The sequence below is a fragment of the Phocoena phocoena genome, chromosome 8, assembly GCF_963924675.1.
Source record: "Phocoena phocoena chromosome 8, mPhoPho1.1, whole genome shotgun sequence".
Lineage (NCBI taxonomy): Eukaryota > Metazoa > Chordata > Mammalia > Artiodactyla > Phocoenidae > Phocoena > Phocoena phocoena.
In genome coordinates, this window is record NC_089226.1 from 32,082,458 (window position 1) to 32,326,250 (window position 243,793).

A 243,793-nucleotide genomic window follows, 5' to 3' on the forward strand; every position below is an offset into this window, starting at 1 on the left:
TCAAAGTCCTTATATATTTTCCCCAAGAAACCACATAATAACATTCAGGTATAATAAATACTACTTTATAACTTTTAATCCTATATAACCTTGTAGTTGAGTGTTAAATTTATTCAGTTACCCACTTATTCAGTTAATCTTTTTCATATTTCCAGTGTGGAATTGTTGGTGATTTTTAAAAATAAGTTGTGTTTTTCTGCTGAGGTTGCTATACTAATATTTTTCGCATGTATGTAGAAAAATATTTACAGGATCCAAGACAATTTGAGGAGGAATATAAGACTGAAGGGGCTTGTCCACTAGATAACAAGTTATATATAAAGTCCTAGTAATTCAGATAGTATTAGCACAAGGATGGACAAATAAAAGAGCAAGATAAATAGCCCAGAAAAGATATGTATGTATATGTGAATTTGATATATGACATTGGTATTACATATCAGTGAGAAAAGGATTAACTGGTCAATAAGTAATACTGAATGAATGGTTATTCTAATGAAAAATAAAATTAGATAATCACCTAACTGTTAAAAAAAAATTCCTGATGGATAAAAACCCTAAAAGTGAACAGCTATGATTGTGAATCAAAACATATTTTTTGAGTTATAATCCATTGCAGTTATTGTAGGCCATAGTAGATCAATGGGAGCTTATTCACGTTGGCTCCTGAGTCCTTTTGACATGGCCATAGTAGTCTTTGATTGCTTTGTTGGCTGGCTTTGTACATTTCTTACCCAATACCTATAATTAGCCATTTATTCAAAGTGCTCTGGTTCCTTTAGTGGGAAATGATATATAAAGACCATAATCTGAATGTTTGTGGTACTAATTGTTATTGAGTTGTATTGTTTTTATAACCTGTTCTGTGGACACAGTTGGGTAAATATGGCCTTTTGGTTTTTTTAGTAAAAAGCATCATGAACTCTAACTTCCAATTCAAATTCAGGAATTCAAGGTTTTATTTAACCTCATTGATTGTACAGCTCCCTTCCTTCCTGCACACGGAAAAATCCTTATTCTCACCTGTACTCCCTTCCTGCCCTGTAGGCAATGATTTAAACATTTTTTTAATGTTTTTTTATTCTAAAAATAGAGTTTATGCACATTTATCCATATCTCCCTTTTTCTTACATAACTGGTAGCATACTTTTTTCCACCTTTTTTTACTTACTAATAAATTATGGAGATCACTCAATACTAGTATATATATAGAGAGATTCCTCATTTCTGCACAGTACTCCATTGTGTAGATGTAGCACAATATATTCAACTAGTCCCTGTTGATGAAAAAATCATTTGATCTAAGAAAGAAATGGAAATTTTACTTGAGCCAAATTTTTAAAAAATAAATTTATATACTTTATTTATTTTTGGCTGCATTGGGTTTTAGTTGTTGCGTGCAGACTTTCTCTGGTTGTGGTGAGTTGTTGGGGGGCTACTCTTCGTTGCGGTACATGGGCTTCTCATTTGTGGTGGCTTCTCTTGTTGCGGAGCACGGGCTCTGGGCATGCGGGCTTCAGCAGTTGTGGCACGTGGACACTAGAGCGCAGGCTCAGTAGTTGTGGCACACGGGCTTAGTTGCTCTGTGGCATGTGGGATCTTCCCGGACCAGGGCTTGAACCCATGTCCCCTGCATTGGAAGCTGGATTCTTTTTTTTTTTTTTTTTTTTTGCGGTACGCGGGCCTCTCACTATTGTGGCCTCTCCCGCTGCGGAACACAGGCTCCGGATGCGCAGGCTCAGCGGCCATGGCTCACGGGCCCAGCTGCTCCGCGGCATGTGGGATCTTCCCGGACCGGGGCACGAACCCGTGTCCCCTGCATCGGCAAGCGGACTCCCAACCACTGCACCACCAGGGAAGCCCAAAGCTGGATTCTTAACCACTGTGCCACCAGGAAAGCCCACTTGTGCCAAATTGAGGGTTATAACCCAGGAACAGTCTCTCAGAAAGCTCCAAGAACTGTTCTGCCTTTTACAGGTCAAAGCACAGTTATATAAGTTTTTGAGACAGAGGGCTGTATGTTAAATGATGTATTATTGACAGTTAATATAATCTAGCGTGTAGTGGGTCATGGGTCATTGTGGCCCCATATAAGATTAAGTAGGAATGTTATCTTGTAAGGAGTTGGCTTGTTGGGGCTAGGAGAATGTTGCTCTTTATTGTTGAGCAGGTATTCCTGCCAATGGAGAGGTTTGGTTGATGCATAATGCAGATACACAATGCACAGTAGAGGTGGGAAGAGGGGACCAAAGAGCAGAGAAAATTTTTTTATGTTTAAATTTTTCTTGTCTTGCCATAAAATATAATTTTATTTCATATACCATAATGTATTCAACTACTTCCCTATTGATGGACATCTATCTGGGTGGTTTCCAATCTTTTGCTATTACAAATAATGCTGTAATGAATAGTTATGGATATCTTGTTTTAGGATATGTTCCAGAAGTTGGATTCTTAGGTCAAATAGCAAATTCATATGTAATTTTGCTAAGTATGATCAAATACCCCTCCCCCTCCATGGAACTGTTGGCATTTTGCAACCCAGTCAGCAATGTATGTAAATTCCTTTTTTCTACACAGTTTCATCAGGGGAGTATGTTGTCAAACTTTTGGATTTTTGCCAGTCTGTTAAATAGAATCTTAGTGTGGTTTTAATTTCATTGCTGTGTTATGAATAAGATCGATAATCTTTTTAGTGTATCAATTGCATATGTAATGGTTTATTTTTTTGAAAGTATAAAGGAATGTTAGGATTGATTATGTGGTATTATTAAAGAAAAATTATTCTGACACTTGTTAAAACATTAACAAGTAAGGAACTACAAGTAAGGAAGACTTTATTCAAGACTACTGCAATAAGAGCATTGCAATGGGGGAGAGAGATCAGGCTCAACTCTGAATACAGCAAAGATAGCTGAGGATTTGTAGCCAAACAATGGAATGAAGGGGTCAGTGGAAGAAAAATTACTTAGTGGAGACATCAAGGGCAGGTGGATTCTTGCTGAAGATTGGCCAAGGGCTTATACATCAAAAGTGGAAGATAAAGAATTTAGTCAGATATCAAGGGTGGGAGCATTCTCACTAACCTGACTTAGCAGGATTCTTGCTAAGACTGGGCTAGACAGGCCAAAGATGGGGTGGGGGGGGTGACAAATGGAGACGGCACTGACTTAAATCTACATAACAAACTTTACCCTGGTTTACCATGCTTTTCCTGGTAATTTCCACATAACTGGCTTCCTCACACCCTTCTTTCTCTCTTTTGTCTTGAGCTGAAAATGGTATTTAAGCCTGTGGCTTAGTCCACCTCAGGGAGTTAGTTACTCATTTTTCCCTGGGTATCTCCCATGTATACATGAGGTATATATGTGAAACTTCTGTTGGTTTTTCTTGTTAATCAGTCTTTTACTACAGGGGTGTCAGCCAAGAACTCAGAAAGGTAGAGGGAAAATTATTTTTTTCTCCCCTACATTAGTATATACCGTAGGGAAGGAAAAATCTCTTCCTATGCCCATCTTAGGTTCTCCAGCTGGGGTCCTGTAAACTAGACTAGCCAAAAATATATTAGCAAGAGAAAAACAAGCTAATTAACATGTGCATTGCACATGTACCAATAAGAACCCTCAGTGATGAGAAACCTTAAAGAGAGGGTTAGAACTTGGGATTTAATACCAACAAAGGAAAAGAGGTTTGGAGCTTCTGGGTGAGAGAGGCAAGTTATAGGAAGGTCAACAAGAAAAGCATGGTAAACAAGAGCTGTTTAGTGAGGTTTGTTATGCAAATTTGAGTCCTTGCCTTCTCCTTTGATAAGAGTTTTAAGAGTACTTCTCTTTCAGATACTGAAGAGGGAGACACCTCTACAAATGGAAATTTACTTTAGAGCTTTTCATGATAAATCTCAATACCATTTAGCTCAAAATAATCCATTTGCCAAAAGTACATTTTGGGGTGGCATACTGTTACCCCTCAGTACATGAATGAAATGTATACTTCCCTGAATTTTTGAAGTATTTAAAAAATTCAATAAACAAAACCCAACACATTAAGAACTTGGAAATTTTGGCCACATCACAATTTTCTTCCCCAACGTCTAGTTACTTAAAACATCCCAAGCATTACCTTTCTATCTGTTGAAAAAAAAAATACTATATATCTATCTTAATCATGACAGCTTTAAAATTTTGTTGTCTGTAGCAAAAGTCAAAATTTTTAAATATCAGAAATATTTAAAAGCTTAATTAGTGAACTTTATTTAATATAAAGTAGAATCTCAGCAGCTCTAATTGAAAAAAATCAATGAGTTAAAAGTTAGGATGATAAAGGTTTACATAAATGGATTAAAAATGGCCCCTGCATATTGACCCTGTATTTTTTACTTCATAGCAGATTGGGACCACTAGCTCAAAAGCTTGCCTCTGCCAAATTCAAATTTTTACACATCTAATTGCTTTAACTGTATCCTAAATAACCATATTTTAAGCCATTTAGAGCCTGCCTGTTTTGCATGCCCAGCATCCGCAAGACAAACCTCAGCTTAAGAACCCAAGTCTCTGCTACCCTTCCGAGATCCATGACTAAGCTGTCTGCAACATCACCTAGCTATGTAAGCCTCCTCTCTGGTACCCCTCTTGCCTGGGAGTTCCCTTGTCCTCTTCCCCTTATGGTGGTGGCCCCACACCTGACTCTGGAAGGTCGCCTGTTCTGAGGGATTTCCCCTTGTCTGAACCTGCCAAGCACACCAAAATAAAGCTTGTTGTGTGCTACTGCCACCTGGTGGTCTTTTCTTTAATAAGTCCCGAAATCCTCGAACTCATAACAAAAGGAAAAGCCTTAGGATTGGAGAAAAGTAGTCACAAGAAGTCATGTTGGCAAACGCAAGGCATAGAGGACCTTGTTCTTTCTATGCATATTTCCTGTCAAGGGAGGAGAAGATAAAAGACTTCTAGGATCCAAAAAGCTGATGCAGATCTAGAGAAAGTTTTTCCTGTGGTTTTCCTGAAAATAATCATGTAAGAGAAACTGAGAAGTTGAATCTGTAGTAGAATTATTTGAAAGCCTTAGTAAAGTGCGACAAATAAATAAAACTTCAGGTGACTTAGAAATTTGAGCTCTCTTCACAACATAGGTAAACTATGTTAGTGAAAACATACCCTTTTATAGATGACAGTGCAAAATCATTCTAGTCTTTGAAATATGTGCAATATGTCACAGAAACTTGGGCATTACAGTGAAACAGATTTTGCTTTAATCTCTGCTGTTTCTCCTTGAGTAACATGCCTTTGAATAAATTATTTAACTCTTTCATTCATTTAAGAATCATGGAGATGAGTGGCCAAGATAACAGAGTAGGAAGACCCTGAGCTCATCTCGTCCCATGGGCAAACCAAAATTACAACTATTTACAGAGCAACTATTGATAAGAAAGACTGGAATCTAGAAGAAAAGATTGTCTACAACTAAAGTTATAAAGAAGGAACCACAATGAGATGAGTAGCATGGGAGGAGACACAGTATAGTCATGACCCATACCCACTGGTGGGTGATCCACAAAGGGGAGGATGATTACAATTACAGAGGTTCTCCCCAAGGAACAAGGGGTCTGAACCCCACATAGGGCTCCCCATCCCAGGGGTCTTATACCTGGAAGATGAACCTCCAGAATATTTGGCTTTGAAGGCTAGTGGGGCTTACTTTGGGGAGAGCCAGAGGGTTGTGGGAAATAGAGACTCCACACTTAAAGGGCACATACAAAATCTTACATGTTCCAGGACCCAGGGCAGAAGCAGTAATTTGAAATGAGCCTGGGTCAGAGCCACCTGATGATCTTGGAGAGCCTCCTGGAGAGGCAGGAGGCAAATGGAGCTCACCCTTGAGACATAGACAACCATATTTGGCAGCTCATTCTACCCCTAGGACACTGGTGCTGGCAAGTGCCATTTTGGAATCCTCACTCTAGCTTCTTAGCATCAGGACTAATAAGGCAGGCTGCCTTAAGACCACTGAGCCCACAGACATCCTGGGATATGGTCATATCCAACAGAGGGTCCAGGACCTGGCTCCACACACCAGTGAGCCAGCACTAGCCCCAAGAACCCCAGGACCCTGCAGCTAGAGACCTTGGGACACAGCTCCACCCACCAGTGGGCCTGTACTAGCCTTGGGACCAGCCTCACCCACCAGTGGGCAGGCACCAGTCCCAGGATCTCCAAGCCTGCCCACCAGGGAGCTGGCACTAGCCTTGGAACCAGCCACCCACCAGTGAGCAGACACCAGCCCCAAGACCCCCTGGGACCCAGCTCCACCCATCAGTGGGTCAATATACCAACTTCAGAACCCCAGCGCCCTGCAGCCAGAGATGCCAGGACCAAGCTCCATCTACCAGGCCAGAGCCAGCCCCAGGAACCCCTGGGCCTTGGCCTTACCCACGAGTAGGTGGGCACAAGCCCTAGGACCACTGCAGCCCCACAGCCTGCCGTAGCAGGACCCAGCCCATCCACCAACAAGCCAACACCAGCTCTGAGACACATTGGGCCAATTAACCAGCTGCCCCAGGATCTGGCCTCATCCACCAGTGGGCTGACCCAAGCCTTCAGGGCACCCCAGACCCCACAGGCAGCACCCACCCACCAGCAGACCAAACAAGCTCCAGAACCCCTAGGGCCCTACAGCCAATAATCCCAGGACACTGCTCTGCCCACCAGTGGACTGGCACTAGTCCCAGGAATACAACAACACACATACTGCCTTGTCAGCACCCAGCCAACCCACCAGCAGACTTGCTCCAGCCCCAGGACCCCCTGTGCCCTGGCCCTGCCCACCATCAGGTCAACACCAATTCTGGGAACCTTGGGCCTATCAGCCAGTGGCCCCAGGATCTGGCCCCACCTACTAGGGGGCTGACACTAGTTTCAGGACCACAGGGTTTTGCACCCAGAGAACCCAGGACATGGCTCTGACAACCAGTGACCAGCACAAGCCCCAGGACATCCTGAGCCCAGGCTCTGCCCACCAGCAGGCCAACACCAGCTACAAGAGACTTTGAACCCCTCGGCCAGCCACTCTGGGATCCAGCCCCACTCACAGGTGGGCCAGCAGCCCACAGAGCTTGCAGCAAGCCACGTCAGGAACTGGCCTCACCCACCAGCAGGCTGACACTAGATCTAGAAACCCTGGCCCTGTAACCTGGTTCTACCCACCAGTGAGCCTGTACTAGCCCTGGGAACCCCATGAGGCTCTGCAGCCAGCCGCCCCATGACCCAGCCCCACCAACCAGTGGCCAGCAGTCTACACACTGGGAAGAACTTGGCAACCAACCAAATTGGGGGCCAGCCACACCTACTAGACCACACAAAGTAGTCAGCCTGCCACAACAGAGGACCAATGCAGTCCACATTGGGGGCACCTCTAGAGTGTATAGCTCTCGTGACCAGAGGGGAGTGTGCTGCTGGGATGTGTAAGATGGCTCCTACAAAAGGCCACTTCTCCAAGGTTAGGAAACATAATCAACCTATCAGATACACAGAAATAAAAACAGCAAATTAGGCAAAATGAGGTGACAGAGGAACATAAAGGTGATCAAAGAACTCAGGAGAAGATAGAATGGACAGAGATGTTAGACGTTTTTAACAAAGAGTTAGTTAGAAAATATAAAGAAGAACCAGAGATGAATACAAAAACTGAAATGAAAAATATAGTAGAAGGAATCAAGAGTAGATTAGATGCAATAGAGGAGCAAATCAGTGAGCTGGAAGACAGAATAATGGAAATCACTGATGCTGAAAAGAAAAAAGAAAACAATAAAAAGAAATGAGGACAGTTTAAGAGATCTCTAAGACAACATCAAGTGCACTAATATTCACATTACAGGGGTCCCAGAAGGAAAAGAGAGAGAAAGGGGCAGAAAACATATTTGAAGACATAATAGCTGAAAAATTCCCCAACCTGGGAAAGGAAACAGGCACACAGATCCAAGAAGCACAGATAGTCACAAACAGGATTAATCCAAAGAGGACCACACCAAGACATAATTAAAATGTCAAAAATTAAAGAGAGAATATTAAAAGAAGCAAGGGAAAAGCAACAATACAAAGGAACTTCCCTAAGGCTGTCAGCTGACTTTTCAGCAGAAACCCTGCAGGCCAGAATGGAGTGGCATGATTTATTTATTTATTTATTCATTTATTTATTTGGTTGTGCTGCACAGCTTGTGGGATCTTAGTTGCCCAACCAGGGATCAAACCCATGACCCCTGCATTGGAAGCATGGATTCTTAACCACTGGACCATCAGGGAAGTCCCTGGCATGATACATTTTTTTTTTTTTTTTTTTTTTTTTTTTTGCGGTACGCGGCCGTCTCACTGCTGCGGCCTCTCCCGTTGCGGAGCACAGGCTCCAGATGCGCAGGCCCAGCGGCCATGGCTCACGGGCCCAGCCCCTCCGCGGCATGTGGGATCTCTCCGGACCGGGGCACGAACCCGCGTCCCCTGCATCGGCAGGCGGACTCCCAACCACTGCGCCACCAGGGAAGCCCCGCATGATATATTTAAAGTGATGAAAGGGAGAAACCTACAACCAAGAATACTCTACCCCTCAAGGCTCTCATTCAGATTTGATGGAGAGATCAAAATCTTTACAGACAAGCAAAAGCTAAGAGTTCAGCACCACCAAACCAGCTTTACAAGAAATGTTAAAAGGACTTCTCTAAGTGAAAAAGAAAAGGCCACAACTAGAAACATGAAAATTATGAAATAAAAAATCTCATTGGTAAAGGCAAATATACAGTAAATGTAGGAAATCAACCATGTATAAAGCTAGTAGGAAGGCTAAAAGACAAAAGTAGTAAAGTCATCTATATCTGTAATAAGTGGTTAAGGGATACATAAAATAAAAATATATAAAGTATGTCAAAAAGAGTAAATGGGGGAAAGAGGAGTAAAAATGCAGGGTTGTTAAAATGCATTTGAAATTAAGAGATCACAACTTAATATAATCATATATATGATCATATATATGATTATATATATATATACATATGTATAGATAGATAGATTGCTACATATAAACCTCATGGTAACCACAAACCAAAAATCTATAATAGACACACACACACAAAAGAAAGGAATCCAAACAAAGCACTAAAGATAGTCATCAAATCACAAAGAAAGAGAACAAAAGAAGAAGAAAGAACAACAACAACAAAAACTACAAAAACAACCCCCCAAAATTAACAAAATTGCAAGAAGTACATACCTATCAATAATTACGTTAAATGTAAATGGACTAAATACTTCAATCAAAAGACATAGAGTGGCTGAATAGACACAAAAACAAAACCTATATTTATGTGGTCTACAAGAGACACATTTCAGATCTAAAGGCACAGTCTGAAAATGAGAGGATGGAAAAAGGTATTCCATGCAAATGGAAATGAAAAGAAAGCTGGGGTAGCAATATTTATGTCAGACAAAATGGACTTTAAAATAAAGAGTGTAACAAGAGACAAAGAAGGACATTACATAATGTTCAAGGGACCAATACAAGAAAAAGATATAACAATTGTAAATACATATGTATCCAGCATAGGAGCACCTAAATACATAAAGAAAATATTAACAGACATAAAGAGACAAACTGACAGTAACACAATATTAGTAGGGGACTTTAACACCCCATTTACATCAATCAACAGATCATTCAGACACAAAATCAATAAGGAAACACTGGCCTTAAATGACACATTAGACCAAATTGACTTAATAGATATATACAGAACATTCTACCCAACAATGGCAGAATACACATTCTTTTCAAGTGCACATGGGACATTCTCCAGGATAGATCACATGCCAGGCCACAAAACAAGTCTCAATAAATTTTAAAAAACTGAAATTATATCAAGCATCTTTTCCAGCCACAATTCTATAAGACTCGATATCAACTACAAGACAAAAAACTGCAAAAAACACACAAATATGTGGAGATTAAACAGCATGCTACTAAACAATGAAAGGATAAGAGAAAAGAATTAAAAATACCTGGAGACAAATGAAAAAAAACATGATGATACAAAATCTATCGCATGTAGGAAAAACATTTCTAAGAGGGAAGCTTACCTCGATAAAAGCCTACCTCAGGAAACAAGAAAAATCTCAAATAAACTACCTAACCTTACACCTAAAAGAACTAGAAAAAGAAGAACAAACAAAATCCAAAGTTAATATAAGGAAAGAAATCATAAAGATCAGAGCATAAATAAAGTAAATAGAGATGGAGAAAACAATAGAAAAGATCAGTAAAACGAAGAGCTGGTTCCTTGAAAAGATAAACAAAATTGATAAACTGTTAGCCAGACTTGCAAGAAACAAAGAGAGGACCCAAATCAATGAAATCAGAAACAAGAGAGAAGTTACAAATGATACCACAGAAATACAAAAGATTTTAAGAGATTACTATGAAGAGTTATACACCAATAAAATGGACAACCTAGAAGAAATGGACAAATTCCTAGAAATGCACAATCTCCCAACATTGAATCAGGAAAAAGTAGAAAATAAGGACAGACCAATTACTAGTAATGAAATTGAATCAGTAATTAAAGAAAAAAAAAAGCTTCCAACAAACAAAAGTCCAGGACCAGATGACTTCATATGTGAATTCTACCAAACGTTTAAAGAAGAATTAACACCTATCCTTCTCAAACTATCCCAAAAACTTGCAGAGGCAGGGACACTTCCCAACTAATTTATGAGGCCAGCATCACCCTGATATCAAACGAGACAAAGATATTACAAAAAAAGAAAATTACAGGCCAATATCACTGATGAACATAGGTGCAAAACTCCTCAACAAAATACTAGCAAACCAAATCTAACAATACATTAAAAGGATCATTATCAAGTGAGATTTATACCACAGATGCAAGGATGATTCAATATCCACAAATCAATCAATGTGACAGATCACATTAACAAACTGAAGAATAAAAAATCATATGATCATCTCAATAGATGCAGAAAAAGCTTTTGACAAAATTCAACATCAATTTACAATAAAAACTCTCCAGAAAGTGGGTATAGATGGAACATACCTCAACATAATAAAGGCCATATATAACAAACTGACAGCTAACATCATACTCAATGGTGAAAAGCTGAAAACATTTCCTCTAAGAACAGGAACATGACAAGGGTGCCCACTCTCACCACTTTTATTCAACATAGTATTATCAATAGAAGTCCTAGCCACAGCAATCAGAGAAGAAAAATAAATAAAAGGAGACCAAGTCGAAAGAAGTGAAACTGTCACTGTTTGCAGATGATATGATACTATACATAGAAAATTCTAAAGACACCCCCCAAAAACTACTTGAGCTCATCAACAATTTGGTGAAATTGTAGGATACAAAATTAACAAATAGAAATCTGTTGCATTTCTTTACACTAACAATGAACAAGAGAAATTAAGAAAACAATCCCATTTACCATCACATTAGAAAGAATAAAATACCTAGGAATAAGTCTAACTAATCTAACTGAGGAAATAAAGACCTGTGCTTGGAAAACTATAAGACACTGATGAGAGAAATTGAAAATGACACCAAATGGAAAGATATACTATGTTCATGGATTGGAAGAATTAATATTGTTAAAATGCCCGTACTATCCAAGGCAATCTACAGATTCAATGCAATCACTATCAAAATACCAATGGCATTTTCACAGAACTAAAACAAATAAATCTAAAATTTGTATGAAAACACAGAAGACTTCAAATAGCTAAAAGAATCTTAAGAAAGAACAAAGCTACAGGTATCATGCGCCCTGATTTCCAACTACACTACAAAGCTACAGTCATCAAAACAGTATGGCACTAGCACAAAAACAGACACATAGATCAATGGAACAAAATAGAGAGCTCAGAAATGAACCCAAACTTATATGGGCAATTAATGTATGACAAAGGAGGTAAGAATATACAATGGGGAAAAGACAGCCTCTTCAATCATTTGTGAAAACTGGACTGCTACATGCAAAAGAATCAAACTGGACTACTGTCTCACTCTGTGCACAAAAATAAATTCAAAATGGATTAAAGACTTAAATGTAAGACTTGAAATCATAAAACTTCTAGAAGAAAACATAGGCAGTACACTCTTTGACAACGGTCTTTGTAATATTATTTGGATCTGTCTCCTCAGGCAAAAGAAACAAATGGCACTACATCAAATTAAAAAGCCTTTGCACAGCAAAGGAAACAATCAAGAAAACAAAAAGGCCACTTACTGAATGGGAGAAAATATTTGCAAACGATATACTGATAAGGGGTTACTATGCAAAATATGCAAATAACTCATACAACTAAACATCAAAAAAAAAAAAAAAAAACAAGAAGACCCCACAAACAATCCATTTAAAAATGGGCAGAGGATCTGAATAAACATTGTTCCAAGGAAGACATACAGATGGCCAACAAGCATATGAAAAAATGTTCAACATTGCCAATTATTAGTGAAATGCAAATCAAAACAACAATGAAATATCACCTCAAACCTGTCAGAATGGCTGTCATCAAAACAGCCACAAATAAATGTTGGTAAGAATTTGGAGAAAAAGGAATCCTGTACACTGTTGGTGGCAATGTAAATTGGTACAGCTACTATAGAAAACAGTATGGAGATTCCTCAAAAAATTAAGAATAGAACTACCATATGATCCAGCAACAGCACTTCTGGACATTTATCCGAAGAAAACAAAAACACTAGAATATATATGCACTCCTATGTTCATTGCAGCATTACTTACAGTAGTCGAGATATGGAAGCAACCTAAGTGTCCATCAAGAGATGACTGGATAAAGAAGATGTGCTATATATACATATAATGGAATATTACTAAGCCATAAAAAAGAAGGAAATCTTGTTATTTGTGACAACATGGATGGACCTAGAGGGTATTATGCTAGGTGAAAAAATTTAGACAAAGACAAATACCATATGATTTCACTTATATGTGTAATCTAAAAACACAAAACAAATGAACAAACATAACAAAACATAAACAGAGTTATAGTATAGAGAACAAGGAGGTATATGCCAGAGGGGAGGAGGGCAGGGGGAGAAAAGAACTAGGTGAGGGAAGTTAAGAAACACAAATTTCTACTTGCAAAATAAATGAGTCATGGGTATTAAATGTATTATACCTAAGTACTAGGGATGTAACATACAACATGATAAATATAATCAACACTGTTGTATGTTATATATGAAAGTGAGAGTAAATTCCTGGAGTTCTCATCATAAGAAGAAAAATTTTTTTCTATTTCTTTAATTGTGTACCTATAGGAGATGATGGATGTTTATTAAACTTGTCATAGTCACTTCATGATGTATGTAAAGCAAATCATTATGCTGGATATCTTAAACTTATATAGTACTGTATGTCAATTATATCTCAATAAACCTGGAATAAAAAAGAATCATGGAGTACATACCATGTGCACAAATTCTAAGGACAGTGCAAATAAAAAACAGTCCCTACCCAAGAGCTCACAAACTAGCAAAAGAGACCAATAAATGAACCCTGTACAATGTGATAAGCGCTAGCATAAAGTCAAGTACAGGGGCAATAAACGATCACGAAGGAAAATCAACTATACTTCAATAAAATGAAAAATTTTTAAATATGGAGCATGAAGAAAACTTTTAACTCAGCCCAGAGAAAAGGGGGGTGGATGGTGCATGGAGAGAGTAGCTTTCTAGAGAAGATATTTTATAGTTACATATTACCTTTCAATAATTTCTGATGAGTCTCTAATGTCTTGAAATGATAAAATTAAGAGCAATTATATTATCTAGATCAGTACTGTCCGACAGAAATGTAATGTGATATACATAATTAATTTAAAAATTTCTAGTAACCATATTAAGAAAGTAAAAAGAAACAAGTGAAATTTATTTTAATAATATATTTATATAACACAACATATCTAAATATCTAAAATATTATCATTTCAACATGTAATCAATATAAATTATTGAGATATTTTATATTCTTCTAGGTTTTCTATATTTATTTTGTATTTTATACTTACCACACATCTCAATTCAAACTAAGCCACATTTCAAGTGCTCAATGGCCTGACATGGGACTCATATATCAGCTAACACAGATCGATTTTGAATCTAATGGTTCCCAATATCTTAAAGTATGAAGACCTCTCAAAATACTTTGAGGATATCCATATTATAGTTTGACACTTTTAATATCCATCAATTGATAAATCATATTGAAAAAGCTCTTTTGAGCAAATTTAACAATGCTTTTCTGTGTATGTTGATTTTGTATAACAGTGTCTACATGTGTTTGAAAAATGGTACCCTAAGATATGATATTATATATCATCCCATATCATAGTATGATATCACATAATATGCTTAAGCTAATTTGAATTGGATTTTGGCCTGAGAGAACATATAGATCACTATTTTTAGGCATCACCTAAGTTCTATTGTATCCACCCCTATTACAGTAAGATCAATAAAGCTGACAGATGAGCACTTTTTGAGAGGTTCCTTATAGATATGATTCAAATATCCTGGTAGCAAGATGATTGTTAAAGAATTCCTAAGGTCTCTTCCAGTTGATGGTAGTATTTAATATGGGTTCTCCTCCCAACTCTCTTACTTACCAGCTGTGAGACCTTAGGCAACATACTAAACCTTTCTAAACCTTTGTTTTTTCATCTTTAAAAAACAAGAACAGTATCTACTTAATATTTGTTGAGCACTCTAGGCATCTTACATGCACCAGCTCTTTAAATCCTCACCGCAATCCCATGAGATGTTGCTATATTATCCCCATTCCACACAGATGCACGCAGAGGCACAGCGACGTTAAATAATTTGTCCAAGATTACTCAGCTGTAATTTGAACCCAAAACCTGCAATTTTACTCCCCGTGCTATATACTGTCTTTCTTAAGTTACAGTGATTCTCAAATGAGATAATACACACAGACACTTAGTACATGCAAGTTCAGTGTCAGTTTATTATTGTTATTATTAAGATTCTGATGCCCATATTTGTACCTTTTTAAAATGCTCTTTCCTAACTGGAAATGCCTTGCTTCATCATTCTGAAAATAATTCCAAGTCCCACCTCCTACATAAATCTTTTTTTTTTCGGTGCACAGGCCTCTCACTGCTGTGGCCTCTCCCATTGAAGAGCACAGGCTCCGGATGCGCAGGCTCAGCGGCCATGGCTCACGGGCCCAGCCGCTCCGCGGCATGTGGGATCCTCCCAGACCGGGGCACAAACCCGTGTCCCCTGCATCAGCAGGCGGACTCTCAACAACTGCTCCACCAGGGAAGCCCCCATAAATCTTTTCTTAACTAAGTTGATTGCTCTTCGCTAAAAATTCCCTTTGATATTTAAAGAAGTGCAGAATTTGGCCCATGATTCTCCACCAATGATTATGCCTTATTACTTTAACAACAGTGGTAATTAAGGAGGAGGAAATTCCCTCTCACATCCCACCTCCACTCATAGAAAGTCATTTATTCACTCATTTTTTTCAGTAAGGGCCTATTCTATGTCAGGCTCTGAGCTCAGTGCTAGACACATACTGGTGAACAAAACACATAGTTCCTTTTCTCATGGAAATTTTGACAATAGAACATGACATTAAACAAATAAATGTATAAATACAAATTGTGGTAAATGTCATGAAGAAAAAGAACAAATAGGCCATCAGAAAGACAGTCTAAGGGGTATAATTTAGATGGAGGAAGTCAGAGAAGGCCTCTCTGAAGAAGTAATATCTAAGCTAAGTAAGACCTGAAGAATGAGTAGAAATTTGTCAGGGAAAGAGTGAATGAAAGAACAGTCCAGTCAAAGACCCTGAAGCAAAAGAGCTTGCCATGTTTATTTAGACACTGAAGAAAGCCAAGGTAGCTGAGATATAGTGAACAAGAGGAAAGTGGTAGAAAATGAGGCTGAAAACTATACAGGGCCATGTCAGAAACTGATAAAGAGCAAAATACCTATTATTGTATTTGCACGGTACAAACTCCAGAGGTTGGACCTTGCCTATCTCTTCTTTGCTAGAAGGGTAGGGGTCAGCACAGTTTTATTTAAAAGAATGAGTAATCCTGACCTACTAATACTCTTTGTTTCAAGCGTACTACAGTGTTGCTTCTAAAATAGTGAATCTCTTAAACATTTCATCTGATAGTTTTGACTGGAACTTACATGGTAAACATCCACACTATCTACTATGATGTGCAAGACATCAAAAGGAGGTAAAGATGTTTGAATGACATTGCCTGTGACTGCAAAGGAATTTAATGGCTAATAGTATCAAGTAATATAAGGAAATGGATAAAAAGAATGGATGGAAGTTATAAGGAGCATAACCTAAGTATGAAATTAAGCCCACTGCAAAGTTCTGAATTATAACGCTTATTATATATTGTATATTGAGGTTTAAATTATCTACCCAATTCTGGGGACTGAAGGCCAGGTTGGATGGTGGGTGAAGTTGGAGAGAATCAAATGAATGAATGCACGTCAAGCACCTAAAAACATGCCTAATGCCTGACATGCCATCAGCAAGTGAAGCTACCATTATTATCCACAGTGACTTTTTTTTTCCAAAACAAAATTTCAATTTAACTAACACTTAGGCAAATAACAAAATATTTGGATAAATAAGTCGGTTATGTTAGCTATACATATATTACCAAAATGAGAAATGAGCAAGAGTTTCACAGTGGAGACGGCAAAGTTCAAATATTAAGTGTAGTATGAACTAAGAACCAGATAAAAAATAGCTGCCGCAAGAAGGGTATATACTAAGTATTTATCTTAAAGCTGAGTTACAAATCACCTAAGCAATAATACAATGGATTCAGCCTTGCACTCCAGCAGGACACTGTGGTTAGCATGAGGCTAGCCAACTGAATTTTCTAACAAAGAGGCAAAATCAGTTGTATCCTAAGTAGTCTCCCAGCATCAGAATGAAGAGATGGAATCTCCCCTCTTGCTTGGTTCCTAATCTTTCTGTAGAACTCCAGCAGACATCTAGAACTGGTTTAGATGATTGGCCTTTGCTTGTCTCTCCAGTCTATTCCCAACTATAGTGTCACTTCTGGTTTTAAAGCCCTAAAAACTCTACAGGAAGCAAAGGATAGAGAATTATGAATTGGACATGTTGAGTACCAAAAAGTAATGCAAAGGAGGAAATTTTTCTGCACTGGCAGTACAGAACAAATTGATTTATGAGAACAAGCTGTTTGTTCCAAACGCTGCTAACCAGTGTACTTTTCAAGTCCCAGAATTAATACCAAAGTGGTGAGAATAAAACTAGGGGCTTTTCCCAATGGGTAGGGCAGGCATGAGACTTCCTTGAATGAATCAACAGACAAATGAATAAAGAAATTTACTGGGGGCTTCCCTGGTGGCGCAGTGGTGGAGAGTCCGCCTGCCGATGCAGGGGACGCGGGTTCGTGCCCCGGTCCGGGAGGATCCCACATGCCGCGGAGCGGCTGGGCCCGTGAGCCATGGCCGGTGAGCCTGCGCGTCCGGAGCCTGTGCTCCGCGACGGGAGGGGTCACAGCAGTGAGAGGCCCGCGTACCGCAAAAAAAAAAAAAAAAAAAAAAAAAAAAAAAAAAAAAAAAAGAAATTTACTGGGAAGATTATTTGATTTTGACTCAGACATCCTATAAAATCCTATAGATTAAAGCCAGGTGTGGTTGACCCCTGTGCTCTACAAGTATAAATGAAGAAGCATCTTACAGAAAGGGACCTAAACTGTAGTTCAATATTCAAGAGGTCTTAGGGAGGTATGGAAGGAGGCTGGGAGTCAGTAAACTATCTGATTATCATAGAAATGAAGGTATTAAGAACAAGCGTAATTTTGATTGATTTATTAAAATGTTCCTCACAGAATTCTTTACAAAAACATCATGTCCCGAAAAAGTCATTCAACAAACATCAAGACCTTCTGTGTATAGGACATTGATGGAAAAAGCAAGAGAATCCATGTTCCTGATCCTGAATACAACTCCAAAATATTTAAAATTATGAAAGTTCAGTTCAAAATCTTAAATTTTACTTCACTTACAATTTCAATAGTGCTGAAATTTTCATTTAGCATTGTGCTTATAGTGCTATCCCTGTTTTTTGTTCACAAAAACAAAAGCCTATCATTCCCATGCTACATAAAATATGTATGTTCATGTTTTAGATATTTATATACAACAAAATTGTTGTAAATAAATAAGAAATCTTAAAGAAACCAAATCAGTATCAAAGTTAAAATTACAATATATGTAATCCACTAATTCTAAAGTTTAGACAAAGTTTTAGATCTTCTTCATGAAAGAAATGTACGAACTGTACCCTTGATTGTACCTCTACAAATAGGGCATTTTCTTAGAGAAGGGGCACAATCTTTGCAAACTACTAGATGACCGCAAGGAATAAACACTATGGACACTTCTTTGTCCATACACACTTTACATGTTCTTTCTTCTTGTAGTCTCCTCAATTGTTCTTCCATTGGTAAATCTAAGAAGAGAAAAAAAATTTTAATAAAAGGCAATTTGCTGCTTATCCTCCAATGAAAAGCCAAGAAAATAAAAAAAAATGTTTTCTACTGATTTAAATTATTAATACTATTTTACCTGAAACATTTTCTGTGGGAATGTATTTTATGTCTTGTTGCACTAAGGGAGAAAAAGCAAAAGCATTACTATGACAAATAAGGTTATCAATATTTAGTCACAGAATATATATTTTTAAACTGACAGTTTAGACTCTGCCCAAATACTATAGATAATTTTCATAATGTCAAGGCAATGAAAGCCTTCAATCTTTTTGTACAATTAATAGTTTATAAATTAGGTTGAATTATTTTCAATAATCACAAATCATTAATAAAAGCGTATTTTCAATTGACCTAGGAAGTTCCAGAAGTAATTTTCCAGCACTCACCAAATAAATGCTGGTATAACATGGGGTCAATTTCTTGTAGAGAGTTTTTGAATATGGTGGCTGCAAAATTTCCTTTTACTAAGATCGTATCAATCAGTTCTCTTGCTTGTAAGGATGTCTGTGTTTTTTGTTTAATAACATCACGTTCTTGCTCGCTAATCACTCTGGCAGTTAGTAGACTATCCAGGATTGGAAGCGCACAAGTCAAATGTTGAAAAAGTGCCATTCTATTCTTCCGGATTAATGATAGGTCATCTTTATAGAAAAGAACACAAACACCATCACGTTCAAACTCTGCCCACAAACTTCCTCCCACATATACACATATAACTGAATGAAAACAACCATAATTCATAATCAGTTGGCACTGAAGTTGATTGCTAGCTTTGGGGGTACCTGATGCCCTGTGCTTGATAGTAACTCTACTTATAATAAGAACTAACACTGAGCACTGTGGTAGGCACTTTCCATGCATTAATTCATTTCATCTTCACAACAGCCCTTTGAGGTAGGTACTAGTACCCTTATTTAGCAGGTAAGAAAACAGAGGTACAGTGAGGCAAGTAAATTGCTGAAGGACACACAACTAGCAAAAGTCAAACTGAGGCAATTTGGTTTCATAATCTATGCTCTCTACCATTCTGCAATACTGCCAATCCTTTAACCAAATAAAACTTAGAACCAAATAAAATTGAAATTTTAATCCAATCTAGTCAAAGTGGGGAAAGGCAAAATCAAGGGAATTAAAATGATAGAACATTTCTTAAATTATCAGTCACCCATAAAACTTCTTTAAAATTCCATTTTAAGATGAAATTATTAATTAATTATTATTTCCCAAAATTAGACATGATATTGCTATTATCTCAATGTTTTATAGTAAGGGGGGAAAGGCACTAGCAGCATTTTGAAAAATAAATCCTACTTGTCAATACCTTCCTGTCCTATAGGATCTCCGTATTCTTCCAGATCTAGATTTTGTATCTAGTGGTAAAATATTTTATATTTGAAACTCTGCAATTTTATTATCTCTTTGGAATATGACTTATGATTCCAAGTTTATTAATTAACTATCATATAGTTTTACCATGATCCATAAAGCTTTTCTATAAAATAAAAAGAGAAGTTAGGCTGTTTAAAGAAGAATTATTTGAGGGGAGATGATCATTAGATTTTAGAAACTCTGACTTTGTCAAATAATAGGACATATAAATAGAACTGTTTAATAAGGAATAAAAAACAGTGCTTAGTCAGAAAGTCCAGGCTCTAGATACACATTTTGAAGAGAATTGAAGCTCTGAGAATAAATGAGAAAAGGATCAGGACCTAGAACAGTGTCTGGCACAAAGTCAATGTTCCACAAATACCTGTTGAACAAATGAACCATCAGGCCTCGGCAACTTAAACAGCAGTAGGAACAAAGAAATAACAGCCAGAGGAATGGAAGAATTAGAACTTAACATATTGTTAAGTAATCTATGGTTAAGAAGTAGTGATATTTTAGAAAATTAAAATATAATTTATACTTGATGTTAAAGTATATTAATTTTTTAATTTTTCTAATTACATTTTACTTAAACTAATGTAAGAAATTCTTAAGATTTCTAAAATTGGATTGCTAGTAGCTGCAGAAAATAGTCTCACTTCAAAGTCATAGACTGTATTCCGGTTTATAAGAGGTAAAGACTTGAATAAACCTTTGAAGCATGTTCTTTTATCCTGGAAAAAAAATCCTAAGTTGCCTCTTTATTTACACATCTGTCAAGAAATCACTCACCTCCTGTTCTGGGAAACTATAAAATAATCAGTAACGTAAACATTAAGTATTTTCATTGTCATTCAAAAAAATATTTCTTGAGCACAGACTATATACAGATACTGCGCTAGGTAGTATGGATATAACAGTGAACTGAGAAGCTAACAGATATTTTTGACAATGCAAGTTACTGTATACTGTTGACTTGGAGTCAACTCTGGAAACTGTTGATTTTTTTTCTTGGAAGAAAAATAAGTATTTTATAGCTGGATGGCTTTAGACTTCATAGGGTCTATAAACAATTGTGGAAATGGGTGTTCTCTTCTTTGAGCAGTTGTTCACTGACGACCAGTGGGTAAGACTGAGAGGACTACAGGAAGGACATGCAGCCCTATCTTCACTTCACAATGAAAAGGAGAACTTGGCTGGGCAAAGATGAACTTGGACTATGTTGCTGCTGTACTGGTGACATGTAGAACTGAATAATTCACACTTTGGTAAATAGAGGATGCTGTATTACTGTGATCTGATATGTTTGTCTGGGTTGGCCAAGGGTAGATTTTTCCGGGAATGGAGTGAACAATCTCACCGTCAACATCCTGGGAAGAAAGAGGTCCCAGATGGCCTTGGACAAGGATATGGGGCAAACCTTTCTCATTCTGGGCTTTGTGGATATTTGGGGGCCTGAGCTCCGCTTGGGACTTTCCTAGTCATTTGTTAAAACTGGCCAGAGCTACACAGAGATGAATCAGGAGCTAGGCCAAGAGATTCATGAGGACGGGCTTAGGGGCACCAAGAGAGGCCACATACAGTTATAGCTGTCAACTGCCATCTGTGATGTAATGCCCTTCTGTTATCCCTAAATCTCCAGTAAGAGCTTGTTAAAAATTGTAATCTGTTTTCAGTTGTGTTGAAAGAACTCTTGGATCTGGTCCATGCTTTGGAAGGAGTGGCAAAGGAGAGACCAACATTTCTCTTTGTCTAGGCCAGAGTGATGATGGCAGTGGAGCAACCAGATTAGAATGAACATGCTCATCCAGAGGAGAGGATGAGCCTCAACACAGTAGAGGCAACAGGGAGCAGACAAGGCTAGCATGGAAGGGCATGGATAACTTGTCTTGGGAGAATGTGAAACAGTGTCTTAGAGCTCCCCTAAATAACACAGGGACACTCCAAAGGGGAATTCAGTTCTTGTGTGGGCAAATAGGAAACGTAATAATAATTTGTACATTAATTTACAGTCACAGGCTGAGACACACTGTTACACTAATATTAAAATTAATAATTGTTCCTGATCCCACCCCAATTTATAGCAAAGAGGAGTGAGCAACTAGTCTGGGATCAAAAATGTGCCATGAATAATTACACACACACAGTCAATTACCCAGAATAAAAATAGAAATTAAGAAAAAGCAGGAAACTTTTGGTTTCCTGTGAAATGCTTTCACTCAATATATGTACTTATATTTTCAATTTACTAATAAGCAATTCAAATATATTTTAATGTGAAGAAAATTTTCAGAATTCAAATGCAGAATGTTAAACTTAAAATCCAATTGCATTGACTATATTTTCAATAACTTATGTGCAGTGACATCCTTACGGAAATGGAGACTGTAAGTAAATATGTGTACCTGATTCTTTTTCCTCAGTTGCTCTTTCTTTCTCCTCTTCCCTTATTTCATCTTCTGCATTAAGTAAATCTAATACAAGATCACTGACAGTTTTGTAATTCTCTCCAGTTGTTAGGATTTTACTCTGAACTGTCTGCTTTATCAGCCTTCTACTAAAGCCCATTTCCAAAGCAGCTTTAACAACAGGTGTATTCATCATGACTGCATCTTCTGAATGGTTTTCTTCAGGTCCAAAATGAATAACTATACGGAATAAAGAATTTAACACATATTGGGATAGTCTGTATATTTTCTAAATTGCGAGTTATTACAATATCAAAAACATAAGGCCCAGAAAATGTGTAGGTACTATTTTGTATTACCTTTCTTAAATTTAAAATAACGATATACATGTTCAGTCACTAAAATAGGAATATGGAATATTGTATTCAGATTCAAAATACGCATTATCTGGCAGAAATATGAGTGGGAGAAAGAAACAGAATGTTGGGATCATCCCCACCAGCACTGAGATTCCTTTTTCCCCATGTTGAACGAACAAATGAGCTTTCTAAATTAAGTATGTTTAACATAATTTTGAAAGAGGCCAATTGTAATCACTCATATCTATTACTGCAATGGCCTCCTAAACTATTGCTCCTGTCTAATTCATTCTCAACATTGTAACCAGAATGACTTTTTAAAAACAAAAATATGAATGTGTCACATTCCTTCTTAAATTCCAACAACGATTCCTTTGCTTTTAGGATAACATTCAACTGTGCCTTACAATATCTTATGCAATCTGGACCCTGTTTACCCCTTCAGCCTCATCTCTTGCCACTTACTCATTCGCCTTCTATCCCAGAAGCCACAAACTGATGGCTCTTGGGTCAAATTCTGCCTACAGTGCTGACCACTCTTAAGCTAGCCTGCTTCATTCATTTACCTGTTTGCAAATCCTACTTCTAGCCATACAGAATTTTGTTCAGTTCTTCAAGTGTTCCTGTTCTCTTTTGTTACTTAAGTCTTTCATGTGCTGTTCTCTCTGCCAAGAATACTCTTTTCCTCCCGTTGTTATTTGGTTAACTACTATTCTTCCCTTTGATTCTGTGCTAAGACAAATACTTCCTCTGGAAAGCCTTTTCTGATCTTCCAAGTCTGGGCTAATTGTCCCACATGTGCTCTCAGAGCACACTTTACTTTCCATACTGTTCTCCTATCTGTGTATTTGCCTGTATTCCTTAGACCACTAGCTCATGACAGCAGGTGTTATGTTTATCCTGTTGTCTATTCTTTCCCCAGAATAGCAGAAGCACAACAAATATTTATTGAACTGAATTTAACACTAGATAAGGGAGAAGAGCTTGTTCAAATATTGGCTCTATCACCTTTCAAGTTTAAGGTGGTGGACAAGTCACTTAACCTCTCTGAGCCTCTGAGTACCTATTGAAAAATGAGAATATTATTTTCTACTCTCTCCGTTTCATAGAAAGAATATGTATGCAATCTAATGTCATAGTGCACCTGTTCCCACACTGGTCTGAGAACAAGGGTTAGGCTGGATGTCTGAAGCTTGTTAAAACTATAGATGCTCAAGCCCCGCCTTCAGATACTATGATTCAATTCAGTAGGGTTAAAGTGGAGACTAGAAATCTGTAATATTTTTTAGAGTTCCTCAGGCAATTATGATATGCACTAAAATTTGAAAAATACCAATAATGTATTTGAAAATTCACTGTAAATTATAAATCATAATACAAATGTACATTATTATAATTATCAACTTTCAATCTTAACAGTATCAAATGGTTCTAACATTTAAATGCAGTAATTATTATTAGTATACATACTTGGTGACTCTGCATTTTCATCTTCTGGATTGTCTGAAGTAGATAACAGCTAAAAAAATGTATATAAATTAAAATGTAAATCTTATTCATTGCAATAAAAATTAATCAAGAGACCTAATTTATTCAATTTATTGCAAACTAACTTGTTTACTGGCAACATACTTTTTTATGTCAAAAGCAAAATTTCATTTACGTTCAACAGCAATTCTGTAGGCCATAAACTAATAGAGTTTCTTCGTGTGTGCGTGTGTATGTGTAACAAATAAAATCCATTTTCATTAAGGCAGGAAAAGGGCTACACCTTTTCAGTGACCTGTAAGACAGTCACTGTTTGCCTATCATCCCAAAGATCTTCCATTTTCTGGGTGTTCCTTTGGGATAAGCTGGACCCTTTATTTCCATTGACTGTGGCTAGGAAGTGTTTGACCCTCAAACTATTCTCTAAGTTCTTACTTGCTTTTCTGGGAAGATTAGAAAGAGCAACACAATTATCTTCCTCAAATCCTTTTAAGAAAAATTTATATAGTAAAATTATTAAATGCTACTATCCAGTCAATTTTTTCCTCAAATAATTTAATTTATTGCAACTTTGTTGGAGAAATACTCAGAAACATAACTTAAATATTATTTTTCAGAAGGTTTCTAATTCTGGATCTGCTGTTATCCAAAGAATAGCACTCTCTAAGATCATGCTGGGTGTTGAAAAAAGAAAATGTATTTTTAAATTGACTGGTCTTTTCACTAAAATACTACTCTCTGTAATTATCAGAAAATCAATTTAATGAATGATTTAAAAAACAAAAAAACTGTCCCTACCTGTTCAAGTAGATGAGGGTAACTGGCTTGAACTCGACTGATGAACTCTTGTCCTTTAATTCGTATCAAGTACTCACACCTAAAATGTAAGGAAAATTAAATCTGGGGGGTTATTTTAATCTGGTCATTTGTAGACTGCTAAATATTTCAGGTGAACATAAACATAATTATAACCACTTGACTATTCATTTAGCATATAGGAAGTGATAAGAGATACTGCACTCAAAGGTAAGATGATATAAGCAAGAGGAAGGCTGTAACTAGTACTCGGCCAAGGCTGATGTGGATAAGGATTGGGAGGCTCTCAGTCTACTGAGATAAGTAAGGCTGTCTCCACCCCAAGGTCCTTGCTGCTCTCTTCAACTATTCTAAGATTCCTAAAAACATTCTGAACATTCATGAGCCAAGGAGACAGGTAGAAAGTTCCCTAATATATGATACTGTTCATACATAAGCTTTGTATGTTTAAAAGCTGAAAATATACATAGAAAGAATGAGGAAGCTTAACGTATTTTCTAAGAAGTCAGACATTCACAAGTTTGGTAGTTTCTAGATAATATATATCCATGGTCAAATTTAAGTACAAAATGAATTCATGACACTACCAAAGCAAATTTACTGTTTTTTTATATATTCACAAAATTACCACAATAGAAAGCTAGCAGCACTTTTTAAAAATGTCTATGTAAGGTGTTCTTTTTAATCTTCATAGTTTTTGAAATTTGAAATATTTGGGGAGTGCAAAGTTGCTATAAATGAAGACACAGTATTATATAAAAAATTATATAATGCAAATGTTAGGATACTAAGTTTAGTAATCAACACTAAAAATACTAAAAGTGTTGACCATGAAAAATTATAGGCTACCTGATTTTAGTAAAAAAGGGAGAGTGTAAACAAGTATAGAATAATCAAAAGTGTAAGACATGACAACAAAATGCTATGTAGTGATCAAAACAGATGAGATGGGTCTATATTTACTCTGATGACCCTACTTAATATTGTAACCAGCCTGGTGCCTCTGATCTCCCTTACCCAAGCTCCCTTTTTTCTTTTTATCCATAGCACTTATTATCTTCCAACATGCTATATAACTTATTTATTAAGTTTTTATTCATTGTCTGGAGAGGTCCTGCTGTAAGTCTAGCATATGAGACCAGGAGTCTTGGTTTTGTTCAACTGAGTATATTAAGCATCTACAATAGTGCCTGATAATAGGTAATCAGTTAATATTATTGGGTATTGAATAAATGGAAATATGTTCAAAACATGTTGACTGAAAAAAGTTTCAAAACAGTAAATATATCTAATTCATGTAAAATTGTATACATTTATGTATATATGTACATATGCATAAAGAGATGTCTCTGGAGGAATGTTAACTAAAATGGTGACTGTGGTCAACTTTAGGTGGTGAGGTTTCTGGACATTTAAATTTTTTTGTGTCTCTGTACTTTCCTACTTTCCTACAATGTGTAACTTTGGTTTTATAATGAGCATATGTTATTTTAATATACATGTATATATATTAATTACACACACAAAGAAACCCTAAATTATTTCCTCTTTATCTTAACTTTCCATCGAAACCTTTTAAGTAATTATTTTTCTAAGTAATCTCTCCTAAATTTATTCATAAATGTATTTTTGAAACAAAGACAGAATAAAGCAACAGTTGATTATAAGGTAAACACATGTAACTCCTCTCACAATAATCACACACATTTGCAAGGAAAATTTCACAATTACCTTGGAAACCACTTGGCATGTTCCACCCATGGATCATCTCCAGATTCCCAACACCTCAGCCCACCATCACAGCAAAAGCATTTCACATCATCACTGTGACCTAAAATTAATTTTGGACCAAAACTTATGAATACATATAATTTGACCACTAAAATGTATGAGATAACACATGTTGAATATTTGTTTTTTATTATCAGATTAAGTTTCTTACCCATATAATAAAAACCTGCACTTGCAAGCTGCTCAGGATGAACTGGAACACTAGAGGGCCAGTTACAGAATGTTCTGAAGCGGGCTGCATATGTCTGCATGCTCAGATTAGAAACAGTGTATCTTGAAGTGCCTTGAAGCTGACTTCCTAAAAATGGGCAGTTGGGGAAATGTCTCAGGTGTTCTGACATAGCATCATCCTTTGGTTCCCAGTTGCTCAATTTTCCACCACAGGCAAAGCAGGCCACTCTATCTCCAGGTCCTATGTAGTAAAAGCCTGCTTTTGCCAGATCCGTTGGTGACAGAAAAGTCAATGGCCACATCTGGAAAGTAAGTAATCTGGCTTTTTCGGTATTCATTGCACAACGGTAGGGACTTATCCTCAAGGCAGAAAAATCTTGATTTGGTCCAGAGTTTAAAAGATTTGATGGAAAGCTTGAATAAGAGCCACTGAAACAGCCACTGTTTTCCAAACTTGGAAGTAATGAGTGCGTGGAATTTGTTACTGAAGAAGGAAAAGTAGGCTGAGAAGTGGCTCCCGAGATGTTAACTGAATTTAGATTCTGAACAAAGCTACAGCTAGGATACAACTTTTTATGCTTTTCAATAGGATTATCTCCTTGTTTCCAGTTATCCAGCATCAGTCCGCAACAGAAGCATTTGACCTTGTCATTCACACCAGTATAATAAAAACCAGCACGAGCAAGACTCCTTTCTGAGACAGGAACACCGGCGGGGAAGGCCGAATAGGTAGACATTCGGTACAGCTCACATGAAAAGTCATATTTCAATTCAAATACGTTGGCACTTTTCATCAAATTTGATAAGAATACGCTATTTTCTACTATGTTCATAATGAAATGGATGGGGAGGAAAAGGGACTAGCCTTTCTCTGGGGAGGTAGTTTTGTGCATGGGTTTCGATTTTTATTAATTTTAGTACTAGACTGAACACTTAGAACAGGAAATCTTTCATTCTTTTTTCTTCTATGCATTTAGGGTTAGAGCATGGCAAGATTCTAAATCCTATATTGATACAGTTTAAGGGCCAATTATGTATCTGCACCTTTGTATACTCTTGCATACAATGTAAACATGATGCTACACAGTACCTTGTGATGAAAATTAAAACCCTTCATAAAAGTGTAGAGTGCTTTAGGTCATCAAGATGCCATTTAGTGTCAGATATCTCCACAGGTAGGTCACCCTCTCCACTAGTATGCTTCAGTGACATCCAGTCAGCCTGAAGATAAAATGTCTCACATAGCTAGTTTGTTTTGGCAGAAAGCTATGCTGTGTAAGTGTTCTATACACACAAAAATATTCAAACTATGTTTGTTTTTAAATTGTGAAATTTTGTAGCCAGAAAAAAAAAAAGCATAAGACTACCTCGAAAGAGGAAAAGAATGGACTATCATATTTCACTGATTCTAAGATGTATGTTTTAACATCTGTGCTATGGAGAGGTATCTTACAATTAATGAATGGCATGTCACATTTTAATTAACAGCATTTTTATTTCTTAGAGGTACATAAAATAATGGTGTGCTTTACAAATGATGACATCTTAGATTCAATGAAATACAGTCTATCCAAAATCTTGCTCAAATTAATTTTTCTTCCTACAACCATTTTATTAGGGAGAACAAAACAATTCAAAATTCTCTTCCAAATAAAGAGCTTAAGTAATAATAGAATTGGTTCCTACATCTCAAGACCTGGTTTCAAGATTTATTAAATAATAATTACTTACCATAGATAGGTACCTGATTGCTTAGTCATAGCAATGCCACTAGATCTTAGCAAATTAAACAATGCATTTCAAATAAATTATCAGAGGTGAATATATTGGCTCACTTGGTCTTTTAGACTCAGCTTCATGCTGTTGAGAACCAAAATCAAATCTCCTGATAATGGATTTACTTTTAAAAACAGTCAACAGTCAGAGTGCTGAGTCTGCAAGCTAAGATAAATAATCAAAAAAAAAAAAAAGATGGATAAAAAAATCTGGCTTTGGTCAGAAATTATTTCACAGATAGCATACCTTGAACCAGAATTTATCATGACAAAAAATAATAAATTTATTTTGTCACAATCCACTTCTTTTGAACAGCAGAGATCTCAAAATTCAGAATTTCTCAATTATAAGTAGCTATTAGTCAGTAGGTTCTGCGTCAATAATGTCAGTAATAACCAATAAACAAGTCAACATGTTTTTTTTTTTCTAGAAGTGTTTTGCAAGCATGCTTCCTGGGTCCCACATATGTTGGGGCTTTTTACTGCAGACTTCAATGCTTTATTTCCAGGTGGGAGAAGAAACATATCTAAACACTAGTGATAATTGCCCTCAGAGGTGAATTATTATGTCTAACTTCAGTATTCCTTTCATTCTTGGTGTTACTACTGTCTCTGTGTGAATTTTCTTTTGGAATAAGTTTGTTCATTTACCAAAATGTAACCATCCAGTCATCATTCTCATTCTAATTATTCTCAGAAATAACAGCCCATTTGAACAAACTAAAGTTTTGACTTTCAAAATATCAACAGTCTTATAAATGGTTAATTTCTTTACCAATCATCACGTTTATCTTTCATACTTGCTCTAAATTTGTTGCACCTATCAAAAAGTTTTATTCTTGACATTTCTTTGTCATCGCAGAAATCTTTTAACATGCCAAAGGTTTTATATGCATGTTTCTCTAATTTAGCAGAGGGTTGAATATTAACTCTTTGTTCTAGATAACTGTCACTCATTTTAAAATCTTTACCAAACACAGGTACTTTTTTCTATTCTACACAGCAGCCAGTGGGAGACTGCCTGACCAACTTTGAGAAAAGTAGTTCAACAATATGTCCCAGCTACAATCATTTCTTTATATCCACAAATCAAATTCAGAATCAAACTTATTATTACTTTATAGATATACCTCTTATAACCAAATCATATTTTTAAAATTAACATTCTTTTGATACCAAAAACTCCTGTTAACTACTTTGTTTATTCATGCACAAAACTACCTCCCGGAGATTAGACTAAGTCCCTTTAAAGAGTTTTAGGCCTCCATTTTGAGATGTTTGATTTATATAAAAAACTGGAATAAACCTAGAAGTAGAACAGTTCGTCTCTTTTGTAAAACCTGTTAAAAAAAAAAAAAGACAATTTTAAAAGTCAAATAATTCATAGATGTAACACCATGATCTCTTTTTAAACATTTTTTCCAAAGCAGAGCACTAGTATTTACTGAATGTCTGTGACATACAAGGTGCTGTATTAGGTACTGCAGAGGCCAAGAAATCCCAGATGAAAACCAGAAGGCTCAAACTGGTGGCCAACAGAGGTATTATGTTTGGCTTGCACAGAATTGGACTCCAGCATTTCACTAATTCTTTTAACGTTTTATTTTGCAATTAATTTATACATAGAGAAAACATAAAAATAAGAGTTCCCACATATCCTGCATTTACATATCCACGTATAACCATAGAAACCAGGAAAGTAACACTGATACAATGCTGTTAATCTATATGCCTTATTTGAATTTCACCAGTTTTCCAAGTAAGATTTTTCTTAGAAAAATACCACAGTACGTTTAAATGTTTTAGTTAATAGTTAATAACCAACATTTTTTAAAAGTAAGAGATTTCTGGGCTTCCCTGGTGGCTCAGTGGTTAAGAATCCGCCTGTCAATGCAGGGGACATGGGTTTGAGCCCTGGTCCAGGGAGGTCCCACATGCCGTGGAGCAACTAAGCCTGTGTGCCACAACTACTGAGCCTGTGCTCTAGAGCTCGCGAGCCACAACTACTGAGCCCATGTGCCACAACTACTGAAGCCCGCGCGCCTAGAGCCCGTGATCCGCAACAAGAGAAGTCACTGTAAGGAGAAGCCCGCGCACTGCAACAAAGAGTAGCTCCCGCTCGCTGGAACTAGAGAAAGCCCCCGCGCAGCAACGAAGACCCAATGTGGCCAAAAATAAATAAAAAAATTTTAAAGGGATTTCTGTAAAAAAGAAGTAATAAATAAAATAAAAGTAAGATTTCTGGACTTCCCTGGTGGTCCAGTGGTTAAGACTCCATGCTTCCACTGCAGGGGGCGCGGGTTCAATCCCTGGACAGTGAACTAAGATCCCACATGCCACACATGGAGGGGCCAAAAAAAAAAAAAAGTAAGAGATTTCCCAGGATATTCTAGATCCCAACCTTATCCTGAAAAATCAGAAGACCTGGCTACACCGGGCATTTATTCCTGCATGGCAACAATCAGCTAGTGCCGAGCAGCGGCTGCACCCTTTAGGGAAGGCACATGCTCTCCCCTTTGGCACTCTGATACGGAGACTGTCAGTTGCTTTTTGTCACTGAGCTGGCACTGTTGTTTTTCTCACAGTAGAATTATGAAGAAAGTGGAATTGTTCTAATACCTGTGTCTATCAAAAGTAACAAAAATGAAAGGTAGACAAAGAGGGACATTTTTTGAGAAAAATGAGAGTAACATATTTCTTTGTGGAAAGGAAGACTATTCCTACATGTTAAATATGTAAGCAAAGTGTGCTTTTGTTTAAAAAAGTCACCCCTAGTTTTGTTCATTTATATCACCTGCCTGGCCCCTATGCAGTTTTCAAACCCCTTACACAGATCTTGCCCTAAAGAAGCTTTGACGTGGAAACAAGGCATGTCTGTGGACATTTAGGCAACAGTTATACAATAAGTATACAAAAATATGCCAAGATGCCAACCCTGGATCCATTCAACCTCTGTCCTATCCATTTCCAACACCTAGAATTCTAAATGCTGCTGGGGAAGATCTACAACCTTGTAGACAGAAACCAGCATGACGTCAGGCTTCACCTTGGCTGGCCCTTCACTATCTCTCATCAATTCTTCTTAAGCCTAGCCCACTGGCCTATGCAACTCTTCTAAACCTTCAATACCTTCCTCAAATTTCTCCTCCACAACTCCCCATCTCACTTTCAGTAGATTGTTTTGACTTCAATTTCTCAAAGAAAAGAGACATAATTGAGTAGTAATCCTTTCACATTCTCAAATCCATGCCCTTTTTGCTCACAACCCACTTACTGCCTCACTTAAAAGAATCCCATCCTCCCCCACTGGCCTCAGAAACCTTGCTCTTAACCCCATCCTCCTCATTTCTTCTACTCTCTCTACTGGGTCTTTTCCTTCAATATAACAAGCATGCTTAATTCTGTCTCAGCTTTCAAATGAAAACAAAACCAAAAAACCCTCTTTCAACCCTGCTTTTCACTCTAGCAACTACCCTGTATCTCACCTTCGCTTCACAGCCAAATGAAATGAACTGTCTATGGTGAAGGTCTCCCAATACAACTGGCTTTAGCCAGCACCACTTAAAACCACTCTCTTTTTCTTTTGTTTATTTGAAGTATAGTTGATTTACAATGTTGTGTTAGCGTCAGGTGTACAGCACAATGATTCAATTATATATATATATAATGTATATATATATTCTTTTTCAGATTCTTTTCCCTTATAGGTTATTTCAAAATAGTGAGTATAGTTCCTATGCGGCACAGTAGGTCCTTGTTGGTTATCTATTTTATACATAGTAGTGTGTATATGTCAATCCCATCTTCCTAATTTATCCATCCCCCGCCTTTCCCTTTGGTAACCACGTTTGTTTTCTGTCTGTGGAAAACCACTCTCAGTGTGAGTAACACCAATCTTTTCTTTCCCAAAACCAGTGGAATTTTTCACACCTGACACTGGGGTCCACTTCCTCTATGAAATGTTCTAGTTCCTTGGCTTCTGAAACCACTCTCTTGGGATTCCTCTTTCCTTTCTTGTGGCTCCTTCTCAGATTGGCTCAAGTCCCCAACCTCATCTCTTCCTACTCCATCATTTCCAGTGGGCAACCTCCCTGATGCCAGCGATGTTGGGTGTGTCTATCCTCTTGGGCACTTAGCACATCCATGTTTCAGACACTGGAGTTTAAGTGTGCCTTTTCTCTCTGCCTCCCCCTAGTCTGTGAGCTCCTTCACAGCATAACTGTTTCAGCTCTGTACCAGCCCTCCCATTCCCACCATCCACTCAGCCTGGCATATAATGTAGACACTTAAGACTTTTTGCTGAGAAGTGAATTTCGCTAACTTGACTGAGCCCCCCAGGACCGCAGCACCCTCATTTGCATGGTATTAAGGATATCAATTTTACATTAATGACTACAAAGTCTGCTCAGTGATGGTTTAATACCAGGCTTTGGAGTCAGACATCTTGAGTTTCCAATATCATTCAGTCTCTGCATACCAGGGGTGTGATCCTGGGCAAGTGCTTCTTAGGCCTGTGAGAATTAAACCTGAAAACACATGTAAAGTCTTCTAAGGGAGTCGTTGAATACAGTGGATATTAGAAACACCTAATGTTAGCAACAAATAATGGCAAACAAAGTTAATATTACTGTTAGTTTAGGATCGGGTAAATACCTCCGGCACTTTACTAACTAGATTAAGAGCACTACAGGGTTTCCATGCTGATCACCAGGAAAACCACCAAAAATCTGCTTTTTCTGCCACCACTTGGGAACACTCCTCCGTCTGTCCATTAAAAAAAGATTTTACTGATTCCTTTCTATGCCCAAGCTCTGCTTTAGGCTCTGTGCTGAAGCTCATCTGACACCGTCTAAGGCCGGGTGATATCTCTTGGCAATCGAGTTAAACAAACTGTCAAAGCTTCCCCATTCCACTGACTCACTGCAAAAGGAAAACAGGAACTGCACACCCGGCAGGAAGGCTGACGGAAAGTGAGTGTCGGCGAGGCAGCGCCGGACCCGGAGGCCCCACGGGCTGGAGGGCAAGTCTGGGCGGCGGCGAAGACCGGCCGGACCAGCACGGCCGCGCCGGGAAGGGCCGCCCGGGCTCCCACTCTCTTGCCGTCCTTGGTCGGCTCGAGAGCCGGCCTGGAGCCGACCTCTGGGCCCTGCAGCAGGTCTGACTACCGTGCGCCCCTAGACGAGCGTCAGACGTGGCCCCCGCCCGCGCGGGACGCAGTGCGGAGACGTTGGGGGTCGCGCGCACGGACACGCGCACAGACATAAACGGTCGCGCGCACGCGCACGCTCGCTCACTCACCTCAGCTCTACCGGCCGGCCTGCCGACCCCGGCAGGTGCGCGGCAGTCGGGTTGTGCCGGCCGAGGATTGGCGGGTGACAGCCGTCGGCCCGCTGTTCGGTGCGGGCTGGAGTCTCACGCTGCCTTTTAAACGTCTCCCCCCACCCCCGCTCCTCCCCTTCCCCTTCCCCACCCCCACCCCGCTCCATTTGTCCTGCACTCGTCCCAGCGGTTTGCTTGTTCGCTGGTGCTTTCCTCTTAAGATTTAGGGGAACTCCAGCGGTAATAACCACACACACTTCCCCTTAATCAGTGGCCTGGCAGACCCACTCGGGGATTTCCATGACCCGAAAAGCGTGACTGTTTCTTAACCGGGGCGTATCGGCGTGGCATTTACTGAAATACCTTTGCTTCTTTGTTCGTGGGTCAGAGGAAATCTTGATAATCTGTGAGGGGGAAGATGAGCATTGGTCAGCCTGACTGGAAAAGGTCCATCTCCCACATAATAAAAAAAAAAACCGCGAAACTTTGTGAACTCTTTATGATAATTTTTACTTTTTGTTCTAATTATGTTATAATTGTAAAGCATGAATGGAAATGTAGGGGTTTGTAAAAAAAAAATCAAGATTCTCCTTTTCAGTTTATTTTTAGTGTTTTAAAAGATTGAGATTACCATCTTAGTTTGCTATATTGAAATCTTTTTTTTTTTTTTTTTTGCTTCGTTGGGTGTTTTTATAACTAGGGTGGAGTTGGCTATAAAACAAATTCCGCCTTTTAGCCTTTTGTCTCACAGGGGAGATGTCTAAATTACCATGACAGTCTCATAGAAACCTGAAGTCAGAGTCTAACTGCACTGCCATATTTTCCTCAACATTTCCTGCCTAAGCAGTAAATTTAAGCATAATTATCTAAAGACAGTGCATGCCAGGGTAACAGATGGCTTGGGAGAGCTCACCTGATTTTCCTGCCTTCCAGTAAATCAAAGATATCAAGCACTAAAGGCAGAACCCATAATATTACTCAGTACTTCAACATCCTATGGAAACAAGAATGCACTACAGTCAGGATGAGCTGGGGTATCTTCTGGATTAGGTGGATTTGGCTGCCCATAGCAGTTAGAGTTCCAATTGGAAATATATCAAAAATATTAAGTTTACTTATGTGGAGATTTCAATTCATTTTTGAGCCTGCTTAGTTCAAAACTTTATAAGCCATTTTCAACTCACCCTTGAGATGGTGGAAGAAATTTTGTGATCCTTATATACTTATGATCATGTGCCTACCAAAATAATTTTGAAAAACTATATTCCTCTGCATATTTTTAACTTAAGATTAAAACAAAAAAGTTGCTGTAGTTGCTAAGGAACTATAAAATGTAGACATAGATGTTTTAGAATAAAATTGATCAGCAGTCTTTTAAATGTATTCAATGGACTACAAATACCATAGCCATTTGATACCCCCCATCATTATATATCAGCTCATCTTTAATCATCGGAAATATTATATCAATGCTTTTTGTCCTTGAAAATTCTACTTCTCCCACAGAATTTTAATATATGTTTATAATGGACATCTTTATGATCCCTCTGGCACATATTTCTGAAACAAACATATGTATAAATAGAAATTTAACTTTTTTCCTGTGATCATATGGCTGTAACTTAAAGAAAAATTCCTCCTTGATTGCATTATCATATATTACTTTCAGTACGTATATTGAAAGTCAGTTGATCAAAACATCTAAATATAAATGTTAATAATTACTCAAGATAAAAAGTAAAATTCTTTTACAAATGCAATCTCAGTGGGGCAGCTTAAATTTGAACAATTTGTTCAAGTGTGTGTTCATGAATATTACTTATTACTAGAATATTATAGGGTTCAGCATAGATTCTCTTCCTTTTTTTTAGTTTCTAAAGATTGTAAGTGTTGAAAAATCTTTTTCACATAAATAAGTAGAGAGGCCCAGAAGAAATGTTATTATATCGATTTTTTTCACAACTTTTTAAACATCTGTTTTATAGCCCAAAAATTCTTTAGTGATCTTTAATCCTAAAATGTAATTAGTTATCATTAGACAACTCAATTTTGTTGAAATCAGTGACTTAGAAACCACAGGAATTTTACCCAGATAGGGTAGCCAGAGTTAGCAATTAAAATACAGGATACCTAGTTAAATTTAAATTTGAGATAAACAACAAATAATTTTTTAGTATAAGTATGTTCCATGCAATATATTATTCATTGAATACATTAATCATTGATTAGCTAGAATTCAAATTTAACTAGGTGACTTTTTTTTGTGTGTGTGTGTGGTACGCAGGCCTCTCACTGTTGTGGCGTCTCCCGTTGCGGAGCACAGGCTCCAGACGCGCAGGCTCAGTGGCCATGGCTCACGGGCCTAGCTGCTCCACGGCATGTGGGATCTTCCCGGACCGGGACACGAACCTGTGTCCCCTGCATCGGCAGGCGGTCTCTCATCCACTGCGCCACCAGGGAAGCCCACGGGTGACCTATATTTTATCTGATAACTCTATACCCAGATATTAGAGTCATTCATTTTCTTAACATTAACACCAGTTATTTCTAATTGTCCAGGAATATTTTATACCCATGGCCGATACTATACCATTTGAAAACCCAAGATGGGTGAGAGGTGGGCCTGTCTTTTTTAAGAAGAAAGAACTATTGTGAAAAGGTTGGTGAGAAGACAGAACAAGCCTGGAAGCTGTGACAGCTCTTGTTTTCACTTAGATCAGTTTTAAGAAAAACTACATTGTAGAAACTGAGGATCAGGTTGTTAATTCCCTTAAAACTATTTGAGTTCCCACTTACCCAATGCTAAATTTCTGTAAATACTTGGTAAGTTTATCCCAATTTAAAGACCATGGCCTAAGAAACCTGAACTAACTAGGATTCCCACATTCTTCAAACTAGTAATAAAAGTTGGGATCAGACCTGTCAGGGCCTAAAATGGATCAATATGTCTCCTTTGCAAAATTTTGCACAACTTTAATTATTGATTCTTTTTTTTTTTTTTCCGCTGAGTTGGGTTTTCATTGCTGCTCCCTGGCTTTCTCCAGTTGCCATGAGTGAGGGCTACTCTTCGTTGCAGTGCATGGGCTTCTCATTGTGGAGACTTCTTGTTGCAGAGCACGTGCTCTAGGCACGCAGGCTTCAGTAGTTGCGGCGCTTGGCTTAGTTGCTCCACAGCGTGTGGGATTTTTCTGGATGAGGGATTGAACCCGTGTCCCCTGCATCGGCAGGTGGATTCTAACCACTGTGCCACCAGGAAGTCCTGGATATTTTAAAAGTAATTGTTTTCCTGTAGTAATTCTGAGTTGCTTGTGATCAAGGATTCTATGTATTTCATTAACCACATTATTCTAGCACTAGTGGGGAACCTGCAAACAGAAGGTGCCCAATAAATCTTTGTTGACTGACTGACAAAAATGCAGTCAGTCTAGCTGCTTGGGCCTTCTCTAGCCTAAACCTGCACCCAAATTTTTAATATCTTACATTTTCCCTGTAACCCTTTGACTCTCCCAAATATTTTATGTAAAAACTCCCCTTTTCCTCCTAACATCCAACTTTCCTAAATATATTTTCTCTCCAAATACTCTTTAGAGACAGAAATAAGCAAGAAAATATTTGAGGAAAGTGACAATGTAGACAGACATATGGCTATTACTATCTCTTGTTTGCCAGTTTTCTTCTATTTGCAATGTGCAAGCAAGGTATAAGAAGTGTATGAAAGAGTTTCCATCCCATTCCTGGTTTGGAACTTTGATAATTCTTAACAGTGGTGTGTTCTCAATATCCTATTGTTAAATAATCAGCTTTAAAGTATTTTTTCCTTCAGGGTAATCATGATAAAAAACATTCTTTCTCTGGAAGGAATTCCGCATAATACTATTGTAACAACTTCAGTTCCAGCCTACTGCTATTGTAAATTTTTACATTTTTAATTAAAGAAATACATAAAGCTTCTAACCAGGAACCTAGAACTGAAAGTAAAAGTGAAATCTAACAAAAGGAACATGCCATTCTAATTCCAAAGTAAATATGAGAGTCATTGTAAATTCTGGGAATTTCTTAGACTGTTGACAACTTCATTTCTTGCAAATAAAATACAATTAGATCATCCTTGAAAAAGTCCTAATGAAGAAATTTACAAAGAAATATCATTTAATATAGACAGGCCTGTTCTCAATGTGATGAAGTTTGCCCCTTTTTAAATGGTGGCTTACTTACTTATTTTTAGTTTCATCCACATTGTAGCATGTACCAGTAATTTGTTCTTTTTATTGCCAAATACTATTCCACTGGCTGAATATACTATAGTTTGTTTATCCATTGTCCTGCTGATAAACATTTGGGTTATTTCCTGGTTTGATTCCTTATGAAGAGTGAAGTTATGTGAATCTGTGGATTCATTTCTGTTGCATAAATATCTAGACGTGTAATTGCCATTGGGTAGGCATATATTTATTTTTATTAGGAGCTGCCAAAAACTTTTACAAAGTGTTTGCACCATTTTACACTCCCACCAGCAATATATAAGAATTCTAGTTGCTGAACATCCTTTCTAAGACTTACTATTGCCAACCTTTGGAATTTGACCTCTTCTTTTGTGTATGTAGCGGTATCTCACTATACTTTTAATTTTCATTTCCCTGGTGATTAATGATTTTGAATATATTTTCATATGTTTTTGATGATTTAGACATCATCATTTGTGAAATGCCTGTTCAAATCTTCTGTACATTTTACAATTGAATCAATTGACTTTATTATTGATTTAAAGGAATTCTTTATATATTCTGAATATGAGTCCTTTGATATGTGCATTGTGCATATTTTCTCCAAGCTGGTGGCTTGCCTTTTGCCATTTTTTACCACTTTCTTTTAATGAGTAGACTATTTTAAGTCTGATGAAATCTAATTTAACATTTTTTCTTTTATGTATAGTGCATTTTATATCCCATTTAAGAAATCTTTACCTACCCCAAGATCATAAAGATTTTCTTCTGTGTTTTCTTTTACAAGCTTTGTGATACTAGCTTTTACACTTGGGAGTATGATTTATCTCGAGTTAGTTTTTGCATGTGGTGTGAGTTGAGGGCAAGTTTCTTTTTTTTCCTCTAAATATTGTCCCAACACAATTTAGTGAAAAGACCCCCTTCCTCATTGAATTGCTTTAATGTCTTTATCAAAAATCAATTGAGGGCTTTCCTGGTGGCGCAGTGGTTGAGAGTCCGCCAGCCGATGCAGGGGACACGGGTTCGTGCCCCGGTCTGGGAAGATCCCACATGCTGCGGAGTGGCTGGGCCCGTGAGCCATGGCCGCTGAGCCTGCGTGTCCAGAGCCTGTGCTCCACAACGGGAGAGGCCACAACAGTGAGAGGCCCGCGTACCACAAAAAAAAAAAAAAAAAAAAATCAATTGAACTTACATGTGGAGGTTTCTTTCTGGACTCTCTATTCTGGTCTATTAATCCATCTGTCCTTATGCTAATAACATACTGTATTGATTACTGTATCTTTATAGTAAACATTGATATCAGATAGAATAAGTCCTCTAACTTTGTTTTTCAAAATTGTCTTGGCTATTCTAAGCCCTTTAAATTTTCGTATAATTTTTAGAATTATTTTGTGAATATCTCTTTTAAAGTTCCTGGGAATTTGATCAGCATTATATTTAATCTATAGATCAGTTTGAGAATTAGTGACATTTTAATGTTATTGAGTCTTCTAATCCATGAGCACGGTATATCCCTCCATCTGGTCTTCTTTAATTTTTTGTTTTGTTTTCAGTACAAAGATCCTTCTATTCTTTGGTTGTTTATTCCTAACTGTTTCATATTTTTGATGTTATTTTAAATACTATTTTTTAAATTTAGATTTTTAATTGTTAATAGTATTTTAAAATTCCATGTTCAGTTATTTGTTGTCAGTATGTAGAAATAAAATTGATTTTAGTATCAGGATCTACCTTGCTAAATTCACATATTGTAGTCATTTCTTAGATTCTTCTATATTTTCTTCAGTAAATTATAATGACATCTATAGAAACAATCATATTTCTTCCTTTCCTATTTTTATTCCTTTTTTTTCTTGCTTTATTGTACAAGTTGAGACCTCTAGTACAATGGAGAATAGGCTTGATTAAAGTCAACCTCCTTGCCTTATTCCTGATCTAAGGGAAAAAGTGACGTTAACCATAGATTTCTCATAGATAAGTATTTTTCTATTCTTAGTTTACTAAGAGTCTTTTAAAATCATAAATGGAAGCTGTATCTATAGATATGACCATATATTTTTGTCCTTTATTCCATTAATATGGAGAAATACATTAATTTATAAGTATTACATAAGCCTTACACTTCTGAGATAAACTCCACTTGATCATGGTGTAATATCCTTATTATATATTCCTGGATTTAATTTCCTAGTATTTTGTTTAGGATTTTTGAGTTGAGGCTAGAAAAGAAGAGCAATAAGGGGGAAAAAATGGAAATAAGATAATTGAGGTACCAAGAGAACGTAGGCTATAACTACAACAAAATATTTAAATTTGGTAGAGAAGATAAGAACTAATTAAAAGTCAACAATTTATTTTAATTACTATCACTGTGTAGGTGAATGAAGAGAAACACATGATAATATATACTTATTACATTTGATCCCATGAAGTAAATATTACTTACTAGCAGAGTTTTAGAGCCATAGCAGCTGTGGTAGTGGGCCCAGACTCACGTCAGCCAAGCTCTGGAGTAGGTCACAGGTAAAAAGCACTTCACAGCTCCCACAGCATTTGGGGTTTGGTGCATGGAGAGATAAAGCAGGCCAATTCATGATCAAAGGCTGAAAACCACTAGGTGTCTGCCCTAGGACCTGACCAATTATTACAGGAGCCAAACCAGCTGAATGCATGATCCCTCTGAGGGTGAAAATGTTGGGATGGGCAGTTCCCTACGGTAGCTAGGAAATAGCACTCTCAGACCTGGGGGAGCTTGTTAGCACAAAGGAACCAGCCTAAGAAGACCAGAAGAGGTTGCAGGAGAGAGATAATATCCAAAGAGAGATAATATAGGAGGACTCTGGTGTTGCCTTGTTTCCGCATTCTCAAAGCTTTCCAGCCTTCCGTGGCTAACTCCATACATATGTAAGTTTGAGTACATTCCTAAGTCCCAGAAGCTTTAAAAACTGAAGTGATCAAGATCCCTACCTCCCTCATTCTACCATTTTCCCCGTGGAAAAAGTATAGGAAGGGAACATAAGGAAGTACCAGGATACTTAGGGTCAAGTAGACTTTTTGTTGTCTGAAGAGAGGGTGTAGGATCATAGCTCCTTTCTCAATGGCACTGGGGCAAGCCAAGAGAGGCACATAGGACCCAAAATTTAAGGAGGCACTCCTCTCAGGTTTGAGTACCCTAGTCCTGGCCCTGGGCAAGTGCAAAATGTGCATTTAATAGGCCTTTCTGAATTGGGAGCAATGGAAACAAGACAGTTCTTGTTGAATTGGTCTTGAAACCTCTGAATTAAATGGGCACAACATTTTCTCCAGTCAAAAAGCTCTTATCTGTCTAGGAAATTGGAGGCAGTGCTTGGCTTGGCAAGTCAGAGGCTTCTTCGTAGACAGTATTGAGGTGTTTGAAGGCAGCAGAAGCAGAGTTTGCAGGAGGCCCTGTAGCGGCAGTAGTGCAAAACTGGCGCCAGATGATCTGGCTTTGAGCCCCACTTTCCCCTTCCCAGCTATGTGACTGCAGCAGACACTGCTGGTACTCAACCCAGATTCCCCTTATGTCCCTCTGCACCTAAACCCCAGATGGTTCAGAGCTGCTAACAGCTTACACCTGCGACCCAGTTTAGACCATTACCCTTGGTTGACGTGACTCTGAGACCACTACCACAGCTGCCACCATTACCATCCCCTGCCCTTCGCCTGTGGGTCAGGCTTAGACTCAGCTCATTCCCCCTGCCCGCATTTGCTACAGGCTTTCTTGAAGAGTGGTAAGTACACTCTCAGGAAATTATGTTCCTGAATCCCTGTGCTAGCTTCTGCTTCCAGAAAGCCTAACACAGTAGTGTCTAGAGCAAATTACCCATTACAACTCAGCTGTACACACTTTTTAAGAGTGTTGTGAAGATTGAATGATTTGATACTTATGGGTACTTCAAAACGTTTCTGATACATAGAGTCGGTAAGTTTAGCTCTTATGAGAGGTTGATGCCGTCTGATATAAAGATATGACAGTTCTTTACATTTTCAGAATGGGTAATTAGTACAGTTGTTTGGGGAATGATGCTTCTCAGGCTAAGATAGTATCTTACATCATTAGTCACAGGGATGTGTTAGGTTGTATCAGTGTTTCACAGTTATCTAACATTTCAACTGAGGGAAAAAAAAAACAACCCTCAAAATGTAATCCATACTAAGAAGAAGAAATACACAATACTTTTATGCCCCACCCCATGATCTCTGTCAGTAGAGAAGTGATGAATAAATTATATGTCAAAACCATGAAACATTACATATCTATTTTAAAAATAATAAATTGCAAAGCAGGAGCAAACTCAATTTCTCTCTGGAGGAATTCATCCTCATACTAGGTCTCACAAAACCATTGATGGAGCCCCAACGAATGTTAGCTTACACATAAAAGTCACAAGACATATTAGAATCACCAAATATAAAAGAAGTACATCTAATATGTTTAAAGAAATAAAAGATGGAATTGAAAACATGGGTAAAGAGCAAAAGATTATAAAAAAACAAACAGGAAGATCTGTAAAAGAACAAAATAGAACTTCTAGAAGATGAAAAGTAATCATTGAAATTAAAAACTTAATGAAATACTCAAACTTCTAATGAAGAAATAATTAGTGAACTGGATAAGCAGCCTGTAGAAACTACTAGATTGTAGCATAGAGAGATGAAGAAGTGGAAAAATGAAAATATTGTTAAACATGGAGGACAGGTCCTGTGTTTGTCTAATTCAAGGTCCAGAAAGAGATAATAAAGAAACAGGAAAATCCAATAGAGAGGTAGTGGCTGAGACTTTTCCAGAAATGTTGAAAGACACCTAGCCTCAGATTCAGTAATTTAAGGTGCCCATAACCAAATGGGAATCATCAGTGATTATTCAATCACAGATTATCCCTTAGACATATTTGAAAAGTCATTTACAACTACCAATAAAAACTTTGATTTCTCTAGAAGTATATTATGACAATGAGAATAAATGTTAGATGGGGAGCTATTGTGATGATAAAGTGAGTTTATGAAGAACATTTTGACATATTTTACTAGACTGTATTTGCATATCAGGTACTATAGAAAAAAACCTTATAATAAATAAAAGACTACTCCTCTGGATGTTTGGCAAATATGTTGATAAAATGACTTTTAAGTGTTTAGAAGGTAATATTCATTTATGATTAATTAAGATCAGAAATTACAAGATAAACCAAATTCTTATTATTCATTTCATATAACTTGCTTTTGTTTTAGTCTGCAGATCAAATTAGGAAAATACAATTTAATCTAATATATGGCAAAAGGCATTGTTAAAGAAAAAAAATCTGACTCCTGCAATGGGCTTCTCCAAAATGGTCTATAGAATTTTATTCAATAATTGAATAGAACTACCTGACTTTATGTTATTCTATTTTTATACTTGAAAAAACATGAATTTGGAAAGGAAAAAGTAGATAAATTTGCTTTTTGGGTAGATTGAGAAACATTTTCTCATAAAATGAAAAGCATTAAATTAAAGTACACTATGTTGACTCAGAAACTGAGAATACTTGAGGTGTCAGGTTTTATCAGTAAAGGAGTTTTGAAAATAGCCCTCCTCTGATATGATTAGGAGCGCTTCAACGTTGGGCAATTATTCATGCTGTTCTGATAGGTGCAAAAATGCTGAATGGGGCTGAGGTCAATCATCGCAGTAAGTCGGTATTTCCTACAATGACACAGTAAAAATTGCAACATTCCAAGTAGTAAATCAAAAATTTTAAGACATATTAGTTATGAGGATTCTAACTATTCAGACAGCAAACTCATGCTTATATTTATTTATTTATTTTTCTTTTTAACATCTTTATTGGAGTATAACTGCTTTACAATGGTGTGTTAGTTGCTGCAGTATAACAAAGTGAATCAGCTATACGTATACATATATCCCCAAATCCCCTCCCTCTTGCATCTCCCTCCCACCCTCCCTATCCCACCCCTCTAGGTGGTCACAAAGCACCAAGCTGATCTCCCTGTGCTATGCAGCTGCTTCTCACTAGCTATCTATTTTACATTTGATGGTGTATATATGTCAATGCCGCTCTCTCACTTCGTCCCAGCTTACCCTTGCCCCAACCCTGTGTCCTCAAGTCCATTCTCTACGTCTGCATCTTTATTCCTATCCTGCCCCTAGGTTCAACAGAACCATTTTTTTTAAGACTCCATATATATATGTGTAAACATACGGTATTTGCTTTTCTCTTTTTGACTTACTTCAGTCTGTATGACAGATTCTAGGTCCATCCACCTCACTACAAATAACTCAGTTTCGTTTCTTTTAATGGCAGAGTAATATTCCATTGTATATATGTGCCACGTCTTCTTTATCCATTCATCTGTTGGTGGACACTTAGGTTGCTTCCATGTCCTGGCTATTGTAAATAGAGCTGCAATGAACATTGTGGCACATGACTCTTTTTGAACTATGGTTTTCTCAGGGTAGATGCCCAGTAGTGGGATTGCTGGGTCATATGGTAGTTCTATTTTTAGTTTCTTAAGGAACCTCCATAGTGTTCTCCATAGTGGCTGTATCAATTTACATTCCCACCAACAGTGCAACAGGGTTCCCTTTTCTCCACACTCTCTCCAACATTTATTGTCTGTAGATTTTTTGATGATGGCCATTCTCACCAGTGTGAGGTGATACCTTATTGTGTTTTTTTTGTTGTTTGTTTGTTTGTTTTTTTGCGGTATGCGGGCCTCTCACTGTTGTGGCCTCTCCCGTTGTGGAGCACAGGCTCCGGACGCGCAGGCTCTGCGGCCATGGCTCACGGACCCAGCCGCTCTGTGGCATGTGGGATCTTCCCAGACCAGGACATGAACCCGTGTCCCCTGCATTGGCAGGCGGACTCTCAACCACTGCGCCACGAGGGAAGCCCCTTATTGTGGTTTTGATTTGCATTTCTCTAATGATTAATGATGTTGAGCATCTTTTCATATTTTTGTTGGCAATCTGTGTATCTTCTTTGGAGAAATGTCTATTTAGGTCTTCTGCCCATTTTTGAATTGGGTTGTTTGTTTTTTTAATATTGAGCTGCATGAGCTGCTTGTATATTTTGGAGATTAATCCTTTGGCAGTTGCTTTGTTTACAAATATTTTCTCCCATTTTGAGGGTTGTCTTTTTGTCTTGTTTATGGTTTCCTTTGGTGTGCATAAGCTTTTAAGTTTCATTAGGTCCCATTTGTTTATTTTTGTTTTATTTCCATTTCTCTAGGAGGTGGGTCAAAAAGGATCTTGCTGTGATTTATGTCATACAGTGTTCTGCCTATGTTTTGCTCTAAGAGTTTTATAGTGTCTGGCCTTACATTTAGGTCTTTAATACATTTTGAGTTTATTTTTGTGTATGGTGTTAAGGAGTGTTCTAATTTCATTGTTTTACATGTAGCTGTCCAGTTTTCCCAGCACCACTTGTTGAAGAGGATGTCTTTTCTCCATTGTATATTATTGCCTCCTTTATTAAAGATAAGGAGACCATAGGTGCGTGGGTTTATCTCTGGCTTTCTATCCTGTTCCATTGACCTATATTTCTGTTTTTGTGCCAGTATCATACTGTCTTGATTACTGTAGCTTTGTAGTGTAGCCTGAAGCCAGGGAGCCTGATTCCTCCAGCTCCGTTTCTCTTTCTCAAGATTGCTTTGGCTATTCAGGGTCTTTTGTGTTTCCATACAAATTGTAAATTTTTTTCTTCTATTTCTGTGAAAAATGCCATTGGTAGTTTGATAGGAATGCATTGAATCTGTAGATTGCTTTCGGTAGTATAGTCATTTTCACAGTGCTGATTCTTACAATCCAAGAACGTGGTATATCTCTCCATCTGTTTGTATTGTCTTTAATGTCTTTCATCAGTGTCTTATAGTTTTCTGCCTACAGGTCTTTTGTCTCCTTAGGTATGATTATTCCTAGATATTTTATTCCTTTTGGTGCAATGGTGAATGGAATTGTTTCCTTAATTTCTCATTCAGATTTTTTGAGATTTCTGTGCATTAATTTTGTATCCTGCAACTTTACCAAATTCATTGATTACCTCTAGTAGTTTTCTGGTGGTATCTTTAGGATTCTCTATATATAGTATCATGTCATCTGCAAACATTGACAGTTTTACTTCTTCTTTTCTGATTTGTACTCCTTTTATTTCTTTTGCTTCTCTGATTGCCGTGGCTAAAACTTCCAAAACTACTTTGAATAATAGTGGTGAGAGTGGGCAACCTTGTCTTGTTCCTGATCTTAGAGGAAATGCTTTCAGTTTTTCACCATTGAGAATGATGCTGGCTGTGGGTTTGTCATATATGGCTTTATTATGTTGAGGTAGGTTCCCTGTATGCCTACTTTTTGGAGAGTTTTTATCATAAATGGGTGTTGAATTTTGTCAAAATCTTTTTCTGCACTATTGAGAAGATCATATGGTTTTTATCCTTCAGTTTGTTAGTATGGTGTATCACATTGATTCATTTGCATATACTGAAGAATCCTTGCATTCCTGGGGTAACCCCAACTTGATCATGGTGTATCATTCTTTTAATGTGCTGCTGAATTCTGTTTGCTAGTAATTTGTTGAGGATTTTTGCATCTATATTCATCAGTGATATTGGCCTGTAGTTTCCCTTTTTTGTGACATCTTTGTCTGGTTTTGGTATCAGGGTCATGGTGGCCTTGTAGAATGAGTTTGGGAGTGTTCCTCCCTCTCTTATATTTTAGAAAGTTTGAGAAGAGTAGGTGTTAGCTCTTCTCTAAATGTTTGATAGAATTTGCCTGTGAAGCCATCTGGTCCTGGGCTTTTGTTTGTTGGAAGATTTTTTATCACAGTTTCAATATCAGTGCCTGTGATTTGTCTGTTTATATTTTCTATTTCTTCCTGGTTCAGTCTCGGAAGGTTGTGCTTTTGTAAGAAGTTGTCCATTTCCTACAAGTTGTCCATTGTACTGGCATATAGTTACTTGTAGTAATCTCTCATGATCCTTTGTATTTCTGCAGTGTCAGTTGTTACTTCTCCTTTTTCATTTCTAATTCTGTTGATTTGAGTCTTCTCCCATTTTTTCTTGATGAGTCTGGCTAATGGTTTATCAATTTTGTTTATCTTCTCAAAGTACCAGTTTTTAGTTTTATTCTTTGCTATCGTTTCCTTCATTTCTTTTTCACTTATTACTGATCTGACCTTTATGATTTCTTTCCTTCTGCTAACTTTGGGTTTTTTTGTTGTTCTTCTTCTTCTTTCTTTAGTTGTTCTTTGTCTAGTTGTTTTAGGTGAAAAAGAAATGTTTCCTTCATTTCTTTTTCACTTATTACTGATCTGACCTTTATGATTTCTTTCCTTCTGCTAACTTTGGGTTTTTTTGTTGTTGTTCTTCTTCTTTCTCTAGTTGTTTTAGGTGTAAGGTTATGATGTTTATTTGAGATTTTTTTTGTTTCCTGAGGTAGGACTGTATTGCTATAAACTTCCCTCTTAGAACTGTTTTTGCTGCATCCCATAGGTTTTAGGTGGTCGTGTTTTCAGTGTCATTTGTTTCTAAGTATTTTTTGATTTCCTCTTTGATTTCTTCAGTGGTCTCTTAGTTATTTAGTAGCATATTGTTTAGCTTTATGTGTTTGTATTTTTTAGTTTTTTTTGCTGTAATTTATATGTAGTCTCATAGTGTTGTGGTCAGAAAATATACTTGATATGATTTCAATTTTCTTAAATTTACCAAAGCTTGATTTGTGACCCAGATATGATCTATCCTGGAGAATGTTCCGTGAGCCCTTGAGAAGAAAGTGTATTCTGTTGGTTTTGGATGGAACATCCTGTAAATATCAATTAAGTCCGTTGTGTCTAATGTGTCATTTAAACCTGTGTTTCCTTATTTATTTTCATTTTGGATGATCTGACCATTGGTAAAAGTGTGGTGTTAAAGTCCCCTACTATTATTTTGTTACTGTCAGTTTCCCCTTTTATGGCTGTTAGCCTTTGCCTTATGTATTGAGGTGCTCCTATGTTGGGTGCATAAATATTTACAATTGATATATCTTCTTGGATTGATCCCTTGATCACTGTGTAGTGTCCTCCTTTATCTCTTTATTTTCAGTCTTTATTAAAGTCTATTTTGTCTGATATGAGAATTGTTACTCCAGCTTTCTTTTGATTTCCATTTGCATGAAATATCTTTCTCCATCCCTTCACTTTCAGTCTGTATGTGTCCCTAGGTCTGAAGTGGATCTCTTGTAGCCAGCATATATATGGGTCTTGTTTTTGTACCCATTCAGCCAATCTGTGTCTTTTGGTTGGAGCATTTAAACCATTTACATTTAAGGTAATTATCAATATGTATGTTCGTATTACCACTTTCTTAATTGTTTTGAGTTTGTTTTTGTAGGTGTTTTCCTTCTCTTGTGTTTCCTGCCTAGAGAAGTTCCTTTGGGATTTGTTGTAAAGCTGGTTTGGTGGTGCTGAATTTTCTTAACTTTTGCTTATCTGTAAAGGTTTTAATTTCTCCATCAAATCTGAATGAGATCCTTGCTGGGTAGAGTAATCTTGGTTGTAGTTTTTCCCCTTTCATCACTTTGAATATGTCCTGCCACTTCTTTCTGGCTTGCAGAGTTTCTGCTAAAAGATCAACTGTTAATCATATGGGGATTCCCTTGTATGTTATTTGTTGATTTTCCCTTGCTGCTTTTAATATTTTTTCTGTGTATTTAATTTTTGATACTTTGAATAATAAGTGTCTTGGCATGTTTCTCCTTGGATTTATCCTGTATGAGGCTCTCTGTGCTTCCTGGACTTCATTAACTATTTCCTTTCCCATATTAGGGAAGTTTTCAACTATAATCTCTTCAAATATTTTCTCAGTCCCTTTCTTTTTCTCTTCTTCTTCTGGGACCCCTATAATTCAAATGTTGGTGAGTTTAATGTTGTTCCAGAGGTCTCTGAGACTGTCCTTAATTCTTTTCATTCTTTTTTTCTGCTCTGTGGTAGTTATTTCCACTATTTTATCTTCCAGGTCACTTATCTGTTCTTCTGCCTCAGTTATTCTGCTATTGATACCTTCTAGAAAATTTTTAATTTCATATATTGTGTTGTTCATCATTGTTTGTTTGCTCTTTAGTTCTTTTAGGTCCATGTTAAATGTTTCTTGTATTTTCTCCATTCTGTTTCCAAGATTTTGGATCATGTTTACTATCATTACTCTGAATTCTTTTTCAGGTAGACTGCCTAAATCCTCTTCATGTGTTTGATCTAGTGGGTTTTAAACTTGCTCCTTCATCTGCTGCATATTTCTCTGTCTTCTCATGTCATTTAACTTACTGTGTTTGGGGTCTACTTTCACAGGCTGCAGGTTCGTAGTTCCCTTTGTTTTTGTTGTCTCCCCCCAGTGGGTGAGGTTGGTGCAGTGGCTTGTGTTGGCTTCCTGGTAGAGGGACTGGTGCCTGTGCTCTGATGTGAGGGGCTGCATCTTGTCTTTCTGGGGGGCATGGCCACGTCCAATGGTGTGTTTTGGGGTGTCTGTGAAATTAGTGCGATTTTAGGTAGCCTCTCTGCTAATGGGTGGGGTTGTGTTCCTGTCTTGCTAGTTGTTTGGCATGTGGCTTCCAGCACTGGAGCTTGCTGGCTGTCAGGTGGAGCTGGGTCTTAGTGTTGAGACAGAGATCTCTGGTAGAGCTCTTGCCGATTGATATCATGTGGGGCCAGGAGGTCTCTGGCGGTCCAATATCCTGAACTCGTTCTCCCACCTTGGAGGGTCAGGCCTGACAGAAGGCTAGAGCGCCAAACCCGTGCCAGCCACACGGCTCAGAAGAAAAGGGAGAAAAAAGAAAGAAAAAAAATTATTTAAATAATAATAATAAAAAGAAGAGAGCAACCAAACCAATAAACAAATCCACCAATTATAACAAGTGCTAAAAACTAAACTAAGATAAACAGAAAAATCAGAAACGAATCAGTCACAGACAGGAAACCCCAAGTCTACATTTGCTCCCAAAGTCCACCACCTCAATTTTGGGATGATTCATTTTCTGTTCAGGTATTCCACAGATGCAGGGTTCATCAAGTTGATTGTGGGGATTTAATCCACTGCTCCTGTTGCTGCATGGAGAAATTTCCATTTCTCTTCTTTGTTCACACAGGTCCTTTTGTTCAGCTTTGGTTTTGGCCCCACCTCTGCATGTAGGTCACCCTCACGCATCTGTTCCGCGCCCAGACAGGAGGGAGTTAAAGCAGTGGCTGGTTAGGGCACTCTTGCTCACTCAGGCCAGGGGAGGGAGGGGTACGGTAGTCATAATTGGAATGCGGGTTGAGCCTGCAGTGGCAGAAGCCAGCATGACATTGCAACAGCCTGAGGCACGCCTTGTGTCCTCCCAGGGAAATCGTCCCTGGATCACAGGACCCTGGCAGTGGTGGGCCGCAAGGCTCCCGGGAAGGGAGGTGTGGATAGTGACCTGTGCTCGCACACAGGCTTCTTGGTGGCAGCAGGAGCAGCGTTAGCATTTCATGCCCCTCTCTCGGCTCCAAGCTGACAGCCGTGGCTCACGTCCGTCTCTGGAGCTTGCTTAGGTGGTGTTCCGCCTTCTGTGGGCACACAGGGAGGGAATCCCCTCTCCTTGTGCACCCCAAAACAATGGTCTCTTGCCTCTTAGGCAGTTCCAGACTTTTCCCCGGACTACCTCCCAGCTAGCTGTGGCACACTAGCCCCCTCAGGCTGTGTTCACGCAGCCAACCCCAGTCCTCTCCCTGGGATCTGAACTCTGAAGCCCAAGCCTCAGCTCCCAGCCCCCACCCACCCTGGCAGGTGAGCAGATAAGCCTCTCAAGCTGGTGGGTGCTGGTTGGCACCGACCCTCTGCGTGGGAATCTCTGCGTCTTGCTCTCCGCACCCCTGTTTCTGTGCTCTCCTCCGCGGCTCCGAAGCTATCCACCTCCGCCACCCACAGTCTCCACCTGCAGTCTCCGCCCGCGAAGGGACTTCCTAGTGTGTGGAACCCTTTCCTCCTTCAAAGCTCCCTCCCAGAGGTGCAGGTCCCATCCCTATTCTTTTGTCTCTGTTTTTCTTTTTCTTTTTCCCTACCCAGGTATGTGGGGAGTTTCTTGCCTTTTGGGAAGTCTGAGGTCTTCTGCCAGCATTCAGTAGGTGTTCTGTAGGAGTTGTTCCACATGTAGATGTATTTTTGATGTATTTGGGGGGAAGAAGGTGATCTCCATGTTTTACTCCTCTGCCATCTTGAAGGTCCCCCCCACCCCACTGCTAACTCATGCTTTTAAACTCATCCACAATGAAAATTCTTACAAATCTTCTCAAATAGAACTTCTTAACTTACCTTGCTTGTGAATTTCATCTCTATAAGACAGAGGAAGTGGTAAGATCTGGCCCTCATTGTAACCAACATGGCAGAACTGGTTGACTAAGTTAAAAATAACACTGACCCTGAGTGAAAGGAGCAAAGTTGTCTTTGCTCTTTTTTGTTACAACTGTTGTAGATTGCATTCTCTGGCAAACAGACCCTGAGTTGGAGATGGTGTGCAGGTGGGGTATGGGGCAGTGCTTTCAGAGACCACCCGCACAAAGGAATGAAAGAAGCACTGCTGAGCAGAGGTATAAAGTGAGTCATAATACGGTTGCAACAGAGGTCGCAGCAGGTCTCACAGACTCTCAAACTTGGATGGTTCTTCAAAAATGTCTCTAACTGAAGGGGCCAGACCTGGACTCCCACATTAACAAGGCATTAGATGCAGAGAGCTGCCTGGGAAACCATGGGGGAGGCAGCTTCTTTCAGATCTGTAGAATGCCTTCGGAGAGTTTCAGCTGAGCAACATCAGCACATAATACTCCCAACAGCCGGGATAATGAATGACTCAGAGCTAAGGGAGATCTGGACAGCACCACACATTCAATAAGAGAACGCTTATTGTAGTCATACATCTACCCTCAACTTTAGGAATGTACATTTCAGAAAAGTTAAAGGATCAGGGGAAAACTGAAACAACAGGAGATTTGTAGCTAGCAGAAGCATTTGTTCATTCAACAAATACTTAAAATGGGCTTACTCTTTGTTGATCTCTATGCGAGATACTGCAGAAACAATGAAGAATAATAGATAGTCCCAGCTAGTGGTGTACTGAAGCTGGCTGCTACCTGCTGGCAAGAGCCAATTATCAGTATTTCTTCCAAACTCCCAGCGATGTCCACTTGATAGCTTGAAATGGACCATGGTGGGAGTAGTTATACCATGGAAACTAGATAATGGTAAAAAACAGAGATTTTTTTACCCCAGAGAACCAATTGTTAAACATGTGCCAGCTGCACCCCACTTTTGAGCTGACAATCCAACAGACATGGAAAGGTGTAAAATTGTCTACTCTGCTTCTGGTCCTTTGAAGTAGCTGCACATCCCCATGTATGTATGAAAAGGTGAGTTCTTGACACTCCTACACTGTTCATGACAAGAGCCTTAGACTCATGCTGTCCAGTGGAAATATAATGTGAGCCATATATGTAATTTAAATTTTTTTACTTTTTAAAAAGTGAAAAGCAGTGAAATTGTCACTTATTTTTATTAACTCATTATATCCAGAATATTAACATTTCAACATGTAGTCAATATAGAAATATTTTACTGTTTTTGTATTACATTTTGTACTACATTTTCATATGTATTTTACACAGAGAGCACATCTCAATTCAGATGTAAATTTATATCAAAACACTTGAGCTGATTTAAATTTTTTTTTTAATTTTAAGATCTTTAAAAATTCAAAGTTGAGAAAGTAGTATCACATACCCAAGTTGTTCCAAATATACTTAAAAATTTTCAAATAACTAAATTGAATATGAAAAGTTCTTTTCTTTTAAAATTTGCATCCACATTGACAAAACTTGTTCATCTTTTCCAAGAAGAATTGATTTGACTTTGAAGCAAAAGCACATCAAGCAATCATCACAATTTGCCGTTCAGCGTCAGAGGCTGTAGGGCCAATGCCAAGCAAGGAATAGCATTGTCTTCAGTTGCAGACTCTAAGGTATGGATAGGTCCTTCATATTTGATTGGATATACAGTAGTTTCAGCAGAATGCTACAGTTTTTAGGATTATATAAGAGAACTGGCAAATTGGTATTTCTTGGATTGGATAATGTGGGAAAGACAACATTGCTATATATGCTAAAAGATGACAGACTTGGACACATGTCCCGATGTTACCTCCCCTTTCAAAAGAACTAACCATTACTGGCATGACCTTTGCAACTTTTGATCTGGGTAAACATGTTCAAGATCAAAGAGTGTGGAAAAACTACCTTCCTGCTATCAATGGCATTACAGTTCTGGTGGATTGTGCAGATCATAAAAGGCTGTTAGAATCAAAAGGAGAACTTGATTCACTAATGACAGTTGAAACCATTTCTAATGTGTCTATACTGATTCTTGGGAATAAGATCAACAGACCTGAAGCCATCAGTGAAGAGAGGTTATGAGAGATGTTTGGTTTACACGGTCAGACAACAGGAAGGAGCTGAATGCCAACCTTTATGTTCTCATGTGCAGTGTGCTCAAAAGACTAGGTTACCAAGAACGCGTCCTCTGCAGGTACAGGTCATTAACACCAAACCTGAATCGGTTCCAGGTCTCACCATTCAGGCCCACTCAGAGATCTGATCATGCAACATTCATAACTTGAATTCAGTAGAATGATGTTGGTTATAAAACAGATTATTTAGATTATTAAAATTATATCAACAATTCGAGTGAGAATTGAAAACTGGTTATCACAATGTTAACTTTATCATTCCATAAAAATAACTAGTTTTTACAGTTTGCAATCTGATATTACCCCAGCAATATTTACAGTATAAAGAGCAACTTTCCAGCCATACATTTGAAGCACTTTTAAACAATATGAAACTACAAATATAAGCCATATTGAAAAGCTCATGATCTTAAATTTTTGTCTACTTTTTGAAACTAGTTTTTAAATTTTAGATTATATGTCCACCTAGTTTAAGTGTACAGTTAATAATTAGCTGATTGATGATGTCTTACAGTTTTCAATAATTTTTCTTACACAAACATCACGCAATAAAACAAACTCTAAGGTTTGAAATCCTTAAAAGCGTATCAATTTCAAAACTATGTCAAAGGTTAGTAAGTTCACTAACAAGACAATTCAGTGTTAATTTCAAATTCAAAGGGGGTACTGCATAAATTGAAAACAACTCTGTTGGTCAAAGTGTAAAAACTTCCACTTATAAAATGAACAAGTTCTGAGGATCTGATGTACATTGTGGTGACTATCATTAACAATACTGTATTGTATACTTGCAAGTTGCTAAGAGACTAGATCTTAAATGTTCTCAACACCACCTCCTCAAAAAGAAAAAAAAAGATAATTATGTCAAGTGATAGATGTGTTGACTAAACTTATTGTGGTAATCATTGCATAATCCTCACATTGTACACCTTAAACTTACACAATGTTATATGTCAATTATATCTCAATAAAGTTGGAGGGGGAGGAAGCAAAGAAACTCCAAATTTATCATTAGCAAACAAAATGTTCTTCAAATTTTTTTGGATTTTTTTTCAGACAATTTACATAACACTCTTGGTTATAATTAAAATATTCTGCCTATTAATTCATATTAGAAAAATGTATAAAATCATTATTAACTAGTATTATGAAAAATTTCAATATCAACATTAATTCTTACATCTATAGATCTAGATTACAAATAAGCTGTTCTATTCCTTGGAGCCTAAAGTTTTGCCTGTTCACATGCAACGTGATATGACTGAGAAAACGTAAATCATAACTGCCAAATTTTGTCTGTCATTATTGAAAATGTGGCAAATATTCTTTTGTTTCAAGAAAATCTTGAATTGGGGTTAATAGCATAGTAAATCTTGGTAAAATTCTTTTACAACTCAACCAATGAGCATTGGTAAATAACACAAGATCATTAAATTCAGGGTCTTCTACTTCTTTCAACAGTGCCATAAACTGGTGCTGATTCATACTATTGGCATGTATATATGGAACAATTTTAATAACTGTATACATGACACTTTCCATGAGTCTGATTCAGAAAACTGAGCACAAATATTTTCAATATGTATCATTTTGTGGAAGAAAGCAATAAGGGAAACATCAATTTCTTATTTTTAAATTCCTATAAATCCAGATTTTTAATGTAACAGCTGAAGCACCTCCATCATGATATAAAAAACTTTTTTTCATATTTAGCTGAAATTATTCTTTGACAGTCATAAACATTTCAAATATATCTATGCCACGAATTTTGCTTTTTAGTCTATGAGTTGACAACACTTCTTCATAAGTTTGGAAGTCCTCTGAGACTAAACATAACCAAAGTATTAATTAGGCATGACTCATCCTAAGCACTTGAAATGTGTTAAAGAAAAGTACTTGCAGTCTTTCCAATTCTGAATCAATCAATCTTTGATATTCTTAAGAAGGGCTTGTATTCCATGGGCAATTGTTTGGTGACTTCATTGAAGATATTTTATTTTTTATAAAATATGATTTTTACTCTTTTCCTAATAATTTTATAATATTTCCAGAAATGAAATAATAATGTCTTTTACCATGTTTCCATCTAAAAATGATTTTCTCTTTTGTACAAGAATCTAAGTCATTTAATATCTAGCTAAAGTTACAAGCTCAAACCCTATTAGACATAATTTTTTAAATTGCTGTTGGATATTCATTTCTGACTTCTGGCAACTAATTTAGTCTATTCTTTTCAAATCTTTTTGACTGTTGAGAGGAAACTTATCAAATAAACCATATATTTTCTGATAATGTCTCTAATATTGTCTGCTTTATTATCTTAACGAACACTTATACATCAAGCAAACTGCTTTTTTGTTTTGCTTGGCCACAAAAAACTGCAATTGCCATGACTTGTGAAATTTGAGACACATCTTCCCCTAGTCTTTTTTTTTTCCTTTATTGCTCTAGTTGTAGGACTGGCTTCTGCATCTCCATTTGCTTCTAATCACTAGTATGCCCTAGTTTTAAACTTAAAATTTTGTCCATACTTAATTTTTAAATTAGAACAATAATATAACTGTTTTAATTGAAATAATAAGTATTTCCATTTGATTACCAATTACAATTTACATAGGTATCACTGTAACTGGTGCTTTCTGTATAAACATCCAAATAATTGTGTTACAATGTTACATCGATGCGTAGGGAAAAGCATTTAAATCATTTTGTTGACACCAACTAGATTGGTAATGTGTTTATGTGTAATACTAGAAAAGACACAGGCCCACCATGCACACTGCACAAAGTAACATTTACATGATTCGATGGCTAAGGTGCAATGTAATCTTCTCAGAACAATGGAGTTGTATTCAATGAAAAAATTTTTACATTGCTTCAATTTTTAAATTTCAAAGTAAATTAGTTTAAACTAAACTGAAATCAACAATTCAGTTCCTCAGTGGTGCTAGCCACACTTCAAATGCTCAGGAGCCCGCGTGATTAGTGGTCACTGAATTTGACAGAATAGCTTTACACCATTCTTTCCTGGTCCTGGCTTGCCTTCTGTGGGGGGACCGTGCTGTGCGGCTTGCAGGATCTTAGTTCCCCGACCAGGGATTGAATTGGGTCCCAGGGCAGTGAAAGTGCCGAATCCTAACCACTGGACTGCCAGGGAAGTCCAGTCCTGGCTTGTTTTTGAACCCCAACTTTGACCTTCTATTTGCTATGCATTAGCTCTGTCTTTCCTGATGGACCCTAATTAGCTTGCCCTCATCTCACCATCCTTCACTGCTCTCATCTAAATCAGACAATTAAGCCTTCGCTTCAGCTTTTTGGTCCCATCCTCTGGCAGCATCTACTTGGTTAGTGTTTTTCCCAGTCAAGCCTGAATCCCATGGAGGAGGGTGGGAATAGGATGGGCTGAACATTAGTAAGAAGAAAACAGAGACCAAGATAATGAGGAGTCTATAAAAAGCAAGTAGCAACTCTAAATTCTTATTTCTTATCTTAGATATATGACCTTAAAAAACTTGCAGAACATATTACTTAACTATTGACATAATTATTTTTGAAAATCACACAGAATAGTGGAAGAACTGAAAATGAGCTAACATTTCTAATTTTCATAAAAGAAAGAAACTTCTGCAGACAGTTCAGGGTAAATAAATGTAATAACCATCTTAAGCAAAATTCTATTATGAATTAGTCAAAGAGTAGTGTGTAAGCTTGTAGAAAATGAAGACGTGATCACCATGAGATAGTCTGCAATCACAAGGAAAGATCTGGGCCCGACCCGCCCACTTCCTGTTTTGATAAGCTTTGGAGACTGGTGGTAATACTGCAGATGTGTAATTTCATCAAAGCCCTTGGCAACGTCTCTCACGATATCTTCGTGGCAAATGAACAGAAACTGGCTGGATGATGGCATATGTGGTGTTGATTTGTACCTGATGTTTAATCCAAATTTTGTCAAACAGACTTTTTTTCTCCCTGCACATGTTCATGATGTCTCGGGGTCTGATCTCAAATTCTTCTTTTGTAATATTTTAGTGAATATAATGGAAAATAGATTGGATGAAGATACTGCTCATCACTTTTAAAAGTGGCAGAAATCTAGGACTGACACCAGCAAATAATAGTCTTAGAACTTCAGATCTTGACAGGTGAGATTTGTAATGATAATTGACCCACCATGGCATAAAATAGCTCAAGAATAGAATTGCAGAGATGTGATTTGTAGTGTAACCTGTGTTAACCTGACCAAACCAGCATAGGATGGGATGTAAGGAGTGTGTATAGCTTCTAAAAAGTGGGACATGATAACAGCAATCTCTGGTTATTGTAGTTGCTGGAACTCTAGACCCATGCAAATCCCTTCCCCTGGACAGCTTCTGGGTGGCTTCCCTTACTCCCAGTGGCCACTAAAAGTCTCCTCAGTAGCTGGCACTGATCTGGCATTGCTGCCTTGTGGCCTCTGCCCCTGCTGGTGGGTGCAGGTTGCTGCTGTTGCCACCACTCCTGCCTGGGCACTGTCCCGACAGTTCCCCTGCCTCCCCAGTAAACAGAACAATGCCTGGCACGTAGTACACACTTAATAAGCATTAGTTAGATGAATGAATGAATGAAATTTTCAGTTTTATACGAAGAACTTTCTAATCACAGACGTTTTTCAAAATGGAAAGGACTTCCCCCAAAAGACTTGAGGTATCTACTTGTCAGAGATATTGAGCAATACATTCAACTTCTAATCAGAAGCAGGGAGGAAACCAGAAGAGAGTCTATATTTGCATGAAATGTGACTATTACAGGATTACAGATATAACTGTAGTTGTGTTTCTCATAAGCACAACTGATTTCTCTCTCCATTCCCCAATTCTCTTCCCATATGTGAATTTCTCTCCCTCTCTTGCTATCACTTGCAGGTGCTCTCTCTCTCTCTCTCTCACACACACACACACACACATCTTCATGTAATCTGGATGCTGCTACCTGGAGCCCTCACTCCCTTGTCCCTTGAGATCTAGGTTGCCTTGAGGCCAAGTTTCATGGCGAGGGTTATCCAAGATTTCTATTAATTTCTGGAAATTTATGCAGTCTCATGACCCCCTATGACCCCAAAATCCTGCATCTACACATGCTATCTCTGTCTAACCAGCATCCACATAGACATGAACTCTATCCTTTTCATCATTTTCCACCAACCAAAATACACAGACTTTAAAGAATCACCGGGGTCCATCCTATCACCGATTGCCCATAACGACTTTAACATGCATTTTTAACATCTTTATTGGAGTATAATTGCTTTACAATGGTGTGTTAGTTTCTGCTGTATAATAAAAGTGAATCAGCTATACATATACATATAACCACATATCTCCTCCCTCTTGTGTCTCCCTCCCACCCTCCCTATCCCACTGCTCTAGGTGGTCACAAAGCACAGAGCTGATCTCCCTGTGCTATGCAGCTGCTTCCCACTAGCTATTTTACATTTGGTAGTGTATAACCATGCCACTCTCTCACTTCATCCCAGCTTACCCTTCCCCCTCCCTGTGTCTTCAAGTTCATTTTCTACATCTTCCTATCCTGCCCCTAGGTTCTTCAGAACCTTTTTTTTTTTTTTAGATTCCATATATATGTGTTAGCATATGGTATTTGTTTTTCTCTTTCTGACTTACTTCACTCTGTATGACAGAATATAGGTCCATCGACCTCACTACAAATAACTCAATTTTGCTTTTTTATGGCTGAGTAATATTCCACTGTATATCTGTGCCACATCTTCTTTATCCATTCAACTGTCGATGGACACTTAGGTTGCTTCCATGTACTGGCTATTGTAAACAGAGTTGCAATGAACATTGTGGTACATGACTCTTCTTAAATTTTGGTTTTCTCAGGGTATATGCCCAGTAGTGGGATTGCTGGGTAATATGGTAGTTCTATTTTTAGTATTTTAAGGAACCTCTATACTGTTCTCCATAGTGGCTGTATCAATTTACCTTCCCACCAACAGTGCAAGAGAGTTTCCTTTTCTCCACACCCTCTCCAGCATTTATTGTTTGTAGATGTTTTGATGATGATCTTTCTGACTGGTGTGAGCTGATACCTCATTGTGGTTTTGATTTGCATTTCTCTAATGATTAGTGATAACATGCATTTTTAACTTAATAAATTGCATGGTAGCTTTCCAAGACAATAAACATCTATACCATTTTTATGATTACACAGGTCTACTATGTGAAGATCCCATAAAATAGCCATTATACAGTATTTTAAACAATGTTGAGATGAACATCTTTTTTTTCTAACAATTGTCCAACTCATAATTTTTAATTTTAATTCTTAATTTTTTAAAATATTTTTTCTTTAATTTATTTATATTGGGGTATAGTTGTTTTACAATGTTGTGTTAGTTTCTACTGTACAGCGAAGTGAAGTAGAGTTCTCTGTGCTATACAGCAGGTTCTTATCAGTTATCTATTTTATACATATTAGTGTATATATGTCAATCCCAATATCCCAGTTCATCCCACCCCCATCCTGCTGTTCCCCCTTGGTGTCCATACGTTTGTTGTCTGCATCTGTGTCTCTATTTCTGCCTTGCAAACCAGTTCATCTGTACCATTTTTCTAGATTCCACATATATGCATTAATATACGATATTTGTTTTTCTCTTTCTGACATACTTCACTCTGTATGACAGTCTCCAGGTCCATCCACATCTCTACAAATGACCCAACCAATTTCATTCCCTTTTATGGCTGAGTAATATTCCATTGTATATATGTACCATATCTTCTTTATTCAGTTGTCTGTTGATGAACATTTAGGTTGATTCCATGACCTGGTAATTGAAAATAGTGCTGCAATGAACACTGGGGTGCATGAGTCTTTTTGAATTATGGTTTTCTCTGGGTATATGCCCAGTAGTGGGATTGTTGGGTCACATGGTAATTCTATCTTTAGTTTTCTAAGGAACCTCCATGCTGTTCCCCATAGTGGCTGTATCAATTTACATTCCCACCAACAGTGCAAGAGTGTTCCCTTTTCTCCTCACCCTCTCCAGCATTTATTGTTTGTAGATTTTTTGATGATGCCCATTGTAACCAGTGTGAGGTGATTCCTTACTGTAGTTTTGATTTTCATTTCTCTAATAATTAGTGATGTTGAGCAGCTTTTCCTGTGCCTCTTGGCCATCTGTATGTCTTCTTTAGAGAAATGTCTATTTAGGTCTTTTGCCCATTTTTAGATTGGGTTGTTTGGTTTATTTCATGTTGAGCTGCATGAGCTGTTTATATATTTTGGAGATTAATTCTTTGTCCGTTGATTTGTTTGCAAATATTTTCTCACATTCTGAGGGTTGTCTTTTCGTCGTGTTTATAGTTTCCTTTGCTGTGCAAAAGCTTTTAAATTTCATTAGGTCCCCTTTGTTTATTTTTGTTTATATTTCCATTACTCTAGGAGGTGGGTCAAAAAAGATCTTACTGTGATTTATGTCAAAGAGTGTTCTGCCTATGTTTTCCTCTAAGAGTTTTATAGTGTCCGGTCTTGCATTTAGTTCTTTAATCCATTCTGAGCTTATTTTTGTGTATGGTGTTAAGTAGTGTTCTAATTTCATTCTTTTACATGTAGCTGTCCAGTTTTCCCAGCACCACTTATTGAAGAGGCTGTCTTTTCTCCATGGTATATCCTTGCCTCCTTTGTCAGAGCTTAGTTGACCATAGGTGCATGGGTTTATCTCTGGGCTTTCTATCCTGTTCCATTGATCTATATTTCTGTTTTTGTGCCAGTACCATATTGTCTTGATTACTGTAGCTTTGTAGTATAGTCTGAAGTCAGGGAGTCTGATTTCTCCAGCTCTGTTTTTTTTTTTTTTCTCTCAAGGTTGCTTTGGCTATTCGGGATCTTTTGTGTCTCCATACAAATTTTAAGATTTTTTGTTCGAGTTCTGTAAAAAATACCATTGGTAATGTGATGGGGATTGCATTGAATCTGTAGATTGCTTTGGGTAGTATAGTCATTTTCACAATATTGATTCTTCCAATCCAAGAACATGGTATATCTTTTCATCTGTTTGTGTCATCTTTGATTTCTTTCATCAGTGTCTTATAGTTTTCTGAGTATAGGTCTTTTACCTCCTTAGGTAGGTTTATTCCTAGGTATTTTATTCTTTTCATTGCAGTGGTGAATGGGATCAAGTCCTTAATTTCTCTTTGTTATCTTTCCTTGTTAGTGTATAGGAATGCAAGAGATTTCTATGCATTAATTTTGTATCCTGCAACGTTACCAAATTCATTGCTTATCACTAGTAGTTTTCTGGTGGCATTGTTAGGATTTTCTATGTGTAGTATCATGTCATCTGCAAACAGTGACAGTTTTACTTCTTTTCCATTTTGGATTCCTTTTATTTCTTTTTCTTCTCTGATTGCCGTGACTAGGACTTCCAAAACTATGTTGAATAATAGTGGTGAGAGTGAACATCCTTGTCTTGTTCCTGACCTTAGAGGAAATGCTTTCAGTTTTTCACCATTGAGAATGATTTTTGCTGTGGATTTGTCATATATGGCCTTTATTATGTTGAGGTAAGTTCCCTCATGCCCACTTTCTGGAGAGTTTTTATCATAAATGGGTGTTGAATTTTGTTAAACATTTTTCTGCATCTATGGAGATGATCAAATGGGTTATTTTAAATTTTTTAAAATAAATTTATTTATTTATGTATTTGTGGCTGTGTTGGGTCTTTGTTGCTGCATGTGGGTTTTCTCTAGTTGTGGTGAGCAGGGGCTGCTCTTTGTTGTAGTGCGCGGGCCTCTCATTGCGGTGGCTTCTCTCGTTGTGGAGCATGGGCTCTAGGCATGCGGGCTTCAGTAGTTGTGGCACGGGGGCTCAGTAGTTGTGGCTCACAGGCTCTAGAGTGCAAGCCCAGTAGTTGTGGTGCATGGGCTTTGCTGCTCCGTGGCATGTGGGATCTTCCAGGACCAGGGCTTGAAACCATGTCCCCTGCCTTGGCACGTGGATTCTTAACCACTGCACCACCAGGGAAGTCCCAATCATATGATTTTTATTCTTCAATTTGTTAATATGGTGTATCACATTGACTGATTTGAGTATATTGAAGAATCCTTGCATCCCTGGGATAAATCCCACTTGATCATGGTGTATGATCCTTTTAATGTGTTGTTGGATTCTGTTTGCTAGTATTTTGTTGTGGATTTTTGCATCTATTTTCATCAGTGATATTGGTCTGTAATTTTCTTTTTTTGTAGGATCTTTGTCTGGTTTTGGTATCAGGGTGATTGTGGCCTCACAGAAATAATTTGGGAGTGTTCCTTCTTCTGCAATTTTTTGGAAGAGTTTGAGAAAGATGGGTGTTAGCTCTTCTTTAAATGTTTGATAGAATTCACCTGTGAAGCCATCTGGTCCTGGACTTTGTTTGCTGGAAGATTTTTAATCACAGTTTCAATTTCTTTACTTGTGATTGGTCTGTTCATATTTTCTAGTTCTTCCTGGTTCAGTCTTAGAAGGTTATACCTTTCCAACAATTTGTCCATTTCTTTCAAGTTGTCCATTTTATTGGCATAGAGTTGTTTGTAATAGTCTCTTATGATGCTCTGTATTTCTGTGGTGTCCATTGTAACTTCTCCTTTTTCATTTCTAATTGTTTTGAGTCCTCTTCCTCTTTTTCTTGTTGAGTCTGGCTAAAGATTTATCAGTTTTGTTTATCTTCTCAAAGAACCAGCTTTTAGTTTTATTGACCTTTGCCATTGTTTTCTTTGTTTCTATTTCATTTATTTCTGCTCTTTTATGATTTCTTTCCTTCTACTAACTTTGGGTTTTGTTTGTTCCTCTTTCTCTAGTTCCTTTAGGTGTAGGGTTAGATTGTTTATTTGAGATTTTTCTTGTTTCTTGAAGTAGGTTTGTATAGTTATAAACTTCCCTCCTAGAACTGCTTTTGCTGCATCCCATAGGTTTTGGATTGCCGTGTTTTCACTGTCATTTGTCTCCAGGTATTTTTTGATTTCCTCTTTGATTTCTTCAGTGATCTCTTGGTTATTTAGTAATGTATTATTTAGCTTACATGTGTTTGTTTGTGTTTTTTACTGTTTTTTTCCTGTAATTTATTTCTAATCTCATAGCATTGTGGTCAGAAAAGATGCTTGATATGATTTCGATTTTCTTAAGTTTTCCAAGGCTTGATTTGTGACCCAAGATGTGGTCTATCTGGGAGAATGTTCAGTGTGAATTTGAAAAGAAAGTGTAATCTGCTGTTTTCAGATGCAAAGTCCTATAAATATCAATTAAATCTATATGGTCTATTGTGTCATTTAAAGCTTGTGTTTCCTTATTAATTTTATGTGTGGTTGATCTGTCCATTGGTGTAAGTGAGGTGTTAAAGTCCCCCACTATTATTGTGTTACTGTCAATTTCCTCTTTTAAAGCTGTTAGCAGTTGCCTTATGTATTGAAGTGCTCCTATGTTGTATGCATATATATTTATAACTGTTATATCTTCTTGGATTGATTCCTTGATTGTTATGTAGTGTCCTGCCTTGTATCTTGTAACATTCTTTATTTTAAAGTTTATTTTATCTGATATGAGTATTGCTACTCCAGTTTTCTTTTGATTTCCATTTGTACAGAATATCTTTTTCATCCCCTCACTTTCAATCTGTATGTGTCTCGAGGTCTGAAGTGGGTCTCTTGTAGACAGCATATATACAGGTCTTGTTTTTGTATCCATTCAGTGAGCCTGTGTCTTTTGGTTGGAGCATTTAATTCATTTACATTTAAGGTAATTATCGGTTTGTATGTTCCTATTACTATTTTCTTAATTTTGGGGGGTTTGTTTTTGTAGGTCCTTTGCTTCTCTTGTGTTTCCCACTTAGAGAAGTTCCTTTAGCATTTGTTGTAGAGTTGGTTTGGTGCTGAATTCTTTTAGCTTTTGCCTGTGTGTAAAGGTTTTGATTTCTCTGTCAAATCTGAATGAGATCCTTGTTGGGTAGAGTATTCTTGGCTGTACATTCTTTCCTTTCATCACTTTAAACATATTGTGCCACTCCCTTCTGGCTCGCAGAGTTTCTGCTGAGAAATCAGCTGTTAACCTTATGGGAGTTCCCTTGCATGTTATTTGTCATTTTTCCCTTGTTGCTTTTAATAATTTTTCTTTGTCTTTAATTTTTTCAGTTTGATTACTATGTGTCTTGGCCTGTTTCTCTTTGGGTTTATCCTGCCTGGGACTCTCTGTGCTTCCTGGATTTGGGTGGCCATTTCCTTTCCCACGTTAGGGAAGTTTTCAATCATAATCTCTTCAAATATTTCCTCAGGTCCTTTCTTTCTCTCTTCTCCTTCTGGTACCCTTATTACTCGAATGTTGGTGCATTTAATATTGTCCCAGAGGTCTCTCAAGCTGTCTTCATTTCTTTTCATTCTTTTTTTCTTTATTCTGTTCCACAGCAGTGATTTCCACTGTTCTCTCCTCTAGGTCACTTACCGTTCCTCTGCCTCAGTTATTCTGCTATTGATTCCTTCCAGTGTATTTTTCATTTCAGTTATTGTATTGTTCATCTCTGTTTGTTTGTTCTTCAGTTCTTCTAGGTCTTTGTTAAACTTTTCTTGCATCTTCTTGATCCCTGCCTCCATTCTTTTCCCAAGGTACTGGGTCATCTTCACTATCATTATTCTGAATTCTTTTTCTGGAAGGTTGCCTATCTCTACTTCACTTAGTTGTTTTTCTGGGGTTTTATCTTGTTCCTTCATCTGGGAAATAGTCCTCTGCCTTTTCATTTTGTCTATCGTTCTGTGATTGTGATTTTCATTCTGCAGGTTGCAGGATTGTAGTTCTTCTTGCTTCTGCTCTGAGATGAACATCTTATTCATTCATTTTCTGTTGACTTGGTCTGATATTTTACCTTGGTACAAAATTCAAGAAGCATTGTCACTGAGTTATCTCAACATACCAAGAATACATTTCAGTTTACTTTATTTGAAAGACTAAGAGATGATTTTATTTATTTATTGTATGTATCCCTTCTTTATATTATTTTTTAGATTGAACACTAATAACAACATTTTATGATTGTTTTCCCATTTGAGCAAAAAAAAAAAAAGAAAACAAAAAACCTTTATATGTTGTCTTTTCAAATCAAACTATTGTTAGTTAATTCTTCAAAAATAAACACAAGAATACATTTCTCTGTGGGCTCACCAGGCTTCTATACACGTTTGTCACACTTGGAACATTAAACAGTGAACTTTTTTAATGGTAATGTTAGCACCTTCTAGTGGTAAAAAAGCAAAACCTGGGCAAGATGGTTTGGGGTTTTTTTTTAATGTAAAAAAAAAGCCACAAACATAATCTATAGCTTCGTGGTATTTTTACTTTTCTTTCCTTTTCTTCATATAACTGTAAAGACTGTGAATCTCCAAAAAAAGAAACTAAAATAGTGTGAAGTCAATTCAGGGCATAATTTCATCATAAGTGTGAAGTCATGTATTGTAGGTTAGGTATAAAAGGTCAAGATGTTTCAGGAAATTTTAGGTGTTTTTGTTTTTTAAATAATAACTTTTCACAATGTCTCAGATTTCTGAACAGCTACTTAAACTGTATTTGTCTTTGTGGTTAATTACTTTTATATAGCCTCCAGCTCAGCATTATACTGACTTATGTTTGAAAAGAAATGCTGATGGGATAGTATTGTGCTAAACCACATCCATCTGGCAACAAGAATAGAAGATGTGGCGTTGCACATTTAGTAACAAAAGAAAGAAAATCTGCCCTTATTAACACTGAAAAGCACTGAAGAAGAATTCTCCTGCTTCTCCCAACAGCATTTCCTGCACTGGACAGCACTGCAGGTCTGTCCTTGTATTATGGTGAGACAGTTTATATGTCATTTATGAAGATTTTCTTTTTGACGTGGTTCAGAACTCTGGACATAATTAATCCAACGTTTCCCTCATATGGGAAATTTTCCTAAGTTTTTCTCAGTTGCTTAAGATATTAAAAATGTCATAAGAGGGTTTTATTGTTCTAAGAACTGGATCTGAGACTATAGTAGGACAATGACCATGAGTGATTTGAGTATGAGATAAATTGTAACTGCCTCTAGCTGTGTCCTTTCTGTTTCCAGCACATTCCTCCCCACCAGAAGCTCAAGCAACCTCTCTCATTCTTCTTGACACCACAGGGAGGCAGTGAGAGTTACCGTGGGACACATAAGAAGTTCATCTATGGTTGGCTCAAAACCTGCCCTTCACAGCAGAGAACATGGCAGCTACATGTACGGGAGGAGACTGTACAATCTTCCCCTGCCTTTCTAGAAGGAGCTTTTGATAGAGAGGACAGTCGTTGCTGTGCAGAGGTTGCTCACTTTTATAACTGGTATTGTGTACCTTTCTCTGTGTCCTGGAACTCATATATTCATCTATTCATTCAACAGTGTTTACAAAGGGCTCTATTTTAAGGACTGGTGATGCCACCATGAAAAGACAGACAAAGTCCTGCCCTCAGTGAGCTTACACTGTAGCTGGGGAGACAGACAATGCACAAATAAACAGGTAGTGGATGTGCTCAGAAAGAAAAGAGGACAGAAGGGGAGGTAGACTGCAGTGATTATTCTAGAGAAATAGTCAGGGAAGCCCCTCTGAGGATGTCTGACATTTGAGCTGAGACCTGAAATAACAGAGTGAGACATGTTGGGAGGGAAAGGGGCTGCGCCAAGGGACAGCAGTCAGAGAGACCTGGGGCAGTGCACTCCTAACTCTGCCTCAGCATCTGATTCCCAGAGGACCCACTGTTGCTCCTCTCTATTTGCTTTGTCCTCTGCCTGGAACTTTCTCTTCCTTCTGCACCTCCAAATTCCCATTCATCCTTCCAATCTCCAGTGTCACGTTCTTAAAAAAGTTTTCAGGAAACTCTTACAGTTACTGCTCCTCACTCTGTGTCCCCACAACATTTTGTTTACACCTCTATGACAGAGAAGGGGAAAGGAAGTAGTATTTATTGAGCACCTACTGTGGGCCAGTAACTGTACTAAATCATATATATATCATATATCATGTATCTATAGTAGTTCAGTGTATTATCTTTATTTTGGGCTCTGGACTTGATGTACCTGAACTAAATCAGTTGCTGAAGGCTACACTGCCACTCTGAGGCTTAGGGCTTGACTGTCCCCATTTTGTTAGCTTGAAAGCTAAGGGAGTTGAAATAGAACAGATAATATCTAAGATGACTTACAATGAGAAATTCTTGTGTGATTCTCCAACCCCTAACATTTTAGAACGCTGGTGGGGGATGACGTTTCAGCCATGAGGGGGCTAGATCACAGAGGTTTGGACATGTGTGACTGATGTGATCCTGGGCATAGCCGCCAGGAATCGATTGCTTTAATGCTGTGAAGATTTGCAGCACAGGCCCGAGAAAACATTGCCACCTAGTGGCAACTCATTTGAACTTACCAACCATCCATCCAATATTTTTCACGTATCTACTACGTGTCAGGTACTGTGCAACGCAGCGGTCCCCAACCTTTTTGGCACCATGGACCAGTTTTGTGGAAGACAGTTTTTCCATGGACCGGGGTGCGGGGGTTTGGGATATGATGGGTTGGGCAGTAACGCAAGCGATGGGGAGCGGCAGATGAAGCTTCGCTCACTCGCCCGCTGCTCACCTCCTGCTGTGCGACCCGGTTCCTAACAGGCCACGGACTGGTACCGGTCCACGGCTGCGGGGTTGGGGACCCCTGGTGTAATGGTAAATGGTGAACAGAAGAGACTCTGAAGTCTCAGCCCTAGTGAGACTTACATTCTAACAGGGGACAGACTAGTCCCAAGGCTCACAGTGGTAGTGTAGCCCTCAGCAATTGATTTAGTTCAGATGTCACAAACTTGGAAGCCCAAAATAAAGATAATACGCTACTTGCTCACTTTTTTGTTTTAAGTGAAACTTTTCTGTTAATAGAGAAAAGATGGACACATTACAAGTCAGGTAAAATGATTTCTGAATGAGCCAGCTTGAAAGTTCCTTTTGCATGATATTTTAAAAACTATTTTATACCACCTCAAGTACTTTTTGCTCAATTCTTAAAATTTCTAAGACCATATACTAATTTTTAAATGTGCTTAAATGGTTTTCTTATATTATGGAACATTGTGGGAAAGTATAATAAACTACAAATTAAATATTTTATTATTAATGAACATGAGACTTTAAGTCTTTTGTTCTTATAATAAAGAATCTGACTCCATTTTTGATGTTTGCTGACAGTTTTCAAGCCTCGCTACTTCTTCCTCCTTTTCCCCCACATCTGGGCAAGTTATAAGAAGTCCCGGGTGCTTCCTCCTTTGGCACTGAAGGGAAGTTCAAAGCATGCAAGCCCTGGCCCACATGAGGACCCCACCTCTTGGTCACGGTGAAAACAGAGTCAGTCTCCTATCCCTGCTCTCTCAAGATAGCCATTCTTGGACCTGCTCAGAAACCACACTGTTCTGCCCAGAAAGCCTCATTATGTGCTTAATAAACCTTTACAAGCAATCTCGAGAAAGAAGAACAAAGCTGGAGGTTCACACTCCTTGATTTTAAACTATATTACAAAGCTATAGTTATTGAAACAGTATGATACCGGCATAAAAACAGACACATGGATCAATGGAACAGAATAGAGAGCCCAGAAATAAACACACGCTTATCTGGGCAATTAATCTATGACAAAGGAGCCAAGAATATACAATGGGGTTGGCATTCTTTTCAACAAACGGTTTTGGGAAAACTGGACCACCACATGCAAAAGAATAAAGCTGGACCATATCTTATACCACACAAAAAAAATTAACTCAAAATGAATGAAAGAATCAAACATAAGACCTAAAATCATAAAACTCCTGGAAGAAAAGGTAAGCAGTAAGCTCCTTGAGAGCCGTCTTGGCTATGATATTTTGAATCTGACACCAAAAGCTAAAACAACAAAAGCAAAAATAAACAAGTGAGACTATGTCGAACTAAAAACCTTCTGCACAGCAAAAGAAACCATCAACAAAATGAAAAGGCAACCTACTGAATGGGGAAAATATTTGTAAATCATATATCTGATAAGGGGTCAGTATGCAAATATATAAAGAACTCATACAACTCAATAGTAAAATAACAAACAAACAAACAATCTGATTTAAAAATGGGCAGAAGATCTGAATACACATTTTTTCCAAAGAAAACATACAGGTGGCCATTGGGCACATGAAAAAGTGGTCAACATCACTAATGATCAGGGAAATGCAAATCAAAACGACAATGAGATATCACCTTGCTCCTGTCAGAATGGCTATAATCAAAAAGACAAGAAATAAGTGTTGGCAAGGATGTGGAGAAAAGGGAGCCCTACTACACTGTTGGTGGAAATGTAATTTGGTGCAGTCACCATGGTAAACAGTCTGGAGTTTCCTTTAAAAAATTAAAAATAAAACTACCATATGGGGCTTCCCTGGTGGCACAGTGGTTGAGAGTCCGCCTGCCGATGCAGGGGACACGGGTTCGTGCCCCGGTCTGGGAAGATCTCACATGCCGCAGAGAGGCTGGGCCCATGAGCCATGGCCGCTGAGCCTGCGCGTCCAGAGCCTGTGCTCCGCAACGGGAGAGGCCACAACAGTGAGAGGCCCGCGTACCGCAAAAACAAACAAACAAAAAACTACCATATGATCCAGCAGCACCACTTCTGGTTATTTATCTGAAGAAAAAGAGTACACTAACTCAATAAGGCTATATATGCACCCCTCATGTTTGTTGCAACATTACTTTCAATAGCCAAGATATGGATGGAAACAGCCTAAGTATCCATCAACAGATGAACAGATAAAGAAGACGTCGTGTATAATGGAGTATTATTCAGCCATATAAAAGAAGGAACTCTTGCCATTTGTGACAACATGGATGGACTGTGGGAGCATCATGCAGTGAAATAAGTCAAAGACAAAGACAAATATCATATGATCTCATTTATATGTATAATCTTTAAAATAAACTGAACACTTAGATACAGAGAACAGATTGGTGATTGCTAGAGGAAGAGGGTGGGCCATGGGGGAAGTAGGTAAAGGAGGTCAAAGTGTACAAACTTCCAGTTATAAAATAAAATATGTCATGGGGATGTAATGTACAGCATGGTGACTATAGTTAATAATATTGTACTGCGTGTCTGAAAGTTGCTAAGAAAGTAGATCTTGAAAGTTCTCATCATAAGAAAAAAAATATTTGTAACTATGTATGGTGACGGAGGTTAACTAGACTAGTTGTGGTGATTATTTCACAATGTATACAAATATGGAGTCATTATGTTGTACACCTGAGGTATAATGTCAATTATACCTCAATGAAAATAATAATAACAAATAAAAAGCTACCTAGTGATAAAAAACAAATAAAAAAACCTTTTCATACCCTCTCGGTGGAGGTATGAAATAAACAGTCTCCACACCCAAATTAAATTTGGGGGGAGGGAAGGGTCCATCCCACCTCTATGTAGTGGTCACAACAATCCTATTTTTTGAAATATGAAAGCATGTTATATATGATTGTAATTAACTACTAATCTGAGCATAATCTATAGAGTATATTTTATAATCTAAAAAAAAGCATCCATTAAAAGTATTAAGGTAACTAGGTTTCGGGTTTTTTTTAAATTTATTTGTTTTGGTTGCGTTGGGCCTTCGTTGTGGTGCGCAGGCTTCTCATTGTGGTGGCTGCTCTAGTTGCGGTGCATGGGCTCAGTAGTTGTGGCTCGCGGGCTCTAGAGCGCAGGCTCAGCAGTTGTGGTGCACGGGCTTAGTTGTTCCACAGTATGTGGGATATTCCTGGACCAGGGCTCAAACCCGTGACCCATGCACTGGCAGGAGGATTCTTAACCACTGTGTCACAAGGGAAGTCTGAGGTACGAGGTTTAAAAAGGTTTTAACGTGCTTCTGGCAGAATGACTTGGACCTTTATCCTCACTACCTAAAGAACATTTTAAAAATACAAATATTTGACTGGAAAGGAAATAAAGTTAGAGAGACCACACGTAACCCCGACTACTACACATAAACCTGAAAAGTGTTCCTAACAGCAGGTGCCTTGTCAAGGACACCGCAAGGTCAAAGAGAACCCCCATTTCTTCATCTCTCCCCACGCCAGAATTTTCTTAGATCCTTTACATCTTTCCTTCCCCTAACTGTCAGAGATACCAGAAGGAAATATGCTGCCAAAGCAAAAATTACCTTTATTTCTATTTTACTAAAAATACTACCAACAAATATCATTATGTTAAATGATTTGAACAAGTCAAAATGCAGTGGCAAATATTTAAAAATACATACATATGTTAAGGAAGCAAATACCTTGTGTGACCTTTTCTTCTTTAATATCTTGGTTCCAAATAGAGGAAATGTTAAACCATCACTTTGGTATAGATTTTTACTATAAAACTTGGCCATTTTAGCTCCCCTTCTATTTTGTCTTTATGTTCTGGGCCACAGATTTTCAAGCTGAATAATAGAAAGTTAGAGGAACGTGCAGATATGAGTAGAAATCCCAGCATCTGCACCAGTTCCTTTTGCATCTGCCTGGCTCATCTAGCTGCACCTCCCAGAGCTCAGAAAAATGGACGGCTTAGCACTTAAAGGTCCAGTGACACTCTTAAGGGTTTTAATGTGCAGATGTTTATCCATTAAATGAAGATTGCTTTAAAATCAAGTTCATATTCTTTACCAATAATTTCAAGATCAGGGGGACTTCCCTCTCAGTCCAGTGGTTAAGACTTCACCTTCCAATGCAGGGGGTGCAGGTTTGATCCCTGGTCAGGGAGCTAAGATCCCACATGTCTCATGGCCAAAAAAACCCCCAAAACGTAAAACAGAAGCAATATTGTAACAAATCCAATAAAGACTTTAAAAAAAATGGTTCACATAAAAAAAAATCTTAAAAAAAAATGATTTCAAGATCAGAAAAATTAAATAGATATGGTTATTTAAACAAAACTTATGAAAGTAGATACAATCTGTAATTTGTATACTGTCCTTTGTATATTGAGTCTAGTATCCTGAGACGTCAGTATTTTATCAGTTAAGGTCCTTTGGGTTGCAAAAAATGACCTGCACCAGCTTCAAACAACCCCAAAGCACAGATGAACTGGGAAGATCTGGGGTTGCCCCTGGAGCAAGCAGGAAGCAGGACCAGAAAGCTGCAGCAACAGGGCTCAGCTCCACTCACTCCACATTTACATCTGTAGTTTGAAGTTCCAGATATTTTAAAAAAAGAATCTTGTAGGCCAGGATCAGGGCTCATCCTTAGACCAGTCAGCTCTGGCCTTGAGGCAGTCCTGTAGTACTGGCCCAGTTGCTGGCAGTTCCTAGAAAGGGAGGAACGATTCTGAGCAGGGCATCTACCCAAGAGGCACTTGCCTGCCGTGAGCACTTCCGCTAATTTCCTTAAATTCCTTCACATGATACGGATGAATGGTATTTCTCATGTCCAACAGCTTAATTTTCCCCAGGTTTAATCCTCAGGATTACAGAACTAAACATTACATTATAGAACTAAAGGCCTATGATATGTACATGAAACTACCTATAAATAAGCATAAGAAATGCAGGAAAAAGATTCCTTTTCATGCTGTAACTTCCAAAAAGTGTTTTGCGATGTATATGTAGTTTCATACTCACATCTCAGTAGAAAAGATTTCTTTTCCTGATATGATAAGCTGTGCCAGCACTTTATATTCATAATTTTTAATTATCACAACAACTCTATATATTGTATTGAATAGTGTTCCCCCCCAAAAGTCATGTCCTCCTGGAACTTCAGAGTATGACTTTATTTGGAAGTAGGATCTTTGCAGATGTAAGGATCAAGATGAGATTATACTGGAGTAGTGTGGGCCCTAAATCCAATGAGAGTGTCCTTACAAGGCACAGAGAAAAACACACTGAAGATACAGAAGAAGAAAAGATGAGGCAGAGATTGGAGGAATGGGTCTGCAAGACAAGGAAGGCCAGAGATTACCTGTGAGGGGGTCCAGGACACACTACTCCAAAATATGGCACGTGGGCATAAACTGAAGGAGTCTGAGCAAACAGCAGAAACAGGAAGGTCACGCTGACCTCCCCTGACCACCCTCCCCTTCTCTTCTGAAGCAAATCATAAAACCCTTATGTAAGAGATGCCTTTCCTATACTCAAAGGGAAGGAACATCCTTATCTCCAAAGACAAGGGACACCAAGAATACAAATAAGCAGGCTTTGGCAAGCTTCCCCCAGTTAATTGTACATACCTCATACTCCTTGCCCTATTATATCTTTCCACTTTTCATCAAAGCTCGCATAAAAGTACACAAGCTTAACATTTTCTTCAGGCCTTCACTTCCCTATGAATGCTCCTGTGTCACATAAAACTTGTATTAAATACATGTGTATGCTTTCCTCCTGTGTATCTTTATCAGTTTAACTTTCAGACCCATCCAGAAACACTACGAGAGTTGAAGAAAGCTTTTCCTCCCCTCACCAGAACCCCAGAAGCTGGGAGAGAGCCGTGGGGTGGATTCTCTCTCCGAGCCTCCAGCAAGGAATCAACCCTACTTGATACTCCTCCTGACGCCTTGATTTCAGACTTCTTTTCTCCTGAACTGCGAGAAAATGAATTATGTTGTTTTAAGCCACTCAGTTTGTGGTATTTTGTTCAGACAGCCCTAGGAAACAAACACCCTCTACAAGATAGATATCACTAAGTAATTTGCCCAAAGTTACACACCTACTATGTCAGTGACTAATAGTTACCTATACCAGTGTACATTCTCTCCTTTTTCTTTGCCAACAGAGGAAAACTTTCTTGAGGTCGACAACATGCCCATTTCCCAGCCCAGGGACGGTCTGTGAGAGAAAAGCGGAAGTCACAGGAATGATTCTTTAGAGGAAACGGAATTCTTCCTCCTGCCAGCAATGCGGGTGTCCTGACTGGAGCTCCTGGAGGGGAGGGGGTTGGGGGCATGCTGAGGAGGGAAACCATACTCTAAGGAGGGCAAAGCAAATAGGTGGAGGGAGCTTGGGTCCCTGATGGCTGGGGAGCTGCCATATCAGCCCTGACTTCTTTTATCACAGGAATATACTGAAAATAAAACGACGCCTTTTAATCTCACTGCTATCTGGGTAAAAACTAGTCCAAATTGCCACCACTACCTAATGCCAAAATTAAGATTTGAAGCTGAACATACTATTAGCCCACTTGCTTTCCTGCAGGAGGTCTGGGAACAAGCCCTGGTTTTGTGCCTACTGCATACGACAATACGTATTGAATACGATACATATGAGTCGTATGCTATTCTAGGCCCTGGGATACAGCAAAACAGACAAAAACCCCTGGGAAAGGAGGGGTTACACATAACTTTTAAAAAAATACGCCAATGTCGGGTATGATAGTGATAAACGCTGTGAAACAAAATAACACAGTCAAGGTGGGACGGGAAGAGAGTTTCACTTTCCATTAGGGTGGTTAGGGAAGCCCCCACTGGGAAGGTGAGTGACATCTGAGCCAACACCTGGAAGAGGCAAAAGATGGAGATACATGGATGACCAGGGGAAGAGCTCTCCAGGTAAAAGAAACAGCAAGCCACAGGGTCATGACCCACCTCCCCCATCCAATCTGTAAAATGAGGCGACTGGACAAAACGATCTTAAACCTTCCTTAGAAATGTGCTGAGTATGTGGGAGCATATGAAATGAAAGGACCAGCAGGAACCTTGCTTGAAAATACTTCCCATCTGTAAGGAGGTCCCCAAGCAAATCTTCTAGGCTAGAATTTCTCTCAGTCCCATGGGAAGTTTATAGGTGTAATGTAAAAGAGAAGGGAGTGGCAAGAGATTGTTCTGAGGTCAAAGAAGCTTTGGAAACTGGTTTAAAATAAACAGAATTTAGTTACCTCAGGACTTCTCAGATCCTTTAATATGCCAACGTCGACACGATTATCTCTCGATTATCTCAAAGTGAGTTGTAGTATCTACCCAATTTATTTGACCACAGAAGCCTTTTTTATGCAGAGCATCTGGGGAGACTATTCCTTAGAACACACTTTGGGAACTAGCGGCTTGCAAACTTTTTCTCTAAAGGACCAAATAGTAAATATTTTAGGTTCTGTGGGCCAAATAGTCTGTTGCAACTATTTGATTGTGCCATTTTGGCTAGAAAGCAGCCATAGACAACATGGAAATGGATGGGTGTGGCTGTGTTCTAATAAAACTTTGTTTATGGAGACTGGAATTTGGATTTAATGCAATTTTTACATGTCATGAAATGTTATTCTTCTTTTGACTTTAAAAAACTATTTTAGAATGTGAAAAGCATTCTTAACTTACTGGCCATACAAAAAACAGGCAGGGGACTGGATTTGACTGTACTTTGCCAACCCTTGCTTTAGTGAGATGTACTATTTTCGTAATTTTTCCTTAACTGGTACATTTTTTTAAATGCATGCTAACAATGTACTACTTAAAGTCACAGTGCTGGTATCTTGACCAAAAGAAAAAAAAAAGTGGTTGCAAATCATATTCAGAAAATGTCTTTGAAGCAGAAGAAAGACTGTTCAGAAGAAATAACACAATTTTAGACATAGCCCCTTATAATTACCCTTAACAGAAAAATGGAGTTTAACTCTGCACTTATAATTCTAGTTATACTTTGATAACAGAACCATTGGGGAAAAAATGGCATTTCTTTTTTTTAGTATTGGTTTTTATTTTCCTCTATAAAATTTCTAAAAATTGAATTATCAGTCCTTCTCTAGAAGGCACTCAAACGCTTGTTGAATGAATGCACTGTCCCTTCTGTTAAAGGGAAACATTGCATTCAGCCTTGCCTTAGGCAAAATTGTAATGAAAGTTATCTTGAACGTCTCTGTATGGTATGTCTATTCACCATTATTACTGTTTTCAAACCAACCTTTCCCTTTCCTTCTGTTGCCAAGATCTCAGTACCTTTATGTTCCTTTCTCTTCCACGTTTTTTTTTCGCGGGCCCCTCACTGTTGTAGCCTCTTCTGTTGCGGAGCACAGATTCCGGACGCGCAGGCCCAGTGGCCATGGCTCACGGGCCTAGCCGCTCCGCGGCATGTGGAATCTTCCCGGACTGGGGCACAAACCCACGTCCCCTACATCGTTAGGCGGACTCTAAACCACTGCGCCACCAGGGAAACCCTCTCTTCCACTTTTAATTAAAGCCTGTGCTTAGCATAAATGAGTCTCACTCTCACTATTATGTAAATGACTTATAACAGCAAACAGCTTTAACTATTCTGTAAGGCGTATTTGCATTTTAACAGAAGGAATGAAGCTTTATATTAGGGAACCAGCAGGTGGTAAAAGCATTTCTTCCAGGAACCTCAGGTAAACTTCCACTCCTGAAATCACATCCCGTAGGAAGTCACCTCCTTCACCCATAAGGAAAATCTTGTCACCAGGTGGAAACAGCTTGCCTGTAGTGGAATCATGCATGGTTCCAGGCAGAGGCTCCAGTCAAGGCTAGCCTCTACCCAGATCTAAGGCAGACTGGGGCAAATAATATAGCCTCTACCCAGATCTGGGGTGGATTGGGGCAAATAGTATCCTCCAAGAAGAGTCACAAATACGGACAGTGATTGTCCTTTGGATTGCAATTTGGAAACATCTGTAGGGGAGGAAGAAGAATTTTCCCCTACTTTTCAAAGCTCTTAGCTGAGACCTTCTGTAACAAAAGACAAATTAACAAGAGGAAAACAATACAGAAGTTTATCAACATGTATACCTCATGTATACATGGGAGATAGCCAGGGAAAGCGAGTAACTTCCCAACGTGGCCTAAGCCACCAGCTTAAATAACATCTTCAGCTAAAGACAAAAGAAAGAAAGGTGTAGCCAATATTTTATAATGACTATAAATGGAGTATAACCTTTAAAAACTGTGAATCACTATGTTGTACACCTGTAACTTATATAATATTGTACATCAATTATACTTCAATTAAAATAATAACAATACTTTTAAAAGACAACATGATATTGGGGGAAAAAAAGAAAGGTGTGTGGGAGGGGGAGTTATGGGGAGGTTACCAGGAAAAGGGTTTGTTATATAGATTTAAGTTGCTGCCTTCTCCACTGATGAGATTCTCTTTTGATTTAGTCACAATTTTCTTCCTGGTGCAAAGAGGGAGACCACTTACAAATGGAAATTTCCTTTATAAATGTAAATGTCCCTTACCAAAGGGTAACTTCTACTGTTTTAAGAGCTTCTCCTGTATCTGCTGTTTCTCAAATAATCAGCTCAATATAATCCCTATGCCAAAGAAGCATATCTTGGAGTGGCATATTCTGCTCCACTTCACACCAATACACTGAGGTCTATCTTAGAAAAAAAGTGTGCTACTGGGGGCTTCCCGGGTGGCGCAGTGGTTGAGAGTCCGCCAGCCGATGCAGGGGACACGGGTTCGTGCCCCGGTCTGGGAGGATCCCACATGGCGAGGAGTGGCTGGGCCTGTGAGCCATGGCTGCTGAGCCTGTGCGTCCGGAGCCTGTGCTCCACAACGGGAGAGGCCACAACAATGAGCGGCCCGCGTACCGCAAAAAGAAAAAAAAAAAGTGTGTTACTGGAATGCTTATGGGAGAGACTTCAAACCCAAGGACTTCCGGCTGAGATTTTAAGTCCCATCACCTAAAGGGAAAGGCTTGAGATGCTTGGCTAGCAAATATTCATGTGGAATATCAATTTTTATAGTACCAATATTTACTTTGCCTTTTATAAAGTACATAAAATATACAAACGAGTATTCAACCTACCTTGAAGTGGCAGCTCTGCACACTGTCATTGGCTTTGGATCATTGCTTGAATTGAACAACATTATAATTTAGAACACAGACACTCTCAGACTCACCGGAGAACATAAAATTCTTATCAAAGGACAGCGTAACCCAATTGCAAATGTAATGGAGGACATGCATTGCATTGCATTTCTCTTTCCCATTACGTTCATTTGCTCTCCACTAGGGGATGTGATTTTGATAACTCTCTGCTCTTTATGTTGATGGTTTGCAGGGAACTGAGTGAGAGTAAGAGCTGAAAAAGAAACAAGTCCTTCGCATTCTCACATTACATTATACTTTCCAACCGTTTGAAGTTAGTGTAACCCTTCTCTAAGTACTTGGCAAACTTTAAACCATACATCTGTGAAGCTGGGTGTTTTTTTTCCTTTCACATTACCTTTCACCTAGTTTAAAATAAACCACTCATTGTTCAAGAGGGAAAACTCAAATTTGTTTTTCCAAAGTAATCTATAATGGAGTAAAACATTGCTGGAAGGTTTGCAATTAACTAATTTACTATGCAAAAAATCTCAAAGGGAAAGTAAGTTAATGAGGGAATCATTTTTCGACCTTCAATATTTAGGCCTCTATTTGCTTTTTTTAATTAACAAAATGTAAACTCTTTTTTGAATTAGAAAAGCATATGAATCAGATTTTCTAAATGTTTAAATTATACAGAAACATATACAGTTAAAGGGAAAAAGTAATACCCGCTTGCTTTTGTATCTTGATTTCTTTTAGTATTAAAATAATAGAAGCAAATGTATAGAAATAAGAAGTTTGTTTGCAAATTGGATTCGATTTAACTTTTAGTTTTGCCTATATTTTTTACAGACTTTATCACTAAGAGATAACAAAAAACTATGTTAAAAATCAATATAGAAATACATATATATATATATCTCGAAGGTCTACAATGTGCCCACCTGGTTCCGGCTTCTAGAAGTGATATGGAGATGAATAACCACATAGCCTTAACTCTATAATAGACAGTCATAGCTAATAAAATGGAAACTTGTACTTTGGCTGCTAAGGCCTTTCCTGATCTGACTTTGCCTGGTTTCTGTTGCTCTCTTACATGCCTTGCCCTGGAACCATATGAAACTCTTTACAATTCTCCAAACACTCTAACCTTTCCCATGCTTTTATGCCTCTGCAAACACTCATCTCTCTACTTGTAATGCCCTTTCCCCCTTGAAGCACTTCATGAAGTTCTAGTCATCCTTCAAGTATCAACTCAAATATCACCTCCTCTCTAATTACTTCCAGGCCCCCGGGGAAGGAAAATTTGGTTACTCCTTTGTCCTTGAAGCCACAGCACCCTCAGCACACTTCGGTAAAGTGAATGTTTTGTGTTTACTGATTTCTGTCTCTGTCTAGAGCGCGCTTCTGAAGAATGAGGAGTGGGAATTTGTCATCTTCACTTTCCCATTGATTATCCGTCGTGAGCGATGCGTGGTGCGCAATAATAAAAGTGGGTCGGAAGCAGGAGGAATGAGTGGTTTTCTCTTTCTGGATGTTGGGGAACACTCCCCGGAGGAGCTGATGTTGGGCTTTGACCAGAAGTGTCTCAGGAATTCCAAGTAAAGGAAAGAGCACGTGCAGAAGCACGTGACTTGGTGCGGAAGCAGATGAGGCTTTTCAACGGGGCTTGAGCCAAGACTGAAAGACCCGACGTGCCACACTCCAGGGTTTGGCCGCAGTGGCGGGCACGTGGAATGGGAGACGGAGAACCGCTGGGACACCGTTCTCATAGTCTGGGCAGCGACAGACCACAGCCTAGACTGAGATCATAGCAATGAGGATGGAAAAAAAAACATTAAGATTACAGAAAGATTTAGGGGATAGAATTGAACCTTGATTTGATATGGGGTCCTGGGGTAGAGGAAGGGTTTTAAGCACTGAGTCATAAAATGAGGGAGATCACTGGCCATGGCTGCGTGCACAGCAGATGGGATTAGGGGTGTAGGGGGTGGGGGGAGGGGGAATAGAATAGAACTACTGCCCGCCCAATCTCAGCTACATTGCGGGTTCAGAAGACTTGGGGGGACTGCCCCTTGAGTCAACTTTCATTTATTACACTGCTTGCATGGGAAAAGTGATCTGAGTCCTAAACTGACTTTCAAACACAGCTTTGGAACACAGCCCGTGTGTAGCTCGGGACTGGCTGTTCTGAGGGATGTGGTGGGGGGCCAGGGCTTGAAGCCACTCGAGCGCCAGTCTGAGTTAACTTCACAATAAGGATAAACAAGCACTGCTGTGTATCTGGAGAAATTGCCACTTTGCTGCATCAGATAAAATTTGTACTTTTCCACTTCTATTAAGTGATTGCTACCAATTTGCTAGTTAATAGGAACAGAGATCAACTTTCACAGTGCTTTCTTTGCCTGCCAATAAGTCCAGAAGCTATCCATTTCCAGTAAATGATGAAAAGTATAGGAAGACAGGAAATCACAGCATTTGTACTGTGAAAACAAATAAATGATGATATGGAAAATGAAAATCAGGTGTAAACAGGTAAAAATAGAAGTAACAATCCAAAGGAAATGCCTTCCATCCCCTTTAGGTTAAAAAAAAAAGGATATGTGTCATCACTGCACAAAACAGTTTCAGAAGAAGGAACTATAATTATATACAATGTTTATAGTTAAACCCTTCAGTGTTCTCCGGAAAATAGATCTTGGCTTAATTGTATGGTAATTTATACTTAGGGGGCTTTACTGCAAAAGGAACAGGTTCCTCTACATTTATCCACCCTCTGGGAATGCTGGAAACGGGCACGTGCTCTGGATGGAAATAAAGACAACTGGGTTCCACAAGATGATTGCCAGAATCCAGTGCTTCTCCTGACTCTTTCAGCCCTTTATTGTCAAAGCTTATCTTTTAAGGCAAGCAGGAGCTAGACTGAGTATGGGGCTGGTTGGTTTTGCTCATCAGCTACAGAGCTTAGAGCCAGGAAATACCAGAAAGGCAACATCCAGAAACTGAGGTTTAGAACTAAGCAGTCCAAATGAAGTTTTAACCAAAAGGCTAAAATCGAGACTTGGAGAGAAAGCCAAGCACAAGTGGCAGGAGCAGATCCCAGAACATTGGAAGTCAAGTCAGGCCCATTCTGGGCTTTCAGTCAGGGTGCTGGGCACGTTCAGACGGATGCCATAATGGCCCCATGGTAGACCAGGGCCTTGGAGGAGGCAGCAACTGAAGAAAGTCCAGGAGAGAGAAGTTGCCTTATGATGGGAACTGGGTGGGGAAAGGGGTTTGCAGATAGTAACTGACTGCTGGAGTGAGTGAGGCTTCGTCACCCTGAAGACATAGAGTTGGCAGTCTCTGGGCATTAAGTTAGAGAAACCATATTTAAAGAGAGCCAAACACAAAGCATAGCAGAGCTCAGCTCAAGTGGCAACATTTATTAATTTAGAAACTATTTTTTGAGTATTTATTGTGCTCTAGTCACTGGACAAAACCTTGGAAATGCAAATAGGAATCCATAGTGGCACAAGTGTGTCACCTTGTTCTCTATTCATGAATGAAGGACTTATTCCCCAGCTCTGGAAGTGCTCTTAGCAGAAAGCCCTCAGCTTTCAGACCCGTAAAGGGACTGCCTGAACAGAGAAGGCCGCACCTCATTCCTAGAGGAGCCCACACTGCATGGCTGATCAAAGTGGGGCCCAGCACCCTCACCCCAACTCAGGACAATTCAGAAGAGTCATTCCAACTTCAGGGCTGCCCATAGGTTTGACTGAGGACTCCACTGAAACTGCATTGCTCTTCAACCTCTCCCTCTGCCCAAACCTTCTTCCTGTCCTGTCCTTCTCTTGTCTTCTATAGGAATTGATGCCCAGTTTACCAGTGAACTTACTGTATACCAATCTCCATCTCAGAGTCTGCATCCTGGGGAACCCAACTCAAAACAGTTGGTACCAGAAGTACCCACAAACCTGGGATGGGATTTCAGAGCTGGATCACCCACCACCCACTTGGAAATGAGGACCCCCATCACTGGTGGCGATGGAGCACAGGTAGCCCCAGAACAGATCACAGTGCTATTATTAAAACTGGCACCAATAATAAAGTGGAATGGTATTTTGTAGATGGATATGCGCTAGTACTAGGTGTAATGTATCAGGTGTTTGAGAAATATGGAGGGAAATAGTAACTTATGGGCAGCTCTTGTTAGGCTGGAGTGATGCTTTGGAAAAAGAAAACAAGAGACGAAGAGTGGCTGAAAGCTTATTGTGAAAGCCATATGGCCTCCTTGGTAGTACATAAAGAGGCTCTCATTGTCTGCAGTAGGAATGAAGAGAAAGCCAAGACCAGACCCAGGATTTCATCATGAAAAGAACTGAGCTCCAAAAGAGGCAGGTCTGCTATGCCGAGATCAGGGCTCTGGTTGGGAAAGGATAGAACTCTCATATGGGATAGGATTCTTCGGAGTTGATGGCTCCAAAATCCCCAGATTCCTCAAATCTGAGCCTGCAGAAAATACCCACCTATCCAATTAGGAGCTACACTCCCTACTTCCTTGAGGATAATGCAGAGGTCTCCCCACTGAAGACAACTTGTGCTCTTCCCTTTCTCCCTTACCCCCTCCCCAAGATCTGTACCCACCTAACCTCTGACTTCAAGGATAATAACTAGGTTAAGTCACAGGTTAAGATGGGGCCATGCTGATGAGGAAGAAAAGGAACTACTACCAGAAAGCTGCAGGTCTTGGCCAGCATGTACTTGTAGGAGCCAGGAGGCTAGGTTTGAGAATGAATTAAGGAGTCTGAAACATAAATATGGATTAAAAAAAAAGAGTTTAGAGTTTATCAGCTTGAATCAAAAGAAAGACCTGAGGAGTTGTTGCAGATATGCTACTAGGATGGCTTCTAGATGCATGGAAAAAAAGTAGCCCACACTGAGTGAGATTAACATGCTAAAAAGTGGAAGAAGAGATTAAAAGGCTCGGAGAGGTGGGTATGATGTAAGGATATACCATGTAAGGCTGGAAAACCCATTGGAGCACTACGTTCCATAGAAAAGCCAAAGGATGCATAATTTACCAAAGCACTGAGGGATGCACTGGAGAGAGGGGCTCTAGCAACACTAAAAAGGTCAGTTGTGGCTCTTCTCTCTAGGCCAGGGCTGATGGTGGGAGATGTCATTGAATAATAGGGATCACTAACAGCCATGGGAATGTTAGAACCCTGAAAAACAACAGAGGCTAGGTGGAAGTGCTTAGCTATTAAAAGGCAGGTGGATGCAATTATTGTCATGAGTGGTAAGATTGAAGGGGCAGCCAGGGAAGCCTGATCCACAAAGAATCATGGATATAGTTAATAGAACACAGCCTCCCTAGTGGAAAAATAGATGGGTGGCCAACATGGGTACTATTCAGTCTGTATAATCAAAAGAAATCAAGGATGGAATGTAAATATATGTCCACGTAAAAACTTGCACACAAATGTCTATAGCAGTACTATTCAAATGTTCATCAACTGGTGAATGGATAAACAAAATGTGGTATATCCATACCATGGAATATTATTTGGCCATAAAAAAGAATGAGGCATTGATACATGCTACAACACAGATGAATGAACCTTGAAAACATGTGGTTCAGTGAGAGAAGCTGGTCACAAAAGGCCACATATTATATGATTTAGTTTACATGAAATGTCCAGAATAGGCAAATACATAGATATAGAAAGTAGATTAGTGATTGCTCAGGACCAGGGGGGTGTGGGGTGGAGGTAAGGTGGTGGTCCCTAAAGGGCACAACATTTCTTTCTGAGTTGAGGGAAATGCTCTAAAATTGCAGAGATGGTTGCACATATTTGTGAATACACTAAAAACCACTGAGTTGTACATTTTAAACAGGTAAATTGTATGCTACGTGGATTATATCTCAATAAAGCTATTTAAAAAGGAAAGAAAGAAATAAAAGATGGATAAACAGGAGGCTGAAGATAGTTAGCTCAATAAAAAGTCACAATTCTTTGCCAAGTTTCTGAACCTGAACCAGCTTTCCAACTTAGAACCTAAAAAAAAGAGGGCACATCCACAGGAGGAAGGGTCCTGAAATACCATGGAACATGAAGAGATTTCCCCAGCCCAAGAAACCAGAGGCTGCGCACCAGGGAAAGGGAATAACCAGATATTTCAAGAACTATTGGACATTGAGTCTGATTTGAAACTGATACTCAGAGACCTGAAGCAATAGAATGGATCCCCTTGCAGAGGGAGGCATATGGGGATGAAGTAAGAAGTAAGTTCAACTTACTTATGGGTCCACTGGCTCTGCAGACCCGCCCCCATGTCCATTTCTCTAACCCCCAAATGTATCACTGGTATAGGTACACTTGGCAAAGACCCATATTGGATCCTCGCCCTGGGAGATAAGAGCTATCTTAGTGGGGAAAGCCTAGTAGAAGCGCCTAAAACTGCCCTGCCTTCACTCCCAGCCAAGATTCTAAGTCAAAAACAGTATCTCATTCCTAGGAAAATGGCACAAATTAGTGAACACTCCATGTCAGATTGGGATGAGTGCTATGGAGAATAAATCAAGGAAGGAGCTTGCAAATTAAAATATGGTAGTCTGGAAAGAACTCAAAGAAAAGACATTTGAGCAAAGACTTGGAGACTGTGAAGGCTTGGTGTGAAAGGAAGAACCTGACTCCAAGGTTCTTGGTTTGAGCATCTGGAAGAATGGCATTGTCATTTACTAAGATATAAAGGAGAGAGGATGGGATTTGGGAAAGCAGCTAGATGTACACGTCTGTAGTTCAAGAGGGAGTCCTGGGCTGGGAATAGGAAGTAAGCAGATGTAAGTATATCCTGGTGGATGGGTTTTTAAGCTATGAGACTGAATGTTATCAACAAAAGATTGAGTGTACATCGGACCCTCAGTCTTCTTTGGGATAAAAACAAGGAAATTGAGAAAGAGAAACCAGTGAGGTAGGAGGAAAATCAGAAACCTTGCAATGTCTGGAAACAAGTAGAGAAAATCCTTCAAGGAGTTGAGTCTGATTAATTGCATCAAACTATGCTTCTGAATCAATGAATATGGGGACTGGGGAGGGTCCTCTAGAGTTAGCACTGCTGAGGTCATTGGTTACCTTCACTAAAGCAGTTTTGAGGTCAAAAGCATGATTGGAATGGATTCAAGAAAGAATGGAAAGAGCAGATTTAGTGACAATGAACACAGACAACTCTTCAAGTAGTTTTCCTTTAAAGAGAAATGGGTCTGTAACCAGGGGAGAAGTGATTCAACAGAGTTTTTTTATAGTGCCAGAAATAATATGTTTATGATGAGAATGGTCCAGTAAAGAGGGGGAAGTTGATGATGTAGAAGAGAAAGGGGAAGATCGATAGAGCAATGCCCTTGAGTGGTTGAGAGGATGGGATCTAGTGTATAAGTGGAAATAATGGCCTTAGACTGGAGTGAGGGTAGTTCACACATAAAAATGCAGGGACAGGTAGAGCATATGGACACAAACTCAGGCATGTGTGTAGTTGCAATGGGAGAATGAAAATTCTCTTCTGATCGCTTCAATTCGTTCAGTGAAATAGGAACAAAGGTTATCAGTTGAGAGTTTGTAAGCGCCTAGGTTTTATTCTCTGTCAGGATAGGGACCCACTGAAGTACTTTGAGCCGGGATATAATGTGATCAGGCATAGATCTAGTGATTCATGACAAGTAAAGGTGGTGAGACAGGTGGAACAATCCAGGCAAGGGATGATGAAATGTCTTGATTCTGGCAATGGAAAAGAAAGGATGTGGTGTAGAGACTTAGGAGATAAAGTTAACAGACATGGTTAGGTTTCCTAAAGTCTCTCCCCCTCTCCATCTCCTTACCTTTCTTTACTTTTCTGTATAGCACTTACTGTTATCTGACAGTATAACCTATTCTTGTTTGTAGATTGGCTGTGTCCCTCACCAGAAAGAGATAGAATGTGAGTTGTGTTAGGGCAGAGACTTTGTCTTATTCACTGTTCTGGCCTCTGTTCTGGCCACTAGAAACAGTGACTGGCACTAACTGAAGCCTTAATCAATATAAGTGGAATGAGGGATTGGACGTGAGGGACAAGGTACAGGAAAGTGTTTAGGATAAGTTCAGAGTTCTGGTTTGGGTCGCAGGGAAAATGGTGATGTGGAAACACTTTGACAAATTCTGGAAGTCCGTTAGACCTTGAAATTAGAAGTAACTAAACTTGGAGCAACCGAGGCTCTGCAGCTTCGACGTATACGGCCAGCTTCTCTTTTTACTACTACATGCTCTTCCAGAGAACTTTCAGTTCTGTTGCTTGCCTGTAACTACAGTACTATTGATACTTAGATGATAGTACTAAGTAGCATCATCTAATGATAATGGCTAAGAAGAATGTGAACTATGTCCTAGGCACTATTCTAATTAATTTACATGCATTAACTCATTTAATCATTTTTTAAAAGTGAGACAGGTATAATTTTTATTTTCTTACTTTGCAAATGAGAAAAATAGTGGCCCAGAGGTGGAATGGCAGAGACATGATTTAAGCCCAGACAGTCTGGTTCTAGAACCCATGCTTTTCATCTCAATGCTGTATTATTACCTCTTTAGATTGCTGCTGAATGACTCCCAAAACTCTATCTCTAAAGCAGATGTATTATTTTTGTTACCAAATTACCCCAAAAAGGTCACGCACAATAATAAATAATTGTGTTCTCATACAGTTTCTATGGATCAGGGATCTGAGAGTGGCTTGGCTGGGTGACCCCTGCCTCAGGTTCTCTCATGAAGTTGCAGTCGAGATGGTATCAGGGGCTACAGTCATCTTTGGCTTGATGGGGCTGGAGGACTGGCTGCTTAGGTGTCTCCCTCACATGCCGCCAGGTTGGTGCTGATTGCTGGCAGGTGGCCTCATTCCGTTGCCATGTAGAGCTCTTCAAAAAACTGCCTGTGTGTCCTCACAGCATGGCAGCTGGCTCTCCGCAAATTGAGTGATCCAAGAAGCAGCAAAGCAAAAGCCACAGTAGCTTTTAACACCTGGCTTTGGAAGACACACACCACTATTTCTGCTATATCCTGTTGGTTACATAGGTCAGTGTGGGAAGGAACTACATAGGGCATGAATACTGGAGGTGAAAATTGTTGGGGGCCATCTAGGAGGCTGGCCACTGCAGCAGATGTTGTTCCAAGGTCAGTGCCTATCTGAATTTCCAAAGATAGAGCAGCCACATGTTCCACTATTTATCTTTTTTTCAAACTTGTTTCTTCTTCTGCACTCACTAATCTACTTCCAGTCATCAAATCTAGGAATCTGTAAAACACCCTACCCTCAAACTTCTCTCTCTTCTCTCCTAAATCTATTTCAAATCTCTTGCTAAGTTTTGTCAAGTCTATAATTTATAAGCATCTTGTAATTTGAGTGACATTCTGAAATTCATATGTGCTATGGGCTGAATTGTGTCCTTCCCCAAATTCATATGTTCAAACACTAACCACTGCAATGTGACTGTATTTGGAGATAGGAACCACAAGGAAGTAATTCAGGTTAAGTGAGGTTTTAAGGGTAGGGGCCTCATCCAATACGATTAGTAACTTTATAAGAGACACCAGAGAGTATGCTCTTTCCACCATGTGAGGACACAGCAAAAAGAGCTATCTGGGAGCTGGGAACAGAGCTCTCACCAGAAACCGACCATGCTGGCATCCTGATCTCAGACTTCCAGCCTCCAGAAGTGTGAGAAAATAAATTTCTGTTGTTTAAGCCACCTACTTCATGGCATTTTGTTATGGCAGCCTGAGCAGACTAATACAATATGAAAACAGAAAAACCTAGTTTGTGATTGTTACTGTGATATTTTCATTCCTAGGTACGAGCAACCCTAGATATACCTCCTTCTAGGGCTATTCTGTGACGCTTTCTCTGAACTTCCTAGTAGGAAGGACTCTCCTCTGAGTGCATGTTGTTCTTTGTTAGTATTTCTCTTGTGGCATACCGAGTTATAATAGTTTTTTGTGTGTAGGTGAGTTATCCCTAAGTCATAATGTCTTTAAAGGAAAGGAATAGTTTTAGTTTTATGCTTGATATTGCTATTGAAAGGAAGTAGCCATCAAAACAAAAAGCCTAATTTATGGCTTGCTAAGCAAGAGAGAGCTGTGCAGTGTCTCTCTAAACAAAGCAGAAAGCTAGAGTTAATCATTTTTTCTTTTTTTTTTTGCTTTATTGAGGTCTGATTGACAAGTAAAAATTACATATATTTAAGGTGTACAGGGACTTCCCTGGTGGCGCAGTGGTTTAGAATCCACCTGCCAATGCAGGGGACACGGGTTCGATCCCTGGTGTGTGAAGATCCCACATGCCACGGAGCAACTAAACCCGTGTGCCACAACTACTGAGCCTGCACTCTAGAGCCTGTGAGCCACAACTACTGAGCCTGTGTGCCACAGCTACTGAAGCTCACACACCTAGAGCCCGTGCTCCACAACAAGAGAAGCCACCACAATGAGAAGCCTGTGCACCGCAATGAAGAGTGGCCCCCGCTTGCCGCGACTAGAGAAAGCCCGCCCGCAGCAACGAAGACCCAGCACAGCCAAAAATAAACAAACAAACAAGTAAATAAATAAAGAAATTTATTTTTTATAAAAAGATGTACAGCTTGATGTTTTGATATACAGATACATTGTGAAAGCATCACCACAATCAAGTAAGTAATATAACCTTCATCTCACATAGTTACCATTTCAAAATTTTTTAGAGTTAATCTTATATAAAGTTTTGGGAAGCGTGAACTTCAGGGACTGGCAGACTTTCAGATGTGGAGCATAGAGATTGGCTGACCTTTAGCTGTGAAAGTTTGATTACTGGAGGGAGCCTAGACCTGACTGCTGGCTTTCAGAAGTGTGGATTTGCCACTGTCTTTGGTTAATCAGGGTAAGTTTAAAACTGATCTGCCAACAACTTGTACTACGACTGAAGAATAACTGGGTCTTTCCTTGAAGTCTTTATTCTCAGTACCTAATATGGTGTCTTATTCAGTTAGTATTTGTTGAGTGAATTAATGAAACTATTTTTTTCCCACTCATTTTAAGTCTACAAGAAACAATATGCTCTAAAAGTTCATAAAACCAATACTTTAAAAAGACAAAAACAAAAAGTTTAAAGCCACATGAATGTCCAATAATAAAGTAAGAAAACTATGCTTCATTCACTCACTAGACTCTTGTGTGCCCTCTGAAACGGATGGTTATCAAGACCAAATCACAACATGGAAACATATTTTTGATATGAGTAAGTGAAAAAATGATACAAAAATACATAATAAAGCAAAAACCATACAAATAAAAAAAAATAAGATAACACACCAGAATGATAATATCGATTGTGGTTTAAGGATGTGAAGTTATTAGGTGATTTTTTTTCTTTTTTCTATTCCCTAAGTGTTCTTGTGTCAATATTACTATTTATAATTATTTTCAGACATTTTAAAGCTATAGTCACGATTTTCTCCTTACCTGTGGCACTTAAACACAGAACAGTAGGGTTGGAAAGGACTTTACACTTCTGCTAACTGTACTAACAAAGCTGGTTTCATCACTGCCATGCAGGATACCTCCCCAAGTCACTGATATAGGACAGGAGAAAGCAGATCTAGACAGAAAAGAAAGATGAAAGAAGAACTTTGCCTGGAATAAATTGAGCTTCCCGAGTATGCTACGGAAGACAAAACATAAACACTTGTCGTTTAGTCCTCATCTTAAATTCCCCATCTACTCGTGCTCTCTATTCACCTCACTGGCACTCAGACCTGAACTGGTTCCCAAACCAGTACTGATGCAGGCTGGGCATAAATTAAGAATGTCCTTCACTCACTCTCTTCTACGCCCCAGACTTGGAAAGACTTAGTCAGGCCTATTGCTCGATAGGCCAGTCTCAGCTGAGTGACCATATTATCATCTGAGTTTCTTGTCTTACCCTCCCCCTTCTCCATGGCTTGGATCCTATGTCTTGACCAAGCCCTGGAAGCCCTCCTTCCCTAAGCCCATGGTGTCCAACACTGAGTATGACTGGGGGCCAGAGGGACACCTCGACTTTTAGCTATGATTATAGTCACTATCTGAGGTGCTAATCAGAAGCAAGTACACGAAATTTCATTTAACATAGGAAAAACCACTACTTTAAAAGTGCCAGTTAGTAGGCAAAATATATTTAAAAAATGAAGACCATAAGAGAGGCATTAGGAAATGGATCCCTTTGGTGGCAAAGAATTTAAAATATACTGATGTTCAACACAGAATGCAAGACATCTCAAATCCTTTGGAAACGAAGTGGAAAATTAATAAATACAGGAGATATTAGCATCCAAAAATGGCCATCTAAAATGGACTCATGTCATAGAAAAAAAAAGTTTGATTGCATTTTATTTTGAAAAACATAATGAAATTTTAAAAGTAAATATATTTTATCTTAGTTTATAATTCCAAAAATCAAGAATTTACTACTTTATTGGCATCACTTTCTGATATCCTTCATAATCATGTTTGACTTTTAAAGAATGATCATTTTTATAAGAATGTGAGTGGGCTTTACCAATTTTCCCCAAAGAACTCTATTAAATCTTTGTCTAATTAATTCTCTTTTGAAGCACTTACCTTGTTGATTTTTTCCTTCAACTTTTAGGTACTCTGACCTGGCTAAATTTTGTTGGTCACAGGCTTTGCCATCTCTAACATTACTTTCATCAACTTTATGTAATCCTGTATATTTGGCAAGATTTGCAGTTTCACTTAGAAATCAATTTTCAGTGGCAAAGACTGGTTGGCAGACAAAGACGTAGACCCAGAGGAGTGTTTGAGAAGAGTTCATTAGATTATACTTTCATGTTATGCCTTTAAACGCGGGGATTTGACATTGACTGCTCTGAAGACTCAGACCCTCCTAGGGCCAGAAGGAAACTTCCACCACTTACTCAAACTCTCGTAACTAAGCCTCAGAGAATGGAAGAAATAAAATAATCCCAGATCGCAGAACAAATTAGGAGCAGCTCAAAGCTAAATTCCAGATCTGCATTGTGTCCCATATAATCAACTGGGAAAAAAAAAAAAAGAGTTGATGTTGACAAGACTCACTCTCTCACAACTCCCCCACTTGGAGGATCTCTCAGGAGAAGCCAAATAACTTCTCCCCAGACCCACTCAGTGACCCTCCCCGTGCAAGGCTAGGGCTAGGTGGAGAGCACCTGAAGCTTGCACAGAGCAATCTGACATTAAATCACTGTTCAGTGGGTTTAAACAAGGACAGCAGCACGGTTATTAGCTAATCCTGCAAACTGCCGTTTCAAAAGCAATGTTCAGGGGCAAATCATGGAAATAAAAACATAACCAACTCACATATCACCCAACAGGAAACAAAGGGAGCGGAATAACCCCTCTAAATTGTTCAGGGCTTCTAATCCCCCAAGCCAGCCTGCAAGCCTGAGCCTGAAGCCTCCACCCTGCCCAACTCCACCTTATTTGGCTTGGTCTCCAGAACATCTTTAGGGAGGGGTTGGTCTTATGCAAGCCTGATAACACTTTTCTCTCGTAGAAGCCTCATAGCTCCTTGATCCCAGCAACCAGGCACCTGGAGGTGAGGGAGAAAGCAAGTTTACCAAGAGGGAGTTGAGTAATGAAGATACAAAAGTTTAATTTTTTTTTTTTTCCAACGGAGCAATAAAATTTGCCTTGGAACCAAGCCTGATTAGTAGAGGGGATATTAAAACCCAACTCTATCCCACTTGTAGAGGAAGAACAAATCCTTCTAGTTGTTTCTGAGAACTCAGGATTACCTAACCTGAAAAATTCCAAATAGTATTTTTTAGACTCCAGAAGAATTCTTCATTTGACCCTCAAATGATGTTGCTAATGGTGAGGAACTTGGAAGTAAAAGTGTACCTTGCATCTATGTGATCTCTACTCAGAGGAATTTTTCTAAAATCCAAGTCCTTCAATGGTTTCCCTTTGCTTGAAGATAAAAATCTACAGTCACTAAAGTTTTATAATTTGCGAGTTCTTCCATGGTCCGGCCCTGTAATTTCACCTTTCCAGTCGGCTTCCTTCTGTCCTTGCTTTCATCCCATCTCTGATCTCTCTAACTGCAGCCTCTTCTCCCTCCTCAGCCCTTTCTGCCCTGCCAGCGCCTTCTTATATTTTTTCCCCTGTCGCAAGGCTCCCCTGACACCTTGAAACTTGCTTTGGGGCCTCTCCCGGGTGCTCCCGGAGCGCCCAGCAATCCTGCCATTACTGCACTCCCCACTACCCATTCACTTGTCTGTCTTCTCCACGGACCAACACGTTTCTTGAGGGTTATTTTACATTACATCTCCAGTGCCTGAAAACTAACAGACCCTCGGGAACTACTGAATGTGGAAAGAAACTAACTCTGAAGAGTACCTACCAGTGCTAGGCACGTAGGTAATTTAGACACATCTCACTTTTAATCCTCAAACAGCTCTAAAATGTAAGGATCATTAACCCCATTTTGTGGATGAGGAAATTTGTCTCGAGACTTGTCACTTGAGCGAGGTATCCGTCCGGTAGGAGCACAGAGTCCGTTGTCTGGCGCTACGACACTCTATTCCCAAGCGGAATGTGCGGTCGCCTGACTGCCTGCAGCGCTGGTGGCACCGCCCAGGCCCGCGAGGCTGAGCCCAGACCCCGCCCCAGGTGCAGGCAGGTATTAGTGCGCGGGCCCGCCCACCGCTTCCTAGGGTCCCGCCCCCGCCCGGATGCCCCGCCCACCCTGTGCCTGGCGGTGGAAGGAGCGGTGTGGTGTGCAGGACCTGCAGGGCTGGGGTCTGCGGAAATGCGGTGGAAAACGGCGGCAATGCAGTTCCAGGTGCCCTTAGGGACGTGGCAGGTGAGAATGGTGTTCACCGAAAAGGAGTCGCTCACAAATCTGAGACCCCGGTTCCCCTCAGCCTCACCCAGGGGGAGACACGTGGGGCCCGCAGAAAGCCGTCAGGCCGCCGTGCTGGAAGCCCCTCCAATTCGCCTCTAGCTTAAGTCCGAGGGTGGTTATAAACCCCAACTGTCACGACAAGTTTGTTTTTTCGACAATATTCCAGCTCCGCCAGGCTGTAAACAATGACTTTGCCTTAGAAGCGGCAGTTGAATAGGAAGAGCTTGCGAGAGCTGTTTGAGTTGAACTGCCAAGTCTGAGCGTTTGAAGCTCCTCAGAAGTCTGCTTGAATCGCAGCCCAAACTGTATCTTTTCCACAAGGGCTGGACACTTTTCAGGAATCTGGTGCTTCCTTGGAGAATGTTTTCCTCTCCCTGAACTGGAAGCTCCTCTCCACGCTCTACCCCTCTTTGCCCATCAGTTGAAACTTTTCCCATCAGTTGAAAGTGACCTTGTCTGGATGACGCCGAGCCCACCCTGCGTGGAACAAGCCCACAGTGGGGCAATAGCCAAAGCCACACACACTGCCCCTTCTGATCCCAAATCAATGTCTCACCAGGACATTCGCCGGGCATTTCGGAACCTGAGGTCTTGGTTCTGTATTTACTCTGCATTTGCCTTCTTGGGCACCTACTATTAGGTCTGGTGCCCCCCTCTGTGTCCCCAGAGCACCCTGTACATTTCTACCTCAGGCAGAGAACTCACATTTTAAATTTACTTATTTATTGATCTGTCGCTCTCACTAGGCTAGGAAACCTTAGGCCAGAGACATTCTACTGTTCCTGTGTTGGCACAGTCCCTGGCACTTAGAAGCCTGGTTGTGGAATGAATAAGTTCCTTTAGTAGTCAGGAAGGAAAGCTTCCCAATCACGTGGATTATCTCCTTGGCCTATGGAGGACTGTGGAGAACAGGTCAGACCGGAAGATGAATCCAGATAAAGGATGAGGCATTGGAAACAAGAGGACAACACTTTCTTAATTTGATCTTTTATACACTGAAGTCACTCAGGCTAGATTTTGAGCCAAAAAAGCTGCAAATTACTGCATTTTACATCTACCATTCTTTCCTCCCCACCTTTAACCCACACTTATGTAGATATAAATTACTCTGGGAATTCTGGAACCATTAAATTATTTATATTCAATTAAGAGATTTTCACCTTTAGCAGCCCCCTCCTTCTCCACATATTCCCATGCAGAATCAGTATTAGGTACTACAGGGATATTAATATTGGACGGTGGAGTTTTGATGACCATAGAGGCCTAAGTATGAGTTTTCATTTTTCAAAGGAAGGAATTCATGTTTAACCTCATCTCTGACATTCATTCAGTTATAGATGATTTTTAAATATTTAAATATTTTTAAATATTCAAATAATATTGCCTTTTCTTGGGAGGTTGCATGCCTATTTAACAATGCTGTCACTTCTCACAACATTTTTGGACATAATTTAGGCCATAAGAAAAGCAGATTTGCTTCTCAAATACCCCAGAACACCTCAAATACCCCAGAATTCTGAAGGCAAGATGAGTGGGCACGGTAAATGCGGTGTTAAGAGTTGCCTCTCCCCCTCCAAATTTCTTAAATTCACAATTAGTGTTCTTTCAACATGAGAAGACTGAATATCTTAGTTTTCTGAAACAAAAGGAACATGATTTATTGACCTTATTTAACCAGAGGAAGCACATGGTGTCATTTAACACTAACTCCAGATTTGGATCAAATTTTGAGAGTGAGCAATGCCTCTGATAGAACTAAGCATCTCCTGGCCGAAAGGAGTCATGCAAAGCTCGGTTTGCTCAACCGAGAGCAAAGCAGGCCAAAGTTTAAAATTATATTCCCTGGGTTTCTACAGGTTATTAAAATATTTGGCTAACTGGTTGAATACACTTAACTGAAAGTCACAGTATTTTCAGATGCAACATTTGGAATTGAAGTAATTGTCCTTCATCTGCTTCTCAGATGGATAGTGTGGCCCTCTCAGAGATTGCCTTGGCAGTGGGCTATGGACTTTGCAAAATCATAGACTAATGGAACAGAATTTCTGGAAGGACTGATTTTGCTAAATGGTCTTTAACTTAAAATATTTTATATAAAAAGACCACAGTATGAATAGAATGCAACATTTATACAAATTTTTAGGATAAAACAGGGCATTTTAAAGAAAATTTTGCTTGCAGTGCTGGCATCATCTCTCCAATTGCCAAAGATATGTGTTCACTTTCCTTTTCCTTGATATTGTTTGGGAGAAGTTTAAGATGCTCTAAGCTAATAGGTTGATCTCAGTCGGAGCTCACTAAATGACCTCGAGAAAAGCTAGCTAGCCTTGACATTGGCCTATGTTTTGGTCATTATCATTCTCTCTTTTTCCATCTCCTATGTATGCTAACAACAAAAGGAGCTCATCTAAAGCTTATACTACATTTGAGGACTGAGAGAAGAGTGCCAAATGGTTATGAACTCTCTTTTGTTTCTTTCTTTCTTCTTTCCAGTTGTCTGTAAACATCTAAGTATCGTGCATGAGGCTCACAGTTTCAGACCATGCTGGTTGTCTCACATCGGATGTCCCTTTCGCAAGAGTAGAGTTCGCATAACTCTACTCCCTCTATAGCATCTTTGGTTTCTCCTTCCAGCTTCTTTTTATGAATGTCTAGCTGCTTCTCCTGCTAGTCTATAGAGACAAGAGGTGAAAGCATGAGCTGGTTTCTACTAAATCTGATATGCCATTTCTGCATTTCCCAAGATGGCTAGAGGTAAACATAGTTCATGACGCCATTTCATATAATTTTTAAGCCCTGTATTTTCTTTAATTTTTTTCAATTATTTCAACTCCTTCTCCAGTTTTTGCACAAAGCCTGATAAAATCTGTAAGAGAAACTTTCTATAATCAAAAAAAAACAAAAAACAAAAAAGGACCATGCTGTAAAAGTACTTGGAATATGAATAGAGATCAGAGTCTGAAGGATGGATATATTTTAAAGATACCGTTAGTGCTTCCCTGGTGGCGCAGTGGTTGAGAGTCCACCTGCCGATGCAGGGGACACGGGTTCGTGCTCCGGTCTGGGAAGATCCCACATGCCGTGGAGCGGCTGGGCCCGTGAGCCATGGCCGCTGAGCCTGCGCGTCCGGAGCCTGTGCTCCGCAACGGGAGAGGCCACAGCAGTGAGAGGCCCGCATATCGCAAAAAAAAAAAAAAAAAAAAAAAAATACCGTTAAAAACCTAACAACCGACCCTTCTCTCCCCAACATGAGACAGAGTAAGGGCAGGAAGGAAATGACCAGCCACTGAGAGAGACAAGAGACACTTAGTTAACAGACTTCTCATTATACTCTAGGGAATCAAAAGGCAGTGTCCAGGAAGAGAGCAGCACAGGGTGGAGAGACCCATCTTTGCACAGATTTATGGGCCCCTCATCCTCTGAAGACATTGTGAGGGACATACAGTCAGGTCAGTGGAGAGTATAGAGAATGCATGACTACGGACTTGACTCTAAACCTCATCATTGACTATGGCACAAATCATGTTTCCCATCCAAATACACAGTAACTTAATGCTGGGTCTCAAAAGGTGGACAATTAAGTCGTACCAGCACTAGGCAGAAGTTTTAAATTAAACAGATGTGATGTGTATTAATGGCCTAATGTGACATCAAAGGAGCAGTTTGGGATTATTTTCTTTCTTTCTCCAAATGGGCTTTGATCTGGCTTTCTCTCTCATATTGCCGGGATTAGTGTGATGTCTAGAGGCTTAGTGTTGGAAATGGACTGCCACTTAAGGACTCGCTGTGTGGCTGTGACTGCCACTCACTAAATCCAATTTCCTGCATAAAGACTGGACCATCATCAGTTCTACTTAAAACGAAACAAAGCAAAGCAAACGCAAGAAGCCTTAGGATATTGTACAAGCAAATAGCAAAAATAAAACTTTCTTTAAAGAGTGTGTTTCTATTATTTTATTTCATGACTTTGCTATTTTTCTAGCATTTTAACATAGAGGAAATTAAAATATTGGAATTAATCTGTATAAAATCTAATACTTGAAAATGGCATAGGTTCAGTATATCAATAAAGTACAGAGACCAAACAAAATATAGTCATTTGATTTAAAAGAGTCCTCTTACTCCTTCTGTCCTACTCAGAGCAAGTAAGGAAAGATGAGCAAAAATACACTCTAGGCCAGTAAATAAAATGGAGACCTTGAATGCCCTTTTTACTGTTGAGGAGTTTGAAAGAGAAATCTCTTCTTCTTGTAAATGTCAATTGATCTTAGAAGCCTAACTGGTCATTTGTCATTCCTTTTGGCTTCCCAGCATCCAAGCACTGCTTCCTATATTTGCAAACCCCCAGCTCCAGTACAGAAGCTGGAATGCTGGATATTTTGCTTTTCCAGGCTACCAGTCTTCCGTGTAGAGTGGAGGCATGTACTCAAGGTCCTCCCCATTAGATGCCCCTCTCCAGGACTTTGAGTTGGAAACTAGTGATACAAAAAAGTAGAGACCATACTGCCTCTGTTCTGACACAGGTGGCCACAGTGGTCGTTCCTGCAACCACTTCCCCGAGGCAGCAAACACAGACATTTTTTGTCCTTGTCCAAGATTTGACGTTAGTGGTACAAGTGGCAGTGTGTGTACCCAGCAGACTCCCTCCATAGCATGAGTTTGGGCATAGTTCCCAGCTCATCTGCAACCTCTAAATCTGATCCTCTGGCTCTGCAAAGCCTATGATCAACTCCACGCATTTTTTAAAAAATAAATCTGTTTTCTGCTTAAAATAGTTTGAATTTGTTTCTGTTGCCTATAAAAAGAACCTTGATTCATATAGAAACCAATGGCAGGAGCAATTGCTGGCAAAAGCCTCTCAGGAAGCAATCAGAACCTGGGATTCATCATTTGGACTCTCTGTGGTGACAGCAATAAAAATCCATCTAGTATTAAAGGACGGAACTCTGGGAGCCCATGCCACACAGTGGCAAAATTGTTAACCAGAAGATCATCTGAACTGCTCATTAAAGACAAGACTTTGCAGAAACAAGTGGCAACTGACACAGAACAGTCTGAAAGCCACAAGGAACTGAAGAGTGGGCAGGTACTGCTGGACAGCTTAAAGAAAGAGAATGTTCAGCTCAGAGTCCTAAATTGTTGGCCAAGGATCAGCTGAAAACAAAAAACTTTCTGTGATGGTACTTAAAAACACATGTCTTTTGCAGCCACTGGGCTAAGGTAGATGAAACCAAACTAAAAGTTGGATCTTATTGATTGCCAAACTACATTAGTTGAATTCACAGATTCTCCACTTCTAAAAAGGGAAAGTTAGAACTCTGTCTGGAAAAGAATGCTGCCCCCAAATTGAAATAGATTGTGTATGGAATCTGCAGCATATTCTGAGCCTCCCTTGCTAAAGAAAGTTGCCCTGCTTCCCTTCTCACGAATCTATCTTACTTACTTGAAGACCCAACAACAAATTAGCCGGCTTGCAAGAGTAAGTCAGTTCTTCACTTGCCCTCTGCCCTCCATTGTTTGCCAAAACATAACTAGAATCAGAGCCCAGCATGCCCTGAGTGGCCAGTTTAAAAAGTCAAACTAAGGGGAGATTGTTTTGCTAATTTATATTAGGAGGAAAAAAAAAAAAAAAAACATGGAATACCTAAGTGGTATTCTGATGCTGCTGGGTCAAATAGGAAATATTAAAATTTTAGGTTAGACTGAAATTATCAATGTGGGTGAAATTACCAGAGATTCTGAAATTACTGGGCTAGGGGCAATTTAATTGTATGCTCCATTTTTATATTAAAAGCTGGCCCACTGAAGCTAACTGAGGCAAACTATTGCCCAGACCTGCTGCAACAAATCTTCAAGTTGGCCTGATGATGCAGAAAGCCGTAAAGGCAGCAGGAACCAGGTTGTTGTATCTGCAATTGACTAAGAAATTCCTTTCACGGAAATAAGTGGACCCCTGAATCATGGCATGGGCTTTCCTTCTTTCGGCCTAAATTGATATGAAAGATGATAGACAGCTGTGTTTCTAAACTCTATTGACCTGATGAATTCATTATTCTGTGAGAGGTGTTGAGACCACCAAACTTAGGATACACCTCTGTGATTAACAGTGGGGATCCTTAGGTATCTGACAGCTCACACCAACATGTATCCTTACTCATTTGTGTATATTTTGCAGCAATTCTGCAACTAAGTGAGGGAAGTCTTAGCCACGTCTGAGTTGTCATTCTCACCAATGTGCAAACATGGACCCGCTTTTTGTGGACTGCCCTGGCTTACCCATGCCAATTGAAGTTGAGAAGTTGGAAATTCCTTAGTGTAATGTGAAGGAAATAATTCAAAGACTTAAGGAGATAGGAATGTTGGGGTAAATTTTTAATGGTGAGCTGCTCGCTCATCCCCTAGCTATGTCCTTTGAAGGGCTGGAAGACACTGTTCACCAACAGCTATGGGAAACCACCAAGACCTTAAGAAGTACTGGAAAGGAGAGCACCAGCATCTTTGAATACTGCTATAGTGGCTGTCAGGAAATAACCCAATTGAAACGAGCACACTGATTTCTGTGGGGAGAAAAAATATGACACATGGCATATGGCAGAGGCTCAGTAGAGGCCACTAATGGATGGATGCAAAGTAAGTATCATGACAAAACTAGGCAGCAAGGGTCAGAATCATTTTCAGAATAGTCTGACCTACAGGCCTGGCAGAAGCTGATGGTACGAGCTCCCCATGGCCAAATTATAGGGCAGCCCATGCAGGTCTCACGTGATCTGTACAATAATAACAAACAAAACAAAACACCCAAATCCCCAGGTTTGGTTAACTGAGGCCTGTCTTGAATCACTCTTAGATTCACAAGTGATTGGACCTGGTGAGCAAGAAATGGCTGATGATCTAGATGCCTTAGCAAGACACTTGCATCCCAGAAAGGTAGATAAATCCTACAAAAACACAGGGGCCTGACATCACGTGGTGTTTCTAAGGGTCCAGAGGCCTGGAGCAGTTGAGATATTTTCTCCTGAGTAAAGATTAAAATGATTGTTAAATAGGACTATTAAAAAAAGTATTCACATATCAACATAGTATCTTTTTTTCCCCCTTCTTTATTGGAGTATAATTGCTTTACAATGGTGTGTTAGTTTCTGCTTTATAACAAAGTGAATCAGTTATACATATACATATGTTCCCATATCTCTTCCCTCTTGCGTCTCCCTCCCTCCCACCCTCCCTATCCCACCCCTCGAGGCAGTCACAAAGCACCGAGCTGATATCCCTGTGCTATGCGGCTGCTTCCCACTAGCTATCTACCTTACGTTTGGTAGTGTATATATGTCCATGCCACTCTCTCACTTTGTCACAGCTTACCCTTCCCCCTCCCCATATCCTCAAGTCCATTCTCTAGTAGGTCTGTCTTTATTCCCATCTTACCTCAAGGTTCTTCATAACATTTTCTTTTTAGATTCCATATATATGTGTTAGCATATGGTATTTGTTCTTCTTTCTCACTTACTTCACTCTGTATGACAGATGCTAGGTCCATCCACCTCACTACCAAAAACTCAATTTCGTTTCTCTTTATGGCTGAGTAATATTCCATTATATATATATGCCACATCTTCTTTATCTATTCATCCAATGATGGACACTTAGGTTGCTTCCATCTTCTGGCTATTGTAAATAGAGCTGCAATGAACACTTTGGTACATGACTCTTTTTGAATTATGGTTTCCTCAGGGTATATGTGCAGTAGTGGGATTGATGGGTCATATGGTAGTTCTATTTGTAGATTTTTAAGGAACCTCCATACTGTTCTTCATAGTGGCTGTATCAATTTACATTCCCACCAGCAGTGCAAGAGTGTTCCCTTTTCTCCACACCCACTCCAGCTTTTATTATTTCTAGATTTTTTGATGATGGCCATTCTGACCGTTGTGAGATGATATCTCAGTGTAGTTTTGATTTGCATTTCTCTAATGATTAATGATGTTGAGCATTCTTTCATGTGTCTGCTGGCAATCTGTATATCTTCTTTGGAGAAATGTCTATTTAGGTCTTCTGCCCATTTTTGGAGTGGGTTGTTGCTTTTTTGCTATTGAGCTGCATGAGCAGCTTGTAAATTTTGGAGATTAATCCTTTGTCAGTTGCTTCATTTACAAATATTTTCTCCCATTCTGAGGGTTGTCTTTTGGTCTTGTTTATGGTTTCCTTTGCTGTGCAAAAGCTTTGAAGTTTCATTAGGTCCCATTTGTTTAATTGTGTTTTTATTTCCATTTCTCTAGGAGGTGGGTCATAAAGGATCTTGCTGTGATTTATGTCATAGAGTGTTCTGCCTATGTTTTCCTCTAAGAGCTTGATAGTTTCTGGCCTTACATTTAGGTCTTTAATCCATTTTGAGCTTATTTTTGTGTATGGTGTTAGGGAGTGATCTAATTTCATACTTTTACATGTACCTGTCCAGTTTTCCCAGCACCACTTATTGAAGAGGCTGTCCTTTCTCCACTGTACATTCCTGCCTCCTTTATCAAAGATAAGATGACCATATGTGCATGGGTTTATTTCTGGGCTTTCTATCCTGTTCCATTGATCTATGTTTCTGTTTTTGTGCCAGTACAATACTGTCTTGATTACTGTAGCTTTGTAGTATAGTCTGAAGCCAGGGAGCCTGATTCCTCCAGCTCCGTTTTTCATTCTCAAGATTGCTTTGGCTATTCTGGGGCTTTTGTGATTCCATACAAATTGTGAAATTTTTTGTTCTAGTTCTCTGAAAAATGCCAGTGGTAGTTTGATAGGGATTGCATTAAATCTGTAGATTGTTTTGGGTAGTAGAGTCATTTTCACAATGTTGATTCTTTCAATCCAAGAACATGGTATATCTCTCCATCTATTTGTATCATATTTAATTTCATCAGTGTCTTATAATTTTCTGCATACACGTCTTTTGTCTCCTTAGGTAGGATTATTCCTAGATATTTTATTCTTTTTGTTGCAATGGTAAATGTGTGTGTTTTCTTGATTTCACTTTCAGATTTTTCATCATTAGTGTATAGGAATGCCAGAGATTTCTGTGCATTAATTTTTTATCCTGCTACTTTACCAAATTCATTGATTAGCTCTAATAGCTTTCTGGTAGCATCTTTGGGATTCTCTCTATATAGTATCATGTCATCTGCAAACAGTGACAGCTTTACTTCTTCTTTTCTGATTTGGATTCCTTTTATTTCCTTTTCTTCTCTGATTGCTGTGGCGAAAACTTCCATAACTATGTTGAATAAGAGTGGTGAGAGTGGGCAACCTTGTTTTGTTCCTGATCTTAGTGGAAATGCTTTCAGTTTTTCACCATTGAGGACGATGTTGGCTGTGGGTTTGTCACATATGGCCTTTATTATGTTGAGGAAAGTTCCCTCTGTGCCTACTTTCTGGAGGGTTTTTATCATAAATGGGTGTTGAATTTTGTCAAAAGCTTTCTCTGCATCTACTGAGATGACCATATGGTTTTTCTCCTTCAATTTGTTAATACGGTTTATCACAATGATTGATTTGCGTACATTGAAGAATCCTTGTCTTCCTGGAATAAGCCCCACTTGATCACGGTGTATGATCCTTTTAATGTGCTGTTGGATTCCGTTTACTATTTTGTTGAGAATTTTTGCATCTATGTTCATCAGTGATATTGGCCTGTAGTTTTCTTTCTTTGTGACCTCTCTGTCTCGTTTTGGCTTCAGGGTGATGGTGGCCTCGTAGAATGAGTTTGGGAGTGTTCCTCCCTCTGCTATATTTTGGAAGAGTTTGAGAAGGATAGGTGTTAGCTCTTCTCTAAATGTTTGATAGAATTCGCCTGTGAAGCCATCTGGTCCTGGGCTTTTGTTTGTTGGAAGATTTTTAATCACAGTCTGAATTTCAGTGCTTGTGATTGGTCAGTTCATATTTTCTATTTCTTCCTGATTCAGTCTTGGCAGGTTGTGCATTTCTAAGAATTTGTCCATTTCTTCCACGTTGTCCATTTTATTAGCATAGAGTTGCTTGTGGTAATCTCTCATGATCTTTTGTATTTCTGCAGTGTCAGTTGTTAATTCTCCTTTTTCATTTCTAATTCTATTGAGTTGAGTCTTCCTTTTTTTCTTGATGAGTCTGGCTAATGGTTTGTCAATTTTGTTTAACTTCTCAAAGAACCAACTTTTGGTTTTATTGATCTTTGCTATCGTTTCCTTCATTTCTTTTTCATTTATTTCTGATCTGATCTTTATGATTTCTTTCCTTCTGCTAACTTTGGGGGTTTTTTGTTCTCCTTTCTAACCTTGCTTTAGGTGCAAGGTTAGGTTGTTTATTCGAGATGTTTCTTGTTTCTTAAGGTAGGATTATATTGCTATAAACTTCCCTCTTAGAACTGCTTTTGCTGCATCCCATAGGTTTTGGGTCGTCGTGTCTCCATTGTCATTTGTTTCTAGGTATTTTTTGATTTCCTCTTTGATTTCTTCAGTGATCACTTCGTTATTAAGTAGTGCATTGTTTAACTTCCATATGTTTTTATTTTTTACAGATCTTTTCCTGTAATTGATATCTAGTCTCATAGCACTGTGGTCGGAAAAGATACTTGGTTACCTAATACAATTTCAATTTTCTTAAATTTACCAAGGCTTGATTTGTGACCCAAGGTATGATCTATCCTGGAGAATGTTCCATGAGCACTTGAGAAAAATGTGTATTCTGTTGTTTTTGGATGGAATGTCCTATAAATATCAATTAAGTCCATCTTGTTTAATGTATCATTTAAAGCTTGTGTTTCCTTATTTATTTTCATTTTGGATGATCGGTCCATTGGTGAAAGTGGGGTTTTAAAGTCCCCTACTATGAATGTGTTACTGTCAATTTCCCCTTTTATGGCTGTTAGTATTTGCCTTATGTATTGAGGTGCTCCTATGTTGGGTGCATAAATATTTACAATTGTTATATCTCCTTCTTGGATCGATCCCTTGATCACTATGTAGTGTCCTTCTTTGCCTCTTCTAATAGTCTTTATTTTAAAGTCTATTTTGTCTGATATGAGAATTGCTACTCCAGCTTTCTTTTCTTTTCCATTTGTATGGAATATCTTTTTCCATCCCCTTACTTTCAGACTGTATGTGTCTCTAGGTCTGAAGTGGGTCTCTTGTAGACAGCATATATATGGCTGTTGTTTTTGTATCCATTCAGCCAGTCTGTGTCTTTTGGTGGGAGCATTTAATCCATTTACATTTAAAGTAATTATCGATATGTATGTTCTTATTCCCATTTTCTTAATTGTTTTGGGTTGGTTATTGTAGGTCTTTTCCTTCTCTTGTGTTTCTTGCCTAGAGAAGACCCTTTAGCATTTGTTGTAAAGCTGGTTTGGTGGTGCTGAACTCTCTCAGGTTGTGTTTGTGTGTAAAGGTTTTAATTTCTCCATCAAATCTGAATGAGATCCTTGCTGGGTAGAGTAATCTTGCTTGTAGGTTTTTCTCCTTCGTCACTTTAAATATGTCCTGCCAGTCCCTTCTGGCTTGCAGAGTTTCTGCTGAAAGATTAGCTATTAACCTTACGGGGATTCCCTTGTGTGTTATTTGTTGTTTTTCCCTTGCTGCTTTTAATATGTTTTCTTTGTATTTAATTTTTGACAGTTTGATTAATATGTGTCTTGGTGTGTTTCTCCTTGGTTTTATCCTATATGGGACTCTCTGTGCTTCCTGAACTTGATTAACTATTTCCTTTCCCATATTAGGGAAGTTTTCAACTCTAATCTCTTCAAATATTTTCTCAGTCCCTTTCTTTTTCTCTTCTTCTTCTGGAACCCCTATAATTCGAATGTTGGTGTGTTTAATGTTGTCCCAGAGGTCTCTGAGACTGTCCTCAATTCTTTTCATTCTTTTTTCTTTATTCTGCTCTACAGTAGTTATTTCCACTATTTTATCTTCCTGGTCACTTATCCGTTCTTCTGCCTCAATTATTCTGCTATTGATCCCTTCTAGAGTATTTTTAATTTCACTTATTGTGTTGTTCATCATTGCTTGTTTCATCTTTAGTTCTTCTAGGTCCTTGCTAAATGTTTCTTGCATTTTCTCTATTCTATTTCCAAGATTTTTGATTATCTTTACTATCATTATTCTGAATTCTTTTTCGGGTAGACTGCCTATTTCCTCTTCATTTGTTAGGTCTGGTGGGTTTTTATCTTGCTCCTTCATCTGCTGTGTGTTTTTCTGTCTTCTCATTTTGCTTATCTTACTGTGTTTGGCGTCTCCTTTTTGCAGGCTGCAGGTTCATAGTTCCCATTGTTTTTGGTGTCTGTCCCAGTGGCTAAAGTTGGTTCAGTGGGTTGTGTAGCCTTCCTGGTGGAGGGGACTAGTGCTTGTGTTCTGGTGGATGAGGCTGGATCTTGTTTTTCTGGTGGGCAGGTCCACGTCTGGTGGTGTGTTTTGGGGTGCCTGTGGCCTTATTATTATTTTAGGCAGCCTCTCTGCTAATGGGTCGGGTTGTGTTCCTGTCTTGCTAGTTGTTTGGCATAGGGTGTCCAGCACTGTAGCTTGCTGGTCGTTGAGTGAAGCTGGGTGTTGGTGTTGAGATGGAGATCTCTGGGAGATTTTCACCATTTGATATTACGTGGAGCTGGGAGGTCTCTTGTGGACCAGTATCCTGAAGTTGGCTCTTCCACCTCAGAGACACAGCACTGACTACAGGCTGTAGCACCTTTCCTCCACATGTCTCTGAATAAAAGGGAGAAAAAGTAGAAAGAAAGAAAGAAAGAAAGGAAGGAAGGAAGAAAGAAAGAGGATTAAAAGAAGTAAAATAAAGTAAGATAAAATAAAATAAAGTTATTAAAATAAAAAATAATTATTAAGAAAAAAAAAACTTTTTTTAAGTAAAAAAAAAACACACACACACACAGACGGATAGAACCCTAGGACGAATGGTGAAAGCCAAGCTATACAGACAAAATCTCACACGGAAGCATACACACTCACCAAAAGAAGAAAAGGCAAAAAAATAAATCTTGCTCTCAAAGTTCACCTCCTCAATTTGGGATGATTCGTTGTCTATTCAGGTATTCCACAGATGCAAGGTACATCAAGTTGACTGTGGAGATTTAATCCGCTGCTCCTGAGGCTGCTGGGAGAGATTTCCCTTTCTCTTCTTTGTTCGCACAGCTCCCAGGGCTCAGCTTTGGATTTGGCCCCGCCTCTGCGTGTAGGTTGCCGGAGGGTGTCTGTTCTTCGCTCAGACAGGATGGGGTTAAAGGAGCAGCTGATTCGGGGGCTCTGGCTCACTCAGGCCGGGGGGAGGGAGGGGCATGATGTGGGGTGAGGCTGCAGTGGCAGAGGCTGGCAGGACATTGCACCAGCCTGAGGCGTGCCGTGCGTTCTCCCGGGTAAGCTGTCCGTGGATCCCGGGACCCTGGCAGTGGTGGGCTGCACAGGCTCCCCGGAAGGGAGGTATGGATAGTGACCTGTGCTCGCACACAGGTTTCTTGGTGGCGGCAGCAGCAGCTTTAGTGCCTCATGCCCGTCTCTGGGGTCTGCACTTTTAGCCACGGCTCGTGCCCGTCTCTGGCACTCCTTTAAGCAGTGCTCTTAATCCCCTCTCCTCACGCACCAGGAAACAAAGAGGGAAGAATAAGTCTCTTGCCTCTTCCGCAGGTCTAGACTTTTCCCCGGACTCTCTCCCGGCTAGCGGTGGTGCACTAACCCCTTCAGGCTGTGTTCACGCTGCCAACCTCAGTCCTCTCCCTGTGCTCTGACCGAAGCCCAAGCCTCAGCTCCCAGCACCGCCCGCCCCGGCGGGTGCGCAGACAAGCCTCTCGGGCTGGTGAGTGCCGGTCGGCACCAGTCCTCTGTGCGGGAATCTCCCCGCTTTGCCCTCCACACCCCTGTTGCTGCGCTCTTTTCCGTGGCTCCAAAGCTTCCCCACTCCGCCACCCACAGTCTCCGCCCGCGAAGGGGCTTCCTAGTGTGTGGAAACCTTTCCTCCTTCACAGCTCCCTCCCACTGGTGCAGGGTCCATCCCTATTCTTTTGTCTCTGTTTATTCTTTTTTCTTTTGCCCTACCCAGGTACCTGGGGAGTTTCTTGCCTTTTGGGAGGTCTGAGGTCTTCTGCCAGCGTTCAGTGGGTGTTCTGTAGGAGTTGTTCCACATGTAGATGTATTTCTTATGTATATGTGGGGAGGAAGCTGATCTCCGCGTCTTAGTCTTCCGCCATCTTAGGGAATTCCCAGCCAACATAATGTCTTAAGCAAAGTCAAAAGACTAGGGACAAACTGGGAAACGTTTCTACATCTTGTATCACAGATTGAGAACAAATTTCCCACAAAGAACTGTTTCGTATTCATGAGAAAAAAATCCAGCAACTCAAGAATAAAATGGGAAAATGACCTGAATGGAAAATTAAAAGAGATACAAATGAGCCTTAAATTTATGAAAGATGCTCAGTTTGACTTATAATAAGTGACATGCAAATTAAACGTGCAGAGGTATCATTGCTTACCGGTTGAATTGGCAAAATGCCAAAAGCAGGACATCGCACTCTGTTGGTCAGGTAGAACTGGCACTTTTACAATTTACTGGCGGGAGTATGAAAATGGAACAACCTCTAAGCTCTAAAATTTGTTTGTATTCATTCATCAAATTACAAATGCTTGTACACTTTCCTTTAATTCAGCATTCTCACTTCTAGGACTCTAACCTATAGATATACTTGTGTATGTACAAAATGATGCATGTATGAGGGGATTTATTGCAGCATTATTTGAAATGGCAAAAGATTGGAAATAATACATGTTACTGATAGGAAGCTGTTACGTTATATCCACACAACCCAATTCTGTGCAGCTGTGAAAAAAATTGTGAGTTTTATATATTGATATAGGAGATATGTAGGATATATTAAGTGAAAAAGCAAGGTGCAGAGCAGTGTGTATAATATGCTACTATTTGTGTAAGTAAGGTGAGGGGGATTAAGAATATTTGTTGCTGTTGCTTAAGAGGGCTTAAAACCCCTCTTAGCTGACAGAGCAAGGAAATACATGTGTGTATACTCACCCATGTATATACACATATCTATAAATATTTTAATACATAATCACTTGTGTCTAAATTAAATTAAACATGAGTTCATACCAGTGTCTCCAATTCTAACCCATTACCACGTGGATCACTTTAGCCTCCTCCCCTTGCTTCTCTGTAACCCCTGCTCTAACAGTGAGAAACCTGGCTCTCACAGTCCCTCATCAATTTAGTTAATGATTTAGTTTCAGCAGACATTCATGGTGGTATCAGAATTGTTAACACGTACCACTGTGGGAAACAACTTTATCAATCAGACTACAAGTTTTGTGTGCAGTTACTTTTTCCTTTAGTCTTACAGACTCCCTTCATTTCCACGGTTACATAGGTCAGCAACATTTTCCCCATTCCTTTCAGTGAGGTTGTTTCATAGACTTGTAACACTTTTAGATTCTTTGTTACTTTCTGTATTCCATCCCGGCATCCCTTACCTCCTAAACGATCTTCTAAATATTTGCATACTTTAAGGATAACTCTTCGTGTTGTAAAGTTATATGGGTTTTGACAAGTGAAGTGCAGTGTCATGTATGCACCATTACAGTATCATACAGAATTTGTACCCTAAAAATCTAGAGGTAACATTTTAAAAACGGCTTTATGAGATATAAATCACATGTAGTAACTGTACTTATTTAAAGCAAGTGATGAGCAAAGTTTCAGATTGGAGATGCATCACTTTACAAGGTCTTCAGAAATATAAATCCCCTGAAGGAATATCATCTACTCAAAGACAGACATAGAGATGTATAAGTCACAAGTCTGAAGCTTTTTTATTTTTATTTTTTAACTTAACAAAAGTAATACACACTCATTGTAGAAAAATTAGCAAATAGAGATAAATAAAAAGGAATAAAAATGAGATATAATCCTACCACTCAGAGATAATCTCTGTAAATACTTTAATGTCTATAATTCTCTTTTAAAAATGCATTTAGCTTTTTTTTTAACAAAAATGGATATAAATGTTTAATATTATTGTTTCGCTACTCAATACTGCTTTGTGTTAGTCATGAGGTTGGTCCTAAGAATATAACTTTGTACCCTGTCTTTTCGTCAAAGAGTATTCAATATTATAAACATCTTTTCATGTCAATCAATATGCTTCTTTAACATCATTCCTGATGGTTGCATAGTATTTTATTTTATGGATATTACATAATTAATTCCGTAATCACAAATTTGTAATTACAAATCTCCCATTTTGGAAAACTAAATTATTCCCGGAGTTTTTGCTCTTGTTTTGCTAAATCTTTACACACATCTTCAATTCTTTTCTTGGGATAAGGTGCTAGAAGCAGAAACTACTGGTAATCTTGTTAGACAACTTCAAATCGGATCTCCCATCACTCGTCTTTGTCCCCTGGGCCCCTGGGCTGCTGAGTTCCCTGCGGTGATGCAGGTGAACGGCCTGCTCACACACACCACTGCCTCGGAGAAGATCTGCACGTCCCATGTCTCTCACCTCCAGGACTGAAGGTCACTTACAGTAAGGCCAGGAGGTTTCATTTCATCCATTGTCATTTGTGTATAACTTGCTTTCAAAATATTCAAAATGTATCAACAGAAAGTATGAAAATTTTAAAGTTTTAGTCAATTTGCAAAATGTTTTCAAGTAAATTTTTAACCAGCCTCCCGTTTTGTTCTACGTGTTAAACAATTTGGTGTATGGCACATTGATGCAGTTAGGCCAAATGTGGATTTTTAAATACAATATTTTGGGAATTCCCTGGTGGTCCAGTGGTTAGGACTCTGTGCTTTCACCGCTGAGGGCCTGGGTTCAAACCCTGGTCGGGGAATGAAGATCCCGCAAGCCTCGCGGTGGGACCAAAAAATAAAATAAAATACAATATTTTACATCTTATACCCACTTTATCAGTTCTGATTAATATCTCAGAATGTAATGTATACCATACAGACTCAATTTCCGTAGCTAGAACACATTCTAAGAATTCTTTGCCCGTTGATTGTTTGGAGCTAGAATGTTTACCCATCAAAAGCAATGTTATGAATGGTTCTCAGTCCCTAAATTAGCACATAAAATCCATCTCATTTATAGTACGGCTGTAATATTAATCGGGAGTTCTGTGGCCAAGACCCCAACTCGGGTTACGCCAAGAAGGGAAGCTCCTCAAACAAGCCAGATGCCCAGTCCTGTTCAGTCGCTCCTGGGCACAGAGGCTCTGCGGCTGACAAACACTGGCAGAAGATGGGCACCTCCCGTCGGTGTGAAAGCCAGCACCTGGCTTTGTGGGGGGACCTCTTACCCTCACAAGTGCTGGTTTGACCTTAACCGGCTCAGGCTCTTTAAAACTAAAAGGTTCCATCTGGGACAGGGCCAACTGGGTAGCTGTGAGTGAAAGCAGCATGATGCGAACAGACTCCCCTTGGACACACCTTGGTGAGATAGGCCTGGAGTGATGCTCTCTCACATTTCACTTCCTCTGGGAATCTCTTCCTGACTCTCGGTATCTGGGTCAGGTGTCCCACCTATGGGCTCTCTTAGCACACAGGGATGACCCAGACTGTGGCACACTCACCTGTCACTGCAGGTTTACACATCTGTGTGCTTTACCTTGGCTCAGTGGTTCTCAATCGTGGCTGCACATTAGAATTTTCTGGAGAGCTTCAAAAAATCCTGGTGCTCAGGCTATCCCCCTATCCGATTAAAGCACAATCTCTGGAGCTAGAGCCTACACATTAGGGTGTTCTCAAAGCTCCCCAAGGGATTCTAATATTCAACCACTTCCCTAAACAATGAGTTCTTTGAAAGCGGGCACTTGCTTATTCATCAATGGTATTAGAGGAGTTAATAAATCTCTTAGAACAGTGCTGGCATATACTCAGCTCTTAATAGCTTGGTTATATTATTATTATTATCAGCAGTAACACTGGCAGTAGCAGTAGCAGTAACTCCTCACTGGCCAGTAGGGTTCCTGAGGCACAGTGGGCACCTTATCACGCACTGAACTCACACAAACTATATATTCTGAAGACAGAGAAGAGAGCACGAAAAAAATAATGTTTTAGAAGGCTGGGTGATTCCATGGACCCTTCCACTCTATAAAAATAGGTGCTAATCATGCAACTGGTGATCTGGGCTGGCTTTTCCTTCCCTCGGTCGTAGTCCTGAGTGCCTGCTTTCCAAATGAGCATCTTGTTGTCCTATATATGGGCAATTTAAGGAGTTTTTGAGGGTAATTTTGACTCTATGTGATTTTTACCAATGTAGTTAACAGGATAAATTCATTGGGAGTCAAAAGTCTAAGGTTCTGTTCCTGGCTCTGCCACTTATTAGCTGTATGGCTTTGAGCAAGTTTCTCCGAACTTCTGGGCCTTGTTCTTCTCTCCCAAGTTCCTCCATTCTCTGATTTTGAAACCTGGATGAACCCTGTCTTATACCATCTTGTCTGCCTCTGTGAGTCTGATGGATCAGGCTCCCCAGTCATGACTGTGTTGACCTCACTCCTGGCTACCCTGCCCCCTTGCCCAGGCAAGGCTCTCTCCCCACCAATGCCCCACGAGGCCTCCCCACGCCTGGGGTGGTGCAAGGGAAGTTGTTCGTATCAGTCCTGACTATTCATGTGAGTTGAATAGTCTTGGAAACCAGTTGCCATTTACACCTTTAACCCAAAGGAAAAACACTCTGCTGTGGCCAAGGGGAAAGGGCAGTACCATAAATAAGTCTCTTCTTTCCTAGATGCTGGTTCTGGGGAATAAAGAGAGCTCTAGGAGTCCAGCTCAGGCTTTAGGGCATTTCTTTAAAAAAGAAAAAGGGAAAAACAGGACCATTTGATGTTTTACTCAGTCAGCTTGGCCTTTGCCCTACTTGTCCCGATCAAGGGAGGTTTCTCAGCCTGGCGGCCTCATCACGAACAGCTGGACAGATGCCAACAGCAGTCCTCCCACCCCCCACAAACGCAATACACTGTAAACAAGGTGTGAAGTGCTAATCAAACACACATGGCATTCTGGTCAATTTTAAAATACACAAAGCCAATTGGAGAAATGAGGTCAATTCCTGTTAGGGATGAAATAACAGAATTGCCAACATTCTCTTGTTGTACTTAAAATTCTAAATGAGAGGCTTTGGGTAGGACCAGGGATTTTAATTTTAACTATGTACAGATATGTTCTAACGGGATTTGACCTGAACTTAAAAACTGTGAAGTGACAAATCTTTTAGATCCATGTTGTGCATTTGGAACTGTTGTATGTTAGTTTGGGTTTCTTTCGGTTTTGCTCTTGATTTTAAAGGGGTTGTGGATTGAGCTTATTTGTGGAGTTTCCTGGGTGTCATGTTAGAGTTTAATGAGATCAAACACACTCTAGAGTTGCCCATTAAATTCATCACCTAAATCAGTTGTTCTTCATGACAAAACAGGATTAACAGAGCAGCAACCTATTTTTTATCTCCATTTAGCCAACACATCTCTCATGGCTCCCCAAATCTTTATGGGTTAACAACGATCACAATCAGTTAGATAACTGTGAAATTCATGTCGGCCTCTCCCTTGAGATGGTCAGCTCCATGAGTGCAGGGATGTTGCCCTGTTCATCACCTAGTAGGTGCCCTCTCTATACATTGGCTGAATAGTTTCTCCTATGTGGGTTGCTTACTCTCTGGCATTTGTTTTACTCTACAAATTCATTTATCTTTTTCCTGGACACGATTCAGTCTTCTCTTGAATGGAAAGGCCGGAGACAATTCCTTCAGGACTTATCCCTCTCTGGAGGAGTGAACTGTGAAGGGTACTAGGAACTCATCAACACCAACCCACCGAGGTCTTGTTGTGACTCCTCTTATAGGCAGCCACCTTTGAGAGCTTCTGGAACCACCTATCACCCCATCACCTGTTCTCTGGTGGCACAGCTGCACTCGTCTATTGCCACGAGTCTTCAGGGAGCCACACAGAAATGAGGTTAAACTGAGGTAGTACTTTAAGATACTTTTCAAGTGTCATCTCTGCTCATACTGGCTTGTGATTGCTGCACACCAGCTGAGATGCTTATGCCGTCACTGAAGTGCCGACATCGTATCTCAACTCATGGGCAGTGCCGAAGTTTTGACTGGATTTTTGCTTTAGCACATATGGAAGCACTACTGCCTCTTGTTGACAGTAAGTCTGTGACTTCAGTTTTCTTCAGGCCTTTTAGTTGGTCCATTTCTGTTCAAAGACCCACCCCCCTCCCCCTGCCACAATGGGGTCATGGCCTTTTAGCCTATGAGTAGCTACTCTTGGTGGACTCATGAGGTTAGATTTTCCAGTTTTTCTTTGCTTGAGGTAAGTTTCACAAGTTAGGAATCTGCTCAGACACCAGATTTCCTAATTTCTATCTCTGTGTGATAAATAGAATTATTACCATCTACAGTACTTCACTGTCTGAGCAAAGTCTGATTATACCATTGGAGAAACTAATTCAGTTGCCTTTGAAATGACTTCCCCTTCTGTCTTCCATTTGCCATGTAGAAAAAAACTGACCCATAGTATTATGGGAGTGGACCAAAGGTACCCTGAGTTCACTGTTAATCTCTGGGACTGTATATGCAGGTATCTGTATTTTTTCCTCTCTTGTGTTCAGCCCATTTTGTTACCCTTTGGATAAGTTCAATCATAATGTCCTTAAATTATGATTGGATAGCCTGTACTTTAAATAATTTTTCATGGTACCGTAAGACCTTCAAAGGCTTCCATTGTTCATTGAATATTAAAAATTTTCACCCAGGAACTCAAGCCATACACAGCACATGGTGGTAAGAGGTCAGGTTTTGGAGCCAGACTGCCCAAATCCTCTACTCAAAGGTGTGGGAACTCTATGCTAGTTTTCTTATCTGCAGAACTAGGATAGGACCTACCTCACTGGGTTGTTGCTAGGATTAAATGAGTTAATACATGGAAAGTGCTTGGCCTACAGTGAGCACTCAATACATACTATTATCATCTGGTCCTGGCCATGGAGTGTGGTAAACTCCATGACGGCAGGGATTTGTGTCTACCATAAGAGCGTAGTCCCAGGAGGAAGTAATCTTTCCCTAGACAATACTCTCATGGTACATTGTGTGAACTACTCTTCAGCACTTAGCAGTCTTATCTCTTCTAATTTTGTGAGCAACTTGAGGAAGTTACCATACCATTTATTGCTCAAGACTAGAATATTACCTGGTAGTGTGTTTGCAGAATTGATGTATACATGATTCTTAAAAATGGACAGAAGACTTAATAACCTATTAGAGCATTGCCATTGTTGTGGCAATCTTTCTAGGATTACCTCTGTGTGGAAGGCACAGTCCCGTCTGCAGTGGGGCAAGGGATAGGGAAGAGGCCCCATGAGTATGGTTAGCCTGTACACAGTTTCCCAGTTATGGGCTATGCCCTCAACTTCTACCAGTCACTTCACATAGTGTGGGATTTGGACCTAGGTTTGAGGCACTTAATTAGGAATAGCAGTAATAATACCTATAACATATCCTATAGGACTTGGAGTGATCAAATAAGGTAACATGTACAAATGTTTTGATAATTATTATAGAATATTCTTCATTATTGTTGAAAACAAACAGCATACTTACATAAAAATGGGAAGGGGTAGGTTACTTGCTGTGTATGCTAACGAGAGCAGGCAGAGAGGTTCACGCACCTATGCAAGTACCCTGAGTAGACTGACTTAAGTTTGAAGGACCATTTTGAATTATCCAATAACAACATATTGTTGTTGCCATCTAAACAAGATGATGAGAAAGATCGTATTCATGTTGAAAAACAATATTGCTTTTAAAGAATGTCAATAGTTTACCAGTTATCCCTATAACATTTTGTTTTGGTCCGTATAACCAGTGTCAGAGGCTGTATAAATTACAGTATTTTCACTTTACCCTTGATAGCAAAAGTTTCAGAGTCTTCAAGCCCCACAGTAAGTGATGGCAGTGGGATGTCAGCTTGATGGGGAAGAACCTGCTTTTGAAATTTGCCATATTTAGCACGGTACAACGATGAAACTGTTGGAAATGTTCAGGCCTTGAGAACTTTGATGATTTTAGAAGACTGATCGGGATTCGGTCAATAGCTAATTTTTAGTTCAAATCAATGTTAAATTTCCTAAACAACATTCCAGATGTAGCCAGGGCTTTCCACTCCATTCCAGATCAAAGATGTGCCCTCAAAGGGGAGTTCGGAGCTGTTTAACATACACTCATGTCCCATGAGGCATCAGCTGTATTTCGATTGGACAGTACACGGGCTCATGCTGTGTAAGGTTTGGATTGTAAAAGACAACTAAATCTCAAGTCCATATTCTACTCTGGCCAGTCTTGTTGAGGTTATATTATAGGGCTCAAGAGACTTGTTGGTGTCCAGAAGAAGCACTTCAGCAGATGGCCTCCTTCAGAAGATACTGCACATGTAGCTTTGCACAGTGTGACTTCAAGCTACTCAGTAGGCTGGCAGTTCATGAATATGATTCTTTGTATCTTTCATAAAATCTAAGGTCCTGTTTCATGGTCACCCCAGTGATTGGAATCTCATACAGCTGTGATATTCTGATCATCATTCAGATCTTCATCACTGAGCCAATGAGATGCCTCTGTTGAACCCTGGCTATAGATACGCTTACCTCTTAATTGGTAGGAAGTGGTGCTTAAAAACAAGTTGCTACAAAGCTCACTTCAGGAGAAATGATCTTCAGCCCAGTTTCCTAGTCCATTTATCACTATGTTGGCTTTGGTAGCTCATAGAGATACTATTGAAATGCAGCAGTGCTTTTTCCTCAGATTCTGCCACTTAATCCACAGCTTTGAGAAAATGAATTTCTCTTCTAACTGGCTACATAGAGCATCATTTTAATCCTGTGTAAATCCACTATACACAAGAACTTGATTTGTAACTAATAAAAACATCCTTAAATGGAACTGAGGTGTGATTTCTAATATCCTACAATGAAAATTATACTCAAAGGGTGAGGTTTAGGGGCCTCCCTGGTGGTGCAGTGGTTGAGAGTCCTCCTGCCGATGCAGGGGACGTGGGTTCGTGCCCCGGTCCGGGAAGATCCCACATGCCGCGGAGCGGCTGGGCCCATGAGCCATGGCCGCTGAGCCTGCGCTCCGCAACGGGAGAGGCCACAACAGTGAGAGGCCCGCGTACCAAGAGGAAAAAAAAAAAAAAAAAAAAGGTGATGTTTAGCTCATAGACTACTTTATAGGGACTCTGTGAAGGTCATAGGAACTATAGTCTCAACATAAAATATACTTGAGACATAAGGAAATATGGGTAAAGTTGTGTCCTAACCATAAGAAATAATTTAACGCCTTAAAAGTCACGTTAAGTAACAGGACATCTTCCTGATTTAGATGCTATTTTTTTCTTTTGTTGTTTCTTAGAGAGGTTTCCTTTAGTAAGAATTAAGCACTGTCCATTCATTTACTTTGCATATAAACCAGTATCAACTTCACAAAGTTACAGTAACTCTAGTATTTAATAGTTTCACTTAAAAAAAAAAAATTCCAAGTGCCAGGTTAGCTGTTTAGGAATTTTACATAATTAGACTCTTTGCTCAGATTATCTCCAAATAGCACACACACAGATCCAGTTTTGTTTCGAACTTCTAACAGGGTCCTCACAGCTTAGATGTCAAGTCACCTAGTTCAGGAATTTTGTTTTTGGTTAAAATATGACAGATTAAAAAATTCAGAGTATCTTTTGAATATCATCTTGTTTGCTACTGTCTTGATTCTGCAACTGTTTTCATTTGTGGTAGTATTAAGTTTGCCAGCTTAAGGCTATGTTTATGGTTAGAAAAATATTAATTTTACTTATATCAGAGCTTTTTGTATCCAAATATTGGAAAAAATATTCCATGTTTGATTCGGAAAAACTGTAGTACTAAATGTTACAGAATTCTCATCTGATATCTAATTCAGTAAATTTTTAATTGAAGAAGACTGTTTATCAAGTTTTTCAGGATTACTTAAATAAAGCAATTAAATGCCAACAGTTTAAAGCAGGATAGGGACAACATGGAAACACCCTGCCAAAGACATGGTTGATTCCAGAAGCACTAGTGCACATGCAACCCTGAAGCCCAGGAGAAAGCAGTATGTGAATTTACCCATAAATACCAAATAAAGCCAGATTTTCAATATAATTGACAGTTGCCAGGACCAGGGATGGTCTAGTTGCCATTACAGGAGGTAAGAAAATGTGATGGGTGTCCTTAGGGCTGCTCTTCTTTTACAACCTCAGCTGACAAGATGGAAATCAAGGGAGATTAAATGTAACTCACTGGTCTGCTGACCACCCCCTGCAGTTATCACCAATGTTTCCTTTTGTTACCAGTCCTTGTTCTCTCTAGAGGCTATTTCTCCTGAGTATTTTACTGACGCAGACTGACTAAATCAGTTACCTAAAAGGTTGTACAATTCTGGTTCACAGGCTCCAGAATGACTTCAAGTCATCCAACATAAAGCACACCACTTCTTAGAGCAACTTCCTAGTAAGAGGTGCACTGTCTATAGATACAAGGTATGGTTTTGAGCTAAAATCTACAACCACTACATTTTGCACAAGGGGAACGATAAATTTCAAGTTCCACAAAGTTAGTGTTCTACTATCATAAAGAAATTATACATAATAAAACACTGTTTTCAGATTTGCCTCACCAAAAATGATGTGTCAATAATTGAAGATATTATATACACAAACACAGAAGTAAACCATTTTCAAAGACAATCAAATCTACCTCTTATTCAAAGTTTAGGACCTACCATTTAAATTTGTGTTTTTATTTATAGAATAATAATTGATAATTTTCACTAATATAAGTATTATATTTTGGAGATCATTAAGAGAATTATTTGGAGAAATAAAACCAAAGGCTATTTTGAAAGAAACCGCAGTTTCTTCTGTGCTGTTACATGAAGTAAAATCATTTAAGAATGAAGCTGATACAATTCAGCTTACACACACACACTATTATTGATGAGGATGGTCTGCAGGAAGAGTACAGAACATAAAGCTCAAAGAATTATATCCATACTACAAAAGTTCCAAATGCCAAACCAACCTTAAGTTTAATCTGTCTACCAGTTACCACTGTAATCACCTTTTATTACTAATACTTGTTCTATTGGAAGACCATTAAGAAGCCAAAAAAGTTTTAAATATATTAATCGTTAAAAACAACAAAGAACAGTTTAAAGAAAGAATATATTTGAACCATATAAACAAAAAGGTATTACAGTAAGAAAAAATAATGTAACAATTTATGTAAGTACCTAACATATGAGCATGCTCTTAACATCTAAAACAAAAAATAAAAAGGTAACATTGGTACTATATATATATATTTGACAAGTGTGCATTAAAGAATTCTCTAATATAAAACATTTAAAATGTGGAGAATACTTTTTCAAGATACAGAAAACAATTGTTAAGATAGGCACACCCACAACTCTTTTAAAACCGTGCTTATGGAAGATAAAATTGATCCGAGCATTCCTTCTCAGATGGGCAGAAGCTCTGAAATTGTAAATCACTTGATATTGCCTCCCACTTTTGCACTGTTTGAATTTCAACACTGATTGGTATGAATTACACAATTAAGTAGTTTTTCAGTGTTTCTGCCAAGGTTCCATATAGAATGCATCTATTTAGTATGAATACTTAAAACAGCAACATCGTTTGTATATTGTATATTTTTTCCTTTTTTAAAAAAGGCACTATATTTAGAAAATAGTAATTATAACAAATAGTGCTCTGGAAAATCTGAAACTCCAAATCAATGTGCTCCATCAACCATAAGTAGATCTAAGAAGCACTAACTAAAAAGAACACGACTGTAAAAAGCTGATAAATTTAAAGATTATAAAATTGGTTTATTGTAAAAGCAATTCAAGAATACCCAGTTAAAATCTTATCCCAATGCCACCCAATACAACCAAGAAGCAGTTAAACACGTTACATTAGGAATAAGGACATAAAACAAGGAAGAGCACGTCAAGGCTGTGATTCAAACTCAGAAAGAGAAAGGCTTAGGTCTCCTTCAGATGAGTACAGAGGGTACGATAAGATCAAAGCACCAAGTCTGTTAGGTACCACGGTGCTGCTTCAACACTGAGGTATAACTGGGTAAATTAAAGGTGAGAGGAAATGAAGAACTCCATATTTTTGTTTTGTGGGTGTACTTGAGTGATTAAAATTTTAGGAACAACTGACTTTAATGACAGCAAGATGCAAGACAAGTCTTTATTGAAGAAAAAGAAGCTTATAAAGTTCTCTATCAAGGTCCCACTAAGTCTTCACAACTCCCCTCCCACCTTCCCACCCTCTCCCCTAATCTAAAGCTACTCTGCTGATATATAAAATGCGATCTTAATTTGTGGCTTAATGGCAAATTGTAAGCACTCCTTCCAAGTAGCTTTGATCTTCTGCACATAAAAAAGCCAACATGCTGTATCATCCATCCATAAACTCAATTATGCATTCTAGGCAGAATTTCATTATTCCTCCAAAAATATCAATACATCTGCACAGTGGCCATTTCCCCCCAGACTTAATTCAAGATTTAATCTTTCTTCTGTTTTCTTAATAATAGCCTTAGAGTCAATTATTATGAATGATCAACCTATGAATCATTATATACAACACAGTGATTGCATTTTGAGCACTGAAATTACTTAATATAAAACTTCTTACTTCCAACTTTTGCACTCCTCTAAATTGAAGGGTCAAAATGCTTAGATTCTGTAATCAGAAAGAAAGAAAAAAAAAAACCACTTGTCTTCCTAAGCTGAGGCTTTTCATAGCAGTTTTAGCCAGGAAAAGAGATTTTATGTCTTATAAACCCTTGAAAATAAGGGCTTACTCTAGAAACACTGAAAGACCCTTAATCATAGAGGTGCTAGCTGATACCACTATAATTCACAACCAAGTATTACTTCATAGCTTATACTGAAGGTTTGATTCATGCTCATTTTGTTCCTTTAAAAATACTCTTTGGAAAACATTATTACTCCTGTAGACACATACTCTAGTTATATCTCTTCCAGTAAAAATAAAAGTATAATCATGATTATCTCTATTTCTTTGCTAAATTCAACTACCAATATACATTAATCTGATCACTTTACCAGCTAACTTACGACCTTACAGTATTCTATATACTATCCAGGGTCAATTCTCAGCATACAGAAGCAGAAGCAAGTCTTAGAAGAACGATTTTGTAGGTAATATTTCAATGTAGTCCTTAATGTGTTCATTACAAAAGAGAACTAAAGTACTAGAATTGACTTCCACAACTAAGGCAAAGGTAAACTTTCAAAGCTAAAGGAAGGTAAACCACTATATAAAGCTTACTTCTGTCATGTACACTATGAACCTAACTCAGTGATTTCCCATCAAGACGTAAAATTAGTCTGAGGGACTAACCAGGGGATAATAAAGCCATTTCTTGTTTGCTTCTTTCAAATTCATCAGATAATATCCATTGTGTGCCCAGAGGGCATACAGGACTCCTCTAGGCACTACCCATAATAACAGCCCTTTCTAGAACACTAAACTACCACCAACATTTGCAGACTGCCCCAACCAGATTTAAACTACCTGTGAAATATAAACTACTAGTCATGTATTCTAAATGCATACATTCAAAGCTACCATTTTAAAATAAATTGCAAAGTAGGGAAAACTTAAAAAAAAAAAAAAGATACATTCTGCTATCACACTATCATAAACATTATAAGTGTGTGTGTGGGTATATATAGAGAGAGCAGATTACCAAGATTTAAATAAGATGGTAAAAAAAACCAGGACATGTAGATTTACCAAAGGAACTACAATAACTGTCCCAAGCTACAAGTATAAACAGATTCACTATAATGGTAATTTGCCTAAGTTCTGAGAAACAACAACAACAAACAACAACAACAACAAAAAAAAAAAAAGAAAGAAAAAGAAAAAAAAGAAACCCCAAAACAATAAAAACCCCAACCAAGACAAAAAACAAACAAAAAAGAAACCAAAAACAACAACAACAAAAAACCACAATAAAACCCACCAAAACCTATTCTAGAGTATGTGGCAATAATTAATATATTTCTATGGAAATTATCTCAAGCCTTATAAGCTCCTAAAATAAAATCAACGTCACTATGTGACTAATGATAGCACTAGGAGGAAAAAAAACCCACTGAAAGTAAAACAGTCTTCAGCCTTGGTTTCAGCTATCTCTTCAAATCAGCATAAGTACTTAATATCAGATACAACATTTTTGGCTTGTCAGACCAGTAAGTCATGTTTTTCCACTGGCCAAAGGCAGCTGAAGAAACAATTGCTTGAACAAACTAAATGCTGTGACGTGAAGCATTTGACTTCCAAGTCTGAGTATTTAGTTAAAATGACTGGTGAACGTCTAACTGGGCAAAAGGAATGGCATCCATCATCCAAACAGGCTCACTTCCCCCAGCCCCCAAAACAAACAGTAGTTATAATAGCAAAAGAAACAAAAAAAGTTTTTTTTGATTCTTTAGAGCCAAACATGGAAGAGGTCAGCAATATATTAACAGCAGCAATGGACAAGGAAGAGCAAAATAGTGGATGAAAGAATCTTGCTGGACGTTTGTTCATCTTTTTCTGTATTAGCCAGAAGATCACAACCGGCTTATTTGGAAATTTCAGGTATATCTCCTTAGATCCTTCACAGATTTAGAATTCAGTCTACCTGAGGGCTCTATAACCATGTAAGAAAGCTTTCTTTATCTAGCTTGGTGGCGGCCAAAACAGATTCCATGTCATTAAGGATGTCAGAACTCAAAGCTTCTTGTAGACTTGGCATCAACTCCTCTCCTTCTATGTTCATTCCATCTCCTTCCAGTGTTCCAAGGTCCACATTTGTCCCAGGAATGGCTTCAAGATAGTCTGGGAAACGGTTCTGCTGTGAGGGTAGGGTGCTTTGGTTGATAGTGTCACCTAGATGGAACAGGGAGAAAGAGAATAGGTCCTTTTTGAAAAGCTAACATCAGAGCCATATCATGTGAGTATACATAAATGCACAGGGAAAGAAACGCATTCCTGACCGACCTCCTCCACTGGCCCACAGTTTACTTAAGGTCAAACAACTCACAGATAGCAAAGTAACAACGCAAGTTTCCTTTTGCTTCAAAATTGTTCAGATATTGAACAAGCTTGATTGCTTACTACTATGTGCTGAGCAGTGAAGGGGGTCCTGAAAAAAAATGCCTTAAAAAATTATATACAGCAAGAGAGAAAGAACAAGTATGACACAACAGCATCACTACTTGACTCTCTTCCAGGTATGCACCACCATAAGATAAAATATAAAAATGAATGGTATAGACCTGTCTTTCTCTGAAGTACACACTGGGGAACAGAATCAAAGAACTGCACAAAACTATTCCACCCTTAGGAGATTCACATTCACAACAGTAAAAACAAGCCTCCCAAAAAGTCCTTGGATAGGTAAGTCTTCCTAGCTTTGCTTCTAGGTTTCCCAAACTTACCTTGCCAAGAAACCTTTTTGTCCATGACAATGTTAACATTCCTTAACACTTCAATGGAACATGCTTTCAGAAAAACTAATATAAACCATTAAGTGTTAAAGAGAGAAATGGGGGGACAGAGGAGTCAGGAAAGGTGTTATGAATGAGATGGGTTTGAAGCAACTCCTATGGATGAGTTAAGATTTAGATGAAGAGAGGGCGCTGTGGGTTCCCAGAAGCATCAAAGCCATAAACTGGATGAGCACAGGTACAGAAGACTTGCCAAACACTTTTAGAAGCTGCCGGCTAAAGAACTAGCTAGCTGGAGAACTGCTTCATTTCCCCGCCAATTCGTGCCCTCTGATAGCTGCCAAGGCCAGGGTCACCGGGTAAGCCACAGGAAAAAGGGTTCTATAATTACCCCTGTGACACAGGTATTTCTTAGCTTCTGCAAGATCCCTGAAACTATTCTAACAATAAAGTAGGTAAGCCCCACCACCTAGCCTTTCGTGCCCTCTGATAGCTGCCAAGGCTAGGGTCACCGGGTAAGCCACAGGAAAAAGGGTTCTATAATTACCCCTGTGACACAGGTATTTCTTAGCTTCTGCAAGATCCCTGAAACTATTCTAACAATAAAGTAGGTAAGCCCCACCACCTAGCCTTTCCTACCTGGCTTCCTGAGCCCCATATCACCTAAATTGGACCAAAGACCCTCACAAAAAAGAGGGAAGCAGACAATGAATCACATATAGAGACATATGAATCACATATAGAGATCTTCTCCAAAATTAAGAACACAAATCCAGGGGCTTCCCTGGTGGTGCAGTGGTTAAGAATCCTCCTGACAATGCAGGGGACACGGGTTCGAGCCCTGGCTCGGGAAGATCCCACATGCCACGGGGCAACTAAACCTGTGCACCACAACTACTGAGCCTGCACTCTAGAGCCTGCGAGCCACAACTACTGAAGCCCATGTTCCGCAACAAGAAAAGCCACCACAATCAGAAGCCTGTGCACTGCAACGAAGAGTAGCCCCCGCTCGCTGCAACTAGAGAAAGCCCGCGAGCAGCAATAAAGATCCAACACAGCCAAATAAAATAAAATAAAATAAATTTATTTAAAAAAAAGAAAAAAGAATACAAATCCATATAACAGAGACTTCTAATAGGGTCCTCAACTGCTCTGTCAATTAACTCAATGTTTTAAATGCTAAAATATAAAATAAGTCATGTCAAATAGAGCTGAGATATTCATGACATTTAAAAACTGGGAAAAGACTGAAATTACAAGATGCCAACAAAACAAACAAAAAAACCCCACAAAGCAAACTTAATTTGAATTGAAGTTTACAGGATCTCAATTGGTTTTCTTCTGAATAATCTTTGCTCACAACAGTTTAATTAGACCTGGTAATACAATGACTACTTCTCACTGAAAGCTAGAGGAATAAAGAATACCAACCTGTATCCATTTCATCAACACTGTTCAAGAAGTCGTCTGGGGTCCGAGGGACACTGTAGCTGCTCATGCTTAGTCCGCTGTCTGTGCTCTCATCTCGAGAGTGATAGGTGCCACTACAAAGAATGAGAGTTAAAGACCAACACAAAAAATTTAAGAAATGATTTCAAGGTAAAAATATAAACACCTGCTGAGTACCAACATGATTCTCAAAGAGGATTAGTGAAAATTCTTGCCCTGCAGCATCTGAAACAAGCACCCTCCTTCAGGGCCCATACAAAGCTCTTTTGCTATGAGGTGAAACAGACAAGTTAATCCTAATTGAAACTGGCAACTTTAGGGGGCCAAAATTTTCCTAAGGTTCTGGGCTTGGTGGCAATAAGGGAAAAGAAAGATATTTCCAGTTTTCCTAGGTGACAGAAAATTCTCTGTGTAGATATTCTCTAGTATCATTTGAATCTAGGGGCTCCACATGGCTCATTTGTTTCAAGGTCTCAATTCCCCAAGTGGCAGTGGTCACAGGCATAGGTCAAAACACAACCTCCAGGTGGGTGGTGAAACAGGTCTGCACTAGATTCATGCTAAATTCCTAGCTCTCATGCACAGAGTTTAAGCCAGAAAAATCAAACCAAAATAAAGAACCAGAATTTCTTTTTCGACTGGGCCAAAACATGAGTCACTGCCGATAAGAACTGAACTCCCTAGCTTGATCTCCTTGTTTCTGTTTGGGAAAGGCGGGGAGCTGCAAACAAACACCTTAGCATGAGATAGGAGTCCTGAGAGTTCCAGATGACGGAAAGATTAAAAACAAAAAACAAAAAAACTACAAGGCACATACCTTGAGAAAAACAGAAAACTATGAGCCAAGACAGGTTTTTACTTTAGGCTAAATGAAAACTATCACAGATTGACATACAAGTATGGTAAATATCCTTAGACTATTACTTTCATAAATACGACACTCTCCTAACCTAGTAGCACACAGACACCAGGTGGCATCGTCTGTAGAATTGGGGGTTCTGCTAATTGTAGAAAAACTATGGCAAAGTGTGAAATAAAGGCAATTGTTCGTAATGGTCTCTGACTACAGGGCAAACTCTAACTTTCTCCACAGCTTGGACACTTAAACAGCTGTTTAGCTTACACAAAAGTTAAACAAAAAATAACTAAGCTTTAAAAACAAGATTTAATAGTTGCACAAGGTCGAAAGCTCAGTCCCCTAAATTTCTTTCCTAAATTACTCAATGCACTTGCCTTGTTCTCCCTCCCCTTCACTCTGTATATTGCAACCACTAGTTTAATGCTTCTGTCAGATTTTGGCAAGATTCAAAAGCCTCACACAGATCCAAGAAAACACAAATTTGCCTCTGAGACCATTTGTATGCAATGCAGCTACTTTGGAGAAGGTCTCAGGATGTGGTTTGTTTTTATTTTGCCTGTCTTGATCTGGGACAAGGGCCTGGTCCTAGTCATCACTCTATTCCCACTGCTGAGAACGGAGCACATATCAAGACACTCAAGACTCTGTTACAGAATAGCTGAATGTACACAGTTGTTCAGAGTTCTTTCCAAGCCCCAGGGGAAGCACATGGGCACTCCTGAAGACAGAGTTCACAAGGCCATTTCCCTGGTTAGGGACTGCTCCCTGCAGCCCCCCAACCTCCCTTCAATAAACATTCACTGAGCATCTGCTACTACGTGATAGTGATTAGAATAGTCTGAGGATACAACAAAAATCTACAACTGATGCTTTCTGAGAAGCTCACAACTTCAGGGAGGGAGGTGAACAAATACGTTAATGAATCATATACAAGGGCTACGTGAGCAAAGTGCTTTCAGAACAAAGAGGAGTAAGCCTGAAACGTACAGGGGAAAGGTTTCATGGAAGGGAATGTGGGAGCTGGCCTTGAAAGACCTCAGAGTAAAAGGGAGATGAGGGGATGTTCCACCACTACTAAGAGTCAACTCCATGGCAAGTTAGGGGAACAAGTGTTTAGAGCTTAAGGAATATGTATAAATCGAATGATGGGCAGTGGGGAAACCATCAAGAGTTTCTGAAAAGAAAAATGTTATAGTCAGATGTGTGTTTTAGAACCTGGGGATACTACAGAGAGTAGACATGGAATTTTGCCCTGAGACTAACAACACGGGTAATGTTCCACTCTGTGATCTTTACCAGAAAATAGAATCTTAAACTGTAGCTCAGCTCTTATCAAAAGTTTTAATAAACAATCTGCACAAATGACTATCAGGAGGATATGCAGTCTATCCATTTTTTTTCCAAATGGTCTAATTTTATCCCTGGATCAATACAGGCTTTCAATACGACGGGTACTGGAATTATATTGATCTGAAATTTCCTTTGTGGAAAAGAAAGTTCTGTGGCTATGACCTTTCCTAATTAACCTCAGTTTAAGCTTAGAACTACAGTCTTATATAAATATACTCAATTTTTGGCAGAACTTTAAACTGCATATATCAGAAGAGTAAATACAAACTTAAATACCCTTTAGATGGCCTTTGAAACCAAACTTACCAATTAGGGCACCAGCACTAACTAACCTTAAGACAGAGCAAATGACAGAAAATTCTATTGTACTAAATATTTTGGTATGACAAGGTGTTTTGTTTTTCTTAGGATCAGGATGTTTTCAATTCAATTGGTGAGAACTGAAAGGGTAGCATTATAGCCTTCTTAAACAAACACACCTTTAAATGTTTTAAAAAGTACACTGTTTAAAATTGGTTAAAAAAAAACAAAAGCAAAGACCAGAAAGCATTTGTTCCTTACTTTAAAAGCTGAAACTCCATAAATATTTGACAATCTAGAAGAAAGAATTGTAGTCAAATCTTAATTTTAAACGGCCTTCTAGGCAAAGAATATGTTCTGTTTCAGCTTGCAGTTTTCAACATAGCCCTCCCTACAAATCATCCTTAAACTATGTTATTTTCAATACTCTTTAATATTAATACATTATTTGAAAGAGGCACAACCTTACTTTTATCTCCTTGACCTATAGCCCTTAAGAACATGAGGCCTTACAGTGCTCCTGCAGTGAAACTTCTCAGGCTGAACACTTATGTGGAAAATTCCTTCTAATGATCCTTACAATGCAGCCCTAAGTAGGCTTAAGATGCAGTTCATTTGCTTTTATAGAAAGGCATTCACATGTTCCTTCATGATTCTGCAAGTAACTGTTTTTCAACAGTATAGGCACAAGCAAACACGTGACTGTGAATAAGTATCCCCTCTACAAGTCTGAACAGCTCATTTCCTCTCACACGAGCCAGCTTTTAATCCTCAAGTTTTATTGTACTAGCCATTTATGGAGAGATTCATTTACAGCTATGGTTTTTGGCCCACAAAGATGTTCAAACAGCTTATTACAAGTACTAAGGAGAATCACCTTAAAACTATGATCTTTTTCAGATGTTGGCCAGTAGCAACTCTTACCAACCTGTTAAGAAAGGGATCAGAGCTATTGGTCGTCATTGTTCTCAATTCCTGAGACATCCCAGGAGAAGATACTGGATTTTGAGTCCCACCATCCTGCTCCAGTGTTGGTAACTGGCTACGGAGAGCTAATTCCTAGAAAAAAATCAACACAAATAAACAGAATCAATCTGTTGATTAACAAAGTTATCGTTAGGTTTAAAGTAATAAACTTGTACGTATAAAGCTGAAGTATTAACATCTAAAAGTTAATGAGTTTCCCAATCAGAAGGACCAGGTTCTTCTATCCATTTCAAGTGATTAAACATTAAATTATATAAACTGAAAGTTTAATTAGTCTTATTAACCCCAAAACATATATACTTAACTACTTAGCTTCCTTTTGGTATTTTCCTTTTCTGGCAGACATTCCTAAATCCCTCCTTTGGGGTAGAATGGCAAGTCTGATCTTTACAAAAGAGAATTCTTCTTACAGTTTATTTTTACTCACCAACCCTCATATGGTTTTATATGTTTGGCACCAGTAATAAAAATAAAGTCAAATGAACAAAATTTGGTGATTTACCAAGACACCAACACTCCTCACTGTCCTCCTGCATTGTTTTACACTTTGGTATCAAGTAACTCATTCTGACTTCAGGTTTTTCAATCTTGAACTGACTTCGGGGGCATCCAACAATTTCTCAGCAAGATTCTACCTGGAAACTGAGCAAAAGCTATAGGCCATTACTACCCTGATCATTTCAGAAGGGCTGCCTCAACGTGCTTCCAAACATTCCAGGCCTCAGCTTTATATTTGCCTGGGGCTTCAAGGCTAGTTCACCTCACTCTGGCCAACTCTTACACCTTCATACCTCACCCCCTGCAGCCTTCCTGAGCCAAGCCTGCTCGCTGAGGCACACACCATCTCCAGCATCCTCACTCCCAGTCACCACTGGGTCCGGAAGCAGTGGAGATATTCTCTGAGCTCTGCACCACCACTTCTAGACTATGCAACAACCACTTCTTTTTACTCAGGTTTCTGCCTCCTAGATACCCCATCCTTTAAATGGGTTTCTTAACCAGAGGATCATGACAGAATGCAGAGGGTATGTGAACTTGGATGGAGAAAAAAATTTACATCTTTATTTTCATTAACCTATAATTAAAATCTAGCATTTTCTTCAATTATAAATATAGGCAACAAACAGTAGTATTTACTATACCTTTGACTTTTCATCAATAGAAAACATTTTCATATCATGCTCTAGTTGTTGCAAATGTATCAAAATACCATTTATATTCATTACTATTTCAATATTATATTAATTTTAAGACATGCCACTATATCTCATTACTTATACATTACACAGATGATTCACTCAACATGAGTTCCTTGAATTTCTGTATTCCAGTGATCTTCATCCCTACCTACCTCAATCACCCACTTACACAGCCAAGATCTTGTTATTCCAAAACCAAACCTACCTCTACAATCTTTACTCATGTTTGGGACAATGATCATTGTTTCACTTCATTGCAACTGCATCTATCACCCGGGAACTGTCAACATCCATGCACAAAATCTATACAGTAATCTAACGCTGAAATTCCTGGCTCTCTAAATTGCAATGATGTTGACCACTTTACCACTGTATTTCAGTCATTAACTTCCTCGGTCACACCCTGAGCTGGTTTAGAAACTTCTTCCCCAGAAATCTTACATGTACTCATCCCGCTTTCTGGAACCGTATTTTTTCTTTCCATCCAGTTTCTTCTGCCTCCTACTATTCCAATCTATTGGCTCTCCTTCCCTACAAGTTTAAATGCAGGGCTGATCATTTTAAATACACATGATTACCTTTCAGATTCCTGATACACACATAATTTTATTTCAACACAGCAAATTCCAACCATGAATCAATATTAAAAATGTGCTTGCTTCATTTCTATACTGAGACTGCTAAGAAATGCTACAGAAAAATCATACAACTATCCAGACTGTTATAAACTAATAGTCTTTGGCCTTGGCTGGGCCCTCCTTAGTACCACTCATTGTTTTTTTGTTTTTTTCTTGGGTCCTTGGTTACTTTTTTCTCACATTCTCATGATTACTACTCCAAATCTGGCACACTCTCTCAAGACCCTGTTCACTTAAGTGCTTTTCCTTTTTCAAGCTCTCTCGCATTTAAATAAGAACACTGAGGTCATCAGGAACAATCTGTGGTTTTCTGGATCCTCCTGTCATCTCTTCCTGCTCCCCCAAAGCCATCTTCATTCATCACCTTTGTAACTTTTCTTCCAGTCTCAGAAAATGGATTCCCTCCCGCTGTCTCCTGTTCTAGGCCAACCCACACTCCTAGCAGCTTCTGGGGATCCATTTTACTTGTTTTCTCTATCTTCTATCTTTGATGTGCCCCTTGCCCCCATTTTCACCTTACAAAGTGAGAAGTGACTTTAAAACAAAGTGCACTCCCTGCAGGTCTTTAATATGAAATGCTTTCTCTTGGTACCATGTCTTTCCATATACTCTTGACTAGAACACTTTTCTTTCTTATTATTTAAGACACAGTTACCTTCTCTAGGTTAATTCTCCAGAATGATCCCATTTCCATCTTCGGATTGGATTGGATTAGACAGATAGACAATATGTCTTTCACACCCTGAGCATATGTATGTAACATGATCTTGGCACTTACCACATGATATTGTAATTGTTTCTTCTCTGTCCCTTAAGGGTACAAAATGAATAAATGAATGACTATTTTGGAGCATAAAACAAGAGCTTCTAAATACGCTGAAGAATTTATGTTGCTATTAAAATATAAGGATGTTAAAAGCAATAAATTTTATTTTACTTTAAAATATTTATTTATTTGGTTGGTTGGTTGGTTGTGCTGGGTCTTAGTTGCGGCATGCGTGTGGGATCTAGTTCCCTGACCAGGGATCAAACTCAGGCCCCCGGCATTGGGAGCACGGAGCCCTATCCACCAAGGAAGCCCCAAAAGCAATACATTTTAAAGTGAATAAAATTATAGGCTCTGGGTGAGGCTGATGCCTAGGGAAGGCATGCTCATGTTTCTGTGTACCTAGTTTTGAACCTTGCAGCACAAAGCAAATACATCATTACTGAAATAACTTAATAAATTGGCTATAATTTTCATATTGTTTTTACAACTTTTATTTTACCCCTTTTGATGGTTTCCACTTTTTCAAGGTTTTATGAAGTTAAAGCTAATTGTTATGTGCAAAATCTCCATGTTCTCGCTACTTGGAATCCTGCCACATTGCTTGTTTGAAGCTATCAGATTTTTACTTTTTGCTGCGTTTAACAACTGAATTTCTACTGTCAGCAGACACTAAAGAACAAACTATCCACATTTACAGTGAAAGGTAATTTAGAGATGCGAATAAGAAGGCCAATGTTTACAAGTTGCCTAAGAAGACATCCAACCCCCTGAAAGGCTATGGAAATACTTCTCATCAAATCCATATTTGAGCCAGGACTAAGAGTAACTAACCTAGGGATTCATGTAAACTGAACTTGAAAGGAACAAGGGGAAAAAAATGCCACTTTATTTACTGGTGGTGGTGGTAGGATGGTGTTAGCATTATCAACCAAATAGTGAAGAATACGGCATGAAAACAAACGTAATGTGGTAAGGCCAATGATATAAATAACATATACATAGATTATAGAACCCATATAACAGGTATGGATATTCAGCTCAGGTTTGAAACTTCTAGTTACAGGAAAAACAAACAAACAGAACCCCAACACCAACCAACCAGGGTTGATTAGAAGTAATTTTTGAAGTATTATTGAGGTATAACTGATATATAATAACTTACACATACATCATCCAAAAATGGGTATATATTCTTACATAGCTCAGTATTTGTTAGGAACAAAATTACTTTAACTAAACTTGACTACTTGGTAGCCCCCGCCCCAGGGCATTCGTTCGTTCGTCCTTCCTTCCTTTCTTCTCCCTCCCTCCCTCCCTTCCTCCCTTCCTTCCTTCCTCCTTCCCTTCCTCCATCTTTCTTTTCTTTCCTTCTTTCTTTCCTTCCTTCCTTTCTTTTCTTATTAGTCATCCATTTTATACACATCAGTGTATATATGTCAATCCCAATTAATTCTTTTGTTAATATTTTCATCTGTGAACATAATTTATTTCACTGGGTTCAATAAGATGAAACATTTCTGTTGATATTTTAAGGAAATTGTCAAAAATTGGGGAGGAAAACCATATGTATTTTGTAGGAAAACAGGCCAACTTCCCCCTCCTCTTAACATATATCAATAAGTTCAGAGTTCAACTGAATATAAAAACAGTAACATCCACTTCCACATAAACACACACACATGCATGCATGCACACACACCCCCACATAGAGATGTGGAAATCTGCGGAAGTATCTACTCCATGCTTTACCTAGTCAGACTTTGAAGGAGAGTGAATGTGGAGTCAGAACTAACTGAAAGAGCTCCTCCCTAAGCTGTCCTGCTGCCAGTGAGAAATAGTTAAATCATGGGTTTCATTGTGAGTAAGCTTTGTAATTCCTTGTATCCTTAGCCAAGGATTGTAAATGTGAAAGTGAACACACTGCATAAAATTAATAATTTTAGAAGTAAAATATTTAAAATTTGTTTCAGAGTTGTACAGACTTTTGGCCAGTGATTTTAGAGAAAAATAATTAATATGGATAAGTATGAAATGAAGTTAAATAATCTGAATTTTTTAATCAAAAATATTTTATATAAACTTTCTCCATTATATGCATTTAAAAATAATTCCTGGGCTTCCCTGGTGGCGCAGTGGGTGAGTGTCCGCCTGCCGACGCAGGGGACACAGGTTTGTGCCCTGGTCCGGGAAGATCCCACATGCCACGGAGCGGCTAGGCCCGTGAGCCATGGCTGGTGAGCCTGCGCTCCGCAACGGAAGAGGCCACAACGGTGTGAGGCCCATGTACCACAAAAAAAAAAAAAAAAAAAAAAAAAATCCTGTATATATCTACATGTACCTATGTAGAATAAACCCATTCTGTTGCAATAAATTAATTTTGTCAAAACACATTTTGGATGAATATGAACATCATTTTGTAACTGAGTAAATCTGGCATAGCTGTTTTAAAAATCAGCCTTGGGACATAATTGGATTGTCTACAAAAACTGATTTCAGTTGAAACACTTCATGTTGAAAGTTATGTCTATCTCTAAGGAGTTTTTTATCCTGAACAAATGTCTAATATTAGAATACTGAGCTAAAAATACAAGTTCGTTAAGCTTCTCTTTTTCCCAAAGGTAGTCAGAATAAACAGTCTGACAGACTTTCAAAAATGGAGAAGTAAGCAAGTTATAGGAAATTCAGCCAAAATTTATCATGCTTCTGTATTTCAAAGGTCAAACAGTTCTTTTAGAGTATTTGACTTTTTCTAAAGGAAGCAAATATTTTTAGCTCATTTTCTTCTGTAATAATACAAAAATGTGGTGGCTTTTCCCATTGAGCTTGTAAATCTTAGCTAATCTGGGACGCATGTGGAGTCAGAGCTATCTGCAACTATAAGTAAAACTGATGGTCCCAGCTTGGTCTGGAGGGAACTTTCCAGGATGGTTTATAAAGGAAAACATGATTTGCCTGGTTCACATAGTGGATTTTTATGGACTCAGGATCCAGCCATGAGCCATTGGTCCTTTTTGTATTTCCTTTCTCTCATTTAAATAGGAGTATCATTTCTCATAGGGTAAAAAAGATACTTTAAGATAATATATATCTGGTAGTAAAGTATTTTGGCTCCATATAAAACTGATGCTTTGGTTCACATCATTTAGAAAAATAAGGAGAAAGGCAGTAGAAGAAGTCAGTAGTCTGGAAACATTTAGAATATCTCTAGGTTATTAAATTCTTTAGAGTATCCAAGAGACATGGAAGCATATGTCTACACAAGTCAAAATTTAGAAACAAGTCAAATATCTATCAGTAGGTGAACAGATAAACAATTGTAGTATATCCCTACAATGGAATACTACTTAGCAATAAAAAGGAACGAACTATAAATACAACATGAATGAATCTCAAAATAATCATGCTAAGGTGAAAAAGTTATGATTCCATTTATAGAAAATTCTGTAAAGCTAATGTCAACTTTACTTTCTTAAAGCAATTTTATCTTCAGCAAATACCATGTAAGAGTGTTTCATTTCTGGATAATATACGGCACACAAATGAAGGTTCCCCTCTCTCCAACCTAATCAATTTATTTAAGGTAGGTCAGTTTAGCGAACTAGAAATCCAAATTTAGAAATGAAGAATAACTCTGAAAATACACATCATTTAAACAGTTTGTCTTAGTAATAGCAGTTTATGTCAACAATTTTAAAAACAAACAAACAAAAAGCCATTTCTTCCAACTGTTCAAGATAGGTCTTGCCATACCCCATTTTCCAACACAGCTTTAAACATTCACAGAATATTTATGTTGGAAGTTATTAAAACATTTAGCCAATGTTTAGAATGCTTTTTGTTTTTTAATATTTGTGCCATTTACCAAAGTATCTTCAACTTCAGAACAACCTTTTTGACTAAAAAGATGTGTATCTATGATTCAAATTCATAGAATGATTCACAGAATCATTAGAATCTATGATTTATTCAATATTAGGACTTCAAAAAGAAGAGAGATAAACTTGGAAAAGGTATTAATTGGATTCTGAAAAAGCTTTTCTAGTATCTGCTAACATAAAAGAGAGTTTGGAGGGGAAAAAAAAGCCAAAACTTTGCTATTATTAAATTCAGAAAAAAAAAAAAAACTGTGGTGATTATTTTCACATGGCTCTGAACAGGGGTCCTGTACTATTTTGCTCTATTTGACTAAAACTATGGACATCTGAATCTCTTCACCATTTCGGGCTACCAGTGTAGTACAATATCCTCAACATTAATACTGTGGGTTTTATCCAGCATTAACCCAGTAACTGACCCTGGTGTGTATTTATTACTATCCATAAGGAATGGCGACTACACAATATTCATTAGTTGCAAAAAATTTATAGCTATAATTTCTATGAAGAGTAAAGCAATTATTTGCTCAGAGATAAGCTATCTATACACAGCAGTCTTGTTTCTATTTTCTGGGTCGTTTCAAGCATTCTGATGAGGGCACTTGGGGATGCGTTTTGACCTATGCCTTATGAAGGAAATGGAGAATCTTAATCAGTAAAAGGGAAGGGGAAAAGTCAGGTACTCCTTATGGGGAAAAGCTCATGAGTGGAATCATGGCAACAAGACAGAGGAGTGCACTTGGCTGAAGGAAGGTAATTGGCTTAACCAGAACTGAGAGAGAGAAAGAAGGCTACTGACCACAGACCATGCAGAGTTTAGGCTTGATCTCATAGGTATTAGGGAACCGCAGGTACTAAGAACCACAATCTTAAGCATAAGAGAAGGTAAAAACATTCACACTCAGGGGGAACTATCTTTCCTCAAAGTGTTAGTTTCAAAAGACTTTGAAACAGAAGCTGGGATGCATTCCTAACCCACTCTCTCAAAGGTCTCCCTCCAGTCACAGAGGAGAAACTGATGTATTAGTAAGAGTTATACAGAGAAAATTGAACACTCCATACATGTTCAATCTCATGGAGCAAAGACGATGTTTATACTTTTAAAAAGTTTTTTTTTTTTTTCTGAGACCAGAAATTGCTTTAGAAAGAAAAATAGTGAATAATCAAAATGAAATTTAAAAATTTAAAGCTCTATGAGGACAAAGTTTTCCAAAATTCTGCCAACAAACCCTAACAAATTAAGGCAATAATTTCCATTTTTAACTAAGAAAATATACTAACCCCTTTAAAGTTGTCTCAATTTTTCAGAATTTTGTATTAACCTCACCCATACTGACAGTAGTTTATAAGACCAGGAAATTCTACAATAGACAGGTTTTGTTAATCCTATGCAGAAGTACTTAAGAATAGCTTTTGAAACAAGTAATTTGTGAACATTCTGAAGTCTGGTACCTTCCCACAGCAAATGTGGTATATAATTACAAAACAATGCCACTGGTTTCATGTTGCTTGTTAACTTATCTGCACTGATTTCTATTAGAAAAGTAAAAACAAACAACAAACAGAACCCAAACCCCCCACAGCACTGAACAGGAGTGCCTTGCGCTCAAGTATTGAATGGATCCATCCCTTTTTCTTCATTATTCCTGTTTTTTGAGACTGGAAAGCTCTTTCTGGCTTTCTTGATTATCCTGGTAACCTTATTTAGAGGCATCTTCACTTAAGATATGACCCTTCTTTGTGGAATCTTTCCTGGCACCTACCTTAAGATAATCTAGAAAATACGTAGGATGAGAAAAACACAGATACTTGCTTGATACAAATACAACCATATTCTGGGTATTTGAGCAACTCCAAATTTAGCCCTATACTGGAATTTCATACATTTTCACAATTGTGCCAGGTAAATACATTGACAACTGAATCTTATATGACAAGGCAGTATTCTTTTATCCACATATGCAAAGTTAAATTTAAAAAACCTTTTATAAAACCTATCTCTTTCAGGTTTCCTGCTCTGGCTTAGACAAATCTAAGGAATCAACTCTGTAATTTTAATACCATACAAATTTAATAGAAATTCAATTTACAAACCTTAACTTTTCTGAAGCTTTACTACTAAAAGAAGTATCTAAAAACTCCTGATAATTTTAATGAGCAACTGTTTACACTTACACTGATGTAAGAAATAAAGACCTGAAGGTATTTAATTACTTATCAAATTTAAAGTTTAAGATCTTAGTGGAAAAAAAAAAAAGGAAACAATTTCAAAACACTTTAACATGGAGAACCTTTTGCTTGATTCCGAATCTCATTTGAATTAATTTTTGCTCCTATGTTTCTACTTCATTTATTACAAATAAAAGAAACACTTCAGAGAAAAAGCAAGGAAAAATGTCTTCACTTTATATAAAGATCCAATGCTACAGTGCTCTTCCCAGTCAAATGTGGTATTAGAGGTCCTCATTGTAAGAATGTCTGCTCTGCTTTAGCAAAGATGACGTTCATTAGTTATTCCCTGGATTTCTTGATTAAAGGAGGCATTTATGAGAGAGACAATGCATAGAGTTTTTCCTCTCACAAAGTAAACTGGTCTCTATGAAGATTCTATCTGGTGCTCCAAATGGACCAGTTAACAGTATCTAAAACGAGTGGAGTTCTGCCAATTCCCACACTTCCACAGCTCATTCTAACACAATGCACTTGTTAGCCTAGTGCAGAAGAGCTCCACAGAATATGAGGTGTTTCATGGTTGCTTCTGGCAATCTGAGAAAAGTGCAATAATCCCCCAGCTCCTAATTCCTTCAAATCTGTGAACCCTGAACAAACAGAATCTCTTTGGTTTCAAGAATGAGATTCTTTCCATGAGTCAGAAAAGTGCCTATGTTATAGAAGGAAAAAATGGCCACAATCTTTCCATCTAAATAAGGTACCTTCACAACCAGTGTTCCTTTGGGTTCACCAGGGAGGAATGCTGATAAAAGCCAACAAAGAAACCCAAAACAGTACTCAGGTAGATCCTTTGCTCTTCTGATAATTTTAATATTCTTTCTTTGGAGTGTTCACTAAAAGAACCTTTTCCTTTCCTAGTAGTATGATTATAATTCTTAATAAGATTTCCTAGAGTAGCCTACCCAAGTAAATAACCTGTACTACCTTTGTTACTGTTCAAATTATTAATCTCTATAAATCATTGTAAGTACTATTTTAGGCTATGCAAATAAAAAATCAGGCACACTTCAAGGCTGACAGGGTGTATATACTACATATCAAACGTGGGGAAAAAAAAGACCTCAATGGAGTTTTGAATACTACTCTGGGAGGAGTGGGGAGGGAGCAGATAGTGTAAACTTTCTGGGAACAGCAATGTTAACTTAAGTATCATGGTAGAAAGATGCCTCAAAGTTACTCTGGGCTAATCTTCAGTGAGGACAGGCCCCTGGAGCACAAGTTTTCCTCTTTCCTAATTTAATATCTGTTTTCAATGCTAAAACATCAGATAAGAGCCTACCTGACATTTTGGAGAATTTGCTGTGCTGGGATTGATATTCCGCATTGCCTAAGAGTGAAAAATAAGATGGATAAAAATTACTTTAAGCCACATGGTTTGGCTGTGTAGGCTGACTTACAAATTGTATCCAGACATATCACCATAGCACAGAATTCCCAAGCTAGCCCAAGAAGAAGCAGACTGAGGACAGGAGCCAACGGAGTCGCCACATAACAAACGGAAACCTCAGAAGTGTTAAACAGCATTGAGGATAGGACAGTAAGACTTTAGGTGTCAGGGTTCAAATAAAACTGGATATTGGTCAGGTAGGTTCTTTACTTCTGAATATTAGATGAAGCAGGAAAAATATAATTTGATGCTTCAGTGATAAGAGAAACTATCAATGGAAGAAGTTCACAGGAAGCCAAAAGGCTTAAGATATACTGAATTTAACTGATTGCTAAAAAACAAAACCAAAAAATCTTAGAAAACACACCATTAGTATAAGAATAGAGCAGGTCTGTCACTTCAACAAAAGAAAAGACAACACAGTAGGTGGTAAAGAAGAAATAAAGAAGTTACCTTTAAAGGAAACTATTCTGTCTAGGACCCATCACCCAGAGTAAGAGTGAGAATAAGATTTAGAAAAATTCTTTAGAATGAAGAATTTTATAAGTAGCAGCATTTTGCCCATTGGGCGGGAAGGGGGTGGGGGAGAGCTGATCTACGGCAACAACAAAATGATGGATGGCCCATTCCCAGACTTTAACCTTTCTTATTAATAAGGTTTCTTTTTTTTGGTAGTCTTTAATTCATATGTGAAATTATATACGCATACGCCATCTAGTACTCAGTAACAACAAAATGAAAACAGTCTGCGTAAAACATACCCTTAAATTGCTTTATTTCTTCTAAGAGCTATATAACTATAATTTTGATGGTGCTACCTTGTTCTGATGATAAAGTTTTATTTAAATGAAAAATATCTTTCCTTTATAGTAATATGTTAAAAAGTCCATCAGAGATACATTAATCTTGTTAATGTGCTTCCTTTCTCTATCTTCTTAAAGGCGGATGAGGGAATATTTCTTTCAAGACCACTTCTTGACATCATATGCTGGCATCATATTTCTTACTCACTTTGGTGCCAACCACACTACAATTACACTGGCAGGTTACTGATAGCACAAACAGTTTAAAGGTGTGCCTGTCTGGGATTCCATGGCTTAGTTTAATTCTTAGGTACCAGTTCTTCAAATCCCAAATATGAGTTCAAAGACTGTATCAAGTTCATGTATTTCCATTAACACGTGATGCTATTAAGATATAACACTCATGAAAAAAAGTACCTTGTTCAAATGTCTACATCCTGACTACAAAAATGGAGAGTATAATGATATTTTTAATGCCTATACTTAGTATGCTATGACTTAGGTGATGAAAAATAGTACAGATATGTGTATTTCACGTTCGCAAACAGAGAGAATGTCTCTGGGGGAAAAAAAAAAATACAAGAAACTGATAGCTACTTACAACCAGAAAAGAGAACTAGAGAAATGGAAAAGGAGATTTCATTTTCACTGTACGTTTACCTTTTGTACACTTTCAAAATCACATCATCTTTATTATCCAAAATATTTACATAAAAATTTTAAAATATACTGCTTTGAGAAGATCACACTCCCAAAATCTGAACTTAGATTTTATCACTCTGAAATAAGATAAAGTAAAAATTCATTTGAGATGAGGGATTATATATTCTTATGGCACATAAAGACCAACAGTATTTCTGAAAGAAAACTGATAAAAATGGTCGTAAAGTTTTCCAGCTCTCTAACGTTAGAAACTACCCATCCCAACATGAAAAAATATCCATAAGTAGATAATTTTAAAGCACTGTGGGATCTTCTAAACTTGGGATAGCCTGTATTGTTTTAAATAAAACATCTTAGATTCAGCAATACTGAAACATTTATCATTTGAGAAATATCATATTGTGTATTCCCCTAGACAAATAATTCATTTAAAGTAAAAGATGTTTCTACCCAAGTGATGTCCCAGAGTTTCCCCCTTAGTGAAATCCTCAGATATATAGTAGTCTGCAATTCCATGTACAGACATACCTCATCTTATTGCACTTTGCAGACACTGCAATTTTTGTTTTTAAACATACTGAAGGTTTGTGGCAACCCTGTGTCTAGCAAGTCTATCAGAGCCATTTTTCCAACAACATTTGCTCACTTCATGCCTCGGTGTCACATTTTGGTAATTCTCACAATATTTCAGTCTTTTTCATTGTTATTATATTTGTTATGGTGATCTATGATCAGTGATCTTTGATGTTACTATTACAAAAAGATGACTCACTGAAGGCTCACATGATGGTTAATATTGTTTAACAATCAAGTATTTTAAAATTAAGGTATTTAATTTTACATTAAATTTATTTAAATTTTACAATAAACAATTTACATTGTTTATTTTAAGACAATGCTATTGCACACTTAATAGACTACAGTATGGTGTAAACATTAACTTTCATATGCAACGGGAAACCAAAAAATTCATGTGATTCACTTTATTGTAATACTTGCTTTATTGTGGTGGTCTGGAACTGACCGGCAATATCTCCGAGGTATGCCTGTATATTTGAGGAAAAGCACCCTTGCTTCCTTCGATTTTTGCTTGACTGCAATGAATACGACCAAAACATCTCCTTGTGATACAGGTTTACAAGTTATAGCCTATGTGATCAAAGGCCAGTTAAGAAACTAGAAACTAAGATGAAAGCTGGACAGAATGTTTCTGTGTCACTCTAGTTTCAGAGAAACAACATTCTTCTGTAACTAATAAATGTCAAAATGAAACACACCCAACTTTATGTAGGAAAACAAAACCCCAAGAGTGGAAGGCTGGTCTCTAACCTGTGGCCTCACCTGCCGAAGCAGTTCTTGCTGCTTCAGTCGCAGTCTCTCTTTCTCCATCTGCAACTGCTGCAGCCGCATCTGTTGCTGCTGGTTGGAATTGCCACCACCCATGACTCCTCCCTGAGGGCTCTGGGGAGCCAGGGGTGGTGGCTGTTTCACTGGAGCACTCTGACTGATTCTCTGGTTCATGGCTGAAATGAAACAGAAGATCTATCCTAAAAAACTAGCAAGAAAAAGGATATTTAGTTATTCAAAAGCAACTGGGGATATTCAACATAGCCTTTTCTGTAGTAAGACTAGAAATAACCTAAAACTCCACCAAGAGTACAATGGTTACATTAATTTATTATTATTGTAGTCATCTTTGTCATTATCCTAGGATGCAAGGCAGCCATAAGAGAAAAGAAACAAGTAACTCTAGTAGGCAGTGACATGGAACAGTCTAAGACATAGTAAGTTAAAAGCATAGTACAGAATAGATAATATTAAAAAAAAAAAGGGGGCAGGTGGAACATATATTACATGCATATCCAGAGAATCTGAACTGAAGGACAGCCAAGAAGCAATTAAAATCTGTTGGTTCTGGACCTGGGGAACTAGATGGCTAGAGGACCGAGTTCAAGAGAGACATTTTTTATAACTTTTCAAGTTTGAATAATGTGAATATATTGCTTATTATAAAATATAATATATATTTAATTAAAAATAAATCTCTCAAAGTAACTGAGACAAAGCATCCTAAGCATTAAAGCTCATCAACATTATTAATCTTTAAATATAACTCTAATAAATCAAGTAGATTAAATTATCTGATGCATGCTCATAATAAATTAAGCCTACAAGAATCTGGATTGGACTTCCCTGATGGTGCAGTGGTTAAGAATCCGCCTGCCAATGCAGGGAACACAGGTTCGAGCCCTGGTCCGGGAAGATCCCACATGCCGCAGAGCAACTAAGCCTGTGTGCCACAACTACTGAGCCTGCGCTCTAGAGCCCACGAGCCACAACTACTGAGCCTGTGAGCCACAACTGCTGAAGCCTCGTGCCTAGAGCCCATGCTCTGCAACAAGAGAAGCCACTGCAAGGAGATGTCCGTGCACCACAACGAAGAGTAGCCCCCGCTCGCCGCAACTAGAGAAAGCCTGAGCACAGCAACGAGGACCCAATGCAGCAATCAATCAATCAATAAATTAAAAAAAAAAAAAAAAAAGAATCGGCCTGACAATGCAGGAACATGGGTTTGATCCCTGGTCCGGGAAGATCCCACATGCTGTGGAGTAACTAAGCCCATGCACCACAACTACTGAGCCTGCGCTCTAGAGCCCGCGAGCCACAACTACTGAATCTCGCGCGTCTCGAGCCTGTGTTCTGCAACAAGAGAAGCCACCGCAATGAGAAGCCTGCGCACTGCAATGAAGAGTAGCCCCTGCTCACTGCAACTAGAGAAAGCCTGCACACAGCAAGGAAGACCCAATGCAGCCAAAAATAAACAAATAAACAAACAAATAAATTTATTTTAAAAAAAAGAATCTGGATGGCATAGATTGGTCTCATTCAACAGCTCAGGTAGTCATTGTTGTTTTTTTAGTTGAACATATAATATACCATTTGACAATTAGAAACAGACTGGATTCCTACACTAGTGAATTTCTGTCACTGATATAACATTGACCAAACTGTGGATTGTGGTAACCTTGGTGAACAGATGGAAGTTTTATTATGTGAAAATGGCAATAAGAATGATGTATCACCTTTTCAGACACATATTCAACATTTTAAGGTGAAATTTCAGGTCACTGTTTCTACTAAATGTTTAATACATACTGACCAAAGAAAACCTCTGGCCCAAATGACTTCACAAACACTCGAGGAAGAAATAATACTAATCTTATAAAACCTTTTCCAGAGAACAGCAAAGAAGGAAACTCCACAACACCTTTGAGACCAGCATAACCCTAATACCTTACATTAAAACAAAGAAAAATTACAGATCACGTTCTCTAATGAACCTTGCTACCAAAATCTGAAATGACATTCACTGACAGCTCTTATGACATACTGGCTCCCAGCCAAGTGGCAAACTCCTTCTGGTGATTTTTCACGCGTCCTCTGTTGAAGGCACAGAGGCTGCTTGGTAAATGCCAACTCTTCTTGGAGGCTACTTGACCAAACCTCCCCAGCCTTCCCCAGAGTCTGCCATGTGCACTAAGAATCATCTTCCTTCAGGGCACTGCCCTGGGACATTTGTTTACTGACAATTCTCACATGACTGTAATTTTTCATTTACAAATTTGTATTTTCTCTTAGACTGGAGTGCCACAGGAGTGGGGAGAGTATCCTAATTGTGTATATATTCTCAGTGCCCAGTCCAGTATCTTTGCACAAAACTTGTGCTGAAAAAAAACACTGTAATGTTTCTAAGTCAGTTAAGTATTCACTGAGGCAGATATTTAACTATTTAATATATGATAATATAGAAATCCTACCAATTTCCCCTTAGATTGACCAACTCTTCCATGAGACTGCATAACATTGATATAGAACCAAGGATATTAGAAAAAAGGAAAATTACAGACCAACTCTCTCCTAGCATGCCTTGGTTCAATTCAACCTACTGAGATATTTATATAAGGTGATGGTATTTTTGTTCTTACTCTTCCCCTCAATTTTTTCTGTATTTCTTTTTCTAACTTCTTGAGTTGAACTTACTTAGTTTAAGTCTTTTCTTAGAGCATTTAAGTCAATAAATTTACCTTTAAGTACAGTATTTCCTGCATGTCATACAGTTGAAATAGTACGTAAAATTCATGATTGTTCTACCCCAAATACCTGTAATTTCTATTGTGATTTCCATTTAACTCATGAGTTACTTAGGAGTATACTTTTATGCTCTCAAGCATACATTTAAATTTTTAAAAATAATTTCCATAAACAAATAGAGAAGGAGAAAAAATAATATAGACGATGAATCCTCATGTAGTCATCATCCGGGTTCCCAATGATCAATACATAACCAATTTTGTTTTACATCTATTCTCATCGACTTTACCCTCAATTATTTTCAAGCAAATAATACAGCATTTCATCCATAAATAATCACAATATGTATCACTCAGGTTTTTGCTTAGATTCTTAGATCTTATAACTATATTTTCTGTCTAATGCTGAAAAATTTGCTTCCAATAACATTAATATGTACTATCCTTCTATACATATGCAAGTATTTCAAAATAACATACGACCGATTATTAAAGTTATGATCAACAAAATGATTATTAAAAGTTTGGTCCTTAAGATATTTCATTAGGTGTATCCAGCCAAATCACTGTGGTTAAGTGTCATCTGAAATAATTCTCTGTGTGACTCGGCCAACTCAATATACAGGCTCACTTGTGGCGATGTGCTTCTGAATTTCAGACACTGGCTTTACTTGTCACTCCCCACTGCTCCTAGCAGTTTGTTTATTCCGTTTTTAAAAATCAAAGCAAACACACAGATATGGTAGCATACTTCTTAGATATATGGTGGCATATTCTTAATACTTAACTTCATTTTGCCTTTTTGCTAATAACATATCCTTGAGACTACTCCAAAGCAGTATATAGAGGTTCCCCCCCGCCATTTTCTTTTAAAAATAGCATAGTATTTCATTCAACTAATTTCCTATTAGGTACCACAGTTTTAATTATAACCTATATGTTTAATAGCTGGTAGAGCAAGCCATATTTTTTTTGAAGCTAACTTTTTATTATTGGGATCTAATTTTATTGCTTTGTGGTTAAAAGAATCTGGTCTGTATACTGATTCTTGAAATTTGTGACTTGACATGTGGTCAGTCCTTGCTTTTGTACCAGGTCAGGGGCAGACGGCTACACGCCTGGCTTTCACCATTGAGAGTGTTTCATGTATCTCTGTCTTTGTTCTTAACACTTTGAGTTCCTGATATCCTGACTGGCTGACTGGTCCCTAGCCCTGCCCTTGCTCACTGCTTTGTGTGGTTTTGTTTTCTGACCAGCAGAGACTTTTTTAAAATTTATGATCCCAGTTAAGTCTTTCTGGTTATCTCTTTTAAATGTTTTGTCTGGCATAGCAGAGAAGGGATGTCAAAAAAAACATGACTCGCTGCTTCATATTGTTCAAAGCCTTACTAATCTCTTTTATGACCAAAAACAAAAACAAAAAAACACCACATTTATAAAATGTCTTTACAAAGAATAAATGGCTAAAACCTTAATAATTACGGTTTATAGTTAGTATTTTACAGGGGAATGGATAGAAAAAAAGCCAAAAAATTTTAATGGCTAAGATTTGCCAATCAATAACCTCATTTAATACAATTGCTTATATTTTCCTGTCACCAACATTATCAGATGCACAACTGACAGGCCTCATAGTATGATATAAAAAATATGGCCTTTAGAGTCAAACAAACCATGATTAGAGTTGGGCACACCAGTTCGTGGTTCATCTAATCCTCAGTTTCCTCAGCTATACCTGCGGACATTAACATCACCCTTTTGGATCACTGTGGGGCTTATAAGTAATATGTAAAGCATCTATTATAGTCCTGGAATACAACAGATGCTCCAAAAATGTTAGCCTCCTCCCTTTTCCGAATAGTTCTTTCTAAACTTTAAGATTACCAGTCCTGCAGATAATCATCTTGGCTTGAATTCCCATACCTTCCCTCCCCCGTCCTTCTACTTCACCATGCCACTCACTGTTTCTAAGTATTCTGTGATTCATAAAGATACGCATATTTATCTTTCCTGTAAGATCTAAACAGAAAAAAATAGGTGGGGGAGTTTGAGCCTTAGCTTGACCTCCCTAGGGATCCTTCTCTTTTGGTGAACATGTTCTTGGCATTCCCATAGGGCACTCACTCAACATATTTATTTTCCCAAAGAGATGTTTTCTTACATTGTGCTATGTCAGGTTCAATCATACGAGTTAAATATGAATTGGGGGACTGATCTGAGTATCTATCACATATGGTGAACATCTCACAAACTGAGGTCTAGTGCAAACAACTACTGGGGAAAAAATGTTTTCCATTCCAAGCAGTTAAATAAATTAAAAAATTTTAAAAACTGCTAGGAAATAACCCATTAGTAAGTGTTAAAATGATAAAATATGATTGATTTCAAAACAGATTCTAGAGCTATACAGTGTTAAATATTTCATCTATTAAGAAACATTTTTTAAAAAGCTCTTGAGCTTTCCACACTGGATTTTTATTAAGTAATATAGCATTTAACAAGTTAATGTAAATATTCCTTGTGAAAACTAATTGGACAATAACAGTATTGTATGAAAATAAACAGGTAAATATCCTCTGCTTCCCACCAGTTTCTCAGAATTAGATACCATTAGCAGTAATCATTAATGACAGTGACCACTGCTGATGGCACACTCAGTTGGTTGGGAAAGTCTTTTTCAAATCTAAGCTTATCTGACTATTAAAAACCACAGCAAGGGAAAAATAAGGGTATCAAAAGATGGAGTAAGAACGCCACAGAATTAAACAGAAATTTGTACAAAATACGCAATAGAAATAGTCTCTCTGGCTAATAATGGTGAGCACTTTTGGTTGTGTTTACCTAAATGCTGTTACCTATGGATACAAGCAGTGCTACAAGCTTCCATATAAAGAGCTCACTTAAATGACCAATTCAAACAACCGAGTTTATCTACAGAAGCTGGGATTTCTTCTCTTCAGAAGCATCCTGTTCTTTACCTTCTGACTATCTCAAGCATTTCAACAAAGCACAGAGCAGTGCACCCACATGGGGTGCAGCAGAGACCTCACAAGCAGGCAAGAAACAAAACAATCTTTGTTTCTTGGGGGAAGGGGGCAGGGCAGCTAAAAAAGAAAAGAACTGCATTACCACCTTCTTCCCCTCCATGACCAACTACCAAAATCCCAATGTTTCCAGTTTTAACAAAATTTCTAAAAGGTAAAGGAGAAAAATCCCTAAAATATGACAAATTTTTTTTTAAAAATGCTACATTTTAAATTCAGCCTTTGCTGCCTGAACTATGAAAGAGTAACTGTTTCAAGTTTTTCTTAACCAATCCGTCCTGACAGGTTTATGGTAGCAAATCATACACTCAGCAATTACTGAAAAAGAAGAGACGACCTTCTCAAAAACAAAGGAGGTCATCACCATGGGTTCTTTCCAGATTTTATTCTGAACATCTAAATTTTCAAACTTCAGACAAATTTTAGATTTGCATAATTTGTATCTTCAACCTTGGAATATTACAAAGTACTACAGATGTGGTAATCAATCGTAGACTTTGAGATAATTCAATCCTAGTAACCTCATTAAGTGTAAATTTAAAATTAGAAAATTATTTTGAGCTTTTAAAATAATAACTCACATCAAATCTCCCACAACACAAGAAAGCACCTTTTTACTTTGTCTAATATTTTATCAAGTTTCAGATATTACATGGTTACATGTTAGAATGGCTATATTAGTTTGCTTATAACATTTAGAAACAAATTTTAGGTTTCCCCCCCATACCTACAAGGGTACTAAGACTGTAAAATTAAAAGAAATGAATGCTTTTCTAAAAACACAAACTAACAGGCCAACTCTGTCAGTCTTAAAACAGTAAAAACAAAACACAAAACACCCACTGCTAGCTAAGTCTTTCAATATGACCTAGGGGATTGAATTGTCTACAAAAAGTTGCTACTAACTGGCACAAAAATTTATGTATTTAAATACAAAATGATGGTTTTTTCAGTGAAAATTACTTACTATTTGATTCACACTGAAAATCTGTCTCTTACAAAAGGAGCAAAAGGCCAGGGTCCTTATCTCATGACTGAATATAACTTTTTATTATCAATATGCAAAAGACATCTCCCAACACTCAATTAAGCTATACCTAAATGATAACACCATGCCCAGGAATGACTTTTTAAAAAAAGTTATACTGAGATATTTCACCCCTTTAGTAATTTTAATATATTCATAGAATTGTATAACCATCACCACTATCTAATTTCAGAACACTTTCATCATCCCCAAAAGAAACCCTGTATCCTTTAGCAGTACACGTCCTATTGCCCCTCCCCCAGTCCCTGGTAACCATTAATCTACTTTGTTTCTTTGGATTTGTCATATATATGGAATATATATGACATGTCATATATATGGAATCAATTCTGTGACTGGCTTGTTTCACTTAATATATTTTCCAGATTCATCCATGTTACAGTATGTATCAGCATTTTATTCCTTTTTATTGCCAAATAATATTCCACTGTACAGATATACTACATTTTGTTAGTCTGTTAATCAACTGATGGATATCTGTGTTATTTTCACTTTTTGTTTATTATGAATCATGTGGCTACAAACATACAAATGTGCAGGTTTTTGTGTGGACATGTGGTTTCCTTTTTTGGGCAATATATATCTAGGAATGGAATTGCTAGGTCATATGGTAACTGTATGTTTAACTTTTTGAGGAACTGCCAAACTGTTTTCTAAAGTGGCTGCATCATTTTTCAATCACATCAGCAATGTATGAGGGTTCCAACTGCTCCATATTCTGGTCAACACTTGTTAATGCTTGTCTTTCATTTTAGCCATCTTACTGAGAATAAAGTGGCATCTCATTGTGGTTTTGCTTTGTATGATGTGGTTACAGTTAACCTCCCCTAAAACTCTACCCCAGGTCTTACCATAGGCAAAATAATCTCTCCCTCCCACACTCTGTACTTCTCTCCCTTACCAAACATCAACTTCCAGGCCCCCCAACCTGGGTTAAAGTATTTTAATCTTTAAACTGTTCAAAAATACCAATAACACCTTTTTTTAGGTCAATTCGACACTGTCTTCCTTCAACCACCTATCAAAAGTCTGGCATGAAAATTTATTATAATGGTATTTTTCAAACAATACAATTGAGAATGGAGTTTAAAAAACATTCAACAGAACATTTTCTCCTCATCACCTCATTAAGCAGTTTGGGGCAGGACACAGGAGTTGCTAAATGAGGTGAGGAGAAGGGAGAAAGCGGTCTAACTAGCCTTCGGCTCTCTCTGTCCCCCGGATATAACTGTGTTTTTTCCCTCTACTATGAAAATAAAGTTTAAAGGCTAGTTTGGAGAGAAAGTACAGATAATGAAACTATTAGTCTAAAGAGAAGGGGAATAACATTTTAAAATCTACCTGCCATCATGAATTCATGTTAATGAGCAAACAGTTCCATTAATAGCTTTATTCCTAATTACATATAATGTATTACTATAAATCCTCTTTCACTAGGGGCATTTATCATTTAGAAGAGACGAATCCAAGTTCTGACTGAAAAGCACAAAAACTGGCCCTTTTATATAGTGTAGAGCTTGACTGGCTTCTTCTTACCTTTTAATGTCCCTCACAGCACCTTATTTATGATCCCTTGTTGTACTTAACACATTTTGTAATAATTATTTATTTTGTAGCTGACAACCCCCCACCCACCTGCTAGCATAGTACCTGGTACATAACTGGCATTCATCAGTTGAATGAGTAAATAAATACTCAAATAGTTTCTATCCCTAGTTAGTAGGATGCTAATTAGTAATACACAGGAGAATCTCCAAGCTGAAGCAAGTCCAGAATGAGTTCTGAAGCAACCTCAGCAACCAAGGTAGCAGAACAACATGAGTATAAAACAAAGCAAAGAATATGAACCACTCCTCTTCTAAATCATTCCAATTTATTTCAGCAGAAATCTATTTATTTGACTTTTCTCTCAAGAAGTCTATAATCTCTTTTTCTGTTTCTTATAACTGAGTCTCTGGGTTGCCACAAAAAGTGACATCACCAAATGGCTCTCTTCTCCAGCACATTTTATAAGATATTTGCTATTAATGTAGAGTTGATACAAATACGACTTGAAACATAGTTTTCTTTTAAAAATGAATTAAATTTTCTTGGGTTTGATGTGAGGGGCTTTAGTAACACAAATAAACCATTAATTTAAATTATCATTCAGTGACTTTAAGTTTTAAAATTCTATATGAAAAACTTATTATGTAAACAAAGAAAAATATTTCTTCACTGTATAATTATTTGTATCATTGAACCATCATCAAGTAGAAACTACATATTAATTTAACTTCATTAACGTTATGTCTATTCACCCTTGGCAAGTAGGAGAGACTGCTTACCATGATTGATAAACTATTTTGACACCATCCTCCTGACTGTAACATAAAAAAAAAACTCTAAAACTGCAAACCTCTAATACTGAACTAATTTTGATATTCTATAACCTTACGTATTAAAATGTTCATTTCGGCTAGTGTTTGTTTTTTAAGTAAAACAAAAAAAAAATGTAGTGAGGGCAACAATTAGTAACAATCTCCAACAGTATGTTTTAAATAGGACTTCACTAAGCACATGGCCTAGAAGTATACTTCAAATCAGCTTACATCAGGCTCCTAACATGGTAACTTTATGAGAGTTCTAAATTTTAGAAACAAAGCATACTAAAAATGCATCATCTTTAAGGCAGTTTAAACTCCTATATATGTCAGAGCTGATAGCGTGGACAAAACTTAACTATTCCATCTAGCGCTGCCCATCCCCCATCGGATTTGTTTGCCCGGGCATACCCACCATGTGATAAGGCTTATCTTTAAAGGCTGAAAGATTTCCTGGTCTCCTCTTCAAAAGTAATTCCCAGCTGTGACCAGAGGGCCAAAAGCTAAAACTTAAGTGGTGCAATAAATAGTTCAAAAATATCCCTGAAACCTCAGTGCACTCAAATCCATAAAGCTATTGAGAAGTAACCTTAAGCAAGGATCCAAAGCAGTCACTGAAGAATTCATAATCTAGCATATATTAAATTAATTAAGGACTAGAAATATTCTTAAAAGCATCTAGTATATGAGTCCAATTAAGTCAAGAGAAGTCAGGTATCTTTCTGAATGAGTTGGTTACACTGTTGATACCAGAAGAACTTGGGTCTCTTGATTCCCAATTGAGTAGGTAAATTTTTCTATGACACAATTTAATTCACATGTAGAAAAGAGGATGCTAGCTAACTTCTACTAATGGATTTTTGGAGGGCATATAAAATGTCAGGTCAGAGCAATGTCATAACTATTTTTCTCACTGGATAATGTGCATTTAAAAACTACATTGAGTATCACATTTAAAGAGGCATCCAGAGAAGGGAAGTCTTAATGCATAAAAAAAAACAAAACTCAGAACTCTTAATGCATAAAAAAACTGGAGAAACGACAGTTAAAAGAGAACACTCTGGGATTAGAAATGTATTCACAAATTTGAAGGGAAGTAAATTTCTGAGTAATAAAGGGACACATATTTTCTGGTCATTAGAACCTTCCTTAAATAGAATGGACTGCCTTGTAACAGGGTAAGCTCCTAGTCAAGGGAAAGGGAAGGTCAAAGGTGAGGTTGGAAGGGAATCTCTTAAGGATATGGTAGAGGTGAGGCAGGCATGATAATTCATCTAGATGGCTTCACTTCTGTAATTGGAAACTCATTACCTTTGGGTAATTTCCTCAAGATGAGTCACAATACAGTATATAAGTAAATGCTTCAACCATTGTCATCTTCCTCCCTCTGAAATTTCCATGTGTTAGTACTGGTGACTTAGGTGTGCTTTTGAAAAGATTAACTGCATGTAATCTAAATTTCTTTAAAATTCTGGGTGTCAAAAGATCAAGTCCAGATTCTAGTTCTGTCACTCAACTATATAACCGTGGGTAGTCACAATTTCCCTAGATCTCAGAGAAACTCAGATTTGGGGCAAAATCCCTACCTCTACCAGTTATTTATTTATTTATTTATTTTTTGCGGTACGCGGGCCTCTCACTGTTGTGGCCTCTCCCGTTGCGGAGTGCAGGCTCAGCAGCCATGGCTCAACGGGCCCAGCCGCTCCGCAGCACGTGGGATCTTCCCGGACCAGGGCACGAACCCGTGTCCCCTTCATCGGCAGGCAGACTCTCAACCACTGCGCCACCAGGGAAGCCCTCTACCAGTTATTTTTAAAAAAATATATGTTGGTGGCTTGGGGAGTCACAAGGACTGGGTGGCACTACAGCATTTAGTGGGCAACCGTCAGGGATGTTGAACGTTCTTCAGTGCCCAGGATACACCCCCCCTCCTCCTTTGAGAAATGTTGATTAAAAGAATTACAAATTCCTTTTCAGGGCCAAATTTTATGAGATTTATTTGTTTTAAGAAGTTTTAGTTAGCAACAGCTCTATTTACCTAAAACACACTGAAACATCTTTTCGTCCCTACCCTAAGTAGTTAATAATATAATTCACAACCAAATACTGACATTTTAGGATCACCAGGCAAGATTTAAAAGAGGGTAAGGAGGGCTTCCCTGGTGGCGCAGTGGTTGAGAGTCCGCCTGCCGAGGCAGGGCACACGGGTTTGTGCCCCGGTTCGGGAAGATCCCACATGCCGCGGAGCGGCTGGGCCCATGAGCCATGGCCACTGAACCTGCGGGAGAGGCCACAACAGTAAGAGGCCCGCGTACCACAAACAAAAAAAAAAAAAAAAAAAAAAAGAGGGTAAGGAAAACAAAACAAAAAAACAAAGAACTTGTTTTTAATGCACGAATATAAAGAGACTTGCTTTAATAAAATTCAAATGATTTGATGTTGGTATTCTAGCTACCCAAGACTCCATTAATGGAGTTACAGATTTAGCTTCTACAGCCTTCAGTGTTTTTTCCTACCTCTACTAGAACAGACTTAGGTACATTTTCATCAAAAGTAAAATATTACTTATAACAACTATCAGAAATATTTAGTCTTCAAGGAAAAAGGTTAATGAATGTCTAAACAGTTAAAAAATTTAACAGACCTTTAATTATTGATGCAAAACATTTAACTTTGATAAGAAAGATGTGAATAACTTTTGGCTTTTGACTTAATAGCAAGTTTTGGGAAACTCTGAAACCAAGGACCAAATCAACACCTAGGTTTTAATTAGCTGTGACATTTCCATGCACAGAATTTCTATGTACAGAATTGTTGATAGTAATTATAAAGGATATTCTGAATTCGCCAACTAGGTTGTTTATTACCTTCTTTAAGTCTCAAAAGATACACCTTTTAATCCAAATCTCTAGTTCCAGTTATTTTATTTACACCCAACGTGTTTTTAATCCCAGTGGTCCCATCAGCACTTATTTCCAGAAACACATATTCTAACACTACTTATTATGTCCTTTTATATAAACAGGGACAACAACATTACATAAAAGATCAGTTCATTGACCATTAGTATTCTGGAATAGAGTTTTCATTCTGAAAAACAGGAATTATAATTTTTGTGTATGTTTTCATTAGGGCTTTTACTGGAAAATATTCAAATGGCTATTATTATATAAAACAGTAAATAATTTTACAACATACAAGAAAATATTTAAACCTGAGACTCTTCATGTTTGCAAGTATAAAATCTCTAGGAAAAAGAGTGTTAATAAGAAATAATTTAATGACCTGCATAATACTCAAGCATCAACTTTCTTTAATACAGTGTGAAAACATTCCTAATATGATTCCTTAAAAACAAACAAAAGCCCTCCTTTTTTCGAAGTCAGTAAATATCAGCTAATTCTTATTGGCACTGGATGTCACTTCATGATTTGTTACAAATTACTAATCAATGCTGTAAAATAATATGTCAACGATATATAGTTTTTAGGGAGAGTCAAGATAAGGGTATGGGATTAAGAGATACAAACTACTATGTATAAAACAAATAAACAACAAGAATACATTGTACAGCACAGGGAAATAGTCATTATCATATAATAACTTTAAATGGAGTATAAGCTTTAAAAATGTTGAATCACTGCTATACACCTGAAACTAATATTGTAAGTCAACGTAAAATAAAAACTTCAATAAAAATTTTTAAAAGATACATAGTTTTTAAATGTTAAATAAAAAATCAGATAAAAAGAAACAATGCATAACTAATTATTTAATTTCCTGAATTTATGTTACATGGATAATTTATTAACTTCATGTGGGATGTTAATTATTCTAAATATAATTATTCTAAAGCATCTGATAAAGAACAGAAATATAAAAGAGGCTGGTGTTTGAAGGAGGTGAGTGATAAAGTCAAGCTTATCAGATGTAAGGTGTATCTTCTACTCTAAAATGTCAAAAGACATAGGTCAACTTGACTTAAGGTAAAAAATGGTAATTACTTTCATATAGATTTGGGGAATATAGGAAAACAAATTTCACAACCATGAAAGCAATAACCTATCATTTGTTGGTGTCTGCATGGTTCAAAGGGTCAGAAAGGGGATAGTCTATATTTTTTTGGCAGATAAAACGCAATCCACCATAGAACTTCAGATTTCAAGGAAAACTCCTTCAAATTCAGCAGCTAACAGCTTGTCTCTATTTGCTGTCACTCTGGATCACAGAAACCCACACTTTTTTTTTTCCCTTTCCTGCTCCCCTTCAGTTACACTTGAGCTCTCTGACTGAAAAGGTCTGGAACAGATTAAAAGTCGGGCCACAAAATAAAAAGCTTTGGCATGTTGTCAAGCCTGTCTGGAATACACATCCACAGTGGGCCCAAAAAGGGAAACTAAACGCAGTAAGAGTATTTTATGAAAACTTTTCTTGGCATAGCTAACTACGCTGTGTGTACATACGTGGTGAAGGTGGGAGGGAGATTATCATTATTTTTTTTTGGTACTTTCTCCCATTTAAAAAAAAAGACCAAGCTGTGTGTGTAATTAATGAATCTACTTAAGCTCACAGCCAAGTTGTTTTATTTCACTTTTTATTAACTGAAAATACTTAGAAAAAAAAAAAGCTTTGTTCCAATTGCTGATTTCTACAGTTAGCTAAGGGTTAATCATCATTTTTCATAATCTCGTGTAGAGGGAAAAAAATCCCACAGTACCATTTTTTAAAATTTCCAAAACATGGACAAGCAGAATTCATTTCATTAAAGATGATTTAAGGAAACATGTCTGTTATCGTTCTAGTCCATACAAATGGCAACATTTATTAAATTCTCTACCTTACTTGGTTTCCTGTTTCAACCACAAGGGCTTATTCAAGCATTAAATAGAATCTGAAGTTGCAAATTATTAACATGCCACATTACTTTTTTAACACTCAAATAGGTCTTGAAACTCAAAAGGCTAGCATTTAAGCCAAACCGGATACCTGTCAAAATGACAGTCTCTGCCCTGATCCCACCTTTGACTTGACTTGAATAGGGGATTCAATCAGTTCATAAAGCTGGCCAATCAGTAAGCTTGGGGCAAACCCAAATGTTGGGGGTTTAAAAAGGTATACATATAGATATAGGAGAACTGCTCAGAACGTTCCTGACGGGGAAGTTATTTTACCCAACCAGCTCTGGGTAGAGTTTTTCTTTCTCTTTTTCCCCCAGGACTGTGTTTTGATGGCATTCACAGAGTTAATTCCTCTTTCCCATAAGGGCCCCACAGTTGTTGTTAGGTCAACCCCTGTAAAGCTTCAAAGGTTCCAAGTTCCCTCAGTCTGACCTACTCAGTGATCTGCACATTGTTTTCATTTAGCTGCATCCAGTCCAAGACGAAAGCTTTAAAACCACAATGATCTGCTCCTTTTTAAATACATTTTTCCATGGCTTTGGAAAAATGTCTCAGAAACCCAACCGAAGAAACTGAAAACAGTGAAAAAATATGTGTAAAAAGGCCCTAAAAAAATGTATACTATTATCAAAATATGCACATTTGGGAGGCGAAAATTTCTTTGTGCAAATGGTGACTTTTGTCATTTGATTTGGAGGGAAATATGGCTTATTTTAGGTTTGTTTCCTAAATGAAAAACAAAGGAAAAACCCCCTTTACTTAAAAAGGGGGGGGGGCAGAAGCGAAGAGAAGGAAAAAAAGGCTTTCATTGGTCCATCTCTAGGGTGACGGGGTACCCACCCCCCCCCCAGGATAGAAAACATTATAATACCCAGGCACAGGATGGTACTCATTGCTCTCTTAAGTTAAGCATAAGCAGACACCACGTTACTGACAAAAGTTGATATCCCAGGTTTTAGATGAAGCGACAGACTGATTATTTCTGTAGCTAGAAAGATCATTTTAAACACGATCACTGTGTTTCCCCAAAATGTGAAAGGAACAGTGAGTCTGGTTAGTAAACCACCACAACATTCCTCCAACCCCATCCCAAGAAGTCCAAGCTAAAAGGCCGATTTAGACCTGAATTTCTCAAGTTTAAAGTGAAAGGTATAAAAACATTACTTGGATAGGTTGGATGGGCAGTCACTTTTTAAAATTATGAAGCAGTGCAATTTAATTTAAATGTACCTTCCCAAATTCACATACCAAAAAACAGTCATCAAAAATATCTAAAAAGATTTTGAGATGAACCTTTACCAAAACGAGGGTCAAGCCTGGGGTCTAGCCAAGAGGTGGTCTTGTTCTTATGGTTTATATAGTATATTTCTCCATCCTGAGTCATGGCTTGTTCCCATCCATCAGGAAGAGGACCTATAAATACAGAAAAAAAATCACGGTTGGTTTTTTAATTTGGTGCATCTAAAAAAAAAAAAAAAAAGTGGGAGGTGTGCTAATTTAAAAAGAAAACACATTCTGACATAAAACAACTCATTAATGCAGAATTAACAATGTGCTCAGAGAAGAAAGGTAAACCTGTATACTTGATTCTTCTCCACTAAAAGGAAATTACCCAATAATAAAATCTACACCCCCAAAGACACAGATGTAAAAAAGGTCAGATTTTTAGAAAATGCTCTGGAAGTCATGACCCAAATAACTGTTATTAGTGTTAATATAAGACATGGAGTGCTGCAGCTCAGGGACCATTCCCCCAATCCAGTCAGTTTTGGGACAGTACCTTCCTAGAGACCCCAAAAGGTTCTTTAATAAGGAATATATGCAAGTGTTCTCAGAGTACCTACAGTATCATAAACATTCTGCTTAATATAAAGCACAGTTTAGCTAAGACTGCCAAGTACCATTTATTTCCATTATTTATGTGACTGACTCACACCAAGAAAACTATAATAGAGAAAACATGGTTCAAAAAAGCTTATTCTTAAGCAGCCTGGAAGTTGCTAGGAGGTGGGGATTGTGGCTAGAAGTTTAAGTTTGTCAGAGACTTGGGAAGGGGGCAGAGTAAACACCACAACTGCCGGAAGGCAAAGTTCTCAGGAAGAAAAAGAGAAAAGGTACAAATTTCAAAGCTACAGAGTGAGGAAGTACTACCTGGGAGATAGGGCTAAAGAATATAGAAAGTATAAGAAGATTATTCTATCTTTATGAGGGTAGGGAGGCGAGACAGTTGCTTTTAAGAGGTAATAGCAATGAAAAGAGAGGCCCAGTATAAACCACTAAATTCAGGCATATTTCCTCCTTGTCTCTCCCACTCCCCGGCTTCCACTTCCTACTCCCACCAGGAATCAGAAAAGGCAAAGGTAAATTGGGAGAGTCTGAGCAAATGCCTAAAATTTTCCATCTGTGGACCAACACGAATTGACTGCTTACTGTGTGCCAGTCCCTGTGCTAAGTATATTAGGTACATTAACTCGTTTAATCCTTACAATGACCAAGGACATAAGCAGTAGTACTATCTCCATTCTAATGGGGAAACTGAGGCACAGAGTGGTTTAGTCGGTACATCACAAAGCTAGTGTCAGAGATGATAAACTTAGCAGCCTAATTCCTGAGACATTTTTCTCATAACAACACTTCTTTTTATTCACGTCCCACATCCAAGATCAGAGACTAAGTATGTTTCCTGTGCAAAAATGGAACAAGTTCCTTCTTTCTATACTGGCAGTCCAACACAGCCTTAAGAGTAATGCTGAAAGAGTAACTTTGGTTAAACAGACCACTCACACAGGCCCATGGGACCCAAGGCCCTAATCCTAGGCCAGTTTCATTTGTATTAGGAACAGGCCAATTTGCTCCTATAGTATTATCAAAGATCTACTTTGATGGGGTCAAAATCCTGTTAGGGAATGCAGGCATGTGGAACTGGAGTGTTCTGTACTCCTAGACAGGCCACAGGGGGAAGACCCTTCTCCAGTCCTGAATATGGAACTCTGCACACAATGCTAACCATGTCCAGAGTTGAACTTTGCTGCAGAAATACTGTGTTTACTAAAAAGTGAATGGGAAGCAGATCTGTTTAACACATGTAAATCAAACAAACCACTTTTCTCAGCAGCCTTCAGTGTCACTTTGGGTTCTATTTCCCCACTAGGAAGACAGAACCTCCAGAACTGAATATTAAGGGTTTGTTACTGACTTTAATTGCGAAGATGGCTCAATTGTAAAATGCTTCTGAAAAACAAGTAATTAAAATTCTAACTTCCTAAGATATCATGATGATGAACAAGTCAACAGAAGTCACTGGATGCCTTTGGAAGCATCAACCCAATGGCCCTAACAGACCTCATTATAGCCTCCAAACCTGCCTCCTGAGTAAATGGATTCCCTACTGTTTTTTTTTTTAAACAATATCACTCTCTACCTTTGTTGTCTGAGTTAGAACCAAGAACAGTATCTTGGATACAAATCAACTTTCCCTTTCTGCTCCACCCACTCCATGCTGTAGACTCCACTTAACACTCTGACCGATCTGTTGCAGCCCGTCTCTAAGAATTCAACCATCAATAATTTTCAGCTCTTTTTCTTAACCACTACAGATCTTTGTTCCTTGGTGTCTGACTTCTTGTTTCCTCTCCTCATTCCAGTGTCTCCTATCAAACAGCCACCAGGGTTTTCTTCTTAAAATACTACCCAATCAACATTTATATGTTACTCACTGATTTTAAAAACGTTTCCCTTGCTCTCTACCATCAAAAGGAAAATGCCAGCTGGACTCATTTCTTAATAAGTCTTCCTCACACACCCAACCCTCACTCTACTTCCCCAAGTTTTCACAAAATCATGCCATCTCCTTGTATGTACTATTCGTGCTATCACAGACAGCCTTCTGCCCCATCTCTTATAAACTCTTATTCACCTTAAAAGAGAAAGCTCAGATGTCATCCCTTTGACTCAGCCTTCCCTGATTACCCCACATAAAATCATTAACTTCCTCTTCTACTCTGTATTAATGTTTTAACAGATAGAGCTGTATTTATTTGCTTACATGTCTGCCTTCCTGACAATGACCAGGCCACTTATCTTTTAACTTGTGTCCAGTATCTGAGTAATTGCTCACTAGATATTTAATGGAAGAATGAACATCCTGCCTTCTAATACTTTGAACTTTCTATAAACAAGCTTAAAATCATATAGTACATATATGGGGTTGGCCAAGAAGTTCGTTTGGGTTTTCCCGTAAGATGTATACGGAAGATAAATATCACAAATATATCAAAAACTTCAAATTGTCTATGCATTCACACACTGACATGAGCCACAAACATTCCTTCACAGCGACTGTACTCACTAGCCTATCACAGAACCAGATTTTGTCATAAACTATAAAACTTTTAATACAAAATCGCATTTATATATTTATAATTCATATACATGCCCTATCTGTGATTTTAAAAAATAAAAGCTACACACTGTACAGACACTCTTAACTCATAGCTGTAGGCAACATTTTTGGATGGAATTTCTCCCCCAATAAAATCAACGGCATATTTTATGTACATGAAAGCTAAACTGCATAAAGACAGTTCAGTTCCCCAGATATGCATCTCCTTTTAGGGCAGGTTTATAAATTTTAAAAGGTGGGCTTCCCTGGTGGCTCAGTGGTTAAGAATCTGCCTGCCAATGCAGGGGACAGGGGTTAGAGCCCTGGCCTGGGAAGATACCACGTGCTGTGGAGCAACTAAGCCTGTGGGCCACAACTACTGAGCCTGTGCTCTAGAACCCGCAAGCCAAAACTACTGAGCCTACGTGCCACAACTACTGAAGCCCATGTACCTAGAGCCTGTGCTCCGCAACAAGAGAAGCTACCGCGATGAGAAGCCCATGCACCACAACAAAGAGTAGCCCCGCTCACCACAACTAGAGAAAGCCCACGCACAGCAACGAAGACACAACGCAGCCAAAATAAATAAATAAATAAATTAATAAATTAAAAAAAAGGCAAGACAAATGTACACCTCAGAATCACTTTCTTAGCTACAAGAGTTGTCATGTAATTTCTGTGAAGTTTCTGATACATGCATTTATGTAATACTGGTAATGAAGGCAGTAAAGCAATATATACTTTTAATGTCGTGGCCTAATAAAGGCTTCATTGTTATTCCAATCTGATTCTTGATATAGTGATTCATAACTTCTCTAAAAATTAAAATTTCAATGGGACACTGCGTTAAAGAGACTCTAAATAGATTTCTTAAAATATTTCCCTGAAATATCCTTTACATAAGACAAATTTCACTAACATTAGATTAAGTAAAAAGGGAAAAAAAAGAATTAAATATGGCACAAGATGTTATGGAAAAACCCAAAACAACTTTTTTTCACTTAATAAGCTTATAAGCAGAATATGTGAATGACATTATTAATGCAGTGGTTTTTGCACCTTAAACCTTTTGTTCATAAGTGTATTTCACTTTTACAGTTCATCTGAATTTTAAAAATGTTTAAGATTTGTAGAAATGCATAATGGAAAAGTGAAAGTTTCTTGTAATCTATTCCCTGGGGGAAAAACTGAACAACTTTAGTTTTGTGATATGTTCTGGATTTTTTTCTTGTGCACAGTTTGTGACACACACGCATAACCACTGATGTCATGCTCTACCTGAACCATACTTGCTGTATTCACTTAATATATATTATAGACATCTTTTCTTAACACAACACATAAGTCTCTCTCATTCTTTTTAATGGCTTCACAGATCTTACTGCACAGATATATTAGAATTCATTTATCCCTTTTCCCAGTGTTACATATCAGAGTTCTTTGTAAATTTTTTTGCTGTTATAAATAATAGTGCAATGCACAACCTCTGGGGGGCAGCAATGGCAGCAACACCTCTACCACTAACTAGCTCCATTAGTACCATCACACACCATGTTCTTAGCCATATCATACAGATGAAGCACAGTTACATTCAGACAGATCACTTGCCCAAGGTAAACAATAAAGTAAACTTCCCTAAGGTAAAGATTTAAACCCAGGCAGTCTGACTTCAGAGCTTCTGCTTTTAAACCATACAACACACTGCTTCCCAAAGATATAAATACATTCCCCAAAACTTATGCAGGTGTTTCCATACATTTAAATTTGCAAACAATCAAAAACAAAGCTCTAACTAATTTTAGACATGAGGATATAAAGGAGAGACAAGCCCGGTATACAAATAAAGAGCGTAGTGATTTCTGCCTATTTTCTCACCATATTCCTAATTAAAGAATTAAATAATGTACATATGAAACAGAATAATTACTATATAATTAATTTTATAAGCACTCAAATTGATACCAAATAATACATACTAAACACAAAAGAATGCTTTTATATTCACTTATGTTGTTCATTTAACATTGGATAAAAATTTAATGTTGTGTGTAAAGAGACTGTCTAAAATAGGATGTCCGCTTTATAAAAAAAAGAAAGCTACTACTGATAAAGGCAAAGGAGTAGAGGAGGAAAGATTACCTTTAAACAGCTTTGCACCAGAATCGAATTCTTAGTAATAGAAAAAAGAAAACTGAAAAGAAACAAATCTTCAATCTTAAATGTGAACTAAATAAACAACAATCGATCTGGGCTTTATTCACCCACAAAAAGAATTTTCAGTTAAATGCTCTCTCTTTAGAGGGAATTTGGTGACCTGATAATGCAAGGTTTCTATGTTATTATGGTTAAACTAAGCTAACTGCCGAATAACCATAAGAAGGCGAGAAAGCAAGAGTGATATATTTTCTGAATCATCAAGCTGCACAGGCTACTGAAAGTTTGATGCAAGCATCTGTTTGGGCTAGAGTTGGAATGGAGTAAGGTTCAGTAAGTCTAAGGGGAAATCTAGGCTTCTCACAAAACTAGATTTATAATAAGAGGAGACTACAGGGACAGATCAAAATAAATGTAGAATACCTTTGAGTTCAATTTACATCTTGATTTTAGTGTCATAAATATTCTAACTTCTCCAAGAAGGAGTATATAAAATGAAGCAAACAGAAGTAGCAATATTTTATTTACTTAAGATAAATACAAGCTAAGCCCCACCCCTAGAATTTCTGACTCAGTAGGTTTGGGGCTGGGCCTGAAAATTCCCAGATGATGCTGATGCTGCTGGTCCAAGGAACATACTTTTGACAAACACTGACCTAAAAATAACTACTTAGAATTCTTTGGCTGGTATAGAACTGTTTCTTGAATTTATGTAACTTGTATAAAACTATAATTATTCACTGTTAGGCATCATGGGCAGTTCAGAGGCCAAACTATCAAGCACTGCATGTCTGAGAATGGCACACAGCCACATCTGCTAGAATAAGATGAGGCAAATGGCTCAACATCTATCAGGATAAATAAAGTCATAAGAAGGGCGATGCTTCTTTTTTTAAAAAACTGAAATGGCTCAAGCAACTATCATGGAGAAGTAGACCAAAATACATTATCTTGTTTGTCCTCTAATGACCAGATAGAAATGAAGAGTAGGACTCTGGAGGCGAGTAAACTGATGTGATCCATGGGAACTACTACTCGTAACTTAGCTTTAAACCATTTTTAGCTGAGAACTCTTCACTTTCTCAATTCAAATGAAGAGTCATCTCTCTGTGCTGGCAAAATATTTTCTTTATTATCTAATGCCATAAAACTTATCACACAGTATTATTTGTTTATATGCATTTTCTTCCAGGCTAGACTGTGAAATACCTAACACAGGAGTGTATATTTTGCATTTTTCTATTTTACTGTCGAGTAGGATGCCTACTACTCAGCAAGGGCAGGAATTTACATGTTGGCTGACATTAATGTAATCAAAACAAAATTCAATTAAAATTCTTTATTTATGCTTGTAAGACAAAAATATCCTGTTTCATCCTCTCCACGTAAGTTCAATTTCTCCATTATTTGGTATCACTTAAATTGAAGGCACAGGGATATAGCAAATTCTTTTATTCAGTTAAGTATTTATTGAGTCCCTACTATATTCAGGCTCTAATCTAGACCCCTGGACATACAGAGATAAGCAAAACAGTTCCTGTTTCATGGAATTTATGTTCTAGCCAGGAAGACAGGCAGATATGTATAGTACAATGTTGGCTAACAGTAAGTGCAGTGAAAAAAAACCAAAAAACAAGAGTGCAAAAAAAACAACAACAAAAAACAAACCAGCATGAGTGCAAAACCAAAACCAAAACAAACAAAACAACAAAAACAAAAACCTGGAAATGATGTTTTTAAAATGTGGACTAAGAAGGGCCAAACTGAGAAAGTGACCTTAAAGCTGAGACTCGAACACAATGCAAGCCAGCGTGTGGTGATGTGGGGCATGAGCATTCCAGTCGGGGAAACAGCGAGGAGGCCGGTATGAAGGGGGTAGAATAAGCAAGGAATGAGGTATGGTGATTCACTTTGTTTTTATGTTCCAGACTTGATCAGAAAACCTCTCAGCATTTTAACCAGTAAATAGTTGAATGGGTTATACCTAAAGGGGACCACCACTACTAAAGGATAATAACAATGTCTCCAAACTCATGGACAACCTCTAAACATGTGAGAGTGGGCAATAAACATTTTCATCCCAGATTATGCTTACATACACTAGAGGTAGGCCCTTTGACATGGGAAAGATATGGGAGTTTTCCAAGGCTGGGCTATCATGCCTAACCACCACATCAAAGTCTTTTGGAAAAAGGAGGAGATAAAAAATAAGCCCTGGATCAAGAAGGTAAACAGAAAGAGGTCATCATTTTAATAAGATGTAAAGAGGGTGAGAAATTTGAATTAGGACAAGCAAGAGAGAGTGGTAGGCTATAATTAAAGTAATTCATAAATTAGAATTACTTACCCTTGGGGGAAATAAATTTTTATGTAGCATTTACTACTACTGGTTGAATGATAACTACTATAACAAATACTAACTTCCTGCAATGTTTTGAAAACAAATAAAATACTCTATGTCATAATACTGAAGGTGACTCAACATCAACTTCCTGCTCTTGCCTAAGGACCTTCTTGCATTAGTAATGACTAACAAACCATTTGCAATGTCTAATCAAGCCAGAAAGTCTTGATTATGCCACAAGATGAACAACCTCTCCCTCTCACCTGCCCCACAATTCAGGAATAAAGATGTCACCCAGGACACTGAAAGTTTACTAAACACACCCCTATCATGGTTCAAAGTACAGGGCTATCAAGAAGTAGTTTCCTTAGAATGTAAGAGGAGTAGCTGGAGAAGTAGATGCAATACACCTTTCAAAGGAATCTAACTTTGAAGAATTTGTTTTGAAATTCTGGTCTCTTACACTTATGATGAATCACAAACTGCATTATTATACGTAAGGCATTGTTCTAAGTTTTTTTGCAAGCAAATTAACTCATTTAACAGTCCCATGGCATAGGTCCTATTATTATTCCCACTTTACAGATGAGGAAACTATTGCCTCAGATCACTTAGCCCAGACTAGTAACTGGCAGAGCCTGGATTCAAACCCAGATAGTTCTAGCTCTCCAGAACTCATGCTCTTAAGTACTACACTGCAAATACGACAAACATTAATGAAAAGTAGTGTTTTTTTAAAGTTCTTTTCCTAGAACTTTCATGAAATCCCATTGCTTCAGTCATATTCATATAGATGGCTCCTACATCTTTAATGCTTCTCACAAGGTCAACACTAGTCTTTCTTGTCCACCAACTGGACACCAACACTTCACAAAACATGTCCTCATATTTTGAGTTGACGTTACTTTAAAATTCAATTGCCCCTGTTCCTCAAATCAAACTTTACTGTAGACTTTCGTATTTCCATGACTAAACTTTAGCAGTAGCCTACCAATTGGTTTTTTCTATTTTTTTTTTTTTTGCGGTACGCGGGCCTCTCACTGTTGTGGCCTCTCCCGTTGCGGAGCACAGGCTCCGGACGCGCAGGCTCAGCGGCCATGGCTCACGGGCCCAGCTGCTCCGCGGCATGTGAGATCTTCCCAGACCGGGGCACGAACCCGTGTCCCCTGCATCGGCAGGAGGACTCTCAACCACTGTGCCACCAGGGAAGCCCTACCCATTGGTTTTAATCAACTGCAACATTAAACATTATATGTACCTTAAGAGCATCTTGCCTCACACCTTCTCTGGGGAAGTAGCTCTATGACTCAGGGCTCCCTAAAGCCCACAGGAAAAATTCTCAAATCTTAATTGGTTATTCAAGGTCCTTTGTTGTCACGCATTACGTAGCACAGTGCACAGGTTCTGAAAGCATCACCACTACCATTCATACCTCTCCTCATCCAGTCTTCTTTCAGTCCTTCAAACTCTTCCTCCTCTCCTCTCTCCAGGACCACCCTGCAGGCACCTTTCTCCCTGCCCTCCTTGCTTAGCTAACGCCTTACTCGTCCCTCCCCAATGTGAATGCCCCTTCCTCAAGAGGGCTTTGCTTACATATACAGTAGTTTCCTCCACTATTGCACCAGGTGCTCTCTCTTTGGTAAGATGATCCTATCACATTAGTAATTTAGTAATCCATTCAAAGTTAGTCCTCCTGCTGCATGGCCTGTCTTTCCGGTACTTAGCAGGGTCATGCACTTTTCACCTCCACATATATCCCCAATGCACACACCCCAGCCTGTCTCCTCCCAGCCGCCACTATTTTTACCCACTGAAATTCCACTCCATTTTCATGCTGTATCTTTGCAAAGCTTTTCTCAATTCCTATCCCACTTGTAAGAGTCTTCCCCACCTGTGAACTGAAATTGCACTTGTTTTTGATTTCTTGGATGCTCACTGAAGATTGTCTTGCATTTGTTCTTTTACACTGAGTTTAATTCAGAATTTATCATTCTGCCCTAGAATACAGAAAAAGAGTTTTCCTTTTTTTTTTTTTTTTTGAGTGGGTATGTTCAATTTTGCAAGGTTGCTCAGGACAAGGATGGCATCATTCATCAGAAACTACCACCAGGTTAGACTGTGATTCTTTGATCTTGCAGATGTGTGGTTTTTAAAGTATTTGAGAATGAAAATATATGCACCCCTGACTCTTCTGCAGTTTTGCTTCCAAGGGAGTCTTTCATAACCATTAACATCTGAAATTCATATGCTTGACCTCATTAAGTCCTAAACAATCCTTAACAAAATTCTGTCCACACTACTAAAATTTTGGAAAAGGTTGTCGTGTATAATAAACACTATAATATCACTGTCACTAACTTTTTTTGTGGCTTTAATAAGCAAAACACGGGACAAGCGTGTATAAATGCATTTGTTGAAGAAAAAGCAGTTTATAAAATCAAGGTTTGGTTAAAAAAAAATGATTTCTCTTCTGGCTTCTAAAGTAACTGTTTTATTCTCAGGGTGAAAACTGATTTAAAGTGTGCAGCTCTAAGTTATGAGCTCAGGTTTTGTCATTTTTGTGTACTGACCTAGAGGCTGGAAACTAAAAAGATTATAAATATACTGATGAAAATCTGCTTCAGGCAAATAAATGCAAGAGTGGTAGCCAAGCCATTTCTTTTTTTTCCCCCTCGAGTTCAGGTGTTCTCCTATTGTCATAAGTAGCTAGAAGATTCTTCTGCCCAACTACTAGAACATACTGATGAGCCCAAACCCCCTGTAGATCACAATGCAGTGTAAGATGAAACTCTGGCCCATACATCTGCAGGCTTAGATTGGAATTCTGGCAATGTTACTTATCTGTATTCTACTCACTAGCATATACTGTGTCCCCAAGCACTATGCTCATGTCCTGTTTTAGCAGATGCCTCACTGAACTCTACTCATTTGCCTACATCCTGACATTTCTTCCCATCAAGCTCTAAGTCTTGAAGGAATCACCTTGATTTTTTTTGCTCTTTATATCCGTAGAGCTTAGCACTACCACCAAATACAACCGAAGTTTGTTGAGCTGAAATGATTAAGAACTTATCTGTGAAAAGAAGGATTGATTGATCTTGGTCAAGTCAGTCTCTCCGATCCTTAGTTTGTGCTTTTATAGATGATAGACTTTTTTTATAAGTTGGTAACATTTTGCAGCATTTTTTTTTTTTTTTTTTTGCAGCACATGGGCCTCTCACTGTCGTGGCCTCTCCCGTTGCAGAGCACAGGCTCCGGACGCGCAGGCTCAGCAGCTATGGCTCACAGGCCTAGCTGCTCCGTGGCACGTGGGATCTTCTCAGACCGGGGCACGAACCCATGTCCCCTGCATCGGCAGGCGGACTCTCAACCACTGTGCCACCAGGGAAGCCCCTGCAGCACTTTTATATTAAATGAGCTCTCATATGAAATGGTGGAGTCATCCAATTTGTATTAGGCACTTAGTAAAGGTCTTTTCCCAACTGAAAATAGAAATATTAATAAAATAAAACAAGGAATAACAAAGTGGATCTTTAATAACATTTCTATGGTTTTAAGTTCACCATTCTAGAGTCTTCTATCTGTGTAGTCCATGAACCAGCATTATAGCACCTCCTGCAAATCTGTTAGAAATGCAGAATTTTACATCTCACCCCTGACCTATGGAATCAGAATCTGCATTGAAAAAAAATCCCCAGGCGATTCCTTTACAAATTGAGAACCACTGATTTAAAATATGGAAAACTAACAATGCTTACTTTAAAACTCTTTTATAGAACTACCTACCACTAACCCAAATTTTACCAGTATAGCAAAAGTACCATTTGATGTGTTACTTGGTTAAAAAAACAAAAACCAATCATCTTTGATGCATTATAAATGAAATTAAACTCTAGAGACAGCATACTTTAAAGAAAACTGTGAAAGGTTTAGATTCAGACAGACCTGGTTTCAAATCCTGAATCCAATATTTAATTATTAGCCTTCTAACCTTCGGCAAGTTACTAATCTGCTTGATGCTCTCTTTCTTTATCCAGAAAATGGAGACAAAGACCTTCTCAATTAATTGTTGAAAGGATTAAAGGAGAAAGTGCTTGACAAAGGGAAGGGCTTAGAGTAGGTACTTATAAAAAAAAAGTCGTTCCCTACTCTTTCCTGGAAGTTTTGCCATTTTGTTCTAACAATATATTTAACTTATGAAAACTTGTGTATAATATTGAGATAGGTTTATGAGAAAATAAACCTGGATCTCAAAGAGGAAATGACTGAATAACAACAATAGGGAACCCATAGAAGGTTTTCCCTTAGATAGTGGAAGAACCCTAGAGAGGAGTCATTTTTAATGGGCTCCCAAATTTTTCAGGATAAAGCTCAAACTTCTTAGTTGATCACACAAAGGCCTTCTTTAGATGTCTTTAGTCTCATCTCCCCACCATTCCATCACTACTTATATGGTGCTGGGGGGTGTCAGGCTCAGTAATCTCTCACATAATGCTACCTTTATCTTCCCTTTTCTTCCGTAAACTTAACTCCCACTCATCTACTAAAACTCAGGTTCTAAATTCAACCACTTCTCACCACTTCCCTTCCACCACCTTGGTTCACTGTTTCCCCTGAGTTATTGCAATTGCCCCCTAACTAATCTCCGTACTTTTAAAAAACTTACTCAGATCGTATCACTCCTCTGTTCAAAACCTACAAGTCCCTATATAATAGGGCTTCCGTGCTACCTTTCAGTGACTGTTCCAGTTGCAATGGCCTTCTTACTGTGCCTCAAATGTGCCTCAGCAACTCTAAATCAGCTGTTGTGTTATACATGGAACATTCCTCCCCTTTTCCCCAGATATCTTCATGGCTCTCAGTTCATTCAGATCTTTGCTCAAAAATCATCAATTATAGAGGCTTACACTGGAGAAACTATCTAAAATGATCATTTCCCTCCTCCATCCCCCAGTCAGTCACTCTCTGGCCCTTAACTGGTTTACTTTTCTTTTCTCTTTCCATTTGTAACTATCTGACACATTGTGTACTTGTTTCTATTCTGTACTCTCATGATTTAGAATCGTGTCCTGCACATATTTTCAATTTTTGTTGAGGGAACGAACAAACCTCTGGCTCCTTAAAGATGTCTGCTCTACCCTCCCGACCACTTATTCACTTGTTCCTCCTCCACTTTCTCAGCACTTGGTGCATGTCTCCCATAACATTTATTGTTATAATTATATGGGAAAAAAATTGTTTTACCTTGACTCCATAATCTGAGTGGCCATTACAATGATGTCTAGTACAAAGTAGAGCATTTGATATTTGTTGAATGAATGATGTGGAAAGAGAACAATTCAATTGTCTCAAGGTGAATAATAAGACTGTTAAAAATCATCTGTCTCTTTGTCTGTTATAGCTAGATGAACTTCCTAGAGGAAAAGGCCAAGTATAAGTTCAGAGAACTTTCTAATATGCAACTCTTCAGATTTTCTTCAGCGTAACTTGAGTGTTTTAGATTTTAACTTAATAGCTTACAGAGTTTTAGTATGTAAATTTATAAAAGATTAGCTTTCTATAAAGTTCATTTAGACTTCAGACATGTTCAAATAAAGCAATGACCTTTCGGTAAAATTTTAACCTAAAGTTTTATCACCTCTTTACCTTACTGACATCAAAAGAAAATATTATTTTGGAAAACTCTATTGTTGCAGGATTTTTTTCATTTCACTGATGCTGCCTATATATGGTAGTCTATGGATATCATTTTTAAAGAATTAGCATCTTAATCTTTCACACAGATATTTCTCTTATGAGTCATAAAATTATTGTAGCAAGAGAGTAGCCAGAAGGATTTAGAAATCAGTAGGAAAGACAAAAATAATATTCTAACACTTATCAAGAGAAAAAACAGGCATTTATTTGGTTCTTAAATGTAAATAATTTAATCTCTTTCTCATCCTTTCTACTCCAAAGCTGAGCAAAGTTTCCAAATAATCACTACAAATAATCACTGGAGAAAAGTTGAACATGGACACCTATATTTTTAAACACCACTATCTAATAACTCATTATACTAAGAAAGCTGGTGGCAAGGATACGTATCAAATTTTTTTCTTTATACTCTTTACAATATTATCCTACTCTTCTAAGTTAGTCTCTTGGTTAACATAACAGAAATACGCTTATATCCTTTTCTTCTTCATTAGGTTCAGTATTTACAATAAAATCTCAGTAATTTTCAGAATTCAAATGAACTTTACTTTCCCAAATGATTACTTAAGAGACTTCTAATAGATTTTTTTAAATATTTGTTATTCATGCTCTAAGATCAGGTCAAGGGACATCAACAATCTTGAGTTTCTATATATCTCCCTTTGCTTTAGAAGAAAACCCCTAAAGCAAAGACAGAAAGGAATTACCTTGTCTGAAATAATAGGGCATATAACTAAATGTGTGAATACGGTACTGCCTAACACACTTGAGATTTAGATAATTATTTGGGATATCACAATTCTCAAGTGGACACAATCTTAGGAAAATGTTGACACTATAAAAAATACTGTTCTGAAGGTACTGAAAAACCAAGTAATTATATGTCCACTTTTCAACATGATTATTTTGGGCTTCTTTAATAAAGGAATGAAGAAATGAGTACTACTTTAAAAATAGTTCTATATCGTACATGCCAATACCTTAAGTAATACATAAAAACACACACCTTGATTCCAGAATAACTGAATTTAAAGTTCTGCTGATATATTTGGGGTGAAGGGTGTCTTGCTCTGGGAGTCATTTTAGAAGTGTAGCTGGGTAGAATCAGAATAAAGAATGATAATTTATCAGCCAACATCTATTGTTCCATTTGCTAAATGTTGCTGCCTTGCCCAGGTATTCTGAGTTTTAATATTATTTAGAAAATACTTTTAAGTTAAAAATCATGACTGGAATCAGTTAATATCAAGAGTGATCCAGGGGGACTTCCCTGGTGGCGCAGTGGTAAAGAGTCCACCTGCCGATGCAGGGGACATGGGTTTGATCCCTGGTCCAGGAAGATCCCACATACCGCGTCACAACTAAGCTTGTGCACCACAACTACTGAGCCTGCACTCTAGAGCCCGCGAGCCACAATTACTGAGCCTGCGTGCTGCAACTATTGAAGCCCATGCACCTAGAGCTCGTGCTCCACAACGAGAAGCTACCGCAATGAGAAGCCCACGCACCGCAACTGAAGACCAGCCCCCGCTCGCCGCAACTAGAGAAAGCCCATGTGCAGCAACAAAGATCCAATGCAGCCCAAAAAAAAAAAAAAAGAAAAAAAAAGACTGATCCCCAGTACAGAGGGAGCGAAAAGCTCTCGCCATCAGAGTAAAGTAGAGGCCATTAGCTGCTCGGACACGAGTGGCATGTTTCATCAAGCAGCAAAGTCATGAAGCCATCAAGATTTTAAAATGCCATGTGTAGGCCATCACGGGGTTTAACAAAGACTTCAGAAGAACTCCTATATACTGAAGATATGATAATTGCAAGCTATGTCATCTGCAACTTGCTTGGACATTCTCACCGAATTATTTTTTCTATTTCACAAACAAATATTTTTACCTTCATAATCCCTATATATTGTTTACTGATAACTTTTATTAAAATGAAATGGACTGGTCCATATTTTTAAACAGGAAAAATGGTTCTTGTTTGCATATTACTAACCATTTTTTCAGGAACTTAACAAGTAAATCAAGATACAAACTAAATAAAACAAACAGTTTCTTAAGGATTATATTCATTTGGATTATGCTTTTGCTTTTTACTATTTTCCCTTTTCCTGTGGCCATCTTTTCTTAATTTACCAAAATTTGCAGATGAGAAAAAAGCAAACACTAATTCTGGTTTAAAAAAGATTTGGGATAAGAGATTGAGAGTAATAAAGTACACTGCCTCCGTCTCATACTTCATTCATTGCTTTGACTTTGGGCTTTATTACAGTTTTATTCCTGTTTGGTATACTTAAGTGTTGTTCCATATATTACGATTTCAGACTGACAAACAATTTCCATCTTACAATAATAAAAAACTTTAAGAATCAGAAAAGGTTTGACCCATGAGAAGAAAACCATATTTATATTTAACACTCTTATCAACACTCTCACGCTTGGAGAATCTATGTGAAACTAAAAGCCAGAAGACAGCGCATGACTTGTGTAAGAATCAATGATGCATATTTGATGATAAAAAGCTTACAGAGATAAACATAACCCTAAAAAATAGTGTGGTAACAGATTTAAAAACTTATTTTAAATGAAGTAACAGTAATTACCAGGCAATGTAAACTGATTACACTGTAAAATATCAGATCAGATCACATTTACTTTTATATATTCAATATATTATACCAAGCACGGTATATTGTTAATACTAATTTCTATGTACCCATCACTTTATATAGATTGTGTCATTTAATCTTCACAATAGCCCTATAAATTCAGTGTTACTATTATTATTGTCACCCCATTTTCCAAGTGAAGAAATGAGGCACAGGTAGATATACTCACTTATCCAAGATCTCGTAGTCAGTTAAGTGACAGAGCTGGGATTCAAACCCATGTCCACCTGACCCCAGAGCCCTTGATCTTAACCCCTATTCTAAATTCCTTCTCAGTTCACTCCAAAGGTGAAAAGTAGAACTTAGAAGTTTGTGAACTACAACACATGAAGTTAGAATTATCAACTCCTAAAATCTGTGGTCAGCTCTGCAACTTCCCATACATCCTTACCTCTTCTGTGCTTTTTAAAGCTAAGAAACTCATATCAACTTTCTACCTGTTATTTTCACATTTCACATCTGTCCTATGTCATATTTTCCTTGGTAACAATCTCTCTTTCCCATTTGGTCTTTGGTCCTCTGACACAGATTACACAAAGCAGAAGTAATACGGCAGGCAAATATCAAGGAAGCTCTGTACTACCCACTCTGCTTGCTTCTGAATATTTTCCCCACTGCAATGGAGGTGCTTAGCAAATTCTTCCAACACACATCACCTTCCATGATCAAGAGGGCATTTTCTCCACCCATCTTGATATATTTCCTAGGAATTCCATGCAGGTTTTCATAATGGGGAAATCAGAAAGTGCTGCATTGGTAGATCTGGGCATTAGTCAAAAATAAATGCCAGACTTAAAACATGAAAATAATGAATCCCTTAAAATGTACCTGTAACAAGATATCTGACTTTGGATTGTTATCAAAGGTAAAATTTTAAAAAGCAGACAACTGGGCTCATTGATTTTGTATAATTTAAATCAAGGTTTACACAATTTTTAATGGTCCTAAACAGTCACCAGTCCTTTGGCACCAAGTTATTTCTGGATTATCACAGAGTATATTTTCTTGACTTTAATGCTGCTTTAAGATTCAGCAATCTTGCGGGTCACTGTTAACAAGGTACTAATAAAAAACTTAACATCTTCATATAAATAGAGCTGGTTAAAGGAGAATTACCACTTTTCTCTCCCCAAGTCCTTATCTTCTAATGTCTAAAACAAAAACCACTACTGTTTATCCAACTCTTAGTATGCAGAAGAACTATTTTATATAGATCCTAAGCATGCATCAAAAGCATAATACATTTTTAATATAACTTGTAAAGGGCAACATCAAGTAATTTAACAGAATAGGGTTTGTGTATACTTTTATATGTGTGTATATATTATATATTTTAATGTAAAGCAGAACTATTATCTTACTAAATCATTCAAATTTCCTTTAATTTTATAGTTTTCTTTTCCTCACTTTTCAAATTCCTTTCACAAAGTTCACTGTCTTGCCAATTAAATGGACAGTTAAAGAATATAAATTTCTTCCTAGGATCAAGTAAGGAACCCTTTCCAGGTGCAGCTTTGTTTTAAGTGATTTCTCAATTACATATATTTAGAAATTTGGCCAATTACAAATCACACATCTCCAGTCTAGCAATGAAATTCATCATTTCAACCTCATATTTTGAAAAAGGACTTATAAAAAGCAAAAGTAAACTAATCATTTTTGCTAAACCAAATCTGAGTGAAAGAAATTGGATTTCATAAAATCTTAGAACTGGAGGAAATCTTAAAATATTATTCAGTTCCATTAAAAATTATGCAGAAAAATAGAGAGTCTGGAGAAAATACAGTATTTTAAAGGAAAGTGGTCTGATTAGAAATAATTAGAACAGAACACAAAGCTGGACTCAAATATTTGAATGAGGAGAGTTTTTTAAAAAGACTAACACTAGAAAGTTCTTGTTAAAATAATTAATGATAAAAATGTAAATCAAGCTGCATTTAGCTTGATTAACCCAGTAAAGTGCTTCAAAAGAGCTGTGTAGCTTCCTCTTTTATTCAAAGGCTTCAGATTACCAGGTTCAGAAGGCATTCCCTTTAGGGTGAAAATTGTCTGTAGACACCCTGCTTAACTGGAAACAGGCTTGCTGATTTGTTACAGTAAATACCCTGGAAATTTATTTATATACCCTCACAATTCTTGCTCACTGGCTCCAGGCTCTAAAAACTCAGAAGATTATTTTCCAAGCACAGAGGAGAATCAATTTTGCTGCTTTTCTCAAGGAGAAATCCTTGACTGAGAGATAAGATCATTTTCTCTTAAAGCTATTTGAGAAATCATGCTGTGTAACCTCAGTGGAGAATACACAGCCGCCAAACTCCATGGGTTTGTTACAGATGGATAAGGAGAAGACCCTGGGTTGAACCCTTATTAAAATGACATTATGGCTATAACTTTATGTGAACATGAGGTTATCAAGATTATAGTTCCCATGACATTCATTCCCAAGCATTTCAACACCATGTAGAAGTCTTCTATTTGCTTTTAAATAGTCACTCAATGTTTCTCAGATGTGAAGTGAGACTAATAACAGCACCTAACTTAAATGACCATTATGAGAATTGAATGAGACTGTACAAAATGACCTCATCAGGAAGCCTGACATATAAACAGGGCTTCCTATTATTATTTAATACCTTCTACTACCATTTAAACATGCTCAGGTCCCTTTGGGGGTGGCTTTTCCCATTTCAGGTCCTCCCTCCAACTCTCTCTGTCTCGTGCAATGCCCCCCCCACCCCGCTACCCACCCACTACAATCGTGCTTCTTGACACTTTACTCAAACTGTTCCTGCCAGTCACCTCTTTTATTAATATACAGCAGTAAGCATGTCTATTAATTTATATGCAGTATATAAAAACACATTTCATATTTTATAAAACGCAGAGCTGAAATAAAAGATACACAAATATTCTAAAATCTATTAAAACCAATTTGATATATACTTTTGGTTTTAAACATAAATCTGAACACAAATTCTCCCCATTTCCTTAGACCATTACTATTAGAAAATTTAATAGGAAAAACATAAACAAACCACTGTTCTAAAAGAATCATAATCAACCTTTTAGATGCAAAATGCCTAATCTTTCAAAATAAAATTTAAATTAATGAGTTATTTGTTACTACTTTCCCAGGTATAGTTTTTGATGGATTATGACAAAATAAAAAATGTGCGTCATCTTCTTCGGATTATAAATACGAAGCAGCTTTCAGAACTTTTATTTGGAAATTTGATAATTAAAAAAATGGTTGTCAAGTAAAAATATCAGTCAATAAATACTTGCATAATTTTTTGCTTTTGAAAAATTTTAACTCAAGTGTCACATATAAAACAGGTTCTGAGGATAAGTAAATGTACTGATATTAAAATTAGCCAAAATGGAAGATAAAATGGAAGATTATATAAACTCTTCAAGAGTTTATATAAAGAAACTTTATGACAAGAGAAGCTCAGTCACGAATCTTGCCTTGACTTTCATTTTCTTGAATCCTTTCAAGTGTTCAACCCACCAAAGGCAAGAACATAGAGTTAATGCAACAGCAAAAACATTCTCACACATTGTCACCATCTTTAGGGGCAGAAGGACATTTCAAATTTTGTGACCTTTCCTGGTCAAGGAATCCTTGTGACAATGAACTGTACCACCCTCTCCAACTCTACCAGCCCCTTTCCAAAGGCTGCTGTTTAAGAAAATCTACAGTGCAGCTTCCAATAGTATCATGTTGATCGTTTGTTGGGTAGGGAAGATGGATGGGCTGTGAAGGAGGAAGCCATTAAGGCCACTAGGGCTGCCAATTACAGTTGCCATCTGTGCCCTGACCCAGGACACTCAGTAAAGGGGATAAAGTATGTTTGTGTGTGTTTGGGTGGGGTAGGGGAATGCTCAGAAATCCAGCCCAAATGCTCAATCCTGGATGCCAGGCATAGGGCTGCATCTTCCCAGAGGAAGGGGTACCTTTTCCTAATATGCACAAAGATGCCTAATGGGTAGCTATGGCCTTGGGCCCATGTAACAAAGAAGAAGCCAGACAATATCTAACTGACCTAGGGAAGAAGGAACTAAAGATTTACTTAGTATCTACTCCGTACTAGAACTGTAATATAAAAGCTTTATATGTATTATATGATTTCCTTTAATGTCTTCCTCTCTATAATAAGGGGCATGACCACTACCCATTATATAGATGAGAAAAACGGCAGATTTAAGTAAACTGCCAAACAGGAGACAGAAAAAAAATTTATACTCAGGTTTATCTTCTGTGAAAAAGGTGGAAATGTGTTAAATAACATGTACCAGCCCTAAGAAAGATGCTTTGAGCTTTATAAGTTGCTACCTTCCAGTTATTCTCAAGATAGAACAAACATCTACTTTAAGAGGTGAGTTAAGAACACCACAGCTTGGCTTCCCATCCAAACCACAAAAGGAAGAGGGAAGCTTCAACTCTAAGAGACACAAGAAAGCGGCACAATAAAACACAAGCATGTCAAAGTTAACCAAACTAGGAATTTGAGATATTCACTTCAGAACTGAAACTTTAAAATCTGTTGGCTTTTAGCAGGTTATTTGAAATAAGATAAGTTTCCCTTATGAAAGTGGATAGAAAATAACCATCATCCATGCTCCAGTTTCCTTAAAAGAATAACGACTATTTTCCACAGAAAGTTTTATCAATGCACGAGCATTACTTGGTGTGCTCTAATTACAGCATTTCACTCACCTGAGGCTGAATTCATCATGTTCTGCTGCACTGGTGGACTGGTAGGGGATGTAACGTTCATCTGGGAGAGCATGGCCTTCCTGGGGTCCTGCCATGTTGTTGTTTGATCTATGTGACTGAGACAAAACATCCACTGCATCAGATAACAAATACGAGGCCCTAAAAACAACAACCTCACTTATCAACATAGGGTAGCTCTATGAAGTAGTAGGCAAAGGATTCTAAATTAGCTCTGTAAAAGCATACAGTCTTGTCACCTCACTGCTCTCACCCTTCCTCTGCAACCTTCTGTCATCCTTATATCGCTGAACTTTCCCCTCTTAGATCTTGCAAGTGCACAATTTGAAAAAGTTATGTCTGGAGTTTTAAGTGAAGGGAAACCATTTTCACCTAGCAGACAATTATTATCTGCTTCTAATTTAAAGATAAAATGTGATTTATAAATTAATCATCTATAACAGTAGTCATATGAGCAAAACCCAGAATTCATAAGGGGAATCACCCACTTTTTTCCTCCTAGAGCTATAAATGCCAATTAACATATAATTTTAAGACCTAAAACCCTTTACACTGAACAAATAAAACATGAAAAGATGAAGTCTTATTATAGTACATACTCCAAAGCCAAAACAGAATTACAAACTTGATTGTTTCCTGTGACCGCTGAAGGCCTTTGTTATTTGCTAAACAAAACATTTAAACATTTTCTACATACTGTTAACGTACTGCAAAATATCTTACACACATGCATATAGATGTCTTCATCTATTAAAATGGGGATGAAAACAGCTTAAAATTATGTGAAATATGAGACTACAAGGCATCTTGCACAGTATTTGGCATATGAGCATTCAAAAAATATAGTTTTCTTCCTCCAGCAAAGAGTAATTGTTTCGCTGAAACAAAAACTAAAAATATTATACCCATGAAACCACCTGAAAATTTATCTTGAAGAAATAGCCAGGGAAGTATTCAAAGATTTATGCAAAGTTCTCTTCTGTATAATTAATAAAAGCAAAAATCTAAAAGCAGATAACAACATCTAACCAGAGGGACTAATTAAATCTTGTTACATATAACGTACTATATTGCAGCTATTGAAAATATTTTAGAATAATATTTAATAGCATAGAAAATATTCATAATACAGCTTTTAAAAGTAGATTGTAAAACAATTGAGTCTAATTGTTTAAACGTGTGTGTACTGACAACACATGGGAAGGATAGACATCAAAATGTTTTAAGTGTTTAGATGGCAAAATTACAGAACTGTTTAATAACAGGAAAACCTAGAAAGACAATCATGAACTCATTATCTTTGAAACGGGGGAGGGAGGGCATTAGAAATAAGTTATTAAAAAAAAACTCAAGGGTTTCCCTGGTGGCGCAGTGGTTGAGAGTCCGCCTGCTGAGGCAGGGGACGCGGGTTCGTGCCCCGATCTGGGAAGATCCCACATGCCGTGGAGCGGCCGGGCCCGTTGAGGCATGGCCGCTGAGCCTGCGCGTCCGGAGCCTGTGCCCCGCAACGGGAGAGGCCACAACAGTGAGAGGCCCACATACCGCAAAAAAAAAAAACAAAAAACCCTCAAATCATTTTCTCTATGGTTGTTTAAATTTCAAATCTGATTTCTCTCTTCCTGAATCATCCCATGATAAATACCCATGTAAATAGTAAAGGAAATGACATCCTGTCGTTAATTTTCCTGAAATGGAACCAGAATGCTCTCTCATCAATAATGTTACCATATCAATAACACAGTAAAAAAGGATCTTAGACTCTGGCTAGAATGGACCTTAAATATTATCTACTAGAGATGGGAGAATTCATTTTCCTAAGCAAGCAGAAAGAAGATGAAAACGGGGGTAAAAAAATGTGGAAGATTTGTACACTTGGGAATGACAATAGTACTTGACAATTGAAGGCTATCACAGACCAACTAAAAATGCTAAGAGAGAATATTTATTTAGTAGAGTATAGAGTCTCTCAAATATCACCTTATCAGCACTTCTTTACCAGTCATATATGCTTTTTAGCAGTTGCACTAGCACTGCTCAGGTCTAGACAATACAGGCAAAACCTTGTACAAGTGTATATGTAAACACCTCATTCTAAAAGATCACATCCTTATCAACTCAGTTAAGAGTTTATTCCTTTTCCGTCCTCCATGTGAGCCACTGACCAAATTAAACCTTAAAATGTTTCCTAGATATTCGGGGCTTCTCATGCTTACAGGTATAAAGCAATACACGATAATTAATAGTCATACTGAAGGAAAGAAACTTGAAACCTGTAAGACAACTAAAATTTAGGGAAATGTTTCTGTTTCTCACTGCCTGTTACAACGTTAAGAAACCAGGAAAAATGGCCAGTGATTCATTATTACTGGCTCTTAAATATGAAAGAAATTGTGTGCCACCTGCCTACTCCTTGTCTCCAGTACTTCGGCCACGGCTCACGGGCCCAGCCGCTTTGCGGCATGTGGGATCTTCCCGGACCGGGGCACGAACCCGTGTCCCCTGCATCGGCAGGCGGACTCTCAACCACTGCGCCACCAGGTAAGCCCTCCAGTACTTCTTAAAATCTGTTACCTTTGTGAGGGGTAAAAGAGAAGAGAGAAGCAAGTTCTGGATTCTGACTGTTGAAGGTTTTCTAAATATCTAACAAGTTTCTCTGAAAACTAACCAATTATGTAAATCATATTAATCCATTTATAACTAGCCTGCAGTCCACTTGAGGGTTTAGGACCCCATTCTGATGACTAAATGACCATATTCCAATAACAAGCACATGAATCTTCCCAATAGTGGAGCCAATCTGTAAGTCTGTTCTTAAGGCTTCTTTCTCCTTTATATAAATTAGTGTTTTGAATATAATGCAGAGAATGTATAGTTTTACTGCTCTCAAAAAAGTGATTATTTTGCTGAAATACTACTAAGTGTACAAATGCTAAAATTTCTCCTCCTGAAAAGGCTTCTGTTGAACCTCAGTAAGTTAGTTTAGAGCCCTATAAAGCTATCCTATGTTACTTCAGCTAATGTTCCACTTACGCAAAAAAGATCTACATCTTTTTAAGGAATAAATATGCCATTATTTAAACTGTCCCAACTCTAAAAGCATGCAACCATTTAGATGCTAAAGGGAATGTGAAATAAAATTAGCTTTAGAGTTTTTGTCTTCACTTTTTCTATAAGATTAAATCATGAATACTGTTTTATCCTAAAAAGTCAATTTGCAGAAGTATACCCCAAAATATCCAGTCTTCCTTATCATAATAAAAATCTTTATAAAAACATTTCATAGGACAAAGAACTATTTTTGCTTAGACAAAATAAATAGTTTGCTAGGCCTACTCTTGCCCCAGATATTTGCACCGGACCTTCCCTCATCTCCTGGTCTTTGCTCAAATGTCTTACTCTTAGTGAGGCCTTCCGTGGCCATGTCATCTAAAATCCACCCTATTTTAAACGTCTACTCCCTCTTCTTTGCTTTATTTTTGTTTGATAATCCTTTATCATTATCTGACACATAATTTACTTATTTTGTCTATTTCCTCAAACTAACAAGCTCCAGGGAAAAAGGGACTTTTATCCATTTTATTAACTACTGTATCGTCAATGATTAATAAAGTGCTTGATAAATATTTGTCAATGAATTAATGAAAAGAAAGCTGTTTTCTTTTTGCCCTAAGAACATCAAACTTTCTCCCCAAGTCCCTGTCGCCTTACTGACTTTATCAATACCCACCTTCTTTTCCAAAAATGTAATTGCAGGTAAGGATTATAGACCCACTAGAAATAGTAATAAGGAGATTATTGGTGACACTGGCAAGAGCAGCTTCAGTGGGATGATGGGGGTACAGTGCATAGGAGGTAAGAAAACAGACAGATTTAGTTGTGTACAAAACCACAAATGGATGGATATGAATTTTTGTTTTTTTCCGGAGGAAGAAACTCAAGTGTTTAAATGTGAATGAAAACAGAGTAGCTGAAGATGTGCTAAAGGATCAATGAAGTTATAATCATCCATTAGAGAGTGAGAAGGAACAGAATGCAGACACTGCTTCCACTGTAAGGAGGTGAGGAAGAAAGGATAGGGTAGAAGCAAATAATTTCACTGGTTGGTCAAAGTTGATCGCAGTCTGGTGTGAGGACTTCTACTCTCTTATCGAGAGATATAGCATTAAGAGGATTAAGGAGGCTGGCATTATTGGTACCTCCACTATGAAAAACTGAGGGACTTGCACAAGGTCACATATCCAGTACACAACACGACTACATCTGGTACCCAGGAATTCTGAGAACAATTTCTGTACTAGACATACACATGAAAAGGACAATATTCAAAAATGTAAATTCTTTGTAATATATATTGAATAACAAATAACTGCATAAATACTAAAGAGGGAGTATAATAAAAAGGCATGGTATTGAAGATTCAATAAAAGAATTTACAAAATTTACAAAATATTACAAAACAGAGTTTCTATTACTACTAGAATATAAGCTCCTTGAAGAAGGTGTACCTGGCAGAGTGCCTGGTACATAGTAGGGCTCAATAAATAGTAAACGCAATGAATATTAGAGCAGTGTGCATTATTTAAGAATGTAGGTGATTAAGAGTTCACATAAATGCTAATCAGAGAATGGGCTGAAAAGAATTTTCACTTGAACTACAGATTCTAAAAAAGGTCAAATTATAAATAACAGAATCAAAATATACAAACCAAGGAGATAAAATTAAGCAAAACTCCTAAAACAGTATTTTCAGAGTTAAAAATATGAGTGGTTATATATAACATAGAAAATAATTTAAAATTTAGTTTATCTTGTTCCTAAGAATAGTCTAGCTGCTGAACTTACTACAGGAAAATAGATAAATGTGAAATTCTCCAACCCCTTCAAGATATGTAAACAAGTTATTCTTTCCTATTACTTTGGAAAAGAAAAGGTGATTGGATTTATGACCAAGATAAACCCTATGATCTTACTCTGGAGCAGCTAAGACTGGGAAACAATGAACCTTTCAAAGTTTAGACTGATGAAACATAAGCAGCTGTACTTTGACCAAGGTCCACGTCCAGCAGCAGTCTCTCCTGCGTATACAGAGCCACCTCTCCTGTTGGCTTTTGTTTTTTACTTTATACGGCAGAATCTGGCCTTACATGTTGGATGACTTAGCAGAATACATGTAGAACCAAAAAAGGGACAGAAAGCTAAAGTGAATCATTAGTAAACTGACGTTTTGCATAATCCCACAAAAGTTAATTGAGGCTACAGTATATAGAACTATTTGAAGCGCTTTATATCCTCCTGTGAGATGTGAACCTTATGAAACTCAAACGTTGGCAGGGAATATAAGGAATTCTGATCTTATGAAGAATAACAATATTACTGTCACATCTTCAAATTATGGGGAAATCCATAAGATCATGAAATGCTACCTGAAGAAGCTACAATGGGGAGACCCAAAGATCTCATCTCTCCAGGACCAGTGTTCAACAGGAAGATGATACCATGCCATTGTTTCATGAGGTCTCTCACAGAGGTTGAACAAAATAATCACTTACTACAATTTATTTTTTTTTTTTAATTTATTTATTTGTTTTTGGCCACGCTGGGTCTTCATTGCTGTGCGTGGGCTTTCTCTAGTTGCAGTGAACAGGGGCTACTCTTCGTTGCAGTGCGCAGGCTTCTCATTGCGGTGCCTTCTCTTGTTACAGAGCACGGGCTGTAGGCGCTCAGGCTTCAGTAGTCGTGGCTCGCGGGCTCTAGAGAGCAGGCTCAGCAGTTGTGGCGCACGGGCTTAGTTGCTCCGTGGCATGTGGGATCTTCCCCGACCAGGGCACGAACCTGTGTCCCCTTCATTGGCAGGAGGACTCTTAACCACTGCGCCACCAGGGAAGTCCCTTCCTACAATTTGTTAAGATTAAGTGATATGCCCAAGAGCAGCCGAATAGTATGCAGCAGGAATGGGATTTAAACTCAGGAATGAGAACTGATGCAAAAATCTGCACTCTTTGTACTATATCAGACTTCCTTTTATGCTGTGAGAGTATTTTGGATGTTGTTTAGATTTCTTAAGACTAACCTCTACATCACTACTTACCTGCCTCTAATCCCTACAATAATGAAGTACAAGGAGACAAAAATCTCTGCAACAACACTCAGTAGACCAAACACCCAGTCACACACAACCAGGATTAAAATAAATGTTTTTTACCTTCTGGCTCAGTGTTCTTTTCATTTTACCTTATTGGTCTCTAAAGAGGAAAAGATTTTCTAAAATGATAATCTGCCATTAGCAGAATAAAATTTTTTCAGGGAACGTAATTCAAAAAGAGAATCAGAATCCTTTTAAATGCTTCCTTGTTTAATTCGCTAACTATTAAGACTATTCCAAGACTAGCAAATGAGCTCTACCATCAGAACAGAAAGTTGCCTTTATTATAAAAATGCACAATCATTAGAGGTGTTAATGATCAGTTACCTGATGGCACTCGTAAAGAGACAAATTGGTTATGGGGATATTATGCCTACCATTTCTACTCACTTAAATTGGTGGACTGCAGCTCTAAAGTTACACTGGTTTTTCTCCTTCCTACTTCATTTCTTACTTTAGAAACAAGATTATTGGCACCGGTATAAATTAATATACAGATATGATAATCTGCAAGTTGCTTCCCTATCTAGGCATTGTCTTCCTGTTATAATGTAGTGTCTAATCTCCTAAGAAAGTAATTCCTCAGAATCTAATAAAAGTAACTCTCCCTACTATTAACTTCAATAGATATTGTCACAATGGCACATAAACATTTTAAGAAAGCAGTGAACCCACTTTGGAAGTGGGTCATTGAGAGATGGCTTAGATAATGTATTACTTAAAAAAAGAAATCCTTTATGCAAATCAAGTGTTATCAACACTATAATCAACAGCTATATAAGCTTAATATGAATATCTGATTCTTTTGAAATATCTGCTACATTTCTTGAGACTACTGTTCTTCCTCAGGTAATCTTTTCCCCAGCTGGCCCATAAAACACCTAATTTCTACCTTACCTTTTCAAGACTCAGATCCCTCCTTTCAGAAGTCTTTGGAATAGTAAGAAAGCAGACATGGATTCAAATCCCAGTCTCAAATTTGCCAACGATAAACTGGGTTGTACAGGAAGGTCGTTTAGACAAATGGTTTCATCTTCGTTAAAATAAGACTGATTTATCTACTTACTTCCCAGGGTTTTGAGAATTAAATTCAATAGCATACACAAAAGCAACTAGTACTGTGGCTCCCAGTACACAAAAGGCTCTCAAATATTTCTACAGACTTCATTCCTGTGCTAGTCCAATAGTATTTAAAATAGGAAAAACTTCATGGTAGACAGGTTAAGTCAAGAAAATGTTTAAGAATGAGATGACTTCAGTTAAGTGAGAATGACAGGTCTGGGGCTTTAAGAGCTCTGATAAAGAGTCTGGTTTCCCCTGATAGATGATGAAGAGATGCAGTAGACACTATAGGTTTCAGGGTAGGAAACAATGTTTCCGGACCATTAGTTCAACTTGCACAAGGCCATCAGCTTAGAATAAGAAGGAACCATGCAAGTACGACCATACTGGCTCCCAGGAAAAGAGCAGCAAAATAATTTGGGAGTAAAAGAATAATCTCATTCATATAACCAAATGTCTTAAAATATTCATTGTGAAAAATCACTCCATACAAATTTTTTTTTTTTACTTAAGCCATAAAACGGTCAACTCTATCCATCTAAACCAAGGCAAAGAAAAAGCTACACTTCTTATGAAAGCACATCCCAACAAATGCTAAGGTGCTCTTCAAATTCTTTGTTGTATGTTTCATCTATCAAATACTAAATCCATAACCCTTACTTAAGGGATACAGAGCAACATAATGGGAAATGAGTTTTGTAGTGATAGAAAACTACTGATGACTTTATCTCTACCAAAATTTAGGATAACCTTATGCTACTCATTAGTGAACGTATTAGAGAATTAAAGTAATGTAGTTTTAGTAAAATAATTTTAGTGATTAACATTGATACTGACAAAGTTTACACACCTCAAGAAATGGATAACTAACAATTTCCCTTACATCCCTACTCCTTAAAGAGTGTGGGCCTTGAGCCAGCAGAACTGACAAAACCTGTGAGGAAGCCTGTTAAAAATGTCAGGGTCGGGGCTTCCCTGGTGGCGCAGTGGTTGAGAGTCCGCCTGCCGATGCAGAGGACATGGGTTCGTGCCCTGGTCGGGGAGGATCCCGCATGCCGCGGAGTGGCTGGGCCTGTGGGCTGTGGCCGCTGGGCCTGCGTGCCTGGAACCTGTGCTCCGCGGCGGGAGAGGCCACAACAGTGAGAGGCTCGCGTACAGCAAGGAAAAAAAAAAAAAAAAAAAAAAATGTCAGGGTCTCCTCAGGCTCCACCCAACACACTGATTAAGAATCTGTAGCTTAACAAGATCCATAGGAGATCTGTATGCACATTAAAAGTTTGAGAAACACTGCCTTAGACACTACTCGATCACCTATGCTGTGTTTTAAGTATGACTAATGCCTGGAGGGTAAATATTCTGTATAGGTATATGAAGAACTACATGGTGTAGATATTACAGTTAAAGCAAAACCAATAACCTGTGGTAAAAATTCAAAGTGTAATTTGCATCATTACTGCAGAAGGGTACACTGAAATCTACTAGCCACTGACTGTAGCACTGTAAGTGTATTCATTTACATCACAAGGAAACAGCATTCTCACTGTTACATCACTGGTGATAGTTCTTTCATGCCTACTCTGAATTTAAAACAAAACAAAAAGCACTGCAGCTTTTCAAAAACTGATTTGGTATTGTACTGATAATTTTTATTTAAAGCAACAGTTCTCAATTTAGAAATTGGGGGGAAGGGCATTTTTCGTTATCACAGTCTTACAAATATACAATGGGGAGAGGGTATTGGATGCTAGGTTTCCTGCAATGCAGTAGATGGTCTTCCACAACTTTGAATGTCATGCCACACATTCTAAAAAGCCAAATTTTACACAGAACTCCATTTTATACATAGACAAAGTATGTTTTGCACAATTTTAGTTATATACCAAATTTTTCTGGAAGGCAATCAATTACACTTAGTTTTGTTTGGAAATCTGTTAACAGTATATACTTTTTAGATAACCACATTATCACAGCAATGCCCTCTTGGTATTTTAGTTACCAACTCAACACACTTGATCTTTATTCAAAACTGTCATGTTCATGGCAATTTTAGGTACAGATGCAGGCACCTGACTACTTTATTATAGCTTCAAATATAGAATACCCAAAGCATTTATAAATTAATATACATGTTATTTTTATCATAAATTACTTTATTTCTCCTCCATATTGCATAATTCTGATATAATGTTGACTTTTAAAAATTATGTATGTAGTTAAATTGTTACATATGAATTTCATTTTAGGATACTTTCCCAAATATTTATTACTAAAAGAGGCTGATGAGACTGACAGGGATAAGAGCCACTGCATTAAGAGACCATAAACTATCAATATAAATAGAGAGCATTTTTATATCATAAGTCTAAGATGTCTTTCCCATCAGATCATGAATTTCTGGAGGGTAAACGATCTCAGCCTCCTTTTCTACATTTCATACATGAACACAGTGCTTTGCATAAATGCTCAATAACCTGTCTGATGAATTGAAAGCTTATTCTACTGGGTTATTCTTTAACCACCAAGGAATACTGTGACCTAAATCCTAAATGGAGTCAATATGTATGGTTTATTCCCTTTTCATAATCCACTTTTGAAAATGTTTTTCTTCTAAACTGTAAAACCTACTTTTCACAAAATCCCAACAATGTAGTCCTAAATTGTTTGTACTTCATAGTTACCTAACAAATTGGTTCTTTCCAACTCTGCCAAGATTCTGTGACATCAGATGGCACAAACTGGTCATAAGAATTTAACATAATTTACAAACTAAACCAACAGAAACTTTAAAAAATTACATCTGACAAATGTTTAATCCCTAACACACCTCTCAGACCTTGTGTTGCAAAAGGGGAAAACCAAAATTAAAAAAATTTTTTTTTGGCAATAGTGCTTGCTTAGATAGATCCTTTGACAAAATGCATCTTTGTGAACTTATCTTTTGCTGCTTGGGCCTGTAATTGTGGGAACTGTGAGAAGTTCCTAATTCTTCCCAATAAAGCTAAACAAAGATGAAATGATAGAAGTGTGCCCTATTTTTATACTTATAGAAAACTGGGGAACCAAATCACCACCATTCCTCAAGAAGGTGAGAACATTTGTACTGAAGTATATGTAAGACCACAAAACCTAAGTATCTAATGAGAAGCCAAGTGACCAAACTAAAGAATTCTTTTTATCAAGCAAAGCTGACTTTTAGGAAACAGCAAAAAATAAGAATAAAACTGGATAACCAGGAATAACACAAAATAGATATGAAAAATGTTTTCATTTAAAAACTTCTGTTACTGCTGTCATGCCCTCTAAATACTATGATGGCAGGACTGGTTCTAAAATTTAGAAGCATGGGCAGTCAGCCCAGATTTATTGCTCACTTATCAAGCCCATGTTTGTTGTGCAAGTGTTATTTATAGAGTCACATGCTAGAGGCTGTTCCCAAGCTAGCCAAACCTACACGCTTAATTGACCCTAGGAACAATGATACATTATTCAAGCTAATCCTTCTATGAGCTACAGTTCCTAAGCCACAACCATATGCTTTTTATATTTGTATATGTCTACCATGAACTATTTTTAGAACCCTCAAAAGTTAAGAGATATGCACATACTATAATTTCTTGATAAGGATGAGAAAACTTAAACACTTTGCTTCTATGACAACAGTTTTTATAATTACTGGAAATCAATATGTTATATTGAACTTTAAATAACTGGACTATCACTAAAGGCTTAAAGATGGGTTAAAATTATGAACAAGTGTAGGCAGAAACACATAAAAGCAAACGTGACAATTGATTATACTCCACTCTACAAATTGTATAACCACACTGCAATCTGACCCTATAGCCTTAGGTTGAATAAAATTAGTATTTGCTCACAAGTATGAAATCAATTTAAACACAAACTTAACCATGTTGCCATATAAGAGTGACATGCTTATATACATCTCCCCTTGGAAATTATTCCCTAAGGAAGGGATAGGATGGAGCAGTTATGAGAATAATGCCAAAGCTATAGTGGAGGCTTCTTAAAACACACACAGTTCTTTCAATCTTGATCCCACATGGCTTTTATCTGTAGTTAAATTCAGCAACATTCTTTCAATAATGACTGAGAACATTCTCCCCAAAAGTTCAAAAAAACGTGTTCGTCCTTATTTCATGTTATAGAAAATGACAGATGTCATCACAGTATGAATTGAGGCTCATAATTTTGTAATAGAACAAAGACCAGAATTCAAGTCTCTTGATTCTCAATTATAAGGTCTACCTAGATTCCTTCATAAGAGTCATCTTAAAAAAAGAAAGGAAAAAAGAAATGGCTGAATGGCAGAACTATGACCAAAAATTAAAAACAAAACTCTAAGAAATATTAAGACACAGAAAATCTATAAACATTATTCAAAATACAGTCCTGAAACCAATTGCATCACAATTACCTGGAAGACTTATTAGCTCCTCAGTATTTTTAAGCACAATAAGATTGGAGAATGATTTATCTAACATCTTTACATATTCTTTCATAATCTGAGATCCTTACATACAATAAGACATTTATTTACCATAAGAACTAGATGAGGAATACAATCTCTTCTAAAGATGGTTGATAATTTTCTCACATTCCACTGTTATCCTTAAAGTGATATTCCTCAGCAAATACTGTTTCAAATGAAACTATATGTCAGATGTCAAAAAGAAGTAACTTTCTTACACACCTTTGTTAAAGACCTTGGCAGTATCATCCTTTCATTTTATAATTGCCAGTCTAGGGGTTAAAAAAAAAAACAAAACAAAACCCTGTGAAGGTAAGGAAACAAATCTGTTGAGTACCAGCTCTGACCTCATCTACCACGACATGACTTAGGCCTGAGGCCCTCAACCAGGGACCAAGGAAGACAGGTTTAGGCAGTCAAACAAAGCTATAATCAGCCTTCTGCATCTCATCAGACGCAGTTGGCTTCCAAATAAGGATCTGTTCAGTCTGTTGGCTCATGTGTCTACCCTGAGGAAATCACATTAAGTTACAAAGCTGGAACCATATTCATTGCATATTTATGGCTACATTCAAGTTTTCAACTGTTATCAACAGAACAGGGTTTCAGCCACCCAAAACATTAACACAGGATGAGTCTAACAGCCTAGGAAACATTTCCCAAGTGGTAAATCACCAGGAAAGCAGTTAACAATATCCACAATAAACACTTAAGCAAAGTAGGCAAATGGCACGACTTTTAACATAAACCCCAGGACCTCCTACCACCACCATTTTGATGGAAATGATACAATGAAAGAATCTTATATATATATTTTATTCTTATATATGTATTTTCTTTTAATCACAAATTGCTTTAAACAATAGTTGGATAACACTGTAGAATGTCTTCAATCATCTAAAAAGAATCTTACTGAAATTAGCAAAATAACTTGGGGAAGGACCCCAAAATCTAAAGCAGTTAAATTTATATACTCTACACCCCATTTTCAGAATGAATACATATAATGCACGTTGAACAATGAGAGATGGTTTCTATACAAATAAATAGTAAGCATAGAGTCTTAGTCTTAACTGCATTTCATTAAATCTTATATAAAACCTTTTAATTTCATGTCTTGTTATTTAATTCCAAGATGTCATTTTAGGGCATGCTGGTTGCTCAGATAACTGAAATTTTAGTAATGCCTTCAGGGGTTTCACAAGGGGTTTCTCAGAACAGAAAGCAGGACACTGGTGGAAAAGTGCTACATTTATTATTTAACTTGAGACATAAGGTACCCAATCTCAGTCATGTCATTCAACTTTTCTGGACCTCACCTTCAGTAGCTGTGATATATGACAGGCCTCCATTTAATAAGAACCAATACTTCACTTTTTGAACATCTACTGTACAAAAACCAAGCATTTTATCCATATGACCATTTTCAAAGTAAATAAATATCTGATGGCAAACTTGGAAAAATTATCTTGAATGGAGTGATAGAACCACTTAGCTACATTAAGGTTACTGGTAAAACTAATAATAAATAAATGAATAAATTTTACGTGAAGGACTTTTGCAGGTATTAATAAGGTGGTTTGCCAGGCCTGTGTATTTTAAATGTGGCAAAAGGGAAGTAGGACTCTTTCATTCACGGCCAAGTAGACACCCAACCTTTCTTGCATCCAGTAAATTCTCTTTATATGGTCATGCCATGCTGCTAATTTTTTTTTTTTAATTAAAGAAAATAAATGCTAGACAGTCATCCAACCCAGGTTTACCTTATTAGGTAGAGCTGACTTACATAGAATACTCAGTAGTCTATCTATACTAAATTTATAAATACAGATTAAATGTCTCCTCTCTGTCTCCTCTGGGCTTACTAAAAGAAGAAAAAAAAAACCTACTTTATAAATTGCCTAGTTCACCAGAATCAGAACATTTTTGCTCAGGCTGAAAACTGGGATTCAACTTGGTTTTTCTAAGTTGCAACTGAAATGTGATCCTGTCAGTGCAAATACAGTTTTCTTCTTTGAACCTTCCAAGTTAAATGACTATGAAATTCAATTATACTATGAAATATATTAATACCTTTTTGAAGCGGATTTTTATGGATATTTGTAGAAAATGTTACAGTCATAGTCATTAAAAGGAAATTAACAAAAAGGTTATACTGTAAACACTAAGTAACATGGTCACTTAGGGACTGTCTCAATTTGAGCCATGCCCGTAGATCGAATCCTCATTTTCATGAAACATGCCCAAAGAGTAGTTTCTTAGGTATCTAGTTTTTAGGTATTTTTTGTTTGTTTGTTTTGTTCTTTTCTTTGAGAGTTCCTATGTACTCTCTCTACTCTGATTAAGATGAGAAATGCCCACCAGCTTACTGAGAAAAAATCCAAGGTCTAGAAATCTAAAAAGTTAATGAAGAGACTACTTACTAGATTGGGAGTTTTACTGAAATTCTCCTTCAGTAACTAAAATGATTAATAACTGAAAAAGGGTCCCCAAAGCAGGAACTTAATTTGGTTATCTGTGGAACTCATTTTGTTAAACTTCTAATTCACATATAATGGACATATAGAAAATAACTGATTCTTTAACACAATATCAGAACATACTATTGGATTTTATGGTAAGACTGAAATACCTGAAGTATAAAATAAAGGTTTCTTTGTATCTTAAAAACAAAAACAAAAAAACTCCACCTCTATACAAGAGTTTTCATAAAACATTTTGTCCACTACAAGTTTGGGAAGGAGCAGCAGTTGAGTGGTAGAATGGGCTATAATGTCTGCATATTATGAATCACTTATATCTGTGAAATTGTGGAAAGTTTTTGTCACTATTGCTTAAGAATGACAAAACGGAGCTGTTGGACAAAGACAAATTATTAAAATGGTTTAAAGGATGGAACAGACTAGGCCTATTTGGAATGCTTCAGTCTATAAAGACGAAGTCCAAGTGGAGATATGATTAAAATCACAAATGGAAAGGAAAATTCCAAAGTTCTCAAAATATGAAAAACACTTCACACCTAAAGGAAAATTTCAGCCACCAATCACTATTTCATGCCTCCATGCCTTTGTTCATATAGTACCTGGGCCTTCAATTCCTTTTTCTCCCCCACTCCTCTCCTGTCAAAGGCCTTTGAGCTGGCTCAAATGTCAGCTCCTAGGAAGGTTTTCCTGGGCTCGCTCTGCCTCCACTCGACCCCTTAACAGGTCTAACTGCCCCCTCCTGCCTTCATGGAAATTTCTTTAGAATTACTACTATACTGATCAGAGGGGTTATTATGCGTACATGCTCTTCAATCTCCACTGTAATATACATTCATAAATGTTTTAAGGAACAAAAGAGGACATACATGGAATTTTGTACCTTTATGAAGCCCTATGAAGTGTGAGGCATTATTTTTTTTGAAAAAGTAGTAAACCACCATAACAAATATTATATTAAGGCAGAGAAAACATCTAAGAGTCTAAGAGTTTAGTTTTATTAGCATTAGGCCAAACTCTCATTCTACTATATGAACATTTCAGATGCATAAATTGAAGTGGAAACACACCTGTATCAAGAGTTTTTATGTGATCAACCAAGTGGCATCAGCCAGAAGACCCAGTACTTGTCTAGAAGAGTTCCTCAAGATTTCAGAATTACTTAATCCAACAGACTCATATTACAGATGAGGAAAATGGCAAACAAAAGGAAGAAAAGAAAAGAGAAAAGGAGAGAAAAAGGAAAAGAAAGAAATGCTGCTAGCTCAAGCAATCTTCAAAACCATGTAAAAGCCTTGCAAAAACCATCAACATTAGGCAGCATAAAAGATCCCAAATCTGCACAGCAAAAGACACTACCAACAAAATGAAAAGACACCTATGGAATGGGAAAAAATATTTGCAAACCATATATATCTGACAAGGGGTTACTGTCCAAAATATAAAACTCAATAGCAAAAAACACCTACATAATCTAAATAAAAATGGGCAAAGGACCTTAATAGACATTTGTCCAAAGAAGATATACAAAGGTACATGAAAAGATGCTCAGCATCACTAAACATTAGGGAAATGCAAATCAAAACCAAGATGAGATATCACCTCATGCCTGTGAGAATGGCAAGCATTAAAAAGACAAGAGAATGCTGGAGAGGATATGGAGAAAAGGGAACCCTTGTGCACTGCTGGTGGGATTGTAAATTGATACAGACACTATGGAGAACACTATGGAGGTTCCTCAAAATATTAAAAGTAGAACTACCATATGATCAGGCAATTCCACTTCTGGGTATTTATCCAAAGAAAGCAAAAACGCTAACTCAGAAAGATATATGTACCCCCATATTTATAGCAGCATTATTTATAATAACCAAAATATGGAAACAACCTAAGTGTCCACTGATGGGTGAACAAATAAAGAATGTGTGGTGTGTGTGTGTGAAAGGAAATCCTGCCATTTGCAACAACATGGATGAACCCTAAGAGCATAATGCTAAGTGAAATAAGTCAGACAGAGAAAAACAAATATTGTTATGATCTCACTTATATGTGGAATCTTAAGGGGAAAAAAAGTCACAGAAAATTACATCAGCTTGTGGTTATCAGAGGTGGCGGGGGGAGAATTGGATGAAGTTGGTCAAAAGGTACAAACTTGCAGTTATAAGATAAGTACTAGGGACATAATGTACAACATGGTGACTACAGTTAACACTACTGGTGACTACAGTTAACACAACTGGATGACACATATGAATGTTAAGAGAGTAAATCCTGAGAGTTCTCATCATAAGGAAAAAAAGTTTTTCTTTTTCTTTTCGTATCTATATAAGATGATGGACGTTAAGTAAACTTATTGTGGTAATTATTTCACAATATATACAAGTCAAATCATTATGCTGACACCTTAAACTTACACAGTGCTGCATGTCAATTATATCTCAATAAAACTGGGGAGGAAAATCCCAAATCTTTTGTTCTTTCAATAACCTGTTTAGGTCTGCTCTGTCTCATAAAACCTTCTTAATTACTTCAGCTCTTAATGATATTTTATTTTCCAAAATTGTTACAGCAGTTATAGCGTGTTACTTATCATCCAATCATTTAAACATTCAACTTCTTAACACTAAGCATGGTAGTAGGTGCAGGGTAAACATAGATGAATAGAAATGTTTCATGGTTCTGAGGGATTCTATGTCTACTATAGGTTGTGTGTTTGGTTATGTTTTAACTCACCAACTAGATGATGTTTAAAATGTTTACAATTGTTTGCTTATTGTTCATAAACAAAACATTTATTTTCCTTTCTTGTACACTACATCAAGGCAGAGAATAACAAACTCAAGTTACTGATTGGGAGGAAAGAAATCCAGAATATTCATTTTATACACACACACACACACACACACACACACACACACACACACACACACACACCAAGACTGGCTGCTAAAATTTCCTTTTAATTACCCAAAGACAGCACAACTTGCTTCTACTAATTGAAGCAAACCCTGACTTATATTCAGATCATTCAGTCGTGTTCTAGGCATAACTAGAATCTTTTGAATCACTAAATTGGTGATTAAGTCAATACAAATAAAAGAACTGCTGAAATCAAAGGGCAAACTTACACAGAACAGGACAATGTTAGAACTAAAAGGAAACTTGAGGACCATCTGACCAATTTTTTTTTTTTTTTTTTCCGGTACGCGGGCCTCTCACTGTTGTGGCCTCTCCCGTTGCGGAGCACAGGCTCCAGACACGCAGGCTCAGCGGCCATGGATCATGGGCCCAGCCGCTCCGCTGCATGTGGGATCTTCCCGGACCGGGGCATGAACCCGCGTCCCCTGCATCGGCAGGCAGACTCTCAACCACTGCGCCACCAGGGAATCCCCATCTGACCAATTTGTTTAATTTTATAGATGAGGAAATGGACAGATAAGAGAGTCATTTAACTCAATGCGTGCAATGGCACTATTACACAGATTTTCTAACTCACAGAGTAGTATAGTTTCCTTTGGCAACACCCAGACTGATCTCTTAAATCAAGGAGCTTGGCCTAGAGAGGCCAGAGTGGAAAGGTACATGGGCACTGCCTTACCTGTCCAACAACTGCTAACATCCAGGTCACTGGCAGAAGCATCTACAACTGCTTTGGTGCCTATGACTCAGAAGATGAAAAACAATTCAGGACAAAGCCATTTCAACAGCATCTTATGAGTTCTTCATTAGCCAGGTGCTTACTGAAGACTGAATGTCACCAGATTGAGTATAATACACTTCCCTTATCCAGGTCAGTGATAAAGAAGAAAGCGTACCCTAAAAGTTACTTCACAGATAAGTGCAAGGCCCTCTTTATTTGGACTCTCAGTTTTGGGTATTAATTTACTATTAACTACTATTTATAATCCCCTACCTTAAATTACAGGGAAAATGTCTGGAAGTTACACTAAGGCCTCTTCTGTTTACTCCTGGACACACAGCTGTCTGGCCTCCAGGTAAGTGGGCTGTGATACACTGCTTACAGGTTGAGCACTATTCTTGATCTTCTTGTAAGTCCAATTTTCCCTCACTTTGTAAATGACAAAATTGAGACTCCTGATGGTCATTCAACCACCTGCCTGAGATCATGACACTAAGTGGGTGGTAAAGGCAGAACTAGAATTCAAGTCTCCTGTCAAGCAACTTTTCTCTCCACAACCCCAACCCTCTCTCATACCACAAAACAAAACAAAACAAAACCAAACAAACAAAACCTAAACCCAAGCCAAACAATACTGCCTGGACTACAGTTCATTTGAAACACCTACTGAACACTACTAAGTCAAGGTACTGCTGACATCAAATGAACAGGACATGGTCCCTGACCTGAAAAAGTCTCCTTTCAGTGGGGAAGATCCACTAAGATAAAATTTTAATAAAAAATGATAGAAAGGGAGGCTCATGGTGTTTGTGGAAAGGTTCTTGGTCCAACCTAGGGATACAGAGGACACACAGAGGAGATAACCTCTGACCTGAGTGCTGAAAAATCTATAAAACTAGCTTGTTGATGAGGCTGGAAAGGCATTCCACAAAGAGGGGGGAAACACAGGCTAAATCACATAAGTGTGGTTTTTGTCCACTTAAATAAAAGAGCTGGAGTAGATTTTAGTTAAACTGCTCTGGCTGAAAAAGATTTAACATGACTCTAGCAATCAAATATGTCTCCAGACATTACTAAATGCCCCATGGGAGAGAGGGGATAAAACCTATCCTGGTTGAGAAGTACTGCTCAAGACTTAAGAATAAAGATCATGTTCAATTCAACTTTGTAGTACCTCTAGTTCCTAAGAGTCCCTTATATGTTCAATAATGTTGATTCAGCTAAGCTTTTTTGTACCTGTTATATTAAAATGTTATCATTTAACAAATACTAGGCTAATGGATATAAATATATACATATATGTGCATGTATATACACATATATACACATATATACATAAACATGGAAGAATTTTAAAAATAGATCTAGGAATACATGAATCACCAGGATAAGGATGGCTATATACCTCTAGAATATACACAGAACATCTATATTATTAATAAGAACAGATATGGTTCAATTTCCATTGCAGGAGAGATTATTAGAAAACACTAATGATCTTAATACTTATAAGTCCCTATTAACTCTACATGGCAGAAACATTTATTGATCACCAAAAAAAATCCCCAAATGCTCCCCCACACTTCTATGCCCCTTACAATGAGGGGCAATCTAGTAACTTGTTCTTGCCAGTAGGCTATGCTAAGTTCTGTGTTTCAGGCCAAAGCATAGAGCAGTATGTATGAATTTTCCATGTTTCTCTGCCCTTTGTGTGATAACAATGAAGGCAATGCGTCATAATGGCAGTCACAAGAGAGATACATATTGGGATGCCTGAATCACCACTAAGAAGGAAGCACCCTGGAAAGCACCAAATCAAAAAATATCTTGTGAGTGAGAAATAAAGCCCTTAGACACTGAGATTTTTTGGGTCATTTGTTACCCAGCATAACCTAGCCTGTCCCAATACAAAATACAAAAAAGCGCTGCTAGTATCTACATGTCCATTCAGATGTTTGCGACATGAGAGTATGTACTTCCTGAAGAATCTTTATGGGCTCTAAACTCATATGACACACACATAAAATAAGTGTTCAAAAATTTTCACTATGAACACTATCTTTAATTTAAAAGATAAGGAAGGACATGAATAGACATTTCTCCAAAGAAAAAATACAAATGGTCAATAAGCACATGAAAAGATGTTCAACATCATCATTATCATAGCCATTAGGAAAATACAAACCCAAACCACAATGAAATACTACCTTACACCCATTATGATGCTTATTATCAAGAAAACAGCAAACAAGTATTGGCAGGGATGTGGAACAATTAGGAACCCTTGTGCATTGCTGATGTGAATGTAAAACTGGTGCAACCACTGTGAAAACATTTGGCAGCTCCTCAAAAAACAATTAAACATAAAATTACCGTATGATCCAGCAGTTCCACTTCTGGATATACACCCAAAAGAACTGAAAGCAGGGACTCAAGCAGACATGTGTATATCAATGTTCATAAGCAGCATTATTCACAACAGCCAAAATGTAGAAACAACCCAAGTGTCCATCAACACGTGAATGGATAAACAAAATGTGATGTACGCGTACAGTGGAATATTATTCAGCCATAACATACAAAAAAAAATAAAGGACAAATATTGTATTAGTCTACTTATAAGGCAAGTTCATAGAGACAGAATGCAGAGTAAAGGTTCCCGCACTCCCACCCACCATGGGGAGAATGGAGAGCTGCTGTTTAACATAATAGGTACAGAGTTTCTATTTGGGATGATGAACAAATTCTGGAAATGGATATTGATGATGGCTGCATAACATTGTGAATGCACTTAAACACCACTGAACTGTGTACTTAAAAATGGTAAATTTTATGGTATGTATGTTACATACCACAATTATAAAAAAACATTTTTAAGGTAAAAAATTAATCATGCAGACTATTTGCCATTTCTTTTTCCTTCACAACCTAAGCCCTGGTGAAATTCTTCTAAATGTAGTAATGAACCACAGTTCCAATCCTGTCTACCAAGAACTGCCTCAAAGGAAGTTCAGTAAACTTGCAAACAGGGAAAAATTCATGAAAAACAAGATCTCTATGCAATCTCTATTGACTTCATAAATCCACTTGATACCACTGGCGTTGGTAGTAGCCTTTGACAGCTACAAACAAGTATGACAAGCAAGTAAGGCATCAGAAATTCTTGATGAACTAAAGTAGAGCTATAAACAATGAGCTCTATCTAGCCACAAAATTAGAAAAGTAGACACAAAACCAGAAAGACCAGCCTTGTGGACAATCAACAATAAGATATGCTCCCTTAAACTACAGGCCAATATCACTGATGAACATAGATGCAAAAATCCTCAACAAAATACTAGCAAACAGAATCCAACAGCACATTAAAAGGATCATACACCATGATCAAGTGGGGTTTATTCCAGGAATGCAAGGATTCTTCAATATACGCAAATCTATCAATGTGATAAACCATATTAACAAATTGAAGGAGAAAAACCATATGATCATCTCAATAGATGCAGAGAAAGCTTTCGACAAAATTCAACACCCATTTATGATAAAAACCCTCCAGAAAGTAGGCATAGAGGGAACTTTCCTCAACATAATAAAGGCCATATATGACAAGCCCACAGCAAACATCATCCTCAATGGTGAAAAACTGAAAGCATTTCCACTAAGATCAGGAACAAGACAAGGTTGCCCACTCTCACCACTCTTATTCAACATAGTTTTGGAAGTTTTAGCCACAGCAATCAGAGAAGAAAAGGAAATAAAAGGAATCCAAATCGGACAAGAAGAAGTAAAGCTGTCACTGTTTGCAGATGACATGATACTATACATAGAGAATCCTAAAGATGCTACCAGAAAACTACTAGAGCTAATCAATGAATTTGGTAAAGTAGCAGGATACAAAATTAATGTACAGAAATCTCTGGCATTCCTATATACTAATGATGAAAAATCTGAAAGTGAAATCAAGAAAACACTCCCATTTACCATTGCAACAAAAAGAATAAAATATCTAGGAATAAACCTACCTAAGGATACGAAAGACCTGTATGCAGAAAATTATAAGACACTGATGAAAGAAATTAAAGATGATACAAATAGATGGAGAGATATACCATGTTCTTGGATGGGAAGAATCAACATTGTGAAAATGACTCTACTACCCAAAGCAATCTACAGATTCAATGCAATCCCTATCAAACTACCACTGGCATTTTTGACAGAACTAGAACAAAAAATTTCGCAATTTGTATGGAAACACAAAAGACCCCGAATAGCCAAAGCAATCTTGAGAACGAAAAAAGGAGCTGGAGGAATCAGGCTCCCTGACTTCAGACTATATTACAAAGCAACAGTAATCAAGACAGTGTGGTACTGGCACAAAAACAGAAAGATAGATCAGTGGAACAGGATAGAAAGCCCAGAGATAAACCCACGCACATATGGACACCTGATCTTTGATAAAGGAGGCAGGAATGTACAGTGGAGAAAGGACAGCCTCTTCAATAAATGGTGCTGGGAAAACTGGACAGGTACATGTAAATGTATGAGATTAGATCACTCCCTAACACCATACACAAAAATAAGCTCAAAATGGATTAAAGACCTAAATGTAAGGCCAGAAACTATCAAACTCTTAGAAGAAAACATAGGAAGAACACTCTATGACATAAATCACAGCAAGATCCTTTCTGACCCACCTCCTAGAGTAATGGAAATAAAAACAAAAATAAACAAATGGGACTTAATGAAACTTCAAAGCTTTTGCACAGCAAAGGAAACCATAACCAAGACCAAAAGACAACCCTCAGAATGGGAGAAAACATTTGCAAATGAAGCAACTGACAAAGGATTAATCTCCAAAATTTACAAGCAGCTCATGCAGCTCAATAACAAAAAAACAAACAACCCCGTCCAAAAATGGGCAGAAGACCTAAATAGACATTTCTCCAAAGAAGATATACAGAATGCCAACAAACACATGAAAGAATGCTCAACATCATTAATCATTAGAGAAATGCAAATCAAAACTACAATGAGATATCATCTCACACCAGTCAGAATGGCCATCATCAAAAAATCTATAAACAATAAATGCTGGAGAGGGTGTGGAGAAAAGGGGACACTCTTGCACTGCTGGTGGGAATGTGAAATGGTTCAGCCACTATGGAGAACAGTATGGAGGTTCCTTAAAAAACTACAAATAGAATTACCATATGACCCAGCAATCCCACTACTGGGCATATACCCTGAGAAAACCAAAATTCAAAAAGAGTCATGTACCAAAATGTTCATTGCAGCTCTATTTACAATAGCCCGGAGATGGAAAGAACCTAAGCGCCCATCATCGGATGAATGGATAAAGAAGATGTGGCACATATACACAATGGAATATTACTCAGCCTTAAAAAGAAATGAAATTGAGCTATTTGTAATGAGATGGATAGACCTAGAGTCTGTCATACAGAGTGAAGTAAGTCTGAAAGAAAAAGACAAATACCGTATGCTAACACATATATATGGAATTTAAGGGGGAAAAATGTCATGAAGAACCTAGGGGTAAGAAAGGAATAAAGACGCAGACCTACTGGAGAACGGACTTGAGGATATGGGGAGGGGGAAGGGTGAGTTTTGACAGGGCGAGAGAGAGTCATGGACATATACACACTAACAAACGTAGTAAGGTAGATAGCTGGGGGGAAGCAGCCGCAAGGCACAGGGATATTAGCTCGGTGCTTTGTGACAGCCTGGAAGGGTGGGATGGGGAGAGTGGGAGGGAGGGAGACGCAAGAGGGAAGACATATGGGAACATATGTTTATGTATAGCTGATTCACTTTGTTATAAAGCAGAAACTAACACACCATTGTAAAGCAATTATACCCCAATAAAGATGTTTAAAAAATAAAAAAAAATAAAAAAAAAAAAGATTGTTAAAAAAATAAAAAAAAAAAGATATGCTCCCTTCAGGTAAAGGTTTCAGGCTCGTTTCATACCCAAGAGGCATAATTTTAATTGACTCTGAAAACAGTGGATTTGGGCACAAGACAAAGTAGAATATTAAGCTGTGTAGGGTGAAAGACTGGGTACATAATTCTGTGACACTCCCACACAATCATCAAAATCAAGTAATAAGCATCTCTTAATAGAATCCTAAAGCCATTAAAAGTGATAAATATACTCTATGTAGATTGAAAAAATGGTTTGATAATTTCATCAAAATAAAGAAAACAAAATTTCACACTATGATTACAACTACTGTTTAGACATGTTTTCATAAGGAAGTGTGGACAAAAAATACACATGTGTAAGAATTTTTCAAGGATTAAAGCATACATCAGACCAGTATATAGTATACAGGTATTTTCAATTACTGCGGGCCATGCACAACTATAGACACTGTGGGAACTACAAAATAAATACCACAAGATAGAACTTCTGCTCTCTTGAGGATGTCATCTAAAGGGAGAAAGAGTTATCTAAAGGAAGAAAGAGAGTTGGATGAAACTATTAAATAACCAGATACATTGTTTAACTCAGGCTTAACTTGATAACTAAAGTTACCTGTCATTAAATTTTATATCTCAACAATTTGCAACACAGATAATTGAGCACTAAGCCATCATTTTTTTTTTTTTTTTTTTTTTTTTTTTTTTTTTTTTTTTTTTTTTTTTTGCGGTACGCGGGGCTCCCACTGCTGTGGTCCCTCCCGCTGTGGAGCACAGGCTCCGGACGCCAGCGGCCATGGCTCACGGGCCCAGCCGCTCCTGTGGCATGTGGGATCTTCCCGCACCGGGGCACGAACCCGGGTCCCCTGCATCAGCAGGCGGACTCTCAACCACTGCGCCACCAGGGAAGCCCAGCCATCATTTTTAAAGTTCCCAAAATACTGGTTGGCAATACTTCAGTTGGCCAAAGATCAAAACATCCTGAGACTTCTTGTATGACAGACAAAAGACACTAAAATGACACTTCTAATTTCTCTGGAAAGAAGTGAGCACACTGCTTGCAATCTCTTTCTTAGCAAATAATAGCAGGAGTTAAAAAACTGAAATGTAAAGAAAGCTAGTTTGTGTTCGCCAGTCTCATTGTGTCAAGATTCATGAGTTCTCCCTGGCACTGATCAGCTGGCCCCGTGGCCATTTTCTTACATCATTTCTGACAGCTTTTCCTATTTATTTAGCCTTGAGAAGTTGTATGCAGTGATAGCCTCATGTCCCTCCACAGGATTGTCCTGGTGTTGCAGTATCTCCCAGTAAAATACATTCTTTCATTTGTGCAATTAGACAATGAAGGTTCCTGAGCACCAATTACAGGCAAAGCCGTCATGTGGGAGTGACATAGGGTACAGAACAAGGGAGATTCAGTCCCCAACCAGAGTCCTAATACTCAACAGAATAAGGGTTAGGAAGGAAATAAATTTAATGTTTTATATAACTGCAAACAAAAGCAATCATTTTAACTTCCCCGAACAAATTCTTCCCACTTTTCCATGATCCCAAAAGCAATATTAAATATTTACATGCCCCTGCCCCCCTTTTTAACCTCCTATATTCAGCAATAACAAGTTTGGCCAATCATTTCACATCCATCTTAATTAAAAGACTTAGACTTGACTCCCTGCCTCACAGGTCACCTTCCATACAAGTTGCTAGGCCAGCTTCCCTTAAACACAATTCATACCTGTTCTCTCCCCTTCCTTTACAACAATAAACCTGGCTTCCCCTTTCATTATCCCTTGGCTTAACCCTTAATTTGACAACCCACCCCGGCAATATCTCATCAGCTTCTTTTCTCTCTTGAAGATATAATGTCAATTTCTTATCCAGCACACACACAGGTCATGCTCATCTTATTCCATCTCTCTGTACAAACCATGCCTCTTCTTTCTATCATCCTATAGCACCTTCAAATTTTGACTCCAAAACAGCTCCACTACCTGTGCAATAAAAAATGTAATTTGTTTTTGTTTTTAAAAGTGGATTTATACAATGATCAGGAACTGGCAGAAGATAAGTAAAGACATTTAGTAAGATAGTATTTTAAAAAGCATATCAAATACTAAATACTCTAAAATGGTTCTAGTGTTGCACAGCTATCCCAAAATTGACACCAACAATGAGTAGGTACCATTAACTCTTATGGGATCCTTAAACCTGGCACATTAATGCCATCCTAAAATCGCCAGTGTGTGGTACACAGGGAGCGCACGGGATTTACTGAACTGAATAAACCACTGCTAAACCATGTCTTAGTTGCAGGTCTTGCTTTTTCAGTTCTTTTCTATTATACAAGTTCTTTCAGAGAGAGAAATTAAATCTAAACCTATTTTCCTTTTGCAGAAACACAGGCTGTCATAAATGTACACTTATGTCAGCTTTGAAACCAACGGCCTTCTTAGGCCCCCAGAAAGTCCTGAAACCAGGTATTTACAGATAAGTCAGACATTACTTGCAGTTTTAGAGATCAAAGCTACACTCTCTTAGGAGTCAACTAAGAAATACTAAGATTCCCAAGTTTAAGCATGCTCTATTATTTTCAGATGTTATGAAATGGGCTCGAGTTTAAAACACACTAAAAACATTCAAAATTTATTTTTTCCCAATACAGACTGAACGGTATTTTAATTATTCTAAATAATCAAGGGTAGCCAAAGTTAGTACAACTTATAAAATTCACAAGAATGCTTTAAAAGCTTTTATAAGACTGTTCTAAAGCTTTATTTTGCTGAAATTCCACAATATTCTCACGTAATTTCTAAAACATAAATGTAAAAGTTTTCCTTCTCCTTTTCATGACTATCATTCTAAGTTGTTTTTTTTTTTTTTTTAATAATCAGTTTTTAAAGTCCATGGTATGGCTGGCAGAGATACTATGTGGCTAATATTAAATATAAATACAGGTTATAAAATTTTTGGTAATAGCTGTTGAGCGAGTTTTAGGATAATTCTTTGGTGGAATAAAAGGATGGTGGAGAAAAAAGAGCTTCCTAAAAACCTGAAAAATAAAACACCACCACAGATGTTCTGCCTGTTCGGAAGTCATTCTCAGAGTCACAGATCCAATGCTAAAATTGAATTCTGCCTGTATTTCTTTTCTTTTTTTTTTTTTTTTGCGGTACGCGGGCCTCTCACTGTCGTGGCCTCTCCCGTTGCGGAGCACAGGCTCCGGACGCGCAGGCTCAGCGGCCATGGCTCACGGGCCCAGCCGCTCCGCGGCATGTGGGATCCTCCCAGACCGGGGCACGAACCCGTGTCCCCTGCATCGGCAGGCAGACTCTCAACCACTGCGCCACCAGGGAAGCCCTGCCTGTATTTCTTATTCAATCAGTTGGTCAAGTTACTCAATCTCTTTGAACCTTATTTTCTTCATTTGTAAAATAGGAATGTTGCCCACCTTCTTTAAGTGTAGCAGGTGTTCAATGTTAGTTCATTTCCCTTCAGGTCTGGATTAATTTCAGCAATTTAATAATTTCAAAAGGTGAAGAGACCTAGAGAGATCATTTTATTAATGCCAGTACTCTAGTATGTACACTCCTTAACAGTAAGAAATCACTTTATCTTGGTTATCTCTCTACAGTGCCAAAACAGGGACTAGAATTTACATCTAGAGATGACTAGACAGAGTGTTCTACTATATTACATTATAAATCCTCACGGGTCTGTGTTGAGGATTATATGAGAAATGCAGCTAAAGCACGTAGCATATAGTGCCTGGCTAAATACTCGATTATATTTCAGTATAGGGTAATGGTTAAGAGTATGGCCTTTGGTGTCAGACTGACAGAGCTATAATGCTGACACAGCCATTAACTATATAATCTTGCTTGAAGTGTGCCTTAGTTTCCTCATTAATAAAATGGGGATAATAAGAGTTGTTGTGAGAATTCATTGAATTACTCCATATAAAGGATTTCAACCAATGCCTGGCACATAATAAACACTCAACAAATGCTAGTCATTACGGTTACTATTGTTGATATAATTTAGAACAAATCATGGCCTTGAAATTCACCTAAATACATTAAAAACCAAATGAATGGATAAAAGCCAATTTCGTTGAACAATATTTGAACATAAACTATTGGGTGTTATATTGGAAGAGAAATGAAAGATACAGCCCCAACAAAGGGTACAAGTTTCAGAACGGAGGCAACCACAGAACCTCAATTCTCTGTAATATGTAACAGAACACAAGCACCTTACTTAATCAAAACCTCGGATCACATGAATTATAAGAAGTACCCTAATTTCAGAGGTTAAAATGTGAAAAACATACATACTAGAATTGAAGAATGCTACACGAATAAAAATGAGTGAAGTTAATGCTACAGAAGTTTAGATGGGAAGGTTCAAATATTGTCAATGCAAGCTACACCAAAAAATTTGCACCAGCATCTGAGCTGGAGCCGAGTCTTAAATGATAAAATAATAATTAGGAGAAGCTGGGGAGACCAGAAGGGTAAGTAGCCCAAACAGTGGCAACATGCCATGCAAAGTTACAAATGCATGCACAAGCATGGTCTCTGCAGTGCTACTGATTGGTGGTGCGTGATGGGTAGGGGGAGAGGGTGAGCAGAAGAGGTGGTAGATAGAGATTCTCTGAGTCTAGAAAGCAGATCTGGGGCCAGGCTATGAATCTTAACCTCTAGGCTGGTGGTTCCACTGATTTGTACAAGGGCATTACTTATATGTGACTTAACTAATTTAACTAACCAAACTAATTCCTTGACATACCTGACTCAACTAACTCAACTGACTTTTGATTAATGACCTATCTTAAGTACCTGGGTCAGGGAAAAGGGCTTCTCTTCTTTGTCTCTCTGGTGGACCATGGCTTTGCACAACCACTTTTGTCCTGAAAGACTCCCAAATATTCAGGCATCAAAACAGCACAAATTTTGAAAAGCATAAAGAACAAGAGGAGTAAGCAGGAGAATAGGAAAAGTAGAAATACATATAAGGCAGCTTGGACATGAGAGTAAGAACCCTGAATTTATAAGTATTATTAATCTTGTCCACCAACTGAAGACCTGTAAGGCTTGCTGTGCTTTGATTTTGAACAGTTCAAACAAATATGGTCAACAGTTTACAAATATTTCATGACTCACAGATGAACCTATTTCTTCATGCTTCCTAATAATCTTTCTTTACCTTCAATTTTTTTTCTCAGTTCAATATTTTTGGTTTCTAGGGCTTAACTTTCCAAGGTGAAAGACTTAGATTATACATCTATTACATGTTTCTTTTCAAGTTGGTTATATTTAACATAAAAATGGACACTTTGTTCCACATTTGAAGACAACTTCTATTGGGTCCCGGCTGAGACAGGTCTTAGGTATCAGTGATGTTTCTGGTACACTAGAACTCCTTCCCAAACTCTTTGAAGAAATTACTCACATTTTCCCTCTCCTCCTCCCTACAAAGAAATACTTGCTTGTCCACTCAAAAGACATACAAAACCAACATGTGTATCTGGGATTCTGACCAATTATAGGAAAACACCGAAAGCGCTGAGTCCTACTCCAATCATTAAGCAGAGTACTTCTATTCTTAGGAAACAGCAGGGTTTGGTTCAGTTGGCAACACTCCTGGCCTCTGGATCAAGAGGTCACAGTCTCACATTTCAAATAAGAACTCCAGTTTACAACTCTTGCTAACACTACTGCAGAATAATTCAAGAGGGATTAAACGAAATGACAGTTCCATCAAAAACCAAGTATCCAGTAAAACTTCAAATCTAGAAATGTAATATGGAAATAAAATGAACACACCAATCTTTCTTTTAAGCAAAAGACTGTAACTTAGAAATAGTAGAAAGGGAAAGGAGGAGAGAGAGGGAGGGAGGACGGGAGGGAGTGTGTACGTGTGTTTTGGTCAAAGGTAGGATAAATGAATTATATTTCATAACTATATTGACATTTGCTTTTAACACTGCCCTGTTCCAAAAAGGGTAGGGCAACATCTGCAATAAAAATTTTATTAAAAGTAAGCTTCTGGTCTTTAAATATTTCTATTAAATAATTAAGATTTATACTAGGGTTGTGGGCTAAAAATATAGGAAAAACTTTTGCAGAAATGAGAGGCCGTATCAAGTTATTTCATGTAGACAATCCACAAACACACAACTGAGACAGGGTGGCACCAAGTGATTAACAGCCCTTTACAAAAATAGATAAATAATGTTGCAATACATGAGCTCTCATTTGAAACACTAGGCTGTATTCCTGAGAGCAGAAACTTATTCTGTACTTTAAAAATAGGCATCCCAGGGCTTCCCTGGTGGCGCAGTGGTTGAGAGTCCGCGTGCCGATGCCGGGGACGCGGGTTCGTGCCCTGGTCCGGGAAGATCCCACATGCCGCGGAGCGGCTGGGCCCATGAGCCATGGCCGCTGAGCCTGCGCGTCCGGAGCCTTTGCTCCGCAACGGGAGAGGCCCACGTACAGCAAAAAAAAAAAAAAAAAAGTCATCCCAGTAAAATCAATAAGCCTTACTTAAAATTCATACACCAGGTGTCTTAATCTAAAGATTAGAGGTCCTAATATGGCACAAGGTAAATTTCCTAAATAAAACTATTTTTTCCCCTACTTAAAATTATGTAATCAAATATTTTACTCCCAGGTAAATAATTCAGCCCTAGGATAAAACTATATAACTTGAACTAATTTTGCACATAGTTGGGAAAAAATTATCTATGTGTGTGAGTGTAAATAATCTTCTATAATGCCATGAATTTTCAGGTTTCATTTAAATAGGTTTGTCTGGTATCATTATTTTCAGCATTCAAACAGCTTTAGTTATGAACTCTTGATCACAGGTCTGGAGCCAGAAGGCATCCATAAGGTCATCGTGCCTCTTCTCACACTGGGTTGCCAATGCTGGAATGCCCTCTATCACACACTTGCTTATTCTTTAAACGTCTTTATAATAAAGTCCACTTTATCTTAATCAGGTACTATAAAAGAAATGAATCCTATTGCTTAACATCCCTAGATGTGGGAAATTCCAACTAGGACAATTCCATTAAGAAAGTTATAATAAATGAGTGTCAATTTGAATTTGCTACTCTTTTCACAGTTATTACATGAAGGCAAAGGAACATGAGCCTAACTCAAATCCTTACCAAATTCTAATCCAATGTGTAAGTACTAACATGTAATTTGTTCAACTAAAACACTGTTTTTCAGATAATGCAAGGTGTCTAGTAACCTCTTCTCCCTTAGTATCTATAGCATGTGACCTGCTCTTAGCAATAAACAAAGCTGGGTAATAAAAGACAACATTTATAAGGTCCTTTACAGTTTATGCAGTACTCTTGCATGCATTATCACAAACACATAAACTAATAAAGGGACCTTAAATCAGCAGCAGCTGGGGGGTGGGGAGGAAGTGTGGCTAAACTTCAACATCTGTAAAATGAGGATCCACTCATTTCACACATTGATGTATGTATTTAATGATATGAAAGAGTACAGTCTCCCTCAGTATCCTCAGGAGACTGGTTCCAGAACACCCTCAGATACCAAAATCTGAGGAGGCTCAAGTCTCATTTAAAATGGCATCATATTTGCATATAACCTACACACATCCTCCTGTATACTTTAAGTCATCTCTAGATTGCTTATTAATACCTAGCACAATGTAAATGCTAGGTAAATAGTTGCTGATGCATGGCAAATTCAAGATTTGGTTTTTGCAACTTTCTGGAAATTTTTTTTCTGAAAATTTTCATTCCTCGGATGCTGGAACCTGTGGATGTGAAGGGTCAACTGTACGTGTATAAGAATACGTTCAATCTGAAAAGTCTTTTCAATTAATTCAACAACTATTTAATAAGTAGAATCATATATCAGAATTGCTCTGGAAGCTTTTGAAAGAGTAGATAATTCATCCATTCTGGTGTCATTTCTTTTAAGGAACATGGTAAAGAAATTAAAACATCCTGGTTTAATTCAACAAGTGTTTACTGATCACCAAATGAGTATAAAATATTGAATGAAACTCTGTGATAAATACAGTATAGATTTAGCTCAGTCTACAAAAATAAAATTGTAGGACAAAAACAAAAAAAGTTTATGATCGTAAAGAGATTTAATAGAAAGAGCTCACGCAATGGAATGACACAGGCCTCGAGAGGTGAATCTGTAAGTTACTTCACCTCTTCCAGGCAGAGGCCCAATCTATAAAATAGGAAACACCTACAGGATTATGGAGAGGACTAAATGAGATAAAGTATGGTAAGTATTCATTGTTAAGTATTCACACAGCAAGTACTGAAGGCATGTAACTTTAAAGCACTAATATCAAATGTAGTATACAAAAAATATCTGCATGCTCAAAAGGAAGTTTCTGTAACTGTTTTTCTTTGAAATTTAATATAAATATAGATCACTAACCTACTCACAAAATATTAACATCCTTCCATACAGTGGAACAAATAAATCAAAACACTGCTGACGATGGGCTAAAAAAAAATTTTTAAGTTGTATTTGACAATCAAAACAGTCCGGGTCTTCCCTGGTGGCGCAGTGGTTGAGAGTCTGCCTGCCAATGCAGGGGACACGGGTTCGAGCCTTGGTCTGGGAAGGTCCCACATGTCGCGGTGCAACTAGGCCCGTGAGCCACAACTACTGAGCCTGCGCGTCTGGAGCCTGTGCTCCATAACAAGAGAGGCCGCAACAGTGAGAGGCCCAGGCACCGCGATGAAGAGTGGCCCCCACTCGCCGCAACTAGAGAAAGCCCTCACACAGAAACGAAGACCCAACACAGCCAAAAAAAATTAATTAATTAAAAAAAAACCAGTCGAAAATTAAAACTGACTATAAAGAAAAGATTCTGAAAATATGGCAAATGTCTGGGACTACTATGCTGTGACTCTGACAAACAAATTGGCTCTTCTCTCAGAGGCTAAAGCCTTTTTTATTTTGGCTCTCAGAGACAGTGACTGCCTCTCAGTTTTTGTGCTACAGAGTAGTTACAAATGAGAAAGAGCTGATTTAAATCTCGAATTTCTTTTTTCTAATATTTATTTTAAGTTTAATAGATAATAAACAATTAGTGATATGTTAGTATTTTCTCATACAAAATATTTCTTAGAATCAGTTTGTGTTCTTAACAAAACCATACCCCCAAACTAATCACTGATTCTTTATCTAGAAAGGTCAGCCCTCTCTTTTCTAATTCTTTTCTAACTCCTTTGGCCCTAAATACCAATTCCATCTTAAATTTCTACCTACATCCCTTAACGTCACTGTTAGAGCTCTTTTACTTTTCATTTTCCTTTACAGTTAAGTCACAATAACAAAAATCCCTCCTTTAAATATACCCCTCCTATTGCCAACATTACTGTTTTTGCTTAATGGTGGTATTTATATATTAAACTTAGTATACTTTATGCTAAATGTAAAGCACTGTAAATACAACATCACATCAGGAAGTTAATTTGACATTTATATATAGATTGGGAATTTATGGGAATTTTTTCATTGATTTTCACAGCATCTTAGAAGTGGAAAAGTTCTTAGAAATCATATATTCCAATCCAGTAATTTTACAGCGGAGGAAACCAAGGCTCCCGAGTAGGTAATTAGCCACCCAGCCATATTACTAAACATTTATTATATGCCAGACACTAAGCTAAATGCTTGAGACATAATGGTGAACCGACTGGGCCTTGTAATATCCAGTGGGGGAGACAAGTAACGAGGTAACTAAAATTCAAGAGGGAAATTTTTTTTACCAGACATAGGATTTTACTAAAATCACATGTTGTCAAGTTACAAAACCATTCACAAACAAAGCAAAGTCAGAAAAGGACTCAATATTCAGTACAGAATAAAATCCTCTTCTATCTAATCCTATCCATCCAATCCTTCAAATACAACCAAAGACCAAACTCTTCTACAAACCTCTAACAACTCAGCACGACAATCTCTTCTTTTTCTGGGTTACTAATCTAGACTACCCAGGGCCTACCATATTGCTTAACAGTCAACTACACATTTCCTTGTACCATTTTTATTTCACACACCTTGCCTCCTAAATGAGACAGGGACCACTTGGTTCTCAATCCGTATGTTCCGTAGCTCCAAGCACGGTGCTGAAGCTTTCTGAAGGCATCAAAACAGATGAAAATAAGTCAGTGCTTCCAAAATGACTGGGAACGACACTGAAAAGCAATTCTCAACATTTTCTGGTGAGCAGTTAGTATGTATGTGCTGGCACTATGCTAGGTGCAGGGGGATACAATATCAACAGGTTGTAAGTGAAAACATACTCCTGATGCAAAAAGGTTCATGGGAGGCCAGAAGAGGGGACTCCAAGGCCGACTTGGGGCTAGGAAAAATCTAGGAAGACACTCTAGGGGAATTAATTAACATCTTGAGCTGAACCTTGAAGGAATTTGTATTTCATTTAAATAGTTCTTGGGGGACTTCCCTGGTGGTCCATTGGTTAAGAATCCATCTTGCAATGCAGGGGATGCCAGTTTGATCACTGGTCAGGGAACTAAGATCCCGCATGTCGCGGGGCAACTAAGCCCGCATGCAGCAACTACTGAGCCTGCATGCCACAGCTAGAGAGAAGCCCACGCACCGCAACAAAAGATCCCGTGTGCGGTAACTAAGACCTGATGCAGCCAATCAATCAATCAATCAATCAATAAAAAGGAATGTGTGGCAATATTTAAATAAATAATAAATAAAGTTCCTTGAAAAGGGCTAGGGGGTCGGAGGGCAAAGAAATACAAAAAGGAGTTTCCCAAAAGCTACCATTCAGTAAAATATAGAAATGTCCTAAAACTCAACTTAGGTCACAGAACTAGGAAATTTCTCTCAATTTTAACTACCACAATTAAGAAACTCATTATTTCACTCAATCTAATTGTGAAATTCAAGAGGATTATTCAGCGATTAGGGTGCCATTTTTAAAAGGCCTAGTAATTTGGAGGTCACCTTATAACGATACTGTTCTCTTTTTCCTTTTAGTCTATGTTGTTGACTATCATGGGTTGTTTTGCGGAGGAGCTGGGGTTGAGGGGAGTTGTAGAGACATAGTAAGTTAGGAAATAACTCACCTTTTATAGATAATGTCTGTGACTAGAAAACCATTTCAAATATCCTAGATCAGGGGTACCCAATCTCTAGGTACTGGTACTGGTCTGTGGCCTGTCATGAACCAGGCCGCACAGCAGGAGGTGAGTGACAAGTGAGCAAGCGAAGCTTCATCTGCCGCTCCCCATTCATTGCTCCCATCGCTCACATTACTGCCTGAACCATCCCCCCAACCCCATCCGTGGAAAATCTGTCTTCCATGAAACTGGTCTCTGGTGCCAAAAAGGTTGGGGTCCACTGTCCTAGATTATCATAGTTCCAAATGTCAGTACTTTTAAAGAATTTGAATTAAAAGCAGAATTCTTATAACATAATTCCTGATTTTATCAACTGATGCTTTCTTAAAATTATAGGTATTGCTAAAAATGATTTTTCTCATTTAAAATTTTCCTGAAATTGAATCCAGAACAGTGGAAAATACATTTTTTTTGTTAAAAAGATGAAGACAATTGTGGAACAACGTCTAAATATTTTAAGACATCAGACTATAATACAGACAAGCTACTAAGTTTTAAGTTTGACATCAAAGAGTGGAAAGTTTGCAAAATTCACATATTAGAAGTGTCCTGTTTAAGATAAAATGGCTACTAATTTTACTCTGAGTGGATTGAAGCTTAGTGGTTTTCAATTAATCATTTGCTGTTAACTAATCACACATAATTTCCAACCACAATTAGACAATCCAATTTCATCCCTTGATGACAAAAACCCACAATGAGACCATTTTGTTTTATTTTCTATCACTATTAAAAAAACAAAACTCTATAGAGAAATGTTGTTAGGTAGGCAACAAAGTTACCTAAACTTTGAAAATCAAACTCCTCTCAAACATAGACTCCAGATCTAAAGGCTATATACATTATCGTGGAATTCCTGTAATAGTTATCTGTTTCTGTGAGCTTAAGCAAAACTGCTGGACAAGTTCTGCATTTGATAAGGTGACCTGATTTTAACTAACTAAAAGGGAGTGGGGGATGGAGGAGTCACTCTATTCTTAGATGTTGAACTATTTCCTGAAAACTTAAAAACTAGCTTCTGTTCTATAGTCCCTTAATAATCTGTTAAGAAAGTAGGTTGAGAATACTTGAAACCTTCCTGCTCTTTAAAAAGTAAGCAATTGACAATAATTGAAGAGGGCAAACTCCGCACGGCAGCAGTCCTGAACTCTTACTCTGCCCAGGCTGCAGGGTGGGGGCCTTAGTGACTGCTGGCATGTCATCACCGACTTGCTCAGCAACTTTGCTGTAATGGCTTCAAATTGCAGGCCTGAGGAAATGCTCCATAAATAGCTGCTCTTTTTTCTTGTAAAGCCTCTTCAAAGACCCAACAGAACTCCACTACCAAAAATGGAGGAGTAACCATGGACATTTAAAAAAAAAACAACCCTCAAGAGAACAAGTAGGAATATCCTGCTAACCAGGTTACTCATTTTGGGAGTATGAATCACAGTGCTGAAATCTGATCCACTGTTTAAATTCAACTTTTAGGTAACAAAAATTACAAGGGATTAAGTCAGTTTTTATAATCATGCAATTTCATGAAAAGGAAAAAGAACTGTTGTTTTTATAGGCCTTTAGAAAAAGGGATATATACCAAGTTTGAAATTAAATGTTTGAGAATGTCTTTATTAACTCCCAGCGGAGCAGTGCTCCTTCATATCCATTCATAAGCAACCTGGAAACCTAGACACTTGTGGTGTGGTTACAGAAAGCACTTTGGGGAAGCAGCAACCCCATAAATATAAACTTCTAAGGTAACTGTGAGCACTCATACCTCCTGCACTACTTATGTTTATAGATATTTACATATATGTAACTTGATAATTCAGATAACTTACTAGTCTGTAAATCAACAAAAATTCAATGATCAGTCAATTAACAAACTCAAATCTATTTGCAATAACAATGAAGATTGCTCTTACTTGAATTCAGGTAGGGAAAGAAAGCAGCAATGTAGTGTTTAAATCAAACACAAGTAGGTACCAGGAAATCCAGGTTCCATTTCTGCTACAATTTTCCATGTGAGTTCATGCCTAAGTTAATTTAAACAAGGCAGTTTTTAAAAATAAAATACCAGAGTCAAGTTTTAGAAGAGAGTTACAATTAGATGTCAATTAGAATTCATGGTCTTAAATATAAATGCTGACATGTAATCAAAAAGCCCATATTCTGTCTAACTTACTGAATGGTTTATAAATAACTTGACTGATTTGATGGCATCTCAAGAGGAAACACTTACCAACTTATATTATTCACCAAAAATGAGATTTTACATGTTAACGGTATAAACTGTTTTCCGGTGACATGCTTTACCCTGAGATTTTCAGGCCTCAGGTGATAACTCACCAATCTTGAACATTATTTTTTAAAAACTTCCAATCCAAGTGTGGTAGGCTGAAAAACATGGCCACCATATTTTGCAGTACCTCCCATCAAGAGGCAGTCTACTTCCCAAGCCCTTGAATCTGAGCTGACCTTGTCACTAGCTTCAACCAACAGAATGTAGGAGAAGTGACATTATGTAATGGCCTCAGAAGGCTTTGCAGCTTCTGCCTTCATCCCCCTAGAAGGCTCCCACCAACACGTAAGGAAACCTCTGTGCCCAACTGGGCAACCACCTACAAGCCAAGAGGACAAGCCTCAGAATGAAACCTACCTTGATCTTAGACACCACAGCCTCCACAACTGTGAGAAGCACTAGGTGGTAGTTTAAGCAACCCAGTCCATGGTTTTTTGTATAGCAGCCCAGTTTAGTAAGTCAACCAGTGAGAGCAAACGACCTCCATGTGGCTTAATATAAAACAGCTGAAATCCTGATGGCCTAATATGTTGCTGTCAAATATACTCAATTCTTAATTACTAGCATCCTGAAACTCCCAACATCCTTCCAAAACCATGTTAAACTGAGTTTTAGGTAAAGAATTCTGGCTGCTCTGTGTCCCATAGAAGTTTCATTAATAAATTTAAAATAGGAGTGTTTTAAAAGACACAATTTAGCTTATAATAGTGATAGGCAGAATATTAGATTTGCTTTACAATTTATTTTAATAAAATTAATATGCACTCAAATGTTCATTTGGTTTTGGTAATGTACAATGGACTAAATTATCTGATTCTGCCTAAAACAAATTCTAAAGCTTAATTTAAAAAATTCTTTAAATCTCTGAAAGAAAATGTTTCAGTCAGCAGCTTTCCTACCAACTTTAAAAAGTAAAAATTGTACCTTTTTACAGCATATTTTACTATTAATTCAATTTGTCCAGCAATAATATCAAGGAATGAAAAGGGTTTATATTCATTTTGCGAATTCTAATAAAGTTTACTTGGTAAACAGATAAACATTAAGCTAAACTTAAAAGTACCAGAAAAATGAAAACAATCCCTTTTAACTAGCATTTCCTGACAAATAATATTGTCAAAAATTAGCAAAAAAAAAAAAATCTTAAATAGGCTGTAACATGAAAATAAAGTTAAAAAATGCATACGGGATACAACTATATTTGACAATGTTCATGTAATGATGGTCTGTAATAGATGGTCTTCACTTTTAAAACTTTGTTTTTTCCCAAGCAGTGAATAAAACCATGCCATTTAGTGGTTTTTCAAGTGTTTTGATATTAGAATTGTTTTTTTTAAATGCCCAAGGTCAGAGTGCAGATTTAACCACAATTAATAACTTAATTTTGATGAAAGTAAATGCAAATATAATTTATATATTGTATAATATATTATATTAGAATACATTAACATTACATAATATGTTAGATGCAAACATAATTCAAAGCGGGAAGGGCAAGCACTTTGGCTGTTACCAGAAAATCTTTTTGCAGCTGTCTTTTGTTTCCCCACCTCCTATGCCCCCACATTCATTGAGCTGAAAGTGCTAATTCTATAAGCATAACTTGAGTACTGTCTCTTCGAGGTCCCAATGCCACCACCTCATTACTTCTCCCCTGAATTCCCATAGTAATCTACTCACTGGTATCATTTTTACACCTACATAATTTTATTTCTTATTCATTTAATTCTAAAGCAGTCAAATATTCCCTGTCCATGGAACAAATGTGTAACCCTAAAGTAGAACTATTATTCATTTATACCCTGAAAATAAGCAATTATCTTTCTTTTTTTAAAAATTTATTTATTTATTTATTTATTTTTGGCTGCATTGGGTCTTTGTTGCTGCGTGCAGGCTTTCTCTAGCTGTGGCAACTGGGGGCTACTCTTCGTTGCGATGCGAGGGCTTCTCATTCCGGTGGCTTCTCTTGTTGTGGAGCATGGGCTCTAGGCACGCGGGCTTCAGTAGTTGCAGCACGCAGGCTCAGTAGTTGTGGCTCACTGGCTCCAGAGTGTAGGCTCAGTAGTTGTGGCACACGGGCTTAGTCGCTCTGCAGCATGTGGGATCTTCTCCGACCAGGGATCAAACCCGTGTCCCCTGCACTGGCAGGCGGATTCTTAACCACTGCGCCACCAGGGAAGTCCCACAATTATCTTTTTTAACAGTTGTAGTTATTTGAGTTTAAGAATAATCTCAAACTTACAAAATTAACTTTAAAAATACACAAGTAAATACTCTAGCATCTTTTTAGCATGGAGTTACACAGCAATAATAATTAAGCAGGGACTATAGGCATTAATCAGGGTGACTATCAACCAATAGACTGAAATAAATGAGCAGCCTAAGGGACATCATCTACCAATAAATATATCAAGAGCTACATACACAAGGCTGAACAGAGAAGACAAAATCTATCTTTATTGAGCTTATAGTTAGTTAGCCTCCACAGCTTCTCCATTGAGAGATAGCAATGAAAAGGTAAACAAGATGACTTGCAATGAATGGTGTCTTGAGACCCACCTGGTCTATCAAGACTGATATATTATTAATATTGTCCCAACTCTACAGAGGGGAACTCAGTGAACCCTTAAACAATGCCTGCTACATAAAACCAAGAGGTTAAGTGTTTATGAAATGAAGAGACCACTAAGCACACATATTGAATTCAAAGAAGCTAACTAAGAATAAGCAGGGTGAAAGAAACCACAGCCACGTTAATGTAAGTGACCCAACACACACCACCCAGAACCAAGTGGGTCTTTTTTGAGCAAAATCACCCTGTGTTTGAGGGAGTAGAGGGAGCTGGGCAAATTCTTATCTGTAGTGTGATGGGTATTAACTGAAAACTGAAGAATAGACAGGTACACAAAGGGCATGCTTTGTCTTCTGTGTTTGAAGGACAATATTGCGTTTGAGGACAATAATATTAATTTCACATATCACTGTCTAGAAACAGTGATTATTGTATCACCCACAAGAAGAGATTTGTACCAGTCTTAACAGGAAAGTCTGCACACCCTCCGGCTGTGAGGGGTTAACAGTGATCCTATTACATCATCTGGAGCTCATCCAGACTACACGATTTCAGAAACATAACCTGTATCAGTCTGAACATGTGTAGAGGAAAAACAGAAACATCTGTATTTTGGCCAACTCTTCCACAGATTTTTTTTTTTCCATCTTAGAAAAAAAAAATTAGCCAGGAGAGCTTGGTAAATTTTAACTGTGACCCTATCACTGGTAAGGATTAGTTCCAGGCAAGGTCTCAGAAATCTCATTTAGCTCATTTCTAACATTAGTACTTTGCTATTTTAACACACTTCTTGTTTAACTAAGTTGTGTTAATTCTGTTCCATTCCTCTACCCCATTCAACTTAATACCTTTTACAACCCCCAGGTATCCGCCTTTTCAGTATCATTTAGCACTCTTCTCTGATGTTAGAGTGTTCTGGTCTGATTTTGCATTGGTCAATTAAGATTTTATGCAGATTTTAAAAGGTTTGCTTCCTCCTCTTCTATAAAAAAATGTCCATATGTAACTGCTTTTTAACTACTCAAGGAAGAGATTGCTGGAAAAGTGGATCTGAAGAAATTTCACTTGAGATCAACAACAAAGGGTCCTAACACATCTCTGTTACTACCTATAGTGAATCCATTTTAACCTAAACCGAGTTTTCATAAAATTCTAACTACTTACATCTCCATGGTTAGTTTATATGTAAAAAATACTCTATTACTATTACTCTATGACATCTACAATGGCCTACTGAAGACAGCACAGGCTACTTTTCTGAGCAATCAAAAGAGCACTTGCTAGGGAAAGCAACAACCTAAACTAAGATAAAACGAAGTTACACACCTCTGGGGGTTAACCTACATAAGTATACCAATAACTATTTAATGAACTTAGATATGCATAAATATTTTCTTTATCCTACCATCTATATTGATGAAAACCAGCTGAAAGGAAGGAAAGAAAACAGATGCACTGATTTCATAAGGCTATTTTACTTTAAAGCCCAACTTTTTAAAGTTGTGTATACTAGACAAAAAACTTGAAAATGACATAAAAACAGATAGGATCAGCTCCATTATTCTATGTACAAATAGGAATTAAGTCTCCAGTCTCTCTGCCCCTTCACACTATTTCAGAATCCAAACCCTCTGAACAAATTCACACACTGCTGGATGCCAAGCACCCCGGTGTCAAAGTACACAGTTCCCCCCTTTAAGAAAACCTAACATATGAAGATTTAAAGCAGCAAAACCAATGCTGAAGACCAATGTCACTGAAGTAATCATTTGCCTGGTAAAAGCATTTATTTAAGTACTGATTTAAAAGTGATCCTGTAGGGACTTCCCTGGTGATCCACTGGCTAAGACTCTGTGCTCCCAATGCAGGGGGCCCAGGGTTTGATCCCTGGTCAGGAAACTAGATCCCACATGCCTCTACTAAGAGTTGGCACGCTGCTACTAAGAGTTTACACGCCACAACTAAGACCCAGTGCAGCCAAATATATAAACAAACAAAGAATAAATATGTTTAAAAAAAAACTAGTTAAAAAAAAGTGATCCTGTAATATTTAAGTCAAATAATACGAAATTGGCAGTAGTTACTGTTCGGGGCTTAGAAAACTGGCAACTTTATAGAGTCAACCTAATTGCAAAATTGGATTCACAAAAATCAGGCCTACACAGAACTTTAAAAAATCTATTGCACACCCCCTCCCTGGCCTAAGCAGGAAATGGGAAATTTATGTTCCAGAGAAGTAGACTAAGAGGATCTGGATTCACATACCTGGCACAGCCAAGAGCAAGGATGAAACCCCACACTCTCAACCCTAAAACACTGGCTCTCCATCTTAACACCCATTACCACCAGCAATGCTCTCTAGAGAGGGGACTGACAGATTTTTATCTGGAGAAACTGACCACTACAAGAGAACCTAACAAAGATAATGACATTTAGGGCCTCCCACAACTTCAGGGCCTGGTTGGTTCCTGTTACATTACTCTCCAGTGAAGCCTACTTAAGACATTGAAAGCAGAAAAAATTTAAAAAGAAACACCCACTATAATATCCTTAGAGAGATATTATATTACTACATCCATGAAATAAGAACAGCATGTTATTAAAAATAACAAAGGAACAATGAACTCAGAAAAGATTCCCTGGAAATTAAGAACGATAAATACCTTTTTGGGGTGAAAAAAAAAAAACTGAAAAATTAAAAGCTGAAGTTGAAGGAATCTCCCAGAAAGCATAACAAAAGGCGGGAAAGATAAGAAAATTCAAGAGTTATTCTGACAAGCAGGAATTCCAGAAACAGCGAAAACATTAAAAAGACTGGAAGAAATTATCCGGGAACTAATAAAAGAAATCTTTCCTAGGACCAAAGGACAGTTAGGGCAACTATACTGCAAAACTTTAAAGGGCACCACTCACACTGAAGACTGAGTTTCCAAACAATGTAATCTTTACAATGAATTTTAGGGCTTCCCTGGTGGCGCAGGGGTTGAGAGTCTGCCTGCCAATGCAGGGGACACAGGTTCGTGCCCCGGTCTGGGAAGATCCCACATGCCGCGGAGCGGCTGGGCCCGTGAGCCATGGCTGCTGAGCCTGTGCATCCGGAGCCTGTGCTCCGCAACAGGAGAGGCCACAACAGTGAGAGGCCCGCGTACCGGAAAAAAAAAAAAAAAAAAAATTTAAATGGTAGTGTAACATGTTCTATAAATATGGAATTTTTAAAAGGGGGTAAAATCTCAAAGGAGTTGGAAATGTTTGCCTCTGGAGAATGCAAGCCATAGATAAAGAAAAGTGAGTTAAAACTGCTCTTTTTCATTATAACCCTAATAGCACTAAGGGATTTTCTGAATCTATGTATATGTTACTCTCCTAAAATTAAATTTCAAAATATGTTTATAGATAAGACTATATAAACAAGTATGTTCAACCATCTCTCCTTGGCAGAAGAATCTGGTGCTTCCTCCCAAACTTTCTCCTTTCCTGAATTTTCCAATTCTCTCTAATGAACATGTGTTACTTTTGTAATTAAAAAAATACACCTTATTAAAAATCCACAAAATCAGATACATGGGGAAAGAAGGAAGAACTTTTATAAATATAAAACAAAAGAACCCCACATTCATGCTTGTACAGAAAAAAAAAATCCACCTCCTACCCCCACCTCCTAGATAGGGTTTAGCTCCTTCCCAAAACCCTGCTTCATACTACAGTCACTTCAGGATATGTGAGAAGTTACATTTCAAAGAACTTCGTAAATCCACATTCAATTGTGTGAAAGCACAAAGTAGCACTCTGAAGAAAGCCATTTTTACTCTGAAGCCCAGATCAACTAGTCTATAGTAAGTTTTCATGCATGTATCAAAAAGCTCATTCTCTAAAACGTATATTTACTGGATAAAGAAAGACCTTACTTTAAAAATAATCAGAAATCTCCTCACCTTGGGTTAAGTAAGAAATTGCAAGAGGAAGAAAGGAGCTTTTAACAAAATGTACCCTCACCACCCGCAAAGCAAGACCCAGCTGAAAAATCTGAAAAGTCTATTGACTAACACTATCCTGTGAAGAAAAAAAGAAGCACACTAAAGTGAAAATAGGTAAGTAACAGCACTAACCACAAATAAAGCACTGAAAATATCTGGTGGAAGAAAACAGCAATATTTTAAATAGATACGCCTATTTGCATTATTTTGTTAATTTGCAATATTATTCAGAGAAACAACATCTTATTATTTGATGTGTTAAAGATTATGACGCTTCTCATGCTAAAAGCCAAATAAGGATTAAACTACTGACCACTTTTGTGTAAAATATTAAAGAGAAGGGAATAAAAAAAGACCACTGTGATTTATACCAAACTTCTTTTGTTTGCTTTCAGAAGGGGTGAAGCCCTACGCAAATAGAAGTGCTTCCACGGTAGCAGTACTTGTTCCCAGGAAACGGTGCTACAGTACTTGAGCAGAACCACGAAGCAATTCTTCATAAAAACAGCAACGTCCCTTTCGTGGCTTGAAGTTCCGATCAATCCTCGAATCAGAAGCCTTTCTTGTAAAAAGTGCATCACTTAGTAACCACAGTTATTGAACCACACAGCTCTTTAAGACCCTCCTTTATACAATGCTACTCAACTACTATTAAACTTTCAAGTCATAATTGATGGCTAAATTATGCTATTACTGAAGGTAGCAAATTAAGTTTGAATAATCTTAACTGATTTTTAAAACAACTTCACTTTGATTTGCCCTAAGCCTAAACTTCACTAAATATTTTGACAACTAAAAGGTTAGATTTAGAGTTTACCTCTTCCCAAAAGTCTTAAGGTAAAATACATTTCAGAGTCATACTAGCATTACTATTTGGGGATGCTAATTTACATTATTTTTCCAACTATAATGTAAAACATTTTTCTACATTACTAATGAAGACTGATCTCAGGGTTTCAAAAACTTTTTAAAGTTTCAACTATTTGAATATTACCTAGGCTTTTTTCTTTATAGTTAACATGAAGCTTTGGGGGAGAAATATGCTTTCAATGTTACTTTTTAAAGAAAATTTGCCTACCATCTTGCAGCTAATTGAGTTTGCTGAAATTAAACATCAGTTTGATAAAGGTTAAGTACTTTTTTAGTTCACTCTAAAAATACTCATTATTTCCCCCAGTAAATAAACTAATCTCTATGTTCTATTTACTGTCACATCCACTATCTTCCAACTGTTTTTTTTTTTTTTCTTCTACCACCGTATCCAACAGTTTCACCAGCGTTTTTCTACCTAAATCACTGTGGCACCATGGGCCATTCTTCCTCGGAGTGCCCACCCACCAAGCAGAAGCATTTTTTCTGAGAGCTGAGGGCATACTTTTATCTTCTTTCTCCACTCAGCCTCAATCAGCAAGATAAATGGGCAGGGACAGTCCTTCCCTCAAACAGGGAAATACTCTGCTTTGGGATTTTTAAAACTGAAGTAGAACTGACTTATTATATTAGGGAAATGTTTTGTGATTGCAATTTCAACTGTTTATGGTTATTTTTTTCTTTTGGCAGCTTAATCAACAGTTAAGGGCAATATTACAAGCGTTTCATTCTTAAAGGGAAATCATTTGGGTTACATTTGATATAACAAGAAACCAAAAAAAGAACAGCCTTACTCTCAATGAAACTGTTCCTTTTTAAAACATCTAATCTTTATTACGGTAACAATGTATACACTGTATGTGTTCATAGTCTTCTGCTGGGCAAGTGTTTGGGAGAAGAAGCAAGACCAAATTACGATAACAAGAAACAGTTTAATTCATCTCCTTTAATTGATACATGTCTGAAGTAGCTTTAATTAGGGCAGTGGAGCATTCACTTCTGAAACAAGATACATGGTCAATAGAAAAAGAATCAAACCATTTGTAGCAATTAATAACACCTGCAAGGTAAGTTCATTTAATGTTGGAATATTGGCTGAGTTATATGTTGCAGAATGCAAAAAAAGCTCTGAAAAAAATACCTTTTTAAACTGTGAATCAAGATACTCAATAATTTTAATAAAATCCCAGCCACAAGAAACCTTGAATCTTCAAGGATTAAAAACACTGAGGCCAGTTATTCAGAAAATGATAGATAGTAGAAATGAAACAAAAATGACTTCTTAAAAATTAGAAGATTATTAAAACAATGCAAATCTCCACACTTCTAAAATTACTGGATGAGATTTCTAAAATCAAATTATAAGGTCCTATATGGTACATTTTACACAAGAAGTTCTTTGTATGTGGTAATAGTTGCAAGGCATCAGAGTCAATAAAATAAATCTGAGAAGTAAGAGCACTCCTTGTAACAAGAAATATTATAGAATACTAATTCAGGAAGTTATTCAGCAGCTTATAAAGAAATAGGAAGTTGTTGACCAACTACTTGAAGAACTATTTCCTGTAGGAAAACTATAAGACAGATGAAGAAAGCAATAATTCTCAGAGCAATAAAAGAATTATTTTAAAATAAAGCTCAATACACAATGTTGAAGAAATTAGTTTTAAACAGTAAATTCAGTAGAACAAATATACCCAATATACAGACTAAGCTTTTTAAAAATACTTCACAATCATACCAGAACTTGAATATGTGTCATTGATAAATGTAGCCAGTACCATACTTCCTCCTTATCACTTGCCAACCTAAGGTACAAGTCTTCCTCGGAAAATCTCACTGACCTGGGCAGGGCTTTAAAAATCCCAATAGCTGCCTACCTATAATCCTTCAGTAATTATGCTGCCTTGAAACAATAGGATGGGCCAACTGACTTCAAAGTCATTCATCTAAGGTCGCAAGACAACAACTAGTTGTTTCCCTACATTTCCTGATATGTACCAAATAATCAATGATTTTGCCTGCTTTTACTGACCAAGACACATCTAACAGGGAAAACATTTCTATTCCTGAAGGTTTGATATGAGAAAATTATTCCATGGTGTCAAAAATCTTCATGTTTCTCATATAATAAATCTACTTTTACTTCCACGTGAGAATCCCTCAAAAATCTTAAAGAATAATCATGTTTATCTCTCTTCTTCCCAGTTTTTCATTTCCATGGTAACCATTACCCATATGGCATAATTTTCCTATCATTTTGTTCTGGTTTACCTTTGCTACAGGCTCACTTGAGCGGGGTGCTTGGGGTGGTGTGGTGTGTGTGTGTGTGTATACCCTTCATTAATCCATCTTTGAGAGAAACACTTCTCAAAGGAAGAACCATTGGAAACTAAAAAATAAAGTATAGAACATTTCAGGTCAAAACAAAAAGATCATTCAAAATAATAAAAATGTAGGCCCATGTCACCTAGAAGCAATTATTACAAGATACAAAAGACTAAAAGAGGAGCATAAATGTTGCTCTTTAATCATAGACTTTTAGCTATAACATCAACCAAAGAAGAGAGGCAAGCCAGCTATTAAGCTGTTTAAAAATCTCCCCAGGTCAGCATGTGACCCAGCAGGGAGAGGTTCAAAAAAGTACAGCCTTTCTTTTTCCTAACAACCTGGTTTGTTTCCACTCCTTTCCCTTCAAGACACATCCCTCACAGCTAGTAGCTCTTTCAATCATTTACTCTGGATGTCTGCTTGAGAACAAATAATCTTGCTCATGCAGATGAGTCTGCCAGACTTGTGTGTACTTTCCAGTCTCAGGCCCTTTATTGTTCTGGTTGAAACCTGACCCTTTGAAATGGATACCAGGACACCAGAAAACGAATTTAAAATATAAGAAAAAAGTTGGAGGAAAAGGGGCAAAAAACTGCAGAAACTTTTTAAGATCAAACTTTTTCCTCTGCTCTTCTAAATAAGCTTGTCACAAAACTGTATCTTACACTGCAAAGTAACAATCTGCCCCAAAAGACAATCAATATAAAATACTAAGACACACAACAAAACAATATCATTATTGTATTATCTGATCTAATGAATAAATGCTACATTTCCCTTAGGAGAAGACTGTCAGGACAGATCACAATCAAAACTTGGACTGTTTTTTACTTTATTATCTCAACAAGATTAAACAATACTAAGTAAGCAACTTTTTGAAAACATCAATTTCAGTTTATAATAATTACTTTTAGGAAACATTTTGTATATACTTATTCCAAACACACCAAATAAAAATATTAAGGTCCTACCTATAATTTCAAAACAAGAAGGGATGAAATTCTATTTTGATCTTTTCAGCTTCAATGAAATTTTGCCATTTTTTTAAAACACACAAAAAAATAAGGCTGATAAAAACAAATAACCCAATGGCTTTGTTTTTGTTTTCCCAGAGAAGAGAGATTCTGTCTTGAAGGCCTGCTAGCTCGAAGAAGTTTGACACTGAGCATGTATATCAAGCGGGAAAATTCATATTTCTCTTTACCCTTTGAGGGAAAAACAAACTGATAAATCACATCAAACTGCAGCTAAAGGGTCTGTCATCTCACAACCTAAAGTACTATAATATTAGACTCCTAGGGAATTCCTCCTTATTTTTATAGTTCTTTTCTACCAGTAAAATGGTAGAAAAAGGTAAGTAGTACTGCACATATTCATAAACCTATGCCAGCCCCAAAACTCTCAATTTGAAATTCTTCACGGTATCCTTTCAGTTTTGAGCTAGGCTAGTTAATAGGTTCGGCACAAACTCAAAAGAAGAACATCCAAATTGCCACAAAATAAAAGATTATTAAAAGGTTATGAACCAGGAATCCATAAAGCTTTCAAAACATTACCTAAAGAAGGTATTTAGCTCATACTGAACTGAAAAAAAAATTATGGAAGATATAACTGAGCTTGACATAAATACTAAGTACAATATAAAAATAAATGACGTTTTATATCTTTGTACCAGAAAATTATCTCCTACCATTATTTTCACTTACTTTAAGAAGTATCTCTGACCAGAAGATGTCTTTGCCATCTCCCAGCCCGCTGGCAGAGGTACGTCATCAGGTATCTCAAAAGAAGACTGTCTAAGGTGTTGAGCAGTGGGTGTAGCTGCTGGGCCAGAGACTACTCCCGTGGGTGTCAATGTCCCAGGAGATACGGCTCCCAGCTGCAGGGAAGCTGGAGAGGAATGAGCTCGAACATGCTGTGGAGTCAGGGCCCCTGCAGTGCCTGCATCAGTACTGGCCTATTAGGAATATTAAAACAAAGATTTCTTAAAATTTGTTTTCAAAGAGAGTCCCTTTAGATTTCTTAGATAGATATTTGGTTGCAATGAAATTCTAAATCCAAAGGCACATTTCAACATTTAATATTTGACACAGAGGAATACAGGTTTGCAGATGGATACTTTTAAATGTTTACGTGAAGGCCAAGGCAGTGTGGGTGCTTTTCCAAGTTCTAAAATGTTCTAGGTATAAACAAAACCCAAGGAATATAGCTATGGATTCTTTTTCTTTCTTTTTTTTAAACTAGGTTTTACATAGTGAATGTTTTTTCCAAGCCAAGCCCTAAACACACAACAGTTGTCATTTTTTTCTCACCATGGACAAATGTCATCAATAAAGCAACCATCAAAATTCATACAACTTTTAAGGAATACAAAAGATCCAGAAACATCCGAATATTCTTAAAAGCCTCCTAATGAATGAAATAAAAACCCAGCCATATATTTGTACCTAGATGATAAAGATGTCAACAATTCCATTACAATATAACTTAAGAATTTACAAACATATTTACAACTGTGTAGTAGCAGAAAAAATCCTGAACTCAGACCCTAAAGTTCTGGGTTCCAGTCCAAGCTGTCTAGTGTGACACTGAACAATATCATAATCTCTGAGCCTCAAGTTTTCTCATTTGTTAAATAGCTTTTTTTCATGATGGAAAAATGAGTATATGAATTTATATCCAATAATTTGTGAACAATAGTATTTACAACCCACATTTGTAGTATTCATAATCTAGTACAGTTATTTAAATTCCTTAACTGAAGAGTTAGGGTTTGATTACCAAAAAGTTATAATTTCCTAGATTCATATAGGCAAGTAAGGAAGACTAAAAGCAATCAGCAGATGCATCTATGCCTTGATGTTAAATCATGTACATTCTGAGTTTCCAATCAGAATGAATTAGGACTCACTAGCAGAAATAAAAAGTCAAATTTATAGATGCACGACACTTGGTTAAAAAAGGCATTAAAACAAACAAAACTACAACAGATTATGAATAGTATGAATCCATAAACTGCTGATATAAATTACTGTGCAATTATTTACTAGAAAAATAAGTATTGCAACTTTTAGTTGCAATTCTTTACAGCTTATAGATGCCACAAAATGGGGAATTCAATCTCCTATGGGTATTATACTTTCAAAACATATTAACTAACAGCATAGTCGTGTAGACTGTGGGGTGCAATGCCAACACATTTTTACCCATAATGAGTCCAGAAACTCATTTCCAGGGGTAAAAGAAAAAAGCATACCTAAGTCTACTTCTTACAAATTGAAGTATTTGGGGCAAGCTGCTAAATTGTTTTTCCTTCCTCTTCCTTAACCCAGGTTTTTGTCAGCAGGTTAAGTGAGTTTTTCTGAGTTCCAAAACCCCTTGGTCTGAGGCAGGAGAACACACCACAGGCCTGCTGCAAATAGGAGGGGCGATGGGAGTGGGGCGATAACTGTTCTTCCCACTCAAGTTACAGCCGAATGGACTAACTACATCGCAGTATTTGGAAAACCAATTAACTTCTGGACAAAGTTCCTATGCTGAAGTTTAGCCTGAAGCAAGCTCTTTTTAAAAAAGTAAGGAAAGGAAGAAAAACCTACACTAAACAAATCTTCTGGGACAGGTCAGAATGTTAACACTTTCATAATAGTTTCACTTTAATGTTGGATCACGTTGACAAAGTAATCGAACGTTGTGTATGTGGAACAGCCATGTTCATATCCTCAATAAGAATTAAAGAGCGAGCCTCGAATTAGTCATCACTTCCCAAACATTAACTTCTAATCACAGTTGAACTAGGCAGGACTCGGCCTATGAGTCAACCTGCAGTGCGTTATCAAAGGCTTCTGTTAAAACCAAAGCACGGTAAAGCTCAACTCAGGTCCTGCGCAACGTGTAGATGTGGCTAATTTAAAAGCATTTCGGCAAACTATAAATAATAGTCTCCAACGGGGAAGCCAACACGTGAACCAACTAAGTTTGATAAGAGTAAGCCTGCCCGACTTCCAAGGCGCTAGGTAAGGGCAGGGGTGAAAGCACTAACTCCATAAACAACTTCCAGGAAAGTCTGGATCCTGTATTCAGAAAGCGCCGGGGCCGCGAAGAAAATAAATGCTTTTGGGAGGGGGAGGGGGAGAAAGAGCGAGAAACTAAATGGACTGGTTCAACCCCCACCCCTAATCAACACTGGAAAACAAGAGAACAATTATTTGACTCCCTAGGAGACTGAAGTGGACCGAGAGGCCCAGAAGGAAAGGGGGCCCAGGGCTCAACTTCACAAACTCGGCCGCCGCTGGCAGCTCACCCACACACAGATGCCAGAGGCCCCCCTCCCCCTCCCCGGCCCCGCGGCGGCGGCGGAGGGAGCGAAGGTGCGGAGCGCGGCGGCGCGCGCATTGTGCAAGCCCACCGCGGCCCGGGCCCGACTCTCCCCACCCCCTTCCTTCCTCCCCACCTCCCCTGCCACTCCCGCCAACCTCCCGGGAACCCCAGGAAGAAAGAAAGGGCAGGGAAAAGCACGCCCCCCGGGGCTGCAACCGCAGAGAGAAACTACAAGCGGAAAAACAAATCTCGGCCCCGGACTCCGGGACGAGTGGGGAGCCCGTAGCCGCGGCCGGTGGGCGCCTCCAGTCCCCCCGCCTCTCCGCGAGCCCCCGTCCCCACCTCTCTAGCGCTCCCGGAACCCCCCTCCGTGGCCAGGGCTCGCGGCCGCCGCTCCCGAGCGCCCCCGGGCCTGGGGCCCGCCCGACGGGAAAGTGGGGAGAGGGGCGGCCAGGTTACCTGTCGGGAGTGGGACTTGGGCTCTGGAGGCTTGAAGAAGGAGTCAGGCAGCTTCCGGAGCCTCATGGGCACAGTCTGGGGCACGTTGGCCGTCTTGGGGTTCATGACGGCGTTGAAAAGCGCCTCCAGGTCGGTCTCCGAGTCCCCCCGGACGTGCACGATCTGGTGCCCGGCGGGGGGGGCCTGCGGTGCCGCCTGGGACCCCGGGGGTGCCGTCTGCCCGGGCCCGGACGGCGGGCCCTGCCCCTGGGGGGGCTGCGCGGGCGGCTGCCCTTGGCCCTGGGGGGCTGGCTGAGGCGGCGGCTGCTGCTGCCCGGGATCCATGGTTTCTCCCTCCCCCGACGCGCAGCCCGACCAGGCGGGCAAGGGCTCCGCCCGGGCGCCCCGGCTCGACGGGCCGAGATGGGAGAACCGGCGAGGGTGGCGGGCCGGCGGCGCTGGGCGGCGGGAGCGGCGCTCGCCTTGCTCTCAGCGCCGGGGGGCTGCGCCGCGGCCCCGCATCCCCGCCCCGGCGCCTCCGCCCCCGCCCTGCGCCCCGGCTCCACTGGTCTGGCGGCTGCGCTTCGGGAGGGGCTGCGAGAGACCCGGACCTGCGCGCCCGAGAACTTTTTTCCTTCACGCCCTTGACGGATGCCGGACAGCTAGTTGCCTTTCCCCTCCCCCTTTCTCTCTTATTTCCTCTTCTTGTTCCTTCCTTCCTCCCTTTCTTTTCCCCGGCGGCGGCAGCGCCCGACTGAGACAGAAACTCGCCTCAGACGCCAAAACTAAAGTTGAGAGAACCGCCCGCCCGAGCCGCTCGCGGCTCCGCCTCCTCCCGGCTCTTCCTTCCTCTGCGCGCCCGCCCGCACAGGATCCGCGGCCGGCCGCGGAGGGAAACTTTCCCCTGCAAGTTAACTACATTCCTGCAGACTCCCGGCCTCCAACGCCCCTCCCGGCCGCACGTGACCAGCCCGCCAGCGGGCCGGGCCTCCACAGTGCTTCATGGGGCTGGGGCCTGGGGGCAGCCGCGGCGGGGAGCGTGCCTGGCGATCCGCGCCGGGAGGGCGGCCGGCCCGACGACCAACGTTGGGTCTGGTCTGGGTCGGAGCTCTGATCTCTGCGGCGAACGCGGCCGCCCTTGGCCGCAGGAAGTCCTCCCTCCCAGCCCGGCCACTTCCCCGCCAGTTCTCGGGAAAGGCTGAAAGGTTTCCAGCTCGCTCCGAGATGCGAAACAGCCGAGGCCGAAAGAAGTTGGGAGGGGACGTATAAATCCACTTAAACCCTCCCCGCGTTAGCGCGACTTGACCAACTGGAGTGTCAGTGTGGGCTCAAATCCTCAAACTAGGTTGGATTTAAAATGGTACCCGTAACAGACATTGATTTTAATAAGGGTCCATTTTTTCTTAATATTAACTTGATTTTTTTTCCCACTCAATATTCAAAACCCACTTGAAAGGGATAAACGATTTCTGTAATTTGAAGCTTTAAGACTAGATCTGTGACTCAGTGTGATTTACTAAATAACCAAAAACTGCCTTTTTTAAAAGTGAAAACTTTTTTAGTGCTCAGACTTGAAACACAGTTTTGAAAATCTCAACGGAAAAACTCAGTGTTTAACTTCGGTTGCAAGCATTCCTCGGTGTACCTGTCTTTCATCCTTGAGGGGATGGGAGCCTACCTCTCTTTGTTATCCCTGTGCCTGGCACAAGGGTGGATTCTCTTAAAGTTGACTGAATAAGAAATGAACGGGTGAGGAGCTCACCCCAGGCACCTGGTTGTCTTTGTGGCAGTGTCATATATGCAAGGAGTTCACTTGAAATCACTCAAAAGCAATGAAAATTTGTTGGGTTTTTTTTGTTTTTTTGTTTGACGGCGCCTCTTGCGAACCCGTGCCCCCTGCAGTGGAAGCACGGAGTCCTAACCACTGGACCGCCAGGGAATTCCCCAAAATTTGTTTTTTAATTCATACATTCTGATTTTTTAAAAAGCAGCTTTACTGAGATATAATTCCATTCCATACAATGCGGCCATTCACGCAACCCAGTATTTTTCGTATATTAAAAGGGTTATGCAACATCACTCTGATTTTAAATCCATTAGTTCATTCTAAAGAAAACTAGCTTCCTGTTTTAATGATTTTTGTCTGCAACGCTAGTGAAACAGATGTGTAAACAGGATTAAACAAGGAAAGGTCCCCTGAGCAAAAAAGTAAACTCTTCCTCCAGCCAGGACATGCCCTGGATAAATCTGAAGAGGGATCTGTATCACTCGGTGTGGTGGGGCAGGCCAGGGAAAGAACCTCAAGATTTTACGGCAAGATTCTAATCAACTGCTCTGGATTACACTTTCATCTGAAGAAAGGGATCTGCCTCCATGATGCCCATGACTGCTTTTTATATTTATCCCCACCCCCATCTCCAAATGTCAAGTGCGTTTAACCACAAATTTATAGGTTCTGGAATTCCGGAGATCTGAGTTCAGATCCCAGTCCCACAATTTACTAGCTCTGTGACATCGGACTAGTTACTTATTTCCTATTCTTTAATTTCTTTAATATTGGGGTCAGGTAATGACACCTACTTCATATGTTGAGACAAATGAGTCAATGGACATAAAGCAAGTACTTAGTGCAGTTTTGGGTGTGTGGTGAGATCCACATAAACATCAGCTATCGTTGTTTTGCCGTGTTCACAGATTACTTCACATGTAGTGACATGGCCTCTCCTTTGCAGCAGTCCCCCTCAGGGACCCTGTTGGCAGTCCCTTCCTGTCACATCTAATAATCAATCCACACAAACAAAGCCTTTGGGCAGAAACTATGCATTAAAATTTCCAGCTGAAAAAAAAATTTTTTTAAGAACCAAAGTTATTGAAAACCTGGGATTGTAATGGAAGCTGTCCCTTCACTAGAATATTTATTACCATGAACACTATAATTAAAGGGCTTAGGGTACAGCAGAGGTTGCTTTGTTCAATATTGTTTCACCTGCCATTCAACTGAGAACAAAATTACTTTGATAAGTGGATTTAAAGGCTGTCTGGAGTGATGTTATGTTCTGTAATCACCTCTGTAGCATCAACCAAGATTTTGTAATTGAATATTCCTGATCTACAAAATTTCAGTCACAGGTCAGTAAGGGATAAAGATAACATAGGTTCAATCCTTCGTCCCCTCTCTTCCTCTCCAGCCTCACTTTTAGAGCAATTATCAATCCAAGGCACCTTGAGGTACGGAGTTGCCTTCTTCATACAAAGACCCAGGTTACCCTGGATCATTTTCAAGTCCATGTAGATCACTATCTGAAAACACTAGTCTTACAATGACTTGCCTTCTCAACTACAATGGACCCTCTTCTCTACTTTATCTGTCCACACCCCACCATCATCCAGAAATACTCCAGTTGTGAAATCAAACTATGTTATACTATTCCCTTAATTACTCACACCTCATTTATTATTAGCTTCTCTCTCTTCTACGAACCTATCACTCCTGTTTTCACTTCTTTCCCAATTCAGTTTAGAAATCATAACCCATTGCTTCAGCCTCTCATAATCATCTGTGCCCTCAATTCTATTGCCCCATGTATTTGAATGAACTGGATCTATTAAACTGGATTAATCCAGTCATCTGTCTTTTCCATTCTAACACCTAAGGCTTATGGGGGCCTGGATCCCACATTCATTAAAAGCTTCAATCAAAACTTTTGACAGTTTGTCCAAATGAAGTTATACTATCATCCCACAGATATACCTACATGATTACAAGAAAGCATTCACTGTAGAACTTTAAACTTTGTCCTGTTACCAAATGACACTGTCTGCAATGCATTATAAATTAATATTTTAAGTAAATTCTGTAATTAATGAATAGCACAATTCTATTGCACTGTAATGATTGTGTGTTAAAGTTATTAATTTGCTAAGTGAAAGCATTTGAAACACACTCTGATTTTGTAACCCACTCCTGGCATCCCAGCATGCTTGAATATACTGGGGGCTTGAAAAGAGGAAGTATCCAGCCCTCTCCCACTCCCAGCCTCTGGAAAGCCTAGCTGACACCCTGGTTCCTGGGGACAAATGGAGGTAATCTCACAGGCTAGTAGCCCCTTCATATTTATAGTCTCTAACCATGTTTCCTTGTGTCCAGAGTCAGCTTCTCACTCATATGATATTCTAAACTTTACCACTCTTCTCATCATGTTTATTCATCATCGCCCTGCCCTTCAGAAAATCACATCACCTCCAATTGCACAGAGAAATGGAGGCCACCATACACAAAAGCCCTAGAAGTCTTCCACTGAACCTTCAGAAACATGTATATGACTTCACAAGCCCCTCCCTCCACAGGTACATCTTTGGAAAGAGCAGTCCACATGCCTGTTCTTCACTTCTTCACCTTTTGTTCATTTGCCCTTTGACCCAACATACCTAAAACTGAAATCTTTACCACTACGCTCCTCCACCTTCTACCACACACACCTTCCCAAGCCACATCCTCTTTCTGATTTACCATCTCAGTTAATGGCGTCAGGATCCACCCACTTGTTCAAGCCAGAAAATTGAGTGTCCTCTTAATCACCACCCTCTCACCATCACTTACATCCAACCAGTTGGTAACATGTGTTAATTTTCTTTCACATCTTTGAAAGTCTGCTGCCCAACTCCAGGTCTATTCCACTTTGACTTCGCTTCCCATCACTTTCTGCAGAGCTTCCCAAATCATGTCCCTGCTTCTAGTTTTACATGGTTCCATCAGACATCTATTCTGATTCAGAGTGACTTTTCCAATGTGCAAGTCTGATCATGGTGTGATATATTCAAGACTCCCTTACCATGGTATAGACTCACTTATATAAGTTCTGTTTTCCAGGCCTTTGTGGTTCCTTAAATAAGCCGTTTTCCCTCTCACCCTTTGGCCTCTACAGATGCTATTCTTGCTGTTTGGAACTTCTTTACTCTTCTTTTCACCTGATTTCCCTTGGTACTAAAATTGCAAGACTTCTCTAATGGGAAGTCCTCCTTGGCTCTCCCCTTCTTACTGGTCTCTACCCCACAGTAGGTGAGAGGCTTCTCCTCTGGAATCTCACAGAATCCACCCACCACTTCCATCATGGCGTTTACCATAGTTTTAATTTTTTAATGTTTCTGTGTCCCCAACACCACTCTGGATGCTTCTACAACAATATCTTCCATCTCTTTATTCTTATGCCAGCAATGCTTAACAATAGATGCTCAATAAATATAGAAAAGAAGTAGGGGAGAGAGGTAAGGAGGGATCCCAGAACTCAAAAGTAAAGATATGGGTTTGCTGCCACGGTTCCAATTTTGAAAATTCAGACTCCACAGGACAGATGTTTCTATAGCATATACCTCTAAGACTTACAAAATTTAATAAATGCTAATGAATTTGCCTGAATTTTCAAATGTTCTTGATGGAATGAAAGTAACAGTAACATTATGCCAGACACTGTGCTAGGTCATTTAATCTTTATAACAACTCTTTAAAATTAAAAATTAAAATTGAAAGCAACCTCTTCTAGATGAGAAAATCGAGGCACAAACAGGTTAAATAACTTGCCCAAAGTTGTACTGCTAGTAGATGGTAGAGCTGAATTTGAATCTACAGTTTCTATTCCAGAGCTCAAACTCCTGGGGACAAATGTACATTACATGTAATCAGGTACATTACATTTAATTTCAGATAATTCAAAAGGGTTATTGACAAATTTATACATATAGAAAGATAAGAGGGAAAAAGAACCCTGTCATCTAAGGAATATTTTATTTCTATTGACTATTAAGTGTTGGTTTAGGATTATGAAGTCTTAGTGTTAAATGTCAAGGACAAACCTGGCTTGATTTTGGGGAAGTCAAATTCAAACTGTAAAGAGACAAAGTCTTTTGTCCCAAAGGAGGAGATGTTTGGGAAAATTTTACTGGACAATATACTTTTTAGGGGTTTTCATACTGCAAGGGACATAGGTTACCTCAGTTAATGAGGGTCTAACTTAAGAATTCTTAAGGGAGAAAGGGAGAAAGAAACAGCCCTAGCACCTGGAGATTGGCGTCATGGAGCATTATACCTTGCTCGGGGTTCATTGTAGCCCTAATCTTACTGGTGGGGATGTCCTAATCCTGCAGAATCCATCACTGTCTATTTGTAAATTCCCTATCATAGTGTCCCAGGACTGGGACTCAGCTTCTCTTTTGTCTAAGACTGGAGAACTCTTTCTTCCAAATCTTCCTCGTGATTTCTGTTCACTCATGGCTTCAATAGCCTCAAAGCTTCTGCTTATTCCCTTCTGTTTCTGGATCTTCCTACTGTCTGCTAACTGTAGGAGTGGATGAAATTGAGATGAAACATTTGTGTAAGTACTTGTAGAGTGCTGATTATGTGCCAGGCATTGGTAGTAATTGGTATAATGATGCCTATTTCATAGAATAACAAAAATTAAATAAGTATGAATAAGTTTTTATTATTGCATCATGAGGATTAAGAAGGCCCAAGATACAGTTTACTTGGTATAATTGCATGAAGAGAAATTAAGGAACAGCTTGCTGAAGAAAGTTCTGCTTGACCTGACAGTACTTCATTATTCAACTCAGAGACATTATTTCAGAGTTCTCCACTTTAATATTTAGAAGATAGTTTGTGTGTATTTGTGAATTAACATAGTCCTGAAATTATTCTTTTATTCTAATTCATGTTCTAAATACTCAAATATAAAATGTTTATCGCCACAGCCTTTGTTGATTGTTATGTGTGTTCCACATTAGACACTAATCAATAATTATGAGATAAGTCTCTGGTTTGAAGGAGATTCTTCTACAATAGCAAGAAACAACTGTGAACAGTAAGTGGATATGATAATGATCAGGAGCCTGGCTGGTTTTGAACACTGTTTCAGTCTAGTTGTGGATAGAAGGGATTCCCAAATCTTGTAGCCCTACCTCTACTTTAGAGCTGTAAGCTACCCACTTCTTAAATAGTACAAATTACTGATCTTATTATTGAACAGATATAAGCAGAATTGGAAAAGGGATTTAGCACACAGATGTTTAAAGGCAGGTCACTGCAAAGCTATATATTCAGCTAAAAGGTATATGCTGCAATGCCTGGGGAACTTCATTAATTCGGAATCCATTATTTTGAGGTATGTGACAATAAGCGGCGTTAGACTGAGGTTTTTTCCCCTAGGTTTCAGATATGATAAGCCTAAGCAAATAAGAAAGACAAAGTGTCATTTGTTTACCAATTTTAGAGAACAGGCAATCTTAAAGCACTTTAAAAATGGACATCTATATGCAAGTAATTACTTAAAAAACCCAAATCATGTTCACCCCTGTTTAGTTACACAGTATCAGTTGGGGTAGGGAGCTGGGGAGCTGGGATTAGAAAAGAGATAAGCCACAGCATGTGACAATACTTCTTTGTAAAATTTATAATGCCAACTTTTCGCTCATTTCAATGGGTTTTTCTGACACTGGTTGTATAGTGGACACTTTTCTCTGATAGCAGAAAAAATATTTATGAGCAATTATACTCCCGGTTCCTATCCATGTGAGCTGGTTGCCTAAACTAATAAACAATACGTCAAAAGTATGACACCATCCAGAAAGGGTTGGGGGCATGAGTAAATTGCTTAATCCTGTTTTGTGTTAGAGGACATGTCAGGCCTATTACAGAAGGACCACTCCTTTCAAAATATATATTATATATATATTTTTCATATTTCAGCACTATAGATGCATTTTGGTAATAGGCTCCTTTTTTTTAATGTAAAGTCATATATACTGTAGTAAAAAAATCATTTAAAATCAGATTTCTTTTTCTTCTAAAATCTAGCTAAAATTATCCATATGGGAGAAATTAAAGTTTGGTCTGAGATCTGGCTGTGAAGAATTTTGGAGTATGAAGCCCTTCAGACTTCGGGCAGAACTAAGTGGGGTGTGTAATGGAGGCCCCAAAGCACCTCTCCAGTGCTTTATGCAATACAGGTTATCAGATTCAGACTTGTACTTTCCACATCTATGCTTGAACATAAAGTTTACTAGTCTCCTCATTTACTATACTTTTCTGAATTGTATTAAAAATGGAAAGGTGTCTTCTAAAAATACTAAATATATTCTCTATCAATTGTTCTCAAGGTGTGGTCCCCAAATCAGCAGCATCAGCATCACTGAAATCTTGTTAGAAATGTAAATGCTTAGGCCATAACCCAGACCTACTGAATCAGAAACTCTGGAGGTAAACGGCAATCTGGGTTTTAACAAGCCTGCGTTAGGTGATTAACATTTGAGAACCACTACTCTATATGATATTCCACATTCTGTTTTTATTTTATAAATATTAAATATGATGTTTTGTAAACATTATGCTTCACCATTTATAGATAAGTATCCCTTTAATTTCATCATTTATTCTAGAAATATCTATATCTAGTATATAATATGTATTTGAGAATTGAAAAAATCTATTTATTTGGTAACATATTCATGGTGTAAAGGATCTCAAAAAGTGATGTCTTGATTCTTACCTGAAAGTTAACCACTAATCCTATTTTAAAAGCTGTGTTAAGCAGTGATTCCAACTTGTTTATAGTTTTAACATCTTGTGACTATTACTTTGACATATGCATACCTTCAACGATGTGGCACAAAATTGTTTTAAAACAATTTAAAATCTAAATGTCTTTTGAGAATTTGATATACCAAACTCTGAAAGTGCCTCTTCATTTATAACTTATTTCCTCTTTAACTTAATTTTCTAGTGTTCTATCTAATGGAAAATATCTGGATACCATCTCTAATAATTCTTCATATACCTGAATACATTTATTAAGTCTCCTGACAGTCTTTTTTTTCTAAACTATCCCAGTTACTTAACCTTTACTCAATGTCTTGTTTCTCAACACTTTTATTCTTCTCTTGTAGTCCTCTGACTCTTCTCCAAGTACCCCATGTTCTTCTTCAGTTGTTAAGATACTATATACGCTACATAGTGTCCCAAACATCATTTATATACATTTGATTTAAATTTGTGAAGGTCATTATTTACATACTTTTTATGTGTAAAAGGGTATAATTTATTCTTTAGAAATATAGTTTTAGGGAGTCAAAATTTGAACCCTTATAACATGCACATGAATTTTTTATGCTGAATTAGAATGACAGCATTTTAGAACTAAAAGGCAAAGGAGATCACTTAGCCCAACTTCCTTCTTTTACACAAGAACTTATGGTCTTGAGAAGTTATTCTGCACTGTCCAAAATGGTAGCCACGAGCTGCATATTAAATAGAAAATTCAGTTCCTTTGGTCACACTAGCCACGTTTTAAGTGCTCAGTAGCTACACATGTGGTTAGCAGCTCCAGTATCAGACAGAACAGATATAGAACATTCCCCTAACCTCAGAAAGTTCTACTGGCTAGCACTGGGTAAATGACTTGCCCAAAGCCATACAGCTTCTGTGTGACAGAGCCAGAGCTTCTAGTTCCTGGTCTCGAGATATCCCACAATACTACTACCTTTTTAAAAGGACAAAATATAATAGATTACTTATCCTATCTACAATGCTTATTAAGTTTTATAAAAAGCATTGTGGGAGGCGTGGATCCTGACCCCAAGAAGGTTTGAAGGAAATTACTTTAGGCGGGCTTACTGCCTATATAGAAAATGGCAGGTGGTTTAGTTACATCTCCCTTCTGGCCTCCGGCTATTTAATGTCTACAGTTGACTCTTGAAGAATGCTGGGGGTGGCGCAGTCCAAAAATCCACATATAACTTCACACTTGTCCCTTGATTTTGCATCTGAGGAGTCAACTTATCTCAGATCATACACATGGTGTATGTAAATACACATGTGTAAATACACAATATATAAATACACATGGTGTGTATTTAGTGAAAGATATCTGGGTGTGAGTGGACCCAAGCAGCTGAAACCTGTGTTGTTCAAGGGTCCACTGTATATGTATGCAAATGTGCATTCACTGAATGTTTACTGGAGTATCTTCAGTCCCTTTGATTTTCCCAGAGACATCGGACACTTCTCAGCTCACACCTTAGTTCCTGCAGCCCACTGCTGGCTGATCTCCTAGGCTCCATTTGTTCTTTCCTGCTTCAATCAATTTTCTATAATTCGAAACCCATTTCCCTCAAGTGCCATTTTCACCCTTGATCTCCTACTCAAAACTCTAGTAGAGGGCTTCCCTGGTGGCGCAGGGGTTGAGAGTCTGCCTGACGATGCAGAGGACATGGGTTCGTGCTCCGGTCCGGGAGGATCCCACATGCCGTGGAGGGGCTGGGCCCGTGAGCCATGGCCACTGAGCCTGCACGTCCAGAGCCTGTGCTCCGCAACGGGAGAGGCCACGACAGTGAGAGCCCCGCGTACTGCAAAACAACAAACAAAAAACAAAACAACAACAAAAAACTGTAGTAGATTCCTAGTGTGTATCATACACTAACAACAACTGTGATACAGTCAATGACTTACATTTGCATACACAAAAACTTCCCCACACATTATCCCATTTAATTTATTCCCATCTTTCTAGAATTCAAGCCCTTTTATTTCAAAAGATTGTTTCTTGTTAAGTATTTTAAGTAGATTTTTTTCTAAAAGTTCTAAAACCAGGAACTTGAGAGTCAACCTTGACTTTTCCAATTCCCATTCCCCATCCCCCAGTTCAATCCATCTGCAAGTAATGTTGGTTCTGGGTCCAGAATAACATCTGGAATATATCCACTTCCCTCCATATACTAGTTTGCTAGGGCTGCCATAACAAAGTATTCCAGACTGTATGGCTTAAACAACAGAAATTTATCTTCCCACAGTTCTGGAGGCTAGAAGTCTAACATCAAGGTGTCATCAGGATTGGTTTCCTCTGAGGTTTCTCTCCTTGGCTTGTAGATGGCTGTCTTCTTCTGGAGTCTTTACATGGTCTTCATTTGGTGTCCATGTCCTAATCTTCTCTTCCTGTAAGGATACTAGTCATATTGAATAAGGGCCCATCAATATGACCTCATTTTACCTTAACTACATCTTTAAAGGCCTTATCTCCACATACAGTCATATTCTGAAGTACTGAGGGTTAGGACATCAACATATAAGCTTTGGGGAAGACACAGTTCAGCCCATAACACTCCATCTTCACCAAAACCATCCTTGCCCACACTGCTTCATTTCTCATCAGACCGTGGTGGTAGTTTCCCCACCTCTTGTCAAATCCATTTACCATTCAATAGCCATGGTGATCTTTTGATCTTTTGAAAATATACATCACTCCCTTGCTTCAAAACTTATAGTAGTTTCCCATTGCACTACCGTTAAATTCCACACTCATTTTATTGGCTTATAAGATATGCATGATCTATTTTCCCAATTTCAACTCATGTCACTCTTTCTTGCCTGCTATGCTCTGTTCACAATGACTTCTGTCAATTCCTAGAACACACTAAACTCATTTCCATTCCAGGGCCTTCACATATGCTGTATTTTTCCTGAGAACATTCTCAGACTAACTACTCTCGATTTATTCCCTAGAAAAACCATAATTTATAATTACTTTATGTATTTTACCATATTTTTTGTCACTAGATTGTATGTTTTTTGGAAGCAGCGATTTTGTGTTTTGTTTACACTGTGTCCACAGGCTTAGCATTGTGCCTGGTACACAGTGGACATTAGGTGAATAATCTACTTTTCTAAGCATATCTGCTGCTCTATTCAAGGAAGTTTGTAACCCCACATGTATTGATACTTTCTACCTCTATACCACAGACTGAAACATTTTCTCTGCCTAGAATTCTTTCCTCCCCTAAGCCAATCCATAATTGTCCTTTCTGTTTTAAAATTTTTATTGGGATATAGTTGATTTGCAATGTTGTGTTTGTTTCTGCTGTACAGCAAAGTGAATCAGTTATACATATACATATATCCACCCTGTTTTTAGATTCTTTTCCCATATAGGTCATTACAGAGTATTGAGTAGAGTTCCCTGTGCCATACAGTAGGCCCTTATTAATTATCTATTTTATATATAGTACTATGCATGTGTCAATCCCAATCTCCCAATCTATCCACCCTCCCAAACTCTTTCCCCCTTGGCAACCATAAGTTTGTTTTCTACATCTCTGATGCTTGTAAATAAGTTCATTTGTACCATTTTTTTAGACTCCACATATAACCAATATCATATATTTGTCTTTCTCAGTCTGACTTACTTCGCTCAGTGTGACAATCTCTAGGTCCATCCATGTTGCTGCAAATGGCATTATTTCATTCTTTTTTATGGCTAAGATTCCATTGTATATATGTACCACATCTTCTTTATCCATTCACCTGTCAATGGATATTTAGGTTGCTTCCATGTCCTGGCTATTGTAAATAGTGCTGCAATGAACATTGGGGTGCATGTACCTTTCTGAATTATGGTTTTCTCTGGATATATGCCCAGGAGTGGGATTGCTGGATGTCCTTTCTTTTAAAATGTACCTCAACCCCCTTCTCAGGGAGGCCTTTCATTATGGATCATCCTTGGCTCTGATCTCTCTAGGTTCCCTCAGAACTTCAGTGGTTAAGTTTTATATTTTATATGTATGAAGTAAGCAGTTATTTTATATGTAGGAAGTAAGTAGTTTTAAGGAAAATAAGCGTTTTATTCTACAACATGTTAAAGGGATGAAAGGTGACACCTGATCAAAAATTTGAATAAAAGTTAATTTATATTGTCATAGGTGGTTTCTATTTTACTTTCTCTCACACACCCTTCTAGTAACAAAAATTTACAGATTCTTAGTGTTTGTTAAAGCCTAGTGACTTTTTTTTCTTTTTACAGGCACAAATAAAGAAGATAAACAGGAATGATAAGTTTCAACCTTATTGAAACCCAGTTCAGCCTGCCTATCCCAATGAACTTTAACATGTGTGCCAAGTCAGGAGATTGAAGACTTACATTAGAGGATATCAGGTATACCAGCTGCTAGAGTTTGCCAGTTGGACACTGCTAAATGTGTCTCTAAATGCGGCTTTTTAGTGCTAATTAATGCAGCTTTTACTGTAAGACACAACATACTTCCCTGTCTTTTATTCTTCCCTTTGTTCTTTTGTTTTCATCTATTCTTTCTTTCTCTCTCTTTTTTTTAAACTAGAGAAGTAGAGAGCAGAGCAGTTGTTCCCAGCTGTGGAGTTGCCCACTAGAATTAATATATATGTTTGAGGAAATATGCAAAATAATGCTCCACCTCATAAAAACGTCAGAACAATTAAAATAACAAATATCATTTCATACCCGTCAGACTGAAAAAAATTAAAAATTATGAGTGTTTCATTCTCCAACAAAACTTCAAGTTTCTTAAGAGTAATTGGGTACTTCTTTCTATCTTTCACTGCGCCTAATAAGTCTTATGGGCTCTAGAATGTAAACTCCCCAATAAAGACATTTTTGTCTTTTATGTTCATCACTGTATCTGCAGTACCTAGAAAGTGCCCACCCAGCACATTCATAGTAGGTAATTAATAAATATTTGTGGAAAAATGAAGGATATTAGTTCTTAGCAATACTTGCTGATTAACTGGATGACCGAGAAGCCTTCAGTCAGTTTTCAGAAACTTCAGACCTAGGTTTTCAAAGTTGTAAGGATCAAAGTTAGTTGAGCATGGGCTGGGATAGGGATGAAAGGAAGAACGAGGGATTTCCCCTCTCTGACCACAGCTTCCTACCACAGTTCCCACTTCCCAGTTCTTAGTACCTCAGATGGCCAACACTTCATAATTTACCCAGTAGCTAACCATTTGGGGGGCCATATTTGATTTTTTCCTAATGAGCACTCCATTGTCATGTACTTCATGATGCCCAGAAAGGTTTCCATTGCTATTAACTCAGATTACTCAATTTTGTGCTTTGACAATTACTCTAATCTTCTATTTAATCTCTGGACCTTGGTCTTTCTTCACTCCAATTTATCACTGCCAGTCTAATCTTTCCAGAATATCACTTTTATGATGCTACTACCCTGCTCAAAAGTTTTTGACTCCTATGCATCATCTACTTAAAAGATTTAAATTTCTTAGCTTTGTACCTGTAGCCCTCGGTAACCAGGACCCCATTCATCTGTCTTCCCTGTGTTATTACCCAGAACTCTTGGACAGAACTCCTCAGTTCCAACTAGTCAGGTGTACTTATGTCTTCCCCAAACCACCTTGTGTTTCTATGCCTCTGTATTTATTTTCTTGCTCATGGGTCCTAAAAGTTCCAAGTTCTCTGGTCTCCAGCCTAAGTCCCTTTTTTGGATGTCCAAATTATAATTCAGTGAGCCTTCTTTCCTTAAGTAACTATCAGAATTTCTGAAGAATGCTCTCAAATTCCATAAAACCATTCTGTTGTCACTTGTCACCATGGTTGATTTTTCACCCCAGAAAAATCCTCACCCTCAGTTGATCACAGCTTGCTCTTTCAAAGTTGGATTCACAGGCTGCTGCTGCTCTCCAGAGACAATTTTGTCCCAGGCATGTTCCCAGGCTGCATATCTTATCCCACACAGTACAGCTAAATTCAGATTACAGTATAATAGTTTGCAAAATTTTACACCAGGCTTAGGGATAGCTAGAGAAACTACTGCACTACTGATACTCTTGGACCTTGGTCGCCCACCCTTCCCCACTCTCTCTCTTTTTCTCCACACCAGCAGTCACACTTCAAGGGCCAGCTTTTTTCCAGCAAGTGGGCTCATTTAGTCGGGGAACAGATACTGAGTGTCAACTAAGTGCCAGGCAGTGTGCTAGGCACTGGGGATGAACCAAATACACACAGTTCCTGTTTTCCAGACAGACATAAAATAAATTACTACAAATAGTTGAGAAAATAATTCTAAGTATGCAAAATGCTGCCAAAGAAATACCTGGAGTACAATTTTAGGTCCTCTACATTCTCTGTGGCCCAGGGAGAGGGGGGAAAAACAGTGTTCCCATCTCTTACAGATAT

General features: G+C 38.2%; 2 protein-coding genes and 1 pseudogene across 10 annotated transcripts; 1 reads left to right on the forward strand and 2 right to left on the reverse strand.

Moving 5' to 3' along the window:
- Positions 1 to 17,908: 17,908 nt before the first annotated feature.
- BIRC3 (baculoviral IAP repeat containing 3) lies at positions 17,909 to 28,069 on the reverse strand. Its single transcript, XM_065881664.1, has 8 exons — positions 26,991 to 28,069; positions 26,780 to 26,879; positions 25,031 to 25,109; positions 24,215 to 24,263; positions 22,383 to 22,625; positions 18,993 to 19,247; positions 18,683 to 18,724; positions 17,909 to 18,566 (listed from the first exon to the last, which is right to left on the reverse strand). Exons 1-8 carry the CDS (start codon positions 27,841 to 27,843, stop codon positions 18,373 to 18,375), a joined length of 1,815 nt encoding a protein of 604 aa, XP_065737736.1. The 5' UTR covers positions 27,844 to 28,069; the 3' UTR covers positions 17,909 to 18,372.
- Positions 28,070 to 53,348: 25,279 nt separating this feature from the next.
- On the forward strand, positions 53,349 to 54,000 carry LOC136126902 (small COPII coat GTPase SAR1B pseudogene; annotated as a pseudogene).
- A 67,902-nt stretch (positions 54,001 to 121,902) lies between these two features.
- YAP1 (Yes1 associated transcriptional regulator) lies at positions 121,903 to 229,154 on the reverse strand. Of its 9 annotated transcripts, none has more exons than XM_065881263.1 (9): positions 228,831 to 229,154; positions 225,761 to 226,011; positions 177,080 to 177,195; positions 156,418 to 156,531; positions 141,016 to 141,197; positions 138,101 to 138,148; positions 128,050 to 128,180; positions 124,595 to 124,707; positions 122,365 to 122,603 (listed from the first exon to the last, which is right to left on the reverse strand). In XM_065881263.1, the coding sequence occupies exons 1-9, from the start codon at positions 229,152 to 229,154 to the stop codon at positions 122,365 to 122,367; spliced, it is 1,518 nt and encodes a 505-aa protein (XP_065737335.1). The 9 variants fall into 9 exon arrangements, with proteins under 9 accessions (XP_065737339.1, XP_065737335.1, XP_065737334.1 ...); XM_065881262.1 differs by having other exon boundaries at positions 141,004 to 141,197; XM_065881267.1 differs by lacking the exon at positions 138,101 to 138,148 and having other exon boundaries at positions 121,903 to 122,603.
- Positions 229,155 to 243,793: the final 14,639 nt, after the last annotated feature.

What these genes read in the sequence shown, in the direction of transcription:
- BIRC3 (XM_065881664.1), bottom strand. Translation starts at nt 27,843, where the DNA reads ATGAACATAGTAGAAAATAGCGTATTCTTATCAAATTTGATGAAAAGT. An exon ending in CATGCCAAGTGGTTTCCAAG is followed by an intron (nt 25,110 to 26,779) that starts GTAATTGTGAAA and finishes CTTACATTTTAG; the next exon opens with GTGTGAGTACTTGATACGAA. An exon ending in GTTATACCAGCATTTATTTG is followed by an intron (nt 18,725 to 18,992) that starts GTGAGTGCTGGA and finishes TTTCTCCCTTAG; the next exon opens with TGCAACAAGACATAAAATAC.
- YAP1 (XM_065881262.1), bottom strand. Translation starts at nt 229,154, where the DNA reads ATGGATCCCGGGCAGCAGCAGCCGCCGCCTCAGCCAGCCCCCCAGGGC. An exon ending in GGTCAGAGATACTTCTTAAA is followed by an intron (nt 177,196 to 225,760) that starts GTAAGTGAAAAT and finishes GTTTTGTCTCAG; the next exon opens with TCACATAGATCAAACAACAA. An exon ending in CAGGCTTGACCCTCGTTTTG is followed by an intron (nt 141,198 to 156,417) that starts GTAAAGGTTCAT and finishes GTTTCATTTCAG; the next exon opens with CCATGAACCAGAGAATCAGT.